Source organism: Myodes glareolus, chromosome 18 (assembly GCF_982192425.1).
Source record: "Myodes glareolus chromosome 18, mMyoGla1.1, whole genome shotgun sequence".
In the NCBI taxonomy this organism is placed as follows: domain Eukaryota; kingdom Metazoa; phylum Chordata; class Mammalia; order Rodentia; family Cricetidae; genus Myodes; species Myodes glareolus.
In genome coordinates, this window is record NC_142043.1 from 38,493,206 (window position 1) to 38,781,563 (window position 288,358).

Consider the following 288,358-nt stretch of genomic DNA (forward strand, 5'->3'; position numbering starts at 1 on the left):
CTGACAGCAAGGACAGACGGCGGAGTCAGCTGCGAGCCGAGGAAAGGGAAAACTGCCAGGAGCTGCAAGGGGCAAGGAAGGACTTCCCAGAAGGCCAGGCGCCTTGCCCTCTAGGGCAACAGCATTATTAATTTGTGCTAGTCTAAGTTTGCTCAGTTCGTGATTTTTGTAAAAGTAGCCTTATGGAAATTAATGATTACTTTATACCATATTACTTAAAAATTTACTATTAGAAGACATGCTTACAGAGAAAATTCACAGTCTGCGATTTGAAGGAGAAAAATCACTAGTAGTTTTGTTCAGCTAAAAACTCCTAAAATTTTACATCTTTCTCCCACGAGTAATTTTTAAGTCTGACATAGCTATGATCATAAGCTTAAATTTTGTAGAGTGACAGTTTCAATATCACAATGTACATTTTATGTTTTTGCAAATGGTCTGAGTGCAATCAATATGACCCAGATTAATATTAGCAATCTATTTTTGGAATTCTACTTTATTATTGCAGATAATGTCGCTTGGGTTGACCACTAAGGAATTTAAATTTCTTTTGATGCTCATTCACTCTCTAAAATGTGCTCTGTGAAAAACATGAGTGTCGTGGTTAGTCAATTTGATGGGATCTAGAGTCACCTAGGAGATGATTTTGACCGTGTCCCTGGATTACTCTTCCAGAGAAGCTTATGTGAGGTGGGAATACTTACCCTGAGTGTGGGTCATGTAACTTCTTAGGCTGGACTCCCAGTGGACCCAAAACCAGAAATCTACTGGGATACCAGCATTCATCTGTCTCCATTCCGCCTATGGTGCAACGCGGCCAGCTACCTCACTCTTCTGCCAGCGTGATCGACTGTGTCACTTCAAACTGTGAGCCAGAATAAGCCCCCCCCCTTCCCTAGGTCGCTCTTCTCAGCTATTTTGTCATGCAGAGAGCAAATGACCCATATAAAAATCCGGTCTATTCGGTTAGACAAACACATGGCATGTATACACGAACACTTGGTCCATTTCCAGTTGCTGATGTGCAGAACATCTGACTTTGGTTAGCCTGTCCAGAAAGGTTGTTTTCGCTCATAGTTCTGTAGACCAGCAGTCCAAGACCAGGCAGGGCTAGCTGCTGGGCTTCTGACGAGAACACGGCACTGTTTTGATTATTGGAGGAAAATGAATGGGAAGTGGTTTGGCAGTAAGAAAGCAGGGGTGGGTAATGGGGGGGTAGGGAGTGGGGGGTGGGGGAGGGAGGGGTGGGAAGTGGGGGGGATGATTTCTAACAGCGCAGTTCCTGACAATTTCACACATGTGTGTAATGTCCGCTGACCACTCTCACCTCCCTACCCGCCTCCGTACAAATCCTTTCCCCATATTCATGTCTAATCATTTTGTTTTATGACCCACTGAGTTTAACCAGGGCTGTCTGTGTGATCGTGGAGCCAACTATCCACTGGAACACGGTGGACTTGGCAGCAGGTGTCTAGCTAAAGACGGCATTTTCCCTTCTCCAAAACTCTATCAGTAACTGTAAACCTATCTGCAGTAAAGGGTAAGGCCTCATTAGTTACTCCCCTTTTCATGTCCAATTATTGATGGATTCTCTATCTTGTATAGGCCTGGTGCTGGTAATTCCAGTTGTGAGTTCATGATTATATAGTTATTTCAAGTCTCAATGTCATCTCACAGTTTCTCACCCTGTCTTTTACATAAATAACTCATTCTTGTTGCAACTAACCCATTCTCTCAGGACTTAATTCCTTCATGGGCTTCAGGTCAGGGGTAGAGTCCCTGAGACCCGAATAACTCCTTTTTTTTTTTTTGAGACAGGGTCTCTCTTTGTAGCACTGTCCAGTCTGGAGCTTACTATGTATACCAGGTTGGCCTTGAACTCACAGAGATCCACCTGCCTTTGCTGCTATCTCTGCCTCCTGAGTGCTGGGATCAAAGGCATCTACACCTGGCCTAGCATAATAAGTCTTAAGGCCCTATGATCTCTCTGTATTCCTGCAGTGACAATGACATTTCAACATGAGCTTTTCTGAGGACAAGCTATATCCAGACCATAGCACCCTCACCAACTGAAATAGTCACAGGTCGTTCTCTGATCTATGCATTAGGCACCCACAGTGCCAGGGTAGCTTCTGAATCTAGAGGACAGGTTCTTGACTCACACTCCTAAGTCATTTCTTTCTCTTCAAGTCCTGGAAAAGATTTAAAAACTGTTTAAAGTATTGCTTAGTGTTGAATTAAAAGATACACTTAATAAATATATGTTATGTGATTACAGTTTCTAGTATATCTTAATGTAGGATTTTCTACTTTTCTTAGCAATGAAATCTCATCAACAATATCACTTACCCTTTAATCCCAACACTTGAGAGGCAGAGGCAGGCAGATCTCCATTAGTTCAAGGCCAGCCTGGTCTACATATAGAGCTCAAAGCTAGTCAGGGTGTTCCAGTGAGACTGTCTCAAAGAAAAAAAATTACTCATATCCTCAGACTTTTGTCACATCGAAAACCAGAATTTGTAGGTGGAAAAACAGAAAGCAAGGCAGTATGCCTAATACTCTGATGCCCTAGAAACCCCCAGGAACATCTGGTGCCCTCGAAATTCTATGAAATGTCCAGTACTGCAATGCTCCTGAGATTCCACAGAATGTCCAGTACTGTGACCCTCTAGAGACCCCATGGAATGTCCAGTACTGTGGTCCTCTAGAAACACCATGGAATGTCCAGTACTGTAATCTTCTAGAAACACTATAGACTGTCTAGGACAATGGTCCTCTAGAGACCCCATAGGATGTCCAGCACTATGGTCCTCTAGAGATTCCATGGAATGTCCAGTACTGTGGTCCTCTAGAAACACCATGGAATGTCCAATACTGTGATTCTCTAGAGACCCCATGGAATGTCCAGTACTGTGGCCCTCTAGAGACCCCATGGAATGTCCAGTACTGTGGTCCTCTAGAGACCCCATGGAATATCCAGTACTGTGGTCCTCTAGAGACCCCATGGAATGTCCAGAAAATCTTGCACAATTGTCAGGGAACCAAGAAACTCCAAGAAACACAGTTTGAAAACCAACTCAGATTTCAGTTTTATCTATCCAGTATTCAATGGTGCAAGATGATTTTCTCATAGCTCTCTTGTGTCTAAAAAACTGATGGTTATAAAATTAATTTTAAGGTTCCTTTAAACAACTGGTCTGCTGAGTGCCTACCTTGTCCTTAGTTTTCGGAAATTTCAAAATGGGTGGTGACTCTTAAAAGTGACATATATTGCTGCATGGTGGTGGTGGTGGTGGTGGTGCACATCTTTAATCCTAGCACTTTGGAGTCAGGGTCAGGGGTATCTCCAATCACATTTAATCCCAGAACTCAGGAGGCAGAATCAGTCAGATCTCTGAGCTCAAGGCCAGTCTGGTCTACAGAGTGAGCTCCAGGACAACCAGGGCTACACAGAGGAACCCTGTCTTGGAAAACAAAAAGCAAATAATAAAACAAAACAAAAAAGAAATGGATATGTTGAATCCATATCCAGATCTTAAATCTTTTAGCTTCTCTTCCTATTGATTGACTTCCCCCTTCTCTGCATTTTCTTCTTTCTATAGAACAACAGAGCTAAGTTGAAAACCATGCCCTTCTTCTTCTTCTTCTTCTTCTTCTTCTTCTTCTTCTTCTTCTTCTTCTTCTTCTTCTTCTTCTTCTTCTTCTTCTCCTCCTCCTCCTCCTCCTCCTCCTCCTCCTCCTCCTCCTCCTCCTCCTCCTTTTTCTCCTTCTCCGTCTCCTTCTCCTTTTAAAACAAACCAGGCAGCTAGCAGCAGTATGTTCTAATTCAAGGTGCAATTTGGTGAGAGTAAGCAGCCTTTGCCTTTTGTGGTTCTGAGTTATGCTTCCAGAGTTGAAAAGCACTGTGCCTATTTAATCATCCTTGTGCGCTTCCCTTTAACCCTGCCCCTCAATCCCAGCAATCTCAAGGAGCTGTTCATAGCTCAGAATCAGGATCCAGTCAGTGCCTCCCGTCAGTCATGCCTGGCCTCTTGACCTGATGTTGTTGGTCTTCTTTTCTCAACGGTTTCATCACAGAACAGAAGCCTACAGGCATGGACACGATGATGGGAATGACAGTGAGTTGATGTGCGAGGACAGGAATTCTACAGCTCCCCAGTTCAGCATTCAAAACCCACAGTTCACTGTTGGTACTTCACCGCTTTATCTTTGCCACAGGACACCTTTCGAGAAGTTTTGAGATGGGAGCCTCTGTAATTAACCAAGAACTGATCAACAGCCCTGGTGAGCTTGCTTCACTGCTATTGGAGTCTTATAGTTCATTTTTAAATTTGACTGTTGTTGTGTGCGTGTGTGTGGTGTATTTGTGGGTGTGCATGACTGCTGGGGGTGTCTCTGTCTATCACTCTCCACCTTATTTTTCGGGATAAGGCTCAGTCTTACCTGAGTTCCCTCATTTGGCCAGATTGGCTGGTGAATGAGCTATGGAGAGCCACTTACCCCCACAAACACTGGTAGCTTTTTTGTGGGGGCTGGGCATCTCGACTCAAATCATCATGCTTACGCAGCAAACACCTCACCCACTCCCCATGCCTGACTCCCTTGCAAAGGGATAAACCTGAGTATGATGAAAGCTCCTCTTTAACGGGCAGACAATCCTCTTCCTGCTGTCACATAGTAGATGCTGAGCCCCAGTGACCCTTCTGGCCAGGCTCCTTTCTGGAGCTGTATGTACTGTAGATACGGAGGGCACAGACACCTGCTGAAGCATCAATAACTCCCACTCAAGGTTTCCAAATGGTTGATTTACACAGTGCAAGTTGCTCTGAACTCAAAACAGTATACTGGTTGGATGTGGTGGTGCATACCTCTAATCTCAGCAGGCTGGAGGCTAACCAAGAGGGATAGGAGTTCAAGGCCAGTCTAGGCTACAAAAGGATACTCTATTTGGAAAGCCAAGATCTGGGATGTAGCCCAGTGATAGAGTACTTGCCTAGTCTGGAGTTTGAGCCCTACCTACCCCATAGAGCCCCGTCCCCACCCCACTCCCCACTAAAACTGTAACAATACAAAACAGAATTCTGCTTTTTCTTTTATTGATTGGGATGAGTCTCAGGATGTTGGCGAGGTGGCCCTGAAATGCCAAGTCCTGCCTCAGTTTCCTAAGTAGCTACGTGCGCAGGTGTAGGCCACCTCGCCCAGATTACTGTTTCCACATTTACAGAACCCTATGAGCACAAACGCTATGGCTTGACGTCGAAACTCAGGGTGAAATGATATTGTTCTTCTGGCTTTCTCTTGGGAGGGGTGCGGTCACTTTAAGAGGGATTAATACTTTTCTGAGTTTGTTCTTTTGCAGACGGCATTAGTCATCCCAAGAGTGGCTTGGTACAGAGCTAGGCTGGGTCTGCGCCCTCCTGCACACACCTGCTTGCCCTTCCCTTTCTGGCATGCAGTGAAGCAGCAGGATGATGTCACGCTCTTGGACTTCCCAGCCTCCAGAACTGTGCGCCAACCGATCTCTGTTCTTTAAAAACCACTCAGTCTACACCGGCATTATGAAATGATCTTAGGTGGTTCTCTTTTTGTTTTCAGTCTTAGCCAGCTAGGAATGCACAGCCTAGCTGTTTGCAGCAATCCCTTGCTTGGGAACACAGTTGTTCCTAATGCCACACGCCTTCCCCTGTGTGTTTTGGGGGATGGTCCTGGAGAATAAACTGACAATACCTAAATCCATGTCTCTGGATCTGCCTTTGGGAGACCCGCGCTAATACAACTTCCTCATCACAGATCTGCCAACACCCACAGCCTTAGAAGCAAGGACAGGATGTTGGTCCCTCCTAGGGATCACTTCTTCTTTTGTCGCCCTTTGATCTACCTTCTGTAGTTCACACTGTCTACCCGGTCGGGTGTCTCTCTGGCTATTTCCTTTATTTCCAATGATCTGATCAGTAGTTTAAAGTGTTTTGGTCTTGATTTCAATAATCAAAGGCAATTTTTTTTTTTTTTTTTTTTTTTTTTTTTTTTTTTTTTTTTTTTTTTTACAAAATCTCACTCTGGGCCGGAACTCAGATTCTCTCATTTTTGCTTCTCCACAACTGGAATCAGAGGTGTGCCCACCATTTCCCGGGTGTCTCCTTCTCTTTTTCAGAGCTAAGAATGTGACTCAGAGCTTTGCACATGCTATGTAAGGGCTCTCATATCAAACCATACCGATGATCCTTCAAAAATGGCTTTTAAAGATGGGTGGGAACTTGCTGCCAAATTTACCACACTCTCCATGTGTTACTTTTACTGCACATGGTGCTGTCTCCATACATGGCTGACAGAAATTAGAAGTTTTAAGAGGATCTGCTAATCATTTTACCCAATTCTCTAATTTTATGTTAGAAAACTGAAGGTTCAAGAGGGTGTAAATCTTCTCAACACCTAGCCCACCAGAGAAAGCGCTCTGACCTGTCGGCCTACCTCTCCCCTTTCATCCTTCTCTGAAGACAGTTCAACATCTTTCTCCTTATTAGATTCAATTGCCTTATCTCATCAGTACTTTTATTACTTATTTCTAATCAAGCTACATCCTCAATGACTTTGAATGCTCAAACCATATCCATGTTATCTACTGCCCTATTCTGATCTGGAAAGTACATTTCCCCAAATACTTTTGCAACACACAAAAGCTAAGAAATAAGCAAAGCGATGTTGTAATTGTCAGACAGCCTTGCATAATGAAGCTCCCCCTAGAACTTCTGCGCTTGGGTACAGATGTGACTGTCATCCCTTATACCCCAGGATGAGCTTTCATGTCCCATCGCCTACTAAGCTCAGGAGTCACTCACGGGCTGTGGTTTGCATGTATCACTCAGTTCCTGTGTTGGGAACGGAACCCCCAGCACAACAGTGTTGAGAAGCAGGATGTTTAGAGGTGTTTGGGCTGCACAGATGCTGTCTGCACACTCCTTGACATAACTGTGATTTCAGATGCCCCTCAAAGGCCTGTGTGTTGTGTTGCTGGCTTCTTCCCAGATAAGCCAGGAAGTAGTGGGGAGAACTTTAAAACGTGAGGCCTAGTATGGATCCTGGATCACTAAGCAGTGTGTGTGTGGGAATTGGTGGGACCCCCAACTGCTCCTTCTCCTTTCTTTGCTTCTGGCTGCCTTGAGATGAGTGGCGCTGCTCTGGCCGGGCTCCCTGCCACTCTGCCCTCTTACTGTAGGTCTAGAAGCAATGCGGCCCACGTATCATGGACTGAAACTTCCCGAACAGAGGAAAACAGAGCTTGCTCTTGTCGCAGTGATGGACAAGTGACACATTCTGCCTCTGCTGAGGACCCTGACCTGAGTCTTCTGCCTAGTCTGACTGATCTGTCCACTCTTCCAAGTTTTCCTTCTTTATCTAAGACAGCTATTTTACTCCCTGACCTGAAATGTCAGGGTGGTATTGATTTTCTAATTCACCACCTTTATAGCTCAGTTTATTTTGTGTGCTCGATCAGATACCATTTTAGCAACTTTTCTATTGCTATGATACAACGCATAAACAATATAGAAGGAAGGGTTTATTTGGGCTTACAGCTCCAGAGAGGTAGAAGTCCATGACCACTGTGGCAGGGAGCATGGCAGAGGACAGGTAGGAATGACTGGGGCAGCAGCCGAAAGTTCACAACCCGATCTACAAGCAGAAGGCAGAAAAACACATTGGGAATGGCATGGGTCTTCTAAGCCTCAAACCTACCCTTTGTGACACATCTTTGGGAACAAAGCCACACCTCCAAATCCTTCCCAAATAGTTCCATCAACTGGAAACCAGGTATTCAAATGTATTAGTCTATGGGGGCATTCTCATTTAAACCACCACAGATACCTAATGACAAGAGCTTGTCTCTACCCCTGTTCATATGTTGAAGTTTTACCTCCTCTCCATGGGTTTGTACTTGGAGGTAGGTTCCTTAGGGAAGTAATTAAGTTGGGGTAAGTCAGAAGAGTGGTACCTAATGCCACCTAAAGATGGCTTAGTGGTTACCATCATTTACTGCTCTTGTAGAACTTTAAGATCTGGGCATGGCTCCCCAAATCCATGTCAGATGGTTCATAAGTGCCTGTGATTTCAGTTCAGGGGCACTGATGGCTTTTTCAGGCACTTGCACACACAGTGTACATATCAACAAGCAGACAAACATACATACATATAAATAAAAATAAAACAAGAAAACAAAAAAAAAATAACAAGGGTGAAGCCCAGAAGGTCAGGGCAGAACAGAACACATTCTCTTCTCTTTAATCAGGCACCCAGGTGGATGTCTTCCAGACGAGAAAAACCCTTGGTAAAAACTGAACACTTAAAAACATTCATCTTGGACATAGAGCCTCTAGAACCACAAGGAAATACATTTTGCTAGTTACACATCAGTACGTAGCTGCCAAGATTCTCAGTGGATGTCTGAAAATGCAGATAATATCCCAGCACACACACACACACACACACACACACACACACACACACACACACGCACATGCACATGCATACACACATATATACCTACATATATGCATACAAAAATAATAAAGTAAAACAATTATAACAACATACTATAATAAGTTGCTTAAAACTTGTGAAGTTCATTTCCAGAATTTTCCACTTAACATTTTCAGACTGAAGTTATTCTCAGGTAAAGGCTACCTCAGAAAGGAAAAAGCATGGTTCATGGAGGGCTACCACACGAAAGGTACCTGGGTCAAGGTATTTGACTCTGATTACCTGAACTAATGCATGGCTGTGCATTTTTAGCAAGGCTCCTACCCACAGAGTTAGAGGTTCAAGTCGGGCAGAAGTAAAAAGGTTCAGTTTATGTTGGTTTTGGGTACAAAAGCAAACATTTGGTCACTGTTATCCAGCAAACTCCATCCTGTCCTCTGCTCCTGGCAATATGCTGTGAGTGTCAGCATGGTTCTGAGGCACGAGGAAAGGGTCTTACCTTTCACCTCCATGCTGCTCTCTGAAATCCCTTCAGATGTCAAGTCTTTGGAGAATCTAGCATCCCATAACCTCTTAGATGTAGTCACCGGTCCTCACTACTCTGGCTCTAGCTCTTGCTTCTCAGTTTGTCTTTCTTATCTCTTGCCTTTATCTAGTATATTGAAGAGGAAATAGACTGGGGGGGGGGTTAAGCAACAGGAGCAAGGTTGCACAATTGATAAATAATAGAGCTAGAGTTCAGGCCCAGTTCAGCTTTGCCCTGATTTCTTCAGACTTCAGAGGACGGCTGGTTAGTGCTCTTTCTGTCTGGCCAGGATTACAATATTCTGAGTTCTGGGTATTTATGAAACTGTCCTATGACCACCCCTCAGCTGTAAATTCTCTGAGGATACACTGTGACACTCTTTCTGATATCCTGGGCCCTGGCTAGCCCTTTCAATAATGCATACTGCCCTGGAAGTGGAAAACGACAGCCTCAGCGGAGACATTGGCTGTTGTATCTTAGGACGGATGGGGGACTTATAGTAGGATGTGGTGGCTCTGAAGTGATGGGAGGAATTCATATAGACGAGAAGGAAGTGGTATGAGGTAGGCCTCAATGTCGTGGGTCTGATGCTAACCTGTGGAAAGAGCTGGGGGGAAACTACTATATCTGGATAGTGATCACTGTACACCTTGGACAAGGTACTTCTTCAGATTTTATTTTCCACTGTGTGGAGCAGGACAATTAAGAGCACCACTATATTATTATTAATAATAGCATGATCTGAAAGTTCAGCGATGTGCGCTGATTTAGTTCTCTGAGTAAGTTAACCGTCTCAGGGGAACAACTTAAAATGTCATTGCTGGGGGCTGGAGAGATGGCTCAGTGGTTAAGAGCATTGCCTGCTTTTCCAAAGGTCCCGAGTTCAATTCCCAGCAACCACATGGTGGCTCACAACCATCTGTAATGAGGTCTGGTGCCCTCTTCTGGCCTTCAGGCATACATGCAGAAAGAATATTGTATACACAATAAATAAATAAATAAATAAATAAATAAATATTAAAAAAAATGTCATTGCTGTTGACCAAAACAAAACCGTTTAAATGCACGAAGAGCCAGTGGAGAGGAGCCTCAGAAGAAAGCTTACCTAGCATGTGAAAAGCCCTGAACTAAATCCCCAATACAGAATAAACTGTGCACAGGTTTAATCCTACCAGGCTGGGAGAACCAGAGTTTAAGGCTATATTTAGCTAACTTAGTGGGTATGATGCCAGCCTGGCGTGGGTGATACCTTGTCTTAGAAACCAAAACAAAACCAAATTTAAAAACAAAAACACTGGCGGGTGGTGGAACATGCCTTTTCTCCCAGCACTTGGGAGGAAGAGGCAGGAGGATCTCTGTAAGTTCGAAGCTGGCCTGGTCTACAGAGTGAGTTCCAGGACATCCAGGGCTGTTAGTTACATAGAGAAACGAGGGGTGGGGGGAAGAAAAGGGTAAGGAGAGAGGGGGAGGGGAGAAAGAGAGGGAGAACACTAACAAATTCTCAAACACCTGTTACTATGAATTTTCTAATAAATGGATATCAGGAGTTTCAAATACAAGTGAACTTTACAATGGAGTCCCATGTCAAAAATCTTAGACTGTAAACTAGCAGGAAGCAGGGGAGTGCTGGACATTCTCTGGGTGCAGCTGACTTGAACTTTGGATAAATACAGGAGAGCATTCCCACTCCGTTTCCACACTAGGCTCTTAATGGGGTTGTGTAAAACACTTAAGAGTATTTTGGCTTTTCCACTCCGAGGCTATAACGTGGCTATTGCCTAACTTAGATCGGTTCATGAGTGTGTGGCAAGGAAGTAGGTGCAGGGCTGCTAGTGACAATAGATGCCCATGTCTGTGAAGCCTGGCACCCTGGAACACCAAGTTCTGCTTCATCTGCTAAGTCGTCAGGCCCATTTCAGGCTTCTTATATGTGGGAGTCATGTGCCAAATCGGCGATTTTACAATACCACCTGGCCATTCTGGGGTGACTCCCGACAACACCGGCTCTAAGGTAACAGGGAGCCACCAAAGATGTTTTTGGCTGGTCCAGAAATGTGATAAAGATGACTTGATGAAACAGTGTGTAAACCGGCTAGCTGACTTGCTTCCATTGTATTGGAAGAAGCCCGTTTGGTGAGCCGTGGTGATCTCCAGGTACTAAGCACCGTCCCGGCTTTAGAGCCCAAACAGGGGGCTCGTTGGCACCCATTGTCAGGAACACAGCTACAAGCAATCACAGGGGCTGTTTTGGAGTCGGCCTGGCGGTCAAGTGATGCTCAGTGAATCCTCTAACTGCAACCTTGTCACAAATCGAGCCTGGAAAAGAGAAAGGAAAGGAAAACCCGGTGGGGAAAGGGGAAACGAGGGGCTCCGCGACCAATAGGCGGCGGAGGGGGAAACCGGGAGAGGTGGGTGGGGACCGACGTAGGTCCCGTAGCCCGCTCGGGCACACCCTTTCCCCGGCGCGGCGTGGGTCCGTGGCCTCGCGGCCGTGGGGCTCCTCGCAGTTCTCCATTCATTGTTAGCAGAGGCAGGGGCGTTCCCTCGAGCCCCGTACCTCCTCCGGGAAGGCCCCGAAGGCTCCCCAGCCCCACCCAGGGCCCGGCCGCCGTCCCGCGGAGGTCCCCGCCGCCCCGCCATTGTTCGAGCCCCACCCCTGCTGAATATTCACGCGGCGCGGGCGCGGGCGAGGGCGAGAGCCGGGTTCCGCCCGCTTTCCCGGCCAGCGGAGGAGGAGGCGGAGGCGGGGGGAGCCGCTCGCTCCTCCTCAGAAGCGCCGGTCGCTGCCCCGCGTCCCCGCCCCCGCCCCCGCCTCCCGCGGCATCTTTGTCTCGCGGCCTCGCGCTCGCTCGCCGCACTCTCAGTCGCCGCCGCGGCCCCAGCTCCGGGCCGCTCCTCCGAGGCGGACGGACGGGCGGGCGCGCGCGCACGAGCGGGCGGGCGCCGGGGTCTGAGGCGGCGGGCGACGCCCGGGGGGTGGGGTGGGGGGCTGACGGCCGCCGCGCCATGGTGTGAGCCCCGCGGCCCGCGCCCGCTGCGCTCCGAGGAGGCGCCGCGCCGACCCCGGCGGCGGCCTTGCCCGTACGGCCCGCGCCCCGGCGCCGCGGAGCTCCTGACCGCCGCGGCTTGTCGCTCTCGGGGCGGCGACCGGGGAAGATGGCGAACGATTCGCCCGCGAAGAGTCTGGTGGACATCGATCTCTCGTCCCTGCGGGTGAGTGTGGCCGCGCCCTGGGCATCGCGGTGGCCGCGGCCGCGGACACCCGCGGGCGCGGCGGCCCCTTTGTCTGCCGGGCGGGCGGGACTCATAGCGGCGCTCCCGGCCGGCAGGGACCCGGCGGGGCCAGAGCCTTTGTCACCGCCCTGCATCCCCCCGCCCCGCTCTGGCTCTTCATTTGGGGGCCCTCTTTTAAAACGACCATCTCCCCCTCCTCTCTCTCCAGGACCCGGCTGGGATTTTCGAGCTGGTGGAAGTGGTTGGAAATGGCACCTATGGACAAGTCTATAAGGTCGGTGTGGGGCGCCTTTGTTCCCCGTGGCGTGGAGAAACTTCTTAGGGGACGAGGGAATGGGTGACGAGACGCTGCTTGCTGACTGGAGGCCATGCCGCCTGGCCAAAGTTGGGAAAGGGGTTTCGCCTAGCTTTTTTATATTTTTTTTCTTCGCCTGTGTTCAGACTGGCCTTAAAAGACCTCATTTCCTGGCTTTGAGATAAAGGAAATAAGCTACACTGTTAGGCATGCACTTTGCTTCAGCAAAATAGAAAAGGAATTTTGAGTTCAAAGATGGCCAGAGGGTCTCCCCCTTCACCCCACCCACCTTTTTTCTCCAAATCTGGCCTCCACGCGTTTGCATTGGTTGATGAATTAAAATTCAGTGTAGACAGGCCTTGCCTGTGATTACCCTCAACCACTGGCTGAGTCTTCTTCAAAACTGTCGTCATGCTTCTTCCTGAAGAGTGCTTGCCATAGGACTTGACGTGGGGAGTTTGGTGTTACCTGGAACTGCTTTTCAAAGCTCAGGACAGCCTGCCCACTTCTGGCGGACAGTATTTGGGGGGGGAGTGTGTGTTTGGGTCACCGGCGCAGGAAGAATTACAGTGTGGGGATTATAAAATCTGAATTCCAGGAATAACCTGTGTAACAGCTGTGTAATTGAGATCGCCAGGGAGGAGGAGTAGAGAGGGTGCCCGGTTTCACACCCAACACCCCAGGTCTTTCTCTTGCTTTACGTTGTGGAGACTGTTAGTCTGTGCTGGGTAGTAGCTGGCACCCAATGTGCCTAACTGTGTCGTTCATTCTGTTGAGCGCACGTTCTAGAAAAAGGCTCATGCTCCAAAAAAAAAAAAAAAAAAATGAAGAAAGAAAAGAAAGAAAGAACTTTAAATTCCCTTTCTTGATTTCTTTCTTGTTACTAAACGTTCTCTGGAAGCTGTCTTCGCCGGGAGAGTTTTCCCGTTGTTAGGACTGGGTCAAGGTTGAGCTACAAAAAAATTATCTTATGAAGGAGGGCTTTGTGGCTCACCATGAAGAATTGTGATTGTTTCACACAAAAATGGGGGTGGTGGTGGAAGCTGACTGCAGACATTTTCTGAGGCCAAATTAAGTGTGGATTCCATTGTCCCTTTTGTATTTTATGAATAGGGTTTATGTGTTCCCGATTGCTTCTCCCAGCTTCAGTGCCCCCTTCCCCACTCTGGGACCTGGATGCTGGTATTGACAGGCCGTGGTCTGAACTTGAGTCCATTTTCTTAGGTGATCTCAAGTGAATTAGCGTGTTTTGTTGGTTAACTGTTGGGGCCCGGGCCAGATTTTTGAATTTGAAAGGCAGCCCTGTTAACAGCCTGCTGGGCTCAGCTGAGTTTGGAAGGCTTTGGAAAATTTTGGAAAAGCTTGTGTTGCAACTCAGAGTGGCTGGTAACTGGCTTAGAGGCTTGCTTCCCAGCCCTGGTGTTTGCTTAAGCGCTGCTTGGTTTTTTTCTAACCCAGTTTCTCTGGCCAACTCTGAGTGGTGAGTAGACTCTTCCAAGGGAGTTAGCCAGAGATTGTTTTTGACCTGGTTACACAGTAGTTGGATTGTTCGGGTCTCCCTGGGTCAGCCTGGAGGCTGTGGTAGTGGAGTCAGCTAGAAGGCCCTGGTGCGGTTTAAAAGGCCTGCCCCGATGAAATTAGTTTTAAGAGGTGGACACTTGGTGGTGTGAATTTGGGCAGGTTTTTTTTTTTTTATTATTCTCCTCCTCTCTTCTTTCGCCCCACCCTTCCTACCCCAAGGTTCTGGTAAGCATTGCTTTTGGGGAGTGTTAGGGATACAGTCTCCGGTGTTCTTGGACTCCACCCTCTGCAGCTGAAGTATCCTCTATGCAAATCTAAGGAATTAAGACATAGAAGTTGCAGGTCAACGATAACAAAGTAGCGCTTAAGGTTTTCCTCCCAGGCAGCCACACATTTCCCCTCATCTTTGAGGAAGTTTTCAAGAGCGCACAGTTTTTATATCACAGTTTAATAGCCCACCATTGATTCTGTTTCATCTATAGTCTTCTTCCTTTCCTTTTTCTTGAACTTAAGATAACATTTTATTGATAAATACTGGAGTGTTTCCTCCCTCTTTTTAAACATTGTCACAATGTTACTCCACACTTAGATACCCATCAGATTTTTCTCTAGCGTGCCCAGCCTGCCCTAGTCCTTGCCACTTAGCAGGCACAGGAGCTTGAATTTCTTAGAAATGGCATGCTTCCTTTTCCTTTTAAATGCATAGTTTCTAGATCCGATACTGTTGTGCAGAATGGTTTAGTTACTATTTTTTTTTTCTTGTTTGCTTGGCATGGGGTAGTTTTGGGATTAGGTTATTAAGAGTCGAATTTATTACAGCTTATAAGTTTTAAGCATTTTAGGTTAAACACTTGGACGTCCTAGAATTCTATTCTATTTCAGTGTTGTATTTTCTATTTATATATACACACACACTCGTGTATATATTTATATATATTCTACATATATACACACATGTATGTATGTGTGTATGTATGTGTGTATAGTTGTGTGTGTATATATGTGTGTGTATATATGTGTGTGTATATATGTGTGTGTGTATATATATGTGTATATATACACATACATATATATGCATGTGTGTGATTGTATATGTACACACCATATATGGGTATGTATGTGGGTGGCATGTGGAGGCCTGAGGTTAATGCTAGGTGTCTTTGATTGTTTTCTACCTTACATCTTGTCGTAGGCTCTCCACTTAGACCCAGAGCTTGTCAGTTTAGCTGCTCTAGTTAGTTAGCTTGTTCTAGGGTTCCTGTTTCTCCCTCCTACATGGGGAGTTACCGTGGGTCACCATGCCCCCTGGGTGCTGGGGATCTGAACTCCTAGCCTTCTTAGACTTGTGCTGCAAGTGCTTTACCTCCTAGGCCACCCTACCCACCCCTCTGTTTGGTAGGAACAGAGTGAGGTAGGGTGCTTGTTTTGAGGGGGTTGTGTTGAATGAAGTGAGATTTCTTTGAAGATGACTTTGTGAGGATGTGGCCTGGTAGGATTGAACCATATCTATAGTCTTTTCTTTGAGAGGTAGCTCAGCAGGCAAGAATGCTTGCTGTAGTAGCACAAGGACGAGTTCGAATCCCCAGCACCCATGTGAAAAGCTGGGTTACCTGTTTCTGTGGGGTTGGAAGCTGCAAGACCACTGGGGTTTGCCCTCCAGTCTAGCTTCAGGTTCCCTGAGAGAGCCTGTCTCCCGGGAATGAGGCAGGGTGTGACAGAGGAGGATCTCCTCTGTCCTCTGGGTGGTGAGCACAGGCATGTGCTCCAGACACACATGCATATAACATGCCTACCCCAAAGGTAAAAAAAAAAATAAATAAATTGAAAGACTATATTTTCTTCAGAGAAATTATTTTCTAGCCTTAGTTATCTGGATGATTGTGTAGAAAAATACTCATAAATTAAAGCTTAGAAAAATAATCTTTGGGCTGCTTCCTATGTTCAGTGAGCAGGTGCTTGCCTACTCAGAAGTGGGCCCTCAGTTCTATCCCTAGAAACCTACTGTGTGTGCAGCTCTGGTTACAAGGTTCTATTCAGAATACCATGTAAGAACAATGTCTGTATAGTGGTCTGTTTATCTGCTTGCTAGTTATCCACATTGACTAAATGGCAAATTTCAAGTGTTTTTGTCAGTGAGGACAATAATAGTGTGGAAGATTAAGACCAGCAAATGGCTAATTTCCATGTTACTTTGGGTTTTATTTTTCTTTTGAATATTTGAGAATTTTTGTTTTTCCTTGGGTAACAACTATTATTTTGTATTTTATGAGCATACTGCCATCCTGAGAAGGAGAAGTATTTAATAATTAGGCATTGCTGGTGTGTGTGTGTGTGTGTGTGTGTGTGTGTGTGTTTGAGAGAGAGAGAGAGAGAGAGAGAGAGAGAGAGAGAGAATGTCTGAAATCTGGGTGGACTCAGAGGTACCATAGTTATGGAGGACAGAGCAGATTTAGCCCCGTTTTGCTGACCTTGGAGGAGAGGTGTCAGGCAAACCTGGGTGCCTAAACAGGACGCTCGTTTAGGCCCAAAGACCTTGATGCAACTAAGGGTAGTTAACACTGAGAGTTTGTTTTTGCTGATTCTGCCCCTTCAGTTATTTAAGAAAGATAGAGACAAGGGTGTGTGGAGGATGAAAAAGCAAGAGAAACCATTGGGAATGGCTGTATCAGGGAGTCATTGTTTTTGGATTGCAATTGAGAAACAACCTTAGTCCTGAAGCACTGAGAAGCCATTAAAAGGTTTTATTAGGCTCGGGGATCCCTAGGGACCTATATCAGATGATATTCTGGGAAGAGCAGGTAGGATGGGTGATCTAGGACCTGAGTCCAGAGAGGGGTGGCGAAGGTCTGAAGCAGGGTAGTGGTGGAGGTGCTAGAGGGGAGCAAGGTGGAGGCAAACACTCGGGAATTTCTTTCTCTGTGTATTTAACTTGGGGGATGCATGAATGCTTTGGTTCTCCCCTTTAAACAGCAGTTCTTGCCACTAGATTAGATGCAGCTTTGACAGACAGGGTAGGAGTGCCTCAGTTGATTCTGATCACTGCTCAGGGATAAAGAACCCGATGGATTGTCTGGCAAGCAGCACACCTCTTGTTCCTGGTCGGAGGTGAAGCCATGCAGTGGGCAGTGAGCACTCTGAGCGCGCTGTTCCGTCAGGAGAGTGTTGTGTCAGCTGATCTGTAGCTGAGTGGCATGTTCAGACTTGTTCTGAGACTTGGGATCCTTCACGTTGGAAGGACCTGGCTGTGGGTAAGGTGGGAGGAAGCCAGCCTGTTGAACAAGTATTACTGTGCAGCTCTTCAGACTGGCAACCCCAAACTTCTACAGGCTGTTTCCCAAAAGTGGGAACATCCAAGCTTGACCAGCGGGCCCTGCTATGGGGCAGCTTTAGCAGTTTCTGAACCATTGTAATAAATACGAACTCATGAATAGCTGCAAACTTGTATTTTGCCTTTTTTTCTTACCAAGGATTGCAGATGTTTGTATTTCTATGTATTAACACAGTCTGAAAGTATTATCCATGCCTTTTGATAGCAATGCATGTGTTCCCGGTTTGAGCCTGAAAGAACAAAGAAACATAAGACGGTGTTCTCCTTTTGGAGTAGTGTGTCCCAGAAAAGTGGTGCTGAGCAGAAGAATAGTTACCTAAGCAGCTTCCTTCCTAGGGAGTGGAAACGTTGTGGTTGAGTGCCTGAAAGGTAGAAGCTTTAACTTAGGGATTTCTGGGTGGTATCTTGTTTCTTTGCCCACTGGTGTGAGTGGCTGTGTGACGTAAGCACAGCCCATGCTTGGATCATCAGGCAGTTCTCACGTCTCTCTGCTGTGTTAAGTTCACAATGCCCCTGTTTTATCAGTGCTTTCATTGTCCCCATCATTTGTTCCAGTCATTGAAAACAATAGCAGATAGCAGTAGGACATCAGTTGCAGAAAGTCACACTTTTTGGACCCAGAAAGGCAAGCTGCTGAAACACAGCTCCGGTGAGAGGTGAACACTGCCCTGTGGCCGGTCACCCCTCAGGTTTATTCCCCGGCTTAGATGAGGGGTTTCATGGACAGTGGGGTGAAGTGTTCAGAAGGTGTTAGATGGCTTCTCTGTCCCCCATTTCAGGGTTTGAATCGGTATTAGCAGTGTCTCTCACAGGGTAGACAGATACCTAGTAGATTGTAGCAGGCTGGGTATTTGCAAATAGTTACATTGAGAATTTTAAGTAGATTTTACACTGTGTTTGGCCTCTCATCTGAATGATCAGTGTTAGAATACTGGGGCTGCTAATGATAAGGGTAAGGATCCCTAAGTGCTTGCTTCACTGAGGAAGACTGGGGTGATATTAGTCGGCTCTGCTCATAGCACAAGGATTGAGTCAGGGTAAACTGGGTATGGGAAGATGTGTGGGGAGACTGGAGGAGGGCAAGGAAATGCTACATTGTTACCAGTCGCCAGAAATGCATCTGGATTTTAGAATTTTACACCACTGTTTGCCAAATAGAAAATGATCTTTTGTATGAGACTGTCTCACTACCACAGACTGCCAGCTTTGTTTGGGCTAAGAAATTAGCATAGTAATGATTTAGGATACATGTTTTCATGAACATATTTTAAAGAACAGCGTTTTAGGACTTCATATTTTAAGACAAGAAATGTTTTTTGTTTGGGGCCATTAAGAGGAGTTTAGAACTAAATTTAGGAGTCAAAAGAAAAATGTATAGCAGTGTTTTTTTTTTTTTTTCAGGTACTTACTGTACTGTTTCCTGCGTGGGGCTTCTTGTGTGTGTCAGTGCACTGTGGGGAGGGACATTGGTTCCTTTGATGAATGCAGGAAAAACAGGGGAGTGGACACAAAGTGACAGCTACCAGCTGTATGTGCAGCAGGCCTCTCTGTGTGGCCCCCAGGACCTCAGCACCTGCTTTCAGACACGTGAAACCAGCACAGTGCACTGCTTATTGTGAGACAGATTCTCACTACACACACAATCCTTGATTTGTAGCTCTTAACTGGTTAGGAGGAACTCACTGTGTGGACCCAGCTGGCCTTGAACTTGTAGATCTGCCTGCCTCCACTTTCAGTGCTGGCATTAAAGGCAAGTGCCTCTACACTGGCCTAAAGGTTGCTTTTGAATGAGGCAGGATCTCCTTAGTTTATCTCTGTAGCTCAGCCTGGCCTTGAACCCAAGGTTCTCTGGCCTTACTTAGTCTCCTGTGTAGCTGGGACTGTAGGAATGTCTTACACCTGGCTACAGTTTAGGTGGTTCAGGAACTGTTCAGTAAAACACAGTACAAGCAGATGGCTGGAGAATGGGAAGGGAGGATGGACATATAGAGTGCTGGTGTGTAGTTTGCCACAACAGTTTGCTGTGTGTGTGCTGTTTCAGAAATGATCTTATTGCACACTGGTAGCGAACTGTGCTCTGAGAAGCTTGTAAAACCCATAGGGAGTAGGGCTCTTAGCTCACCTGGCTTGGCACATCAGCAGGCTGTTGTCAGTGTCTAGCAGTTAACTTCCCACCATTGAGAAGCTAAGCCAAGGAACCTGTGCTTCCAGCTTTGTGCTTATTGCCAAATATCTCTGGTGTCTGGCATTGTGTCTCAGATATGGCTACATATGGACAAGTTATTCTATTACATTTAAATAATTAAAAGAAAGAACCCCACTTTGGCATTATAATTTAAAAAAAATCTGTTATTTATTAGAAGGGCCTTAATATGCATTACAGTTAGAAGCAGAGTAGGGATCGCTATGTGGAGCTGTCCTGTCCTTCAGAGGCGTCAGTTTCAGTCTTGTTTGCTGCCGTGCCTCCCTGTTGTATGTTGGTACCCATTTTTGTGTTTACTGGCTTAGTTCTGCGTTGACAGTAGTTGCTGCTCTGAGCTGCTGTAGTTTAAGAGCAGCTGAATACTTGGCTCCTGCACTTGCTCCTTCCATAAATGAGTATGTCCTCATTTGGGGCTAAAACGATAGCAGTTTATATTATCAAGACTGTGTAAATATTATTATCTGCGAGCCAACTGGCGTATAATGTTTCCTTTCCTAAACAGTACCCTTCCCCTTACATTCCTTTTCTTTGTTATTGCTTAGTTTTCAGTGCTTTGCCGTTTCTCTCCCATTCATCCACCCTGAAAGATAAACTGAATACATTGCAAAGTTCAGCCTCTCTCAGCCGTTTTCCCTAATGCTGAGTACATAGAATTAATTGTTTCAGATAACCTGTTAATTTAAGCCTTTCCACCCTGGAGCTACCTCAGAGCTGGGCAGATAAGGCTGCCCCAGACCTGGTGTCCAGCTGTGTCATGGAGTGTCGCTGTTTCTTATGGCCACCTTCTTAGACTTACTATTTATGATGCTGAGAGACATCCTCCACCTGCCTTCAGGGAAAGCATGCAGACTGTGAAGCTGTAAGTCATTGCAGGCTCTCAAGCACATCTTCCCCACCTCTGCCCTTCATTGGCCTCTGCCATGTGCTGCAGCATCCCTTCTTCTAGGGACTAACCCTCTGATTCGCCATGGTATGGAGTGATGTCAGATAGTCACGCAGTTGTGCGAGGCAAAGAAAGGACTGCAAACTTAGATATATTCTCTGGAGGTTAGGCTTGTACTTACTCAGTATGAGTTGCTTTCAAGTGATGTTTTCTGGACTCTATAGGGCAAACTGCCTGACTTATGTCAGTGTCTATCTATCCTGACATTTGGGTAATATTTTCTTCATTAATGAGTCCATAGATGCTCTGTCACCTTTCGGTTTTCGGAAATTGATAGAAATGATCTCTGTCATGGTCTCTCTCGGTCTCTTTTTCATTCTTTTGTTTACCTTATAATTTCCAGTAGCTCATGGTGCACATGGATAACTCCACCATGATTAGCTAGGAGTTATGGCTGTGTTTTAAACTTAGGGGTTGGCTCGGGTGTTTCCTTTGCTCGGACAGTAACAGAAACATCATGGAAACATAAAGGAGAACAGGTCAGCCTGGCCTAGTGCAGGCTCCTGTGCTGACTTAAGAGGTGAAGGAGAGGAAGAGGGGAATGGAGGAGGTGTGTGTAGCGCAGTGCTCTGGAGTGCCCTTGCTGCTTGGAGCAGCTTTTCAAGACAGCAAGTTTGGAAATTGATTTTTCAAGGTTTTTACTATTTGCTGTAAAGTTGGCCCTGTTGAAGCTTGCATTTTGGTGATTTCTGATCCACTTATAGAGCAGCGCAGCCTTTGCCCCCAGCAGTTTTCTGCACCGTGATGGCCCAGGTAAGATACTCATCCTCATATGCATTACTCCCCATTCTAACTCAGAGCACCAGGTCAGTCCTGGTGGTTCTGTTTGTGTAAATTTACCTTTTTATTTAAATTAGCTCACTGTGTAGCATGTGATTACTTTCACTTCCTGTTTTTGAGGTTTACCTATATAGTGGTCTGGTGGTTTCTTTTTATTAGTTCATAGTATTCCAGTATGTGAATATGCCATACATCTGCCTAGGTGTTTGCTGCTTTTTGCAGTTGTGTTTAGTGTGTGGCTCGCTTGAATGGTGCATTTGGAAGATAGTTTTTGCTTGGCATTGCGTTGTTGTTCAGAAGGCAGCCTGATGGGGTTACCTGAAAGAGAGAAGAGAAAGGAGCAGGGGTTTGTCTCCTTGGGTCATTCCATTTCTGTCAGTTTAATCAAGCACCCTTTCCGGCTATACTATCCTGAATGTGCCAGATCTCTGATTCTCATGGTACAGCTTTACCTTCTCCCTTGCTGTAAGGCTAAGTCGTAGTCTTGAGCTGTAAGTACAGTTTCTTTCTCATTGCTGTACAGACAAGCTTTGCTATCACTGAGTTCATGCTCATCTGAAACGGCATTCTCCCTTCTGTGGGTTTTATAGATTTCATTTTATAAAGGTAGCCAGTACCATGATGCTGAAGACTATTGTCTTCCTTTATCCCAAATAGGAGCTGTTGATCTGCCAGGATTTAAAAGCCACAAGGTTCAGAGGATAGAGGAGCAGGCCTGAGAGGACCTGGGTTCCACTCTGGGATCACACTAGGTGCCAGGAGAAAAGTGACTCATGTGTGTTGCCTGTAGCATTTGTTCACATGCGTAAAAATCTGTGTTTGGACAGAAAAATGCATCTCAAGTTAAAGAAATGATTTTCTCTGTTATGCGTGAAGGAATGAGGTTACTCATCTGAGTTTGCTGCAAAGTTCCTTCAGAATGTTTCCTGGGGGGAGGGGTATGAGTGGAACTGACAGGATGTTGCTAAGAAATCCAGACTAGTTTTGAACTCTTGATCCTTCTGCCTTAGCTTCCTGAGTGTTTGTCTGAGTATTGGGAGTATAGGCATGTGCCAAATTGTACAACTTTACATTTTTAAAAAATGATTCTTTTTTATTAGAGACTTGAGGCATTAGCCCTACTCTTATTAAGTGTAATGATTGTGCACCTCTTGGGAACTCTTGACCAGGGAGCCTTCTTTCTTACCTGTTTAGACAGTGAAAGAATAGTGTTGCCTCTCAGACAAACTTCTTTGCCTTCCTCAGTTTTTCTGATGTCTTTGTGTAATTGCTGAGTAGCTTTTCTGACTCTAACTTTGAGATCTCGGGTTAAAGATAGTTATTTGGGTAGAGACTGTGCATCAAGGGACACACTTTCTTAGGGATTCCCAGTGAGATACTGGGTGTTGGGTGTGGTTGAAGATGAGCCTTCAAGTGCCCCACAGTTGTTGGCTATGCTCGCTTTTACATGACTCAGGTCCCAGGGCATGCCAGTGTGAATTTGAGGTGTGTAGCTCCTCAGGCCTCTGAGGCTGTGGGTACTCTTTCCTGTCATTCTTGCTTTGCTCTCCTATGATTGTCAGGAAAAGAAATTGTGGATCCTCACTTCTTACCATGGATTTAAAGTCTTAATATTTATTTATTTATTTATTTTTGGTTCACTATTCGCAAGTATTTGAGCCTAGTCAGCTAGGCGAGATCTCTTATTCATTACTGAAATGCTTAATGTGTGCATAATGTGTGCCAGGCACCAATGGAACAGTGAGCAGGCAAGTCCGTTTGTGCCGCTGCGTATTTACAAACCCAATGTTAGGCAGACAATGAACAGTTTAAGGGAGTGATGTTACAGATGGAGCCCTGCAGAGACTGTGAGAGACCTGTGACTGGAGCAGAACTGCATTTGTTAAGTCGATGGCGATGTCCACAGTAGAGAGTCTTTGCATGAGGCATAGACTAGGGAGGAGAAATAGTCCCTAGGTTCCAGAGAAGCCATTTAGCAATACGATATTGGAGGCTTGAATAAAGAGAAAGAATGGGGAGGATTCTGTATTTATCATGGTGATTGACTCTCTCCCTCTGTTTGCCTTGAGCTAGTTGTGTCTTAGGAACCGTTGCCTCCAATAGCTACTACTGTTGGGTGTTGATTGCTTTGAGTCTCCTGTATCCATGTATCAGCCTGGACATCTCCTCAGAGGTAGGTCTCATTGGCCTGGAATGTCCTTTGAGTTGTATTTGGGTTCATATTGGAGAGTGGAGACCCAAAGCAGGCCACGTGTGCCCTGCACACAGAAAGGAAACACTTTCTCAGGTGCTGGCCCTCCTGATCTTAGAGCTGGAAAGGGGGGGGGGGGCCCTCTGTAAGATGGCTACATTGATTACAGGTTTTGGGGATAAACCCATACGCAGGTTTAAAAGTTTTTATAGTTTCCATTATAGAAGTAAATGATTGAAAGATGAACTTGCCATTTCTTTTTAAAGCTGTTTTGAACAGTTAGTTGTGGGTTGTTTAATATTGGGAGTGCATTCTGAGAAATGTTGCCCTTGAGGTATTTTATTTTTCCAGTGTGTAACTTTAGTGTGTGTATAAATGAATACAACTGTCACTAGGCAGGACGCCATCATGTGTTGAGTCTGCTACTCAACACATAATTGTTTGCTTTTTGATAATGGCTAAAAATTTTATTTTTCAGAGCTTACTAAGTAAAATGGCTTTGTTGGATTTTCTATTTTAATTTTTAAAATTATAATTACTTGTATATGGGTGGGAACATGCCATGATGTCAGTGTGGAAGACAGAGGACAGCTTACTAGAGTTCGTTCTCTACTACATTGGGTCCCAGAGATCAAACTCAGGTTGTCAGACTTGGGCAAAGTGCCCATACTTGCAGAGCCATCTCGTAGACCCACAAAATCAACAGAATATTTCTAATCTTTTCCTGATCTTACTAGAAAAGAACTCTGCAGCTATTAATGTTAGCTTTCAAAGTGTGAAATTCCTTTTATTTTGATTTAATAGGGCTTTGTCAGCCATCAACCCCCAAGATTGAATTAGACAATTCATTTTTCACTAGTTTGTTACTTAATTAGCTGAAAATATTTTCTGCTGCTTACTTACTGTTACATGAAAGAAGTGGTTTAATGCTAAGTTTTATACAGGATTTCCTTGTTTGTTTGTTTTGTTTTGTTTCTCCTGACTCTGTATGTAAGGAGTTGTTTTTCCCTTTTTGTCTTGGGGAGTCTTTCCTCCTCCCATAATACCATTTTTTTTTTCTTTGCAGGTTATTAGCTGTCATTTTGTTATTTTATAGGTTGCTTTAGAGCTTGTAGTGCACTGCTTGCTTACTTGTTTGTTAATGAGATAGGGTTTCCCTTTGTAGACCAAGCTCACCTTCAACACAAAGAGATTCTCCTGCCTCTGCCTCCCAAGTGCTGGGATTAAAGGCATGGGCCATCATGCCAAAGTTTTAGTGTAAACTTTTAGCTTACAGTCTTAGTTCAGACGGCATACATTTCATATGTAAGTTAGCCTGTATTACTTGTTAAGAAGCAAAGATAAAGGAGGAAGGGTTTATCTCAGTTTGAGGTTTGAGGGCACAGTGTCCATTATGGTGGAAAGGCATGGCAGCATAGAGTGGGAGTCTGGTCACACTGTAGCCACAGTCTTTGCTCAGCTGGCTCTCTCTTGTTTTTCAGTCTAGGATCCCTGCCCATGGAATGGTGTAGCTGACACGTTGGGGGATCTTAGCATCACTGTTGACCCAGTGTGTGTAATCCCTCACAGGCATATCCAGGGGTTTGTCTCCCAGGTGATTCTAGGTCCTGTCAACTTGATGGTATTAACCAAGCTTGTCCCATGACTGTGTTGGCCAGTGTTCTGTTGCTGTGAAGAGACACTATGACCAAGGCAGCTCTTATAGAAGAAAGCATTTAATTGAGACTTGCTTTCCGTTTCAAAGATATAGTCCATTATCCTCATGTCAGGGAACATGGTGGCATGCGGGCAGACATGGTAGCTGAGAGTTCTACATCTGGATTTGCAGGCAGCTTGAAGAGGGAGACGCTGGGTTTGGCTTTTGCTCTTGAAACCTCAAAGCTCACCCCTATGACTTACTTTCTCTAGCAAGGCCACACCTCCCAATTCTTTTAAATAGTGCCACTCCTTGATGATTAAGCATTCAAATTTATGAGCCTGTGGGGACTGTTCTTACTCAACCACCAAATTCTAGTCCGTGGTCTCCATAGGCTTGTAAGCATATCAGAATGTAAAAATGCATTCAATCCAACTTCAGAAGTCCCCATCCATTGTCAGTCTCAGCATTGTTTAAAAGTCCAAAGTCTCTTCTGAGACTCATAACAGTCTCTTAACTGTAACCCCTGTAAAGTCAAAAATTAGAAAGCAGACCACATACTTCCAATATACAGCGACACAGAATATATAGTACCAGTTCAAAAGGGAGGAAAGGGAGCATAGTAAGGAAATGCTCAACCAAAACAAGCCCTAAAACCAGCAGGGTAAATCCCAAACTCTGCACCTCCATGTCTGATGTCAAAGCACTTTTCAGATCTCCAGCCCCTTTCAGCCTTGATGTCTGTAACATACTTATTATCTCTCTTGGGCTGGCTCCACACCTGGCTTGCAGCTCTTCTTGGCAGGTATCCCACAGCTCCAGAATCTCCAACATCTTGGGGTCTCTAATGAAGTTAGGCTTAACCTTCACACTTTCATGCAGTGGCCCCTCTGGGTCTCCATTCAGGGACACCCCTGGCCCATGCCTGGCTTCAGCAGCTTTCCTTAACTGAGGAGGGAGATTCTGTAACCCCTTTCTTGTATCCTTGACTCTAAAGCCAGAACCACGCAGCTGAAGCTGCCAAGTTCTGCTTCTTGCTGGGCTAGGACATGCCCACCTTGTTCAGTTACCAGTGTTCAGCTATCTGTTGTTGATGGTTTCCCTCACTGCTTAAGCTTTTCTGTAATTCCTTTTTGCAAGTTGGAAGCTTAGCTGGGTGGGATCTTGCCCTGAGGTCACCACTCCCTTTGGACCATTTAGCAGCAGGTTTTTCTTTGCTTTTTATCTCCTTGATCACAGGACTTAGCTTCCTTATACTTCCTGGTGCTCCTTTTCTCCTCAAACTGTTATGTTTTGTAATTTTTCTTATTCAACTTGCTCCTTTTCATTATAGATCTGCATATGACTGTCCACTAATAATCACATGACAGAGCCTGTACTAGGTTGTCTTGAAATCTCCTGTGTTAACACCATTAATTCAAAACTCTTCATTTTAGCCTCATGCAGATTTTTTTTTTTTTTTGGACAAAGATAAAAAGCAGTCACATTATTATTATTTTTTTTTTATTTTGCCAAAATATCACAAAAATGGTCTCCTCACAGCCCACCTCCCTCAGGACCATTATCTTATATGCTACTACCAGCATGGCCTATTAAACCCTGCTCAAAGCATTCAACTGCTTTCCTACCTGATCCAATGTTCATGTCCTGCCAAATAACATGGTCAGGCCGGTCACAGAAGTACCCATCTCCCTGGCACCAGCTTCTGTCTTGGTCAGTGTCTATTGCTGTGAAGAGACATTCTGACACTGGGCCCACCGACACTGATATACTTCCTTCAACAAAGCCACACCTCCTAATCCTAAGTACTACTACTCCCCGATGGCTAAGCATTCAGATATATGGGCCTATGGGGACATTCTTAGTCACCTACCACACATGACCTTATAGCATTGTGGCATACAAGTGATCACCATGGCCAGTGCTTGTCATTTTTTATTGAGATCTGTATTTCTTGGTATCATCTTCTTGTGTCTGAGTATTTTCCATAATTTATTGTTATTATTATTTAGTGCAAGTTGGCTGATAATAAATTCTTTCAGCTTAGCACATCTGAAAGCATTCATTTTTCATTTCTGGAAGATATTTTTGTGCATATAGCATTCTAGGCTCATATTTTTAGTATGTTAGAGTTACTCTGTCTTCATTTTCGTTTTTGCCTCTATTTGAATCTGTTAATCCTTATTTTGTTCCTTTGTTTATAAAAGTCATTCTTTCCTGGCTGCCTTTAAAACTTTTTTTTATTGTTGATTTGATTTGATTATCCTGTGTTCTGTGTGTGTGTGTGTGTCTGTGTGTCTGTATGTGTGCATTCACCCTGTTGTTTGCTCAGACTCTTTCAAGGCTTCATTTGGGATGGTCACTACTGCTCAGGTTTCACTTACCCTTTAAAAACAAACTTGTTTTTACTAATTTATGTATATGTATATGTTTGTGGGTATGTGCATGTGAGTTTCGTGCCTACAGAGGCCAGAGGCATTGGATCCCCTGGAGCTGGGGTTCTGGGGGCTTGTGAGCTGTCAGTGTGTTGGGAGCCACTTGGTCCTCTGCAAGAGCAGTGTGCACTTTGAACCTCCATGCTGCCTTTCAAGCACCTTACTTTTCTTTTTAGCCCCAGGATCTACTTTGTTAGTGGTCTCTACTATATATTTTTAAATCTCAGACATTAACATTTTTTCAAGGATTTTGGATTTTTTTTTGTATTTTTCTAGGCTTTATATTGTCTCTATTTTCTTTTGAGCAAAATAAATAGCTATACTATTTGTTTTAATAATGCCATCTAATTTTAACCTTTCAATTTTGCAATTTTCAGTTGGCTTTCAGAGACTTATTGTTCTCTTATGTGTTATGCTTCCCAGTATTTTAATCTTTCAATGGATGCCATTCACCGTGAATTTTACTGTGTTTTAGTGCTGGGTATTTGTATCTGGGACTTCAGTTACATAGGAGAAAGTAAGTTAATCTTCTAGGGGCCCATTTCTCTGATTTCTAAATTGGACGCAACAGGGCACAACAATCTCGAGCCTGGCACTAGCTGTTCCTTTCTACATGTGCAGGACATTGTGGAGTGCTTAGTTTTCTCTGAGCTCTGCGGTCGGCCATCTCTCTGAATTGGCTCTGTTCCACAGTTCCTTTCAGTATATATGTTTTTATCTCCACCACAGGTAGTTTCCTTATGTGTTTGCATGGTTTGCACTGGCTGAACTCACACAGGCCCCCTTTTAGAACTTGGGGTTCTTTATGTCTGGGCAGCCTCTGTATCCCTGCCTCTGCATTCCTATTTTAACTCTGACTTCTTAATCTACCCAGACTCTCAATTCATCCTTAGCTAAGGAAATATATTGGCTGGGTTTTGCTTTAGTTTCTTCTTGAGTAATGGCCTGAAACTTTAGAGGGAGTAGGTAGTCCCAGGAGTCAGGGATCATTCTCTGCCTTTCATTGTTTGACATCCAGTTTCCCCTTTCTTTCGCTCCCTTTTTCTTCCTTTTATTTAAAAACAATTCAGTATATATGCAGATGCACCTGTAAGGCAGTGGTTTCCAACTAGCGGGTTGCATATCTGACATCCTGTGTATCAGATATTTGTATTCTGATTCATAATGATAGCAAAATTACAGTTAAGAAGTAGCAATGAAATAATTTTATGGTTGGGGTCACCATAACATGAGGAACTATATTAAAGGGTTGCGGCATTAGGAGGGTTGAGAACCGTGGGTGTAAGAGCAGAAGAGAATATCCAGTGTCTAACTCTTTCATTCTCTGCTTATTCTTTTGAGGCATAGTCTGTCTCAGAACTTGGGACTTGGGTTTTCTCAGGAAGGTTGGAAGCCATTAACTCCAGTGCTTAGGTGGATGTTGGATGCCTGGGTTGTTAATGGACGTTGTGATCTGAACTCTGTGGATTGCCTGGCAAATACTCTTAATGACTGAACCATTTCTCCAGGCCTCCTTTTTCTTGGTTGGATCTTGCTTTGTAATTAGCTGCCTTGAGATTCTCCCTTCGCAGCCTCTTAAGTGTTGGAATGTAAGGTGTGTGTACTACCACGACTGACCTAAACATCTAGGTTTCTTGTTTTTGAGAGAGTCTCACAGTTAAAACTTGGCTGGCCTGAAACTTGCTGGGTAGACAAGATGGCCTGCTGGTGTTAAAGGTGTAACATGCCTTCCTCCTCCTATTTTTTTTTTTGTTTCGTTTTTTGATGGTAGTATTGACATATGGAACAAACGTGTTAACTTTAGAAAGAACTGCATGTCTTTGCTTTTGTTTTTGAGACAGGGTTTCTCTCTGTAGCCCTGGCTGTCTTGAACTCAAATCTCCCTGCTTCTCCCTCAGTACTAGGATTAAGGTGAGAGCCACCACTGCCCAGCTAGGAAGAAAGAATTTTCTTTTTAAAAAAAGAAAAGTGTTATTCTGATGATGTGGTTTATTTCCTGCATTGCACACCCATTTATAACATGCTCTCCATGGCTCTTAATGTATTCAGAATCGCACGTGGTTACAGTCTGACGACATCCTTCATATGTTCTAGTCCTCCTGGTGCCTGATGCCTTCTGCACCTCATCCCTCTGCTACCCCCTGTTTCTGTCTTTTGTAGGCAATAGGTACTGTAGACATTTCATAGGAATAGAGCCACACAGTGCCTGTCTACTTTTGGTGTGGTGTTTTCAAGGTTCATGGAAGTTCTTAGTAGGTGTCAGGGCTTCGTTTTTCCTTTTTGTCTAATGGTGTTCTATTGTGTGGTTTTGCCACATTGTACTGGTTCATCTGTTGTTGGACTTGGGGTTGCTTCCAGTTTGAGCTTCTAAGGGATAATGCTGCTGTGGGCATGCACGTGTAGTTTCTGTGTAGACTGTTAGGGCTGTAGGAGTCTGCTAAGTGTGAATTTTGAGGAGCTACAGAGAGTGTAGTTTCTGTGACTCCCCACCAGCAGTATAGGAATGTATTTTTTTTTTCTTTTACACTCTTGCTAATGCTTGTAATATCTGTCATTTTTATTATGGCCTTCATAATGAGTATGGAGTGTTATCTCATTTGTGGTTTGATTTGCACTTCTTTGATGACTGATGGTGTTGAGCATGGTTTTACTTGCATTTTGGCCTTTTGAATATTTTTATGGATATAGTTTTCAAGTCTTTTAGCCATTGTTTAAGTTGGTGATATGATTTCTGAATTTTCTGTCTAAAAGTTCTTTGTAAGTCTAGGATCGCCAGGCATACAGAGTACAGCATTCTTCTGAATTGTGTGATTGCATTTTTACTTTCTTGTTGTATAGTTTTTTCAAGCACATTTTTCATTTTTGATGAAATCCGGTGTGCCTCTTTTGCCGGTGATGTTGGTATCATATCCGAGAAACCTTTTCCTAATCCAGGGTTTACAAGGTTCACGCCTGTGTTTTCTGCTTTGCTTTCTTTAGCTCTTAGATTAATTTTTAATTACTCTATATGTGTTTCAAGTTGTGTGCATGGTCACCCAGTTGCACATGGATATCTGATTTCTATCCCCATTATTTGAACCCACTTGTTAAAACTCGGTTGACTTAAATGCGAGAGCTGCTGGACTCTTGCCTGAGTGGTTGCTGTGTCTGCTTATGCCAGCCTCACAGCGTCTTGATTACTGCACCTTTGCAGTGTTTGGAGGTAGAAAGTGAGCCTTCGTCCAGAGCAGCTCATCAAAGAGCCTGCTGCTTTTACTTGACATATGACAAATATTTTTAAGGAACATTGTTAGCACTTGCTATAATTTTTTTCCATTCAGTACTTATTTCTCTCAAAGTTAATATTTCACCATTTCTCCAGAATAACACATATTTATATATTCATGCATATCATGCATATAGTAGATCACCATGTGTTTGTAAGGGAGCATTTAGAAACATTGCTAAGTCTTACTTGCCCTACACATACTTCAAAGAATAATTTGATAATCAGTGATTTTAGGATCTTGACCTTATAAATTATAGGCCATATAGTATAGAAGAAGATAAAAGATTTCAAGGAATGGGAACCAAGCCAACATCTAGATATAAGATATCTTCAAAAAATTATGCTATGTACAAATTCTTTATGTTGATAACATACCTTTCGATATCACAAAAGTCTAGCGATTTAGGGTAGATCAAAGTCTGTCCATGGAACACTAAGTAATAGTTTGATTTGATTTTTTTTTCAGAGCCAATTAGTTAAAATTTTTTTGTTAAACCCAAATCTTTATTTTGCTTAAAATATTTCCCATAGTAGGAAAAATGTGCTCTGCTATTCCCGTGTTCCCGTGACAAATGGAAGTTCTTAGTCTCCCATCATCTGACCCTACCAGAAACACCACACTAAGGCGCTTCCTATTTCAGTTGCCATCCCGAATGGTCTCATGAAAAGAGTAAGTCGCCAGATATTTTTGTCTTAATACTCATACAATATAGATAAACCTCAAATCTAATCCAGAGCTCTTAAGAACAATGATGTACTTAACAACGAGCTCCCTGTATCAGGCTCACCTTAAACTCAAGAGGGTGAAGGCATATGCCATCATGTCTGGCCCTTCTCACACTTTCAAAGCATAGTTTTCATTCAGTTTGTTCAACTGCTGGTTTATAAATATTAGTAAAAGAGGAACTACCAGGAACACAGATTTCATCAAGCAACCTGTTGAGACTAAATTGCAGGGGAGGAAGTTTTTGCTAAGATGCATTTCCTTTATGGTGAAGAAACCTTTGTTGAGAAATTAACTTTCAACTCTGAGAAAATGATGGCATTTCTGTGCAGTCTATAAGGAACATAATTTTTTGACATTTCAGTTAGGATCTTTGAAGAGAATCTTTTCTTTCCACTACAGAAGTATAAGGAACTAAGGAACTTATTTTACAGCTATCCTATGTGACTACCCGCAAGACTTTTGTCCTGGTTTGAAAGAAAATGACCCCCAAAGGGAGTGGCACTAATAACAGGTGTGGAGGAAGTATGTCATTATGGGGGTGGATTTTGTGGTCCTTTGTGCTCAAGATACCACCCAGTGTCTCAGTTCACTTCCTGTTGCCTGCAAGATGTAGAACTCTCAGCTACCTCTCTAGTACCACGTCCGCCTGTGTACCACCGTGTCCTGCCATGATGATAATGGACTAAACCTCTGAAACTGTAAGCCATCTAATTAGATGTTTTCCTTTATAAGAGTTGCTATGGTCATGATGTCTCTTCACAGCAAAACAAGCCCTAAGACAGCCTCTGTCTTCCATTTTTCTAAAGCACGAGGAAACTGACCTTCGGTGAAGGTCAACTCTGATGTTAACTAACTTAAGATGAAAAGTTAAAACTCCTTTCTAAATTGTTTTGCAGACCATTCTGATTTCCATGTAAGCTCACTTAGGGTTAGTGGCAGTCTTGGCAGGATATTTTGTTTGAACTGTGATCAAAGAATGGATCCTGTAGAGACTATAGACCTTCTCCTGCATATAAAACCCATTAGTCATGGTACTAAGACCCACCTCAATTAAAAAAGTGCTTGTTCTCCAATTTCCATGAACTCTAATTGATTTATTAAGAATCTTCCCAGCCCCCACCCCTTAAAGCAGTGTTTTGTTATGTTGTCCTGGCCAGCCTCTCATGATGAAGCAGAACAATGACTGGGCTGGGTCCATGCTCAGTGTGGTGGTTCTAGCCCCTCAGGCAGCTGCTGTGTCACCAAGTTAACTGCAAATTTTGTGGTGTAACATAGGGGTTGGCAGATGTTAAAAAACACTCTCGCCACCTTGGTCACATCAGCTTTCTCTTTGTTCTTTTTAATGTAATGTTAAAAAGATATTGGCCATGCTAGGCAGTGGTGGCCACACCTTTAATTCCAGCACCTGGGAAGCAGAGACAGTGGATCTCTGTGAGTTCAAGGCCAGCCTGGTCTATAGAGTGAGTTCCAGAAGAGGCTCCAAAGTTACAGAGAAACCCTGTCTTGAAAATTCAAAACATATATATATATATATATATATATATATATATATAGAGAGAGAGAGAGAGAGAGAGAGAGAGAAAGAGAAATTGACCTTGTGGAAGAGGTGGTTCTGAGGGAGAGTTAGGAATTTCCCTCTATCACTTAGGACAACAGTAGAGTGACTAAATGGTTGTAAGCTTTGCTTTGGTGTAGGAGCTTCAGTTTATATGTGGCTATGCTAGACTTGTTTTTCTTAGCTTTACAGGAATGAGAGTAGAACTCTGCAGAAGGAAGTCCTGTGTACTCAGCTTTTAGTGTGCAGACTTCTCATTGGTGGTCTAGGAGAGCAATCATGTTGTTCTTGCTCCTCACATTGATGATGTTTGAAAAGGAACTCAGGTACAGCTACAGTAGATTCTGATTCAGTAGGTCTGCGGGGAGGCCTGGGACTCTGTGTCTAGTCTGCTTGTCTGTGGTTCCACACTTTGAGTACTGAGGACACAGGAAACTGAAGTTAGCCCAAGAGTGTTAGGGGTTAGCTGTCAACTTAGGTGTTTTATTGGAGCAGAGTGTATCAGTGTCAATTTGGATTGAGATTGTGCAGGGTGAAGTGTCATGTATAGTCACACACATTGATGATGTGATTAGATTGTGGCTTTAGTGAGGATTCTAGTTTTGGGAGGACTCAGTGTTCTTATTAGAGAACAGGATATTAGAGATTGCAGTGTTTGACCTTTGGGTACACAGATGGAAGTGGGGTCTTTGTGGCTGGGTTACAGAGATCTGGGGTCTCCCCAAGTCTTTTCTCCTATTGGGAGTACAGATAGGGGGTGCTACTTCCTTGCCACCCCAAGTGGGGATTTGGCGATATTAATAGCATTAGAAACTCATGAAACACATTCCATTTTGGTTTCTAGTGCACGTGTAGAATAAATGTAAAAGTGTCTGAGAGTGTGAATGAAGAAGAGGCCTGACTTTGGAGTGAGGTGGGTCACAGTAGGCCGGAGTAGCCTGCACTGTTTGTACTAGAAAAAACAAATGAGGCCATTGTGGTGGTGTGGAAAAAAGCTGTAGACTCACACAGTGACAGGCGTTCAGACCACAGCTGTGATCTGAGTCAGTGAATTGGGCAGGTATAAAAATGATCAGATGGGTAGCTCAGGGAAGAAGCTTATGCATGCCCCTCCCCTTCTGATTGTGTGCCCATTCTTGCATCTAGGGAAGCAGTCAGGAAAAGATGTCATAGTTAGAGTAAAAGCCTGGGACCCAGGTTGTGGGAATACAGATGTCATAAAAAGCAGTGGCTGAAAGGTAGGGTGAGCTTGATGAGGGGAAGGGCAGGTGAGGGAGAAGCAGGTTAAAAATCAGTCTTGGCAGAGATTTGCATATCATGCTTAAGCATGCCCTGTGGGCTGGCAGGTAGGAACAGTGGCTTCTGTGTTGGAGCTCTGGAACTTCAGAACGGTGGGTTCTGGAGGGAACTTTGGGAGCCGGTATTTTCTCTTTTTTCTAAAAGTTCCAAGACTCATTGAAGTAGAGGGACTTGATCAAAGATTAATGACTTTTCAGTGTAAATTTCCTCCTCCTCACCCCACCCTGCCTTCCCCCTGGGAATTTGTTTCAGTGTCATCTGAAATCAATTACTTTCCAGAGGTTCCGAACCAGTGGTTTGGAGTGAAGGAGAAGCTGCTCTGCTAGGCTGTAGACTGACAGAGTCCTACAGTCACAGTCACTCCGGTGGTTTGCGAGATCGCTTCCTGCCTTGTTTTTAGTTTGCATTCACTGTCCTGGATAGCAGTTTTGACTCCAAGCAACAGAAAATATAGCGGAATCCCAGCCAGTTTCAAAAGTGGCTATCCTGTGACATGATGACTCAGGACTTAGGGTTTGCTGGTCTTCCACTTGGCCGTCTTAAGGATGTGGCTCTGTCCTACATATCCTTCCTAGCTGCAACCTCTCTTTTAAAAAAATAAAATTTATTTTTTTATTATCTTAGGTACAGACACTGTGATAAATGTTATTTTTATCACCTTTATTTTTGACTTTAATTCCTTTTGTTTTTAAAAATACATTTATTTTATGTGTATGAGTGTCCGCGTGTATATATGTGTACCATGTGTGTGGTGGTGTCCTTGGAGGCCAGTAAAGGGCGTTGGAGCCACCTGGGGGTGCTGGGAAAAGAACCCAGATCTTCTGCAAGAACAGCAAAGTCCTCTTAGCCATTGGGCATCTTTTTAGTTCTCTAGTTTCTAGAAATGTGTTCATGCAACTTAATGAAAAAAAAATCTTGGGTTGAGCTCGTTAGACTAGGTTGTAATTCCAGGACTCTGGAGTCTGGAACAGGATGAGTTCTAGCCTAGTCTGGGCTAGTGAGACCCTGTTTCAATGCCCCTTCCCAGGAAATGAAATCTTTTGCTAATGTTTTCTTGATAGGCAAATAATTACTAGGTCTATTTACTGTAGGCCATTATGTAATTTGGAAAAACAAGTTCAAGTGTTTATTGCTGAATTTGGTCAGCCTTGATACAAATTTTGCAGTCTGTTGCATCAGGCGGGCCAGTCTTTAGAGAATAACAGTTTTAAGACTATTTCCTATGATTCATAAGAATGAAAACCAGATTTTATATTTTGACCTTTCAAAGAACTGTAGTCTGGCAGAATTGCATTTAGCTTTATTATAGCACTTCTAGCATTAATTCAAACTGTCTAGTTATCTACAAGTGTAGATTTAACATTTCAGTTTTATAAGTGTGACTTTGATAGTTAATTTACATCTGCAAGTTAGCAGGCTCAGAGTTAAAACAAGTCTGACTACCACTGGAAACTGTCAATATGACGTGCTGCTATGCAGAGGTAGTCCCTTGGGCAGCCTGATAAACAAAGTCCACCTTTAGGTGACTTTGGAAAAGAACATTTGCCTTTCCTTTTAGGCCCTTGTAAGAAACGACTCTCCGGAAGATCGCCCAGGTTTGAGGAGGAGGAAGGGCTGTGGACTTGGCAAGGAGAGAAGATGTTAGGGGACACTGCCAGGGCCATGTGTGAATAGTGTATTCAGCCAGGTGCACCTTAGCTTTGGACTGTAGCCTTTGGCCTGCTGTGTGAGAGGAAGTATGATTAATATTGAATTAGAGACTTGTCATAAAGCTTTACTTTCCCCAGCAGTATTTAGAATATAGTCCTCTCCCACCTCATTAAAAACAACCCCGAACCTAGCAACAGATCCGCCACATCATAGACCGGCTCTCAGTGAATAGCAGCTGCTCAGGTGTGTAGTAGCTGCTGTGTGTAGTCGCTGCCTCCTACTGCACCTGGTGAGTCTGTAGCCGTGCTATTTGGAGTTTGGAGACTGCTTACTGGGGTTTATACAGAGAAGGCAGTCATACGAAGTTTGAAGGGAAAATTTCGGACAGCATTGCCATGTTGCTCAGAATCATCTTGGGGGAACTGTAAAGCTTCACTCCAAAGCAGAAAGGCAGCTTTGTAGAAGGGAACTGTTTACCCAAGGTGTGGTTATAGCTAATTGAAAGCTTTCCTCACTACCTTGCTCACACAGGGTAGTCACTAGGAAGATCAGAATAAAACGGAAGCCTGTGCTGCAGCCCCAGGAGGGAAGACTTTATTATTCGGTGCTCTTTGGGCATTGGCGTTTTAAAAAGCACTTAGATTACCTTGTCGTGCACACTGCTGCTAAACCCCAGTGCTTCCGTAGCACTGCCAGCAGCCGGGGTTGGTGTGAGCCTTGAGCCGGTACTGAATTTAGAAGTCCTTTACAGTTCACACACACACACACACACACACACACACACACACACACACACACACACGGGAGGGGGAGGGGGAAGGAGAAGGAGGGAAGGAGGGAAGCAGGAATAGAACCATTTGGAGCACAGTTACGACTGTAGGTAGGGAACATTTAGAACAAGTGAACTTCGAAGGTTGCCAGGGTGCTGCTGTTCTCCACAGATCAGTGTGTGAGTAGCAGGGGAGGTGACTTTAAATTCAGCCCAAGCTCTCTGATTTTTCCAGTGTACGACAAGGCTGGACTTAGACTCATAGGCACTAAAGACAAAAGATGTATGGAGTTTGCGTGGCGCATGGGAGGAAAGGGGTTTATGTTATACATACCTGTGTGCAGGTCGTCATGGACAGTGCCCACTCTCCGTGTCTTTCTTTAGCTGTTCTGCTGGAGGAGGGATGGCACTGTTAGGAAAATAGCAACGATTTATAGACTCTTAAAGATTGGCTTTGTGGTCCTAAAAAAATCCTGTTCGAATCTTAGACATGGCAGTGTTGACTCATCTTAGTGGGTGCACTAATGCGAAGTGTCGCACCTGGCGAGCATTTTATAAATTTGATGAAGTCTGATAAGAATTCTTTATCATCTTTTCTTTTATTATTATTCTGCTAATTGGTTGAAAAAAGTTCCTAAATAAAGTGAGCTATTGTCCATTATGTGGTATCATACTGGAGTGTCTGTAATAGGAAAGATTGAGGCTTTGAAAATGCTTTAATTGAAAATCTGTGCCAAGTCAGATCTTGAAAGTATAAAAAATGACCTGGGAAAATGTTATGTTGAAGCGCCCCCATTTTCTCTAAATTGTATAGCTAACAATTATGTGCTACAAAATTCCCTTTTGTAGTAAAAAAATCTAGAAGAGAAGAACCTCACGGCTAAGTTTGAGGCACATAGTTGTCTCCATTGAGAACGTGCAGAATGGAACAATATCAGAATCGGACCATTTGCTTAAAAAGCGCCCACAACCTCATTGTATAGCAAGCCAGAGTTTTAATACTTTTACTTTTCAAGGGCCCGTCTTTGCATGTGCTCTGACACAGCAGTTCAGCCTTCTCTAGTTTTCCCAGGCTTACCTTGGAGACCTTGTGTTTCCAGATGCTCCTCTAATCTGACCTGTTTCCCACACTCCTGCCACTTACAGCTTGAGAGTTGGAGGCCGGTTTGTCTCTGCAGCCAGCCTGCCTTCTGATGTTGCCTTGCAGGGAAGGGTTGGGTAGGAGGAACTCTAGGCCCGTGCCGTGCCCTGAATGTAATGTCTAGGCAGCAGCACGCTCCTCACATTGTGCTTGGGCTGGAGGACCAATCTGGGCAGAAGAGAAAGCTTCCCAGAAAACGGCCTTACTTAGATTCCCACCAAAGAGAACACTTGAAACTAGAATCGCAAACAAGGAGCTCAGCACCCGTGACCTGGAGGCTAGGAGTTAGAAAGTAGCCTGGATGTAGTTAGTTAGCTGTTTGGATGTGTTGTGGGTAGGGTGCTGCGCAGAGATGAGGGAGAAGACACCATCAAGTCCCTCTCCTTCCCTCTCGCTGGCAGCATGTCGCGTTTCTTTGGTCACTAACAGTCCTTGATCTCCCTTGGTAGCAGGCTTACATTCGCAGGCATGGCGTAGTCCTGCATTCCAGTTGCTGTCAGACTGAGCTTCCTGTCAGTGACTGCAAGGAAGGTGTGTGGAAAAAATCAGGAGAGTTCTGATTCTAGGGCAGAAGGCAGGGCAGAGAAGCTGGGTGGGGGTGCATTTGCAAGTGTTCTTCGTAGCAAACATCTGGATTAGTCATTTATTTTTATTTTTTAGATTTGATTTTATGTGTATGAGTGTTTTGCCTGCATGTATGTCTGTGCATCACGTGGTGTGACTAGTACCCATAGAGGTCACAAGAGAGTGTTGGATCCCCTGTAACTGGAGTTACAGGTTGTGAGCCAGCTACATGTGGGTCCCAGGAATTGAACCTGATCCTCTGCGAGAAAAAGAGCCCTAACCATTGAGCCATCTCTCCAGCCCTGGACTAGTCATTTTTGCTGAGGCTATCCTCCCCCTGAGTTTCTTCCTCTTTGCTCTGTCCAAGCGGGCCTTGTGTGAGGGCAGTGGTCTTTACTTCTTAAATGATGTCTAAGTAAAAGTCTTCCTGAATAGACAAGTCAACACACTGTGCATGCCACCTTTGATGCTAAAGTTTCCTGTTAACATCGCTGCGGGAAATTTTGGATTTTCAAGCAAAATTGTTTTCAAGCAAACAGTTTTCAGAATAGTCCAGTTATTCCTCGTTTTGGGCAGGACCTGAAAGCCATGGCTAGAGGACTGTTAAATTAGTGAGTCCAGGCTTTATTCCGAAGCTTCGGGGCCTCAGGAGAGTTTGAAACTGAGGAGGGAGGGAAGGCCTACTCCTGCGTACTGGGCAGGTCGGCATGGAGCTTTGTGGCTGAAGGTACTGCTTTGGCTGCTGCTGGATTAGGAGCCGGAGAGAAAATAAACATGGAGGTGTGTGGAAGAGTCAGTGCTAGAGACGAGAAGTACGGACCAAGAGGTAGCTGACAGCAAACTGGGATTTTGACAGACTTTTTTTTTTTTTTTAAGATGGTTTCATTGTCTTTTAAAAAAAAATTATTGAGCTATACATTTTCCTCCTCTTCCTTCTCTCCCCTCTCCCATGACCCCCATGCTCCCAATTTACTCAGGAAATCTTTTTCTCCTTCCTATGTAGATCCATGTATGTCTCTCTAGGTCCTCTTTGTTGTCTAGGTTCTTTGTGGTTGTGGACTGTAGGTTGATTTTTCTTTGCTTTATGTCTAAAAGCCAGTTATGAGTGAGTATATATTATATTTGTCTTTCTGGATCTAGGTTACTTTAATACGGTTTTTTCAAGATCCACTTGGCTGCAAATTTCAAGATGTTATTATTTTTTGCAGCTTTGTAGTACTCCATTGTGTAAATGTACCACATTTTCTTTATCCCTTCTTCTGTTGAGGGGCATTTAGGTTGTTTCCAGGTTCTTGCTATTACGAATAAGGCTGCTATGAATATAGTTGAGCACATGTCCTTGTGGTATGATTGAACATCCATTGGGTATCTGCCCAAGCGTGGTATTGCTGGGTCTTGAGTGTTGTAGGAAGATTAGCCACACTTGAGATAGATTGTTTCTTAATTTTCTGAGAAATCGCCACACAGACATCCAAAGCGGTTGTACCAGCTTGCATTCCCACCAGCAATGCAGAAGTGTTTCCCTTACTCTACATCCTCTCCAGCATAAGTTGTCATCAGTGTTTTTGATCTTGGCCATTCTGACAGGCAGAAGATGGAATCTCAGAGTTGTTTTGATCTGCATTTCTCTGATGGCTAAGGATGCTGAACATTTCCTTAGTGTCTTTCAGTCATTTGAGATTCGTCTATTGCGAGTTCTCTGTATAGATCTGTACCCCATTTTTTTTTTCGAATTGGATTATTTGCTCTTTGGATGTCAAGTTTCTTGAGTTCTTTGTATATCTTGGAGACTCCTCTGATGTGGAGTTGGTGAAAATCTTTTTCCATTCCGTAGGCTGCGATTTTGTCTTATTGACCGTGTCCTGTGCTTTACAGAAGTTTCTCAGTTTCAGGAGGTCCCATTTATTAATTGTTGCTCTCAGTTTGACACACACAGACATCTGAGCAGCGCTGAAGGACTGCTGGCAGGTGCTTTCAGGACAGTTGATGGAGTGATGCTTTTTTCTCAAGAAGACATGCACCTGCTTCCAGCTCGTGTTTGCTGATGTTCGCCTGTTGGCGTGCAAAAAAGGGGCCCACTTCCGATGTGGTTCATGCCACTGAAGCATGTTGCCATTGAGTGTTTTGAAAGCCAGAATGGTAGACTTGCTGCCAGTGCTGCTGCCGTCCGTGGTCAGGGTCCTTGTGTTTGCCTATTAAGCCCACAGCGGTACCTTCACCCTGCCTGGCCTCTACCTTTGACCTTATAGTTGCAAATGTTCCCACAAGAGATTGACTATGTCACCTTCTTCACTGCTCCCAGTGCTATGACATAGCTGTTAGACACATTCTGACTGGCCCTGGTGCAGCACAAGCCCAACTGACATGCTTCCCTCCTTGTTGCCGTCTCTCTAGCCTTCTGTCAGGCCCTGGTTCTTAAATCCTTTCCACCTAGCGCTTAAAATTCTGCTGACTTCTGCCTGAATTCCTCACTGGGCCATAGTTATAGATATAGGTGTTTCGTCTATTGCCATAGCACTTGGCATTTTCTTTCTGCAGTCTTTGATTAGTGTTAGAGAGGGCTCACCACTGTACCTCCTGGCTTATCACATCGCTGAATTCAGCCTAGCCCTGTATAGTAATCCATTATGTCGCTGAATCCTAACCCCCCCTAAGAAGTTTCATTTGGTAGGTCTTTCTGGTCATCCTACTGAAGTCACCCTTTATGCTGGGCTCTTAGTGCATCTTACAGCTCTGCCCTGCTTTGCACATTTTATTGTCAGCCGTGACTTTTTGGCACCCACTGGGTGCTACGTCAAGGTTTGTTGGGCAGGATTCCCTTTTAGAAAGGTGTGTGTAAAATTAAAAGTCCTGGCAGCAAAAGTCTTTATTGGTTCTTTCTTCCCTCTATCCTCTCCCTCATTGGTCGGCTCATCTTCGTTCTCGCAGTATGTGCTTGCTTTGTTATCATCAGTTGTCCACACACAGGAAAGGAGGACTGTTGGGCAATTTGGAATTCTGGGTATGAAAGTTAGTCATTATGACTAGTCTGTGAAACACGGGTGATAAAGCTGCTAATAAACTCTAATCTCCGAGATTACTCGTCTTCCGGAAGAGCTGCTGTTCTGATGATACCTTTACAGCTGGAGGGTGTGTGAGCTATTGTTTACTACATAGCCATAGTCGGTACCTTGTTTTCCTCCTGACTTTTAGATTACATTACATTGGTCTCATGGTTCCAGAGAACTTAGCAGTGCACACCATCGCTGCCAATGACTAGTGAGGTTTTAGCAAGACGAGGTGTTTTCCTTTCTGTCCCCTCCGCCCATTGCTATTACTAATTGTTGTCTCATTTGATGGATCACAGAGTATTGTTGGGAAATACTGAGTAGTTACATTTGGAGAAAGACAGCTGGAGTAATCTGGCGGGACTGCCCAGTGTCTCATTAAACATGTTGATGAGTGCACACAGGAGCGGTCCTGTGCTTCCTCCTCCCTTGAATCACTCACGACCCTGCAGGGTCCTGGGCTCGGAACAGGTGACTCAGATGAAAGTTTGGAAAGTAAAACTGCTGTCGTTTCCGGCTGCTTGTTATCATTCACGGCCCGAATTAATGAACACCTCCCCTGCTTTCTCTTCTCTTGCTCTCTCATGTGAATTCTTGCCTACTTTATTTCTGTTTGCACAGTCTTAGTTTTCCAGGAATGAGTAAAAGTGCAGAAGAATGTCATCATTACTATCTGTTGATCCTGCTGTGTGGCAGGCTCTGACCTCTCGTCCGTACATCACTCCCAGATCCTTCTCTCTCTGGGGGTCTTGCTGTGGAGCCCAGGTTGCCGTGGAGTTTTAACCTCCTGAGTGGTAGCAAGACAGTGGACACTAGGTACTGTGACAACAGAACATTATTTTGTAATAGTTTATATGCCATGTACTAGGTTGGTTGGTTCTTTTTTTTTCTTCCATGTGTGTCTGTATCACTGCATAGGAGTAGATAGTGAATAATTATTGAAGCCCTTTTCTTCCACCATGTGGGTACCAAGGAACAGAGCCAGGTAGTCAGGTGTGGCAGCAAGTGTCCTTACTCGTTGATCCAACTTGGCAGATCTGCCAGAACAGCTCTTAGTATTTTTAATACTCTTGGAGGTTTTCAGCTATTTTCTTAGAGGACATGGTACTGTATAGACCAGGGCTGATGATGTATACTTAAATAGGATGGAAACTCTTCCTTTACGGTGGTTACATAGGATTTGTAGTGAAACTGTAAACCCCAGAAATTAATAAAGAATCTGCTTCAGTTAGAGACAGTCACTTCTTTGTCTCTCCACTTTGAGAAGTCAAACGTACATAAGGCTTTGGACCAGGCCAGTGGGTCTTGCCTGTCTGTCATCTTGTAAGTAAGGCATTCTCCCTTCCTTGCTGTGCTTGGGCAGAGTCTCTGTTTCTTACACCAGAAGAAGTAAGAGTGAGAGCAGCGTTTTTGGAGCTTCCTGGTGCTGACACGGGAGGCCCAGGATGAAGACAGTGAGTTTCCTGGGAGGATAAGAAGTTCAGTCATGGCTTCAGTGCAGCATCTGCTGTTTGGGGCTCTAAGGTGACTTATCATCTTGATATCTTCTCCCTAAACATTGTAGTTCAAGCCCGCGTTGTATTCTGTCTCTAATTTACTCTATAATCTGAAATAATCCTGAAAGGATTTGCATCTTCAGTGACATCACAATTGGAACTGTATTTCGACCTTGCTGCCTGCAGTTACTGTTGTTTTCAGGTGTACTGAGTAGGCTGCAGTGCGGACATTCAAATGGGAAAACAAACATTTGAAGATCAGCTTTAGTTTTCTCAGTTCCACTGTCAGCACAAGAAAGCCTTTTCCTTATCTGTGCTGAAAAAGACTTTGTGTTTAGAGTAAGGGAAGGAAGTAGGGCTGCTCCGAGAGTCTTGCTAGGTTTTATGAAGTGGGACATTCAACCCCCTCTCCTTGCTGCAGCTAATCACAGCAGTGAAGATTACATCAGCATGAGTTTCTGTGGCCAGGTCTTCAGCTACATACCTTGCCCCTAAAAACATCCCCTTTAGTGGTTGTTCCTTGTTTCTGCGGGTGATGAGGCTGAGCTCTATAGGGCTTGTCATCTCTCCCAAGGCAAGAGAGTTAAGCACTCTGTGCTACCTCAGGACTCTGGGAACATTAGTGTAATAAATAGATATTCTTCTCCCTTAAGGATCTCACAGATTCTGTGTTAATGATGGATTCCTAATTCATACTAAATTAGATCAAGGGCATTTTATTCTGTCTCCTTTCTCTCTGTAATTACTCGACTTTAATTTCTAATGTAAATTGTGATAGTATTCACCTTAACAAAAGTTTGATTTTTTTTCTAACTGTAAAAACCAAAACTGGAAACAAAACCACTGGCATATGTTTGGGGACATGCTGCCCTGAGTTTGTTCCCTTTTTTCAATCTTTAGCTGTGGGTCCCTATGGCATTTATTTTTCTGATTCTCAGTACCCTTATTTAAAACAAACAAACAAACAAACAAACAAACAAACAAACCAGCCAATCAGAGTAAGTAATGGGCTGTGAGGATGACGTAAACTTCCTCACCAAGTGTCTCTCCAGGCCTAATGCAGTAGCTGTTACCATTGTTGTGCTAGACACCAGAGATAGCAAGAGTATTCTAACTAAAGTCTTAAAGAGCTGACAGTCAGTCATTCTGAGGCAGATTTACTTGTCAGCACATAAATAAGTATGTATTGGTAGACAGGAAAATCACTCACTAGTGTAGGGGTATGGTGAACATCTACTATTCGAAGGTGCCGCTAACAAAGGCCTAGGTCGAAGAGTTCTGAGATCTGGTTTTGGGACCTTCCATGCTCCAGTGGGCCTCGCCATTTGTCCAGGAGGACATGTAAAGTTCCCTTCAAAATCTTATGTTCTGGAATTGGTTTCAGCCCAACTCTAGAGAAAGTGCCATCCAGCAGGGGCTGTGAACTTCAACCTCTCTCTAGTCCCCTGGGGTTTCTTTTGGAGACCTCCTAGGCATGTGCCAGCATGTTCTGATCTTGATTCATTCAGGTTGAATAACAAGGTATTGTCAAAGGCAACAGGGCTCTGCACTGAAAGCCTTTTGGTAATCTCAGGTTGTGTTTGATGTCAGTGATCTCTTTGGACTAGGTTGTTTCCCTAAGTCTTTTAAGTTAGTTGACTTCTGTTTTCCTTGGCTTCCTGTGCCACACTGCCCTCCCACATCCCTGCTCATGTCCCTCTGCTTACTCATCTGTTGCCCTCCCAGTGCCTTTGTCTTTCCATTGTATGGGGCTTACAGTGAAGAGTGTGTGCCGAAGAGTGAAGCATCTTTACTCTAGCGCTAGCTTGGGCATGCATTAAAGGAGTGGACACTTCCCACTTCCTCTGGTGCTGCCTTGCCATGGAAAAACTTTGACTGGCAGATGGAATGGAGGGTACAAAGATTTTTGCTTACTCTTTGGTGGCCCATTCACGCTTTACACGTGGCAGCCAGTCTTCACATCCGAGAAGTGACAGGAAGAAAGTTCTGTGACTGCCCTTACAGCAGCTGCTCACAGGAAGAGCGCTGATTGGTCACTGGGATCAAGTGTCTCTTCAGACTCCAGTTCTCAGCCACAGTCACCCCTTCCACAGATGTGTGGTGCTCCCCCATGTGACAGGGCCACGGTGAGCTCTTCTTGGATTTTGTTGGAAAGATGTTGTCACCCTTTATTTCTGTCCTGACTGCCCTACCTCAGGTACAACCGTTTTACCAAGGAGAAAGATACCATAACTCCCTTTCAGTGCTAAACCCAGACTGTGATTGATCTGGCTGTTCAGTGCTGACTACAGGAGCTATCCATGCAATTTACTTTCATGTGCTGAAACACAGTAATACAGAATCTTGAAGGCCTTGTTTGTAATCCTCACTGATTCTAAAACTGTGTGAGCAGCACTGGCCACCAGAATTTTGATAGGAACCATGTGTCTTTTAAATTTTCCTACAGTGCAATAAAATGTGAAAAGAAATAGGTAAATTTGATTTTAATAATAGGTTTTGTTTAACTAATTATAGCCACAGATGTTGTTTCATCATTTTAAAATGTCATTATTAATCAGGCAGTTTCCTTTTTTTAAAAAAATAGGCTCACTGCATAGTATGTATTTATAGTACATTTTCACACCTTCTCAAAGCCCTCAGATAGGCAGAGCAGACTTAGGGGATTTAGCCTTACCGCTCTTTTCAGCTTTTTGGCTAAAATTGAGGGTTGTGAGAATTTGATTTGTAATTGAACGAAAGTTTGTTCAATTCTTTTTCTCTAATCAATGAATTTTAGACGGTAGATTTACAGATTTGCCCTTTGGCTAGTGCAGAATGGTGTGTGTCGCTTGTTTTGGGAGGCCTGAACTTGTCTGAGTTCTTTGTGAGTGGTGGTATGTGCAGGGTGAGTGCCGCTAGGGAGTGCGGTGAGGGCCAGACCAGTGGCTTCACTGGCCATAGAAAAGGCCTGCCCATGTCTTATCCCAGGTGAAGAACAAATTCTTCAGAGAAACTTGATTTCTGGGCTAGTGTGTCGTTGCTGAAACTGAAGGTTTGCTGAAAGGTCTGTCTGCAACTCCATAGCTTAGCAAAGGATTCTGTGCTCCCCCCTTCTCCCAGACAGACTTTGAAGAGAACCTCCCACAGAAGAGTTGACTCAAGGATGGAGGATGAAACTGACAAACAAATCTGACAACTTGGCCTTGGGTTGTTTCTGTGCACTTCGGCCAAGAACTGTCTATATGTCCGTGTGTCTGAGGGGTGTGATGCGATGAGCCTGGACTCCCTAGCACGGAGTAGGCATCTCAGAGCTGAATAATTAGAGGCTTCTTTAAAGGAACAGGCATTCCCAACTTCTAATTAGAAAAGTCTGTACTGCATATGACTGCAAATTAAAACAGCTCAGCTGGTAAAGGAGTCTAGATGGCAGTGCCCAACAGCCGTGTTTATTTCTTCTTTTTCTGAAGTATTATTTTTCCTCCCTAAGCCCTTATAGGGATTAGAGAAGCTGTCTGGCTTACAAAGTTACCAAAAAACAACAAAAGCTCCCACATGTTATCTCAGACTAACTGTGCCTGTGTTGGGACGAGAAGGAAGCTTTGATTAACCTTTGCAGCCTTTCAGAATAATCGACTAGGCTTGGGCTAGACTGCTCTCACTGTGACTGATCAGTGTGTGAAATGATTCTTGTGAAGGAAAGCTTTGGAGCACTCGAGAAACTTTGGCTTTAGCCTCAGAGAAACAGAAATACTTTAAATGTCTTTAGCATATTGATATGTTGGGCATAATTGTAATGTATTTTCCATCTGTTCAAAGGAGCAGCCACACCCTGAGGCTGTGGGTGTGAAACAGTATCATAGTAATTTAGGAAGTATCCCAGAGAATTTCAGTGGGCTGTGTGCATAAGTCTATACCCTGCTTTTTGGCTTCTGAATAGTTGAAAGTTTAGTAAGTAAACCTGTTGAGAACATGCTAAATACCCAACAAAGGTAGCTAGGTATGGGTGTGTGCCTGTAGTGGACTCAGAAGGAACATGTTTCTGATAAACAAGCAAAACAAAACAAAAAACAACTCTATTCTCCTGCTTTGAAATTAGAATTGTTTACTCTCCGGTGATGGACTTATTGAAACTTTCATTTGTCCATATAATTTATGTTTCTCCCTCTTGATCCTGAACTTGGAATAGCAGGAAATGGCAGTTGGAAATAAAGAATGAGGAAACCTATCCAGAGCTAGCAGGATGGCCTAACAGAGGAAGAGGCTGTCAAAATTATGCATCCAGCTATTGCTGGCTATTGCTATAAGCTATCTACCATTGTATCTTTTCATTCTTCTTTTCAGAAAGGTGTGTGTGTGTGTGTGTGTGTGTGCGTGTGTGCACATTCAATGTGTATGATTGTGTGGGTGTATATGTGGAGGCCGGAAGTGAGCATCTGGTGTCTTCCTCAATGGTTTGCCACATTATTTTTGAGGCAGTTTTTTAAAATTGAACTTGGACCTTGTTGATTACATTATCTGGGCTAGCCAGCAATCCCTAGGAACCCTCTTTCTCTGCCTCCCTGGTGCTGGGACTGCATGTGTGTGCAGCCACACCAGGAATTTTATGTATATGCTGGGCATCTGAACTCAGTTTCTCCCAACTTGATGAGCCGTCTTCTTAGCCCATCATTTCACTTCCCTTCATTTTGGTATTTTAGCTGTCTCCAGGGTTGACAGCTTGGCTGTAGCACTGACAAGAGCGATAAGAAGTGAGGTAGTGCCATGACCGTGCATGGTTTGAGTCCCAGAACGTTGGCTAGGGCCATCAAGGGAATGAAGAAGCAGACACAGGTACCCAGAAAACCTGGGATCAGGTGGTCTGGTCTCTCTGGAGAACCTACAGCACTCTTGAGCCCAGTGTGTTTATCATATACATCTAAACAGGAAAGTGGGTTATTGCACACAGCTGGAGGAGGATAAACTACGAGGCAGGTTTTGTTTGTCTCTATAGGACCAGTCTCTGTCGGGGACTGTTTTAGGCTGTAAACATCTCTGGGGGAGAAGCTACGGTGGACATTTTCTATGTACACTGTCAACATTTGCACTCAGATCCAAGGAAGACTTTGCCATTCCTCTGAGCCTCACCTGGGGGAAGACTTAGCCAATTCCATGGGACTGAGTGTTTGGTCCTTGATATGACCAAGCTCATGTCAACACACATCTCCTCAAGACTTCACTTGCTCCCTACGCGAGATCCTTGCGTATTCTGCTGGTGTTATGGCACTTTCACCTCCCTGACTGTCCCGGAAAGTTTGACAGAGCTTTAATAAGTGTTTGAGTTACGAATTAGCATTTCTGTGAGGAATTCTTGTATACTCTCCGGATGCACACATTCTTACCCGCTGAAGAAACATGACATCAACTATGAAATAGACTAAGAAACAGGGAAATTGGGGGGTTATATGAAGTAGAGTACTGCTTCCCCGGAATGGTGTTCCTTCCTGGTGTGCTTATGCTGGGGAGAGGTAGAATCCAAAGATCCTTTCCGCATCCTGACCACAGCATGCATATAACTGTTGCAGCAAGTAGTGTAGCCTTAGACTTCATGGGGAATGGTTATCTCTGCTGAGGATGGACTTCCTCCCCCCCCCCCCCCGCAGGTGTTTATTGGGTACCTACTGAGTGCTAGGCACAGTGCTCTTTCCACTGACAGGGAGAAGTGGCCTCTGCCCTCCTTTGTGTTTTTGCAGACAGTATAGTGAGGTAAGCAGGGGCAGAGCAGATGGCAGTTTATTTAGACATAGGAGGGATGTTAGAGATTTGACTGCTGTCCACAGCAACAGAATTTAGAGGCTTTAACTGTGTGTGTGTGTGTGTGTGTGTGTGTGTGTGTGTGTGCGTGCGCGCTATTTTAGTTGGGCTCCCTGGGTTTGCATGCACCTCAAGTTCCTGTCTACTGATGGAAGGTTGGAGAACTGAGTGTTGAGGCGGGAAACACGTATATATGCCTGGATGGACGCACGAGAGAGTTAGGGTGAGGAAATGGAGTGGAACATACTTTTGTAGCTGACTTGGAAAGTCTTTTTAGATGTCATTTTATACTCCAAAATCTTTGCATCTTGAACACCTTAAGTGACTAAATTTAGCAGGCATTGTTGTCACAGTCAGCATGCGTCTCCTGTTCTTAACGGTCAAGTTGCTTTGTTTTCAATTATACTTTGTCTCAGTTTAGACCCAGAGGAGCCAGCATGGTGCTCCTGATTAGGATGAAGTGTGGGCCAGGATTCTCATGCTTTTTTTGGCAGTGTTTTGCATTTTAACTGTGAGTAGTCTTGCTGCTGAGTTGTGTGAGCATGATAGGGTGCTAGAGAACACTGCTTTCCAGCACTTGGGGTGCTTCGGTGCAGTTCTTTGATTTCTCTGTTATATTTTCCCTTGGAGCCATCCCTTCTTTTCAGAGTTTTAAAGTGGGTTGACACTAATTTATACTGAAGTTGAAGGTCTGCCATGCACAAGGATAAAGAAGCCCAAGTATTAGAAGCCTGGTCTGTGAGTCAGGGAGAGTAGCCTAGGATCACACTGGGCCACGTGGGTTTGGGATTCTCAGGCTGTGCCTGCAGCAGGCTGTGCCTCCAGTGCCCTGGCTTGTCCCTTTCTGAGCATTTCATTCAGTGCTTCATGCGCCTATCTGAAAGGGGGCAGTTACATCATTGGTTCAATTTTGCATTGGTTCATTCTTGGCTGAGAAGAGGGTGCCACTCCTCTTATTAACCTGCATTTTCTCATGAGCACAGCCGTATGACAGAAGCTACTTGGTGTTAGACAGTTCCAGGGCAAAGAAGGAGGGGAGAAGGAAACAGGATGATCTGGAAGGTTTGTGGAAGTAGGCCCTGTGCCAGCACTGTCATGTGCATATCTGTTTGAGCTGAAGAGAACATGGGAAGCTTAGTAAAGTTGAGTTTCCTGTCTGTGATTATACGGCTTGAAAGGTGCTGGCTTAGAATTCAAGATCTTTCCACTGAGCAGTACTAAGAATTTTCACTACATCCACTTTCTATGTCATTATCATTGCTGGTCCCTGTCTGTGTCTGTCTGTAAAACCATGGCTAACTGAAACGCCCCGTCCTGTTTTGTTTTTTTTTTTTTCTGGTGTGAGGTTCTGTCTGTAGGGAGCACTGGCATCCTTGTACTGATAGGGTCATGGCACCAAGGGCAGAACAAACCATAGGACAATGCTGGTTCTGTCTGCGCCATAAGCGACCATAACAATCAGTGGCATTTACTGTGTGTTCTGTGCATGCTAGAGTTATAGAGCATGCTTGTCCTTAAACCACCATCTCAGGTAATTCTTAAGATTATTTTGTTGTCCATTTTGTAGGTGATGAAATTTAGACTTGGACCTGTTTATGAAATTGCCTGAGTCCTTATGGAGCTAGTCTGTGCAGAGTCGTGACTTGAGATCTCTGTTTGAATATACTTTGGTGTTTTTGCACACACATTTTTATTGTGCTGCCTGGAGGAGATTGTGGAAATGCATTTCCTGGATAACCTAGCAAAATAGGGTAGACAGATTTTTTTTGTTGTTGTTGAAGCTGAGACATGAGAAATGAAGTAGTGGATACCGAGGCCTCATCTAGCTCTGCTCTCTGGAACACAGAGATAAGTGATTTCAGCAAGCGCACAAACCATTTTTGGCTTTTTGTGAAGTTTATTTCCAGCCATTTTGTCCACAAATATTCACTCACTGAGTCTCATTTAACCCAACAAGAACATTTCCAAGCTTTAATCTAACAGATACTTCCTTTCAAACAATATTCACTACAGAAATTGCCAGCTCTCAAAGGTATTTTGCTGCTTGCTTTGGATTTAGTCAGCTGTGTTTTTATAAAGTTTCCCTCACTCTGTTTTCTTAAAGAATGAAGTCATCTGTGTGATTTGCTCTTCAGCAAGACATCTTGTTGCCTGCTGGAGTTTTTTCCCTTATTTTTCAGGAGTCACTATTGCTCCGCTCATGTGCAGAAGGGTGGTCCTAGTAAAAACAAAGCCAGCTTCTAGGATGGTTAGCTAGCCCAGCGTGTTCAGAGTTTCTTTCTCTTAATCAAGAAAGACTCAAAGGATGACACCCTCACCCTTTTTGTTCATTGTTAGATATCTATGTGCATGGTCTTTCCCCCCTCATTTTGTGAATGAGCCCTGTGCAGGGTTGTCAGTACGCAGTAAATTCATTTTAATGTCTTCATGTTGCTGTTCAGATTCAGGAGCTGGTTGCTGGCCCATTTCTAGTTCTAGGTATTCTCCTGTTCTTCTGTTGGAGGTAGAATTATTGATTTAAGTTTGCATTAAACAGAGTGAATTAAAGCCCTAGGAGAATGCTCCGGGAGAATGAGGCTGGCATTTAGTTGGTGCTAAAACCAGCAGCAGTGTGTGAGTATTCAGCAGCTAGCTCAGTGGTGGAAAGGGAGAGCCCTTTTTGCTTTAAACATTTTCAAGAGTGTTGGAAAGGTATCCAGAGGAAGAATAGATAGTAACATTAACAAAGATTGACCATCGAGTTGTGTGTTGTATCACAAGAGTGAGTAGCAGGGTTAAATGTGTTTGTTTTCATTTGTTCCTTGTTATTGGGAAAAAAATAAAGATGTATATTCACTGTTTAGAGTAGCCCATTGAAGGTAGCTGGGGGTAATGAGGAATTTGCCTGTGCTGAACTTGGATTTTGTCAAATGTTTTCTAAAAATAGAATTTGTTTTAATTTTTTTTTAAAGTAGAGTGAAAAATTCTGTATTCTGGTCTAAAATTTTTGAAGGTCTTCTTGTAGGCTTCACAGTAAAGCTTTTGTCTGCTATACAAACTGAATTCATATGACTAGGGCTGGGGAATAAGTAAATATTTAAACACAGCAAGGGTACATTGTCTTGTCTTCTCAGTCTACCCTCTGTTTTTCTGAGTCTAAGAATCTACTGGAAGAAAGGTTTACACAACTAGTGCTTGACCTAGGACACTATTGGAGGGGCTGAAGAGTATCAAGACTACCTGACTTAAAGTTCCTAGTGTACGGTTTATCCTCGCAGTCAGTAGTGGAGTTTGGCCTCTCTCCCTGTTGAGTATACTTGTTATTGGACAGGACAGAATAAATATAAACAGGTATTTGTGCTTCATTAAGATGTATCTCAGGGATGACCCCAGCTAAGGCTCCTAGCAGTAGTGGAGAGGGTGCCTGAACTGGCCTTCCCTGTAATCAGATTAGTGACTACACTAATTGTCTTCAGAGAGCCTTCTTCCAGTAACTGATGGAAACAGGTGCAGAGATCCCCAGCCAAGCACTGGACCAAGCTCCCAAAGTCCAGTTGAAGAGAGGGAAGAGGTTTTGTGCCAGCCAGGGGGACAAAATCATGGTGGGGAAACCCACATAGACAGCTGGCCTGAGCTAGTGGGAGCTCATGGACTCTGAACTGACCTAGCTAGGGAGCCTGCATGGGGCCGACCTAGCCCTCTGCATGTGTGTGACAGTTCTGTAGCTTGCTCTGTTTGGGGCTCCTAGCATTGGGACCAGGACCTGTGCCTGGTGCTTGAGCTGAATTTTGGCAGCAAATTTTCCTTGCCCAACCTTGATGCTGGGGGAGGAGCTTGGACCTGCCTCAACTTGATGTGCCCTGCTTTGTTGACTCCCATGGGAGGCCTGCCCCTTTCTGAATGGAGAGATGGAGGAGGGGTTAGGAGAGAGGGGGAGGGAACGGGAAGAGAGGAGGGAGGGGAAACTGGTTGGTATGTAAAATAAATGAAGAAATTTGAGAAAAGTGTGTATCTTTTGTAGGAGTCCTGGCCATACTTTTGTGCATGAAGAAAACCTTATCCGTAGCCAAATTTTCATTCTAAGTTTGATAATAAGAGTCAGTTTCATCTCTTCTTTGTTAACCACCCTTCTGAAAGTTATTAGCAAAGCACTCTTAGCGTGGTTTTCAGACAGTTTCGTCCACTTTCCCCACTTTTCTTTTGGATAAAGTTGTTTGTACTAATAAACTCACAATTAATTTTTTTTAGGGGTTAATTTTTGAGGAATGAGAATTATATGAGAGGTCTACAACTGAATCTCCTATGTTAATAAGGGAGTAAATGTTTGCTTTCTCATTAGTCATTGACTTTTCCATAAAAACTGTAGCCCTGTAGCTGCGAGGAAACCCGGGAGCTGAGGAGATGCCGCCTAGTCCAGCCTATTCCTGTTTGTGCCTCTCCTGTAGGGGTTGAAAAGGTCCGAAAGATTGTTGATTGGTGATGCTTTCCATTGGTAGGGACAGGATTGAGCCCTAGCCATGACCTTTGTGCTCTAGCCATCTTCACCACAGCTGTGCCGCATTAGAAGAACGCCGCTGTCTGTCACTTAGGAGTGCAGCGCTGTGTTAGTTGGACTTTATCCAGTTTATTGAAGCTGTGTAGTCATGGTCCCACCATTGTTAGTGAATTTTTCATTTTATTTTGTGGAGAACACAGAGATGCAGGGCTTGCTTTCTTCCTATGGTTTCACTCAACTGAGACCACTTCATAAGAGTTTGTGTGTAACTTTGAGATAGAAGTAAGAGGAACATCATAGGCCATAAAGAACCCACCACACTTAGCTAATGTAGTTAACGACATTAGAAGCTCACTGAAGTCATTGTTTGACAAGTGCTTTTGGAATAGTGACACATTAACCTTCTATTTTTAGGTCTTTCCCTCTTGGAGACTCTAGAACACTTGTTAAAAGTTTCAGAAGTATTGTGTATAACCTTGGTTTCTGCGTCTGTCCCTCTATGAAAATGGAAATCACCATCCTAGTAAACACTGTAGTGAGCAAATGAAATCTGTGTGTGTTTCAGAATTCTTACTCAGTACAGTAGTAGTAGCAGATCGTTGAGTATTTCAGTGGGAAAGCGAAGCTTTCTAAAAATGGTCAGTAATTGTGGTTTGGGATAAAATGACCTCAGAGACTCACAGGGAGTGGCTCAGTTGGGAGGTGTGGCCTTGTTGGAGTAGGTGTGGCCTTGTTGGAGGAGGGGCGTCAACTGGGTAGGGTGCTTTGAGGTCTCTGGCGATCAGCTAGACCCAGTGGGTCACTGTTCCTTCCTGCTGTCTGAGGATCCAGAACTCTCCAGCACCATGTGTGTTTACATTCTGCCATTGTTTCTATTCCTGTGACAAAATACCATAACCAAAAAGTAATTTGGAGAGGAAAGGGTTTGTTTGCCTTAGGCTTCCCATGTCCATCATTGGAGGAAGGCAGAATAGGAGCTCAGGCAGGGCTGGAACCTAGAGACAGGAGCTGATGCAGAGGCCGTGGAGGGGAGCTGCTTCCTGACTTGCTTTCCCTGGTTTGCTCAGCCTGCTTTCTTGTGGAACCTAGGACCACCAGTCCAGTGGTGGTCCCATCCACACATGGCCTGGGCCCTCTGCCATTGATCACTAATTGAGAAAATGCCTTCCAGCTTGATTTCATGGGGGCTTTTTCTCAACTGAGGCTCCTTCCTCTCTGATGACTTTAGCTTGTGTCAAGTTGACACACAAAACCAGCCAATACAGCCATGCTTCCCATCATTACAATAATGGACTACACCTCTCAATTGTAAGCTGGCCCCTAATTAAATGTTTTCCTTTATAAGAGTTGCCATCGTCGTGGTGTCTCTTCACAGCAATAGAAACCCTAACTAAGGCAGTCATTTAACAGTGGATTTAGTCATAGAACCCGTTGTCCTGGAAGGTGATAACTCAGAGAGGTTTTGTGTGTTGTAGCTATGGTGGTAATACATCTTACCCCTCTTTTTTTGGAAATGGATGGCATAGAGGGTCTTAGGGCTACCATACCACTTTAGTCTGCTCTGCTAAGTATATAAAGCTCCCCCAGGTTTCAGCCTGGCTATACACTTTCCCCTTGGTGTCCTTAGTTCTAAGGATCCTATGACTTTGCTTTGTATGCTTTTCTGCTTGTGAGGAAGCAACTGGTCTAAAGGAAGGAAGGAAAGGTCTTGAGAAATTCAGCCAGTGTCAGGAAGACAGACATTAGAAATAGCCACACACATCGTCAACTTATTTTCTCAGGTTAAATAGAAATCCGTCTCTTTCGGGTATTCCGGCTGTAAAAAAAATAAAAATAAAAAAAGTTGCTGTTTTATTTAGGCTTCTTACTTCAGTCAGTGGATTGAAAAGGCTCGTTAAGCCATATTAAAATCTTTCTGTGTGAACAAAATTTGCTGCCTTGGACACTTTTCTCCTCGAAAGGAGCTCTTAGCTATTTCTCTTTTTGAAGACATCTTGTGTACCACCACCTCTTAATCATTTCCTTCAGTCTGTGGATTTCCTAAGGGGGCGGGGAGGAAGAGGCCATGAAACCGAGTGTTCTCACTAGCTCCACCCTTCCTCCTTTCTTTCCTTCCTCTCTTTCTGTTTCTTTGTTTCTCTCTCCCGCCCCCTCTGTTTCTTTCTTTCTCTCTTTCTCTTTTTTCCCTCCCTCCCTCCTTCTCTCTTTCCTTGTTTCTTTCTCTCTTTCTCTCTCTTCGCCTCCCTCCCTCCTTCTCTCTCTGTCCCCCCTCTCTCCCTCCCCCCTTCCTTCCTATGTTTTATTTCCATGTTCTTATATGGTGTAGGACCTTGCACTGATTCCCTGACATAATGAAACAGCGGCATTAACTGGGTAAAATAATGCAGTCAAGTGATAGGCAGGTAAACCATGATTAGAAAAATGCTGTTAAAAAAAAAATCCAGCTGAAACCTGAGTCCTTTAACTGGATGAATCAAAAGAATCTTTTGTCTTAGACGTAGGCTGGTCTCAAACTCACAGTGTAGCTGAGTATGTCCTTGCACTCATGATCTTTCTACCTCTTCTGAGTTCTGGCTAGGATTATATGCAACTTCTACTCATGCAGGACTCAAAGAACTTGATTTTATCTTTGAAATTGATATGTCTTTTAGAAGCAAAATGTTCAGGCAATAATAGATTTTTAAGTAGCATTTGTGCTTTGCAAGTACACTATAAACATTAAATATTCTACTGGAGTAGTATTGCTTTTCTTTGGTTTTGATAGCACTTCGTTTTTAAGATTATGGTAGTGAAGATTTTTGGATTTGGTTTTTCTTTTATGATTATATATGCAGTGATGTCTTGGCTTTTCCCAGTGACATATGGGAGACATTAAGTAGTCGTGCTTGTGCGTCTGGCATTATCATAGGTGCCCCATCTGCATCTGCCCGTCTGCACTGAGTTTATGCAACACGGGTCTGGATTTAGGACAGTCAGATTCAGGTCAGTTACAGCTGGAAAAGCAGGGAGCTCTAGGGTGAGAGTCTACCTTGCTGAGCTCCCTGACTGTGCCTCAGCAGGTCTGGAGATTGGGCAGCTGAGCCTCTTAGTTGATTTATTGGCTGGAAAAATTAAACCAGGAGCCCCTGGCAAGCAAAGTCATTTTCAGGATAGGAAGTGTGTGATGGGACGTGAACTTTTAACTAAACATGATGTAAATGGTGGTGCTATGACCCATCCTGTTGATGGCTTTGATGTCAGAACTTGAGTGTTCTCCATTTAGAGCGCCCTATCTTAATGGTCTAGAAGAATTCTTCATCTAGAACATATAATGGTAAGTGCCATGTCTTGATGTGATGCTTATCCTACCCTGGCTTCAAACTGGCAAGTTGTCCAGGCTGGCATAGGTACCATATTTGGTGGTGTCCCTCCCTTCCCTTTCCTCTGGGCAGTGAGGATTCCCTTGCACTGACTTGAATGCTTAGGGTTTAGAAGGCCAGAGGAGTTTTCAAAGGAGGCCCTTGTGAATAGAGTCTCTGTCTGGCCCAGGCCTTCGGTACTCCATTCAGCTCTGAGTACAGAACTGCTTTTGATACCATCTGCTGAGTTGTCAGCTCTTGTAGAGGTAAAACAGCTGAAGTGGCACAGGGGGAGATTATTAAGGGCACAGCCATCTAAATGGGAGTCCTTTAACAAAAGTCTGGCAAGAAACATAATTTCCTCATTCTAAATTGCTGTGGAGAAACCCCCAAGCATGTGGTACACAAAGCTGTACTGTTGTCTCACTGGGCTAGCAAAGGGCCGAGAGGTTCTCGGACTTAATACAAATTTCCTCCTCTTGGGCCCGTAGTGCTTGGCCCTCCTTCTGGTGTAATTGGAAAGAGGAGAGGAAAGGATTGTGGGAAGCAGTGGTTTCTTTTATGCTGGTTCCAGCAGTCGTTTTGGATGGGTAGGGCTGGGTATGTATGGCAGTGAATTTTAGTAGCTACCATGTATGGAAAGGTGACATATGACTGTCATTTGCTAGGCAGCTGTATGTGAGGAAGAGGGGCCAGAACAGCACAGAGACAGAACATTCAAATTGCTTTCTTAGACACCTGCTTTGGACTGAGACTAGATACCTGGTACCCTAAATCTACTTTCCCTCAGCATATTGCTCTAGAGAATAATCCAGCAAGAACAGGAGAAGCATAACTTCTTTTTTCATACCCTTTACCTCCTATTTCAGCCGTGGACGAGGCCCTGTCCTCACAGCTGCTGTAAGTGGGATGGGAGTTGGTTCATGGTTGAACCATTTTGAAAAGAGTAAAAGTCCAACCCATTTATTTGTTGGGGTATGCCTTTACAAATTCCAGCCAAGTCAGGTGACTTTTGATACTATGTATGAACTCTTAGATCCTTTTGTGCTTTGTGTTGGACATTGTAGTTCTTTCAAGGTTTTTGGTGGTTAAATTGATGGGGCTTGTAAAATAATTTTCACCCAGTTAGTTTGTTCTAGACAAAGAAGAGTCCGAGTTGTTTCCAGAATGTGCACAAGTTCCCTTGTGTTTCCCAACCAAAGGAATTGGGTGAAGCAAATTTTTCTGGAGTTTTTTTTTAAAAAACTGATAACATCCAGAGACTCAGAGGAATGGACTGGAAAGTGCAAGATTTCTATAGGAAACAAAGATTAGGAATTAAATAGGATTCTGGCATGAATGCATCCGTGAAAGAGTTGGAAATCCACCATAACCTGATACAGTTACAGTACATCTAACAAAGCAGCAACCCAAGTGTGCCAGCCCCAGGCTGAGGATGGAGAGAGGTGAGATTTCACAGAGACCAGGCTGCCAACGCTGGGGTACTGACAACCCCTAGCTGCTGTGTTTGTCTGAGCACACAGGAATAGATTCTGGCAGTTGTAGTGCAGCTTTTGTTTATCATGTGGAGCTGTGTGACAGCTTTATGTGTGTGGGGAGCTGTGTGGGTTTTATGTGCCTTAAAGAGGGTTTATTTCACACACTTGGAGATTCTGTTCGCTCAGATAAGAGAACATTGACATTAACAAAAACTTACATATATAGTTTCATACTATACATATAGTTTACATATATTGTTTATATATATAGTACATAAAATGGTACCTTGGTCTACTGTAACAAGACCAATTGTTAATGTTGTTGCGCCGTAGTATCACATTAAAACATTTGTGAGAAATTGTGCTCCAGTGGAACCTTGTTTCAGAATCCATATCTCAAGTTTATTAGAAAGACCTATACTGAGTGTCAGGCCATTGGAAATTTAACTTTAACTTTGACACCGTGTTACAGTCTGAGTCTTTGCTTTTGAGCTCAAATTCACATTGATACAATGAGGGTGAGAACATTTTAGTCTCCCCCCCCCCACACTATTAAGTGGCTGTTAAGAGAGATCCAGTGTGTGTGATACATGTATGGACGCGGGCGAGCACTTGTGTGTTTGAAAGTCTGTGGATTCGAAGACGGCATATCCGTTTGCATTGTATGTATTTTAAAATGTATTTTAATGCTATCCAAAGAATTAGTTTAAGGATTAGATTTCCAGTGTTAATTGCGTGATGACTGTTGTCTCCTGGCAGTAAAGCAGACTGACAGACTCCACTTTCTGTTTAAACTTGTCACTCATAACCTAAACTAATATAGCCAAGACCCGGGTTCCTATGGTTATGGCTCATTTACTTCTTATGTTATTTCCTTTTTTGTTCTTGTATCCTCTCATTTATGATGCTGGTAGGTGAAATGATCTTAGAGTAAAATACTGATATCATTGTTTGATCAAGCGCAGGATCACTCGTATACAGCCAGTCGGATAGCCTGCCATTGTATTGTAGATTTGTAATACTGCCATTGTATTGCAGCTTATGCCATTATCCATAGAGTGTTCATAACAATCAGGACCTACTGGGGGTAAACTGGCTAAGAGGAACAAATTTATCAACACAGGTGACACAAGGGAACTGTCAGATGAATTCAAAACAGGAGACTTTCTTTAAGGAAGCTGCCCTGCTGTATTAGTTACTTTTCTAGGTGCTCTGACCACCCACTTGACCCGCAAGGAAATGTTTATCTTGGCTTGCAGTTTAAGAAGGGGTGTGGCCTCCGGTGGGAGGTACTGTATGCTGGCAGGGGAGTGGGCTGGCTGTTTATACTGTATTTATAGTTAGCAAGCAGAAAGAAAGTGAAAACTGGCCATAAAACCTCTACTCTAGGCTCACCTTTAGTGACAAACCTCCTCTGGCAAGTCTCCACCTTCAAAGGTTTTATAACCTTCCCAGATAATGCCAGCAGCTGTGTAGCAAAGGTTCAAGGACATTATGAATGTCTGTGGGGGAGGGGGCAATGTCAGATTCTCAGTGACAGTCAAAAGAATGAGTGTGTAAGACCGTTTAGAAACATACTGAAGTATAGGGTGTGAGTGTATGCTAGCTAGTGGGTAATATCTGGACCATCGTTTTCTTAGCTATGATAACGGTATTTGAAAACTGCATGTAATGCTCTTTTTTTCCTTTTGGAAAGGGTTGTTTTGCTGTCTCTGTTTTGTAGTAGTTCATTGCAGGAACCTGTCTTACTAGGAGAAATCGGTAATGTTACTGTTAGCAGGTGTGTAATGTAGGTATTAAACAATTAGATAATCATCACATATAGGGCTGTTACTTTCACTTGTGTTTTAACAATAATAAATACAAAATTGTGTTTTCATTTCTGAAGCAGTACTTTACAGATTGTATTAAAATGTAGACTCATGAATTCCTTTAATGAAATTTGTCATACTTTTTTTTTTTTAACTTTTGATTTTCAAAGCCCAAACAAACCTAAAACAATAACAAAAAAGCTTGTGGCAATAAGGAGTTTGTTTTGTGGTCCAGGACGTGGGACATTGATGCTGTTCCTGTCCTGGGCCGGTCACGCAGACTGCTCCTCTGTCACCACCCTCTGTGACACGTGCTCTCACTTAGATTGTTTCTGGACAAGATTTCTTTTCTCCCTTGGTCAGAAAATTGAACTAAAGTGGCTGCCCAGTCTTCTGTGCTGCAAGAATTGTTGACAGGGAAAACCAGTTGTGACTGGTTTTTTCCTCTTCTTTCTGATAGGTGAAGCTGGACAGAGGAGAGGGTGGTGGCCGTGTAGACTGGTGTGAGGGGACACTGCTGTAGCCATTTTCAGCCAGCAAAGCAGTTTGCTTTGCCTTAGGTTAAGCATGATCAGAGGTGTCTTAAAACTGGATGTTAGAAAGGGCCCGGAGGCCTGGAGCAGGCAGTGCACAGTTCTCAGTCACTGAGGCCTTGGTCTCTTCAGTGCCTTCCCCGTAGTATAAATGTACACACAAGTGCAATTGATTAGGTCGTTTGAAAGGAAATAAACCTCAAGCCTCGTCTTTTCCAGCTGTTTTCAGATTTAGAGCCTTCTCAGAATTGAGTTTTTTTTTTTTTTCTCTTCTCCCACTTTTCAGAGTTTCCTTTAAAAGTTTGTACATTTGGTTGTGTTTTCCTAATTTGTGTCCAGCTTTGGCATCTTTGTCTTCATTTCTCTGTTTACTGTACTAGGAAATCGTGTTTTTAAACTCTGCTTGCATAGGCCAGGCAGCTTCTTTGCAGTGGAGAGATCTGTTGACAGTAGAAAGGGAAACTGTGGCACGTGGTCTGCTCTAATGAGAAATTGCTGCAGAGGCTTATTTGAGACTGTCTACAAGTTGAGTAGAAGAGGCTATAATTTAACCTGGCTTTTATTTCACCTCCTCCCCGCCACTAATTCAAGATTATGAAGTTTTCACCCATTCCCTCAGTGCTGTGTCTCAGCCTCTAGTCTGCATCTCTTCCTGAGAAGGAGCTCTCTGAGTGCAGGGGATTGCTCCTGAGCAGGATGACTTGCTGTGGTGGCTTTGGCTGTGCTGTGATCTGTTATCTCCAAAGTAACCTTACTGTTTATTCTCAGATTTTGGAAAGCACAATTTTGCTACTTTTTTGGTGTGATCCAGGGTCTTGCCTTGGTGGCACACCTGCCGCCGCTTTCTCCAGGCCACAGCTTTTGGTGCTGAGTGTTTTCTACCTGCTGGCTCAGGGCAGCCTCCCCTGACAGAGGTGCTCCCTTCTGACTGGCACTGAAATGAAGTGTTTGGCAAGGCAAGTTGTCTTAGCCTTTAATTAGGTATGAAGTTTGCTTTAATAGTTGCTGTGGCAGCCTGGTTTGCTAATAACTGGGCTAGAGTGAGCTGTAACACACACCGCTGCTTGTCCTTAGACCTGCTGTCTTTTCCTACCTGTTCTCTCCCACAGTTCACACTGCCTTTTGAGTGTGGTGGCTTAATAGAAATTGATGCAGTTGTTCAATATAAAGTTATTTCTAAACTTTTTTAAGAAATGAATTGAAACACGATTTTTAAATTTTTCATAATGGTTACTTATTTGTGTATTTTTCCCGTGACGTGTACCTCATTACTACAATTACTTAAGCTGTTTAACTACATTACTGCCTTATCTTTTGAGGCAGCATTCCCGTATATAAGAGAGGCTTGGCTTGGACTCAGGAACGCTCTATTTACCACACTCTCCCACGTGCTGGGATATAGACATGCACTGCCACACCTGGCTTGTTTTGAAGTTTTACAGAATAAAAAATATTACTGTGTAAAACTGTGTCAATGCAAACAATGTGATTAGCAACAGCTTATCTTCCTCCTGGCCTTGTTCTCCTCTCCTTTCCTTTCCTTTTCCTTTTCCTTTTCCTTTTCCTTTTCCTTTTCCTTTTCTTCCCCTCTCCTCCCCTCCCCTCCCCTGCCCTCCCCTGCCCTCCCCTGCCCTCCCCTCCCTTCCCTCCCCTGCCCTCCCTTTTCCTTCCCTCCCTTCCCTTCCCCTCCCCTCCCCTCTGTTTTTGTTATTTTTGGAAACAGGGTTTCTCTGTGTAATAATCCTGTCTGTCCTGGAACTAGCTCTTTTAGACCAGGCTGCCCTCAAACTCACAGAGATCCACCTGCCTCTGCTTCTTGAGTGCTGGGATTAAAGGTGTGTGCCCACTGCCCAGCTTGGCCTTGTTTCTTAAGAGGATAGGACTCAGTATTTTTCTTTGGTCATCTCCATTACATCGAATTTGAAAAATGAAATTTATGCCCTGGCAGTGCTGAAGCATGCATGGGCAGCCCTTATATGGCAGTTCTGTTGAATCTTGTCCATATTGGGATTCATGGTCTACGTTGATGAGGACAACTGACCAGGTCTCTTTCTCAAGAGGGCACCAGATCTCATTACAGATGCTTGTGAGCCACCATATGATTGCTGGGAATTAAACTCAGGACCTTTGGAACAGCAGGCAGTGCTCTTACCCGCTGAGCCATCTCTCCAGCCCCCTTCCCATTTCATCGAACTGAGAAGATTAATCGGGTTCTTGGGGTGTTGTCTTGGTGGCAGCCAGTTATAGGAGCTAAAGTGATTATAAGAGGCAGTTTGCTGGGCAGACAACTGTTACCAGGTGCTGTGCAATTGTGACCAGGATCCAGATGAATGTAGATTGTACATGTAGTTCACAGTGGGTTTCCCCTATTTATCCTTCATTCACAGGTTGAATTGAAGACTACCTGCCATTTGAAAGCAGGAGGGGCAATTAAAGGAAGACTGCGGTCACTGCACACTTTCTCTTCCTTAGATAGAGGCAGAAATCAGCAGTGAAGCACTTGTGATAGATGATTGAAATATCATTGCTACTGGTGAGGTCAGCAGCTTCCTCCCTGAGCTTAGCTCTCAAGCATAGTCTGACATGGCAGGGCCAGGCCTCCAGCAGACCCCACTGTCTTTACCCTGAGATTGTTTCACTGGGCTTCAGAAGTCTTGGCTCAATGTGTATTGAAAGGGCAATGACCAAATAAAGTCAGGCATGGCCCCTAATGAGGAAGACTGCAGGCCACCCAGCAACCATTCAGAATCATTCCATGTGTTTTTCTCACTGAAAGGACAAATGGTCTCTCCAGATTTACAGTCATTTTAAACTTGGTTTATGAACTTGGGGTGAAATTTAATGAATTTTGCAAAAATTCTTTTAAAGTGTCAAATTAGAAACACACCTACCACTTAAGCAGAGCAGAACTTTTAAAATAATTTGTTTTCACATAAACTTTGTTCTTTTTAAATTGTGGACAATTGTAACTTACTTTTCGAAACCTGATTGAAATTATTTTATGTTTCCTTTCAAGGAGAACAAAGGAAAGTTGCCACAGAGGTTAGTTTCCATCCTTACTTTGAGATGGAGGTGTCCAGTGAGGGGACACTGGTGATGTGAGCCTAGGCTGCTCACCACTTCATGTGATTCCTCAGCTTTGTTTTGTCTGATGGATACAATTGATTTATTTGCATTAGGTCTTCAGAAAACCGTAGTAGAAATGCATGCTGGTGTAGGGTGGTGTTTATGGCTGCTGGAGGATTCCGGGATTCCTGGTCCTTGTACTGCACTGAAGAGTCTAGCCCTGGAGGAGGAGCTCTCCCTGTCCTGGACACCCAGATCACCAGGAACTCTGAACTTTGAATTTCTTGAGTGTCAGTGTGAAACGAATAGGAAAAGGGAAGGCAAGGGGGAGAAGGAAGGAAGACAATGCCAAGAAACACAGTCTCTGAGCAGATGTGTCTGTCTGTCTTGAGGGGCCCCTCACTGAGGAAACAGGAAAAGAGAACCCAGGGTTGAGAGACACACAGGGCTTTGAATCATTGCTGCTTCAGCTCAGTGACTTAAAAAAGTTGCCAAGTAAAAGTGACTAGTTTTCTTAGTGTGTACAAGTCTCAATAGAGTTTTTAACACATGTAAGGATTGTTGAATCTATAGCTAGAACAGATCCATTACCCTAAGGCCTTCCATGTGGTCTTCCTTTGGTCTCTGAGTGAAGAGAGAGAGAGAGGGAGGGAGGGAGAATGAGAGAGCGAGCGAGCTGTTTTTTCCCTAAGAGGTCTACCTAGTGCTCTTGGAGGACCTTGGTGTCATACACAGACCGCCCCACAGGTCTTCTACAGAGGCAGCTCTGGGCCTTTCCAGCTGGGTGTCTGGGTTTTGTCTTTATCACATTTTTGTTGGTATATACATTTAATGGCAAATAGGTTTCCTGGTTTGTTTGTTTGTTTTTCTCCTCCTTGATGTATATAGTTCTTAGTTTCTTTTTTTTAAGGACTGGATTAAGATTGTAACCATTCATCTGTAGGTTTATATTTCCCTGTCAGTATAGATTCCTGAAGTTTATTGTGTATCGTGCAGTGGCTCCGCAGGCCTATAGTATACCTATGAGGACCAGGCCATGGGACACCTGGCCTAAAAGAGACAACAGGGGTGTCTGGCACTGGAGAGGCGATGTCCTGTCTACTGCAGAGGCAGATTAGTTAATTCATATCTACCTGCCTTCCTTCCTTTTTCCCTCCCCCGCCTCTTTCCTGCCTCCATTTGATTGTGTTTTCAGTGAAGAAGTTGTGTCTCAGTGAGCTCATCCTGGGTGGCCTGTTGAAGGAGAATCTGCTTATGTGGAATTGCTGGAAACCTAGAAGGAAAGGCCACCAAGGGGCTTCAGGGTCTGGCCCTGTTGCCATTGCATATATAAAGGTTTGTTTATAGACCACTGACTGGATTTCTCTTTGTTATTTGCTGATCGCCTGCTGTGAGTGGTCCTGGACTGGCATTAGGGGTGAGAGGTTAGCGTCCAATAATTCATGATTTGCCATCTTTTTTCTCCCTTCCTTCTTCTCTCCAGGGCCTTAGACAACAAAAGCAACAACAACTTGCAGCCTGGTGAAAGGAGGGTGACCATAGCTACCTCCCGCTCACCTATGTCTGGCATAGTTTTATTCTGGGTCCTGTTTCCATGGTGGGTTAGTGTGATCAGAGCAGGGAAAGGAGGACAGGGCGCTCAGAAGTCTCCTGTTGGTGCCTCATGGGGCCGGCTTCTTGTGTTCCTTCTTGTCAGTTCAACACCTGCCTCTTCTGTGCATCCTGGAGACAACCACATATCTTATTAGCTGTCTTATGATGTTCAACTTACTGCAACGTGTGATAGTGTTTGGGGGATCTTACAACTCTTTTCCTTATTGACAGTTTGGGTTTTGGTGTTACATACTGAAGTGTGCTGATGTTACTGTCCATGGGGTATGGTACAATAGATTTAGGTCAAACAAATTTGACTAAAACAAAACCAAACCCGCATAGTAAAAGGTCTCTTCCAGAGGCTGAGCTATGGGTCAAGACCTACTGCCGTCTGGAGCCTTGAAAATATTTTTCAGGACTCTGTTGGTAAAGGCCGGGAGGATGCTGAGAGCTGCTGCTAGTTTGGTCAGCACCCAGAGGCAACCGTCAGCTCAGCTTTAGATGCTGATCCCTGGGCCTCGTCTAAGACACCAATTTTAACTAGGGTTTTAAAAGTGGTGAGTGTTTGGGAAGAAGAAAATTAGTGAGGGAGGGAAAGGAAGACAGGAGATGCTAATGGGGAGGGAGCGTGCCCAAAGCTCATGATATACTTGAGCAAAAATGTTACAAAATCCATTGCTTTGTACCCTGAACATACACTAATAAAGTTTTTAAAGTATGTAATGCCCTGATTTTGTAATATTCAGCAAAAAAAGGTGAAATGCCAATATCACCCCACTACTCACCCTCCAGCAAACAAGCTGCAGGAACTATGCTGTCCTGCTTAGTCCGCGAGCTACTAGGGAGAAGATGCCCCTGGTAACCTTTAGAGAGTGGACTCTGCTTTCGGAGCCTCCGGGAAGCGCTGTAATACAGTGCTAGGGTGATGTGAAGTGGGAGATGTGTAGCCGTAGCAGACAACACAGAGGCTCTGAGTATGGGCGCTCATGAACTTCTGCGGCTGTTACTCAGCACCCGAGTCTATAGTGACCTCAGTCTATGGAGCCACATGTAAACAATAACATGTAGCAGGTGCGCCATAAGTTTTCTTATTTTTAAAATGATTTTTTTTCTCTGTTTCTCTCTTTGATTCGTTTGACTGCATAAGCAGTGTACCTATGTCTCGGCTCAGGAGCAGGGCTTTTTAGAGAAGCAACAGTTGGAAACCTTAATTGAGGGTTGGTGAGTGGTGAGTGGAAATCCATGGGCGGGTCCGCTGCCCAGAATGGAACCAGAGTCCTTTTTTCACAGGATCTTTTGTCTTTTGATAGTGTCTCAAATGCTGATGCTTGTCCCTAAGCCCATGGGAAACGTTACCCATAGTGCTTTAGTGATGTTTGAACTTAGTTTCCAGAGTCACAGTGATGTGGTGGATATAGTTTCACAAAATGAAGTTGCTATAAAGTCACAAGGAAGAAATGTATGGAAACTTCTTAAGTGAGGGGATAATGCTACATTTCTGCTTGGTTTTTTATTCTGGACAGATGGCCACCATTATAGTGAACAGGGTTTTTACTAAAAGTCACAGGTGGATGGTTGTAGATGCTAATGTGTGTGCTCATGGAGGCCAGAGGTCAATGTTAAATATCTTCCTCAATTCAATCTCTACCTTATATTTTTAGTTTTTACAACAGGGTCTTGCTGAATCAGGAGCTCACTGATTGGCTAGACTGGTTGGGCAGTGAGTCCGTGGACCATCTTATCTCTACCCTCAGTACTAGCGTTTATTATAGGTACATGCTGTCATGACCAGCTTTTTACATGGGTCCTGGGGATCTGAACTCATTACACACTGTGCTATTTCCTATCTCCCAAGTCCCTAGTATTTACCCTTTTTTGAGACCTGTGTAGAGGTGGAATTCACCACGTAAACCACGCCAGCATGGGTGCTGGAATTAAAGGCTTGCACCCCGACACCAAATTCATTCCTAATGCGTCAGGAAAGAATTTGAGGTTTAGCATGAACAGATTGACTAGTTAGTGTGAATGCATATTTCTTAGTGGGTAAGTTTGCATATAGTATGAAGAATAGAGAGTTTTTCTAGTGAATGAAGGGAGTGGTGGTTATACTGGTAAGATACACGTGGTCATAGCTGTCTGCAGCCAGAAATTTCCATTGTTCTAGCCCCTAAAACAAACATTCTCACAAAACAATCCAAACACATACTAATTTGGTATTTATATGCTGAGGAATGACAGTAGAAAAATATTCAGAATCTCTTTTCTGAACTAGAACTGTTAGGTTTCCATAAAAGCAGTAAGAAGTGTGCGGCTCACCCTAGGCAGGGAGTGGCCTGACTTTGAGCTGGGGTGTCTTGACCATCGTTCCTTGGTGTTGAATGGCATCTGGCACATGCTGTACAGAGTCCATACAGCTGTGTGCATAGCCCAGGCTGCAGGGACAGGATCCCCATGAGGCCGCAAACACCTGGAATCAAGTATTTTGAGTTTTTAATTAATTTTTCTCTACAAAGAGTTCAGAAATTTTTGCTGTTCCCTAACTTTTTTTAGACCCCATATTTAATTATGCTCCCTTTGTGGGGTCTGACCCATAAAGGTTTAAGAAATTGTGTTTTGAGACAATTTCTAAATGACAGAACAGATATGTAGAGTCCCATGACTAGGCCCTTTGTACTGCCGGGCCGAACAGTTCCCTGAAGTGCTCTAATTGCTAGGACTGAGTAGTGCTTGGTGTTCACAATGTCCCTGAGCCATTAGGAAAAGCATTTTTATGGCACTGAAGAGTTCAAGGTTTAGGAAGTTTCCAGATTGGTCCCTTAAAGAAAATGTGCTACATAATGCATTTAATTTTCTGTTCTTTGCTAACTCCGCTTTGCAAGGTGATGACTCATTGACTGGGGAGGGGCATGGCATATGGCAGTCATCCTATTGTCTGTTTTTGCTTTTCCCTCACGCTTATCTCCATTTACACAGTCTTATTTAGCATTGTTTTATTTAAGCAAGGTATGATTTGACATTGAAGTTTTTAATCTTAAACTCTTGGGAGTGTTTTTTCTTTCTTTCTTTTTTTTAATTAAAACTCAAGTTCTGACTGATCTCATAATACACATTCTAATACTTCTTCTGTCTACCTGCTCACAAGAAGCACTGGTCCTGGGAGATGGAGAAGCAACAAGCCACCAACGTTAGTTGTATTAAGTAGGAGCTCTAGGATTTGATATGCAAAGGTGTGAGCCTGCCTGTTCTTAGCCACCTCTTGGAGGGCAGTGATGAGACCTGCATCATGGGTTGTTGGTCTCCTGCTGCCTCATTCCTACTGCCCTGCAGGGAGATGTTTAGAACATTCTAGTTGTTTTCTCAAGTGCTCTCAACCGTCTCCTAAACTAGTGATAAGCTTTCTAAGACCTAAACTAGCTTTCTTAGATGGCTCACAGTGCTGTCTGGCTGCCTTGTACCTTCTCCCCCGCTGTTATTTATTTATTTTTTTAGAAGACGCTTCCTGTAAAGTCCACTCTTAAGTGATTTTGAGGTTTACAGTATGGAACCAGTTAACCTGTCTCTCTCTGCCTTTGGGATGATCAATGGAGTGGTCATCAAACTGCCTAGTACTGAACTCATGCTGTTTGTTATAACAGAGAGCCGTGGAGATTTTATATGTTTTAGAAAACAAACTCAGAAGAGGGAGGGCCTTGGAATTTTCAAGCTGACCTCATGGTGGTCTGTATAAGATGCTGCCATGATGTGTTGGTCTAGATGAGGCACTATGTGGCTCTTTGACTTTCCTTCCTCATATGAACTGCATGTAAGCGATAGGGGAATCTTAGTCTGGCCCTCTCAAACAATCATTTTTTTAAACTTTAAAAAATATTTTTGAGATTGTATTATAATTACATTTCTTCTTCTCATTTCCTCCCTCCAAACCTTTCTATATACCCCTCCTTTACCTATTTCAAACTCATGGCTTCTTTTTTATTAACTATTGGCACACACATACATGTGTATGTGTATATAAATATATATTCCTAAACATTACCTGTTCAGTTTATATAATGTTACTTGTCTGTTTTCAGGGCCGGCCATTTGGTATTGGATAACCAATTGGTATGCTCTTCCCCAGAGAATACTATTTCTCCCACTCCCAGCATTCCTCAGAAGTGCCTCAAATCCTAGGGTGCACAAGAAGCCACCAGACCCTGCTTTAGAAAGCCATGGATCTTGTCTTGCTCTCTTTAGTTCTCGTGCTGGGCTGGACGTCCACACATTATGTGTGAATAGGAACAATTTTTTGTGTGTGCTTTGTTTTTGAACATGACTTGTTTACTAGGAAAGCTTAATGCTTCTACGTTGGGTAGATTTTGTTTTCTTTTTAACAAAAGGCGTGTGTGTGTGTGTGTGTGTGTGTGTGTGTGTGTGTGTGTACATGCATGCCACCTGTGTACAGGTACCTGTGGTGGTCAGAAGAGCATGTTGAATCCTCTGGTGCTGGAGCTACAGGTGGTTGTGAGCCTTCTGACGTGGGTGCTGGAAACCAAATCTGGAAGAGCAATACACACCCTTGACTACTGAGCCACCTCTTCAGACCCCTCCATAAACTTTACTTAAAAAAAATTAATCTCTGTGTGTGTATGCATGTGAGTGCATTTGTCCGGAGGTCAGAGGATAACCTTGGGCCAGGATCTCTGGTTGATTGCTGCTGCATGAATTGGGCTAACTGGCCTGTGGACTTCTGTGGCTTCTGTCACTGCCTTCCTCTTGCCATATGAGATTCGGTCCATTCAACAGTTTTGAATGAGTCCTAGGCATTCATCCTAAGTTCTTCATGCTTGTACTCCAACCTCCAGTGAACATCTTAAATCCAACTAACTTTTCCAAATCAACAAGACATCACATCTAGGAACAGAGGTTTCGGAAACAAAGTTAGGTGGGAATGAGAAGCAGCCAGATCTGCTTCCTGTTTTACACCGTGATGAAATCTCTTCCTAAGCTTTCGAGAGAGCTGCTGTCTTGGCTGGGTGCAGTGCATGCCACTGCCTGTTGGTCTGCAGAGAGTTTGCATGGTTTTGTGGCAGGGCTTTTCATCCCAGGTGAATCATCGCGTTCTTCCTTTCGTTTCTGGCCACCCGTGTGTCTGTCCTGGGATAGAGGAAAGATTGTGCGCAGCTCCAGTTCTCGGGAGGGAACCCCCGACCTCCTCTTTGATTGACTGTTTTCAGGTTATTGTTGCTCCCTTAAAACCTACCTTTTTGCCTTTTCCAGCAAAGGAGAACTGTTGGTTTCTCACTGTCATGCAACCAATAGTGCTTTTCTTATTGGGTAAACACAGTGTTTCTACACACACACACACACACACACACACACACACACACTTCCAAATTATCATTTCTCTGAGCAGGTACCATGTCGTTAAGCAGTTTTGGATTAAATGTGGTAGATTTACTCGAGGAAGCGTAAATCTACCACGCTTGATGTCCAGTGTTTGTTGAAAGAAAATGGACAGTGAGATAACTGTGAGAATAAACGAAAGCCTAAGACACATCTCTCCTCACCAGGATTTAAAAACTTCCCTTAATGTCATTTCCTCTGTGCTTTCCATGGGACAGGGACAAACTTCATTAAAGGTACAGACAGGCTGTAGTGGTGTCCTGAATCTTTTTCTTGGAACATGTGTTGTGTATTGCATATTTGCAAGTGCAAGGTGGTGATTGTGACGGGGTCAGAAACTCAAAGGGGAGTTGAAAAATAGGCCGTTTCCTTAGCTTGTATCTCTACCAGGCCTAGCTCCCCCCCCCAAAAAAAAATTCATTTTCCTAGAGCGGGGAAAGCAAAAGTGAATCAAAAGCTATGAGGTTGTGTGCTGAGGGGTAATTCTGGTTGCTGTGAACCAGGCAGACTGTGGTGAAATGACACTGATAGAGTATTGTTACTTAATTGGGATAAAGAAAAATGACATGGTGTCAGTCTTTGGAGAGAGAGCGTTTTGATGGAGTCATGAGTTTCCTAGATTTAGAGTCCCTACTCTATATTTTATCCGGGCCAGTCCAGCATTACATACCCATATTCTCAAAGTGAAGAAAGCCCAAACAACTCCTGGCATTTTCTACCATCACCTAGCAGTGAGAAGTTTGCTGTAGTGATCTGGAAATAGCCTTTTAGCCACTGTAGAAAGGCTGAAAGATTGAGGGCTCTGTGGGAGGAGATCATCGTACTTTCTATCACCGGAGTCAGGGTAAGGTTACACTGTGTCTTAAGTGTACTCTTCCATCTTGAATTCAAGAAAAGTACAATTTGGCTATGTGATTGTGCTGTCACAGTCATGGGAGATGCTTGATGCTGTTACCGATGGAGGGGATAGACTCATCTTCTGCGGTTATATTTGACCACTGCCCAAGTGTCCCACAGTATTTTTTGCATCTCAATTATTGTATTTCACAATCCTATGAAGTATACCACTACAGTACCCTATCCTTCATGGAGCTCAATACACCAGTCTAAAGCCTGTCTCCACTACTGGTTGCTGAGTGTGCTAGCTGTTATTCAATTACAGTCTACTAGTTGTCAGATAGTACCATTTCAGGGGCTGCTTTGGCCTTGTTGTAACTTGAGTTTCTACCCAAATTCCATGAGTAAATACAGAGTTGTCCTTTGATGTTATAAATTTGTTCTTTCTGTCATGAGACCACAAGATAGACAGACCTTCGGGAAATGTGAGATTGTTATTTCTGCTTTGCGTAGTTGCAGAAGGGCCATTTATAAACCCTGCATCCTTAAGTAGCTCATGTATGAGATAGCTGGATGGTTCCTAGTTATGGCCTCGAGAAATGCTAGCAAGGCTTTGCTGCGGAGAGTAGGCTGATAACCAAACCCATCCTGAGAGAGGAGAATTATACCAGATTTTTTTAAATACAGGGTGACATGAATGAGCAACACAGTTTTAGGTCCTAGATCAAAAATTATAGTTGTGACAAAGTTATTTTGCTTGCCTCTGAATCTTTTTGTATACTTTCTTTACTCTGGATCATAGCCTCTGTACTCCCTGCATTGACTGTTAGGTCTGTAGGAAGATTTTTAAAGAGGACATTCTTTATAATTTGTGACATCAAATAGCTACTATTGGGATTCCACTAGGAAAATGCAATTATCCATTTATGGCATAAAATAAATAGCTAGAGCTTTATCCTTCCTTCCATCCATCCATCCATCCATCCATCCATCCATCCATCCATCTATCCATCGGCCATTGAAGGAAAGGTTGGTGACCCTGATATATAGACAAACACATTACTTAGATTGATTGGAGGACTGGAGAGATGGTTTTCTGGTTTGGTTGCCAGCACCCAAATAGTGGCTTGGACTCCCCCCACCCCCATTACCTCCAGTTGTAGAAGGATCTGATGCCCTCTTCTGACCTTCATGACTCCTGAATGCATGAAATTTACACAGGCACACATATACATAAATTTAACCAAAGTATTTTAAGTACCTTGGATTAAACCTACAAGAAAAAGAACTGATGTTTTATTTAAATTCATTTGAACTTCTCTTATTAGTAACAGAACAAGCATAGGGAAGAGATACTGTGTGAGAGACTTTAGCCATTCTGTTTGGGTGACTGTCCAGAATGTTGGTATTAACCAGTCTTTCTTTTCTCTTTGTTCAGGGTCGACATGTTAAAACAGGTCAGCTGGCGGCCATCAAGGTTATGGATGTCACTGAGGTAAGGCTGGATCACGTATGTTTATGAAAGGATCGTGACTTTAAAGTTACTCCTGCCCTAGTAAAAAGCCTTTCTGTGTTTGAAGATTGTGATCCCTTGAGCACATGGCTCTGCTGTGGTATTTGGTGCTCAGGGTCCAGTGGCAGGCCAGTTGACATATTTTGAGTTGTTGCAGGTGGTCCCCAGGTAGCTAAGTCAGTAGTAGCATTTGCTTATTTTTTTTTTTAAACAACCATCCTAGAACACCTCCCCATGGTGTCATCCTTGGCTACAAAATGGAGTGTAATTGGAAACATCTTAACTAATAGGAAAAGTCAGAGGCAGGATCATGGAGGTCACATGAATAGAGAGTGAAGGAAAAGCTTCCCTTAGGGTGGTTAGTAGTCTACACCTGTGCTATTTCTTTTACTTATTTTATCATGGGAGAAGAAAACATCCAGCCAAGTTCCCAGGGGTCGTAAGAGAAACATCTGTTAGAACGTTGAGTAGATTGTTGGCAAAATTTAGTGAGAAAAGATAGTTCTTTAAATGATTGAGGATTTACAGTGCAGCTTTACATGGGAAAAGAGAACTGAGCCAAACAAAATGTGAGTCCACACATGTGGACATGCAGGGGCCTGCCTGTTTGAGTGCATTGAGAATGCATACTTAGTTCATAAAATAGACATACAGTGTGAGGAGCTGGGGGTGTCTTTACATCAAATCGTCTGGAATCTACTGAGGATGCTAATGGCTACACTGAGTTCAGTGTGCCACCAGTAATTTCGTGAGGTGTTCTCTGACCTCTCTGCTGCTTTCAAGCAACATGAACCTCTCCAGTCTGCAGGGTTGTGAGTTGGAATTAGAAAACATGGTAGACCACAAGACATCTGTTGAATCTGACAAATATTTGAAGGTGTGGCAGTAGGTGACTGCCCCTCTTTTCTTTGTCAGAGAACATAAGGAGACTTTTAAGAGGAAAATGTATTTGGTTGGTATCCAAAAGATCTGCTTAACAAATTATGTTATGGACATTGTATATATGTATGTAGGATCCTACCTTGGCATATAGCTCAGTGGAAAACGAGATGCTTTTCAGCTAAAATTTTTTTGTTTTCTTTTGTTTAGTTTTCAAGACAGGGTTTCTCTGTGTAACTGTTCTGGCTGTTCTGGAACCACTCTGTAGACTGGCTTTGAACTTGGAGATCTGCCTGCTTCTGTGGCCCACCCCCTATTCGCAGCTCAGATCAACATTTGAAAGAACAATGAAAGAGTAGTACATTCTAACTTGGTGAAGTGCTCTCTGAGACTGGACCAGGCAGTGGCACCTTCTTGCTGAAGTCTCTATTCCTGCCCCTGTGACTCTTGTTGCTATCTTGGGATATGGTGTCCCAGAGTCCAGGAATTTTGAATATTTATAAACTTACTTGTTGACTGTTTTATTGTTAGATTTGTCGATACCATTTTAAATATAGACTTTGGTCCAGGCATGGGTATGCACCCTTTAATCCCTGCACTCAGGAACCAGAGGCACATAGATCTCCATGAGTTCAGGAGTCCAGCCTACATAGCAAGTTCCTGGACAGCAAGGGCCATATAAAGAAACCCTGTCTCAAAAACAAAAACAAAACAAAACTAAAAAAAAAAGTAAGCCTTAAGCTTTGGATATTTATAAATCCAGAATTTAGGACTCAGTGTCTTTAGCCTGTGCTGTGCTTCCTGAATAGCTGCTGTGGCCTCTTGGTATGTTACCTTCAACCTCAGATAGACTTCAAGTGGAGGACCTCCTTATGTAAGGCAGAGTCTGATAAATGTGCAGTACATGGTCACCAGAGAAAGAGATTGTAATATATAGGAGAATATAAAGAAAAGTTACATCCTTCCACCTTTGTGCAGTAGCCACTGTGTGCCTTGGTATATTTCTCTTCCAATCATGAGTCTGTGAGAACATCTATAAAGTACATGCAAACGTATACATGTACTGGATGCTTTTGTATTGTATTATTATTGTTGTTATTATTATTGTTATTTTCTATGCTGGGGATTAATGAGGACCTTGTGTGTCCTAAATATAGCTAAATAAGTGCTGTATCACTGACCTACCCACCAACTGTGTGTTTTCTTTCCTGAAAAGTAAGGCAACAGTGGGCAAATGCATGACACAAGTATATTCAGGGTTTCTTTTGAAATAATTAATGCAAAGCTCATGTATTCCAGTAAAGTGAAAACCAGAGTGTGACCCTTAAAAAGAACCAGCCTTCAATCAATCATTGAGTGTATTGTATTATATTGAGTAATATTTCTTACATGTGCTTTTCTTGTACTGACCTCTGTTGTAGCCTGGGGCTCAGAAAGGATCTAGAGTAAGTGTTGATTATGAATAGAAGACCATGTTCAGCTGCATGGAGAACATGCTCTTGTCTGCTCTGAACATCAGTAGCTTCTAGGCTTTGCCTGTGAACTTGTAGGCCTGGCTGGAACCTGGGTGGCACATAGGAGAGATTTCGCACCAGACCTGAGCTCCAGCGGGGAGATGTCATTGGATAGCAAGGTTCTGTCTGATTTCTACTCTGTTTCATCTCAGGGACAAAATGGCACAAAAGCTAGTTCTTGGTGGGTGGGGATCAGACTGTGACTTGTTAGGAGAAACTGAATGGTTGTTACAGGCTCAGAAGGGAAGAATGGTATGGGTGGGAAGACTAAGGCATGATTCTATCACTCAGTTAACTATTGGCAGCCTGAGTGAATCTAGCTCCAGCACCAGCTGTATGGAGTGGGGAAATGTAGGCCTGCTTCACCCAGTTTACTTGGTTATGTGAAGAACCTGGACACAACCAACCAAGAATTCATGTTTTGCTCTGGGGTGTTTTGACATGAGTCTGTTGTAGAATATTATTTAAAGATGCGTTAACATTTGTTTATGCTGTGGAACATTTATTTAATAGTGCAAAAATGTGTTGCATTCTTTTATTTACATTTGTTTGACTCTGTGAAACTGTGATACTTTGCCTCCCTAAAGCACCCATGGTCTGATAAAGAGCTGAATGGCCAATAATGAGGCAGGAGAGAGGATAGGTGGGCTGGCAGGCAGAAAGAATAAATAGAAGAAAAGAGCAAGGAGCAAAAAAGGAATGGGCAACAAGGGAGCCACCACTGAGGGAACAGACCTGAGCCAGCTACCTCCGCCAAAGCAGGCCATGGCAGCTACCTTAGTGGAAACAGTCCGAAGCAATCAACCACTCTGGAAACAGGCCCAAACGAACCTCGGTATTGCAGATCGACCCCCCCAGGAGCTCTGAGCAACCTTTTTGGGAACACCAAGTGACCACCATGGGCTGACTGGAACCTTGGCCCTGACTGCACCACGAGGATCAACCATCTGAGCCTAGGATCCACTGGCACCTGGAAGATTGATCACCAGAAGGAAATTAAACAATGCTCACCTGGACCATCAGTGGGTCAAGGGAGTAATAAAGGAAGAAATTAAAGACTTCCTATAAAATTCAATGAAAATGACCACACAACATACCCAAATTTATGGGACGCAGTGAAAGCAGTGTTAAGAGGAAAGTTCATAACACCAAAGCCTACATAAAGAAACTGAAAAAAAAAATCACACTAGTAAGTTAACAGAACATTTGAAAGCTCTGGAACAAAAAGAAGTAAACTCACTCAGGAGGACTAGATGATAGGAAATAATCAAATTGAGAGCATAAATCAACAAAATGGAAACAAAAAAAAACAATACAAAGAATCAATGAGACAAAGAGTTGGTTATTCAAGAAAATCAAGAAAATAAGCATTTTCTTTATCCAAGCTAACCAAAAGGCAGAGAGAGAATATCCAAATTAACAAAATCAGAAATGAAAAGAAGGGCTTAACAACAGGCACGGAGGAAATCCAGACGACCATTAGGTCATATTTTGAAAACTTGTATTTAGCAGAATTGGAAAAAGGAAATGGACAACTTTTTGGATAAATGTCACTTACTAAAATTAAATCAAGACCAGAGAAGCAAATTAAATAGACCTATAACTGCTAAAGAAGTAGAAACAGTCATCAAAAGTCTCCCAACCAAAATAAGCCCTGGACTAGATGGTTTCAGTGCAGAATTCTACAAGATTTTCAAAGAAGAACTAATAATACCAATACTTCTCAAATTGTTCCACACAATAGGAACAGAAGGAACATTGCCAGACTCTTTTTATGAGGTTACAATTACCCTGAAACAGACCACATAAAGACCAATCTCACTGTGATGCAAAAATACTCAGTAAAATACTGGCAAACCGAATCCAAGAACACATGAGAAAAATCATCCAACTTGATCTAGTCAGCTTCCTCCAGAGATGCAGGGATGGTTCAACATACTAAAATTTGTCAATGTAATCCACCATATAAACAAACTGAAAAACAAAACTACATGATCATTTCTTTAGAAGTTTAAAAAGCCTTCAACAAAATGCAACATCCCTTTATGATAAAGGTCTTGGAGAGAGCAGTACAAGTAACAATACAATAACAATACAAGTAACATATCTAAACATGATAAAGGCAATACACACCAAGCCAACAGCCAACACCAAACTAAATGCAGAGAAACTCAAAGTGATTCCACTGAAATCAGGTTGTCCACTCTCTCCATATCTATTCAATATAGTTCTTGAGGTCCTAGTTAGAGCAATAAGACAACAAACGGAGATCAAGGGGACACAAATCGGAAAAGAAGTCAAACTCTCACTATTTGCTGATGATAGTCTGTATAAGCAACCCCAAAAATTCTACCGAGGAACTTCTACAACTCATAAACACCTTCAGTATTGTCACAGGATACAAGATTAACTCAAAAAAATCAATAGCTCTTCTTCATACAGATGATAAATGGGCTGAGAAAGAAATCAGAGAAATATAACCCTTCACAATGATCACAAATAACATGTCTTGGAGTAACTCTACCCAAACAAGTGGAAGACTTGTATGACAAGAACTTTAAATCTTTGAAGAAAGAAACTGAAGAAAATACCAGAAAATGGAAAAATCTTCCATGCTCTTGGATAGGTAGAATTAACATAGTAAAAATGACAATTTTACCAAAAAAAATGTACAGATTCGATGAAATGACCATCAAAATTTCAGCAAAATTCTTCACAGATCTCGAAAGAACAATACTCAACTTCATATGGAAAAACAAAAAGCCCAAGATAGCCAAAACAATCTTGTACAATAAAAGAACTTCTGGAGGCATCACAATCTCTGACTTCAAACTCTACTACAGAGCTATAGTACTGAAAACAGCCTGGTATTGGCATAAGAACAGACAGGAGGACCAATAGAACCAAATCAAAGACCCAGGTATCAATTCACACACCTAGGAACACCTGATTTTTGACAAAGAAGCAAAAAAATGAATATGCTTTCGTTTTTCCATTTTATATGTTTTGGTGCTGGCATAACTGAATATCAACATGTAGAAGAACGAAAATATATCCATATCTATCACAAAACTCAAGTCCAAATGGATCAAAGACCTCAACATAAAGCCAGCCACACTGAACCTCATAGAAGAGAAACGCAGAGGAAACCACTTCCTAAAAATAACTCCAGAATCTCAGACACTGTGAGAAACAATTAATAAATGGGACCTCCAGAAACTGAAAAGTTTCTGTAAAGCAAAGGACACGGTCAACAAGACAGATGACAACGTATGTTGGAGAGAATCTGGGATAAAGGGAACACGCCTCCATTACTGGTGGGAGTGCAGACTGATACAGGGAATGGTGCTACCCTGATCAGGATAATCCCCTGCAGACTCACCTTCCAGGTTGGCAGTTGAGATTAACTGTCTATCACTCCCCAGAAAAAAAACTGGGGACAGTTTTTTTTAAGTTTTTCTTAAATGTTTTCTTGTTTTCAGGTTGAAAGTCTCCACTTTTTGGACAATTGAAACTCAGAGAAATAGTTTTTCTTCCAAAGCACTGTGGTCATTACCAGAATATGGTTCCAATCTTGTTTTAAGTATTAAGATTCCTATTTGTAGCATATTAAATACAGTGTTCATTTTAGTGTTTTATTAGCTATTTTTCCTTGTTAGTATGACAAAGTAATTGGCAATAAGCAATTAGAAGAAGGAAATTTATTCTGACTTCAAGTGCAAGGTGATCATGGCTTGCATGGCTTGGGGACAGGTGTAGGCAGTCAGGAAGGAAAGGATGAACAGGAAGTGAAGTTGTCTATCAAGCCCACTTCCAGTGACCCATTTCCTCTCTCTCAAGGTGCTACTTCTTAAAGGGTCCACAAGCGTCCTAAACACCACGGCCAGCTGGGGACCACGCTTTCACACACACCAATCTATGGTAGAAATTTCACATCCAAACCACAATGTTCTGTCCCTGTTCCCCACGGACCCATGGCCATTACATAATACACAGTGCATCCATTCCAATCACATAGTCCCCATAGTCTTAACATGTCAAGCATTTCAAAAGTTCAAAGTGTTTTCTGAGACAGTTTGCTTAACTGTGAGCTCACATAGAATCAAAGAAATTATATAATGCCACAAAATAAATATTCCACTTTCAAAAGGGAGGAATTGGGACATAGTAAGAAATTATCAGACCAAAACAAGACTGAAACCCATCAGGACAAACACCTAATCCTGCAGCTCCATGTCAGGTACCTGGGGCTCTCCCGTAGGTTAGGTCGCCCTGCTGCCCTTGCTGCTTGTGCACACACAGCCTGTCCTGGCTGGCTCCATTCTGTGCCTCTAGCTTTTTCAGCTGCTGTCCACGGTTCCACCCCCTCCAATCCTGAGGTTTCATTGCAATTTCGGCCTTACTCTCATATACTGACTTCTCAGGGCCTCCTTGAAGTCACTCCAAGCCTGCCACGGATTGCTTGACCTTCAGTGATTCTACAAAACCTTGGCAGAAAACTTCAGGGTCCCTCAGTCTTTTGTTTTTTATACTGGAGGTGGTTGATACTGCCAAGGTCTGCTGCTAGCTTAGGGCCAAGCCTGGCTCCTTGGACCACAGTTTGCAACAGCCTCTGTGTGTACTTTCCCCGGCAGCTGATTTCTAGATCAAGGACCACCTTGAGCACTCCCAGTTTTGTAGATGGGTGTAGGCGGAGCTTTCCTGGGCCGGCGGCCACACCCAAGTAACCACTCAGAAAATATTAGTTATAAGTGGTCGGCCAAAATAGCTCAGATTTGTTGCTAGCTAACTCTTAACATTTTAAGTTATCACACATTTCTAATTAACCCTCTGCCTTGTGACCCATGACTTGTTACCTCATTTTCTACACGTCCTGCTTTCTCTGCATCTGCTGGCGTCTCTTCTAACTCTGTCCTTCATCATCCCAGCTTCCTTGGTTTGGTTGTCCTGCCTATGCTTCCGGCCTGCCTACTGGCCAGTCACCTTTTTATTAAACAAATTTGAGTGATAAATCTTCGAGACTGTTCAGAAGGCGTATTCCACAGCAAATTGGGGACTTTGATGGGATCGTGCCCTTAAGGTACCCTTCCTTTTGTTCTAGTACAGACCAGGAGACTGAGCCATTTTAGTCTCTTTCCAGGAAGATCTGTGGCTGCAAAGTTAAATTTGTTTGAACCCTTTTTTTCAACAAACTGCTTATTGTTTATATCTTCTGTCATTTGGTGCTTTTTTTCCCCTGTAGACCTTAGTGAAAGTGATAAAAACTGCTACCACCTGAATGCTGTCCTGCCTTGAAACCCCCTCTGCCAAACGTATTAGTCCATTACTTTTAAATCATCCTTACTCAGTTTCTTGGGACATGAACATGGTGCAGCCAGATTCTTTGACGGTGCGCAGCCTGACGGCTTCTGCCTGCCTTCCCGAGAGTCCATGTTTTCCCTGAAGGGTAAGCCTTATGAGTTAGGACGCCATTGCCACATTTCTCTATGCATTCTTGTCTTCCATATTCTGACTGAAATGCCCTGGTAAGGACTGTTTATAAATTATAGGGGTTTTAGCCTGCACAGCGAACTTCTCTCATTCCTCCTGGGAAACCTGTTCCCAGAGTGTATGGATTCGTCACATACTCTGTCATACATGATCAGATTTGCCACAGCAATGACTTGACTTCTCAGCACTGATTTCCTCCTGGCTCCCTTGCGTGTTGTGACAGAAGGGGAAAGGTCTACTCGGGTTCAGTTTGAGGAAGGGCAGTGCCGGGTGGGAGGCTGGCAGGCCACACTGCATCTGTAGTTGGGGAGCAGGATATGAACAGGAAATGGAACGGGGTTCACCCCCTTTACCTACTCTCTCCAGCAAACCTAACGGTTTCATAATCTTCTTAAATAGTGCCCACCTACTAGGGCCAAATTTTCAGACACGTGAACTTATGAAAGACATTTCACATTAAGACTCCAATGGTAGGCACCATTAATTACTTGCATACAATATCGGTTTCTTTGGCCAAGAAAATTAATCTCATTTTCATATCCTTTTTATAATTGCAGGTATCGTAATTAAATAGGAATGCTAACAATCACCAGATATAGTGGTGCAGGCAGAGGCAGGTGTATCTCTTGAGTTTGAGGCCAGCCTGGTCTACAGAGTGAGTTCCAGGACAGTTAGGGCTACAAAGAGAAACCCTGTCTCAAACAAAACAAAACACCCCGCCACACACCCACATACACACACACACACACAACCCAGAAATGCTAGCAATCATAAATAGTAACATGATATGTTCTTTATACTTTCACACTTACATTGCATGTCCCAAGAAAAGAAATTATTAAACTGACCATATCTGTAATTCCAGCACTTTGGAGACAGGAGGATTGCCCCAAATAAAGTAGGCTGAACCTTGTTAAGAAGACAAAGACTTTGTCACTGAATGAATAGAAAATGCCTTAGCCTTTTTTACCTGTAGACATCCATTTGAAGAACATAAGTGCCTTCCAAGTTGAGTTTACAGTTGTAAGCCTCTAGTATTTTATGTTCATGTCCTTGCTTTCTCCTGGAGACAGTCAATCTTACATCATTCTTTAGAATATTACTCAGGATTAAACAAGATAACACTGCAGTTTGCTTGTATATAGAATGAAAAAATAATTCCTATCTTGTAGGCTTTTTATCAGGGCAAAAGCACCTAGTTAAGTACTTTTTACTTGATAAACATGCTTCCTTGCTTCATCATTCTCTCTCAGTACATTAAAATATCATTTTAAAAGTGACTTTATCATTGTATTTTATGTGTATGTTGATTTTACATGCACATTTGTCTGCACCACGTGCGTGTGTGCCAGTGGAGGCCAGAAGAGGGCTCTGGATCCTCTGGAACTGGAGTTAGAGACAGTTGTGAGCTGCCATATGGGTGCTGGGAATTGAACCCAGATCCTCTGGAATAGCAACTGGTGCTCTTAACCACTGAGCCACCTCTCCAGCCCTGAAAACACCATTTGCTGAAGATATTTTAAGGCCTCCTGGTGCTCTTATTGCATGTTTGCTGCTGCGGTGAACTAGAATGGTTAACTATGCTGTAGAAACATTTATTCTTTTTAAAACTTTTTGTGGCAGGATGTGCTTAGTGTTAATGAACACTTCACATTCAGATTGGATGTCTACATATTTTAGTTCAAGTTTATTTTTCTAAGTAAAATAAAGAAATAAAAATTACTCAACGTATTTTGTACAACTAAATATTTTTTTATATCTGTCTTTTGTCCTTCCATTATTCTGTTCTTTCTCCTTACCGTGTTATTTTAGAGCATGAGGCTACAAAGTAAGATGAGCATGGGCGTGGGGAGATGCATTAGAAGTTTGGAGGAGTCTAGGCACAGACCTCCGGTGCCCTGGAGGCACGTGGGCAGACACACGTCCTTCCAAAGACACCTGGGCATTTTCATCTACAGCGAAGCTTGTTAGACTCAGGCCCTGAGCTTTAGTTTGAGGCTGACAGTATAAACAGTTCTACACAGTGCCCTTTTGTCTTCCTTCTGAACCACACTTCATGTCTCCTCCATATCTTCTGGGAGACTGGGGAACTTTTCTCCTGACCCTGTGAGCTGGCGGCTTGTCTTCTCCCTTGTGGAGGTTGGGAAGGAATCAAGATAGCGGCAGAGGGAGCTAGAGCCAAACAACATCCCAAGCCAGCCTGAGATCTCACCATCCTACCCTGTTGGCTGCACTCTCTCACAGAGCCTGGAGAGACAGACAGACCCCTGTAGCCATGGCTATTGGTGCCGTGATCCCTCATAGGGAGCAACAGTGAGGGCAGTAGCAGGTCCAGGAGACAAAATGCTTCCTGGGGGCAACCGTTTCTTTTGTGAATGAGAGATGTTTATACAAAATAGGTAGGCGTTGTCTTTGTAGCTATTTCCCTTCTGACAATGCCTGCTGAACTCCACATAGACTCTTCTCTAATTCCTACTCTCCACTAAAGGTCCTGGACTCCCCTTTGCCCTAGAACTAAAGAAAGTTGTGGTCTTTCATTAAGTTGTTAGGAAGAGAAGAAAACAATGGAAAGAAGTGCTTCAGTAGATTTTAAAAATACTTTTGCTTAATTTTTTCCATGAAATATATTTTGATCATATTCTGTCCCCTCCCCAGCTCCTTCAACATCTATGTATATTTAGTGAAGTGTTAAGGACACGTACTCACCTAGAGATAGAACATGGATTTCCCCTTACCTTAGACTGTTCCTCAGTTACTTAGCTTCTGATTGTCCCCAATATTTCTTACTAGCGCAAGTCACTCAAAGGACTCTACTTGGTCATTTGCTTACTTTATGGTTACATTTAATTTCAGAACTTTGTATTTATTCCAGGAAATGTTCTAAATAATTCAGAAGGTGAGTTCCTTAACTTACCTCATCTCAAATATGTCCCTTAATGTATTTCAGATCCCCCCCCCCATTTCCCACCTCACAGTGAGCTCTGTCTTGTAGCGTGTAAATAGTGTGCATAGCCAGTCCATGTATAGTTACTTCTGTCTGTGCGCTTAGGCAGGCTGGCTTTAGGTTGTGGATTCCGAAAGACCAGGCCAGTTTTAGTGGCAGTTTTTACTTCTTTCTTGTAGTTGTTTTGTGGTTGGCGCACAGGGTCTTGGAAGGTGGATCTTCATTAGCACTCTCTATCCTGAAGATTTAATGAGTGCTCTCCTTCACAGATACTCCTAAAAGGACAAGACAATTGCCATCACCTCTGTTATTTTAACTTGTAGAGAAGGAAGCAATGTAACCCACGACTGAAGCCTACCTGTTTTTAAATGTTCTCCTGATGTGGACGCTCGAGCCCCGGTTATGTAGATTGCTAACATTTCTTCACACACCAGGGAGGGAAGATGACTGGAAGATGGCGGTCACTAAGCTGGACTGCAGCGTGGTGCCTGTGACCAGTGGCAGCATCAGTACTGAATACCTGGTTTAGAGCGTTCTCTTGCCGCTGGATGAAAAGTAATAGAATAATGCCGAGTATACTTAATTGGCATAGGAGGGAGGCACGTGATTTAAAAATCCAGTAGGATTTTGATTTTTCCATTCAGCCCTGGGATTTCAGTGAGTTGGATGTGGTGTTACTGTATTTCTATGCTCCTGTGCAGGTAGCTTGTCTGTACAGTGCACGTGTACTCTGGCTCTGCTAACTCCCTGCACTCTAAATACACAGAGGGCAGTGAAAGCTGCAGCTAAACTCACGGTAAATTTGGTTTGAATTAAATTTCTTGAATTGCTGTGTCAGAGATGTGTTTAGTAACTCTTGTACATTTTTAAAAAGGATCTTTAAAAAATTTACCCTCACTGGGTGGTGGCGGTGGCAGCACCCACCTTCAATGCCAGCACTCAGGAGACAATGTCAGGCAGATCTCTTGAGTTTGAGGCCATCTTGGTCTACCTAGTGAGTTCCAGGATAGCCAGGGATACACATAAACCTTGTCTCAAAAAAACAAAACAAAACAAAAAAGAAAGAATAATTTCCCTCAATACCACCATGGGTATTTTCTTTATGTAGATAATTAACATATTTTAAAGCTATACAGTGCACATTTATGTGCTTATATTATTTTTTCTATATTAAGCTTATGTATGCTCATAGTTAATGTGTAATAGTTAACCTCACTAATTCTTGCATTGGATGAGGTGGGTTGTTCTTATCTCAAGATGTTAAAGTCTGTTTCCCACATAATCAACGATGTAATCTTAAGTGAAGTCACTTAACTTGCTGAGCTGTGTGCTCAGCCTTAGAGTGGTCAGCTGCTTCTTTTCCTTAGCCTGTCGAATTCTAGTCAGCTAACTGCAAACAGAAGCCGCGTTTCTCTGCTGCCATATTTTAGGCCAGACTGTATTGTTCCATAGAAAGATGAGCTGTGGAATGTGCAGTGTGCAGCCTCTGCTCCTTACACTTTTGCTTTGTCTTATTGATAGGTTAGTTAGTGTAGGCTTGAGCGTGAATATAATTGTTCTGACCTGTAGGGGAGTGTGTGTGTGTCCGTCCGTCCGTCCGTCTGTCCGTCCATCCATCTGTTCCTCCGTGTCTGCTTCGTTCTAGATGCTGTGAGTCATGTTCTGGATGACTTGATGCTGTAAGATTTGCTCAAACATCATCTTCAGTCTCTTGTTTGTCTTCATCTTCCTGGGGAGCCAGCGACTGTTGTCTGTCCCTGTGCTGCAGAACCTGTTGAGGTTTGATGCAGTAGTGTCCATGTGTCCATCCCTGCCCTGTGCGTGTTCCCTTGTTCCAGTTCAGTTTCTGCTGTGAAGCTGGCCCTCAGTGTGAACATGGAAATTGAAAATGCTTTGTCAGCGAGCAGGAGAATGCGTTTAAAGGCCGACAAGGAAAGTGACATGGTCTCATCAATCTTCTTCTACTTCTCGTTTATTGCTGGTGGGAGGAGGAAGAACCAGGCAGATTTTTATTTAGGAATTTAAGTCGGTAATGGTCTTTCAGGGTCTTGACTGGAGAATAGTCATTTGGGCAAATAACTAATTGGCTTAAATTCTAGGCTCTATAAACCAGTATGTATTGTTGAGGAGGTAATGTCATTTGGTTTCCTTCCTCCCTTCTTTCCTCCTTTCCTCCCTCTCCCTGTGTGTGTGTATATGTATATATGATGGTGATAGATTTAATTTTCATTTGATGCAGAGACCCAGCTCTGCCGTCCCACTACTTTGAGTGTAGGCATGTGATAGTAGGTGGTCCTCTTTCTGACAAGTGAGTTCTGTTTCTTGTCTCCTGTGAGAGTTCCAGTTTTAAAACAATTGTTCTGACTTGGCCAATCTCAGGATACTCCAGACAAACTCTTACCATGTGGTGTGCTTTGTGGTCGTGCAGAGTGCCAAGAGAGGGTCTCTGGGGAGAGATGGCTGTGTTGTTTTTAGGGGGTGGCACCGCTCGTCTGCTGGCAGGACGGAGAGCTGTTCTGAGGCTCTGCTCCCAGACCTCTCTTCCAGAGAGTTCCACGGCCTCTGTCTGTCTGTGTACTTGCACTGTACCCATGACTTCAGAATAGAGGGAGGAAGAAGGGACTAAAGAACCTATCTCAGGTTAGTGAGCTGCTTTTAGACCAGACTGAAATGTGCATGCCGTCGGCTGCCCTGGAGTTCTGGGTTATGATTCATCGTCAAACAGTGTTTCAGTCACTTCCCTTTCTTGTTATCTAAAGTAGAGGTCTGTTTTTCTTTTACTTTCAGTAATTGCTATGCAGCTTTCTTGCAGTGCCTAATAGGGCTGTGAAGTAGTAAAGTAGTAGGCTTAACCAGCTTCTGTTTTCAGAACTTCAGAAGATACAGTTGGTTTGCCCATTTGAATTGGATCATGCAAATCCTGTAAAAGTTTACTTTTATATCCAACAAAATCTCACATCTTAAACAGTTAGTTGTCTTATAGATCTTTTAAAATCATATTTGAAAGAACAACTATTCTTTGATAAGATACACACAGTGTTCAGTATCAACACAGCTGTGCGGTGTGTTCAGATCATACCCTAGCATGCATTTAAGGGAGCGGCAGCGGTAGAGTTCATGGTAGTGGTACTCCCTGGTACAGCACTGTTGAGCAGGACTAGCATCAACAGTGGGTAAATATAATATGTTATCTTTCCTTACCAGTTTCTTTGGTATCTGTAGATTATAGTCATCTTTCCTGTTTTTCTAAGAAGGAACACTTGCAGGTTGTGTGTGTGTGTGTGTGTGTGTGAGTAGAAGTAACAGCATATATACTTAGGACTCAAATTGCTATTCATTGTTAGCAAGAGATTTAGCCTACTTGACTGTTGGAAATAAAGCTGGTTATTCTGGCATTGGCTGATTTGACCTGTGGCATCCTTACTCTGTCTTCTTGCTTCATCCTAGCATAAGTTGGTGAACTGTTTTAGATTTCCTGTCTGCCCACTGCTGCTAGCAGGAAGGCCATGCTGGGGATTTGTGCCTATGTTCACCAGGGCTTGCTTTTGTGTTACAGGCTGCTGTAGGAATGCGACGTAAAAAGGCAAAAGTAATTGTAGTTAAAATCACAGCACATATTTGCTGTGTGCTGTACACTGTAAAAATATTTTTATGCTAACCTAATTTATTGTTTATAATGCTGGAGGGGAGCTCACTTGCTTGGAATGGATCCCCTATCTTGGATGTAAAGAAACTTGAGTATAAAGAATTGGTTCATGTTATTTTTAAAGCAAAAACATCATCATTGCTATGTATAGTGGATAATATTTGGGAAAACGGGTGCTGTAAAGAATAAGACCACGAATTTCTGTTGTGTGCATGTGTGTAAAAATATTAAAGAAAAAGACCATGATTTTGAAGGGAAACAAAGTGGGGGGGGTTGAGATAAGTGGGAAGGATCTTAGGCAGGAAAGAGAAGTTGTGTAATTATATTAAAAATAATAACTAATTAAAAATCTTTGGTTGTTTACTAGTACCTTTAAAGTCAGAACTAAAAATTACTTTATTATTGCTTCCAGTATGGGCTGTCTAATAGTTTCCATGGTATCTGTACGTTTGGTTCTGTATTGTCATGATAGCAGATGATACGCAACAAAAGTCACTAAAGTGCTGTGATTTGGTACATTAATTTTAAGGAGGGTTTTCTTTCCTAAGTGTGATAATAATGTTTTTTAAATCGTGATTGGTTCCTGCTGCTTCTTGCCTCTGATTCCAGCAGAGTTAAGGCCAGCAAGATTGTGGGTTTCAGGATAGTCTGATCTGCATAGTGAGGTTGTGTCCAGATAAACGGAGGTCACAGTTATGTTCTTCCAGTGCTAGGTAAGTGGAGACAGGTGATCTGTGGGCTTTTCTTTGTCATCGTTCTGGAGGAACTGAAACATATGTAAATCAAGTTGTGTTAATGTAGCACACCGTATCAAGCCACGTGATGCTATTTCCGGAGCCTGTTCCTAACAAGCACAATAGTCAAAACCAACAGGAATAGGTTGTTTGTTGTTTATCCCTTTCTCCCCTGTGGTTATTTGTTCTAATTTCTAGATCAGCACAACGAATTCTACCTTCTTGGATTCACAATATTTTATACTTTAATATTCTTGATTTTTGCATGGGGTGGAGGTGGGGTTCAGTTAATTACCAGAAATTGGGGATTGGATCAGCATCTAGTCGATGACTAATTTCGCTCCACTGTTGAGACCATGGCTTTCAAAGTCCTGTGGGATGATGTTCTCCAGTTGGGTTTATGGCAGTAAGCACTGTTCCTTTCTCTGTGAGGGCTGGTGTCTGCCCACAGATGCCTTGTAAAGACTGGATTCTTCCCCATACCCCAATGGTTTCTTGGTGGCAGTGCTCTCCTGCAACCCAAGAAGGGTTCCATATTCCACGGCTTTCTTTCTGTGCAATTCTCTCCTCTCTGGACTTTGATTCATGTGGTTGCTGCCGATCCTCCGAACTCTGTTCTACCCCCTGAGCTCATAGGCTCCTCTTGCTCCATTTGAGTCTCCTGTTCTTGGTTAGTCTAGATTCTCTCCCTAAGGCAGGAAACTGCCCATCCTTACCTGGTGTCTTAACCTCCTCAGGATTTGTTTAATTTTAGTTGTTTAGGTAGGAGGGTAAATCATCTGGCCCTTGATACTTTATCTCCTCCAGGAGCAGATGCCCCTCCCTATATTCTTTCTAATTGCTGATACTTCTCAGAGTGTAGCCTGTATCTGAGCATGCCAGTAAGCAGGAGCTCCCGTGACCTGAGGTCACACACGGGTACTGCCCATCACTCCCTTGCGGCTTCCCTTTGTCAATCTGCACTTGAGTCTGTTTGTACGACTTAAACACTACTATTCAGCTATACAGTATTTTTTTTCTTTCTTGTAGTATGTAGTATGGGGAGCTTTGTGAATTTGTTACTGGCATGAAAGTCTAGAGTGTCTGCATGGCCTGAAGCTATCTATATCCCTATAAGGGAGCCTCTGGCAGTCAGAAGTAGAGACAGGATGATGAGCCTCTTCCTTGCTTCTTACTGGGAATGACTTACTTTTGGAAACTGCTGATCTTAGGTCACAGCAGACAAGAAAAGAACAAGCCTGAGGCCTTGTAGTGCTCTGGTCTAGTCCTAGTCAGGCTGTGAGGGTCTTCAGGTTTGGCAGAACCCTGCAACATTAGAGATAGGAGACAACACATGGAGCAGACCCTAAGAACCGACAAAGTTCTGTTGAATTCTCACAGGACTCACATTCCTGTTCCGTAAACCATTTTTTTTTCAGAATTAGTCAAATATTACATGGCCATGTAGAAGATTAAGAGATTAAAGAAGAAACTGACCTAGAGATGGTCTGTAGTAGGATCTCCTCTTCTTCCTCTCTTTTGTGTACTCATTTACCCTGTCTATAGCACATTTTCATTGTGGACAGCCGCATTTGTTGCCAAGGTCATAACTGCTTTGCTAGCTTTTGGGTGTTTTAAATTTTGGATCCCCCTCCCTTTTTGTTCTTATAATTTAACAGGTTGGGCCCTTTAAAAATGTTGAACTATGATCACTTTTAAAACATTGAAGTTTAATTACAATTTGGTTTTTGGAAATAAATTTGTATTATTTGAGGTTGTATCATTAGAAATACTTACACCTATGGTATTATGCCTTATAGTTTGGGACTGACTTTGGTGTCTGGATGTTGACATGAAACTTTGGAACAATCTGTTAGTTCAAGGACCTAGAAAAATAGTGCTGTATTGGGACTTGAAAATCACCCTGTGCTGTGCCTTTTGGGCGTGTGCTTTGGGCTTCTGTGTTTTTTCATCGTGTTCATGGGGGCATCAGTCCCCCAAGGCTGCTCACAGGTGAGTGCTGGTGTAGAAGGAAAAGGTTGTTGTTTTAGTTGCAGGCTCAGGTCTGTCTCATTCTTCCTTGCTGTTACTTGCTTTGTTTTAATCACACTGCTGGATAACCAGTGACTAGTAAGTCTCATTGAAGTACTCAGCAAGGGGCAAACTTAGAGAAAGGCTGTAGAAGACTCAGGGCAGTTCTGACTAGATGTGTCACTAGACAAAGAAGAGCTTCAAGGCCAAGGCCATTACCAGAAGAAACTCCCTGATTCAGTTACATAAAAAGAGTATGACTTAATACAGAATGTGTTCAAAAGAGTGTTTTTTCTTCTATATCTTGAGCAAGCTTCTGTGCATATGTGATTTTCACTTTGGATATATTAATTTCATGAGTTTTTACTGTAGTATTCAGTAATTTGGATGAAGATGTTAGTTTGAAGACTGTCAGTCTTGTGACCTGATTTCCATAATTTTAATTTTGTTCTAAAATTTATCCTCTTCTAGAATCTGTAAAATTTTCTTCATTACATATTGTTGAATGGTGAATGTTAAGATGTGTAACTTTATGTTTGAATCAAATTAAACTTAATTGAGTCTGTGCTCCTTTTAACTTGGCTTGAACTGAGTAATACACTCAGATCTACCAGGACTCTGTAAGTTGAAATATCTTAATTTCTTTCAGTTTGCAGCCTTAAGGAAGAGCAGAGTAGCAGTTGACTATAAACCATTCATTTCTTTTAGGAACGTGCTTACATCTTAGTGCAGAAATCCCCCAGAGAGACTGTCTCACTTCACCAATGTTTTTCTCCAGGTTTGCAAAGACCATCAGTTGCTCCTCTATTTGTTCAACTGTCAATAACTGATGTTTAAATTTGTAAAGAAGCCAGGTGGAAAGATGGTAAACTCAGAACATTCCTCAGTCCTCTTGTTTCCCAGTTAGCATCTCGGAGGTCTGCCTGTCTCTGATCAGTCCCACCATCAGTGGAATGAGACAGCACTTAGACAATAAGGGGTTAAAGCAACATTTTAAGGGAACACAAAAAGGCTGGAGATGTTAGCTCAGTGGCACAGCACTTACCTAACATACTCAAGGCACTGCAAAACAATCTTCAGAACACCACCCAAGAGGCCATTAAAAGACAAAGAGCCAAAGTAATAATTTGCACCCCTGTGTGCTCAGATGGTGAAGTGGGCAGTGCTTCTCTTTTGACTCATTTACAGCCCATGGCTGCTTGTGCAAATTAATGCTGTGCAGATGTTGGCTCCTCCCAGCCCCCAGTCCTCAGATAGCCAGGGAGCCAACTGAAAGCTCATCCACTGTCAGAGTCCAGCTCCAGACAAAGACCTTTTCTCTGAGAATTGCTCCTGTTGGTCAGAGGCCAAAATGCTAATTGGCACCAGCTGCATTAACTCACTAAGTGGGGGTCAGCAGCTGCCTCATCATTGGAGGAAACCAGAAGAGAGCCCTCTTCCCTTTTGCTCCAAGAAGCCCCCATCCCGAATCCTTCAGTTCCTCCTATTTGCGATCATCTTGGCTCCCCTAAAGCAGGGGATGAAGGACACAGTAATTTGGACTCTAAACATGGGATGTTGTTTAAACTTTCTCTGAGTAGCTTTGTCAGTTCAACTATTTTTTTTTAAATGCCAGCCCCAAGTCTGTTTACTGCCTGTTTACTGCTGTATCTTCTACTTAAATACGGTGTTTACTTTGGCAGTGGTATGTGTGTATATAATAAATGTTGAAATGAGACTACCAAACTTATTTTTTTTTTAGAAAACATTTGTTTTTTATTTTATGTGTACACAGTCTGTGTACCACATGTGTACCTGGTCACCCTGGAGGCCAGAAAAGGACATTGGATCCCCCTGAAACTGGAGTTTAAATGGTTGTGCACCTCCATGTGGGTGCTGAGTATAGAATTAGGGTCCTCTGGAAGAGTAGCCAGTGCTCTTAACTGCTGAGCCACCTCTCTAACCCTGAACCTTACTTTAAACCAATGATCAAAGGGAAGTTGAAACTCAAAACTTGCTTCATTATATCTGTAGTCTAAAGACAATGTAGAATATTGCATACACAGTAGTCCTTAGGTTCTAGTTGTAATTGGCACAAAATCCATTGGCAAATCTCTGTTTCTGATGCTTTTTTCCTCCAAGGCTAGGCCTTCATAATAAGTCAGTAAATGACAATAAGTAGTGGAGAATGTCTTTATTAGATATGCAGTAGTCATCTATTTTAAAATCATAAAAACAACAGAGATAATGTTCAGAGTATCTGTTACATTACATCATCCTAAAACAGTACTTTGGAAAAGAGACCACGATTTCCTCTCAGTATTCTTTGTAGTTGAGTTTCTTATGGCTTAGGATTTGACTCCTTAAGACCTCAAGGGCATATTTTGGCAAGTAAATGAATGTAATCACTTTCTCTCTAGATGATGTATCAGTCCTCTAGCAAGGCTACTGTTGAATTTGAGTGCACTTAAGGTCTTGTATTTCATTGACTCTAAGACGTAACCCAGTTTCTCTTTTTGAGATGAGTTCCATTATATAGCCTACAAACTTGCATAGTCTTCCTGCCTCAGCCTCCCAGATGCTGGGATTCCAGGCCTCCCGGCCCAGTTCGAAGGTGTTACAGCATGAGTCTTGTTATGGTGCAGCATAGTTACACAATAGTGTGTTTTTGTCTAAAGATGTTTAGAATTAGAAGAAACAGTGCAATGAAAACCCGCCAATCATATTTCTCAGTATACATATTCAACATTTTCAGACCACTGGACAGTACTGAATTTAAGCTTATAACAACTTGAGAATATGTACTTGTTTTTTAACCAGTGACTTATGGAACTATCAAGTACCTTTGGAAGCGTTTGATGAACAGCTCTATCCTAGAAGAATTGCCTTCCGGTACTTAAAGGAAAAGTGCACTGCAGCCAGTCAGACTGTTCTGAGTCTTAAGTACTCTTCAGGGAGCGGCTTGTGTTTATTCTCTGACAAGAAGCAGAACCAGCCCCTTGTCTAGTGGGATGCAACAGTGACCCTGGGAAAAACCAGCCGTGGTGGAGAGTGGAAGAAGGTGGGAGTGAGGGATATCTGGGTAAACATGTCCCTGAACGAGGACAGCTCTGCAGCAGTGAACTGTAGGGAATGTTTTAGCCTTTTCCTGCCTGCTGAAAGTACTCTTTTTGTTTTGTACATGTATGCTCTTTAAAGACAAGATCTCACTGTGTATCCCTGGCCTGCAACTCTGTATATAGACCGAGGCGGCCTCAAAGGGCTTGCACCACCACACCTGGCTGTGCACTCTTTTTTTTAATTTGTTTTAATCTTTTCCAAATTCCTATATGTTTATTTATTTTTGTTTAAGTAAAAATGATCTGATCTTTAGTTTCTGCTGTGATCTCCTGGCTACAGCGAATGTAAGGATTTTGGGCTCTTTGGATCACGTGTTTAGCTGTGGACCTTGTTCCAGGAGAGGCACTGAATGGCTTTGTAAGCAGACCCCAGATGTTCCTTGCCAGCAAACTCACCACCTTCTCATGTCTCATTATATTATTCTGTACATATGAGTGGGCATGTATAGGTAAAGGACACAATTAAAGCCTTTCTGTGAATTGAGGATTCTTAGTTTTGTTAGAGACATATTTCTTTCTTCCTTTGTTCATCCTACTTTTTGTTTTTAATATAAAGTTCCTTTGAAGAAAAAATTTAGATAGAATCATTTTTTTCTTATATTAGCCAAGTTAAATGCTAGTTTGTATAGAATTAAGATAATTACCATAGCCATAATTCTTGTCCCAGTTTTCATTGCTGCTTTGAACACGGCCGTGTTTGAGTCAATTGTTGAAGTGGTATGCATTTGGTATGGTTTTCCTTTGCAGGGTGGAAAATCATTGTAGAGCCTATATTTGACCAGCTTACTCTGCTGCCTTGTGGACAGTCATCTCCTATGGAAATTACAAGATCACTGTATTTGCAGAATGTCTGTAACATTCCAGTATCTCTGTCTTTGATTTATCATATCTTTTTGGTAATAATACCCAGGAGGAGATCTGCCATTCATAGATTCACTACTTTAAGATAACTGCATACGTTCTGAGGTGTTTGGCTTCTAAAGCAAAATATATAACTGAAATTATATTTAATATTTTTCCTTTTCCATTTTCTTTGGTCTTATCTTTAATATCTTATTAGTGATAGTTATCTTTATCTTAGAGTATAATAGTGATAAAGTCTAATATATTTTTGAGGCTTTAAGAGAGCTTGTGTAGATGCTAGCCTAAAGCAGCTGATACTTTCATGCCTTGTGCCTGTACTCTCACACACACACACATTTGTGGGTACTTTACTATGCTTCACTGGACATGCGTGTCCACACACCTGTGTATCACTCAAGTTACTCCATGAGAAGGGAAGAATGTCAATGTCGAGTGGGTGTGCTTGTGCAGAAATGCAAGGAAGCTGTAACAATGGAGTGCAGAGGGAATTCTAGAGATTTTTATCATTAATTTACCCATTATACTGGGATCTCACCTCAAGGCTGAGTCCTACACCCCCCCCTCACACACACAGTTTTCTCACTTAAATTCTAATTTCCCTTCATTTGGATGATACTTAAAGAACTTCCATAATCTGCTGTCTTACAGGAAGTTTGTCAGTGTGTGTAGCAGGCAACAAAATAAAATGTCCGTGTTGATTGATGCGCTTTCTTCCCTAAGTATGAAGAGAGGCGGAGACTATGACCTCTCTCCCTTTGTCATTCACAGGACAACCTACTGAAGTTTTTGTGCTCATATGTCCGTCTGTTTCCTTCTTCCTCCTCTTCCCATCTTCTCTTTTTCTCCTGCTGCTCTACTTATTGATATGACAGCAGGCGCAAGGAAGAGCTTAGTTTAAAACAACCTGTGTAAGGAGGTCAGCCTCCGAGTGGAGCCTCGTACAACACCCCGGAACACATGTGTTGTCGCCTGACGTCTATTCATAAATGTTTCCTAAAAAGGAAATAGCCTTTCTTAATGATCATTTGAAATAGTAGCAGTCAAATTACCTTTTTACACTGAGGTGGAGTTTTACTTGAGCAAACTGCCTCTCGGAGAAGTAGAGTCAGTAACCTGAGGTCACAGGAGGTGGAGGAGCAGGCTGGAACTCCACCCTGGTCCATCCTGCTGTGTAGCACACTGGTTATCTCTCTCTCTATTCTCTTGTGGTCATATTCAGGAGGGTGAGCTGAGAATGAAGGGAACCTTTGTTTCTCCTGTCAGTTTACATTTGCTTGTGTGGGAGAAAATCAAATCATTTAAAAGCCATGTTTTGTTTTTTTCCTTAAGGATGAAGAGGAAGAAATAAAACTGGAGATAAATATGCTGAAGAAATATTCTCATCATAGAAATATTGCAACATACTATGGTGCTTTCATTAAAAAGAGCCCTCCAGGACATGATGACCAACTCTGGGTAGGTAGATTTTTGCAAGTCTTGGGTGTGTTTTCTGTCTGTGGTTGTTGTACTAAGGGAATGAAGGACTTCACAGGGAATGTAGAGAGAAAAAAAAAGCAAAACCAAACCAAAGGGGGTTGCTATCGTTACCCTTCCTTATCCTGTACCTGTAGTATGGCAGGGAGATGGGGAATGAGAGGCCATTTCGCAGGAAGCCGTTTCATAGACATCTCAAGAAAGTGTGGTGCTGTCAGTCAGTCATTCGTGACACTAATGATAGTAGTTTTTGATGAACTGGAAATTCCAGGGAGATTTCCTGAACCAATACATTCAACCTTAAAAGAAATTATGTTCAAAATGATGACTGAGAGACCGTCATCTCTGTGAGCTGCAATAGCTAAACTGAAGGTATTGGATTTATAAAGCAAGAAGATTGATTGATAGCTTTTTCTAATGATTTTAAAAAGGCTAATGTAGAAAACATTAGCAGCTTGGTACCAGCATGAGAGAAGAGAAGAATGGGTGTGGAACTGAGGACCTAGAAGCAGATATGCACAGTCATAGCTACTGATGTGTGACAGAGATGTCAGAGCAGACCTTGGAGAGTAACGTCCATAACAGATGACTCTCGGGAAAGTCACTCAGAAGAGTGGAGCCAGAGTGCTATCTCTCATGATGTACAAAAATAATTGAAAATGGGTCAGAGGTCTGAGAGTAAGGCCTGGCCCTGTGAAACTGTTAGAGGACAGCATGAGAGCACTGGTGGAGGACAGACGAGGGTTTTCAGAGAGGACCCAGTTGTCCAAGACATAACACCAGCAGTTGACAAAGGGAATTGCATAAGATCGAAAAGTTCTCCACAACAGAGGAGACAATCAAGTGAAGAAGCTGGTCTAAGGAATAGAAGAAATTCTTCTGGCTGTGCAGCTGATGGAGGATTAATATCTAGAATATATTTTAAAAATCAAAAACCAAACAACCCAATCAATAGATGGGGTAATGAACAGACAGGCCTCAGATGAAGTACATATCACCAACAAATACCTGAAAAAGTGTTCAGTATTCTTAGCTGTCAGGGAGAAGCAGTCACAAATGCCTATGAGGATGTGGGAAAGGGAACTCATACACACTGCTGAAGGAACTTAAATTATTGGCTACTATGGAAGTCAGCGTGGAAGTTCCATGTGACCAGCTATATACCACTTGTAAGTAGGTACCTGACGAGCTCCAGTATGATGGGCCTCAGGAGATGCTTATACATTGTAAGTAGGTACCTGACGGGCTCCAGTATGATGGGCCTCAGGAGATGCTTACACACATGGTTGTTTGCAGCACTGTTCACAATAGCCACATCTGCAGCCAGACTGTATACCCATCAGCAGATGAATGGATAAAGGAAATACAGTATATACACACTGGAGTTCTGTTAAGCCACAAAGAAAGATAAAACTATGTCATGTGCTGGAAAATAGATGTAACTTGAGGTCATCCAATATAGAAGGACATGTGTTATATAATTTTTCACATCTGTGGAACCTAGAATTCCTTACTGATAAATAAAATCTCTCTCTCTCTCTCTCTCTCTCTCTCTCTCTCTCTCTCTCTCTCTCTCTCTCTCTCACACACACACACACACACACACACACAGTCCAAAACAACAAAATGGTGGACAGTACCTCACTCAGTTAGTCCTTTGTCCTCCACATACATGTATACATGTGCATTCTTAAATAAATAATGTAGATGAAAATGTGCTTTGATTCAATCCTTGCACATGCATACTGTGTTAGTTCAGTTTTTGTTACTGTGTTAAGACACCAACAAGAACAATTTAGAGGAGACGGGGTTTATTCTGGCCTACAGTTCCAGCGCCCATCATGATGGGGAAGTGATAGCAGCCAGGAGCATGAGGCCCGCTCCTCACATAGCATCAGCAGTCCCAAAGCAGAGAGCGGACAAGCAGTAGGGCCAGGTTATAAAACTTCAAAACCTGCCACAAGTGACATATGTCCATCAGCAGAACTCTCCTTCCTAAATGTCCCACACCTCTCAAACAGCATCACTAGACACATGAACCTGTGGGGGCCATTCATTCAGTGTAAAACCTATGGATATACAGATGAGAGAGAGGGAAGAAGAAAGGAGAAGGAAAAAGGGAAGGAAAATAGAAATGAAATAGTTACTATTGCCTAAATCCAGTCATAATTGAAATTTTAGAATGTTCAGTTCATTTTCTAGGAACTTCACAAGTGTAGTTGTTATTATGTTTAGCTATTTCATATATATATTCATATATTTTATTCATATATTTATATATATATATTTCATATATATTCAGAACTTTGTAATTTCTCAGAAGTACCATAGGAAATATTATTCAATAATTTGAAAATCATCTCAGGGAAGAACTTCTGAAATACTGATTTCTGTTAGTTTGGCAGTGATAACCAGCAAAACAACCTCTATTAGAGGGAGGGAAGAAACATGTCATTTGCCACCCAGATATGTGTGTGAGAGTCTCTTGGACTGTATGAATACACTCTCAGCGAAGAGACCACCGTGGATATACTCTCTGTAAAGCAACTGTTACTACTTGGATGCTTCCAACATGATTGTGCCTGTGCCTAGGTATTCAAGGGAGCAGGCGACTCGGCTGTGTGTTCTGTTTTGAATGTGTACTCAGTCTGGTCTGTGATTGTTTCCATCTTTCTTGTCTGCCCTGTAGCTTGTTATGGAGTTTTGTGGGGCTGGGTCCATCACAGACCTTGTGAAGAACACCAAAGGGAACACACTCAAAGAAGACTGGATTGCCTACATCTCCAGAGAAATCCTCAGGGTAAGAAAAGCAAAGTGTCTCATTCCTATCTCATGTGTCCATCTTCAACTGAATCCCAAGTGTGTTCTATACCAAGAGATAATTATCTATTTTGATAGCCAAGTATTGATTTTTTTTAAAAAGTAGTGTTTTCTACCTAAGAGCTTGCCTTGTGTGGTTGGAAAACACTTGAAACAAATTGCTGTATTCAGAATACACAGACTCCCCCTTGTCATTAATTCATAAATAATGCAGGATAATAGCTATACCATCCCAATATTATGAACATGACCTAAAGAAGAGGATATATATAGCTTATATGCAAACACTGCACCATTATAATATGAGGAACTTGAGCATGCTCATTCATATATATATATATATATATATATATATATATATATATATATATATATATATATATATGATTTCTTGAAACAAGGTTTCTTTATGTAGCCCTGGCTGTCCTGGTACTTGCTATATAGCCCAGGCTGGCCTTGAACCTGGAGGTCTTCCTGCCTCTGCCCCGTAAGTGCTAGGATTAAATGTGTGTACCATCACTGCCTGACTGCATGTTTGTATTTTATATAGAAGAGGGTTTGGTATTCTGGAATCAGTCTCCATATATACCCAAGGGTAACTGTAGTCTCTGAGTTTGTCTTTGTTGTTATTATAAGGCACCCAATAGTCCCTTTCCTTTGGCATTTAAAGGAAATAAGAGTGAAGGAGATGAGCGATGAGCCTGAACTGTTGTGTCTGTAGGCAGTGTGGGGAGAGGCTACAGATCAATACTAAAAGGACTGAGTGCTGGGTTCCAGAATCTTCAATGGACTTTGGCATTAGCTGTTAGAAACTCTTGGAATATTTATGAAGTGAGTCTTGATGCTTAATGTTATTTACAGCTGATTGCAAAGCTGCCTAATGAGCTCAGAGAAAGTTTCTAAATTGCTGTTTTTTAGCCACTAAATGGTTCCTTTCAGTGGTAAAACCATCCTGACAGCACAGAGGTTTTCAGGGCTTCATATTTAAAAGCTGCATGAGAGTTGAAAGGATGTCTTTCATTCCATGACCATAGTTTTTCTTTTCCTTCACCCCTAAATTACACACTTAAATTAACTGGCTGCATTGTTTATATTCCGTTTTTTAAAAATAAAGACTCTGAACGTAAACTGAAATTTTACTTCCTATTTCTCTGCTAAAGTCTGGTAACAAGTTAGTCATTTTTTTATTGTAACTAAATTTACTTTCTATATTTAAGATTCATAGAACACTACAAACTTAAAAACTGCCAACTAGAATTCCTAGAGAAATGTTTTAATTTCTCTTTCCTCATATATTTTAAGGAGCGTTCAATAAAACTTCCTTCACAAACCAGTGTACGGAAGGGAGTCTTATGGAAAGAGAGTCATACTTTTATAATTAATCATACTTGTCATTATTAAAATATCAGGTGCTTACTTTTTTATGGATATTACAGAAAACTGAGGCTGAAAGGGAAAAGCTGCTGTTCGGGCTCTGTGGTGACAGGCAGGGTAGAACAACAAGGACTGGACTACAGAGCTGCCTAGACACAGATTTGAGGAGCGTGATGAACTATTTATTCTATTTAAACACAGGCAAACCTTTTTTTGTGTGTCGTAGCTTTAGACTTGTGGCCTCCTGCTTTGACTTCCTGTGTGTTGTAGTTTTGGGGTAGAGCACCATGCTTAGCAGATGAGAGACTTCTCAAGTGGAGAAATCTGTGCTTTTAGCATAGTGTTATAGACATAAGATGTATACCAGGCATCAAAGATGATTTACCTGTTTTTGTATACCTGGGAGGAACAGTTTACCTCAAGTATAATGTGTTTGTTTTACCATTTTGTCACTCTTGACCCCAGAAACATTGAAGAAAAGACCAAGTTGCCGTTTCTCTAATCAGTGTGGTGCAAATGGCATCCTTTGAAGTCCTGCAGACTGTTTACTTCTCAGTGAGAGTCTTTAATAGGAACCTTCTCCACTCATGAACCATATACAATAAAAATTTTCTGAGGCAGAGTTTTAGTTCAAAACAAAGGAATGCCCCATGTTATATGTTGGTGTTTGTTTTAGGCATTGTGTTGATGTTGATAGAGAAAGCAGGGTACCAAGAAGGAGGTGAGGTCTCATGTAAAAGGCACCCCAGTGGGTCTTCTGGGTTCCCACACATTGTTGAAGGTAGCTGGTTTCTCTGTGAGAAAGCTTTTCCTCGCCCCTTAGTGGACATTCGAGAAGACTAGACCAGGCAAGGGCCCTAAGTCTGTAGACCACAGCTGTCAGAAGTCCTCTATTGGGCTAGTCTGCTGAATGGTGAGGGCCCCAAAGTTTACCACACAGCCATTCCTGCTCATTCACATTCTAAGCAACAATTTTCTCATCTTAGTAGAAAGCACTATGTCATACTGAAGACGAGAACTTAGGACTTTACGTTACCAATGTTGAGGGACAGTTTGCTCTTTGGCTACATGTAGTCAATTAAGATAGACTTAGAAGAAAACTGTTTCCTAGCTCAGAAACACTGTCCCAGTTGATTTAGAACAGGCTGTTTGCACAGTAAAATGGACCTGGAATCTTTCCAAAGGAGGGATGATTGTGGCCTTAGTTCAGGCTTGGCTACCAAAGTACTTGGTATAAGGGACATGTGTTCATGTTTGTTCTGAGTAACTATACTTCAAGATAGCAGTATTATGAGCTATTTTCTGAGTAGAAGCAGCAATGCTTGCACAGTATGGACTGGGAAACGGGCATGGTTTCCCACGCTTCCTGCTGGAAGTGTACAGGATCACACATAAGCCGTGACTCAGAAGACAGGCTGCTTATGTTTGTGGGGAGATGTGGAGGGTCAGAAGTAAGTTCATGCAGGTTACAAAGCAGAAGGGAACTGGAGCAGTAGAAGTAGGAATTCTGTAAAAGAAAGTGGCTTCATTTTGTTCTTTCAGTGCTTAATGTTATAGCATGCAGAGATGGAGGTGTGCTTCCTAATTAGACCACTGAAGGATCATATGTTGGGTGCTTTTCCCCCATCACAGCCTTAGGGCATACTACTATACCCTGTGTTATGAGAATAGATAAGTATCGCATAAGCTGTGTTCTGTTTAACTGGCAGATTAGTCAGTCAAATGAATTTAGAGCCCACCATGCTTCAAAAGGTAGTGATCTAGAGCTGCAGAATGATGGAAGTTAGGCTTGATAGCATAGCTGCGGTCCTAGCACTCAAAGCTAAGGCAGGAGGTTTTCAAGCTCAGAGTCAGGCTGGGTTGCATAGTAATGACTCTGCTTGCGGCCACCACCACAGCCCGTCTTTAATGTACATAAAGCAAGCCCCTTACAAGTAGTACTGAGGCATTTCAGAAAAAGTAGGTTGTTTGTATCTTAAGGAGGCACGTTCTGGGGTGTGGCTTCTCTAGCCAGGAAGAGGAAAGTCATGAGTGTGGCAGTGGTGCATAGCCGCCTTCACACCACAGTTGGGTACAGCATGTATTTTCCCACCGCCTCCTGAGAGATGTTGTTGGGCTCATTCTAGATACAAGGGCATCAAAAAGTGCTCCATGCCAGGAACATTTTCCCCTCCAGGGAAGAAAGACATTTTATCCCTATACAAGACTGGTCTGGTGGCAGAATTATTTTACATCTGGATGGAAGTAGGGTACATCAGCACTTAGGTTGTTCCTGTGTAGTGGGAAGACAGGCCTGCATTTTAAGCCCCTCTCTAATCTAGACCGGAACTAGCTCAGATAAATTCACAGGGTTACCCACTGAAAGATATAAGTTTGGCGTGGGAAAGGAGCTAGCCTGTACACAAATAGCACAAATTATAGCAGAGAAACTATAGATGGCAATCAACGCTTGTGTCATAGGCACAGCTAGAGAGTGGTGTGATCATCCTAGGGGGAACACCCAGCCCGCTGCTTACTGTGTGTGTGTGGCAAGGCTGACAGTGCCTTCCTGGGAATGTGCCATGGGTAAATTTTATGTTCTAAATGTGGATTTACACAACCTTGGCCCATGTGTGCCGCTTACTGTAAACGGGTGCTGCTGGCTGTCTGCTCACAGGGACTGAGAGCTGAACTCTGCTCTGCTTTCCATTCCAGGGCCTGGCACATCTCCACGTTCACCACGTTATTCACCGAGATATCAAGGGGCAGAATGTGCTGCTGACCGAGAATGCGGAGGTGAAACTTGGTACGTAGCTGATGTGTCTGAGGTCTGATGCACCCACCTGGTACAAGCCAGCAGCATGCCGTGCCCCTTCAACATTTAGCTAAAAGTTCATTCTATTAATGTTTGCCCCTCCCCCACTTTAAGACTAAGCGACCTGGCCTATTGCTTAGTCAGGAGCCAGCCTTCCTTGTCCCATGCTTCTGTAGACTCCTCTGTCTGGATAGAGCAACTAGCCAGAAGGTTTGAATTTTTTATTTTGATTAACTTTGAGGAAGGGGGACTGAGAGACTTCTCTTGTTGGGGTTTTATTGCTATGAAGAGACACCATGACTGACAACGCTTACAAAAGAAAACATTTAATTGGAGTTAGCTTACAATTCAGAGGTTTAGTCTGTTGTCACGTCACCGTAGTGGGAAGCATGGCAGCGTGCAGGCAGACATGGTGCTGGAAAGGTAGCTGAGATTATATTTGGATCCACAGGCAGTTTGAAGAAACAGTTATTAGGCCTGACTTGAGCTTCTGAAACCTCACAGCCAACCCCAGTGACACATGGCCACACCAACTCCAACAAGGCCAGACCTCCTAATAATGCCACTCCTATGGGCCTGTGGGGGCTGCTTTATGCAAACCACCACAAGGCCCAATCCCAGGAACTGATGACGGAGGTACACTTTCAGTCCTACGCTGGCATAAAAGTCAGACTTTCTTTCTTGCTTCAACAACACCCTTAGTGGTGTCTGGCATTGTATTCCTAGTACTTGAGAGGCTGAAACAGGAAGATTGTGAGTTTGAAACCAGCTTAAGGTATGAAGCTAGAAAGAGGGAAGGGGGCAGAGAGAGAGAGACACACACACACAGAGAAGCACATACCCCTAATGATTTCCTGTTTCACGTCACAAAATTTCACACTTCTTGCCCTGGCTTATGAATAGTGTGGGCCTGACCCCTGCTACTTTCCTGCCTGTTGTCTGACCCCCTTCACCTTTTCTACCCTATGTTCCGTGTTATAACATGGAAGCAATTTTATGAAGTTTTTATAGAATAAGGAAAATCATAATAAATAAAGTCATAAAAAGTAAATCAAGATGCTTTGAGATACAAAAGATCGGCGGAAGCATCAGCCACAGCCACCGCCATTTCCTTTCCTTTACTCTTAGACCGTGCCCAAACCCTTTGCATGTACTGCTCTCCCTTGGTAATACTTGTCTTCATGTTCAGACTTACCATTTTTCCCTGTTTTCAGGGGCTTTCTGTGGCCCTCTGACCTCCTTGGCCTCCTGCCTCCTTTCTGTAGCACTGTTGATAATTTATGATTCTGTTGAGAGTGTGTGGCATTTCTCAAAGAAAAGAAAGCTCTCTTCTTCACCAGAATACTCTGGAGTCCAGCGCCAGGGCTGTGTTAGTCCCTGCTGTCTTCGTCAGTGTTGTAGGTGTCTGACGGACGTCCTCATGGGTACTGTTTCCCAGAGGTGGCTTCTAACGATTTGCAGTGTTCCCTGTCTCTCTTAGCGACACCTGAACTTATTCTCATTTTATTTTTACTCTGTTAACATTTTAAAACAGAATCAGCATTAACTTTTCTTCTACTTTTCACATTATTTTTCCTTTGTCCACTCAACAATCTAGTCTCCCTTCTCCTCAAAAGTCTGAACCATGAAAGTTGCTTTTTAGAGTTCAGATCACTGCTCTCTTCCTTAGTGCCTGTGCTAACTGGCTCTCTGCAGATGCGCTGACATGTGGAAAGTCTGCCTAGGGCTAAGCTGGGACACTTGCTCTGCCCCTGCTCCGACTGACTTGGTTAGGTGTGCCCGTGCACTGACCTCATGGCACCGAGACTATGATACCCTTCAGTTGCTACCCAGTTATCGGTTGCTGTTGCTAGCCAGGGTTCTAGAACGCTTAATTAGTCTTTGTCCTGATTTTGTTGTCTTGTGTTGAGGAGCATTCAACAAGTAAGCCTGCAGTTTCCTGAACTTGTTCTGTACACAGAGGTGAAATGTGCAGCCCCTGCCAATTGTCCAGCATTTTGTAGACCTATTTGTGTGAGCTGCTCCTGTTCTCGACCCTCCTGCTGGCTCATGGCAGTGTGTGGGCTATGATGAAGAGGGCCAATACTGATGGGCAAACACCCAGCTTGTGGGCTTTCTGCCAGCCCTGCCTCCCGTCCTTTAACTTTTTTCTCGACCACCATCATTAAATTCGTGGGAAGTAAAAGTTACTCTGAAAAATCAACTGAAGGCCCAGTTGTTCTGGGGAATGTTTATTGTAAGTTTATATTCTCTCTCTCTCTCTCTTTCTCTGTGTGTGTGTGTGTGTGTGTGTGCATATACGAGTGTGCATATGATGTGTTAATGTGAAGGCAAATGCCACAACACACATGTGGAGGTCAGAATAACTGGAGCCTGTTCTTTCCATCCTTAGGCTCCAGGCGTGGACCTTAGGTTCCTAGGTTTGTACAGTGAGTTCCTTTAAGCTCCATACCTGCTGAGCCATCTCACAGGCCCCTTTGTGTCTTCATGTGTTAGCCTGGGGCCTGTATGCTGAATAAGCTCTGACAGTGGGGAAAGCAAGGATCTGGGAAACAACTCTTACAGACGGCTATTGCTAACCTGGAACCTTTCAGTGTGTTCTTTCCAAGAAAACCACAGTTGTGCATTGTGGAGCTAATCTAGGACGGGCTCTATGTCCATTCTCCTAAACTTGGGGCTTTCTTTAATTTGCACTTGTTTTGATGCACATATTTTTTAAGAAGTGCAAACATCATTATTGTCCCTGTAAGAAACAGGTCCTCTTTTGGTCTGGGGCCAGGCCTCTTAGGTTCTTCTGGAGTGGTACAGGCTCTTGGTGTCATGGCTCTGCCTGAACAGTTATGCAGTTGACAAAGCAGTGTTTTTGTGTTTGCTATGACACCTCAGCGTTTTTCTCTTCTTTGTTAATTGTGCTCCACTTTTCTTTGCTTTTTTTCCCTCAGTTGATTTTGGTGTGAGCGCTCAGCTGGACAGGACGGTTGGCCGGAGAAATACATTCATAGGCACACCCTACTGGATGGCTCCTGAGGTCATTGCCTGCGATGAGAACCCAGACGCTACTTATGACTACAGGGTAAGTGGCACCCACCTGTTCTCCTGGGCCATCCATGGGTCGCTAGCATTGCAGAGGACTGTTGATCTGTTGCTTCATTTGTGATCTCACTGAGATTACAAACAGCCAGCCAGGCACAGATCTCATGAGCCTGTCGATGCCCCTCCCCTAGCAGCCCTTTTATCTTGAAGAACACGTTAGAATCAGATACAGTTTCTTTTTAATATACCATCAAAATTTATAATAGCATCCTCTGAAATTTTATAGTATTTTTGTGTAACGAGTTTTATAACCTCTTAGTTATACAAATAAATTGAAGTGATTATACAGTGACCTCTAGGGACTTGAAACTATAATGCACCTTTTTTATCCAGACATAAAACCTGTGTTTAATAATCTCATTCAGGTTGACTATGTTGCTGTTTTATTTGTCAATAAACCAAAACATTTGCATTAGTGGTTATTGTACCTGTAAATGATGTTAAAACTGAGTTCATATTTCAGTTGTTACCCATGTAGCTCAGTATTTGTTTCAAATACCCAGTTAATGAGGATTAGTCTAAACCTTTGCTGCAGAGGAATTTTCTTTTGATTCAAGTATTTAGAAATATATTGCAGAGTTTATAATTTTCTATTATTAATATATAGCTAAAATTTGAAAACACCTTCCAACATTGTCAGAATAATATCATGCTGAAGTAAATGGCAAATATTTCCTGGCGCTGGGGAGGTAATGTTTCTTTGTTTCCCTGAAGGATGCATTTATTTCATTTGTATGCCTGTCCAGAAATATAAATAGGTATCTAGAACATTCTCTTTTTGTTTTTGCAGAGTGATCTTTGGTCTTGTGGCATCACAGCAATTGAGATGGCAGAAGGTGCCCCCCGTGAGTAACTTCTTCCTTTTGAGCTCACTTCTTCTGTATAACTTGATGACCTGTAAGAACCCAAGGGCCACTGGGCAGAACCAGTGGAGTGAGTGGATGAAGGGCACACCAACAAGAGTGGCTTTAGATGTAAAGTGAATTCTTGGTAACCAGTAATCCTCCTGGGCTCCAGATTTAATAAGGGCTATTTTTTCTTAATTGCATTTAAAAATATCATTTGGAACAGGTTCCTAATCTTTAAAATTTTGTTGTTTCTTATTTTGACTTTACAAATTGAGATACTGTCTTTTATTTATGGATTTTTTTTTTGTGAAGATTTGAGTTTTCTTTTCCTTTGGTTAAATCAGTAAATTGATTGATCATGAAATTGATATTTAATTAAGGTTGTAATAGAAATGTAGAGAAAATAAGGAAAGAAAACATGTGTAGCATTTTCTCCTGGTCTGCTTCAGCAAGGTATGCACAAACTGTATAATGCCTCGTACATAGTGGTTGAATAAATATTTGTTGAATGAATGAAAAACTATTGGCCGTAAAGAAAGAGTTACAATGCAGAAACCGTGTCCTTGTGCATCTGTATGATATTGAGACAGGGGACCTATTGCTGGCTCATTTGCCTTAGTTTTCTTTCACACTGGGACACTGGTGTCTGCTTGTCTAGTCCCCACTCCACATTTATAAGTTTCTCCTAGAAACGTGTCTCATCTGCTGTGACATGCTAGTGTGCATGTCTGCTGAGTTTGCATTACTTGGATTGTGTGAATACAGACAGTAATCACAAAGACTGCTTACACTCAGCTGTGCTCTTCCTGATGACTCTAGCTGTAGTAGCAGACATATTGCGTGGAGGCTCTGAAGGCCTTCACAAGCCGCTTATGTGAAACCAGACTTATGGAAACAGCCAATTTCATTACAATCATAAAGGTGATTTAAAGACTTCAGTATTTTCTCCTTTTAAATTTGAATTAGTATTTGTGTTTGATTTATGAAAACTTTCCAGTGTCTATTTGAAGTTGTGAATTGTTGGTTTTCTCCTTATATTTTGCTATTTTTAAATGATAAATTCAAGATATGGCCTAGGGTTTGTAAAAAACATCTCAGCTGCTTGACATTCATGGCAGTTGAATAGTGGGATAGAGTATTTGAAATTATTTGTGAATGAATCCCGAAGTCAAGAATGAGTAAATTCGTGCCTTACTGACACAGCCGTCTCCTTTCCCCAGCTCTCTGTGACATGCATCCCATGAGAGCACTGTTTCTCATCCCTAGAAACCCTCCTCCCAGACTGAAGTCAAAAAAATGGTAAGCTGTATATGAATTTCCCTTCCTCCAAAACCCTCACCCCCAATAATTTCACTTTGCTCTGGGATAAAATTCTGGCCATTCTAATTTCAGTAACAAGAGTCAGCACCCCCAAACAATCTAAAGTGCATTTATTTCTTTGTGCTGTTGTTCTTGATACGTAGTTTGGATTACACACTTATGATTAGTGACACCTGAAAGCTCCATAATATAGAGAAAAGGTTATGTTTTAATGTTTAAACATCTTTTAACTGTGGTATGTCGCAGAACATTTTCCTACTAAAATGGCAAAGATGTGTTAGAAGTGCTATGGTAATAAGACTGTAATATTGATGGAAGATATTTGGGCCATGGTGCATGCTTGCAGGCCCCATGACTACAACAGGAACGTTTGAACGTGGGGGTTTGAAGCATCTAGATAATATTGCAAGACGGTGTCTGAAAAGGGGGCAGTTACTATAATGATGGTTTATAGAATGGCAGGTAGGCACACCTCTTTGTTGCAGAAGAGCTGGTTAGCAGAATGACCCTTTGCCACCGGGCAGCCAGCTCCCGTTCTCCTTGCTGCTTTCTGAGTTTGTTGTTCAGAATTCTGGCATTCACGGAGGGTGGGCATGATGACCGGCTGAGCAAAGCGTTTAGAATTGCAGCTTGTGAAGACATGTGCTTTGGTCAACTTTAAATCTTTAAGGGAGGGGCAGTGTCTTTTTTGGGAGAGGAGCTGAGAGTTTTGCCTAACTCCCTGTGAATGTTGTCTGGTAGTTCCTGTCTGCACTCAAGCACCCCATGCTTTCTGGCCCGGCTGTCTCCCCACCCCTACCTCTGTGCCCTCTGTGCATGCGGCCTGTTTAGTTGTGCCTCACTACTGTGCTTTCCATTTTCCTCTTGTTTAAAATCTTACTAATTTTCCAATTAATTAATGTTACTCCCTCTCAGGTTTTGTCACTCTCTCTGAAATACACACAAGGCCTCACAGTCAGTCCATCCATCTGGATTTGGTCTTTCAGTTTCTTCTGGCTGCTGTATTCTTGGTTGCCTGTCTTCTGAGCCATGCAGACTTTCTTTCCCTCAGCTGTAGGTGCACACACCATCCCTCCTATCTACTTTCTCCTTGTTTACTCTCCTGGTGCTCAACACATTTCACTTTCTTTCCCTTGCAAGATTTTTTTCCATTCTTTACACACCCTTTAACCTTTAAATCGATGCTAAGTAAAAGAATTGCCTAATTCTGTTAAACCAGTGTTTAGAGAGAGAGCTGAAGGACCACACAGTTGCAAAGATTTTGGCCCCGATTAGTTCCTTGTATTAATTAGTGAGAGATGATGATTCTGGGCATCATTGATAGCCAATGCCAGGACAGCAAATGTGTGTAGTGGGTGCTTCCCAGGGTTCAAGCTAAGGGGCTGGAGGAACTATTTAGCTTGTGCTAAACTAAGTGGTTTGTTTTCCTTTTTTTTTTTCCTTGTGAGATTTGATTAATGAGATTCTGTTCTGGGAGGATTACAAATCAGTATTCTGTATGAAGAATACCTCGCACTGTCTCCATTATATGTAAACTTTGGTTAACCATTTGCATGTAGCATATGCTAACAGAGACAGATGAGGAGTGATACCTCATGGGTTCTTAAGCCAAACTCTGTCTAACTAAATTAGGTAAAATACTACATTGATTCATTTACGCCACTATTTTCATCTTATCCAAGTATTTGAAAGTACAGTCGGCTTCTTCCTTTGTGATTTGACTTACTTCCCAGATGTAATCTCGGTTACTTTTCTGGAGAAATGCCTATCAGAGATGGCCAGTGGCTTATCTGCCAGAAGAATTCACTTACTGATTTTAAGGAATATACCATATCTGGTTGATTCCTAAGTGTTGTCTGGTGGACATGGTGCATAAGCATTTTTTAATTTAGGGAATGAGTCCCAAAATTTAGAATCTTGGTGTAGTGAGTCAGCACTTATTTCTTTAGTCAATTCCATGAATGATCTTAGTGAGTACAAGGTTTGGTAATCTGAGTCAGCACTTATTTCTTTAGTCAATTCCATGAATGATCTTAGTGAGTACAAGGTTTGGTAATCTGTGTATGCTGTACTATACATGTTACATAGACTGTCATGTTCCTCTTTAACCTTAGACCCTTCTGTGAAGTGATCCTGACCTGTCTTTGCATTCTCTTCTGCCTTTCATAATAGCCTCAGAAAGTGACTCTTTAGTCTCTGATACTTTTGCCCTTTTGTTCATGTTCTTATTGCCTGAATACAGTCTTCTTGTTCCCAATTCAGAATAACAATATTGTACCTTTGGTTTATGCTCAAACACTGACATAGTTTTATTTTTCTGCCTTTATATACCTGCTGTTGTGTATACTTAAATTCCCTCTACTTTATTTTACATGTATGTTTCTTACTGAGTCTAACAGAGATAGATGTACATATAAATATTGGTTAAACTGAAAAAATAGCTTGAAAATACACGATATAGAAAGGAAATTTCATCGAAGTGACATAATTAGAACTGAAGTAAATTTAAAGATCAATAGCTCATTCATTCAACAAAAATTTATTAAAATACTCTTTTGGTATGGTTAATGTTGAACATGACTGACGAGTTGAAAAATAAGAACCCATCTCAATATGAACCAAAGAAACAAAACTATAGTGTACAAACTTGACTTGCAGATATCTCCGGAGGAAGTGTTCTTAACTTGGGGTGGGGTGCTGCCAGGAAAGGCTTACCCAGAGACCGTCACAGAACTGAGTATCAGAATGACTTAACTTGGGCCAATGAGATTGCTCAGTGAATGAAGGAAGTTGTCTCCTTGTAAGGTCTAGAAACCTGAGTTTGATCTTCAGATCCTGTGTAAAGGTAGAAGGAGCAAAATAAATGAATTCATGGAGTTGTTCCCAACCTCCACACATGCATGCCACATGCGTATGACACACAACTCTCTCTCTCTCTCTCTGTCTCTGTCTCTCTACTTCACATATATTTTTAAAAGATTTTATTTATTTTGTATGCAGTGTTCTGCCTGCATATATTCCTATATGCCAGAAGAGAGCATCATATCTCATTATATATGGTTGTGAACTACCATGTGGCTGCTGGGAATTGAACTCAGGACCCCTGGAAGAGCAGCCAGTGCTCTTAACCTCTGAACCATCTCTCGCCCACATACATACATACATACATACATACATACATACATACATACACACACTTTTAAATGTTCCAACCAAAGGCAGGGCTAGGTATGAGTGTTCATGCACTGGGCCAGAAATGGCAAAAGGGCAAAGCTCAGAAAGTGACTAGTGGCACACATGTCGGCGACAAGTCATTGTGCCCTCGCCCAAAGTGAAAATCTGCTATTTCTGCCTTTGTTCATCAAGCAGTGGGATCTGATGAGTCAAACCAGTGCAGGACTGGATGGAGCATCAGTGGGTTCAAAATGCCCTGCACTTGCCCATTGAGGCAGACCCTCTGCTCATGTCTCTGTTCTTGTTTTCTAGATACCAGACAACTATCTTCATCTGTGCTCCTGCATGTGCTGTCCACTCAGTCCCATCTTCCATGTGTCTGTGTCCTCCCCCCTCCCTAGTGAAGCCCTTCCTCTGTTTATTCTCTTACCTTTTCTACCCCCCTGATGTGGTGGAAACTGAGTGACATTAGCCTTAGACTCTTCCTTTAAATCTGGCTTCTTTTACAACGGTTTCTGGTATATTGTTAGTGGTATACTGCAAGTGTAAAGCCACGTTAATGCCCCTGCCCCCTTGCCCTCAGTCCTGGGCTCCGTGTGTTCTCCCAGCACGGCTCCTTCTCAGGCTTCTCACTGCTGTTTTGGAGCTGTACTTTGGTAGAAGTCTGATGATGTGTTTCACTTCCTCTTACAGGTCAAAGAAATTTTTCAGCTTTATAGAAGGCTGCCTGGTGAAGAATTACATGCAGCGGCCCTCTACAGAGCAGCTTTTGAAACACCCTTTCATAAGGGACCAGCCCAATGAAAGGCAGGTTCGAATCCAGCTGAAGGATCATATAGACCGGACCAGGAAGAAGAGGGGGGAGAAAGGTATTATGGCTCTTTTATTTTCACTTTTTTCCTAACATAGCATTGAATAAAATTTAGAAGATTATAAACTAGTGTTAAAGGCTTCACCCTAACCTTTTCAGATACAGGGATTTTGTTGTTGTTATTGATCCTCCACTGCCTTCCCTGTCGTCCCTTTCCCTTTCCCATCCTCACATTTCTCTTTCCACTTTCCTACCGCATGTTCTTCTACCTTCCTGTATGTATACGTACGCTGCAAGCGTGAAGCCACAGTAAACGGCCATAACCCCCCTCGGGGTCTCCATCTGGCTTTGTGTCATACTCACACACTGACACACATATGTAAACATTGTAAGAGAGGGCCTCCTGTAAGATGCTTGTCACTGCAACTCCTAAGACTACTGTGCTCTGTCGGTCGCTGTGACTCTGAAGTGTCATTTGCGATCGGATATTAAGGTGTCTTTCTGTTAGGATTTATTTGGCTACTCAGAATCTTCTGTTTCATATGGATTTTTGGGTTATTTTTTAAGCACAGGAAGGTTTTCTTATGTAATGTTGTCCTCAAGTGACTTAAAGTTTTCATAGTAAAGGCCTTTCACTTCCTTGGCCAGGGTTATTCCTGTATACTTTTATTTCTTCTTACAAAGTTTACTGTTGGTATATAGAAAAGCTACTGGGGTTTGTATGTTCAATTTTGTATCCTTAAGTTAATGAAAGGGGATCATCAGATCTGAGAGTTTCAAAGTGGGATCTGTAGAATCTTTTAAGTATGGAGTCATGGTGTCTGAGATTAGCAATACCTTCACCTTTTTCTTATTTTTATTCTTTTTATATCTTACTGCTTTAGTTTTGTGGGACTTGTAGTACTATATTAGTGTCTAATTATAGATTTTAGATGCTATGTTCATTTTCCCCCATCTAGTACCTCTGGACATGTTAACTATAGGTTTGTCATTTATAGTCTTTACTACTTTTGAAGTGTCTTCTTACGTTCTGTGTTCCTAATTTCTTCAGGGCCTCATCCATCCGTCCGTCCATCCATCCATCCATCCATTTATGGTGGGACTTCACTATAGCTCATGCTGCATATTTGTTTTGTCTTAGCCTTCCACGTGCTGGAATTATAGGTGTGATCCATAATGCCAGACTCTGGGATTTTTCTCATGTCAACACATGTAACTTTGTCCAATGCCTTTTCTGCGTTGAACTGTGTCCTGAAGTTTATTTATATCATGTATTGCATTTGTTGTTGTGCACAGCTCTGCATCCCTGAGATGAAAACACTTTGGTTCTGGTATATAGTCTTAATATATTCTTGAATACAGTTTGCAAGTATTTTATTGAGAATTTTTCACTCAATGTTCATTAGAAAAATTGGTTTTTAATGTTCTTTTCTTATTAATCTTTGTTCAGTTTTGCTGATAGGGTCATCTTGGTTTCATAGAATGGGTTTGGTTGTCTTCCCCTTCACTTTGATGGAATGGTATTGGTGTTAGTTCCTCCTTAAATGTTTGGTGACAACCTGTGATACATCTGTCCGTTCTGGAACTGTCTTTATGAGACCCTTTAGGCATTGCTCCAGTCTTGTGCTTGTTAATGACCTCTTTACATGCTTATATCTCACAGATTGAACTGTGGCAGATTGTAGGCATTTAGAAATCGATTTATTTCTTCTAGGTCTTCCTGTCCTTTAGAATATAAGTTTTTAAAGCATTCTGTAACAATCTTTTGGATTTCATTGGAATCTGGTAACAATTTACTTTTCATCTTTATTTATATTAATTTGGGTTTTCTCTGTTTTTGTTAGTTTAATTAGTGCTTTGTCAATCTTGTTAATCTTTTCATAGAACTAGGTCTTTTGATTGATTTTTGTATATTGTTCTCTCCATGTCTGTTTCATTCCTTTCTGTTCTCATCTTAATTTCTTAAGATTTGCTGGGTTTTGTTTTAGCATCTCGTTTTTCTAGAGCTTTGTTTGAGATCTCTGAATTTTGAATGTGGTCACTTACAACAAAAACCTTCTCTCTCAGGACTGCTGGGCGGTGCTCCGAGGGTCAGTAGACTGCTCTCTTGTTCATTTGCGTCTTTCAGGAGTTGGAGATCCAAGGTGTCTGTGGTTGTTGTGTTGCACTGTGGTCTGCTAAGGTAAAGGGATTCTTTTTCTGTCTACTTACTTTTTCTACTTATCTGTGTGCGGAGGCTTGTTTTGTGGCTTATAATGTGGTCAATTTTAGATGAGGTTTTTCTGTGTGAAAGTGGAATAATCTACAGTTATTGTTAAGTCCAGTTGACTTTTGGTGTAGTTTAGTTCTAAGTGTCTGTGCTGAGTTTTAGTTCGGAAGAACTGTCGCAGTTGAGCATTGACATCTCCCACTCTTGTTTTGTTGGGATGTATGTGGCCTTTCACATCTTTTACTATTAGTTTCAGAAAATTGGTAGCCACAGTATTTGATGAATGAATCTTTACAACTATTATATGACCTTGGTGAATTTTTTCCTTCTTGTAGTACTTCTTTCTCTTTATTCTTCTGACTTTAGTTTGGAAGCTACTGTATCAGATACAGCAATTGCTCTGCTTGCTTGTTCACTGGCTTGCTCAGTTTATTTCTAGCTCCTGTCTCAATCTTTGGACGTCTTTACTAGCTAAGTGTATTTCTTGGAGACAACAGACAGCTACCTTGTCCTTTTAATTCAGCCAGTTCATTTCTATCTTTTTATTGGTAAGTTGATGCTGTTCTTACTTTTAGCCGTTGTTGACGGGATCGCTAGTTCCTATGATTTTCCTAGTTGCTATTCTGGTTAGTTGGATCATTAGTTTTTCTTTGCTCCTCCCCTCTTAGGATTGGGGGTTTTCTGGTTTGCTCTGTTGCCCATGACTGATTATTTTTCCCCAGGCACCTGGCTCTGGCTTGTTCTTTAGCTTCTTTCATGAAATGTGATCTTTCCAGTATTCTTGTGAATGAAACCTTCTTTTCTGTACATATTTTTCCTTTAAGAAGTTTCTGCCATGCTGAAAAGCATTCAATTGCCATGAATTGTTTTAATTTGTGTTTGTCTTGAAATATTGTTTTCCCCCCTGTATCAATTCTTAAAGATAACTTTGCTGGGCACATCAGTCTTAGTTGTCAGTTAATTATTTCAAGGTGTGAAATATATTGTTCTATACTTCCTTGGATTCTCAGGCTACAGATGAAGGATCTGATGCTATTTTGAGATTTCTGCTTTTTTTTTTTTTGGTAAGTTGGCTTTTCCCCTTACAGCTTGTGGTATTGCTTCTTTGCTTTGCATCTTTGAAACCATGACTGTGATGTGAGGAGTGAGTCTTCTCTGGCCATGTCTATTTGGGGTTCTGAATAGCTCTTGTGTGTGGATACCCACTTGTTTTTCTGTTTGAGATATTTTCTGCTGTAATTTTGCTAGTAAGTTACTTGTGATTTTTAATTTTATTTCAGCACTTTCTAAATCCCCATGTTTGAGGCCAGACCCTCAAATAAAAATGGCAATCCTTTGCCAGCAGCTATGGACTACCTGTAGCTCCTTAGGAAGCGGGGGAGCCTGGAGAGTGCCTCCCCCATCTATGCCAGCATTTTGGCTGGGATGATCTTGTGCTTGTCTTGTCTAGCCACAGCTGCTGTGAATTCAGGAGTGCCATAGCCGCATCATTTCCGCCAACAGCATCCTATTGTGCTCCATCCTCAGACTCTTGCCATTCCCTCTGCCGCCCCTTCAGGGTGTTTCTTGAGAATGTTTCATTCTGTTGCTACTGCAAAGCCTATTCCTATGTTTCTTTTCATTTAGCAAAGCTTTCTCTCTTGCCATCTTGCTAGAAGCTAAAATGTAAAAATAATTAAATTTGGTTATGATTTTTGGTTGCTTTGGTTAAATTCAGTAGGTAATTTTTGTGCCTATCTACTTATCTACCATTTATCTCTATCATGTATATATGTATCATCTATTTATATTTAGTTTGTTATAATATATTTCTTTGTGAATATGTTGGTGCTGTTGCACTATTTTTCTTGTGAGTACTCTCTCACAGAAAAATCCCACAGATAAGAATTTATCAGTGCTGAAAACCCAGCACTTCTGTAGGGAGTGTGGCCAGCTCAGGGAATTTACTGCCATTGATATGGGAAGTCGGCATCTGTTCTGTGCAAGTTCTCCCAACCACTATGTTCACAGAGAGCATCTTGTGTTGGTCACCATGCCTCTGGAGATGCTGGCCTCCTCAGGTGCCTGTCAGGATGTGTCAACGCTCCTGCTTGTCTTTTAGATGAAACCGAGTATGAGTACAGCGGGAGTGAGGAGGAAGAGGAGGAAGTGCCTGAACAGGAAGGAGAGCCAAGGTAAGGACCCTGAGAGATGAAGCTCCATTGAAGCTGGCATTCCACAGGAACATGGAGCACTGGCTCGCTTCCTGTCCGCCATCCTCACCTCATGACAGATGTCTGTGAGCAGCTCCCCACTCCAAACTGTTACGTAGTGTTTTGTTTTTAACCCAGTTTTATGTTTGGGGCTGAGGAAATACTGCTGCTGACATTTGGTGCTCCAGGAGGCACAGTGGTACAAGTCCTCTGCCAGCCAGAACAGTCAGACCTGCACACAAAGAAACATCCTGCTCACAGGCAGCTGTTGAAACCTTTCCCGAAGCTTCATTTCTTCCTGCTGCGACTGCGGTTACCAGCATTTGGCTTCCTCTCTTAGGGAGTGTTCTACATTTTGGTTTATCTCTGACTTCCCAAAGTGTAGTGAAATTAAGCAGGAGGCTGAGTGAGGGATTTACTTTTTTATATTTTTACTTTAGTAATGATAGCATTCCAGCTGATCTTACCTATGATTGAGAATGGACAAAACGAAGACAGATAGAAGTGTTGAGAATGTGTTGGAAATAAGAGTTTGAAGAGGGGCATGAAATTTTACTAAGAAGTCCTACGATAACTTAAACAATCTGAGTCCATTTCAAACTAAAATTTGCAGAAAATTAGAATTGATTTCATGACCACTATAGTTGTTTTTGGAGAATAAAATGGCATATGTAAGATACACACTGGCAGATGTAGTTAAAGGAATTGAAGCATGTTTGTATTCTTGCTGTTCTGGGTGATATAGGATTGGGGAGACAGAACAGTACTAACTCAGCGTCCTGTGCAAGGCTCGCTTGGGACCTGCTGCTGTCCCCATCCTAAAAAGCAGTGGTAGGGAATGCAGAGCAGGCTTGATGCTGGCCAGATGAAAATGAAGGAATGCTGAGCACCAATGAATGCCATTTCTTTGTGATGATGGAAAATAAGAGGGCCAAAGAGAGACCATTGAAGTGAAAGAAAGTGAGCTCAGTCTTCCAGTGTGTTGTTGAGTTGATGGGGGAGTCCCATGTATAAGTGCCTACTAAGCATCTAGAACTGATTTTTCAGACATTGGTAATGATAAAGGATGACACAAGCCTTCTGAGCTGTAAGCATAGCTGTCCCGGACTTGTTGATTGAACACCTGGGCTAAGTTCTCATTAAGTGAGCTGAGCGTAGAAGAGGAAGGGCACCGTGCTCTTGGTGCCCTCAGAGCCAAGGTGATGCATGAAGCCCTGACAGCCCTCTTCACTCTGCAGTTCCATTGTCAATGTGCCTGGAGAGTCGACTCTGCGCCGTGATTTCCTGAGACTGCAGCAGGAGAACAAGGAGCGTTCTGAGGCTCTGCGGAGACAGCAGCTTCTCCAGGAGCAGCAGCTCCGGGAGCAGGAGGAGTATAAGAGGCAGCTGTTGGCGGAGAGGCAGAAACGGATTGAACAGCAGAAGGAACAGAGGAGGCGGCTGGAAGAGGTAGGAGACATCTGTGTTGGTCTTTTCCTTTTCTATACTCATATCTGTTGGTTACCAGACACCCCTCCAGCTTGCTGAGGTGATGTGGTACTGAGACAATAGGTGCAGGCCCTCTTGTAGCCATTCAGACCTTCTGAAGGGAAGCCTGTGCTTTGGACTGGCAGGGTTCACATTCCTTGACCTTAGAAATGTATTCCTTGTAAAACATGCTGAAGGCCTGCCTAACGCTTAGGTTACATGTGTATTGTGAGGTGTAGATCTCCATTGTCCTGAAGATGGCACTAGACCAGCTTTCTGTAGTGTTTCCATTGTATTTAAGTTGACTTGCTTAGACTTGACCTGATTTCTTTTCCATTCTTGGCTTTTGGATCTCAATTTTGTATTTTTCTGACACTTAAGACTTTTTATATATAAGAAAACGATTGTTCTCAAAATTCCTTAACTTTGGGGTGGATTTAAGAGTAAAAAATTCAGGCCAAGAAGATGGTTCCATGGATGTAGATGCATGCCACCAAGCCTGACAACTGGAGTTTGGTCCCTAGGTCCTAGGTAGTATATTAGAGAGAATGAACTCTAGCAGGTTGTCTTCTGACCTCCACACGTGTGCTGTGACATGTGCATTGCATGCACCACACACACACATACAACAAATGTATTTTTTTTTAAAGGAGTAAGAAATTCAGAAAACAGAATAATTTTGTTCTGTGGCAGGCAAGTGCAGTTTGCACCATGTTTATTTACGCCGTTAATAGTCTCAGTATTGGTAATGTAGTTATTTAAAGGTTGTTTTTATTTTTAATTCACAGAAATGTAGTTTCCCCGTAATTCTCTTGAGAATCAAGAGTGTTTTGATTTTCTTTTTTTGACTGCCTTTTATTTACCATGCCACAGCCCCTAATTTCTCACAATCATTTGTTTTCATTTGATTTGAATATATTTTTCCACCTCTGTAATTTTTTCCTAGTAGAAGAATCATCAGAAATAAGCCCTGTAATGGCATTTCCAGTGGGGTTTACTTTAAATAGCTAAACATCTGTTGCCCAGGTCGTGTAGCAGAGTATGCTGGCAGAGTGTCTTTAAATAACTAACCATGCTGTTGCCTAGGTCATGCAGCAGAGTGTGCTGGCACGGTGTCTCTTATTGTCCTATGGATTTGTTCCCTGCTTGGAAACTAGTGTGTGCCTCACAAAGGGAGATATGTAAATACTCAGAACTTTTATAGTGAAAAAATTAGTGTTTGTAGGACTTTTGAAAGCTTACTTGCAAATCTCTTTAAAGGATATTTAAGGCTTTTCTCACTGTTTTGTGAACAGACTGGAAAACTGGGATGAGTTTGGAGGCTTACTGCAGGTACTGGGATGAGCTCTGACCCTGTCTAGTTCCACTGCCCAGGCAGGTGGTAAGAGTTGCCCTGTGGGGCTATTATGAACTGGATTGTCTAGAGTTTGTAACACAGGCGGTGACAGTGGCTTTCAGGTTGTAGGAGTGAGATTGGCATCTAGCCTCTCTGTGAGTAGGCAGTGACTATTATACAGTGAAGACAGCTGAAGTTCATCGATGTGTTTGGCCATTTTGTTTCACTCAGTACATTGATGCCTAGTGGGTTAGAGATATTTTTATCAGTCTGCCAGTTCATGATCGAGTGTAAATTCATACTCAGGGTCACCGCGGATCCCACTTTTCCTAAACATAGGGGAGGGGCTGGAGAGATGCTCGGTGGCTGAGAGCACACTTGTTGCTCTTGTATGTAGAGAAACCCAGATCTGGTTCACAGTACCCATGTGTGGGTTACAACCATTCATAACTCCATGGCCACCAAGCACACACATGCTACACATAAATACATGTAGGCTAAATACTCATTTGCTAAAAGTGAAGAAAAAAATTTAAAAAAATAGAGGAAAGGTGGTGTTAGGGAAATTGGAGGGGTGAGAATGAGGGGATAGAGTTGATCAAAACAAACAATAAAAAAGAAACCTTAAAAATAGAGCTAGGCACTGGAACGGCAAGTGTTCTCACAACTGGAATCTGCTTGTTGGGATTCTGGGAGGTCTAGCTTCTTTTCCTTAATGGGAGGCAGTTCTAAGCATTGTTTGAACCTTAGGTTCCAGAAAGGTAATTTGGAAATCTTTGAGACTGAGTAATTTGTAACCCTTTCAATAAAAGGCTAGGTTAGCCCCCCTCCCTTTAAATGGAAATAAAAATTCCTTAAAAAAAAATTCCCGTTATGAACAATGTAGGTGGAGATACGCAGCCCCATTCATGAGATGAGTGAATGTTGGGCCACTAGGATGGCTCAGAGCTTCAGTCCCTAGGACCCACATGATAAAAGGAGAAAACAGACTCTTTCAGGTTGTCCTCTGACCTCCATGTGTGCCCTGTGGTAGCGTGCTGTTCACATGTGCATACTCAATAAACATAATTTAAAAGTTCCCAAAGCCTAAATAATTTCCTTTCAGTAGGCCAGCCAGAGATGCTTTAAAATAAGGAGTAAGGGACCATGGTACAAAGCCCCCCTTTTTGCCCCTGCCTTAAAACTAGTCTTGCTGCAGCTAGGTGTGTCCTCTTTCTTCCTATCAGAGGCCCATATATTTCAGAAGTACTTGTGTGCCACTCGCTTAGCTAGGAGATACCAGCTGCTCTTCTCCTGTTTGCTGGTGTGCTGTACATAAGCGTGCAGATGCAGCCTTCGCCTCGGAGGGAGTGGTCATGGCTAGGAACAGTCCGGGTTACCCCAATACCCTAATACACATTACCTTTACAGTACATACCTAATCACATATTACCATTACATTACAGCTTTATGAAGTTGTTGTGATTGAGCAAAGACAAACAAGTCAAGATGCTTCTGTCAGGAAGTCTTCCTTGCTTTGCTAAGGAGAGCCTATTACACACCCCAGGCCCTGCTCTCTGATGACCTCCTAACCTTTGTTGGAAGCAAGGAGTGTTAGTGCACTCCAAAGGATTTACCTAGTAATCATGGCTATTAGGTCAGACACAGTGGGCAGTGAATGGTTATTAAAGATGCTAAACACAGCCAAGAAACTCGCCTCCCAGTAGTTCTGGTCAGCCAGCAGCCTTTCAGAATCTCCAACACAGGAGCTTGTTCTTACATCTCAGCTCACGTAGGTATCTGGGAATTGGTTTTCTAGTTTTGTAGCTTTCTGCTTTTTCTGTCACATTCTCTTAGTCCCAGGAAGAAGGGGAGTGCATGCTGAGTCCACACAGGTCAGTCTTTCCATAAGCTCTTGGCTCCCTTCCCTGCTGCCGTCCCCTCTCTGTCTGTGAACACTGCAGCAGGGTACCTACTCTTCCCTATTCTGTCCTTTCTGTGGGTGTTTAAAAAAATGGTTTCTACTCCATTAGCGCTTAGCCCTGGAGTCTCAGCTGCGACTCTGTGACTGGGGATTGCTTTCCTCAGCAGGGTGGACATGGAGTGTGTGCTCTGTAGATCCTCTCCCCAGGAGGACACACGGATTATTCAGTTTAGAGGGGCAGGTAGAAGTGAGTACATTAAAAGTAAAGGGAAGTGAGAGAAAAGAAAATTTCTTTGTGAAGTGGGGTTAACATTAGGCAGACATAGTTTCTCAGTAAGAGTTAATAAGCCATCCTGTGTCTGTTGTGTTTTTTGGCTCTGAGATCATAGAAGGGAAAATTTGAACTCCTTTGCCTCAGAGAATTTTCAGAGGCTTTCCACACATTTCCTCACTTGCCTTCACATACAAAAGGCCATTGTTGTACAAATCATCAGCATCTGACTACAGGGTCGGCCTTGGCCTGGCGCTGCCTTTTTCACAGCTCCAGCTTTAAAGATCTGCTTTATTCCCGGCCTGGCAACCCAGGGCCCTGAAGCTAAGGCCTGGCCTAGTCTGGTCAGTCAGTCAGCAGTGGCTATCTTGTTCATAAGAACCTCTTGTAAGTTCTTGAATGTTCTTTTGACATGCAGTCTTGTGCTTTTATTTTTAGTTAAATTTGGTGAAGAATTTAATTCAGCAAACATTGGTATCTTATGGGGAGAATTTTCTTTTGAGAAATTCCAGTCATTTTTTTTTCTCTTTTAAAAGGTGATCAGAACTGTAACATAAGCAAACACACTGTATGCAGTAGCATGTTCTCAAGCCTCTTGAATGGAGGTAACTAGAACATTACTAACACTAGTAAATTCAGGTCATGTTTGAATGGGCTTTAGAGCTGTATCAGTATGGCAGACTTAGGGAAGATTTTAACAGCTCAAAAAGTATGCATTTATTCTAACACACTTAAGAATACTTCAGTAATAAGAAAATCTGTGATTTGAGAGACCTTGAGAATCATTCTTATAGCATCATGCAATCTTTCACTTTGATTTTTGTTAAATTAATACAAGAAAACCAGAGAAGGTTAAGCTAGTATATTTGTAGGTATTAACAGGAGATTCATTTCATTTAGGCTATTTTCTTTCATGAAAACAGCCTTTCATATTAATCATCTGTTAAGAGACATTTAGGGGGCTGGAGAAATGGCTTAGAGGTTAAGAGCACTGGCTGCTCTTCCAAAGGTCCTGAGTTCAATTCTTGCCAACCTCATGGGGCTCACAACCATCTATAATGAGATCTGGTACCCTCTTCTGGCCTGCAGGCAGAATACTGTATACATAATAAATAAATAAACCTTAAAAAAAAGAGTAACAAATAAACCTTTAAAAAAAAGAGCTATTTAATAAGATACATTTGAAAAGTCAGTTGTTTGGTTTCTGCTGTTACAGTCTTTCTAAATGTGAAGAGCTTTGGTTGCTCACAACTGTCCTGTTGATTCTTGGTCAGACTCTCAGATTCTGGGTCTTGGGAGGGTGGTGGGGAGGGTGTGTAGTGTAGCAGTGCCTCTGTCCTGTGGTGTCCACCTCTGCCCTGCCTTGAATGTGCATGCAGTGCACTCTCCCCTCTCGGAGTCTAAATGCTCCTCCGCTGCTGTCTGCAGCATGTGTCTGGCGCTGCTTTCCCTATGAATGCGCATTGCCCTTTCTTTTCCCAGCTACTGCCAAGACCACTCATTGCTCCACTTACCTAAGGGGTTGAACATTGGTGATTCTTTCTGGACCTGTCTTCTTTTTCTCCTCCCTAAATTAGAGCAGTTTAATACTCTTGTTTCAGTTTATACTTGTGACTATTCAAGTCTATTATGGAGGGCAAGTAAGAAAGAAATTGTCTTGTTCTTTGTCTTGGCCATTCATTCATTCCTCCCCTTGCTTAATGGGATAGTCTCAGGAATCTTTGCATGTGCCTCATTGTTTAAATTCATCTTCATATGTCCACGATACTTGCTAATACAGGTTTATCAAGTGGATAAATCAGTCATTTCTAGTCCTGTGTGTATCTCTGAAAAGTGACTGTTGATACTGTACTCATTTGAAAATGGATCCTTAGATGTGAGTCTTAGTATCTGAGTCTTGGATACTTTTTTATTATTATTTTATTAGTATTCTTTTATTGGTTTTATTGAGCTATACATTTTTCCACTCCTCTTCCTTCCTCCCCTATTCCCTTCTACCGTCTCCCTGTCCCCTACACTCCCAATTTTCTCAGGAGATCTTGCACTTTGGACCACTCAGAGACTTTATGTCATGAGAAACAGAGGCTGTGGTTTGAAAATATGATACCCTACCCACATATACCAGTTATTCCTCAAGCTTGTCTGTACTATATGCAAAGATTACCTTAGGATTTGATTGGGTTTCATCTCTGAATAGATAGTTCAGTCTTCCATCACTCTGAGTGTGAGATGCTGAGTACAATCACAACAGTTTTCTCCAGGATGCCATGTGCTTGTCACGAGTCGGATTTAAAAAAAAAATCACAACACACAGGCTGACAGGGGAGCTCAGTAGTAGCTGAGCATTGCCTGGCATGCTTGAGGCCTTGGAGTCAGTCCCCAGCATCTCTCTCTCTCTCTCTCTCTCTCTCTCTCTCTCTCTCACACACACACACACACACACACACACACAGTCACCATATATTCCTCTCAGGAAGGTAATGTGTACATGGAGGGGACTAAATATAACCATGCTTTCAAAGGACTTAAATTGCTAAAACGTTTCATTTAACACTAAGAAGAAAATGCCTTTTGAAAACTTTCAGTCAATAATTGAGGTTTTTCTCTTAAGATTTATTATTTTATTCTAAGTGTATGGGGTTTTACCTATACCTACCTGTGCACACAGTCCCACAGTGGCCAGAAGACAGCATTAGATCCTTTAGTGGTCTGGAAGTCCTGGCCCCTGACCACCACCCAGGCTAACTCAGAGAATGCTTCTCAGGAGCGAGGATTGAAAGATTTCTATAATAGCTTGCACAGTGTCTGAGGGTAATTTTCTTTTATTCTTCTTTAGATCTAATTCTCTTGTTCTAATTGTCTATAATTCTTTAGCTTCTAATTCTTTAGTTCCAATTCTGTAATTTTAAATCTTTGGTTTCAATTCTCTGTAGTTTTCTGTTCAATCTAGCGTAAAAACACTTTTTACAGGAGGCTTGAAGTTATGATAAAAAGTTTTACAGGAGTTAATCTCGTTGGTAAGAAGCACATTCCTTTGGGTGAGTGACAAGGGCAGAACCCTTGACCCTGGACACACAAAGTTCAAGGTCTCTGGAGTGACTGTGAGCAGAGGGCAGGCCCAGTGCCCAGGGAGATGAGCTGTGAGACACAGTTTCATCAGTTACTTTTGGCAAGTGAAGAATTGACAGGGTTTTTTAGACTTTGTGTTAGTAACCTTGGTTAGGCACCCACGCCTCTGACCTTGTGTACAGCTGTGAAGTTTTAAACTCATGCTCCATTCACAAAAACCTTCAGTCTGGTTTCTCATACTCCATTCACAAAAACCTTCAGTCTGGTGTGAACTTGCTCTGAGGCAGAAACGAGCTGATTGTGTGCAGTTGTCTTAGACTGAGGAGACATTTGTTATTTTCTTGTTAGTCAGAATAAAGGGAGCAAAGCGGCTTTCTAAGTGCCTCACAGTCCTCGTGGGACAATAGATCTAGTTATGAAGCATATTCTAGTATATTTCTGCATATATCAAAATCATACAGCTTAATGAGAAGTCATTTTCCTGGCCATCCAGAGATATATGTGTGTTCAGTAGATGGAATATTTTCAGGAGATAAATACACAAGCAGTGGGAAAACACCCAAAACTGTTCTTAGGGAAGAAATGAAGTGACTCATGAGAGAAATTACAGAAGAGACAAACAGTTATCTATAACCAGTGACCCCATGGCCTTACCAAGTGGGGCTCCCTATCAGAGTCACTCATCTGATAATAGGTCAGCCTATTGGACACTAGTTATCACCTACTGTATACTCCCATGGCCTCCAACAAGATCCCCAGGAATTGGAGTTACAGATAGTTGTGAGCTACCCTGTGGGTGCTGGGAACTGAACCTGAGTCCTTTGGAAGAGGAACCAGTGCTCGTAAGTTCTGAACCAGCTCTCAAGCCCCTGAGGTTGGTTTTTGTTTGTTTGCTTGCTTGCTTGCTTGTTTTTAATGTAGTAAGAATTCCTGAAGTATTTAAAAACTCTTAGAAAATAGGAAAAGAAGAAAAGACAAATTTATGGGTAATAGAACAAAAGAAAACCATTTGATTCAGGAGCCCCACATCACCTTTAACAGACATTCTAAGACATTGGTGTGATAGGAAGAACATACAGAAAATAGTTAAACATAATTTCTAGCTCTGAAAAACACATTTCTGTCTGGCATATTCTGCCATCCCAGAACTCAGAAAGAGGCAGGAGAATTGAAAATTCAAAACCATCCTGGGCTACACAGTAAACCAAAAATCAAAAACCAACAGATACAAGTTTCTGAAATGAAAAACTTATTGCATATTCAGAAGACAGTTGAAAACCAAAAGAAAGAAAAGCCCATGTGAAGGCCCATGTCATCTTTGAGTCCCTGTATTGAAGACAGAAAGGGGATCCTAAAAGCTGCAGAGCAGGGCAGTTTGTGGACCTCGGTTGGACAGACCGCACAGTCTCAGTGGGACATCACCCCGCTGTCCAGGCCCAGCACACACAGGACATGCCTTAGACGCTGCTGGAGTGTGGGGAAGATTCAGATGGGGTACTAAACTCTAACAAATCCTTGTGTTGTGTACCCACTGTAACTTTGTGATATAGTATTTTTATTTAATCTTGTTGTTAGCCATAGTATCACAGAATTTGTGAACTGTATCAGTTTTCTCTGATACAGTGATATATTCTGTAGAGGTATTGTCCAGTGGAGAAGCCACTAGTGGACTCGTTTCTTTATGTGTGCAAGCTACAATTTAGCGGTAGTGTGTAGTAGCCATGTATTAGACAGCGTTGGTTGAACGTTAGCATTTTTCATATTCATAGAAAGAACTAATAAACTTTAGACTCCACAGCATGTTAGTGCTTACTGACAGGTGCTGTGTCATTTTGCAAGAACAGTTAGGGAAGTAGCTGTGTTGTTGGACACTGTGCATGTCTGGAGCAGGCTGAGTTTCCTGAGTTGGTTTGACACTCTATCTGTCGGGGTGCTAGGTAGAGTGTACTTATAGAATGAGCCTCATAGACAGAATGGCTTTTCCAGTAGAGGCGTTTTGGCCAGTGACGTTAGACAGGCCATTTTATTTTTCTGAGCCTGTTTTCTGTGTAGTAGGACTGAGGTACAATAGGAATGAGATCCTGACTTCCTAGGGCTGTAAAGAAAATTATATTAGGTGCAGCAAGTGATTTTTAAATGGTAAGTGTTTACAGAGCCAGGAACATAGAAGCTCACAGGTATTCATTGGTAACTTTGAGATATTCCCAGCAGTAGTAGTGATACTTGTTTTGTTTGCCAATGCCCATTTCTTTTTGTTCTTTTTTCTCATGCATACTTCTAATTTTTAAGATACTTTTTTGTTTTTTCTTCTTTGTCCTTTTTTTCTACCCTCTAATCATTTATTTCTTTCTGTTCTGATTTAAGAGTCCTAGATAGTAATGCCATGAATAACAGTGAGTGGTGGGGTTCAGTAGGCAGTGAACATGACTGTAGTGGAACACAAACCCTGTCAGAGCTCAAAGGAACACTACACCCGTGAGCAGTAGTTATGGGGCACTGCATGGTACCTGGCCAGAAGAGGCTGCAGGGTCCAGGGGGTTTCTCACTGTCAGCAGATCTCCGAGAACCACAGCCAGCAGATCCCTGGTAACTTCACAGTTCTTCTTCTGCAGCAACAAAGAAGAGAGCGTGAAGCCAGGAGGCAGCAGGAGCGAGAGCAGCGAAGGCGAGAACAAGAAGAAAAGAGGCGTCTAGAGGAACTGGAGAGGAGGCGCAAAGAAGAAGAGGAGAGGAGAAGGGCTGAGGAGGAGAAGAGGAGAGTGGAGCGGGAGCAGGTTAGTTTATCAAATCGTAGTATTTGCTATCCTGTTGAGCTGGGGACTGGTAGCCAAATGTACTCTCCTGTGTGCGTGCACATATTACACTCAGAAGTTTAAGTGTCTAAACACATTGGAAACACTAACGACTTGACTCCTTACCTTCAAAAAGAAAAAAAATTGATACAGTGTAGAGACCCTTTGAGACTACCCAGAGTCTTGACAAGTGTGACACGTGACAGATTTCTGAATATATGTTCACAGTCTCGGCTTACATACTGTGAACTCCAGGTGTCTGGGTGGTGTTAACTTTTTAGACAAGGAAATTAAAAACCAACTGTAAGGGAATTTGTAATAAATGTTTGAAATATCTAGTGACTGAGTATATATATATATATGTATTAGTAGTATTAAAAATTTTTTTGATATTTAACAGAAACAGTTTTTTGTAATGCTTTTAATTTTGGTATTGCTTTCTATAGTTTATTTGTAAATTTCTTAAACCATATGTAAACAAAAAATAACTTTTCTTAGTTTCTTTGGCTTTCTCGTCTTCATTGATCATTCTTTGTTTTGTACTTTGAATAAAGAAGTCAGTGAATGGGAACCATTTGAATAGTGCTTGGATTTCAGATTTAAAGTACTTTCAGACCATGATTTTAACTTCCAAATGGGATGATCCAGCTGCTGTCCTTCGTTCTCCTCCTGGACCTTGAGTGTCTGAGCTTGGGTCTGCATATACACCACTGAGTGTTTGAACCTCCGTGGTACAGCCTACGTGTTACTGTCTTCTTCTTGAAGCTTAACAGCATTGCTTGTTTGTTTGTGGTGGCAGTCATTAGTATTTTATCATGTTTATCCCCGAGGGCTACAAATTTGTGAAGATGTCACTTGTCAAGAAGTCACGGGGTGTTGCTGTGTTGATTGTGAGAGGCCTGAGGGTGGTGCTTCTGCTTTACTGCTGTGGTGGAAGTTGCAGTTGTTCAGATTTTGTGAATAGGGGCTGGTGAGCTTGCCCAGCAGGGGAGAGCACTGGCTGCTCCTCTAGAAGACCCGGATTCAGTTCTCAGCACCCACATGATCCCTTACAACCCCGTCACTCCAGTTCCAGGGATCCAATGGCCTCTTCCTGGCCTTCCCCAGGAATGCATACACATGGTCAACAAATATTCATGTAGGCAGAACACTCATAAATACAAAATATAAGTAAATCTTAACCTTTACAATATTTGTGACTAGCAAGTACACTGCACTTTAAGGATTTCTTAAAATTGGTTCTGTTTTACTCTGCTCTTCCTTTTTGATTGCTAAATAATAGTTCTCTGTTAAACTTGCTGTAGTACACATTGCATTCCCATGCAAGTGTGTGTTTCATATTCTCTGATCATTGTATGTCAGAATCTTTGTGGTTTGGATAGCATGTGATTTTTTTTTTCTCCTCCCGTTTTCTTTCATTTTAAAGGAAGAGCATAAATGAGTATAGTAACTTGTTTACTTTCAAGTTAGGGTTTAATTCTGTTTTGCTTAAAAAAATATATGATTTGGTATTCAGATTCCGTTTTTCAGACAGCTAAGGCCACATGTCCATCACAAAGACACTTAGTTGCTAAGAATGATCTTGGGGAGCCAGGGACTAGGGACCTGGCCTTGGGGACTCAGTCTGCTTTGTAAGATATGATGCCCTGAGGTTGTTTATAGGGCATTGTTTTTATGTTGTCTGATACTCTTCTGGCCAGAACGATGGTTAGCTTAAGCATCTGTGCAGCCCATATCTTTGGCTCTTTACTTCAAGGCATGTGCCATGAAACGGGCTGGTCAGTAGGAGGCATCTAAAGAGACAGAACCCAACTCCATGGAGCAGTTTTCCCATGAACCCTTCCTTTGCTCCCCTTCTAGGGCGGGTGGGTAGTTTTCATTAATGCAGGGGTGGCAGTGTTTGTTTTCCTGACGGAAAGACTTCTTGTAAAATGCTTTTGTTCCAGAGAGATTTTCATATCTAGCTCATATTCCATTTCTCTAGTGAAAAAACATAATGGAAACTTGAACAAATGCAGCAGGTCACACAGCTTGTTTTTGATGGAACTGGGTTTAGGGTCTCCTCATCGCTTTGTTCAAATAGGATGGGTACAACTTCAAGTTTGAGTATGTTCCCACCTCTCACTCCTCCCCCCAAACTGGAGCTTGAACTACGGACTTTAGGCAGGTCAAAGTAGCATTATTACCTTTGTGTATTATGCTTCATATGTGATTGCCTTTTCCCGTTATGATACAGATTGGTCATTTTCTCCCACTGTGCACAATACACAAACACAAGCTCATCACCAAGAGCTTGGGCCAGTTTACTTGTAGAGAAGTGCCCATAACCTATGATCCCTGACCATATCCTTCAGATTATAGTCATTCAGGTACCTTTCAGATCATTAGCAAAAGCACAATTTGTCTTTGGGTTTTTTGGTTTTATTTTATTTTGGTTTTAGGTCTTAAACAGATTTGGGTTTTAGTTTTCAAAGGTTGCTGACCCATGATTGTTTAAAATGATGTCTCATAAGCAGATATTTACTCATCAGAATCCCTTGATCCTAATTCAGCTCCAGTGTCTGTGGAGTCTGTCATCTTAAGAGGAAGACCTCCTTTACAGTTCTGTGTTGGGTGTGGTAATAGCATTGTACAGCGGAGCTCCCACACTGCCACGTGTCCCTGGGGTGCCCTAGCCTCCCTGCACTGCACTGGCCAGCTTGAAGCCTTTGCAAAAGCCCCAGCAAGAGGTTGTTTTTAGGTTAGGTGTGCATTCCTTGGTGAGTTTGCTGTGAAGCTTATTGGAGTAGTTCTTGGTTGCCCACACAGGTGACTGATGCTTTCCTTCTGGATGTACTGACTGCTGGGTAATTTCTGTGTGACAGGAGTACATCAGGCGGCAGCTAGAGGAGGAGCAGCGGCACCTGGAAATCCTGCAGCAGCAGCTGCTCCAGGAGCAGGCCATGTTACTGGTAACGCCCCGCCTCTGTCCCATTCCCAAGCCACAGGGCCTGTCCCTCCCCTAAGTTGGCCAAGTGGTGACTGTCAGAGCTGTTTGGTTTTATTGTGGAAGTCAGGTTCTAGTGACGGTGTCCTCTGTGGTCGTGCTGTCAAGCACAATGTAAACTGGTCTTTGTTTATTTCCCATTAGTAAGTTAACTGCTTTGTTCAGCACGTGCCTGTCATGTTTTAAACAGAACTTGGCATTCAGTGAATGTGAAAATGCTGAAGGTGTCAGGCTCACCGTGCATGTGTAGAATTGTTGCTGAGTTTGTGTGTGTATATACCACTGAATCTGATGTTTAATTAAATTCTTTTACTCTGCAATGATGTTACAGTTAGCAAATGCTGTCAGATTTTACACAGGTAACATGCTATTTAAAATCCCAACCATTTGCTTTGCTCTTATACAAGAGGGGAAGTCCTATTTAAACAAACAAAAGTCAAGAAGGGACTCAGAGACGAGATGAGCTCGCCGTGGTCCCCAGATTCAGTGTTGCCCTCTCCCTCTCCAAGGAGTGCCGATGGCGGGAGATGGAGGAGCACCGGCAGGCAGAGAGGCTCCAGAGGCAGTTGCAACAAGAACAAGCATATCTCCTGTCTCTACAGCACGACCACAGGAGGCCGCACCCGCAGCAGCAGCCGCAGCAGCCGCAGCAGGATAGGAGCAAGCCAAGCTATCATGCTCCAGAGCCCAAGCCTCACTACGACCCTGCTGACAGAGCTCGGGAGGTATCTTCTTTCACTTTGCTTAGATGCTGGTCCTGAAAAGGCTCTGAGACGTTCCCTCGTGACTGGTGAGAGCTGTACCATGAATTTCAGAAGGGACCAGCAAATCACCCGTTTTCTATGTGATTGCCTCATTTAACAAATATTAGAGGAATTAGAAGTAAAACTACACACACACACACACACACACACAAAGAATGCTTGGCACCATCATTCTTTAGCGTGTGAACGAGAGAAGTGGTGGTCTGGTCCAAGACTAGGATGAGTATCAAGTGGACCTTTAGCCTGATTTCTTATTGGTCAGTTGGTACATTTGGTCACAGCCTCAAACTAGGATGCAGCCAAGCCTTCTTCCTCCTCTGGGCTAGACAAAAGGGTTTGGTTGCTTCCAGGAACACTGAGCAGTTCTGGCCTGTAGATGGCACTCTTATTCTACATCCTCCTTCACAGGGAGGAGAGTCAGGGAACAAATTCTCTTACAGTTAGAGTAATGAAACTGGACACTGATGCTAATCTTAGAGGCTGCTTTGCTTAATTTTCATTTTCATAGTTTTTTAAAAATCCTGTATCAAATCTTAGCCCTGCTTTTTGCCACCCCTCAGCTCCCTCTCTCTTATATCTGAAGAGAACAATTTCTCTTGATTGTCCTGCTGTTAGACTTCCTTCTTCATCTCTCCTTTCCCTACTAACATGGCGCTATGTCTTCTAATTCTCTGATGCAGGTGGAAGATAGATTTAGAAAGACTAACCACAGCTCCCCTGAGGCCCAGTCTAAGCAAACAGGCAGAGGATTGGAGCCGCCGGTGCCTTCCCGATCAGAATCTTTTTCCAATGGCAACTCCGAGTCTGTGCACCCTGCCCTGCAGAGACCAGCGGAGCCACAGGTAGCAGCAGCAGCCTGTGCTGTGCTGAAGGCACATACTGGGCTCACTGGCCACACTCAGTGCATTGTCACGTGGAAAGAGGAGCGAGCTGCTGTGGCGGTACAGCTAAAGAAGGATATGCAGTCAGCCTTCATTGTTTAAGCCATTATGAACAATACATCCATAGTCAGTAATTTAATTTTCTCCCTCCTTAACTCAGATGTGGAGTCCCTCCTTCCTCTTAAAGAAATACTTTTTCACTAGGTTTTTAGAAAGTTGGTTTTATTGTGTAAGCACGTTTGAAGAGAACCAGAGGCTCTTCTCAAACATTTTAAAGTAAATGCTTTACTCCTGTGGTCCTCAGCTCCCTGGAGGACTCTTGGAGGCTGAAGATGCCTGTGATCCATGCAGAATTCTGTTTATTTGACTGAATATGTCTGGGAAAGTCTTTGTTTTCACCAGATTCACAAACACTTTAAGATTCAAACAGGTTTTGACCATTAGAATAAATATTGATTTCCTGGAGGAGATCTCGACAAAGGTTATGACCTTTTCTTCAGTCCGTACCATATTCTGCCTTGTCTGGGTACTCAAAAGAGCAGCTGCCATGTTGTCTAGGAAGGAAAGTAGATGGCGGAGACATCCCAGGCTGACTGTTGGCCTCAAATTCTGGTTCTTGCTCTCTCCCTGATGACAGTGTTTAGGTGCAGCCTCCATGCTGCTCTGTGCTGCAGGCCGCCTCAGAGAGATCCCAAGCATCCCTGCACTTGTCACTGGAGTTTGCATGTCCCCTAGGACAAAAGTTAGTGGTTTTGAGACAGAAGTAATGATTGTGCTTTGACAAATGCATTCACCTGAGAGTTGGAATGTGCTTTACAATAACAAATCCTCCTATTGGACGGTGGGGTGCTATGCAAGGGGTCAAGAGGAGCAGATCTGAGGCACAGTATGTAGGGTGGGGGTTTATGTAGGTACAGCAGCAGAGAACTCCAGAGATTAAAAGATGGACAGAAAAAGATACAGCATAGGCTGAGAGAACAGACCCAAGTAGAAAAGTTTGTTGCCATTCGCTCCTAAACTTGGAGCTTGTTTCCTGGTGTGATGCGTGTTAAATGCACAAGAAGCCCTTGCCTTGAAAGTTAAACCCAACAGAAGGGTCAGACTTTTCTCTGAGCAGTAGAATTCAAGAGTTCCTGAGTTACGTGACCTCATTTTTATTTCATGAGTGATTAATACAGTATTTAGAAACAGTTGCCCTTTTCCTCCTTCTTTGCTGAGAGTGCTCTTGGCCTAAGCAAGCACTGTAAAGTATTCTTGGAGGGAACTTTCTCAGTAATACCTAACACTGAGCCCCACTTACTACTACTTGGTGACACATTTGTTTGTATCTTTCCCAGTGAATATTTAAAATATTTTAGTAGTATGAAATTGTAACAAAACTAGGATTATATGGATCCACTTGTGAGCTATAGAGATTGTGCACTGGGATTTGGCCACAGGTTATATCGGCATAAGTCAAGCAGGTTAGAACTTTGTGATTTCAGTTTGCACTAAACACGCTGATTAGTAAGTATGTAGCAAGAATTACGAGAATTGTAATGTTGGGCAGTTATTCTACAATAACAAGACAACATTTATTGAAAATACTTCATAGATTTTTGAGAGAATATTTTTTAAAACAACTGAATAAATTCACTGGGCAAAGTCACCTTGAGTTCTTAATTGGAAGGCACACTCCAACACTGGTCAGCCGGGGGTGACTTGTCACTGGATTTTTTGCTAAAGAAATTTTAATCCCACTTTTTTTCATAATTAATAGAAAGTCTCAAAGATTAGGAGGAAATAAGAAAAAGCTATTGTTATATTTGAAAAGTCAGTTGTTTGGTTTCTGCTGTTACAGTCTTTCTAAATGTGAAGAGCTTTGGTTGCTCACAACTGTCCTGTTGATTCTTGGTCAGATTCTCAGATTCTGGGTCTTGGGAGGGCTGTGGGGAGGGTGTGTAGTGTAGCAGTGCCTCTGTCCTGTGGTGTCCACTTCTGCCCTGCCCTGAATGTGCATGCAATGCACTCTCCCCTCTCGAGGTCTAAATGCTCCTCCACAGCTGTCTGCAGCATGTGTCTGGCACTGGTTTCCCTGTGAGTGTGCGTTTGCCCTTTCTCTCCTTCATCAGAATGTAACTGGTTTGCTGCTCCATGCCTGACCCTGTGCTGCCCTGATTCCCATTTCAGTTCTACTAGCTCCTGTTGGATTTAGTGTTGACCAGAAAAGCTAGTTGTATGCAGAACGCATTGAATGTTTTGTGTTTTGTTTTCTTGTAAGGTACAGTGGTCCCACCTGGCATCTCTCAAGAACAATGTTTCCCCTGTCTCGAGATCCCATTCCTTCAGTGACCCTTCTCCTCCCAAATTCGCACACCACCATCTTCGCTCTCAGGACCCATGTCCACCTTCCCGCAGTGAGGTGCTCAGTCAAAGCTCTGACTCTAAGTCAGAGCTACCTGACCCCACCCAAAAGGCTTGGTCTAGATCAGACAGTGACGAGGTGCCTCCAAGGGTAAGGAGCAGAAAGACAGATGTGTGCTGCTTTTTCTTTTTTATTTTAAGATTTATTATTTACTTTGATTATGGGTATGGTGACTTCACCAGATTTAAAGGGGCAATGGAATTTCAAAGTAACTTTTTATAGAGAGAAAAACATTCCATGTTTAGTCACATTTAGCCAATGGTCAGTTAACTTTTTATTGTTTAATAATTTAATAAAATAAAAAGAAACATAGTTTAATAAAAAGAAACTTAAAAGGGGACTGGAGAGATGTTTCATGTTAAGAGTAGTGGTTGCTCTTCCAGAGGTCCTGAGTTCAACTTCCAACAACTCGATGGTGGCTAACAACCATCTATAATGAGATCTGGTGCCCTCTTCTGGCATGCAGGCATACATGTAGACAGAACACTGTATACACAATAAATAAATCTTTAAAAAAATTTTTTAAAGAAAAATTATAAACAGCATGCTTCTAAAGTAAATATAATTGTAAATTTAAACAGAAGCTTTTCACTATTATGCATAACAAAGATTTCAGAAAAAGTCTTATGAGGAAAAATTAACAAAATGATTTTTTTTATTTTAAAGTTATTTTGTAATTAGTAACAAAATGAAATTCAAAGGCATATTTTAGTGTATTTTTTCCTTCACTTGGAATTTGCTTCCTCTAAATAATTTCTTGCTTCTTTGCCAGTCTTTGCTTCTTGCTAATCTATTTGTAGACCATTGTTTGATTCCTTTGAGCTTATTTCTTGATTCTTACATTACCTCAGCGAAGTGCTGTTGTGCGTTCCCTGCCACCAGCTTCAGTCCACACATCACATCAGTGTTGCAGAGTGTAGACATTGCCCAGGCCGGTTTGATCAGTGCAGGACAGGGCAGGGCTGGGAGAGGGAGGAGCCTAGTGATCGGTGTGCCAGCATAAGGAGGACTGTCTTGGAATGTGTTTTGAAGAGCTTTGCCGATGAGCTTTGTTGCTCAGCTCACGTCTTTAGTTTTAACTGCCATGTTTTCCTATCTAAAGGTTCCTGTGAGAACAACATCTCGTTCCCCTGTCTTATCCCGTCGGGATTCCCCACTGCAGAGCAGTGGGCAGCAAAATAGCCAAGCAGGACAGAGAAACTCCACCAGGTAAAAGAAGAGTGACGGGAGCCGATGTCCTGTGTGCTTGTTCTTAGAGTCCTCTGTTGTCTGTTTTCATAAGTGTGCTCTTCCAGAACTGAAGTTCTAGACAAAAGACATGAGCAGTTTTGTTTACACATACCCCTACCTCGTTAGTATAAACAACAAATTGATCTGTAGTAAAAAGATTTGGTATGTATTGTAGTTGAAATGAAAACAGCTTTTCTCTGTAAAGCAGAGAATGGAGGCTAGGGAACAGGTTCTGAGAAACTTGAAGTCTGAGAGAGTTTTCAGCCTGAAGGATTAAATTGTGAAGGTGTAAAAGTCACAGCAAAGTTAGTGTTGTAGCAGCCTGCAGCAGGCTAGTGAGCTTGTCAAATGGTATCACTGCTGGGGTTGGTACGGCTCTGCGTGATGCCGTAGTGTTGTTAGCCACACAAGGCTAAGTGGGAATTTAACTGACTTTAAATGAAATAAAATTAGCACTTCACCTCCTTGGTGGGGCATTAGCCGTGTTTCAAGTGCTGGTGTCACGTGTACTGCTGGTACAGTGATCAGATATGGAGTGTGTTGCATGTTCAGCTTACTGGAAATTTCTATTCATCAGCATTGCCCTAGAGTTTATCCTTGCTAAGTCTTTGGCAGTTTGGTCATCACTGAACCTGTCATGTTGGCAACCTTAGTATAGTTACAGGTGACTGGATGGATGATAATTCAGAATCTGCAGGTAGCCCTTTGATGCCGATGACCAGAAAGGACTGGCATTCTCCCGTGCCAGTGTCCAGAACACGAATTCTCCCCAGCAGATGTGTGCTGTGGGTCTGACCATAGCCAGAAAGCCTTCCCAGTTTTGCTTCCCCCCCACATCTCAGACAAAAGAATGAACTGTGGACGTTCAGGGTGTGAGAACTGTAATGGGTGAATGAGGGCAACCTAGATATAGAAAAGTTTCTGGGTAATTATCTCAGTGATGTTTATTTCCCATCAAGAATTGGCTCTGATTAGGACAGAAATGCTTGTAGCTCTAGTCTGTGTGCAGCTCACACATAATATGGATGTCACGTGCTTCAGTAAGAGGTGTCTTTTGGTGTGTGGTAACTTAACAAGGTCTGCACCACCATGTGTATGTAGTGCACTGTGTTAAATGCTGTTTATAGGCTTTTCTCTCCTCCCCACATTCCACATCGTGTACACATTTATGCCATAATATAGTGGAATGACACCATTCTCTCTTCTTTTCTAACAGCAGTATTGAGCCCCGGCTCCTATGGGAGAGAGTGGAGAAGCTGGTCCCCAGGCCCGGCAGTGGCAGCTCCTCAGGGTCCAGCAACTCAGGATCCCAGCCTGGCTCCCATCCTGGGTCTCAGAGCGGCTCTGGTGAACGCTTCAGAGTGAGATGTAGGCTATCTCTCCTACACACTTTCTTTGGGAACACCCATGGCTCTAATTAGTGATTGGAAGACCGCCATGTATAAGAGAGACCTAGACTTGTGTCTCATAAATGATGCTTTGACATCGATTGCTGAGGATATAAGTAATCATAATAATTTTACTCAGAGCTGTATTTTTAAAACGTCACACATAACTAGCACAATAAACACTTTGGATTTGAGTGCAGTCAAATAACGTGCCCAACGTGAATTAAAATGCCTAAGCTGGGGTTGAAACACATTTCCTCCTGTTTGAATTCTGAGGCCTATGCTATTGTCAGTATGTATTATTGACAACAGTAGTTAGAAATTCCTGTTACTGTGGTCTTCATAGTCCTTGGTAGCATCCATGAAACTGATGCAGCACTTTCAGTGAGACATCAGAAAGACTGCCAGAGTGTCCCTAGATCCCATTTTTTGCCTCAAGTTCAGACTCCATGGAGAGAAGTCAACAGGGAGAAGAAATGGGAATCTGGGTGGATGGGGGTGGGGCCGAAACAGTTTATGGTTTGCTTATATCTGTGTTTCTACTTTTATGTCTCTTGAACTGAACAGCATCGTCCAAGTCTGAAGGCTCTCCATCTCAGCGCCTTGAAAATGTAGCCAAAAAACCTGAGGAAAAGAAAGAAGTATTTCGACCTCTCAAGCCTGCTGTAAGGACTGTGTAAAATCAATTGGTTCTGTCTCAAGCTTGAGTGAAATCTCTGTAGTAAAAATATGACTGAAGGGCTAGGGTATGGGGCTGCACTTCGGAGGTTCTAGTTCAGTCTCTAGGGGAAAAAAAGGAGACAAACTGATTGAGAAGCCTGCAGTGGTTTGATTTGTGTGTGGCCCTTTCCTGGTGTGAGGAGGTCAAAGGAATGTCCCATGCCAGGATGCACTTGTGGGTTCTCTCTTAGGTATCTCACGCCTGAAGTCCCTAGTGGGGCAGATTTTTTTCTACTTCAACCTCGTACTTTCTGTCCAGTCCTCTTTACAGAGAAGTACAGAACAAAGCGTAGTTTTATTTCAAAGGCATTTTTAAAGGGAACACACACTTTATAGTAATACTAAGTAAAAGCTAAGATTTCCCCTGCGCGTGCGCGCACACACACACACACACACACACAATCACAGCTGGGCCTTAACCTTATGCTAAATGAGTTTGGCATTTACAGTACTGACTTTCAAAATGCACTGTAGTAAGTCAGCTTTTCACAGCCTCCTGTTGCTTAGTGCCGCCTTTGGCCTCTGGAATGATGACTGCGACTGACCTCGTACTCCCCTTCTCTCCTTGTAGTAATAATCAGTTATGTGACCCTGGGTGGTTGTAGATTTAAGCCTACTGAAGTTTGAGTTTCCTGCTTGTACTGATTTCTTGACTTCTTTCTCCTCCCCTTTTTTCTGCTGTCTGCTCCCCTTTTCTCTGCATCCCCCATCAACGATGACCTCCCTCGCCACCTCCATGAATTGCCGTGTCCTGAAGGGTGAAGTGGTAAGCCCTAACTCTGGCTCGTCTAACTTCAGCAGCGCTCTCTCTACTTTTTAACTTGGCTTGAATTTGAACTCTGCTCTCGACTTGCCCTATTGTTTTCTAGACGTCACAAACTGTATTTTATTGGTAATCAGATATTTTAGCATTGGAACCTGCTCCGGGTATTCACTGTTGTCAGACTTCTGTTCCTTAAGCGTCTGTTTTAGAACTGCTCCAGTGACACAGATGATTAGCAGGCTCTGGGGGCTCAGACTTGGTCCCCGTTGTTTCAGAGGCTCAAGGGCCAATTAAAAAACATACTCTTAACTGCATAAAAGGAGAAAGCTAAGTCAGAACTGCTCTTTAAATAGAAAGGACATAATAGCTATATAGTTGTTTTTTTGTTTTTTGTTAATGTCATTGCTTTTAAGCGAAATTCTCAAGTGAATTTGGACTCAGCATGTAAATGGGAGGGGTAAGCAATCTTCACTCTGGAAAAATAGATTTAGCAGATTGATAAGAATCTTAAAGTATCTCAGCACAGTAAAGAGAAATAAAACCAGGGTTTAGTAAGTTTTCCTTTGATGTTCACACTCCTTGACCATATTGCAGGGAGTGTGGCTGAGTCTAGAAGGGGGGCCTGTGGAAACATCTCACCTATTACATGGCGTATGGCAGAGAGACTTTCTCCTGTGAATGCCCCTCACTCAGCCAGGTGGTAGTTACTAATAGGGAAGTGAGGGGTGACTGTGCTAGAAGCACCCCACTATCTTGTGGACTCGGGATTCTGCATGAAATGAGGGAAGAAAACTCAGATATGTTAACACAGATCTGTGTGATTCTAGGCTGGTGTTCTGAATAATCCCTTTAAAAGAAGTGCTGTTGTGTATTCAGGACACGTCACAGCAAAACCTCGGCCCTGTCTCTAGACTAACAGACATAAAATACTCCTTTCTATTTGGAAACAGAATACTGCCAGCTTACCCTAAGCAGATCGTTGAATTGTGATTGCCAATGACATCAGCCTCTTTCTATCAAAAACCGAACAGACTCCTTCATTTGAACACACATCCCCAGAGAGCCCTCTCTGACACCAACGCTGGCTGCTTACTGGCAGTTAGCCTGGAATGTTTATTACCTGTCTCTTCTACCGGCCCCTTTGCCTCACTCTGTTTTCCGTCCTGTGTGTTAGGACTTGACTGCATTGGCCAAAGAGCTTCGAGCAGTGGAAGATGTTCGACCACCTCACAAAGTGACAGACTACTCTTCCTCCAGTGAGGAGTCTGGGACCACGGATGAGGAGGAGGAGGACGTGGAGCAGGAGGGGCCTGATGACTCCACCTCAGGACCGGAGGACACCAGAGCAGCGTCAGTGCTTGCCGTATTAGCAGATGAGAGTCTTCCCTCCACGCTTTCTTTCTGCTGCAGCCTTTTGCCCTAACACTGTTGCAGAAGTTTGATGTGGTTTTCATGAACTCAGTAGAATATAATTTACACACACACACATCAGTGCCTCCTCACAATATCTCATAATGTGGGGTGTTTTTTTTTTAATTTAAGGGTGCAGTACAAGGGAAGTTTGGATGTAATTAAAAAGAAGTATACTTTCTGAGGTTTTGCTTAAGAACAAAGTAAACAGCAAAGAACTCTGTCAAAAGGATAAAGCCAAATCCTGCTATCCTAGAGGAAGCTCATGCCTGCAGCCTCCTCTCACCTTAGGCTTTGAAAGGAGGTTTAGCTTGATATCCTTGACTTGGGGATTTTGTCGCCACAGGTCATCTCTGAATCTGAGCAATGGGGAAACAGAATCTGTGAAAACTATGATTGTTCATGATGATGTGGAAAGTGAGCCAGCCATGACCCCATCCAAGGAGGGCACCCTGATCGTCCGCCAGGTACCTGTGTCTCTTCCTTCTGTCGTCAGAGCTGAGCTTCTCCTGTAGTCATTAACCCACTTGCTCATTCACTCACCCATGCTCTTCTACATCGTCATCTGTTTCCATGTTAACACGACTCTGAGGGCAGGGTGTCCTGGGCTAGGGAGGTAGGTGTGCTGCATGCCACCAAGGTAGCCGGTAGTCTTCCACCCCACATTGCTGCTCCCCTGCATGCCTGTGGCAGCCTTCATCCAAGCACCATGCTGAGTTTCACAATCTGTGTTAGAGCGGTAGAAAAGTCACAGAGAGTCTGTGAAGGTATAGATCCGGAGCCTGTAAGAGGGCCACCAGGAGGCTCTGCTGGGGCATCTGGCCCTGAGTGTCTGCAGTATTGCAGGAGTGGGGCACAAGGATAAGCAGGTCTCCTGTGGTCCAAAGTGATTATCTCGATTTGTGATACAAGATGTGTTCTCTTTGGACCGTGATGTTTTATAACTGTTCATTCTTAGATTTCGTTACACTGATAGGCTCCTTATTGACATAGGACAGGGCACTCTCGGCTTTGGGATTTTGCCCTGAGTGTTTTATACCACAGCAGTGTATTTGGATGGAAAGTAGAAAGAACATGAGAAAATCAGGATTCAAAGAAACCACAGGGTACTTTCTAGGAGTAGTTTAGAGAGATTTACTGTGAGAACAAGGGGGTGGTCTTCCGTGCTATTGCTGCAGATGAACCAGGTGAAACACTTGCTACTTGCATTTGGTTGCATTGGGTACTTTGAATTCAATTGGCTCAAATTGGGCTTTTGGCAAGGAAGTTTGAGTGATTCCGGCTAATTTCATTGGATTTTTCTTGATAATTTTGACAGTTTGAAAAGTCACACAGCACCTTGAACAAAGCAGTTATCAGTAGGTTGTCAGCAATGTCAGCAGTGCTTGAGCGAGACCAGTGTGCCTGTTTTTTCTACAGAGTACAGTTGACCAAAAGCGTGCCAGCCATCATGAGAGCAATGGCTTTGCCGGTCGCATTCACCTCTTGCCAGATCTCTTACAGCAAAGCCATTCCTCCTCCACCTCCTCCACCTCTTCCTCCCCATCCTCCAGCCAGCCGACACCCACCATGTCCCCACAGACACCCCAGGACAAGCTCACTGCTAATGAGGTATGTCTCACACCACAGCTGGCTGCTTTCCTGGGGTTAGACCAGCACTGCCTAGGAGCTAGTTTGCAAAGAAGCCCTTCCCAGAAGCCCTCTCCCTCTTCCTCCCCTGCTTTTCTGTCACCTGCCCTCCTCCTCAGTCCCAAGTAACATGTTCAGATCTGCATACAAATCCCTAACCCTAGATGGATCGATTCCCCAAAACTTGCCAGTTCACTGTTTACTTTTTCTAGATAAGTATAGTTGCATGGCTTGCTTTATTCTGTTCATTTTTTTTAAATAAAATGATTGCTGTGTTCTCAGATCCATTACGTATTTGGCATGAAATCCTTGTAGTCATCTGTGGAATTTGCCTCTTCATCCTTTTTATCCAGTTTATAAAATACAGGAAAATGTGACTACATAAACTTGGCCTTACTTGCACAAACTTCTTGTCTTGTGTGAGACTCTCCTTCAAATAGGCATTGATTGTGTTTTGGTTACTGGTTTCATCTGTTTATTTTGGGGAGGGGTTGGTTGTTGGTTGATGACTTTGGTTTCAACCAACCCTTTTAAAGGGATCTTTTTCCTTGATATGTACTCAGGGTTTAAGAAGAAGTCAAGGACTTTGGGGGTAAAATCTAGACAATTATGATGCTAAGCAAGGCCAACGGTCTGAGCTTTCTTCTAATTTAAAATTCTGTATAGGAAGTCCTGTGTGTTTGTGGCATAGCTGTGCTGCTCAGTCTGGGTCATGGGTGGGTGAGCCTTTGTTCTTTAAATAGGTCATGCACAGGTGCAGTGACAGAGCCCACCTTGAGCACCTGCTTACTTAAACAAGTGATTTCATTTCAGTGTGCGGACTTACTGTGTCCATTTGTTTAATAGTTGAGAGAGGTCTAAACATTTAGTTTCAGCTAATCTTGTCAAGTAAACCGCTGATTGACTGCTAGGCAGCAGCAATACTTTGGTTCCCTCATTAGAAAGGATGAGAAAAAGTCTCCTGAGGACAGTGTCAGGCAGCTGCTTTCTCAGCAAATCAGCTTGGCCGCTGACTGACGGGGCAGGGAGAGAAGCCTGTGAGATGGCAACCCGGGCAGGTGGGAAGTCTTAGGGTGGCATGGGCATAGGACATGGTGACTTTCAGGTGCCCCACAGAGGAAGCAAACAGAGAAAAGGCGCTTGCTGGGCTGTATTCTGTCCCCGAGATCTGTGCTTGCACTCCTTGTTTATATCTCACGCACGCTCCATCTTACTGTAACCCTTAACTCACTAAACTGGCAAGTTTTTCTGTTTGGTTTTAATCATCATTACATTTCCACTTAACAACTTGTTTCACTTTCTTTGTGAGCTTTTTGTTTGTTTAATTTTTTGATTTTAAGTTACATTATTAATACCAGTGCTCCTAAAAGATCAGAAGGTCATGCCTATTGTCATTTGTACATTTACTAATGAGCCCCTGTTGTGTGGTATGGGCTTAATGGTCATTCACCTTTTAGCAACATTGCCATTCTGGAAGAGGCTCACTTAAAATAAACAATGAACAAAAGAAGTATTTGTCCATAGTCTGTCCCAATATTTTCTGTCACAGTAAAAAGTAGATCATACCAGTAATCTTTCACAGTACCTAGGAGATCATACCAGCAGTCATCACAGTATATAGGACATCACACCAGTAGTCTATCCCAATAGATAGAAGATCACACCAGTAGTCTGTCACAGTAGATAGGAGATCACACCAGTAGTCTGTCACAGTATATAGGAGATCACACCAGTAGTCTGTCACAGTAGATAGGAGATCACACCAGTAGTCTGTCACAGTGGATAGGAGATCACACCAGTAGTCTATCACAGTGGATAGGAGATCACACCAGTAGTCTATCACAGTGGATAGGAGATCACACCAGTAGTCTGTCACAGTATATAGGAGATCACATCAGTAGTCTGTCACAGTGGATAGGAGATCACACCAGTAGTCTATCACAGTGGATAAGAGATCACACTAGTAGTCTGTCATAGTAGATAGGAGATCACACCAGTAGTCTGTCACAGTAGATAGGAGATCACACCAGTAGTCTGTCACAGTAGATAGGAGATCACACCAGTAGTCTGTCATAGTAGATAGGAGATCACACCAGTAGTCAATCACAGTAGATAGGAGATCACACCAATAGTCTATCACAGTGGATAGGAGATCACACCAGTAGTCTATCCCAGTAGATAGGCGATCACATCAGTAGTCTGTCACAATAGATAGTAGGTTATATCTTTGGAGGGGGGGTGTTATGAGAAGTAAATCCAGAAGGTACTGAATTGATGTTAAGACACTTTGGATGCTGTTTAAGAATTTCCATTACTTTTTTTTAAAGCTGACCATGAAGTGGTGCTTTTGTTGGTAGTTTACAGCATCACTGCCCTAGGTGTGCATCTCAAGGAAGATACAGCAGTTAAAATGCCCGCTGGGTCTTTTTGGGGAATGATGCAGGAAGAGAGGGCTTGAATTGGGAAATGGTGCTGTATATATAAATTGACTGAAATGGTCTTTAATGTTCACTTTTTAAATGTCTCTTATATTAATGAAATTGAAATTTACATTGCAGACTCAATCCGCTAGTAGCACACTCCAGAAACACAAATCTTCCTCCTCCTTTACACCTTTTATAGACCCCAGGTTACTACAGATTTCTCCATCTAGTGGAACGACAGTTACTTCCGTGGGTAAGTACAGCAGCAACAAGGAAAGCAGCTGACAGACAGGACCTGGTCCCCTGTGTAGCTTCCCAAGTGGCTTAGGCATGGCATGGTTGCTCATGGCACAGACCTCTGCTAAGGAGTCCATACCACTCTCATTGCCTGTCTAGCAGTGAGCCTCACAGTCAGTTTCCTTTTCCATGTATGCTTTACAGAACGCCTTTTCTCTGAGACAGTGTCAGGTAGAGCATGCGGCTGTTTATCTGGGGCATGCTGAGGGAGCCGGGCAGTTGTGAGCGCGCAGGAGCTAAGCTTTCACATGTGCTGTGTTTCAGTGGGATTTTCCTGTGATGGAATGAGACCAGAAGCCATAAGGCAAGATCCTACTCGGAAAGGCTCGGTGGTCAATGTGAACCCCACCAACACTAGACCACAGAGCGACACCCCTGAGATTCGTAAATACAAGAAGAGGTTTAACTCGGAGATACTGTGTGCTGCCTTATGGGGTAGGTATCTCACTGCTGTCTAATTGTGTGGTTTTATTGTGTCATTCAGAGAACCACTGTTTGAACAGTGCGAGATTTTTTTTCTTTTTGAAGGACTTAGGATTTCCGTGGTTGCTGTCCCGTGCCTTAAGTCTAGCCGAGTATGTGTGGGACAGAGTGTGTGTGTGTGGCTGCAGTCACTCCAGCAGTAGATTTGGAAAGCATGCCTTGTCTCCATTTCTCCTGTGGAGGTGCACAGTGAGGATGAAGCAGGAGGTCTTCCTTAGCACAGGAAGAATGAAGTGGAGATGCTTCTGTTCACCTTTTTGCCTGTGACTTTGACCAGTTTCCAAATGACACTCTTAGAAACAGTCTGCAGAGGGACTGTCAGCCTGTCTTCTCTTACATGTGTGCACTCAGGGCAGTAGCAGGGAGCCTGCTGTACACTCAGGTCTGCCTTCTCAAACTCAAACTCGCCTTTCTGTCCTGTCCTTACCCTGACATCTAGTCTCACGCTTTGTGTTCTGCTTTAAAAGTACACAGCTTCTACCTACAAATGACATGAAGTCTCCTGGAGGGGTCCACAGCACATACTTCCTACAGTCCTAGTCCCTGAAATCACAGCCACCACATCATGCAGTCGTAAATCAGCCTTCCCCTCCCCAGCCCAGCCTTGCATGCTCCTTTCTGTTGTTGGGAGAAACAAGTGATACCAATACAAGGGCTCAGCTTTTACCCTTAGACCCTAAAAACGTTCCCAGCCCTTGTCCTCGCCCACACCGCCTGCCCTTCTCTCTCGCCTGGCTCTGAAGCTCCTGCCCAGCTGTCTCCCAAAGTCTTTTGAAGAGCTATGCATACTCATAGCAAATACAGCTGCTCTCTTGGGGTCAGGAACTCTGCCGTGTCGTGACTGTTTTAAAGCTCATGGCACACAATGAGGACCATTAGCTGGCTAGATCAATGGTTCTCAACCTGAGGGTCAGGACCCCTTTGGAGAGAGTGAATGACCCTCTCACAGGGGTCACCTAAGACCATCAGAAAACAGATATTTACATAATGATTCATAACAGTAGCAAAATTAGTTATGAAGTAGCAACGAAAATAATCTTCCTGTTGGGGTCACCACAGCTGTGTTAAAGGGTGACAGCACTAGGAAGACTGAGAACCACTGCTAGGGAAACTAAAGCTATGTGAGGGGTTGTGGGCTCCGTGCAGCAGGAGCCGGGCACACAGGTGTGACTAGCACGCTGCTGCTGCTCAGTAGACGTCAGTAGCCGTTGTTTCAGGAAGCAAACTGTCAGTTATTTATTCATACTGAAAGATTTTAATGGAGTTTATATGTTACATCATATTTGGTATAGAGATTGTGTTAAACATGTCAGTTATGTTGAAACTGGTAATAAATGCTTAGCAAATGATGTCATTTTATCCAGAAAAGTTAGGCCTGGGAGCAGTCTTATTGTTAACATTATGTTCCTCTATTGTCCCAGCAAGTTCCAGGCCCACCTCATTTCTGTACTTTTGTCTAGTGTGTTGATCATTAAAAGGACTTTGACCTTAGTTCCTTACTTGTGATCAAATGCCTGACAAGAAGCAAGATAAAGGCAAGGGTTATTTGGTTCCTAGTGTTAGTCTATTTACATAGGTGGTATTTCTGTGGACAGTCCATTGGCGGATGAATCAGAGCATTGACTTAGAGCATGTGTCCTTATAGCTTCATAAACTTCCAGCAAAGCTCTTAGTAACAAATTCTTTAGTAGTCACACAAGTCTGATAATGACTTAATACTGGGGGGAAATGCCCAAATTGTAGAGACGCCCTTAAAATATTCCCAAGCTGTTTTGTAGACTGCTACCCTTTAACAAACTGTCTTGACTTCTCCCACTGCCCCTTTCATGCGTGTAAGATGATTGACCTAGCGGGGATGCTGTAAGGGCACAAAGACTTGGGTATCTGTCTTGCTGAATTTATACCCAGCCTAGAGGATGACGTGAGTGAATGTGTTTAGTTTGCTGGAAGCATAAGTCAGTGCTACATGTTTGAAGATGCTTTCAAAGGTAAAGGTTTTAGAGCAAAGAAGTGCAAACATTTGGATAAATATGTGAATGTAGAGGGAGAGTCCACTGCCTCCAGAAATTGAATATTAACTGAAGCTTTTAGTGGAAGAAGGCTACTGGCTGGAGAAGTGTGGGGTCCTGATCGCCAGACCAGAGATTTTGACACTGCATCTTGGGAGATGTAAATTTTAAAGATACAGCATGAGTCCTGAGTTTTAAAGAAAATGAACACTTGAAAGAAAGTGAAAGTTATCTGGACAGTCTGAAGCCTGTGTCTATCAGCCTTAAAATGGTCCAAAAAGCATGGTAGTCTGTAGTGTGTGGAAGAATAAGGAAGTAAAGCGTGGCAGTAGGAGCCACTGTTTCTGACTGTTACCTGACATACATGGGCAGCAACTTCAGTGTCCGTGGAAGAAGCAGAGAAAGTAAATGGGAGCAGGTTACTTCCCAACTAGGAGAAGCAGAAGTTTGCCAGTTGTGAGGCCATGGTATCAGAGGAAGGTTTTTTTCAATGTGGCCAGATCTCTAAAACCTAAGAAACAGTGAGCTCACAGTACACTCAGGACAGAAGGACGGTGGACACAGGTAAGGTGATAGGGTTTTCTCAGTCCATTCCATACCTAAGTGAATGTCACTGTCGTTCCTCTTGTGGCAAGAATCATTTGCCTTAACCTCACTGTTCTGAGTATTTCTTTCTGAATTAAGGAAGCTATCATCCTTTCAAGTAGAGAATGGTTTCCTTTCCTTATGGTACAGCTCCATGCAAACACAGCCTAAAATGTAGGCCACTCTGTGTTCTTGAAACAGGGGTGAATTTGCTAGTTGGCACAGAGAGCGGTCTGATGCTCTTGGACAGAAGTGGCCAAGGGAAAGTGTATCCTCTGATCAACAGAAGACGGTTCCAGCAGATGGATGTTCTCGAGGGCCTGAATGTCTTGGTGACAATATCTGGTAAGTGTTTTGTAAAGCAGAATCTATAGCATCAGTCAGTATGTCTAGCCTTACATACCGAACTCAGCTCCTTCTCGAACTACTGGTTAAATAATCACAGCAGTATTGTGAGTTTGCATGATGTGGGAAGGTGTGCAGAGTCACTACATGCACCCAGTTGTCCCTGTTTCTAACATCTTTTTTTTGTAGTTCATTATTTTTTATTGTTATTATTAATTAAAATGTAATTTATATTGCTATGGAGTGCATTAACTTTTTTATTTTATTGATTTTTATTGAGCTCTACATTTTTCTCTGCTCCCCTCCCTGCCTCTCCCCTTCCCTTCAACCCTCCCCCAAGGTCTCAATGCTTTGAATTTACTCAGGAGATCTTGTCTTTTTCTACTTCCCATGTAGATTAGATCTATGTAAGTCTCTCTTAGTGTCCTCATTGTTGTCTAAGTTCTCTGGGATTGTGAACTGTAGGCCGGTTTCCTTTATGTTTAAAAACCCTCTATGAGTGAGTACATGTGATAATTGTCTTTCTGTGTCTGTGTTACCTCACTCAAAATAATGTTTTCCAGCTCCATCCATTTGCCTGCAAATTTCAAGATGTCATTTTTTTCTGCTGTGTAGTATTCCGTTGTGTAAATGTACCACATTTTCCTTATCCAGTCGAGGGACATTTAGGTTGTTTCCAGGTTCTGGCTATGACAAACAAAGCTGCTATGAACATAGTTGAGCACATGTCCTTGTGGCACGATTGAGCATCCTTTGGATATATTCCCAAAAGTGGTATTACTGAGTCTTGAGGAAGGTTGTTACCTAATTTTTTGAGAAATCGCCATACTGACATCCAAAGGGGTTGTACCAGCTTACATTCCCACCAGCAGTGCAGAAGGGTATTAACTTGGTTTTGACAACTATATTATGACACATATATTCCATTATTCTGTCGGTCTAGTTTTGGTGCCCTGAAAAGGTACTATTTATACCTTGTTCTGAGTTCCTGGTGACAGCTGATCAACTTTTTGATTACTTTACGATTCTCACATGTTGTATCATTGGATTCATATAGCGCTAACCTTGCATGACTGTTTGGATCATGTAGTATGTGGACTGACTTCTTTCCTTTGAAAATACACTTTGAAGTTAAGATTGCTTCATGTTTTTTGTGGGCTGGTGTCTGTCTCTTTTATATCTAAATGCCCCTCATACAGGTGTTTCTCTATTTGTCCAGTCACTGAATGGCATCTTGGTGCTTCTGGGTAGGAAGTTATAGGGAAAGCTGCTAGGTAAGCATTTGTGTACAGCTTTTTACTTCATTTCCTGTACTTGATAAAAAGCCACGTAACACAACTAACAGAAACACAGGACAAAAGCTTCATTAGTCTGGAGAACCGCTGGACTGTCTTGCAAAGTGGCTCCATGTTCACAGTTGACAGATAGGGAAGGGGGCTTCTGTACCTCATTGCTAATGCCCAAGATCATTAGTGTTTTGGATTTTCTGTTTTGATAGGTTAGTGGAGTGGTCTCTTGTTTAAATGGGGAATCCCCTAGTGATGTGTGTGTTTTCAAGCTTTTCTGCCTTCTCTGTCTCTCCCTTGGGGGCCTGTCTACTTAGTGTCTGTGTAGATCTTTAGCCCATATTGCAACCAGGTTACTTTTCCCCCTACTCTCGGATTATAAGGAGTCTCTGTATATTTTTTCCCTGCCTGTGGCTTCTCTGTTAATTCTCTTTACCACTATCTTGAAGAACTGGTAAACTGGAACTAAGATTTTCCTTAGTGAAATCAAATACTTTGTTTTTCCTTTTGTGTATTGCTCTTTTGGTGTTTTACCTAAAAAGTCACTTCCACATCCAAGATCCGATTTGTATATGCTTTCTTCTAGAAACTGCAAACTTGGATTTTCACATTTACGTCTGTGACTCACTTGTAATTTATGTTTGTGGAACACTGAAGGCTTGCGAACAGATTCCCTCCATTCACAGCATTCCATTTATTTTAGAAGGGGCGTCTTCCTTTTGCTATTGGTTCATTGCATTGTGTGCATCTGTTTCTGGGCCCTTCTTTTTCACTGTTTTGTTATTTCTATTGCTAATAACCACATGGTCTTGGTTACTGTAATGAGTGTATAGTCTTGAAATCAAGAATTGTCCAGAAACTCTGTTTTTGTTGTAGTATTTTGTTCACCATGTCACTGCATTGTTCCTGAATATAAATTTTAGAGTATGTTTATGGTATGGACAGATAGCCCAACTGTGGGTTGGGCTAGAATTCTGTTGAATCTGTAATTCAAGTTGGGAAGAACTGATGCTGCATTTTTCTATCCATGAACACAAAGTATTTCTATGTTTAATTCTTTGACAAGAATTTTATAATTATCCTCAAATAGATCTCTAAAAGAGCTATTTTGTGAGATTTGTGCCTTTTTCTTTTTGGAGATAGAGTTTCTCTTTAGCTTTGGAACCTGTCTTGGAACTAGCTCTTGTAGACTAGGCTGGCCTCGAACTCACAGAGATCCGCCTGCCTCTGCCTCCCAAGTGCTGGTGTTAAAGGCATGTGCCACCAGTACCTGACCTATTTTATTTCTTTAGTGTTAATATGAATATTATGTTAAATTTCAACTCTTTGTTTTTTTGCAGTTGATGTATAGGAAAGTAATTGACTTTTGTATAATAGGCTTGTTATCCAATATCGTCACTGTAATTGTTTCAAGAAGTTTTCATCCTTTCCCAGATGGACTGTCTCCCAGCACCCTCACATGTTCTGCTATCTAAAAGTTCATCTTAACTCTGTAATTCTGGTTTTTTTTTTATGAAGACCTCATTTTATAGGCTTAATCCTTGGCTAATGGTGTTAGACTCAGGAGACAAGAGGTGGAGCAGAAAGCCATGCTGTCTAACCCTTTCTACCCTGGTCTTTCTGGTTCCTAGCTTTCATCCCAAGCTGCACAATCGCCTGCTACCCACCATTCTATCATTAACAGAGTAAAATACAAAAAACCAGAAGTTTTTCTACTCTTTGGTTTATTATCTGTCATGTAAGTGAAGATTCACTATTCTTTCAAATCCTATCCTAGCCATGCCTGCTTATACCATTGGTAATTTTTTAAGGGGCTTCAAAACTCCTTGAAGTAGCCCAAATAGGAATTTCAGATAAAACTGATACTAAATAATTCCCTTGGGGAAATGTATTTACTGTTTCTTTTGGATATTTTTGTTATTAGTGATAAGATTGATTTTTGACCATGCATATGAAATACTTATATTTATCAAAATATAAATTTTTATGTTATCTTTTAGGCAAAAAGGATAAGTTACGTGTCTACTATTTATCCTGGTTAAGAAATAAAATCCTTCATAATGACCCAGAAGTTGAGAAGAAGCAAGGGTGGACCACTGTGGGCGATTTGGAAGGATGCGTACACTATAAAGTGGGTAAGTTCCCAGGGAGCCGTAGCATTTGCTCTCTTCAGCTTAGTTAGGGTCTCATCTGAACATCTTACTGTATTGTTCATCTGTAAGTACAGCACAGTGTGTTCTTCCTGCTCACTCTGTCCTCAGTCTTCCCTACACCTATCCCCTTTGAGAGTCTCCTACCCTCTTTAACAGCCCTCATGCTCCTCTGTAAGGTGTGATTCTAGATGACCTCTTCGAGAAAATGCTACCATACTGAGCCCTCAGACTTTGATCCCTTTACCTTTCGGCTCTTATTTAGAGTGTGCTGGGTGCCCCTTAGCAGTCACTAGTAGAATATTGGAGAATTTAACTGGTTTTTGTGCCTTGTTATTTTTGATTAACTCCATTGTGCAGAGCTACCATAGTCATTCTATGTAAACGACTGTGGCATGCTGGTTGTTTCTTGTCAACCGTTTTGTGATTGGCATTTTCCTCCCTTGGAACATTCAGTGAATCTCACAAAGTTAGCTATCCATATGAGAAAAATGAAAGTGTTTGTTAGAAATAAATGGGAAATAATGAACCATAACAAAGTTACAGTTTTAAGGACTGATAATGTGATTTTATAGAATTTGGCTGGCTAAGATTAGAGAATCCATTGAGTACTGATTTGTGCTTGCATATTTTACTAAGGTGCAGACTATACATAATTGTTCTGCTCACCTCCCCCAGGATATTGTAATCTGTGATGTTGTCTTCTTTATCTATAATGCCAGCTCATCGGTTAATAATTATTACAGGAGTCATCTGACTATTTGGAATGATTCTGAGTTTTCCAACAAGATCGGAGGGCTAAAATACAGTTAATTAGTATTAGCAGTCTTTAGTTCAGGTCCCGTGTGGCCCTGGTACCTCCTCAATGTCAGGAGCTATGGTATTCTCTGCAGGGATTAGCAGTACACATAGAACAATTTCCATCATTCCAGAAAAGTCAATTAACAGTGTTTCATTGGCAGGCCTCTTATAATTCTTTGTATGGCTTTTGAACATTTGACAGTCTGTGATGTTTAACAGAGTTGTATCAAATAGCAAGTCGTTGGACCCACAGCTAATGAAGTAGCTATGTGATGATAGAAAGTTTGTGTGATATGTGGAGCAGATATCACGTGTGCTTAGGGCACACTAGGGAACAGGAATAGCTCTGAAAGAACACAAGGGCTTTATCACTCAAGCAGCATTTGCTACTTTGCTCCTTCCCTATTCTTGTCTGTATCAGCCCCTTGGTTGGCCTGTCACACTATTATCACTTGGAAGTAATAGTGAGTCCTCTAGTCTTTAGGATTAACTGCCTGGCATGGCCATTGGTAATAAAATATTTGGAATCTAAGACATTAGAATCATCTGCTAAACTATTTATTGTGTTTTTATAATTGACTTAGGGAAGTGAATTACACACGGAAAAACTAGAAAAGCAAAGTGTGTGGCTTGAGCTCTCTTGATTTTGGATGAGCAATAAGAGGCATATTTATAAAGTTTACAAATGGCTGCTGAAAGAATTTGTGGCTCTGTGTTAATACTGATAGTATTTCTCTCGACTTTTATGTTTATTTCAGTAAAATATGAAAGAATCAAATTTCTGGTAATTGCTTTGAAGAGTTCTGTGGAAGTCTATGCGTGGGCACCGAAGCCATATCACAAGTTTATGGCCTTTAAGGTAAAACCACCAGTTTTAAATTGGCTTAAGAAGCCTGAACAGCTAATATGAAGTACATACTAATGTAAAATAACTGTCAAAAAAAAAGCTAAAAAAAAAAAAACCCTAAAAGCTGTTTAGAGTGTGAGCTTATGCTCACTCATGATTGGTCTTATATTTACTTGCGTGTGTCTGATAAAAGGTAGTATATGGAACACATCCATAAGCGTCCATACCACCAGATGCAGAGAACTGACAGTCATTGTCCTGTGTATATTTTTAGTAATTTATTTTAGGGAGTGCCCTAAATCCAGTGCATAAAATTCTTAATTATAACTGATACTCTTCTAGCATTAGATAGAAATAATAATTATTTCTATTTTGAAATATAGAGCCTTAAGAGTGGTGCAGGGACATTTTAGTAGAGGTTAAGAAGCAAGATATTTCATCTAAAATAATTGCATTTAAAGTAATTTTGATATAGTTTATTGAAAGAGTAAGTTTCAGTTACTTGGGAAATTTGAATTAAGGGGGTGCTTTCTGCTTGATTTCCCCAGTGAATCATTGAGTCAGTGGGGTTAGCATTTTTGGTAAATCTGGTATTACTGAGTAAAGATAGATTCAATTTAAATTGGAAATTTACCTACATTGTCTTCTGGAATCTAGTCTTAGTATTCCTACATGCCAGGCACTGTGCATGTTGCTTTGCCTTACGTCACTAAGTCCTTAAGTTTGCTGTCCCGGTCCTGTGAGCTGTGCTGATGTGAAGAACTGGAGCTCTCCCAGTCGGGTCACACAGTCTGTAGCTCCTAACAACAGCCAGGTTCTCAGTGCTGTGACTCCTACAGCTTCCCATTTCACTGCTGCGTTTGAATATTCAGATCCTGTTGTGCCAGCTCCTCATTGTTGACTTTGCACGTGTTCTAATCAAGACATAAGACAGAGCATTTTCCTGCTAGGTGGGAGGGAAGAAGTATTTTCCAGAGGCTAATTAACAATGCCATGTGATAAACCAGATGCCCACAGCCAGCTTCTTATCTGATGCTGTAAGTTTGTCTTCCTGCTTCTGTCTTGGTTATCTCTGTAGTCATTTGGAGAACTGGTACATAAACCATTACTGGTGGATCTCACTGTTGAGGAAGGCCAGAGGTTGAAAGTGATCTATGGATCTTGTGCTGGATTCCATGCTGTTGATGTGGATTCAGGCTCAGTCTATGACATTTATCTACCAACACACGTAAGAAAGAACCCACACTCTATGGTTGGTTGACTGGCTTCACTTTGTTTTCACTTTCCCTTTACTCTGCTTAGTGAACTAACACAAGCAGGGTTTCCTCATTTCCCCGGCGCGTAGGGTGAGTATTTAAATGAAGCAGCATTTTCCTGGCTCTGTTAGGGCCTGAAGACCATTTAGCACTTGCTTTAACTAACATGGGATGGAGTTGGGCAGTTGCTGTCAGGCCAGAACACCCTGGGTTGGGAATGTTTCTCAAATGAGTCTACTATCCAGTTATGTTTCCAGGACTCAAAAATTGTGAGTCAGTAGAGTCCATGACCTGTAAATGGTAGACTTGGGGTTGTATATTGCATGGGTTTCCCAAGACTCCTGCCTATTTGTGGGCGGTATGGCCAGGGGTATAGGACTACTGCATTCTCTAGACAGTCTTATTGAGCATTTTCATGGGGATGGAGATAGCTACAAACATGCTTCCTTGTTTCTGTTCTCTAGATTCAGTGTAGCATCAAACCCCATGCAATCATTATTCTCCCCAACACGGATGGAATGGAGCTTCTGGTGTGCTATGAAGATGAGGGGGTTTATGTAAACACGTATGGAAGGATCACCAAGGATGTGGTTCTGCAGTGGGGAGAGATGCCAACATCTGTAGGTAATGATGCATCCATCATGAAGAGGCATTTGTGAGAGGAGCCCACTAAGAGCACATCTGTTTATTGTGCTAACTTGGGTGTTGCTCATACCTTCTGGTTGGTTAGTGGTCATCAGCAGATGGGAGAAGGTTAAATAAGACAAAACCCACGTAATTCTTGGGTCCCTTTAACAACTATGCTACTGCTGACTCTTGTTTGACCCTTACTTTTCTATATAGAATAGGGCAGGTATTTTTTTTTTTTTGACCAATTTTTATAGACTGAAGCAAATCATAGAAACGTCCTGAGCGGCAGAACCCCAGTTAGAAACAGCCTCTTGCCCAGTCTTCTGCTTCGTGTCCAGGAGCAGAGGCTGGTGTTTGGCCATTTCATGACTGTGTTTACATCCCTGAACTGTCTGCTCGTCATTTCTTCCCCACTTTTTCTCATGCTGTGCTGATGAAACATGTGTGATAATCCACACACCATGTCTATTTCCAGAAGTTGCATTAAAGGCCTACGGAAAATTAGTTCTTTCAATTATTAATTCATATGACTACTTCCTATGACAGACGGGGTATAGAGGCACACTCCCCCTTGTTGATCAATACCCAGGCCTTGCGCACAGGACGTAGGCTTTCAGTGATTGAACAGATGCCCAGCCCCGAGGCAGAACTCCTGAAATACCAAAGTCCTCACATGCCGGACACTCAGGTAGACCTGCGTGTGCATCACAAGCACCTTGTCACGAGTCTGCTATGCTAACACTTTTCCCCTCTCTAAAGCATATATCCGATCGAACCAGACCATGGGCTGGGGAGAGAAGGCGATCGAGATACGGTCTGTGGAAACCGGCCACTTGGATGGTGTATTTATGCACAAAAGGGCTCAAAGACTAAAATTCTTATGTGAACGCAATGACAAGGTAATGTTTCCTTATGGCTCCTATGTAGTTGTGGCTGTTTTTTTATAAGTGGCTTATTCTTTATGGACATTGATAGTGAATCTCCTTGCAGTTCTGGTTGATTTTAAAATAAATTAAGGAAAATTTTTAGACATTGCTTTTTAGGCATATTTTGGGGGGTTAGGCACTGGAAGGTAGCAGATGACCTGCTAACTGCCCTCTCTGGTTGTGTTTGCAGGTGTTCTTCGCCTCTGTTCGGTCTGGTGGCAGCAGTCAGGTTTATTTCATGACCTTAGGCAGGACTTCTCTTCTGAGCTGGTAGAGGTGGTGTGAGCTGGGATCACTGACCCCCGGAGTCGTCAAGACCCTTGAGAACTTGGAATTCCTTGCAACTGGAGCTCAGAGCTGCGCCGGTGCAGCCAGGACAGCTGTATATGCAGGCCTCTTGCGTGTTGGGTCCTCTCCCCTCCTTCCTACACTTTTTGCCAGTTTATTCCCATTCTCTCCTTTTCCTTACTCGAAAATAAATCAAGGCTGCATTGCAGCTGGTGCTGTTTAGACTCTACCATCGGTGCTAGGAGTGTTTGGGGATGAGCATCAGACCAGGAAGAGCGTCTTTCCACAGCTCCAGGATTCCTTGTCTCTGAGTGACTCTGGCCTGTGGGTGTCTGAAGGTTGTGATGAGCACACCATCAGATGTTGGCAGTGGGCACAAGGAGGTGTAAGTGGTGTAAGAAGCAGCTTGCTGAAGCAGAGAACAGATTTAATATAGTAACATTAACAATGTATTTAATTGACATTTCTTTTTTTGTAATGTGACAATATGTGGACAAAGAAGAAGGTGCAGGTTTAAGAAGTTAATATTTATAAAATGTGAAAGACACAGCTACTAGGATAACTTTTTGTGGGTGGGGCTAGGGTGGGTGGGGTGGGTTAAGGGGTCCCATTTTGTTTCTTTGAAATTTTTTGGAGAGGGTTGTCCTGGCCAAGAACTGAGTCAATTTTCTGTGTACCAAGTTTTGCCTAAATTGTGCAGATGGTTCTGAAAAAGAAAAAGAAAGAGAAAAAGAAAATGTGTGTGTCTTGTTCGATGGCCAGAACTTTGTTGTGTGACAGTATTAGCACGGCCTCTGCTAAAGGTTTAATTTCTGTTTAAGCCTGGAAGAGCAACAGCAGCTCCACCGTGATCTGCAGCTGGAATGGGAAAAAAGTCAACTTTCCTGTGGGGTTTTTTTTGTTGTTGTTGTTACTGTTTTGTTTTTTGCCTACCTCATTGTTTTTAATGCATTGAGAGGTAATTTAGTTTATGGATTTGGCAGAAAACATTAATGTTTAATTTAACTTTAATACCAAAACTATCTGATTGAAGTTTGACTTTGCCACAAGTCTAATCAGGTACCAGAAAAGCTGTCTGTGAAGGCAGAGACCAGCTTCATGGCTAGTGCGGTCTGCTTTCAGAAAGCAGAGCCTCTGTTTTCACCAGGTTCACCATTAGGGGGCGGTGGGTGGGCCGCCGTCACCTATCCTTAACACACGAGATTGCATCATTCTCAGTTGGGGTTTGGTAGCAGGCAGGTTGTCACATTTGAGTAGTCACGCAAGCTGTTCATTGTTTCAGGAACCTTTTCTTGGGGGTAAGGGTGTGTCCCTTTTCTAAAAATGCAGCGCACTAAAACTATTTTAAGAATGTAGTTGATTCTACCTATTCATAAAGATGGCATCTCCCTGTGTTTTAGGTGTAATATTGAAGCCCTGGCTTTTCTTGTTTTCTCACTTGCTCTCTCGTTCTGTTGGTTTTTTTTTTAACTAATTTTCTTTATGAATATGTCTGTGACATTTGTAATAAATGTCTTGTAATAATTTGCTTCATGGCTTCATGGTCATCACTACACTCCTCTGAGGACGCTAGTGTCTCGAGAAGGGGCAGTCATGCGGAGTCATGGCCCTGCCGTCCTGCTGTAATGCTCTTGTGACAGCTGCTGTGGGCTTCATTCCCCAGACAGAAGCTGCTTGTTTCAAAGGCTTGATCTTGCTCGATGGTGAATTTCCTTTTACAGTGTGAGACATCTGACCCCCTGTCCCATGTAACAGTTATCTGTACCTAGTGCCAAGCCTGTCCCAGCTGTCCCATTCAGACACCTGTCATTCTCTTAGCTCTGGTGTAGTAGTTTTGTGAACAAAAGTCTAGTAAAGAATACATAAAACTGCAACTAAGTGGTTGGTTGTAAGTACCAGCAAAGACAGGTCAGAATAAGCGAGCAACCCTTACTCTTAGAGGGTAAAGGAGGGAAAAGTAGTTTTCCACTGATGGAAGGGCTTCGGAGCAGCCCAAGAACTATTACTATTCTTCTCCTAGCGTAGGTTAAATAGTTAATCCCACCCAAGACTGAGAAGATCCCAGGAGCAAAAAACTTAGAATCTAATGCTGACAGTCTCCTGCCCACACTCGGGTCTTTCATGAAATGATAGGTACCACCAAGGCAAGTGTGTGAATCGGGAGAACACAGAGCAGTTCAGGTGATGTCGGCCTTTCCCCTGGGTTTAGAACCCTATGAAAGGTGAGCAGATGGCTTTGAAGAAGCATCGAGTTACAGATACCGAGGAGCAGGAAGTGACAGAGGAGGCTGCCGTCCACCTGTCCCCCTGACACCGCTGTCACGACCCATCATCCTCAGGCTGCAAGCTCTGTCTTCAGTGACAGGTTACAGATAGTGCCAGCGTGTGTTGTTGGGATTGTCCATGCCTGTAGCCTGTCTTCAGTGACAGGTTACAGATAGTGCCAGCGTGTGTTGTTGGGATTGTTCATGCCTGTAGCTTTCCTGCAAGCTCTGTCTTCAGTGACAGGTTACAGATAGTGCCAGCGTGTGTTGTTGGGATTGTCCATGCCTGTAGCCTGTCTTCAGTGACAGGTTACAGATAGTGCCAGCGTGTGTTGTTGGGATTGTTCATGCCTGTAGCTTTCCTGCAAGCTCTGTCTTCAGTGACAGGTTACAGATAGTGCCAGCGTGTGTTGTTGGGATTGTCCATGCCTGTAGCCTGTCTTCAGTGACAGGTTACAGATAGTGCCAGCGTGTGTTGTTGGGATTGTTCATGCCTGTAGCTTTCCTGCAAGCTCTGTCTTCAGTGACAGGTTACAGATAGTGCCAGCGTGTGTTGTTGGGATTGTCCATGCCTGTAGCCTGTCTTCAGTGACAGGTTACAGATAGTGCCAGCGTGTGTTGTTGGGATTGTTCATGCCTGTAGCTTTCCTGCAAGCTCTGTCTTCAGTGACAGGTTACAGATAGTGCCAGCGTGTGTTGTTGGGATTGTTCATGCCTGTAGCTTTCCTGCAGGGGTGGCAGGAGAAAGGACTCAGGTCCGCAGTGCCTGTCCTGCTTGCATAACCCTGCCAGCCCAGTGCGCATATTCCCCCAGTTGACCCAGACCAGTTCCGTAGCCAGACTGACTGAAGCAAAGCAGAAGCAGCTGCTCCCCTCTGTCGTCTTGACCATTCCTTCTCCAGCTTGACACCTTGTAAACCAAGTTGAGATTGAGTTATACAGATGAATTCAGGTGTCTAGAGAGAGTTGCCCAGGAGCAAAAAAAAAAAAGCAGGCTGCTGTGACTTCATATTTCTTTAGGGAGGACAGGCTGTCCCCTACTCTTTTCTACAAGACAGTGGTTTCTTTATACAAGTGTCATTTTGGCACAACAGTATTAAGGTGACACGCCACCGGTGTGGATTATGGATGTGCTGAGGGGGTGCTTGTCGCGGTGCCTCCACGCCCTATGTGTCTAAGAGCGCCAGAGCTTCAGTGCCTTTCTGTATGTAAGTTCGAAGAGCCTCTCTGTGTGTAGTACAGTGTGTCATGCACTTTCTACACGGGGAGGAGATGTCTACAGGGATGGTTTGCAGCACTAATGTGCACCAGTTACGGTTTACTTTATGACTTTTATGAGCTGTTGGGTTTCTAGCTTCGGCGTAGCACACTTCAGGATTTGTAATCGCTAATTTTACTAGTTTGAGTAATAATACAGGTGAGAAACTGCATTAAATTTACTAGTCATGAAGCTGAGCAGGCTAGGACAAGCACACAGCCTTTGCTTTTTCGTTTCTGCAGTGCTAACTTGTCTACTGTTACCTAAGTTATTGTTCTCCCTTACCTTTCTTTCCTAAATAAAGCAAAAATAATTTCTACGTAAGTGTGTCCTGACCCTTTAGACATCTCCTTCATACGAAGATCCCTGCTTTGTGCACTCCCTCCTCCAGCCGGCCCCTCCAGGCCAGCGCGGTCTCCCGCATGCTGCTGTCTCTGCCTGTGAGAGATGCTGAGGGACAGCTGGGAAAGCAGACATATGCCCAAACTTTTCAGAAGCAAGGTGGGAAGTTCTCAGTCCTCAGGGCAAAAATGAGAGGAGAGGGAGAACGGAGGCTGGGCTTTTGCATGTCTAAATAGGATCAAGATGTAAACCAGGGGCTGGGGAGGTGGCTGAGCAGTCAGTAGCACCCGCTGTTCTAGCAGGGCCAGAGTTCAGCTCAGCACTCACGCATCCATCAGGCCGCTCAGAGCTGCGACTCCAGCTCCTCTTGTTGTCCTGCATGTGGGAGACACATGGCAGACACACAAATGAAGGGGAAAGAAAATCTTTTTAAAATGTAAAGTAGCGTGTTATTCCCAGTAGGACATGAAGTAGCCCTTTCTCGGTCGGTGCTTCAGTGCTGTGTCGGGTGCATAGCTAGATGGGTGGTGTCAGTGGGACTGAGTGCCCAGTTGTGTCCCAAGGTGTTGTAGACACTTGTCACTGCTGACAGATGGGCACCGGCTCTTAGGACCGTCACCTTGCCTATGTGGCGAGGATGCATTGTCACTATTGTCAACGAAACTAACACCTGCGTCTTGAATCATGTTATCTCCAAAGGCGAGAATAAAATGATGAATTCCTTGGCTACCAGATGATCTAAGGTTTGCTTTACTTTCTGCTGGTGGCCAATGAAGCATAAAAATCTGGTGGCATCTTGGACTATCAGTGAGTCTTCCTCTTCTAGCCCCCACCCACCCACACTCCTCTTCCCCGAACCCTGTTTGAGAGTTCACTCAAAGGAAGTAATTGGAATCAAGTTTGGCCTCTTAGCTGACTCCGGCTGTTTTGGTGTCACATTCAGAGGCGTAGGGAATTGTTGCTTCCTCCTGTGGACCACTTTAAAAGGATGATGTCTCCGCTTCCCTTAACAGGAGCAGATGGGGTGCTTTAAAAATGGCTAAGGAGTTGAAAGTTGGCAAAAGTCATTACCACATTTTCTTAGTGAGAAGATCGGTGCACTCAAGCACTAGGTTCTAGTTTCTCAAGGTTAATCTGTTTTTCATCATAAGAATGAAATAAAAATTGATGTGAATCCTGGGGAAGTGCTGCCCTCGTGCAGTATGAACCTGGTGTGATGGCTCAGCTTTGTTGTCAACTTGATACACCTGGGAGGATGGAACAGCGGTTGTGAACTGCCCCTGTCAAATGGGGCTGTGGGCATGGCTGTGGGGCATTGTTTGGGTGCTAATTGGTGGAGAGGAGCCCAGCACATTGTGGCCAGTGACCACCTAGGTAGGTGGTCGTAGGTTGTATAAGGAAGCTGGCAGAAGCAAGGAACAATTCAGTAAGCATCATTCCTCCATGGATTCTGCCTCAGTTCCTGCCTCCAGGTTCCATCTCCGATTTCCCTCAAGAGAAATTTGTGATCTGGGACACAGGCAAGGCAAACCTTTTCCTTCCCACCTTGGTCTTGGTCAGTGTTTTATCGCAGCAGCAGAAAGACAGACTAGAACTGCCAGCCTGTACATGGGAGGCCAGGGCTTTCCCCAGTGTCCCCATTGGAGTTGCCATGGCAACACTGAGGGCGCTCCCTAGTCTCCAGGGAATTTGAGTTTTGTGTCTAGCTTTCTTCTTCTGTTTGTTCATTCTGTGTTGGTTTGATTTTTTTTTTTAAGAGATCTTCATTTCTATTTTGACCTAAAATGTAGAAGGCCCGCAGGGTACGCACGTGTTCTGGGCAGGATCTAGAGCTGGAGCAAGCGTATCCTGTCCCTTCCCTGAGTTTGCAGAAGTTAGACCTGATCACAGCTACACAGACCAGTACTAACTGACCTTCATCAATAAATGGTACTGAATACTGTCTTAATCTTAACAAACGATTCATCTACTGAGACACACACAGGTTGATGGCCTGCGTGTTCAGACTTCCTGCACCCTTTTGCAGTTACCTCCTGATAATAGGCAACCTCCTGTTTCCTGGTCACATTCGGTTTGCCTCCTCCACCTTCATGGATTACAGCATCCATGCTGTGGCCTCTGCCTTTAGCGTAGTCTTCAGTACATCCAGCTGTAGCATGGGCCGGTAGTTAATACTTTATTGGCACTCTTGGTTCTTAGCCTGTGACCAAGGTGCCTGCCTTTATCTTTAGAACTGACTTCCTAAACCACAAGGCTTCTCTCAAGAAGAGCCATAGGGTTACTCTGTCACCCCTTGGGAAACAGCCACCAAAGCCACCCTAGATTTCTAGGGTGTGTTTTCAATTTCAGAAACCCTATGGTCCTTTTCTCCCTAAATAATCCTACTGAACATCAAGTTGATTGTAGATTAGATATGGGTCACAATTTAGAACGGAGGCCATCCGGAAGCTAGCATCGTGCAGACTGGCCCTGCCTATTGCAGACAGTCTGTGGATAGGTTGGGGAGGTCAGGGCCTCAGTTGCCCCCTCACACTTCCTGTTCACTCCTAAAGAGAGGCAGAACTGGGCTGCATAGGATCCATTTCTTATCGGAAGGACATTTCAAAAGGTCTTGTCTTGGATCCCCATGTGTTACTGGCATCTAAGATACTTCCTTAGTGTGCTCTCTGAAGGACTAGTTGTCCCCTCACCTTCCCTAGCAGGGTACATCATTGAGTAAGTTCTGGGAACTTGGTGGCTTTTAGGTCACGTTGAGCAATCCCTGTGTGCTGAGCAGTCATAAGGCACAATACTCCTGTGGGGAAACTGGCCTAAAGAGCGGCTTGGACTAATGATCATGGTCCTGGAGGCTACAATAGAGACTCTGGTCTCTGTGCATATGCTGAAGATTTAGTGTGTGTATATGTTTATGTATCTGCACATACGTACATACGAATATATAGAGACCAGAGGCTGGTGCCGGGGGTCCTTGTCAGTTGTCTTTGGCCTGATTTTTGGTTGTGAGCCTAGCCTTAACAGCTGAGCCATCTCCAACCCTCTCTACCTTATTTTTGAGATAGTGTCTACCTGTAGCTTCACTGGTTGCATTAGATTGTCCGGCCAGCCTGCAGACTCCAGGAGTCCTCCCGTTTCATCTCTCTCTTGAGCTGTGATTATGGGTACATGCCGTTGTGCTTACTTTTCTACATGTGTGCTGGGGGCTTAGATCCTCGTGCTTGCCTGCAAGGAGTGTACTAACTGGGCCATCTCCCCAGTCTCTGAAGACTTCTGAGTTTGGACTGCCTGCATGAAGCAAGCGGGAGAGATGACACTCGCAGGCTACACTTTGATAGCCCGCTAGGATCTGGACCCACATCATACATCAGCCTTGCCACGGGAGTGCAGGCCAGGTGCAGGGGGCCCCAGACTTGCGCCAGCAAAATTTGGTTAAGATAAGGGAAATAATTAGAAGTGATGATGTAAGCTAGAGATGCTCAGCTGACGAGACCATCCTATCCTGCCTCCTGGCTAGTAACAGTGACAGATACAGGACTGTGCTAGACCCTAAGCCAAGGCTTTTAAAAGGACCTTCTCAGCCTGGGCAAGAGGAGACTCCAGACCCCCCCCCCCCCATTTACTGTTTTAAGAGATACCAGTGTAGGAGCTGTGTGGGAACATTAGCAGAAGAGGGCACAGAAACAAGACAGGATCAGCCTCAGTATGAAAGGGACAGTTAGCATTTGGGAAATCAAACAGGCAGTGTTAATGGCTGCTCAGGCTCTATGCCAAGTGAGAGGCGGGCCTTGGGCTATAGAGAGCCTGAGGTCCCTTTGACTGCCTGCCTTAAGAAGTTCGTCCCCAGTAAGTTCAAGGAAGGTAGATAGTCCATAATCACTAGGGAACATTTTGGACCCACTTTAAAGGTAGCTTTGATGTGCTTTTAGAAGTGAATGGACGCACAATTAGGGATGAGACAGCATGCTGGAGGCTTGCTATGGGTATGCCAAAATGGAATCAGCAACAGCAGAGATGGTGGCTTTCTCCAGGGCCTGGGCCCGTGGAAGGCTCAGTATGCTTGAATCCAGTAATGTGTCCGTCCCACTTCCCAGTGACCTGCCAGCACCCAGGTTGGGGATTCAGGAGAAGAATCCTCCCTGACCTGTCACCAGATGATTGTGTAGCCCCAGAGAACTTTCCTTATTCCACCATCCCTCTCCGTTGGAAAAGGAACTGCTGTGTATTCTAAACCAAATCTTTCTGACTTTCAAGTGTATTTAAACAGTACCAACATATGAGGCAGATTTTGGAGAGCCCTGGTGTGGCTTCCCAGTTGAGTGTGTCTTGAAGGCCAGCAATGAAGAGACGCTGCTCCGCTGGTGGGATCCATGGGTCCATGTCAGTGACCAGGGCAACTTTACGTTTCTCTGTTCACTTCTCAAATGCAGAGGATTCTCATTAGCTGCTGGTGTAAGGACATACTTAGTTAGATCTGCAACTTAAAAGGCTGTGAAATCAACAAGACTGGGGTACTTCCTAATAACTCAAGGAGAAATTTAAAGATGTGCATACAAGCAAGTCACTGGTAGTGCAGGCCGTTTTTATTGACTTATAGTGTAAGATGGCATACATTTAATTGTGTACCTGAATGCTTGATAAATGTACTTAGTCAAATAACTATATCCCAGAATCCTATTTCAACATATAATATATAAAAGGAGACCATCCACACACTGTTTTCCATACAAAGGCTTTGAACTTGTTCACAAGCTCACTGTCATGGTGAGTCCTCCACAGCTGATGGCGTCTTACTACTGCTCCTCCAAGTTGAATATCCCCTGGGGATCTCTGTGGGCTGGCTTCTTCTGTATTTCAGTGTTTGTTATTGTGACATATATGTTACTAAAATCAGAGGCCTGCAGGATAACCAAGACAAAGTCCCACTAGAACAGCGGTTCTCAACCTGTGGGTTACAACCCCTTTGGAGGTCAAATGACCCTTTCACAGGGGCCACATATCAGATAATCCTGCACATCAGATATTTGACTTATGATTCATAACAATAGCAAAATTACAGTTATGAAGTAGAAACAATAATTTTATGGTTGTGGGTCACCACAACGTGAACTGTATTAAAGGGTTGCAGCATTAGGTATGGTCCTCAACCACTGCATATAATGTTAACCTATGCTGCACTTTACAAAGTCACCCCTCCCCCCACATCCACAAAGCTTTCTTTCCCTGCATCTACTCAAGGTACTGTGAAATAGTCAAAGTGGGGGGCCATACTTTGCAAACTTCAAGGCAGTACATTGGTTCTGGGTGAAAGCTAAGAAACCCTCCTTCCTAGTGGCAATCCAGCACGCTCCAGTGCAGACTGTGTGCTGCAGGGTTTCCTGCATTTTCTAAAGGCTGCAAGGAAGGCAAGGTTCCCCTATGAAATTGCAAACTGTGTGCTCATGCAGCCAAGTGACTGCTGCTCCTGACGCAGGGTGGCATTTTAGACAGAAAACTCGTGTGCAGCAGAGGTGTTCATCCGGAGCCTCTGACTCACTGAAGGCAGTGAGCAGGGACCCATCCAAGCTGGGAAATGAGGCACTCAGAGACTTCTTGTGGTTGTGGGGAAAACCCACCCTTCCAATGCATCCGGATTCCGGCTCCTACCCTTGTGTACTCTGTGGAAGAATGGAGCACAGACCTGTAGAGGAAGGAATTGAGAAGCTTGATGGCAGCTGTGTAATTTGTTGTCCTCATGGCACAGTCAGATACATCCATCCCAGGCACTGGCTAACAAGATTCCAGTGTTCCTTCATGAGTCACTCTGGACTGTTCCATGGGATGGATGTCACCTGTGTCCAGATCACAGTCTCCCTGGCTGGTTTCAAACGAAACTCCGTTGTCAGTTCCTACTGTTGGGACCTCACTCTAGCTAACTGTAAGTGCTGCTGTGAAGATTGTGCACCACCATTGCCATGAGTTGGGAGAAGCACGCGAGAGTGGTCGTCCTGGAATCTGCTGAGTCACCGCTTCCCATCATGTAGGACAGACCCCCTCATCTTAGACAATATTTTCCCAGCTTCACGTAATCAACTCAACTGTCATAATTGTCTTTTACCGACATGGTACAGCATGAAGCATTGCCATTGCACTAGAAACTGAGGGGTTTTATGTCCATGCAGTAAACGTTTATGAATTGCTGCACTTTGTATCAGTCACTGTAATTATAACTTATGGTGGCTTTGTAATACTCAGACACTGAAGTTACCATGGGTGAGGCTCTGATCCAATTCCAAAAGGAAGCAGACTATATAAAATAAAAAGGGCAATATGTACAGATTCCAAGATTGCAGCATGGGGCTCCAGAGAGGCCAGCTAAGTGCAGGCCTTAGAGGAAGGTCCAACTGCAGGATGGCATTCCCAAGAAGGGAAAGTTCGTTTTTCTCTTTACTCGTTTTATTTTTTAGAACAAGGGTTTTTTGTTTGTTTGACAACTTAATGCATGCATATATACTATGTTTTAGTCAAATGCAACCCCAATTCCCTCACCTCCAATTCCTCTTGTTTCCCCTCTCCCCAACTTTCAACCCCCAACTTCATGTACTCTTATTTTTTTTTTTATTGTACTAAGTCAGCTGTGTGCTTCTATATGTGCATGGGTGTAGGTCGGTCTGCTGGAGCATGTATAGGCATCTGGAGCTACATCCCTGAAGAAAACAGACCCACCCCCAGCAGCTGTCCATTGTTCATAGCCCCCCAGTGAGGGGCTCGATTTGTACACCCCTCCCTCACCCCATGCTGGGGTTTTGCTTGGCTCGATTTTTGGGCATGCAATCACAGCTATTGTTGGGTTTGTGTGTGCAATGACCCTGTCATATCCAACAAATGCTGTTTGACTCCAGACATCCACTGTCTCCAGTTCTGATATTTCCACCACCTTTCAAGCAGTGAGCTCTGAGCGTGGAGTGGAGAACTTGTTGAAGATGCCTGGTTGGGTCTCACCCTCCAGAGTGTTTGATTATCCAGATTTGAGATGTCATGGGAAAGCCCCAAATGACAAGAGACTACTGGAGAGAAAACAAAGAGTCTCTAGATAGAAGGTTCTGTATCTTCCTCCTAATTTCCAGATTGCTTATAATCCCCGGTGTTTCTGGTGCCGTCTTAAGAAGCTGTAGACCCCAGTTCTGTATAGACTGTGTCAGCGTTTTAACCAGAAAAGGTTTTAGGTCCAATCCCGTGAATAATGTGGGAGTGTCTTCACTTGACCATTATGGAGATGATATGTACATAGGCTAAAGTTGCTTTTTAAATCTTATAGCTGTGGAAAAATTAAAGTATTGATAAAAGTAATAGGAAGCTAGAGAGATGGCTTAGCAGTTTCAGAGCACTTACTGCTCTTGCAGTGGTCCTGAGTTCAGTTCCTAGCACCAAAGTCAATTGACTGACAGCTGCCTATAAATCCAGTTCTGAGGGAATGCACAGGCCTACACACACACACACACACACACACAAATGAAAAATCTTAAATGTTTCCGTCTTCCTGCTTCAATTACATTTTTAATATATTTTTATATGTATAGATGTTTTGTCTGCACATATGTCTGTATACCATGGAGACCGGAAGACGATGTCAGATCCCTTGGGACTGGAGTTCCAGGTGGTTGTAAGCTGCCAGGTGGGTGCTGGGAATTGAACCCTGCTCCTCTGAATGAGCAACCCGTGCTTTTAATCACTGAGCCATTTCATCACCCACCTCTTGCTTCAAGTATTATCAGCTTAGAGGTATCTGTTCTTACCTCATTTTACCTGTGGGTCATCTCAAAGCCATCCCTAGACTTTAGATTATTTTGTTCATAAATATTCAGTATCCATGTCCAAATACATCAAATAATTGCACCAAAACCTCGCAGAAGTAATTTCATCAAATATTCAATTGTCATGTGTTCTTGTGGGTATTTTTTTTGTTTCATTTTTAACTGTGAATGAGTGTCAGCATTATTTGTGCACGATTTTAAACTTTGGCCCACAGAAACTTGTTCCTGTTAGCTGTTGGATGTAAGAGACAGTTGTAGTCTCTAATACATTTCCTGTACTCACTGAATTCATCTGTTCTCTAAGACTGCCCCATATTCATGAGAAATAGCATTTTCTGATCAGTCTGGTGCTCAGATTGCTAGTAGCTACAGTGAGTTTTTCTATTTCCTTGCAATGTAAAGATTTTTTAAGCACTGCTTCACACTCATGTCAACAGCACATATACTAATATTGGAATGATACAGAGAAGACTAACATGGTGCTGGCATAATGGCATGCAAATCTGTGATCTTGCTTTTAAGAACAAGGTCTCACTGTGTAGCCCAGGCTGGCCTCAAATTCTTTATCTTTTCTCTTGAATCTTCTCAGTGCTGGAATTGCACTTGCAGGCTCTTATGTCTGACTGAAGATTTTATTAATAATATTAATGATATTTTTATTCTTTGAAAAATGTGCATTTATTAGTGTACTTTAAGCATACCCATTCACCTCACACCTTTCTGACCTTATTTTAATGACAGCAAATGCTGGGTTTATACTTGATATTCAGGTTGGCAGGCTTTTTTATTTTAACTCTTTGGTTGGTCCTATAATTCTAGATCTACTTTCTCCTCTCCTGAATACCAGAACCATTCCCTGGTCACAATACATACAACAAAGCCAGAATACTATTAAACTCATACTAAATAATGTATGACCATTGGGAAAAAGTTATGGGTTTGTTGGTCGACTTTGTTTTCATTGTTGCTTTTGCCATTAGAATGGTGTTGCCACCAGAGTGGTACGTAATTCTGTTTGCTTTAGAGTTTTCAGGACTGCTTCTTAAATTTAACTTTTATATTCATGTGAAATAATACCTGTTACTGAGCCAGTTTTACTAAACAAAATCTAGTCAGCCAGGGAATTGAAGCTTCTCTCCTTTCTCCAGTCACTAGCCTCTTTATCTTTCTAGGTAACTTTTAAAAATGAATTTGAGGGCCAGAGGTGGTGACACACACATATAATCCCAGGGGAAACTGGGACAGGTAAATCAAGTTCTAGGGTATTCTGTCCTAGCATGAGTTAAAGACCATGCTGGGAAATTTAGTAAGACCCTGCCTCAAAAATCCAACACACACACACAAGCTAGGTTTCTTTTTATCTCCATTAAAAAAAAAAATACAAGCAAACGTGTTTGTGTTGTTGTAGCCACAGCCATGGCTGTGTTGCGGATCTCACTTCCATGCTCACGAACTCATTCATCGCAGAACATCCCATGGCCGTATAAAAAGGGCCTTGCATTTTGTTTAAAAAACAGCTTCAATGAGATATCACTTAAATAGACCTCAATATATTCCTTATCTGAAAGGTCCACGTGAATGAATTCTAATCATGCGTCACTCATCACAACCTCCTTTAATACTCGTACCATCCCAGAAAGTATCTCCCTATGTCAGCCAATAGTGTGTCATTGTCAGCATAGTCTGTGGTCAACGGTTGTGACCTGTGTACCACTGAAAGGAGAATGAACAGCCTTTTCCAACACTGTTAACTCTTCAAAGCATGCTAAATAGTTTATTCATATTTTCCCTGAACTTCAGCATGTTTTTCCCCACTAGATGTTGAACAAAAGGGTAAGGAGTTATCTTCCTCTGGTCTACCCAGCTTTCCATCTGACCTCCCAGATCTTCAATCTTGCCTTAGTATTGGAAATATAGAATGCAGTACTTTTCCTATCAGGATCTTGTCGACCACCACAGCTTCCTCTCCTTCCTAGATGATGCTGTCTAGGACTGTTGGCCAGATCTCACTTGGCACTTCCCTTCTGTGATTGCTGTTCCTCTCTTTACCTGGGTTAGACGTTTTCTGGATTTCATTTCCTTCTCTCTTTTGTTTTCCTTCCTTATTTTCTTGAATAACATCCTTGAGCAACTTCCTCAACAGAGTTTTTGGGAAGAAACCTTTACAGTAGTGTTTCTGAAAATGTTCATGTTCATCCTGTGTCTCATAATTGGTAGTTTTGGGGGAATAAAATTCTGTATTGATCTGAGCCAAGTCAGACCTTCGGATTCCATTATGTTCTGTCAATTGATCATTACTCATTCGAAGACATGTATTGATAACATCTTTTTCTTTGGTACTTGAAAGTTTCTATTTCTGTTGCTGTGATAAAGTATTCTGACAAAAAGAAGCTTTTTGAAAAGAAAAGAAAAGAAAGAAGAAAGGATTTCTTTCAGCTTTCAATTTCAGATTATAGTCCATGATTATATATACAGTTCAAGACGCAGGGAAGTTGTCAAGGCATCGGGAACATGAAACAGTGCTCACAGCATCCACAGACAAGAGAGAAGAATGAATGTTTGCTTGCATGTGCCTGGCTTATTTTCTCCATTCATGCAGTTGAATTCAGGACGCCCTCGTTAGGGAATGGTGCCACCCACAGAGGTATCTTCCCATATCAGTTAACTCGGAACAATCTCCCACAGACATGCCCACCAGATGTAGACAATCCCCCAGTGAGACTCTCTTCCTCAGTGGTTCTAGGCGTGTCAAGTGGACAAAGCAAACCATCACACCCACTCTAGAAGCATCAAGGATTTTCCTTTTACTGTTTGTGTTTGGAATACTTTCATTTTGAATTCAATCGTTGAACTTAAAAACATATCCTAAGTGGCACTAACAGACTCTTCCAATCTATAATCCGATTGTGCTGATTTTCCCCACTGCTTTCACTAAGTCCATCTGTTCAGATCTACCTGATGAATTGGCTCTTATTTTGTCTTCTTGATTAAAGACTTTCTTGTCCTGTTTATTGGAATATCTTCACCCTAACTTGTTTACTGATTTTGCTTACATTTTGGCCAAAACTATTAACTTAAGCTAAGGTAAAAGTCTTAACCACTGACAGAACGCATGCTCCCAACTATTGACAACAATTATAAGTGCTTTAAAAAGATTTTTAAAAAATCTACATGAAAGCAGGGTAAGTATGCAGGCAAGCCAATGTTCTTAGTATTTCTGCTCTTAAGAAGATGCTTATTTGAAAATAGTGTGACCTAAGGTTAAAAATATAGGAGCTGATGAGCAGGGAACTAAATCTGGGCTTCCAGCAGTTTTGAAGTCACTGGGAGCCCAAACCACAGATGACAGAGAGGTCTTCAGGCTTTAGAAGCTGAGTCTTAGACAATTTATATTAAGAGTAGAAGTCAACTGAGATGAACCAAGATTTTGTTGTGTTTTCCTGATGTAACAGCTGACTTTTATAAACAGCATGAATTCAAGGCCCGAAGAAGACTAAGAAAGGATACAGAGCTTTGATAGTCTGATGAGTCCAGGAGACATAGATTCCAGTGACTTTCTTAGCAAACAGGACCCTAGAAAAACCCCAGACACCCCATGAGAACCACAGGACTGGGCTCCACTCTAAGATTGGGGCAAACCTGAAAAAGGAGCCTCCCCAAACACTAAAAACCCATTTCAAATCAGATCTATCCTGTCCCGAACAAAGTAAGCTTCCTCTGACCCCAAGTGTGTGCCAAAAAGCAAAAGATTTTCTCAGTGGAGAAAGACAACTTCAGAAAACCTCTAATTGTATCTATAATTTTTCCATACATAATATTCAGCATGTAATAAAAATTATCAGATATCCTCAGGAAGGAATATCAGATATCCTCAGTGAAGTACACTGTGTCAAAGAATGGAGTTACCTTGGGACATTTATGACCATGTTTTAGAAAATCAGACTAGAAAGTTCTGTATAAAGCTGGGACCAATAAAACAGATTCATGGAAATTTGGTAACAGAACTTATTATTGATGATATTTTACTTTAGGGGCTTTGCGGATATCACCGTTCCCTGTCATCACTTTGCTGGCAGTCATGGTAAACCCTCCCCCATGTTCTTCAGTGTCAGGGTAGACAATGTTTCAAGGCCAGCAGAGAACATCATGCTCTGAGTAATACAGAGAAAGGATTTGGAAATATGGGTTCCTCCCTTCACGGAAGTATTCTAGGATTCATGTTCCAGGGTGGTTACTTCACACATCATAACGCCATTGGTGGCAATTCCATCTACACAAATTTGAGGATGAAAATTCCATCCTAAAGCATCTGGCTCTTGGCATCTTGTCCATGGTAAATGCTGGACCAAACACCAATGGTTCATAGATTTTCATCTTCACTGCCAAGTCTGGGTGGCTGGATGGCAAGTGTGGTCCTTGGGAAGGTGAAAGAAGAAATGAGCATTACGGGAGCCATGGAGCATTTGGGGTCCAGGATGGCAAGACTAACAAGAAGATCTCCCTCGCTGACTGTGGACTACTCTTAATTCTTCTGACTTGAGAGCACCTTACCCACCAGACCATTCTGTAGCTCAGGAGAGCCACCCCCACCCCATCTAACATGTAATGCTGGACAATCTTTGCTCTCATTGAAGTCCTTAGGGTTCCCTATTTTCCTCATTCCCTTCCAAGTCTAGGTGGATTACAGATTTAAGTTTATGAATAAAAATGAAATAAAAAATTTGCACATCATGTATCTCATAAGGGATTAATGTGAACGTCTTATGTCCCAGGATAAAAGAAAACAAAACAAAAACTGATTAAAACCTAGGCAAAAAACTTAAGTAGACATGCTTCCAAAGGATATGCACCAGTGTCCAAGAATCACAGAAAACACACTCAACGACATTAGTTGGGGGTATGCGATTCAAATGCCAACAGAAAATATGTGATGAAAAGACGCGGAGCAATCAGGATTCTTGTTGGGAATGCAAAATACTTCAGCAGCTACAGCTGTCAGCCTGATAGCTCCCTGAAACGTGAGCACAGAGTCACCCACACGGCCCAGCAACCCATGTCTGCCTGTGTGTACACTAGCAGCAGTTCGCATGCCCATTGGTGGATGAATATACGAACAGAATGTAGTAGGCCCTTTGTAGAATGATGGTCCTCTCTGAGTTAAACAGCCGCCTCCAGCTTCATCAGATCAACGGCCTGCCTGCCAAAGTTCATCACAGCTGGGCTTGTTAGTTGCTAGCGTTCCTTGTAGATGAAGGCAGGAGGGTTATTAGAACCCCACTTGCGTGTCCAACTGTTCTCTGACAAGTCCACACCTCCTAATCTTTCACAAACAGTTCTGTCAACTAGGGGCCATTCTCGTTCTAACCACAGTACCAAACTGCAAAAGGACAAGAATTAACATAACTCTTTCAGAAATAATTCTGAGTAGCAATGGCCTAAATCCCATAATTAGAAGACATAGACTATCTGGTTGGATTAAACGATATTCAGCTTTGTTGCCTCCACAAAACACAAGCTTAGGGTAAAATCATGAAAAAAAAAGTATTCTAAACAAATGAGCCAAGGAAGCAAACAGTTGTCACTGTTCTAATATCTGACCAAATGGTCTTCAGACAAAAAATAGAAGAGAAGAATGCCACATGATGCTGAAATATAAGCAACTCCTAAGGAAATAGCACATCAAGAGGGTATTACAACCTAGACACATACACACTGTGATGGTTAATGTTGCAATGGACAGGATATAGAATCTCCTTGAAGACAAACTTCTGGTTATGTCTAAGGGATTACCTAGTTTGGTTTCATCGAAGTGGGAAGGCCCACCCCAACTCTTGAGCTACATCAACATGAGTCTGCTGATCACAATCAGGTCTCCTATAACACACATAAATATTTAGGTGTGATGGCGTCCCAAAGCCCCAGGATGTGGCATCATTTCCTGGGTCAAGTGAATTTGGAGCTTCTCCAGCTATCATCCAGGGGTGTCCGCATGACTCCAGACTCTTGGGGGAAAGAAAACTGGTGAGACTTTGGAATCCTCACACAAGGTGGCCAGCACATTTATGGACTTAATTTCTGCCCCTCTGCTACATGGAAGAGGAGAGCCTTGGGCCCTCCTGATTGAGAAGAAGCTCAGCCCACCAGATGTGTACCTGGAACCCAAATCTAAGCTGAGAAAGAAAGCCTATAGGAGAACATCTGTCTAAAGCAATGCTTCCCACCAGTGCTCCAAGAAGCAGGGGTGCCGCCAAGAAACCCTGTCCTCATCAAGAGGTACAGGGACCCTCCAGGATCTAGCTGCTTTCATCCGGTTAAAAGCGTCTTTCTTTCTTCAGTGTGATTTTATTGCTTCCTTGTTTGGTTTGGTTTGGTTTGTTTTTTATCAGGCAAGTGGGGTGTGGGGAGGTGGGGGTGGGGAGGAATGCACATCTCCATCTGCCATACAGTGTTGTCTGGGGTGGGGGGGGGGCTGGGGGGCGATTGGAGGCTGTCTTAATATTTATCTCACAAATGCTCCACAAGTGTCTCAGAACCTTTGGAGAAGTCTGGGTGGATAACGGGTGACATTTCCCTCTTTCTGCTGAGGATAGCCCTCAACTGCCATTCTTGTTTTCTTTTCTCAAGACAATTATGAGGCAAACTTCATAGTCACAGAAAGGTATCGGCCTTGGTGATTAGCAGCTTGCCTTCCTTCCTCTTTCCACTGTCATCAGCCTGGCTTTGATTTCACCAACCCTGGCTTCCTACATCCTTGGGTAAACCACTTCAGAAACACATTAGGGGCAGCCATCATCCAAGTGGAGCTCAGAGAACTTGGCCCACCTGCAACATGAGCTTCAGGAAAGAGAAGAGAGGAGGGGAGAGAAGAGGTAGCATGGGTGAGAATGGGAGGGGAGTGAAGGAAAGGGGGGCAAAGGAGAGAGGAGAGGAAGAGAGAAGGGTGGAGGGGAGCAGGGAAGGGGAAGGGAGAGGAGAGTCACCATAAGGAAATGATAAGATTCATAATTCCATTTCCCTGGAGTGTGTCCTTCCTCTAGAGACTAGGTTAGACACGTTTTATCCCACACTGTGAGTTCATTAGCAAAGATCCCTCTGAGTGCTTCTCCTGGCCCCCGGACATATTTCCACACACAGTACACATAGCACACGCACTACACTGTTCTCTGGAAGTATCTCCAGTTAACCTTTGAGGCTGGCAATGACAAGTAACAGTGACGGATGGGGGCAGGGAAGCAGAAAGGGAAGGAAGTTCCCGTGAGGTATTGGCCACAAAGCCCACAGTCCCTTCCTGGAGAAGTTCTGAGTTATCATTAAATCATTTTCCCTAGGATGATAAATTAGCCACGATGTGAGAAAAAGGCATCTACATGCCTAGCGACATGATACTAGTTAAGTAAGCACAGCAGAATTTTACAAACCAAACCTGAATTGTAAACATTATTTTAAAACAAAAAGTCAAACCTGCAGTTTCAATAATGTTCTAAACACTTGCAAGTTTGGAATCATAAAAATTTAATTTTTTTTGAGAAAACATTTGACATCTTTAGTCCGAGTTCTTGAAATAAAAGAATTAAAAATGGAAACGTATTTCGAATTAAAAAGTAAGTAAGCCAGATAGTGGTGGTGCATGTCTTCAATCCCAGAACCTGGGAGACAGGCAGGCAGGCACGTCTCTGCAAGTTCAAGGCCAGCCTGGTCTACAGAGCAAGTTCCAGGAAGGCCAGAACTACACAGAGAAACATGGCCTCAAAAGAAAAAAAAAAAACAAACAAGAAAAGTAAGTTAAGTACAGAAGAAGCATAAATAATTCACTTTTCAAAAGGTTTAATTTGAAGGAAGTAAGGGTGAGCACCAAGGGGAACAGGGGTCTAGAAATCTGAACAGGCGAGAAAATGGCACATCAGATGTCTGCATGGAGCGATATTCCGCCAGCATCCCTGCAACGTACCAGATCTAAGATATTCAGGCCCTGAATCTGTGGTACTTTATGATGGGAGTGCTAGGAAGCTAATACCGTCTTAAATGCTTGAACTAATGTTCCGTAAGCTTTGCTTTCTCTGTCCAGTTTAGTCCTTGTGACCCTAGATTTATAACAGTTACAAAGTAGCAGTGAAGAGAATGTTACGGTTGGGGTCACCGCAACGTGAGGGACTGTATTAAATGGTTGCAGCCGTAGGAAGGTTGAGAACCGCTGCTCTAGAGACTGTGATTGGGTTGCTAGGCTACATGAAGAGAGCTCCGAGGCATCAGAAAAGGCTGGTGGTTGGACAGGATGGAAGAAAGACTTACCAGCTTCTCCACAGAGATGCTAGGTGACCAGGGACATGGCCTCAGAATCCAGAGAGTAGAATCTAGGGGGTGAAATATATCTCCTACTCTCATGCCAGAAAAGCCAAGTCTTAACTATCCCCTTCCCAGAACCTTGCAACTGACTGACCAGCACAGTTTCCAGGGCGGTGTCTCCTCCTTCACCTCGCTGCTTCTCCGATATCCGCCGCCAGCGGGACAGCCAGCCAGCCACTCCCTAATGGGGTTCCCTGTGTATTAAAGGGTCACAGCTTCTGGTACCTGGGAGATAGTGACTGAGGCAGCAAAAACAGCAAGATAACTGTGCAAGGCTTCCCTGGTACTTAGGAAAAGTGGGTTTCAGAGGGCGTTGGTGCAAGGACAATACCACCGACTGGTCAGGACAGAGAAGCCAGACTTCCTGGGGAAGTCTGTCCTTCTATGCCTTTCCATTTCTCCTCTCACAATAAACGGGCCTTGAGTACCTGCAATGAAGAAAATTGTGATGTCATTCAGGGTTAAACTGTTTCCAGACTCTGGAAACTTTGTCCTCAGTTGTCTGAAGGAAAAGCCAGTTCTAGGGTTCTAGGGATGGGCGGGCAGGCTGCTGGCAGCAATAGAGATACCACATCCCCTTCTTTTCTGCTGCCTAACTATGTGAGGTCACTGTGACTTAAGGCCAAGCTGACTTCAGGAGAGTCACACCTTCAGTGGGCTGGGTCCTCCCGCGTCAATCATCTATGGAGAAAGCATCCGACAGGTCATCTTCAAGGGGCGTTTTCTCAACTGATGGTCTCTCTTCCCAGTTGACTCTAACCTGTGTCAAGTTGGCAGCATACAAACCTGAGGTCACACAGACGGAGTGATGGAGCTCATATCCCAAATCAGGTGGCCTGCTTTTTAACTGCTATTTGTGCCGTCTCTCTTGAGTTGGTTTGCAATTTACCTATCACATGTGTTGGCACTATTAAACCCCCATCAAAAAAAAAAAAAAAAAAAAAAAAAGAAAGAAAGAAAAAAGAAAAGAAAAGAACGCGTTGAGACCGGGGTCTGGTGCGGAGAGCCATTCGTCCCGGGAAACGGGGTGCGGCTGGAAAGGGCGCCTCCCTCTCGCCCATCACGTCGAACGCACGTTCGTGTGAAACCTGGCGCTAAACCATTTGTAGACGACCTGCTTCTGGGTCGGGGTTTCATATGTAGCAGAGCAGCTCCCTCACTGCGATGTATTGAGAGTCAGCCCTCGACACAAGGAGGAGGAGGAGGAGGAGGAGGAGGAGGAGGAGAAGGAGGAGGAGGAGGAGGAGGAGGAGGAGGAGGAGGAGGAGGAGAAGAAGAAGAAGAAGAAGAAGAAGAAGAAGAAGAAGAAGAAGAAGAAGAAGAAGAAGAAGAGTCTAGAAAGATGGCTCGGCTCAGTGGTTAGGAATGCTCGCTGCTCTTGCAGAAGACCCCAGTTGGGTTCTTGGCACCTATATAAGTGGCTCGTAACTGCTTGGTGTTCCAATGCCAGGGGATCTGACATCCTCTTCTGGCATCTGCACACATATGCATGCACACACTCATAAACATAAATTTTTTTTAGGAAAAGAAACATGGAACTTCCTTCTTCATCTATATTACAGAACATCCTACAGAAATCAAATGTAAAAACATTTAAACAAAAATCGCATAAAGAAAATGCAAGGAGCCTTGTTTTAATGCTTGTGACAGGGGAGACTTCTTAACCTAAGTCAATAAACCTGGAAGGTATTATATATTAGATTCAGATGCACTTAATTATACATATGTTTCTGAAATCAAATTATACTAGACATGAAGCTATCAGCTTTCCGTTGCCGCAATGAAATACTTGAAATAATCAACTTAAAAAGTAGGAAAGTTTACTTGGGTTCACGGCTTTGGAGGATTCAGCCTGTGGTTGGCTGTTCGTTTGTCCATGGCTTCGCAGCTTGTGGTGAGGTGGCGTGTCATCACGAGCGTATGACTAGCTGCTCACCTCATGGCCAGGAATGGAAAGGGGAAGCAGAAGGAGCTTCAGGCTGCTGACCTTCACCGCAGGAAGACGTTCCACCTGCAAACAGCTCCTCTGACTCCACAGGCTGAGGCCCTGAGCTCTCAGCCCTCCACCCACGGCCTCTGTCTGATGCATGTGCAAGTCCTCGTAGAAGTCGGGGGGGGGGCAATGATCAGATGGAGGAAGGGAATGCATATTGAAATACTGCAAACACTCACAAAACTGAAGAAAAAAAGCAATGTAGAAAAATTGGTCAACTACATAAATAAGCAATCCATATATTCACCAAAAAACCCAAAAAGCTGCAAGTTATGGATAGCTGTAAAACATCATTAATTGTCATGGAGATGCAAATTAGAATATGCAAATTATAAAAATTAAGATGAAGGGCATTGCCCCACTGATCAGATTGTAAGTTGGGCCTTTAAGGTCCCACCCAGGTCCCCCATGCTTGTCAACTTGTTCTTTCTGAGAACCTTTCTCAGGCCTTCATTGTCTCAACCAAGACTCCTGCAAAAAATAGACCAGCCAGCTCTTCTGGAGGATGCCCTGGTCTGATGTCTCCCCACAATTAGATGCTGATCATGTAATTTTGACAGGAATTTCTCACAAGGAATGTTAGTCATGTCTGTGCAGTAATATATTCCTTTTACAAATGAGCTGTATTATCCTCACAATATTTTGCGGCCCCTATCAGCACTTTTACTTCTACCAGAAAGCAACTTTATAATTTCGTACTCTTTCGTCACTGTTCCCTGAAGATCTCAAGCCTTCAGCCCTAGACGACCGCTGACTTCCTTGGTGTCCCTGTAGTTTTGCGAAATGCAGACCGTTCGTAAGACTTTAGCTCATGCACCCTGAGGTCCTCTGCAGTCTGGATTCTTTCACTTGCCGTAAAGTTTCCCAGGTTATTTGTGTCCTCCTTTAGCTTATGTCGTTGTGATACCATATCCCAACAAAAAGTCACCGAGGAGAGGACAGTTTTCTTTTCCATACAATTATAGGTTACAGTCTGTCATTTCAGGAAAGTCAAGGCAGGAACTTAAGCAGTTAGTCATATCACACCCACGGTTGAGAGCAAAGAGAGAATAAACTCATCCTTGATTGCTTCTGCTCCTGTTCAGCTGGCGTCCTAGCTTTTGTATAGGTCAGGGCCTGGCCCGTGAAATGGCCCTGTCTACCACTGCAGGGTGGGTCTTCCCCCTTCAGTCAGGAGTCAAGACAGTCTTCCACAGATGGCTCCCACAAGCTAACTTGAGCTACGTAATTTCTCATCCAGGCTCTTGTTCCAGGTGATTCCAGATTCTAACACACATTTTCAGTCTTTTGATTTATAGGTGAATGATAGTAAAATAGGTGAAATTGCTTGTAGAACCCACTGGGATTTCTGAGGGCCTCCTTTTACTGTTAGTTGCTTTCCAGGCCTACTGCAGCCACTAACATCAGCCTCAAACTACAGCATGAGTAGGCCCTCACCAGACCTGCTAGTCTTCGCTCCTGAAAGTCCTCCTCACAAGGTGGGGGATCTTTTAAGTGAAGAAGCCAGGCCAGCTATTACCTGTACCCTTCCTTCTAGGCTGTACCCCAGTACTAGCACCTTAAATCCTGAACTTCGGGGTCATGTCACCTTACCCTGCTTCCCAAGCCCATAATGTCTTCTTCTCTGGGTCTGTTCCCCGAGTGTGAGCCTTTTGGTCTAATGGGAATATCTACTTGGAGATGAAGGGAGGCCTAGCCAAAATAGCCAGAACTGTTTGCAGGTGGGCTGGGGACATTCTTGCACTTGAGTTTTCTGGTGTGTTAGACAGTCTTGGAGGAAAGGGAAGACTGTGGACAAGATAGTCAGTGTGCTCTAGAGAAAAAGACCCATTGGCATCTCTCTCTTCTCCTTCTTTTCTCTATCACATCTATCTATGTCTGTTGGAGGAGGCTTCTTCCTGGCTGCCCAGCTAGCTTAGACCCGAAATAATCACACAGAAAACTGTATTAATTAAATCACTGCTTGGCCCATTAGCTTTAGCTTCTTATTGGCTAACTCTTATATTAATTTAACCCATTTTGATTAATCTGTGTATTGCCATGTGGCAGTGGCTTACTGGCAAAGTTTGGGCATATCTGACTCTGGCGGCAGCTCCATGGTGTCTCTCTGACTCCACCCTTCTTTCTCCCAGCATACAGCCTAGCATTCCCCTTTCCCCGCCTAGTTTTGTTCTTCCCTGCCATAGGCTCAAAGCAGTTCTTTATTCATTAACCAATAAAAGCAACACATAGACAGAAGGACCTCCCACATCATATGTCCACATATCTATATCAAGAAAGATTTATGATAAGGAATTGACTCATATTCATAGAAGTTGAGCAATTCATGACATCCTGTCTGCAAGCTTGAGACTCAGGACCCCTCAACTGGTATAGTGTAATACCTCCAGATCAAAAGATTCATGGTGTAGATTCCAGCCCAGGTCTAAAGGCCTGAGAACCAGAGAGCTCCATGGGCCTCGCCCAACAACCAGGCTTTGTCACCCTTACCTTGTCTATCTGTTATACAGGTTGGTGGATGCACTCCCACACTGGGCTGCTTTATCTGGCCTCCCGAATGTGCTAGTCTTTAAGACGTTCCCTCTGGACCCTACCAGAGACAATGTTGAATCTGTTGATGGGCACATCATGGCTAATCAAGCTGCCACCAGAATAGCCATCACACAGGTGTCTCTACAGCCCTGCAGATGGAACTTCAAGACCTCTCCTCTCGCTAGGCTGTCATCCTAAAGCAGGGCTCGACAGATGGTACCTGACTTCTGATGAGTCAGCGTACGATTTTCTGCTTCATTGTGGGTTGAAATACCATGCACTGGAGAGAAACTGTGCTTGGACTTTTGATCTTTTCTCCATATTAAATAGCTTACAGAATCTATCTGACTTTTGGAGCGCACTTCGTTGGGATTCTGGTTGGTTCCTTCCCATGCCTCCTTCACAGCCTCTCAAGATGCTGGGTGGGAGCTTTGAGCTTCAGCTCCAAGTCATCGCTGTAGTCTTGAGAGAATCTGTGGTAGGTGAATTGTGAAGCTGTAGTGATCAGGATCCTAGGCGTATTAATCACATAGACTCATGACATTTTCAATTTACAACAGGTTTTATTGCAATCCTACAGTAGACCAAGGTACATCTGTGCACAGATACACAGCCTCCACTTGTTGCCTTGCCCTGGGCACTGCAATGTAAAATGGGGGGGCTTCTCTGTTATTGTGGGTGTTCTTTCTTTATAATATTCTCAAGTCAAGACTCTCATTTACTGGATTGTGTAATTTCCCTGTCACTATTGCTGGGCAAGGAAAGATCTTGAAACTAAGTGATTCAAAGTAAAGATTTTGATTATTTCTTGTGGTTTCCTGGGATACCTGGGCGGTTCGTGGCCTCCGGCCTGGCTCAGCTGAGGCTCTCCAGCTGGGCTGGCATGGAGTTGGAATCTTTCTTCTCGGGACTGATCATTTTCCAGCAGGCTAGCACAAGTCTGTTCACAGGAGGGTGGGAGAATTCCTGGAATGACAGAAGAAACTGCACTGGTGTCTATGTTTTTGGTTGTGTGCCTAGCCTTTAGGACAGCGGAGCCATCTCCCCAGCCCTACAAAAGCTTCTTAAGACTTAGCTTTGAAAGTCATTGGTCACCTCTGCCATCTGCTATGCTCAAACACAGACAGCTGGAACAGTAAAGAAAAAAAAACAACACAATAGGGATGGTAAGGACATCAAGGGCAAGAAAGCATTTTGATTATGATAGATTGCAAGGACAGGCCAGACCCAATAATGAAGAAATTAGAGCTGCGGATCTTTCATTTTATGGGGGTTTGTTTTTTTCTTCACAGTCTGTCAAAATGTATAGTTTTATTGTTTGGTTGATTCTCTAGATCTACTTTGGCAGAAAATTGGTATATCTTTCCTAGGAGAGCTGAAGGACAAATGTTTGAGTCCTAAAAGAACGCTCTACAGTAACCACATGACTTAGTGTGGTGGCACAGGAAGAACTAGCAATGTTACTTAGCATTTGAGGGTTGAGTCCTGACTGGAGGATGTGTACGTAATGGAGCTGCGGGGTAAACTCTAGCTATGGAAGCACATGTTAGTGGTTGGCAGTATCCCCTCACAGTGGCATATCAGTGCTGGTCAGCGGGTGATGTACCCTGTCTCCACATTGCATTGCCCAACGTGAAGCTGGCTTATCAGCTGTTTGTTTATAGTGATGACAGAAGTGACTAGACAATGGCCATTGTCTCCCTTGGTCTCCCAGACCACGAAGGAATAGACCCAATGGATGGGACCTCACCTGCATCTCAAATCACAGCAGCAGGTGCTTTGGGATCTTCATTATAGGAAAACTGTACTGGGCACACCTATGCCAATCTAGCCTATCTCTCAGTTATCTTAACAGTGTGACCAGTCTGGGGCCATGGGCAATAGCCGGTCTTGCAATACCCACTCTGTTGGGTGAAGCACATACATGATGATGGCCTGGACAGTAATGACTAATCCATCTAGCCTGAGTTTTAGCACAATGCCAAAGCGTTCAACCTGACCCCTTCCGGTTGCCTTTGGAATTGTAGGGGTCTCAACCAACTTTCTTATTTGCTGCGAATAAATCATAAGATATTTTGTCTGTTTTGACCAGGAGCAGTGGATGATGTGCCTATAAAACATAGAAAGTATATTGGGTATTGTATAACTCATTCTTTTTTTTTGTTTCTGTAACAAGTACTTGAAGTTGGGTACTTTATAAAGAATAGGGGCTCACTTAGCTCACGAGTATAAAGACTCAGGAGCCTGGGGTCAGCCTCTGCTCAGCTCCAGTGAGAACTTTCTGGTCATATGCCAACATGGTAGCTATATGTGTTGTAGTTTAGCAAAGGCAAGACTGAACCACAATATATAACAAACCCACGTGGGAGTAATTTGATAGAGGGGTAAAAGGGGGCTTTGTGATGGGAAAGTGAACAGGTGAAGGAGAGAGCGAGAGGCACTTGCTTAAAAAGGACCCTTTGCACATATTTACAGAGCCTTAAGCAATCCGTAATGTATGACATGGCCATGCAGTGCATGATGTAGGGCCCCCAGGCTAAGTATTTGCCTGGCAAGTCCATGTGTGGCTGTAAGACTCTGAGGCTGGCTAGGTATTTGCCTGGGTGCTGTCAAAGCATCCTGCCAGCTGACAGGGGCCGGGCCAGAATAATACCTGAATCCTAAGAGTGTGTATATGGGAAGGGAGACATCTGGTGATCAGAAAGGAAGCCAGGGAGCTCTAGGAAAAAGCCTTCCTACTATAATAACTGGCATTCATGGGAGCAATAATAGGGGTCCTGTGAGAGCCATCATCCCCTGGACTTCACCTCTTAAACATCTCCACATCTCTCGGTAATATCAGGCTATGGAGGTTGGCCAGCATATCTGGATGATAGACCCGGGAGACAATCTTGTTGAGGAAGGGACAACCACATGTCAGAGGATCCAGTCACATGCTCTACTGTTCTTCCTCTTAGACCAGCAGCCCCCACACCTACCACACTATTCACTCTTTAAAAGTCAACTTCCCTCACTAGACCAAGGAAAGGTGAAGCTTGGCAAAGCACAGAGGAGTTGGTGTTGACTTGATAACCAGGGTCCTCCTCTTGCATAGTATTGCTTTACTCTTCTACCTACCTCAGAAGGGGACTCTCAGGGTCGATATCTGGGTAAGGGTTTTGTTCTTATTAAGCAGAGTGTTCTGTCCAGAGATGGTTTCCAGGGGATTCAGCTGCTGGGGAAGGACAGGAAAAGAGTCACTAATGAGGTCTATTGAGTACCAGCCTCAATTCCTTCTCAGGGTTCAGAGAGAATGTTACGGCAAATGAAGGGCTTAGGATCTGAGGACAGAAAATTAGTGTGGTGGCACAGGAAGAACTAGCATTGTTACTTAGCATTTGAGGGTTGGGTCCTGACTGAAGGATGCGTACATAATGGAGCTGCAGGACAAACTGTAGCTATGGAAGTACAGGTTAGTGTTTGGCAGTCTCTCACTCTGTACTTTTTCATGTCAAGTTCTTTATTATTTCCTCTACCCTAATTCTCCTGTCCTTCTTCTAACTTCTTCTAATGTCTTCTTCTTCTAATCTAAAAACTCTTCTCCTTCAGGAGCCTTGAAGTGATAAAGAAATTACAAGAGCTCTTTCTCATTGGTCAAGAGCATATTCCTAGGGCAAGCGGATAGGGAGTTGAGCTGTTGCCATGGCAACACAAGGATCCAAGGTTATAGAAGTAAAACCATGACCAGAGGGGTAAGGGGTACAGTGAGATAATCTTTGAGACATAGATATTTTGTCAGTAGACTGGCAAGTGAGGAATTGACATGCTTTTCTCAGTAACCTTGGTTGGGTTGGACATTACAACCTGTTTACAAAAGGTCTTTATTCAGTTTGAACTTACTCTGAGATGAAAGTGAGCTAATTGTGAGCAGTTAGTCTGAGCAAAAGAACAAGGCAGGCTTTGAAGGATCCACAGTCCTTATGGGACAAGTAGATCCAGTTATGAAGCAAATCTCAGTATATACGAAATTATACAGTCAAATGAAAAGCCATCTTCCTGACCACCCACAGATATGTGTGCCCAGCAGATGGACTATTTTCATGAGATAAACTCTCAAAAGCTGTTCTTAAGGAAGAAATGAAGTGACTTACGAGAGAAATTACAGACAGGAGCAAGTGGTTTCCACAGTCAGGAACTCCACGGCCTTTCCAGGTAGGGCTCCATATCAGAGAGACACTTGTCTGGTAGGTCGGTCTGCTGAACATGAGGTATATCACCTGCTGTATCGCTCATGGCCCTGGACAGGTCACCAGGCTACTTAGGAATCATTTGCTGTTGAAAGACCCCCGAGGGATGTCTTCCTTTCGAGGGAAGCCCCCGGACCCACGAATCAGACGAAACCACACTTACGGATGCAAACAGCAAGAGGTTTATTCGAATACACAGGTACCTGGGGCGACAAGGTCTCTCGGAAGACTTGCGCGCCCATCAGGCTGGGGTGAGGGGTTTTTATAGGAGAGCAAAAGCGCGGGAACAGAAGCGAAAAGCGTGGTTATGGGGATTCATTCCATTGGTCAATTCAAATAAGGCTAAGAGTGCGCGCTCAGTGGCAAATTCTTGACCTTTCACCTAAATACCAAGGAGGGGGTTATCCAGGAGCTTCACCTAAATACCAAGGAGGGGGTTGTCCAGGAGCTTCACAGGACAAAAGGCCTCCTCCCCCTTATTCTAATGCCTTTCATTCCAACATTCAGGGTGGTATCTTTTCTTTTTTTCCTTTTTACTGTCAGCCTAGGCAATGTCAGAAGGAAGAACAGAGCGTGAGCAAGACAGATGGGTGAGTTGGAGGCTGGATCACAGGGCCTTCAGCAGAGAACAGCATCCTTCAGCCCTCCCAGATCACCCAGAAGGTCATCTCACCAAGCCCTCATTTGACAAAAGGAGGCACACAGAGGAAGCCTGTGACTGACATCTGATACTGCCCAGGCTTCATTGCTCCCTCTGTGGAAGCCAAAGCAGCTGGAGACCATAAAGGAGACCTGCTTTTCCTTTTGCCAAGCCAGTAGGCTAAACTAAACGGGGCTGGTCAACTTTGGGTGCCTTGAGGCACTGAGGGCTCCCATCTGCCTGGCCACTCCTGAGGTTCCCTATATCCTGCTGCCTTGAAGAGCAGGCTCTGCTGCCCAGCTATGCCCTTGGCAAATGAAGACTCCAGCTGGGGAGGCTGAGTGACTTGACAGGAAGTGGAAGAAGTGGCAGGTTCTTCCAGAGCCCTGTGGACTGCTGCCTCTTCTGGTCAGAGCCTCTCTGAGGGAGGCAGCATTTGCTCTGGGAACTCCCTGCGCTGGGCCTTCCTCTTGGTACGGTCTGTGAATTTATCTCAGAGTCAAAAGAATTCAGGGGCCTCTGAGCCAGCTGCTCCCCTGGAGCTGGGAACGAATGGTGGCCACCTGGGCTCTCTTATCTGCCTTTCATCACATGTTTCTGTTTTGCAGAGTCAACCGCACACTGTTTTTCCAGCAGGCAGAGGAGTTCTGGCAGGCGTCTTCACAGGCCTCTGCAGTGGGAAATCCCCGTGGGTGCAAACAACCCAGCTTCCAGCACAAACCTGGAGTGCAGCTGCCTTTTGTCCTGCAGACTCGGTGGCTCAAATCTTCTTTAGAGCCTGCCCGCCCTCCTGCTGTGCTCCTTTCTCACATACTGGCCAGGCGACAACACACTTTGTACCTCTGTCTCCACACTTTCAAAATAGGACCCCAAACCGCAGGAATTGGTGAGTTTACCAATGAAATGGTATCTGTGAAGTACCCTATTCCTGGCTCACTGACTCTTTCTTCAAACAGCTCCACAGAAGCCTCAGTGGGTTTCCAGTTTCCTGCTCCACGGGACCCCTTGCTTTAGCACAGAACAGTAGAATTACCCAAGGGTATCTGTAGGAGGTGTTGGGCTTGGCTGAGACCCAGGGATCTTATTACATGAACAGAATGCCCTTGCGGGGTCATAGGTATTGAACAACAGCAGGAGACTTAGTGCACGTGACTACATCCACCCCTTACTGTAAGTGGTCCTGGAAGGGAGTAGGTAGCTTGTCAGGGTAGGTAAAAGAGGTAAGTCAGGGTTACAAGATCCAGGAATCAATCCCTGTTCCTTCTCTGAGGCAGGGTCTTAGGCAGCTCAGGCTATTATCAAATGCACACTCACTAGACAGCCAAGGATCACCTTGAATTCCTAATTGCCTTGCCTTCATCATCCCCTGAGTGTTGGGGTTGCAATAATTATACTGTGAAAGCTGACCCGAGAGGACATCCCGATGGCAGGGACAGGTTCATTGCTGGTGCGATGCCTAGCAAGACCCTAAGACAAGGAGTGTAGTCAGCCACCCAGCTGATGGCAGGGGAGTCTCCTGCCTCAGGAGTGGTGAAAGAAGGGCCCACAGCTGGAGGTGAGAAGAGAGGGAGGTTTTCCAACAGGGACAAGAAGAACACAGCACACTTTCAGTGAGTGCCGGGCTCAGGCTCAGGGGCATCTGGGAGAAATACCTTTTTAAAATCTTCTCTCACCGTCCCATCTCCTGCCTGACCTCCCTAGAGTCAAGGAGGAGCCTGAAGAGTGCACAGGGCAGGGATAGCCAGCCTGGCCTAGCTAGGGTGGCATGAGCTTGTGTAGGCATGTGCGAAGGAAAATTCCAGGCTCCTCAACCAGTCACTTTATATCTTGCCCATCGTAGTGGGAGGACACTGATGCCCTGCTGGCCTCACGGGTGCCAGCAGCACAGGCTTCCCCTGCTTGCCCTTCAGGGCGTGGGGCATGGAGGACAAGGCAAGACACAGCCCCAAGGATGAACCATGAACACATCTGTCCCCTTCTAGGCTAACTTAGTTGCCAGGGTGAGATCTTGGCTCCATCATATTGTGCAATCCTGATTTATAGTCTTTCCGTGGCATGCTTTAAGTGAGCAGCTGCACTGTGTAAATTGACTCTGGGAAGACAATCGTGTTTAGCTTGTGGCTTCATGTCATGTCAGGTCACAGGCCCCTTCCGGCCCTACCTCAGCTAGTTTCCAGATGTAACAACCCGGCGGTACCAGCTGTAGTCCTGCAGTTTGCTGAGGCCTCTGGGAATCAACTTTGCCAAACTGCAGGGGAGAATGGATCCATGCCCCAAACATGCTAAAAAGAATTTTAGATAAGCCACACAGGAAAGAAAAGGTCCCAGAAGAAAAATAGCCAAGCCCCTTGGAGGCTCCGTAGTCCTGTCCTTCAGTGGGCTCCTGGTCACCTTCAAGTCCTGAGTCCCTGGGGCCGCCCCTCTTTCTCTGAGTCATCTTGGGCTAATTCGCATGTGATGTAGATGTAGAGATGAGCGTTCCTCACTTATGGGATAGCCCACGTACCGCACTGGCCAGCCTGGGAACTCGAGAACATGACCTTGTCCTCCCTAGGGTTCAGCCCTCAGGTCCAGGGCTGCTAATCAGGGTAGGAAGGCTGTTGTGGTTCTCAGGATCTTAAAGGACAGAAGGGTTTGGGGTTGTTGGTGCCGTTCATCCATCCTAGGTTGTGTTGAGCCTATGGGCAGTGCAGTGTACTGTGGTGGAGAGATCATGGTACCAGAGGTCTGATTACCTCATGGCACCCAGGAGACAGGAAGGGGAAGTTAGGGTGTTAGGATTATGCTGGCCTGCGCTGTCACCTGGCAGGATGAACCCAGGCAGTACCCTAGCCAGCCCAGGGGCCAATGGCTGCTATGTTACCATGCTAGTGCAAAGGTCTCTTTAAGAGACAAACTCTGGCTTGGTGGTGATGGTGCATGCCTTTAATCCCAGCACTAGGGAAGCAGAGGCAGGTGGATCTCTGTGAGTTCGAGGCCACCCTGGTCTATAAGAGCTAGTTCCAGGACAGGCTTCAGGCTTCTCTCTCTCTCTCTCTCTCTTTTCTTCCCTTCCCCATTCCCTTTATCTCAATAAACTCTTCATTCAAGCTCTGTCTGCACGACGTATTTCATCTCCCGCCCACCTTCCTCACCTGCCATGAAACCCACCAAGGTCTCTCTCAGGCCTATCTCACAGTGTTCTAATAATCTTTGGACGGCCCCTTCCGTAGCATTTTAACTTTCTTTCCTTAAGCCCCACCTCTTAATGGTTTAACTACCCACCAGCTTGAGTTACAGGCTGGTGACCAAGAGTTTAACACAAGAGTTTTGGGAGGACGCTTATCTTTTGCCAGGGGACCTGTGGCCCAGGAGGAACCTGTGCTTCTGAGAAAAGAGGAAGTTGATGGTGATTTGTCCTACTTAGAAAACACAGTAAAACATGAAATGTCCCAACCCGGAAAACCTTTATACAAAGGAAATCATTTTATCAATATCATTTAATAAACTTTAAACCAGGATGCGATATACATCACCACAGCAATCTGCTAAGAGATTTCAGATAGAAATCTCATCCTTTTACACAGCCAAGTGGACATGCGATAAACAACCACTAAAGGGCCATGGCAGCCCTGTTAATGGCACATGTTCCCCTTCACAGTTCACCTGATAGCTGGGTCACGCTAGTTAATTGATCGCATACAAAGGCAGGGCAAATGCCTGTCTATGTGATGAGGGCCAGTGCTATGGCAACCGTCAGGTCCCAGCTCCCACAGAAACCGAGAGCTGCTTGCGTGCTGTCCCTAAATGTCTGTATCTCAGGGGAAGGAAAGATGGGTCTGGGCCATAAAGCTGGTAGATGGCTCCTTCAAATTCTTAAACAATTTATGCTCATTTCAAAGAAAGAGCTGAAAGGACTTAGAACTCCCAGTTACAAAGGACTTTGTGTAGGGAAGTGGAGGAGGGAGAGTCCACCTTTCATTATTAATTTCTATTACTAATTGCAAAGAACTGAGCTGATGCAACTGAGATACGGGAGCACATTTTGAGGGGAGGGGTTGTCCCCTGCTGTTAGCTGGGCTGATCAGTGGTTTAGATGATGGTAAGGATAGGTAGCTAGTGGCAGTGTGGTTTCAGTCTTCTAGGGGGCTCAGGGTGAATCATGGAGTGTCTAAGACCTGGGAGACATACTAGGTTGAATCACCCGTCAGATGTCTGAAGACCCAGTGTTCGTGTTTCCGTAGTGAGGATGTCTGCCATTAGTGAGTATGTCTGCCATCACCATGACCAGATGTCTCTCAGAAACAGCTTAAATGAGGCGACGCAATCCTCAGAGGTTCAGACCACAGTTGCTCAGTCTGTATGTTGGTTAAGATATCATGATGGTGGGAGCCTGTGGTGGAGGAAATGCTTCACCTCATGCTGAACGTGAAGCAGACAAAGAAAGGAACCAGGGTGAGATATGACTTCAAGAACATTCCCCCAGAGGCCTTCCAACCTGCCTCCAACTAGGCTCCACCCCCTGTGTTTCACTGCCTTCCAATCCACCTAGGGTTTAATCAATCAAGGAGTTCAGAGCTCTCAGAATCTAACTGTCTCTTTAAATGCCATCATAAACACCCTTCCTGGTATCCTTCATTAGTTGCCTAGGTATTATACACACACACACACACACACACACACACAGACACACACATACACACACACACTTCACATATACCATATATAATATTTTATTACTACTTTGAGAATTTCACACATGCACTTAATATATTTGGTCATATTCTGATACACGATTAATAAAAGCTCAGGGTCAGAAATTGGGGTTCAAACTGAAGCGCTGAAAAGCAAAAACCAGGTACTGGCTCTTACCTCAACCTCGGTCTGAAATGGCAATCCTGCCTCTTGGAATCTCAGAAGGAGACTGCATCTGAGAGCTGTCTCAGACCCGTTTTATATTCCTCTCTAGGACTGGGATTAAAGGCATGCACCACTGGGATTAAAGGCATACACTGCCCAGTTTCTATGGCAACTAGTGTGGCTACTGGTATTAAAGGTGTGTGTCATTATGGCTACTGAGATTAAAAGTGTGTGTTACCATAACCTGTTCTGTAAGGCTGAGCAGTGGGACTGTTTTACTCTCAGATCTTCAGGCAGTCTTTATTTATTAAAATATAATTGAAATGCCACTACAATATTCAACACCTGCTTCCCCATTATTTCCTTTTAGATCAAGTTCATGCCTCCTCTCCTTCCCAACTCTCTCTCTCTCTCTCTCTCTCTCTCTCTATCTCTCTCTCTCTGTTTATATCTCAAGAGTCTAATTTACACTGCCCATATACTTGCTGATATAAGGTCATCCCCTAGAGCTTACTTAACCTTCCGTGGGCCATATCCTTAAAGAAAACTGACTCTCCCACCCTCAGAAGCCACAGCCCGTCAGTAGTCCCTCAGCAAGGGATGAGGCCTGTGATACTCCCTGATTCCTGCTGCAGTGTTGACTGGCTTGATCTCATGTTGGTCCTGAGCAGGCCACCATACTACTGGGAGTTCGTGACCGCTGAGGTCCTGTCATGTCTGGAAGATGCTGTTTTGTACCTGTCTTCCCCAAACTCTGGTTCTTGCAATCTTATGTCCCTTCTTCCACAGTGGTCTCCAAGTCCTAGTAATTTCTTATCCAGTCAAATGAGCAGTAGAATTGGTCATCACAAACAGCAAACCCAGTGAGGCTTGAGCAACCCTGGCTTTCCATTTTCAACCCCTCCCCATATAATGTTTGGGCCCTCTGCAAGCAGGATTTTAGCAAAGCTGAATCTGTGAAGGAAGGATGCCACATATGCTGGATCTAGCTTGGTACTGGTTCAGAGCCTCAGTCTCTGGCCCTTTAAAACCTTTGGGTACCAAATGGAGTGAAGGCACCCTTCCTGCTCTCTCTCCCCTGCCCAGACATCATTCTGCTTGGCTCCTAGACCACACACATGGTCTTTTTAGTCTTGCACAGTTTAGAGTGGTTTTATGACTTCTTCTTCAGAGCCAAAGTGGGACGGGGTGGTGTCTGTGAGGGGGGAGCGGGGTGGCGAAGAAACTGCCAATGATGTGGTTAAGGCTTTTATTGTTGATATGAAGGAAAGAACAGCTACAGGCTTCTGGAAGAGTCCAGAAGAGAGGGAGGGAGGGAGGGAGGAGGAAAGAGAGGGAGAGAGAGAGAGAGAGAGAGAGAGAGAGAGAGAGAGAGAGAGAGAAGGAGAAGTACACTGACCATGGCCAACAGACTAGATATGGCCAGGGCTTGGGAAGTGGTAGAATGGGAGGGAACAGTGGAGCTAGTGAGACACAAGAGAGAGACTAAACCATAGCAAGAGAGAGCATGCGTGGGGATAGAGAGAATAGAGACAGAAGGAGAGTGAGTCGCTGCCGGTGGGAGACGGAGACTGTGGGGCGGCTTTGAAGTACAGAACAAGCACTGTGACTAGTGAGATTTGCGAATAGTACTTGCGAGCCTGGAGGCTGGCAGAGGCTTTGATATGCGACCATAGGCATGCGTCACAGAAGCCACACGCCCCTTCTGCCAGAGGTTAGGGAAATGAACTCCTTTTGGCAGATAGGAACCAGTCTCACAAGTTCCTGAGGAACGCTGGCTTTTCTCTAACCCCCAAATCCTCCTCCAGTTCAGGTTCGCCTGAGACCTAACAGATGGGATTCAGTCAGTGGTATTTTTAGGATCTCAGACAGGGCTGTATACATCTTGAGATCTACAGGAGACTCACAAGGGCAGATGCCCGGCTTTTCCACATGGGAAGAGCCCGGGGTGGGCTGGGTCTAGAGATTACTTCCCTACAATGGCAGGATCTGGAGGAAGAGCGTCCTCCAGAGACAGGCAGCATGGAGAGGGGTACTGACCTTTGAGTCAGCAAAGCCAGCTTGCCAGTGATAGGTGACTGATCTCAAGCATACTCCCCAAGAGGGCAAGGCCTCACAGTTTGGGGAGGGCTGTAGAGGAGACACGTACGGAGACAATCTTAAACCCATAACAGGCTCTCACTAGTGGCAGCATAGTGCTGTCATCAAAGCACTTGGGTGTCTTCTGGGATTGTCTAGGAAATGATGAGCTTCTCTAAAGCATCCAACTCTCTTGTCCCCGGGGTGGGCCCACTGCCATGTTTGACTTTTAAGACAGCCAGAAGAGATTTCATGGAAAATGTTACCACCAACTTTTTCTGCTTCAGCGCGACCAGAGGTCATGGGTCTGTGCTCGCTCCGGCCTGTGTGCTGTTGGGTGACGTCATCTACAGAGCATAGGGCCTGAAGAATCTTGCAAGTGCCTCATTCGCATGGACGTTGTTATGGTCTTGATGATTCAGGCTACTGTCTCATGCCCATGTTCCTGTGAGGTCTCATTTTATATCCAAAGGACCAAGGTATACCCCAAGTGAAATGTGTGTTGAGATACAGGCCCTGTTCTCAGGCGTGTGTGGCTGGTCTTCCTGGGAGGGTTTTAGGTTTGTGGGGTGGTAGAGACTGGATGGAATCTCCTTTTGTTTCTCTGTAATGCTTGGTGTAGCATCAACCGTCCATGTGAAGGGGGTTTAGGGCTGTGTTTTTCTGAGATGAGTCCTGTTAGGAATATGGAGATATGGATTCTCAGTTATTATCATCTCCATACATTGTTAAACACTGAATATACTTATTACAGACACGGAAGCTATGGGGGTTACCTATGAATTCTCTGCTTCCATTCTTTAAATCACTGATAATATAGGTATCATTACCTATTACCAACAAGGACATTGTGACTCACACAGAAAACTCATGTGTCTGAAGTCCTAGAGGTGAGGCTCACCGGGCTGAGCCAGAAACAACTGGCCCCTCCCCTGTTCTCTACCTCTTGTACATGACCTCATCATTGCCGTACTCCCTGCCCCTTCCACTGTGACAGTAAGAAGAAAGATGACCTTATATGGGGAACAGTGTCAGGCACGTGCTAAACCTGACGATCGAGAGGAGAAAGGACCAAATCCAAAATTGTTCATTCAAAATAAGCTGTACATTGGGGTGCCCCAGGACTTGCCAGCTGGGGTCTCATCTGATTTGAGAAGGCAGCCCCTGCTAGCCTCTTGAAATCCCTTTCATTGGAGAGATGTGGTCTTCACAAGGATGAGAGAGTTGGCTATAATACACCGTTGAAAGGAAGGAACAAAGGCAAGGACATACACGCCATGTGATTGGGGTTGCAGGCAGCTCACCTCAGATAGATCTAAGAAACAGGAACTTATGCTTCACTATGAATAGAAACCTTAACTTGCAAGGACTTAACACAGGACAGACAGGAACTTCTTTCATTTTTGATTCTTGAATTAATTGATTTATTAATTTAGGTTTTTCAAGACAGGGTTTCTCTGTGTAATCCTGGCTGTCCTGGGACTCACTTTGTAAACCAGGCTGGCCATGAACTCATGGAGATCTGTCTGCCTCTGCCTCCTGAGTACTGGGCTTAAAGGTGTTTGCCATCGCCTGGCAGACAGGGATTTTTTAATTACAAATAGAAACCTTCATTTTCAAGGACAAATTAACAGAGAACAAACCGTACCTTACTCTTAACTGTCTTAACTGCAAACAGAGCCTTAACCCGCAAGGTAGATTGCTTCTGTTTTGGCCTCACGTGCCTGCCACTTTGATTGCATTTACTTACGTGTTTATGCAAAGTAACACAGCTTCACAGAGTTAAACAAATGTAACATAAAAGAATGCAACACATCTTTGCATCATTAAACAAATGTCCCACAGCATAAACAAGTGTAACACATCTCCAACTAATATTCCCCAACAGATGCCAGTTGATTAGCATGTGACTTGACGACTTGATCCCCTTCCCACCGCCTTGGAAAGTCAGCTCCTCTACTTGCTGTCTCTTCCCACATTGCTTTTCCCACGTGAATCCATGCTGTTTAGACTTCTGCCCTGAGCCAGCTATAGCTGCTTGCAACCCTCGTGTCATTCAGAAAACCCTTACTACATATTTTCTTAACTTTAACTTGTTAAAAATATCTTTTAAAAGAGAGTGTATGTGTGGGCTCAGGAGTCAGATATCTACAGGGGTGCCCCTGGAGGTCACCTACAAACTGGGGCTATGGGACTTGCTTGTGGAGGAGTTCATATAGGTAAGCAGGATGATGGCCTTGAGGCCTTCTTAAAGACCTCACTGAGAATGAGTTTCTCACCAACTTGAATATCTCCGATTGGGGTGTTGGGTATCTGGGAGTGCCCACGGCCAGGTTTAGTTTGATGTATCAGAATTAAGAAATGTAAGGTTTTCTGCATCCAAACACTGTGGAACAAGTACTGCACATGTAGCTGCATTTTGGAGGCTGCCCTGAGCTCACAAAGACTGCGCAGAATGAGTCTACACTGACTCACATTTCCAGTTGACTAGAAGGCATGACGTCTTGGAGCGCTTGTGCGTAACACACTGCTAGGAAGGGCAGGGATTTTAAAGATCTTATTTTGGACTTAGAGAACCTAAAGCATCATGATTACAGCACAAACCCCTCCGAAGACATAAAGGAACCAGTTTCTACAAGCCGGAAATCCTTCCATGAGAAGGAACAGCATGCCTGGATGATGTGAGGGAGAAAATGAAAAGATCCTGTCTTTGTACCTAACTTCTGGGATATATGTGGGCCTACTGGATGGGCTAAAAACTTTACAGGCTTTTTAAGTGAATTATCAGTTTAGGACGGTTTTTGTAAAGAATGACTTGCCATCCTTTCTAGGAGGACTGGAACATTAGCTACGTGGCTCATCTGAGATGCTGGAGCAATGCAGACTGGGTGGTCAAGGAATCATGTTGCTGAGGTTTCAAGGGTGCATTGTTCCGGGGGCTGGCTAGTTAATGAGTACTTCAAGGATGTCAAAACATACCCCTGGCCACTTAGAAGTCTGTTTTAGTGCTTTTTGAAATCAGGAATGATTTTTGCGGCCTAGGTTGGAGTTAGGAACTTAGGTTTACTGGGGATTAGCCTTTGGTCTTTGCATGTAAGAAATAATATAAAGAATAAGCAATGGCCAGGGCATTTATATAAAACAGATCTGGGTATGTCTGCATCAGCCAATCCAGGACATACCCATTGTTTGCAATGATAGCTCAGCTCAGGCAGAGTCAAGCTTGAATAGGGTGATAGAACAGAGAAGCCCAAAGATGCCTCAAACATCTGCCCCATCAGGGAGACTGGGTAACAATTGACAGCTGTCCCAGCTTTCAGTTTACAACCAGTGGAAGAAAGCACCATCCTGAACCAATCATCTGAATTGTCCACATCCAGTTTGCCACACACAGCCCCGCATGGCAGCAGCTTGTGTCCCTCAGATGCTTCCTTGCCCCCCCTAGGAGGAGGCTCATTGCCACCTGCCTTTTTAATCTGCCAAACCTCAAGTGACTGATCTGTCAGAGCAAGCCTTTGCTGGTTCCCTCTCATTTGGGTAGTCCTTATTTCCACAGAATTAAGATCCCGATCAAAGAAGATATGGGCCAACCTGGGGCATGCCTGGCTCTTTGCTCCATCAATTCCCTAAACAACCAAAGCAAGAGGAGAAAGAGGTGTCACAGCAAGAAACGTCAGATATATGAGCAGGCATGTCTAATCTTTTCTTAATTGTTGAATTCCAAGAAACTGGAATTCACTGAGTTCATGGTATTGGCAATCACTGTTTCTTTTACTCTCATCTAAATGATATTAACTCTCAGATCAACAAATTATACGTCTGTGTGTGTGTGTGTGTGTGTGTGTGTGTGTGTGGTGTGTTCCCAAGTGACCAAGAATGGGTTAAAGAGTTGCAGAGTTTACAGACCTTGCCAGAGAAGCAAAGAGTGGATACAGATGCAGCCATTGCATGTGCCGGATTTGGCAAGGGTTGGTAGGAGCTACTGTCACAGTGTTAGGTGTCCCTCTGTTTATGTGACTCAGGGGAGGGAGTATTATCACTTGTTGATCAGGTGTTTTTAAAAGGCCATGGGCTGGGAATTTTTTGAAAAATGTTTTGGTAGACTTGTGTGTTGTAGGTGGAGTGTTTTGTTGGGACCATAATCAACTCTGTTTCCCCCAGCCGCTTCCCAAATAACCACTCAGAGAGTTATTATTAATTATAAATTCTCGGTCGATAGCTCAGGCTTATTACTCACTAGCTCTTACAACTTAACCCATTTCTATTCATCTATGTGCTGCCTCAAGGCTTGTGGGTTTTACTTCTCCTGCATGTCCTGCTTCCTTTTTGTCCAGCTGGTGACTCCTCTGACTCTGCTCTTCTTCTTCGCAGCATTCTCTCTGTCCTGAAAATCCTGCCTGATTATTCCATAGCAGCGTGTCCACACTTTCCCGGCTTAACTTGGTAAATTAACTTGGTGGTCATGTTTTATTTGCATAACAACATTCAAGCCTGTTTTGCCATGCAGATGGTGGTATGCACTTGGTTGCACAGGCAAGATGCAGTCTTCTCCTTTTCTGGAGCATTCACACTCACAATGAAACAGGCTGCCTATAACATGGAGCCATACAAGGCAAGGCACAGCCTGATAGCTGCTCTTCTACACAACACAGTGTCTTAGGGACAAATACAGTCTGATCTCAAGGAGCAGGGTATGGAGGAGAAATGGGGTTTGGGGGTGATCTCAGTGACTCTTCCAAGGAGTTCTAGGGAGAAGACCCTAAGGCCAGATGATGAACCAAGGGATTCTGGGACTAGAGAACTTAGGCATTATTTCCTTATGACTATATGCCTTAAAAAACATGGCAAGAATAGTAGACAGAATCCATATATAATTCAGTGAGATTCTCTGAATATCAGTAGTTTATTGTATTGACACTACCTTTTTCTATCCCTTATCTCTGGGTATGAATTAGTATTTTTTGAATTAGTGAAAGATTTGACTAGGCTCATTTTCTGTTTCTAAACATATCAGAACATATTTCCTAAAGAAAAGAAATTTTTTCCTAGCCAGAGAACCACATGTGTGTGTATGTATGTGTGTGTGTATGTATGTATGTATGTATGTATTCCCATTTGTCCCAATAATTCCCTTATAGCAAAAGCATCCTTCCTTGCATCTCATGGTCATATTTCATTAGCCCCTGTAACCTGGACTGCTTCACCACTTTTCTTTACATTTCATGGTATTTGCCACTTTAAAAGATGGTAGCCTGGGAAGTCCTTGGAAGGCCCCTCCATGTTTGTCTAATGTTTACTCAGGGTTACTTTCAGGTTTATATCATTGGCAGGAACAACAGGATCAAGCTACACTCAACTTACCATTTTTCTCATTGCTATGATCAATTATCTAATGAAAAAACAAAGAAGGAGCAAGATTTTATTTTTGCTCATGGTTTCGGAGGTTTCAGTCCATTGTGTGAGAGCCTACACAGTCTCAGTCAAAGCTGAGGCAGAATGCCGTAGTGGTGGTGGAATGTGACAAAGGCTTCACATATCATAGGTTGCAAAAAGGAAAAAGGGAAGAAGAGGGAGAGGGAGAAGGATAGGGAGAGGGGGAGGAAGGGGAGGGAGAGAGAGAGGACGAGAGAGAGAGAAAGAGAGAGAGAGAGAGAGAGAGAGAGAGAGAGAGAACAGGGATAACAAGAAGGGGTCAGGGATAGAACTCCCCCAAGCACCTTCTGCCAGTCAGACTCCACCTCTTAAATTGTTCAGAACCTCCCTAGATAGTACTACTATCTGGAGATCAGCACCCTGGAACATGAACTTTGCTCAGGGAACAAAATATATGCAAACTGCACAGTGACATTAAAGTCATGTCAACATCTGTATCAGATGCCGCAGGTGGTAGGTACTGGCATTGAGTCATACTTCAGAATAACAGGAGTATCAGGGAAGAGGTCTCAAGAAAGGGGTCATCAAGCTTCTTAGTAAGAAAGTCACATCTACAGGAAGTCTCTTGCTTATATCTTAGTCACCAACTGACTGAACACCAAAGTGGGTGTTCGTTGGTGAAAGGGTGACTTACTCAGGCCATGGTCTGAGTTGGAAATGGGCTCTCACTGCTGACAGCAAAAGCCGTTGAGATGAGTGGGTTGGGCTGAACCACATTAGGGAGTGCTGTCTGCTCTTGTTTTCAGGACATAGGAACCCTGGAGGCGTGATGATCTTTATTCTCTATCCAGCCCTGGTCACTTGTCTCCAGGAAAGCAAATGGGTATTTACTTTCTGTCAAATTTGCAGGGTACTAGGAGTCTCAAAAGGAGGAGTTCACAGACGCCCCTTTCATTTCTGGAGACTTCAACAGTGGGATCTTGGGCTCTGACTTCATTGCTTCCTTATTCCGCGGTTCTCTGCTCTGCATTTCAGAGACAAAAGCCAGTGCTCCCGGTGATGTGGTTGGGACTGCAGGCTCCTGAGAATGGTTCACTAGAGGGGCTTTGGTGAAAGAAGGCAGGCAGGGTTTGTGACCACCTGGTGGTCAGGTCGTGTGAGACAAACCTGAAAGTAATTGAAAGCTGGGGTGAGGGGTACTGGTTATCTGCAGAATGTAGGCTCCAGGGAAGGTCTGGGCCTGTGGTCAGTGGTCAGCACAGCCAGGGCCAGTAGGCTGATGCTAAGAGTGGTCACCCTGAGGGTGGGCCTGTGTCCTGTGTTTTTGGAGCAACATCTGGATTTGTCTGCCGAAGGGACCACAATGGGGGTCCACTCCACTGAACCCCAATTTTTGATCAGATTCTGATCATGTTGCCTGGTAAAAAGTTGGCGCATTCAGGGGCTTCTTGTGGCCAAGAGGGTCCTGGGGAGATAAGAACCCTGTCGTCTCAGAACAGGCTATGCTGATCCCTGACTGTATAGGACAAAGGGATTCAATCTTGTTGGTGTGTGTAGTGGCTGGTGACCTGAGTCTCCTGGCTGTCACCCTCAACCAGGATGGTGAGGAACCCCAGTGCTCTGATCTCTCAGCTTTGTCCATGCATCCCTAGCAACCAGCTATTCCTTCACGGTGAATCTCCACCAACCACAGAAATGGGCAAAGTGAGGAGAAGGATTCCCCCAGATGCACCCCCAGCTTTGGAAGCTGAGGGAGGGTAAGGAATCAGGGGTCAGCTATGGGCAGCAGGAGGGGAGATAGACACTGCGTAGGTATTGTTAGGCTGAGAGGGGTTCAGATATAGGAGAGGGAGTGGGGTACAGTCCCAAGATGCCCTGGGGTGCAATTCTTTCCCTCTCCTTATGGAACAATGTGGCTTGACTTTGCTAATTCAGGCTCCTTGTCACCTTGACAAGATGAGTGTCTATGACTCACTGCCTGGAGGCCTAGAGGCTTAGAGGCCTGGGTCACGGAGACCTGGTGCAGGTAGCATAAAGCAAGTGACCAAGTGCTGCAAGCATCGGCTCCCTGTGCCTCCTTCTGTGGGAATGCAGTGCCCAGGACACATGAACACAATGGGGAAATCTTGAGCTCTGTCCACAGACCAGGTATTTGTGAGAGTGGCCTATCTCCTTAGGGACCTGGTTCCCAGGGCTACCTGGGTACACTGGATATCTCTGGAGGAGGACATGGACCCCATCCGCCCCAGTCCCTCTGCATCTCTTATCCCGTCACCCTCCACAGCTGTCACTATCTTCTCAGTACTCGACCTGTGCCCTGACATCTGCTTTTGCTTCACCGAGGTGCCAGGCCTTGGACGCCTGCGCCATTCTGTAAAGGAGAGCAGCTAGAGCAGGTCCAGGCCTGAGCTGGGAGTGGAGCAAGGCAGGAACAAGGTCATGAGCTGGCAAGGTTGACACGACCCTGAGCCAGCAACTTCAGGATCCCTAACTTGGGCCCTATTGCATGTTCACACAAGTAAGAGCCAAGACCCAAGAGCTGAGGCAGGACCTGCTTCTTGCTAGAATTCACCTGGCATCAATGAATGGTCTTGTGTTCTCAATCCTTGTAGTTCAGGCTGAGACCTCTGTGTTCATTAGTATATGTTAGCTCTGTAGAAGTTTGCTGACACGACCGGGAGTTTTCCTTTGTGCTCAACCTTTTCAGATGTCAGCTTTATTCTAAAACACTGTTAGAGAGAATATGATTGTCTCCACACTGCAGAAGAGCACACTGAGGTACAGAGGGTAAGTCACATGCCTAGTTACTATCTGTGGTAGTTTGAATATGGTTGGCCCCCATAATCTCATAGTGGCACTATTAGTGTGGGATAGGTTTTGAGGTTTCTTATGCTCAGGATACCGCCCAGTGTTGCAGTCAACTTCCTGTTGCCTGCAAGATGTAGGACTCTTAGTTACTCCTTCAGCACCACATCTGCCTGCACACTGCTGTGCTCCCAATCATGATGATAATGAACTGGACCACTTAAACTGTAAGTGAGCTCTCCTCCACGAAATGTTTTCCTTATGGGCTGTGGTGGTCATGGTGTCTCTATCTATACTGCTATCTAAGACACCGTAGAGCACTAAGACACTATCTATAGCATCATGTTCACCTTTACACCTTGACTCCAGAAGCCAAGATGTGCTTCATAATGGTTTGGGGGCTAGAGCAATGAAATGGCCCAGTAGTTAATAGCACTTATCTTCCAGACCACCCTAGTTTGCTTCCCAGTACCCATGTCAGGCAGCTTACGATTTCCTGTAACCTGAACTCCAGTGGATTCAACACTTTCTTCTCACTGCTGATGGTACCTGCACACACATGGTGTATACTCACACAGACACACATACACATATTTAAAAATATCTAGAGACTGGAGGGGTGGAGGAGCAGTTAAGAGCCCTGTTGCTCTTTCAGAGGACCTGAATTCAGTTTCCAGAACCCATGTTGGGCAATTGGCCTATAACTTTAGCTCTAGGGGAACTAACACCCTTTTCTGCCTACCATAGGCACCTACTCTCTCTCTCTCTCTCTCTCTCTCTCTCACACACACACACACACACACACACACACACACACACGCACACACACACATAAATAATAATAAATTAATATTCAAAAGATCAATGCTAGGCAAGCTGGGTTGAATTGGTGATCTGTCCCACTGGGAATGTTGGTTACTACCTTTGTTCACAGGGCCTATGCTTTTCAGGGTTACTGGCTAATGTGTGCAGTTTAGATGCTGTTCTGACATCAGCGTGAGAAATTCACTTTCATACAGCCCCCAATAATTCAGTTTGAAGTCTGTCCCACCCCGGTGGTGCCCAGTCTTTGCGGGAGCAAGTTTAGGGGTGCCCCTCATCTACCCTCTGGGCACACAGTTTGCTCTGGCCTCATTTCACCTGGCAGGAGTAGCAAACTCATGGTGCAACTGACGGGGTCAAGCCCTTGCAGAGTGAAAACTCACTTCAAAAGGTGGTAAACAAGCCCAACCCATTACTGGGGCACATGCCATTCTTCACAAAAGTGTTCTGTTACTACAAGCTAGAGTGTCGGGGGGTAGTTCCAGTGTTGTTGGAGAGGTTTGTCAACTTGCCTCTGTCTATCTTAATCTTTTGAGAATGTAGATGAGCAATGAATGAAACGTTACCTATCATCTATTCTGTATCTGTGGAGTTCTTGGCTAACCACCGCCAATACCACCACCACCACCGCCACCTCCACTACCACCACCTCCACCACCTCCACCACCACCTCCACCTCCACTACCTCCACCACCTCCACCACCTCCACCACCTCCACCACCACCTCCACCTCCACTACCTCCACTACCATCACCTCCACCTCCACCTCCACCACCACCACCTCCACCTCCACCTCCACCACCACCACCTCCACTACCTCCACCACCTCCACCACCTCCACCACCACCTCCACCTCCACTACCTCCACCACCTCCACCTCCTCCACTACCATGAGTTGTGCTCCCTGCTGCTTTATTTACAGTCATCCCAGGCTCTGCACTACCAGAAGGCGCATGTCTGGTTTAGCCTAACAAAGAACTGCCTGCTGGATAGTTTAGAACAGTCAATTTTAATCATATCTTCCATCTGAGATCTTCAATCTGAGTTCAGACTGTGGGGTCAAGTCACACTCCCTCTGGTGGCTGCAGGAGGATCCTTCCGTACCTTTTCCATATCCTGGTGTTGCTGGCCATCCTTGGCATCCCTAGGTTTGCCACACCAGCCACAGTGGTCATCTCAGTGTGCCTTAAGTCCTTTTCCCTCTCTCTGTGTTTCTCTCTGTGCTGGCTTTTCTCTTTTGTATACTGGCCCCAGTCAGTGGCCTAGAGCCTACCCTGATGATCTTGTTTTGACTTCCTTTCATATAGACCCTAGTTCCAAATAAAGACACAGCTAGAGATACTAAGTGTTAGGATTCAACATATCTGCCTTGGGAAAACTCATTTATTGTCTTGCCTTTGGAAAATTATTAGTGTCAGCAGGGATCCGTTTCTTTATCTGTAGACTGGGCCGTTAGGCCACTAGATGATGCAGTGAGCTACTTTATACATGGAGTGTTTGTAACAGAGTCAGGGTCTTCGTTCTGCTGCGTGAGAGCTGCCATCACTGCCATCTTAATGCACTTGTACCAATGCAGACTCCAGGGAAGTCATTGTGTTCCCTGAAGGGGCGTGGGAGAGTATATAATTTAAGTTATGTATTATCTCAGGTTGTTGTCGTGGTTTGAAAGAAAATGCCCCCGCAAAGGGAGATATACTATTGGGAGGTGCGGCATTGTTGGGGTAGGTGTGGCCTTATTGAAGGAAATGTGTCACTGTGGAGGTGGGCTTTGAGGTTTTTCTATGCTCAGGATACCAACCAGTGTTACAATTGACTTCTGGTTGCCTGCAAGATGTAGGAGCCTCAACTATTTCTTCAGCACCGCGTCTGCCTGCATGTTGCCTTGTTTCCCACCATGATGATAATGGACTAAACATCTGAACTGTAAGTGATCCACCCCAATTAAATTTTTTCCTTTATAAGATTTTCCATGGTCATGGTGTCTCGTCACAGCAATAGAAACCCTAAGATAATTGTAAAAGCTGATTGCATGGGAAATCCAAGGCATGGTAAGATTTGTTACATTGTTCTCTTAGAGACAGCGTATTAGTCAGGCTTCTCTGGGGAAACAGAACTGATAAAATGAATTCCTTCTCTCCTGAGTGTGTGTGTGTATACATATGTACACACACACACACACACACACACACACACAGAATTTACTAGAATGGGTTATAGACTGTGATCTGGCTTGTGCAATAATGGATGTCTCCCAACATAAAGTTCAAGAATATAATGGTTTTCAGTTCACGAGGCTGGATGTCTCAGTTGGTCTTCAGTATGTGTCAGAATTCTAATGAAGTAAGCTCTAATGCCATTGAAGGAATGAACTTTCCAGAAAGAGTGAAAACTAGCAGGTAAAGAGCAAAAACTTCCTGATTCAGGATTCCCCTCTGTATGCCGTGAATATCACTGGTTAATAAAGAAGTTGCTTTTGACCAATGGCTTAACAGAATATGGCCAGACTGGAAAAGATATATATAGAGAGAGTAGGCGGAGTCAGGAGAAGCCGTCTAGCTACCACAGGAGACAGACACCGGACAGATGGAACCTTACTGGTAGGCCACAAACACGTGGAGATACAAAGATTAATAAAAATGGGTTAATTTAAGATATAAGAGAGAACTAGCAATACACTTAAGCAATTGGCCAAGCAGTGCTTTAAATAATAGAATTTCTGTGTGATTATTTAAGGTCTGGGTGGCCAGGAAATGAATGGGCAGCCTCTGCCAACAACTTCCTTCTTCCATTTCCTTTATACAGGCTACTACTAGAAGGTATGACTTTAGAGGATCTTCATTTAATGTGAATCTTCTGACTTCAAGTGATCAAGTCAAGAAAAATCCTCACAGGTTTATCCAGCTGCTTGGGCATTAGTTAATTCCAGATGTCGTCAACCAAGACTAGCAATTGCAAACAGATTAAATTTAAATAAGCTGACTACAGAGCTAGAGAGCAGGCTAAGGACATAGCATTAAGTGATCTCAAGGCATATTATCACTTTGGCTTTACAACATGGTCCAGCAAGATTGCAGTCTTTTTGGAGTCAAGAGCTATTTTCATAACGACGTATCACTGTATTTCTTTCAATTTGAAAGAGATTGGAGTACACGGGGGAAAAACATCTACAAACATGTAACACCCTCTCCACATATCTGAGGGATCCTAAAGTAGAGACCTCAAATAAAGGTTTTAGCATGTGTGTGTGTGTGTGTGTGTGTGTGACAACTTCATTGTGAGCCGTGCCAACTCAATTCTTCAGTAATTTTTACTTCTATTTGAAGGCAAAAGGAGCCAATGAGCTATTAATTAGACTTTCCACCACGAGAAATATCCACGCTTTCTGATGCTAAAGGAATAAAACGTTTCCCTCTCCCCTCCAGAGCAGAGCTTATCGAGCCCATGGCAGTGAGTGGCCTGTCCGTGGTCAGTTTCTGGGGCATCCCTCCTGGGTAGGCCCTGTGGGCAGAGAGGCAAAGCCAAGGAGCACCTATTTGCTCTCCTTGTATAAGGGTCGCTTCTGTCAGATGCTAGAAACACAAATCAGCAGAAGGTTGAAGAGATGTGAAAGAAGGGCCTCAGGCACATAAACCTTGCCCAGAACTGTTGCAGACGCTTCTAGAATCGACACTTTGCAAAATGGCTACCACAACCTTACACACACACACACACACACACACACACACACACACACGTTCCTGCCCAACGACTTCCTGTTTAATGTAACTAAGCCACACATGGTATTGATCCCGTGGCCAGGCATTATTATTTCAAAATAACTTATGCAAGCCTCCCCCGTTTCTCTTTAAAAGCTGCCCTTTGACTCAACTTCCTTAAATCCCCATGTTATTTACTATTGTGCATCCCCCCACACACAATGAAATTCATTGTGTTTGTTAGTGTTTGATTCACATAAATAAGGCAGTGGGCTCAGATCAGGGCAGGGACCACCTGGTGTCCCTGGAGCCCCAGGCTTGAAGGAAAGACTTAGTAGAATTGATGGAAGAACACACAGGCTCTTGGGTTCTGGATTAGGCTTAGGTGCTCTTGGGATGGCCAGATGGCATGGAACTGAGGCCAGATTCTAGCAGCCCTGTTAAGTCCTGGGTCCTGTGGGAAGGTGAGCTGGTGTGACAGTGGTTAGGGGTGGACAGTGTTAAGGCTGGTCCCCCCTGGGGGTCATCCCCATTCTTCCTCAGTTTGCCTGGAAACCTGAGGTGGGAATAAGGCAAGACAGGAAATCAAAAATCCTTCCGCAGTGATCACTGGCTTTTCTTGAAATTGAACTGCCAAGTAAAGTCTCCTGGAAATCTCCAAAACTCCATACTTTGTTTCCACCTTAACCTGGGCTCTGAAAGGAATTGTGGGATTCCAGTCATTTGTTGTTAAGAGACAGAGTCTCTATGCTGGGCAGACTGGCCTTGAACTCTGGGACTTGAGCGATCTTGATGCAGTCGCTGAGCGCTGGGACTCCAGGTGCATACTGATGTGCCGGCCGGAACCACCTTCTCAGTCTTCTATTTAGAATTGTAAAGCGTAGGTCGTGAGTGCTGGAAGGAAGCTTTGTACATAAAGAGGCTGAAGAGCTGAGCCGAAGGATGTCTGCTTCTGAGACATGTCATATAGTGTGGAGAAAGGGACTTCATCAAGGATTTCCAGGTGGGGAGACAGGTCTGGTTTTGGTGCTTAAGGGAAGAGTGGTAAGCTGGCCAAAGGAGAAAGAAGGTAGTGTGTGCAGGGCTGTAGCCAATGAGCAAGAGAGCCATAGAGGCTGGGAAAAGACCGAGGCATGAACGGTGCTCTTGAGGTTCCAGCAGAGACCCAATATTAACTGCAACTCATTTTAGCCCACGGAGACCCATTCAGACCTCTGACTTCTAGAATGATGTAGTAACGGGGAACAAAGATCTCATTTACCCCTGTCTTCATCCTATCTTCTCGAAAAACAGGAGCCTGAAACCCGTGTCTTCTCCCCTTGCCCTGAATTTATGAAGTACTTATATGCAAGAATACCTTTTCTCATGTCTCTGTGAAAAAGACAGAGGTCTGCTGTTGCTCAGTTGACCACATTAGGGCTTAGAATTCCCAATTGTATGATGTCTCACCATGTATTTTATCCTTGGTGTTTGATGACCACATTTTCTTCCATCAAAACTGTAGGATTTGGGTCTGATAAAAACAAATGACTTGTGTTTTAGAGTTAAGACTGTGCCCTCAAACTGGTAAGAAATTCTTGCTGTTAACTGGCCCACTTGCTGTCTTCCTGCTCACCTCCCTCCACCCTCTGACCTGCACATCACCAAAAAGGACTTGGCCACCAGATGTGTCTGCTGGTTTCTGAGCCAGAACACATGTTGGGAAAGCTTCCTTGGGGCTAAAAGAGGAGGAGTCGCTGCTTCAGCCTTTCCAACGAACATCTTGGGCAACAGGCATCTTGAAGCTCAGGAGATCTTACGATGATGCTCTTGTTCATTTCCTATCAGCTGGTGGAGAAGCTGAACCAAACATCCTGTTGCTGGTGGGGCCATGAATGGAAGACAGAAGGATACAGGAGAAGCAGCCATTATCCCTGGGTCCTGTAGCAGGTTTGGGGATTTAGTCCCTGTGACTACTAGGTTGGAACCTTAGTTGTTTTATTATTGCCCTCTTCCCCCTTGTTCTCTTCCTCTTCCTCTTCTTCCTTTTCTTAGAGTCTTACCATTTAACTCTAGCTAGACTGGGACTCTATGTAGAACTAGGCTGGCCTTGAACTCACAGAGATCTACCTGCCTCTGGCTCCCAAATTGCTGGGATTACTAACACACATTCCCAAACCAGGCCTTGAGTTTAGTACTCGAAAGGACTATTAGACGCTGGTTGCCTTAATTAAGTTTAATTAGCTTAATTAGCTATGATACATACTATGAGCAAGCGCAACTTGGGAGGAAAGGGCTTATTTCAAATTACAATTTACAGTCCTTCGTAAAGGGAACTCAAGGCAGGGAGGGACCTGGAGGCAGGAACTGGAGCAGACACCATGGAGAGATACTTCTTACTGGCTTGGTCTTCTTGGATTTCTCTGCCTGTATTCTTATTCTATCCAGGACCTTCCCAGGAATGGCAGCCTGTTCTGCCCTGCCTACTGAGATGGACCCTCCCATATCAGTCAGTTATCAAGACAGTTTCCCCACAGACTTGCCTATAGGTCAATCTGATGGAGAGACTTTCTCAATGAAAATCTCCTTTCCCCAGATAGGTCTAGGTTTGTGTCCAGTCAACAAAAACCAACCAGCACAATGATCAAGCTATTCCATAACAGAAAATGAGGTTGGGGAAATTCCTCTTTGTGGATCACAAGGTCCCACAGTTTCTCTTGAGTGTAGTCAAAGACATCTGCCAGGATCTTGCTTCTCCTCCGAGGCTGCCTTCAGCTGTGTGCTGCCTTTGTTGTTGAGTGGATAGGATCCTACGTTAGGCAGGTCAGCTGCGGAGGTGAGAGTGAAGGAGTCTGCCATTTGCGTGGCCTTTATTCTGGGATGGTGATGGCATCTAGGAAAACCTTCCTGTTGGGGTGAATTTCTGCCTTTGAAACTTCCTTGGTGTGACTCTAAACTTAGAGCCTACTCTTCAATCTTACCATGTCAGAATTAAGAAACAAAAGCACTCATCTTCTTTCAAGTGTCCTTGGGAAAAGAATGAGCATGGATATAACTTAAGACTTACCCTTTGCCCTAAAAGCTCATTTGGGGGTAGTTATAGCTTCATAAGACTGTTGCCCAGTGTACTGTTGGCTTTGACACAAACCTTGACATATCACAGAAAAGGCAATCAACTCAGAAAATGCTTCTTTAACATTGGCCTGTAGGCAAGACTATGGGGTATTTTCTTTACAAATGATTGATGTGGGAGGGCCCAGACCATTGTGGATGGTGCTCCTTTCGGCAGGAGGTACTAGACATTCTAAGGAAGCAGTCTGAGTAAGCTGTGGCGAGCAAGCTCTTTGGCCTCTGTTTCAGTTCCTGCTTTTAGATTCCTGCCCGGTCTTCCTTTGATGATGGATTGTGACGATCTGAGAATTATGTGATGAAATAAACCCTTTCCTCTCCAAATTGCTTTTGGTTATGGATGTTTATCATAATAATAGAAACCTTAACTAAGACACCTAGTATGATGTTGTGTGTGTGATTATATTAACATAGCTAACTCAAACATGGCCCCCACAACCGGCTGAACCTCAGGTTGCTCCTTTTCAACTGGAGGATGGATTTGATTATCACCAAGTTTCCGTTTAGTTCTCATATTAGATTTCTTTCAGATACCATTTGCTCAATTTGAAATTTGAATTCCAAGAGCTACCTTCTTTGCTATCCAAAGGCTGTCAGTTTTAACTTGACCTTGAGACTTAAAAAATGTCTTTGTTTAATTGTTTTAAGTTACTTCTATGTGTATATCTGTGTAAGGTCAAGTGCTTTGGAATGGAGGGCCCTCCATGGCAAGAAGAGGGATTTGGATCCCCTGGAGTTACAGGTAGTTGTGAGCCACTTTGTCATGGTGGGAACCAAACTTGGGACTTCTGCAAGAGCTGTATGTACTTTTAACTGCTGAATCTTCCCTCCAGCCCGGCCTTGAGACTTTTGTTGAGGATATGGAAGTCTTAATGCTTTTCTTAAATGCTTTTGAACCTACTTTTTTCACCTGTGGGGGCATGCTGAGCTGGTATAAACAAGGCAGAAAGTAACACCGGGGTTAATAGCATGGGTCGGTGGTCTGTTTCTTCCATCACGGATACTGTTTGCGATTATTACTTGCAGTGGTGGGTTTTCAAGTACGTTTTGTGAAGCATTATTTTCTATCCTCCAATTGGGGGCCTCCAAATGCACCTGCTTATACTGTGTGGTACTGTCCAGCATCTCTACAGCAGGGCAAAGGGACTGTTGGGACTGCATAGAGCTGGAAGGTTACCGGGGTCAAGACCTGGCACTTGTCTTCTGGAGAGGCCAGGGCCAAGGCCTCACTCTCCTGCTTGGCTCCCTAACCAGCACCCAGTGGTATACCATGATGCCTTTGGGATCTAGCTAAGATTCAGGGGATAGATTGGAGGTGGGGCTCTGAGCCACAGTTATACTCGCCCGTCCCCTCTCACTCACTGTGTGGAGCTGACTTGTGAATGAGAAAGAGAGCAAGCAATGGTATCATTTGGACCTTTTGGGGGGAGCTAATGAGATGTTTCTTTAAGAACAGAAACTACTCTTAGAGCAATTCCACAAACTGGAAAAAAGAATTAGAAAAATCAACTCTTTTTTCAAATTGTTTTTATTGAGCTAAGTATTTTTCTCCGCTCCCCTCCCTTCCTCTCTCTTCCCCTTCTACCCTCTCCCATGATCCCCCTGCTCCCAATTTACTCAGGAGATCTTGTCTCTTTCTATTTCCCATGTAGATTAGATCCATGTATGTCTCTCTTAGGGTCCTCATTGTTGTCTAGGTTCTCTGGGATTGTGAATTGTAGGTTGGTTTTCCTTGCTTTATGTCTAAAAACTACTTATGAGTGAGTACATATTATATTTGTCTTTCTGGGTCTGGGTTACTTTACTCAATATGATGTTTTCTAGATCCATCCATTTGCTGCAAAATTCAAGATGTTATCATTTTTTTTTTTCTGCTGTGTAAGACTCCATTGTGTAAATGTACCACATTTTCCTTATCCATTCTTTGGTCGAGCAGCATTTAGGTTGTTTCCAGGTTCTGGCTATGACAAACAATGCTGCTTTGAACATAGTTGAGCACATGTCCTTGTTGTACGATTGAGCATCCTTTGGGTATATACCCAAAAGCGGTATTGCTGGGTCTTGAGGTAGGTTGTTTCCTATTCTGAGAAATCACCATACTGTTATCCAAAGTAGTTCTACCAGTTTGCACTCCCACCATCAATGCAGGAGTGTTCCCTGTACCTCACATTCTCTCCAGCATAAGTTGTCATCAGCGTTTTTGAAAATCAACTCTTTACATCACCTGTCTTTGAAAAAAAAAAAAAAGCAAGGTTAAGAAACAACTAAAAACCAAAAACCTAAATCGAATCCCCTAAAACAATCCCATAAGCTTAACCCTCTTTAGATCCCAGAGAGTTCCTCGTGGGTAGGAGTGGGGACCTTCTCTCCCACTCATTAGACCTCTCCTTGTCTCTTTAATGGGACTGTGTTTGGGTTTCAACCAGCGTCCAGCTAATGTGAAATCCCATCCATGGAACTGTTTAAATGTTGGATATACAACCAAAATCACTTTAAGATGTATTCTAGGTCGGAAGTACGTCATTTTAGCCAGTCACATACACACACACACACAATAGGGAAACTCAGAGTTTCCTTAGGCCACTTCCCCATCTGGCAGGCATTCACGCACAAAAAAAAAAAAAAAAAACGCCACGAGCCTAAGCCGGCTGCTCCCCTGTGGGGAGGGAAAAGGTGTGTCCACCGCCACCCATTTAGAGCGAGTGACACAGCCCAGTTCGGAAGTCCCAACAGACAGGAGCATATAAATCCCCGTGGTGGCTTTGGAGACATCACTGAAGGTGAAAGTCTGACCTGGCAGCCTTCCCCAGGCAAGAAGCAGCAAGCTACAAGAATGCAGAGCTCCAGGTAAGAAGGTTGGAGAGAGGCAGGGAGAGACCAGAAAGCAGAACGGCAGGCTCCGTTTTTTCCTGGGACCTCAGGCAACTCTCTATGCTCCTCCTGTCTTCATCTAGGTGACCTTTCTCCCCGTGCGTGACTATACAGTGTGCAGGTCACTTTAAGCATGTCTTTGCCTTTTCCCACTTTGATTTTTCTGTTAAAAAGTGTGTGTGTGTGTGTGTGTGTGTGCGTGTGTGTGTGAATTGGGTCAGAGGGCTTCTAAGATAGTCTGCAATTCCAGGCAGCAGACAAGCATCTAGAATCCTAGAATCCCCCTGGAGAGACTGAATTGGCTGGGCTCTCACCTTAGGAGGCTGGACATGTAGGGCAGAGTGCAGAGAGCCTTTTTGGAAGGCTGCTGGGACTTTCCTAGTGTGGAACGCTTGTTTGTTTTGAATGGACCTGAAGCATCTCAGAAGTCATAGCTCCTGGCAGAGTGAGCAGCCCTCTAGGATAGGCCTGGCATTCACAGGTGTTAGAGAAACTCTTTGCTTTTTTTTTCCCTTGCTATTTTGAGTCCCCTCTCTTGACTCCCTTTTGGAGTCTTTTCCCCTCCCCCCTTTGAGCCCCAGCTTACCAGTCTCTGACCTGAGCCTCCTTATGTAGGGTGATCTTGGCTAGAACTTCTCTCTGGGTAAATAGAGGCAGAGGATTGAACTGTCCTCCTCAGTCCTTCCCAGGATTCTGCTTGCAGTGAGATGTTGCTGTCTTCCCTCTGGGCTTCTTACCATCAGCCTCACCCTCTTGTACCTCTGCCTTTCCAGGAGGCTTGCTTTCTGGGATCAGTGTCTTGTTCCTACAGGCATAAGTGCAGAAGAATGCCTTCCCCTGAGGCTCCTCTGAACCTCATCTGTCTCAATGCATGAAAGAATGCATTCTTTCTTCATTTAGCTTCTTAGGTTTTCCCAGGAGCTGCAGGTCTGGAAGTGTAGTGGGGATGGACCCTCCCCCATGGACTGTAGGTGGGCCTGGGCTTTGCCCGACATCTTTCCTTTCATCTTGTTTTCCAAAATCCAATTGTTTGATACCTAGAGTCAAGCAATCCTGCGATCACATCCCTTCTCCCATACTCCAGGATAGCAGAGTCAGCCCCTAGTGCTAGCAGCGCTGAAATACCTTCCCCAAGTGGTGCTGATGCAGGCACCTTTCCATGGATGCTTCACCATGGCAGTGCCTATGTTTATCAGGTCCTCGTGAGGAATTTGCCTCTATCAGATCTGCCCACCACACAGATTGTTTGGCCCACACGGATTTCCAGATTCAGTGGGTGTGGATGGGTACCCGGGGACTTGCGTCACAGACTGGCACTGCTTGCATGGGAAACCCATTTTGAGGACTGTTTTCTCAGGTGATAAGACAAGGTTCATGCCCATCAGTAAGCCTGGGAGGGAGTTGTTTGGGGACAAGGACCTTGTAAGATCCCTGTTTCTCCCGGGAGTCTTGTAGACGTGCAGGTGATTTTTGTTCCCGTGAGCTGATATAGGGCCTGAGCATCTGCTTTCTTTTCAAGCGCCGCTCATGTTGTTGGGCTACACTCTGAGCAACTGAGCTTTAAGGAGTTTGAAAGAGACCTTACTTGAGAGTGAGGAAGGACTAAATGTAAAACATCGGGTGGGTCTCGAATGTTCGAGAGGCAGTACTCATCAGGACAGTTTGCATGTGTGTAATAGGCAGAACCGTAGAATGGGATCCACTGATTCATGCCCTGTATAAGCCCCTCTCGTTATACGAACAGATGGGTGCTCACAGTCATGGCTTGTGTCACTGTATATAGTACAGCTGTAGGACTTTTGTGGGTGCAGTTCAGGCTCTTAACCAGCTTAGCGAAAGGAAGAGCGGATTGGTGGCTCCCATGCCAGAGCCTCACTCTTTCTAAGTGGGTCGGGAGGTCAGCGCCAGAGAGAGCCAAAGCTACATCAGTGACCTGTTGGCCTTAAAGAGGTACACAAGACTAGAGACTGGGTGGTCACTAGGAGCCAGCCTTCAGCTACTAGAAAGCAGGGACTTCAATATTCTAATCAATAACCATCACGGAAACTTGGAAGGGGACTACAGGCTCATAAAAGGAACCTAGCCCAGCTGACCCTTGGCTCTAATCAGGAAAGACTTTGAGCAGAGAAACCATCTAAACTGAGCTCAGACATTAGACCTACAGCTGGTGGGGCTAAATGCCCAGTGTATGGTCTTTAATTTCACAGAAAGAGAAAACAAAACTGTGTCCTGGTCTTTCTCTTTGACTTCTGTATGCACTGATCCAAGTTGCAGCGCGGTGGTACCTACACCACCCCATAGTTTAACACAGCAGCGGTCAGATTTTGCTCCTGCCATCTCATCTTCCATCAACTGTGCCAGACCCTGATGACTTCCCACAGCTTCCCCAGGCCTCCCCGGCTGTTTTCAAATCAGTATTTGCAGAGAACATCTGCTGGATTATTTATTGTTTGGACATCCATTCTCTCTCCAATTCTCTGTGTATGTGTGCGTGCGTGCGTGTTTGTAATACCCCACAGGCTTGCTACAGGATATTCAGGACGTGAAACTGCTTCTATGTCCTACGGAAGTGGTTTTCAATGTGTAGTCCCTGGACTAGAGGCTTCAGCATCATCTGGGAACTTCCTAGAAATGTAAATTCTTGTGTCTCCACTCATACTTCCTGAAACAGATGAGGCAGGGACCAATGTGGGAATTCGCAACTGGACTTTGGACATCACCTGTCAGGGTGTCTGGCTGTGTTCTGCTGGCAGCATTCACCAGAGCTCATTGTTTCCCATGGCCAGAGAACAGAGGGCTGGCGTAGAGAACACCAGTTGTGAAGTGAGTAGGCCTGGAAGCCCAAGCCTTCCTATCAGAGTTGTGCCTGGACTAACTTCAAGGCTGCAGAGAAAAGAAATTATACCAGAGTAAGAAAGGGCCAGCCACTAATGAACCTGGGTATACTAATATCTACCATGTCCTGTTGCTCGGGTATGTTAGCTGGGAGTTGCTAGGGAGGGAAATCCTGGACTTGATTTCAGACTGCAAACTTCTTAGGGATGTTCTCAGCACCAGGAACAGGCTGGCGGTGTTGTCTTCCAGGAGAGAGATGCCAGAGGGTTCAGCGTGGCAAGGAAACACAGCCCTTTGGGGAGAACCGAGAGTTTTCGGGCTCATGGAAAAGGCAGTGGGTCTGGGATGATTGCCAGTCAATGATTACATTTTCTTACAGCAAGGGTTTTCCCACGTGGTATAGATAGAAAGTTCTTGGATTCTCTCTCTCTCTCTCTCTCTCTCTCTCTCTCTCTCTCTCTCTCTCTGTGTGTGTGTGTGTGTATGTGTGTGTGTCTGTGGACAGGGATGTGTGCATATGTGCTCTCTGTTGACCTTTATTTATTTTTTCTCATGGACATTCATCATGCAGGGCTCAGGATAGCTTCTTTCCTTGGTGACCCTCAGAGCAGAGGGCATCTTAGCTGTTGTCCTTGGTTACCCTTAGACTATTGGGCAATCTAGATTGGCACAGTTGCTAGAGAATAGGAAATAATCTTTCAAAGCATAAAAAAAAGTCCTGTCTGTCCTGACATCTTGACAGTTCTAGAAGAAAATGTTCCTACAATGTATAGGTATATTACAAAAAAACCATATGCTCACTGAAAATCATTGCCCCTCCGTGTACCTGTATCCAATGTTGCGAGAAGAGTCTCCTTTGGTTTCTGAATCCTCTTTCCATGGGGGAGGGAGATTCAGCCTGCTCTTGTGTATCTCCATCTCGGATGCCTCATCTCCATTCCTATTTGGCTCATCAGATTCCTTTGGGTAGATGCTCATTGGAGTTTCTCATCTGGTTCCTTCTAGCCATCTTCTAGGGTGCATTCCCCAAGAATGGTAGGAGGAAGTGTGCTTGATGTATACCTGCTGACCTAGGGTCACTCACTGGCTTCCTCAGATCTGTGTTTGTGTCTGCTGGGACCCATGACTGGGAAAACCCAGAGTCTAATGCTCAAGGTATGTGACAAAGGAGCCAATGTCCTCCATACTCCTCACTGTCCCTACCAGTCCTCTGCATTTGGCCACCCCTTTGTTTATTTTCCTCTGGTTCAGAATGTCCAGGTGATAACCAAAATAATTAGCAACTGGTAGGGGACACACCCCAAACAATCCGAGTGGATACTGCCACATCGATTGCTCAACTGTGGTGATGTCTGGGAGCATCAGGAAAGCTGGAGCATTAGAGTAGAGGCAAAGTGGCTATGCCCTGGTTCCTTCTCGGACCACTCCGCTGCTTCCCAATGACAGCTTCATCTAGATCAATCCCTTTCACCGTGGTAGCCCCAGGCCGACCCAACCCTTAGCTTACCTCCCATTCTTCACTGGACGCACAGTCTGAACACTCTCAGTTGACCTGGTAGTGAGATTAGCAGCAAGCCATCTTGTAACAACCCAGCATCCTTTCTGTGGATGTATCCCATCGCCACTGCTTTTTCTCTCTGTCGTTCCCACCCTACTAAGAGTAGCTAACCAGACCAAGGTGGGGCTCCTATACAGATCCATTTGTAGTGAACAAGAGTTCTTCTGCTTTTAGCTTCTTGGAAAAAAAATCAAAATTCTTTTCTGCTTGGCTTTCAGGTTTCAGACACATTTTCGGTCTATCCATCTCTTTCATCTGGTATCTCTCTTTTCCATTTTCCTTGGACCCCAAAGGACCATTCTCTTCTGCTTGTCTTCCTACTGAGAAGGAGTTTCCCCCATGTCTTATCTACCTCCTTCCCCCCGTTCCAAGCAGAGTGTTGTGCTTCCACTCCTGGGGCCATCTTGTAGAATAGCTTGGACACATTGCCTTCACTAAAAACATACCCTGCTCCATCTCACAGAAAAACACTTGAACCAGAGTTGAGCTGTTGTTTGTGATCCAAGGCCGTCACTGGAAACCTTAGCTGTTTTGTGCTCTCACATCCCAGGGTCCTTGTTGGGACCCAGTCACACGGAGGGAGGGCAATGCTTCTGTCTGCTCTTCCAAGCCCCATGTGGTTATTTGCTTTGTTTTTTTGCAACAGTCTTAGCTTCTTTCTCATCTCCTTTACTGCCAAGGAGCTACCTGCTGTTGTTTGCGGTATGCATTTTCTTCTGTCAACCGTCTCCTTTTCTACCACCAATCAACTCCCACCCCCATCCTCCAGGAGCTTAAATATGTTCAGAGCCCCTTGCATCTGCTTTTGGGTGAACATTCACTCCGGCCTCCATGATAAACTACACTAAAATGTACCTGCTTGATACAACCACTGCTTTGTTATAACTCGTCCGTCACGTAGGCCTCATACTTGAGAAAGGCCGGGCGATTCTTCTGGGCTGTGTATTTCACCTGAGTTCCAACCGTGGTTATCCGTTAATGAAGGGGCATGTTTGTGTGGTCTATGATTATCTCACACGAGTGGTACCTTGGAGGGGGTTCGCGAGGTGTCTGACAGCTCAATCAAGCCCCTCACGCATGCCCCGCTGGGGGCAGTCAGGCTACTTCCAAGGTGGCGCCAGGAAGCTAGGTGGCAACTGCTTCGCTCTCTCACCTAGCTGCAGAGTTTACACATAGTGAGCTCACTTCTGCTGCATTCTTTTGGGCACACATGAGTTACTAGCCTGTCCACATTCAAGGGAGGTGAGCTGGACTCCACCTCTTGATGGCAGGCCGATGGTAATGCTACAGAGACTTATGAAGGATGGAAGCCATGCTCACGGACATCGGGAAGGTCTTATCTAATCTGCAAGAGAGACACGCCACGTAGAGAGAGAAAGACTATCGGAGGGGGCTTCTAGGATGTCACTGTGAGTAGACACAGACTCTTGGGTTGAGAACCTAGGGCTCCTTCAACTGTTCCAATCTTTGGGTCCTTATTTGTTCTCTCTGTGGTATTTTAGAGGGACAGGTTGTCTGGGTAACTGGTTCTTTGAATGTTTGTGTTGTTTTCTATATTCATGTTCTAGGGGTTGGAAGCACACATTTCATCTGAGGGGTGTTGTGTGTGCTGGGAGCCACACTTCAGCTCCAATTCCAGCAGAGCAGACCTGACCACTAGTTACAGTTGCCTAGAAATGGTTCAGCGGGGGCAGAAACGGCAAATCCTGAGCATTGGTTCTGTTCTTTGCTGCCCAAACAGCCCACAGTAGATGGGCTGACTTGGTATACTTTGTCTGATGAAGCCCTTTGACTTGTGTCTTTAGAAGTGGAACTTGTAAGCCTGACCAAGACCTGTGCTCAAATCCAGATTAACTTTGAATCCTCGGTAGTGAGGCCCCGTCAGCATAGCCTTTGTATTTCAGAAATGAGGAAATGGTGACACAGATTGAGTAATTGACTTTGTGGTTGCCCAAGACTGCATAGCAACACGAAGACAGAGCCCAGTTCCCAGCTCCATTACCTGTGCTCAAGGACTCTGACACTAAGGGGTCAATCCGAAAGAAGGTACCAGAAAGTTTAGAATTCCCAACCAGCTTTATAAACCTGTAGGTATTTTTCTCTGTGTACTTATGATCATGTTTATATGTTAAATATATCCTACAATTTGGAGGGATACATTTGGTCTTACTGATTGCTTTAGGCAACACTCTATACATTTCTAGCATGGTAACTGGTATTAGCTCAGTTATTGACGAAGATGCTATAAAGTTCCTGGCTGTGGAGGGTCACCAAAGCAGGAGCCAGGCAGAATGCAGAGGGTGGACTCAGTGGCCTCTCACTCAGGTCTGCCAGCTATGTGTGCTTACCATGTCAGTAACTCCCTCAAGCACCAGCCTCCGTAACATACCGGCGAGCCTTGCCTTGCGTTGAGCACTTTCTCTTTTCCAGCGTTATGTTGAGTTCTACGTGCGATACATCTGTCATCCTGAAATGTCTACCAGACTGGATCCCTTTTACAGATGAGGGGGATGAACCACCCACATGTGATGTTTCTGGCCCTTGTCAGCTCCTTGTGTTCCCACTCTCTGTCCCCATGCATTTTCCACTGGGTTTTCTAAAGAGTCTCACTGAGGTCCAGGATTACTGACCAAGGTGAACAAGAGTTCCGTAGACAACTCTCGGTAGCAACATCTGACCAACGAATGCCATTTAGAGAAAGGCAACTTGGGCTCTGAACTGGCAGAAAAGTTTTGGATTAGGGATTTATCTGAAGATGGAAAAGGCCTGGCTCTTAAGGAGATAAGTTTGTGACCATCTATAGGTGATACTGATGGAAAGAATTTTCTAGGAAATATCAACGTCTCCTCCCTAGGCTTCTCCAGGACACGGTGGGGGTGGGGGACCCTGGTTAGGGAACACTCAGTGTTCATGCTGGCATGATTACGCAATCAGAAACAGCACCATCACGCTGCTCCCCTTTAGTCTGTGGGTAAAACCTAGCTGCTGTCCTTCCAATAGAGCAGCAACGATCCCACCAAAGGCTTTGTCTCCAGCCAGCACACTTGCCAATAAAAGTTGCTTCTGCCCTGTCATACATTCCTCCTGACTTACGCCAAGGATGCTCCGATCCTGTCAGTTCTTAAAGTTCTGAGATTTCCCGCCTAAGCTATGACGTGAATATTTATCTTCTTACCAGTCGTAGCAGGCTTCGGAGGTTGCACATAATACATGTGTGGGCTTTAGGATCTTTGTTTGCCACCCTGGATGTGACTAAGTGATGGGTGCTTGAGCCAGTAGCTAATCAATTTGATTAATAGTCAACACTGCCACCTTGTCCTGTTGTTTTGGTGACTCTTCTGTCTGACTCAGAAGTGGGACAGTTGCCCAAAGCCTCCAGGCATCAAAATGAGGATAACCAGCACACTAAAGCTTAAATTCCCAGATTAATTCAGTCCTGATGCATTCAAGTACAGTATTGGAGGGTTTTTTTTTTGGAAATATTTCAGTTGATCTTTAAAAAGAATTTTGTTTATATACTCACCTACGATTCCACTCAGATCACATTTACATCTCTCTCCCAACTCCAGGCCCTCTTTGGATGACCCACTGAGTTCAGTCAGGGTGGCCTGGATGTATATGGTGTCGATCCAACCGCTAGAGCATGAGAAATTCATCAGGGGCTGCGTCTCTAAAGAAAGCTGACCTTCCCTTTCTTAGCAGCCATTAGCTGCCAGCTGCTCATCAGTTGGCAGTGGGGCTTCCTGCATCCCTCCTCCATCCACATGGAGATGTTGGCTGGCTTGATACCTGCCGGTCTTTTGCAGACAACCCCAGAGGTTAGGGAGTTCATGGGTGCAATAGTCCTGTCAGGCCCAGAAGACACAATTAAGCAGCTGTCTTCATTGACCTCAGGATCCCACAATTTTTTCTTCTCTCAAGACGCTTCTGAGTCTTTTGAGGAGGGGGTTGTTCTAGATGTCTTGTTTAGGGATGAACACATATCCCCATAGTGCACTTTGATGAGCTGTCTCCACAGTAACTGTGAAAAGACGTTTCTGGGATTGGGGGTTGAGAGCTGCCTAATCTGTGGATAGAAATTTAAGTATTTAGAAGACAGTTTGATGATCTGTCTGTTTAGCCAAACAATGACCATAGGTCTTTTTCCCTAGGGCCAATGTCTCTAGTTCTTATTTTATTTAGTTCTTCTGTTAAATTGGTTAAAATGTATTTATTGCTATATGTATCCTGAAGTACTTAGACATTTGAAAATACCTGTAATTTTCAGATGTTGTATTTTTTCTGTATATGGAATTTTACAGGAGAGAGAGAGAGAGAGAGAGAGAGAGAGAGAGAAGAGTGAGACAGAGAGACACACACAGAGAAAGAGACAGAGAGACAGAGAGACACAGAGAGAGACAAAGAGACAGAGAGACAGAGAGATACAGATAGAGACACAGAGAGACACACACAGAGAGAGACAGAGACACAGAGAGAAGAATGAGTTCCAATCTTGGTGAAATATACTCTGAGGTACGGAGACCTTTTTCATTCCCAATCTGTGAAGAGTGATGTAATTGTTTACGTGCTTGTAAGCTGTTTGCATTGTCCATGAACAAGGGTCAGAAGCTAAACAGCCCATCAAAGGCACAGGTCCCCCAGGCCTGAGTGAGTACCAAGAGAAGATGGCACTTGTCTGCTCAGGGCCCGGTCATTTGGGCCTTTTACTTTACTATGTTATTTCTCTTTTGGCCTCATCTTCACACAAACTTATCATTTGTATGTAAAATCTAGTCGCTCTCCTACCCCACTTTTCAGCCCATCGCCATGTTCTTACATGGAATGAAAAGTGTGAAACATGATTATTTGTCCAGAAAAAAAAATAGAGATCAAATTATGACTCCCGTGTTTGGAATGAACCACCCCTGAAATGTCCTCCCAATCACAAGGCCAGCTCAGATTCCAGGAGAAAAATCAAGTTGCCTGGGCTTTGGAGATGTGTTTAAAGAAAGTAGGGCAGGGAATGTGTTTGGGTGGGAGCCTCAGTGAATATTTGTGTCCCCTCTATGGGCCTGCCAAGGACTCGCTGTTTCCCACACTGCAACAATTTTGGTTCCAGCCTTTTGTGAGGTTTTGATTATTGAAAACTGTCACTTCTACGTGCCTGTGGTTTTCTTGTCTGAAGCCACTTCCTGGGGAAGTCACGGTGAAGCAGCTCTTCTGCTGTAATCTAGAGAAAGAGAGAGAGAGAGAGAGAGAGAGAGAGAGAGATAGAGAGAGGTCAAGAGAACCTCTTGACTGGGGGGGTGGCCCAGGGGCATGGACAGGAGCAAGCAGAGCTCAAGGAAGGCAGCCCCCGAAGATTTCCTTTCCTTCTGGAAACAGATGGATAAGCTGGAGAGAACAGTCAACTTCCAATTCTGTTTGGTTCCTTGCCCAAGGAAGATATTGGAGTAAAATTCTTATATTAGTTACTTTTCTTGCTGCTGGAACAAAAGAAAAGAAAACATAAGAAACAATGTAAAGCCAATTATTTTTGGCTTACAGTTCTAGGGGGATGTAGTCTATCCTGGTAGAGAAGACGTGGCAGCAAGCAAGACAAGAGACAAGTTGGTCACATTGCATCTGCAGTCAGGAAGCAAAGAGTGAACAGGAAGTGAGGCCAGACCACAGAACCTCAAGACTACCCCTGTGACGTACTTCCTCCAGCAAGGACACACATCCTAAAGGTTCCGCAGCCTTCCAAAATGGTGCCACTAGGTGAAGACCAAATGTTCAAATACATGAGCCTGGGACATTCCCCACCTTAACCACACTTGCCTGATGCCACAGCTTCATGGTTGCATGAAGCATCAGCTAGAGACCACACCAGCAGATACTAACTGACGTCTTGGTATCAGAGTAATTGTGATTCGTGTTATAGACCTCTATATAAATCCAAGGAAAGCTGACTCAGAAACAGTGCGAGCCTCTGGGCGGGGACTGCCTTCATCCCGGCAGAGGCTGCAAGGCAACTCCCGAGTCAAAGTCATTTTTCAGAATCCTTCCACCAGATAAAGTCTGGTCTGGGACAAGTTGGTGTCAGAAGGAAGGCTTTGGGAACAGCACGCCTCACGCTGCCTTTTAGGGCTCCTTCCCCTGGGTTATTTTTTAGAAAATTATTTAATGATCTCCAGGCAGGTCACAGATGAGGTTTGGGTGCATACTGTAGAAATCTTGAGTACATAGAAGAAGGTGGTCTAGGAGCCAACCCTCTTCTCACTGATCCAACACTTCCATGAATCCTCCCAACTTGTAGTCCAAGATGATGGCTGTGGTCTAGCCACCAGTGGGTGTGAACACTGAGGGCACAAGGAACTATGATTAGTGGAGATTTTGTTGGGGATGTTGTTTCATTCTAACTGATAATGGTACATGTTTATGTGATACAGCACGGTATGGTACACACACACACACACACACATATTATATAATGAGCAATTATATGCAATTAACAAATTGATTACTTGGTATAGATCTCATCTGAAAACCTCCTAGCTACTTTGGAATACACAACAAATCTTCGTCGACTATAATTATCTGATTTCACAGTTAGAGAAGTAGCACTTATTTTTCCTGTCTACTACTAACTTTGTGTCGTTGACCAACTATTTCAAATCTTTTCTGGTCCCAACCCTATCTCTGGAAACCACTATTTTACCTACACCTTCTATGTGATCAAGATTTTTAGATTCTACATATAAGGAAGATTTTATAGTAATTGTATATGTCTGGCTTCTTTTGCCTGACATGATATCCCTTCTACTTACATTGCTGCAAATGAAAGAATTTATACTTTTAAAAATGACCAAACAGTATTCCATTATGTATATATATGCTACACATTCTTTATTCATTACATTTGGATATTGAATTGACTCCAAATCTTGCTTATTGTGAATAAGCATGAGTGTCTCTTTGACACTGATTTCATTTCCTCTGGCTATATGCTTAATCATGGGGTTGTAAGGTTCATAAATATTATTTTAACAGACCTCCCCAGGAAGATTACTCATTTCAATTACATTCCATTGGTTCAAATTTTCTTTCTTACATGGACATTTCTAACACTAGAGGGTGATGGGACGTGTGGTCTTTGTGTGGGATGGATCCAGTGGAGAGACAGAGGTAACATTATTGGGAGAAACAGGGTGAATAGGTATTGGGGGAGGAGAAAAGGAATTCCCTCCACAGAAAGTATCACTCTGAAGAGCAGGCGGCTCTGAAGTCAGCAGTCTTGGGGTAAACTCCAGTTCTTACCTAGTAGCTATTCTATCATGGCCAAGCCCCCCTAATCTCTTTGATTTGTTCTGATGTATCTTATATAAAATGGTACGATAGTCACCCCTAGGGTCAAATGAAGAAATGTATGTTCAATATTTGTCACAGTCACTGTGGCTATCACATTAGCCTGCACACTTGTATATTTGGCTTAATTTTCTTGTACAAAGGCATAGTGTAAGTTAGACAAGGTGTACTATTCCAACTGGATAATCAGTTAGTCTGGCTAGGGCCAGTGTAGCTGGGAACATGATACCCAGATGAGTGTCTGAAGAAAACAGAGCAACTTGCCTAATGTTTGTACAGTTTTCATGTCACCAAACAAGAGAACAGACAGGGTTCGGGGTGAGATTTAAGAAGTATTTATATTTCAAGAATGTGTGCATGATAGAAGCAAGAAGAAGACCTTGGGGGACACAGTGCTAGGCCAGATACACACCTAGGAGAGAAGGATCCCCTGTCCTGTTACTAGAAGTGGGCTCCAAGGGTGAAGGTTTCAGTGTTTGGAATCTGAGATCCTCTGTTTATGAGGGAGGATTTTTACTGGAATATTCTCAATGCTCTCCCTGCATTAGCATGGATTCTCATCTGAACTATTTCAAGTTGTTCCTAGGGGAAGGGAGGTGTGGTGATGGTTCAGACTACACCTCAGGTAGAATTTCAGTCATAAACAAACCCTGGTACTTTCCATGATTGGCCACTGAGGCCAAGGGACTTGTAAACACGACACAGTTTCTGACCTGCGGAAAGCTGCCACCACCCATGGAGAACCAGGCAAAGCGCAAGCACAACAGAGAACACGAATGTTCCCATAATTACCCCTGCTGGTGTGGGACTCTTGCCTTGATCCCATGACCCGCTGAGGCCGTGGAATGTGGGCAAGTAAGAAGGCACTAGTTCCAAGCATAGCAAGGCTTGCTTCTGCCTGCGTGGCTTGACCATTCCTGAGAATGGGTGTTTCCAGCTTTAAGGATACCGAAAGCATCATGGAGGCCATGCAGACTCCGCCTGTGTCTTGGAGTCATCCTCAGCCCTGCCTGGTCTTGGCTAGTCAGCCTCTATATGATACAAAGACTTGTGAGTCACGGCCCATGATCACTTTATGTTGTCAGCACTGGGGATAATCTGCTACGCTGCCTTGCTATGGCCATGGTTGGCTTGCTTAACCAGCAGTTGTGTGGTGTCGTGTGAAAGGGCCATGAGCCTTTTAGTCAAGCAATTGATGGGCCATGCCTAGGGTAGAATTGTGTATAAAGTAAGAGTCACTCTCCAGGTCTGTGTCATTGACTTAAGGATCTTCTAGATACTGAAGACTGAGGATGCTCAAGACCCCTACAGAAGATGGTGTGGTACCTGTTTATGAATTGTATAACCCTCCTGTATACTTTGAATCATGTCTATGTCACTTATGATATCAATCACAAAGGAAATGCTAGCTGTGTGTTGCTCTAATGTCTTGCTTAAGGAATAACAAGAGCGAGGTCTGCGCATGTATAGCTGAGATGGTGAGAAAGAATAGGAAGGGCCCAAGTGTCCCAACCATGTTTTATGATGTTGGCAAGTAGTCTTAGCAAATAGGTACTTCAGATATAATACCATTCTGTGAAAGGGAGGGGAGGTGGGAAGAAGAAAGACCGAAGGGCAGGCCTTTATGAAATGCTGTCAGAACTCTATAGTGAAAAATCTTCTGTCATGGGTCTGTAGGGGTAAGAATCTCCAAACCCCCTAAGTCTACAGCTCCCTAACTCAGAAAAGTAGACTCACCTCTCCATCTGGTACTTCACTCCAGTCTTATCCCCTCTTCAGACTCCCCCTCCTTCCATACAGAAGGTTGTATTTGGGAATGCAGCAGAGATGTGCAATTTTCTCAAGTCCCCTTTTCTGTTGGAATTTAAAAAAAGCAAAGCTCTCCAGATAGGAAATCCAGTTTTAAGGGTATCTCTGACAGGGCACACGGATCTAGCTGCTTGCTGACTGCAAGTTGGAGTCAACTGCAGGGAAGAAGGATTACTAATTTGGGGATCCCCTTTCAGCTGCAGTTTCTCAGGGTGTTAGGTACTTTTTGAAAGCGTCCAGGTGATCCTAGTACGTAGTAATGCTGAGAAACACGAATCCAAGTGGGGACTTCCTGAAAAGACCCAAGTGAATCAGAATCTAGGGCCCAAGAATCTCCTAACTTAACATGCGCTAAGCGAGTCAGTTATGCGTGGCAAGTCCTGCTTAGACACCGTCTGAAGACACAAAGGGGTGAAGGGAAGTCACCTCTGCAAATGGTTTCCGTGTAGTTCAGCAGGATCATCTCAGTGAAAATGCTTGGCCCCACTTCCAAAGATGATATGCGATCACACTGATGTACCAAAATAAGACTGATGAACTTACCTTTCCTCGGAGTTTTTCCATTCTAACTTTTGAATTTTGAGGTGTTTCTTCCTCTTTGGCCACCTACCTGCGTTTATTCCATCTTTGATGAGACTGAGGTCAGGAAACCAGCTGCCACTCTACCCCAGGCAAGAGACTCAATTTCCATCCTGGGAAATGATAACTTGAGACGGAGGCATGATCAGGGAACAGGTGTTCTTCTCAGCAATGAATGTGGCCCAATGCTAAGATAGGCTTGGTAACTCCTCAGAGAACCCTGAGAGATTCAGGGATGAGTTCCTAAAGTTTGACTTTTGTCTTGCCTTGGAGGCGTGTTATTACTGCACCATGGACCAGCTACTGACACATGGCCACATAGTCAATGTTCAGCGACCCAGAAGAGATGGAGTTCCTTGTGTGGGTCCCCATTGAGACCTGAAGAACTCTACCTTGAAGCTAGGGAGAGAATAGAACATCACGTGTCCTGTGTCTTTGAAGAAATGAAGGGTTTTAAGGTTGAGCCTGTTCAGTACAATCAGCTTAGGCCTTCTTGAAACTTTATCCGGATACTCCTGAAAACATGACAACGCTGTCCCACGCTCAGTGGAAAGAGGGCTTCATGGCTATCCATCTTATGACACAGGCTTCCCCAGGGTCCTACAGGAAGTTACGCGGCTTGAGGCAGACTCTGACCTTTCGTCAGCTCTGATAGAGGCCATGAAGGCTTTTCACCACAGAGTGGGTGGAAGGTCTGAGAATCTTAGGAGGTTAGAAAAACCTGTGAAGCTCTGGCTTCCCTGACTTGATTACTACCTCAGGGCCACCCTACAGAGCCCCAGAAGGTCTCTATCCAGCTCCAATAGGAACAGTGACATCAAGGTCAGAAACACTGTGCATAAAAGAAGGGATTCTGCTCTCTCTGGTCACCCTCGGGAGGACAAGCTGAGAGGCGCCCCACACTAAACCCAAGTTCAGTCTGAGGGGGAATGTCACCACCTGGACCGAAGAGGCCTGAGGGTTCTTCAGGCTCTACCACCTTCCCCACAGAGTCACTGTCACCACAGAGTCACACCAGGAGAGCCTCGACTTAAGTAACCCTTGACCCGCAAACAGGGAGACAGTTTTTATTATAGATGGAGTTTCCTGTTCTAGTCTAATCCAACTTCCTGGCCTTCATTGCAATGCCAGCTGCCCAATGATGGGTACAAGTGGGCGGCCTGAGGTCAGGAGTTTAACTTTCCTTCCAGTCAACACCTGTTTCTATTTCTGTTTAGAGAGAATGGATAGGCTTCTACAGGGTAGTGAAGTCTTCATTAGCTAACTTGCTTTGATGGTACATCCCAAACATCCCAAACAGACAGTCTCTGAAAATACAGGTTGACTCTGGAATTGCTAGGGAGACAGACTCCTTGGACCCCCACCCTTGTCCATGAAGACAAAGGGGAGCACCATCTTGGTCTCTGGGACTCAATATTTATCTAAAATTTGAATCTCTTCAGAGCCATGATCCTGTGCGCCTTCTAAGGGTGTGATCGGGACCCACAGAAAGCTCCCAAGCTTCCTTGGGCTGGGGAACAGCCGACATCTTTTTTTTGGCAGTGCTTTTTGATCGAAGTACTATGGAAACCATGCTAAGAAAGAGACCTGGGCTGCAAAGACAGACAAGTGCCATTGTAAGGATCCAGAGGACAGCCCTGTGCTTCGCAGGCATGGCGAACTATAGGTTTCTAACCTATACCCTCCGGAGAGGCATCAGGACCACACGTTATTAGAACTGCCATGGAGAGATTTCTATGCCTCTAGCCTTTGAGCAGCCAGAAACAGATAATGCCAGTCATGAGCTATTAAAATCTCCGAAGATACTAATCTTGAGGGTGGAGGGTGGGATGAGAGATGAAGAAAGCTCTGATTTCCCAACCCTGCTTTCTAGCTTTAATGAGAAACAGGCTCTGCAGGATCACGCTATTTAAGCCATTTCCCTCACGGAGGGACTTCAGTTCTGAGCAGTCCCGGGTGTCCGAGGCGAGCATCTCAGATTGTGTAGGCTTCGCTCCTCGCCCCTTCAGAGTGACCCAGGGACTCTAGTCTGTGTTCTGCTCCCTTGTGCCCACCTGAGCATAATCCCCTCCAAAGCCTCCCGCGGAGTTGCTTGCTTTATTTTCTACCTTGAACGGAGCAGAAGAAGCCAAGGCCAAGGAGGCACAGTAGCTTCCTGAGAGCTGTGGTCCCACCACTGGCAGGGCAAACAGGTAACAGAAAGGGCTGAGTGGACGGGTACTGATGAGAGGCGATCCTTTTGCTGGGTTCTCATCCATGGCCTACTCAGTCTGCCCACGTGGAACCAGGACAAGCTCCACGAGGAGTAAAACCTGAGGACTTCCGGCTTCTAGTGGTTTGTTAAACTGTCCACAAATTCAGCAAACGAACTGGGATGGAGCAGGATGGTGAATAAAGTGGAGCCCTCATCCACATAGAGCTTGTGTGTGTTTAGTGAACAATTGCTACAGAGGACCACAGAGCCGGAGCGGAGGGTGTGGAGGGGGCACTGGGGCCAGAGTGTAGCGCAAGGTTTATGCTGAGGGTGAGGAGAGACCTCACTCAGAGAGTGGTGTGTGGGTGCACACCTGGAGGAGGAAAAGGCACAAAGAGTCGCCCGGGGCTGGAGCTATTGAGATGCATTCCTGGAGAGACAAGGCACTTGGGACCTGAAATTTCCATTCCAGGCAGGTGTGTGGGAGACGCCCCAGGGGTTTAATGTTAGGCACCTTCAGAAACACAGCCACAGGGAGACAGATAAAATGGTTTGAGTTTTCTTATTTGAAAATTTCTAGACCAAATGTCCCCCATTCTCAGGTGCAGTTTCAAGACCCCATTCTATCCCCCAGGACCATCTTTCCACGGAAGCACATGTTCCTACCGACTCTTCTTTCTCCTCTTATAGGCTGCGAGAGTCCCGTGCCCTTGGGAAGTTGGTGCAGACGATGTTCATCTTGTGTGTGCTGGTGACTTGCGTTTCTGCCCTCACCACTTCGTCAGTGGCACACGCAGAACAGGTTTCTGAATCCCCCACTACGCCAGAGAAGCACACAGGTAAGAAACAGCCGGTTCAACAGGAAAAGAGTAGGACCCCACATTTCTGGGGGGGCACATTTCTCCAGACAAATATACATATTCAGAATGTGGCCAATCTGCTCTTATTTAAAGAAACATTTGTTATGGAATCTGAGACCCCTGGAAAAAGACCACAGGCTCAATCCAGATTGTAAATAGTTAAGTTTAGTGAAGCTGTTAGCAGGACAGCAATTGCTGAGCCAAGCTAGAGACTGCTGCTTAAAGGAGGGGTGAAGGAAGGGTTTTTCTTTACACGTGACAACCACAAGAACACCTTGAGTATCTGCACAAGCAAACCAAGAACTGTTCTGCTCTGCCAAGATTAGGTAGCAAAGGCTATCTCAAAATAGTCCTTGAATGTCTGTATAAGAAGGTTACAGAGGCAAAGCAAGTCATCAGTCATATCATAGAAGTGGTGGCTATGGGTGTGCATTTCTGGTTGGGAGTCACTGAGTTCCTGAGCTAAGTTATTGGGAGCTTATCTTCCAGGGACTGGTGTCAGAGAGAAACAGCTAGTGGTTAGCAGAAGATAGAATTTCTTTAGCCCTCACACCTTTGATTTGAAACATGTAGTCTGTCCCAACCAACCTGTTCTATCTGTACTTAGAGAGTTCAACGTTTAATATCAACAAATGAAAAGATATGACCATGCATTTAAATCTTTAGAAAAGATTTAAGATGCCTTTATTTCTGTGTGCATGCATGCGTGCGTGCGTGCGTGCGTGCGTGCCTGTGTGTGTACACCCACGTGTGCAGGTGCCCTGAAAGACCAGTAGAGAGTGTCAAATCTCCTGTAACTAGAGCTACAGATGGTTCTGAGCCTTCTGACGTAGATGCTGAAGAATGGAACTCCAGCCCCCATTTTTAAAAAATAGCATTGTAAATCTGATTGAACTGACTCCTCGGGACTAAAATTGAAATTGGTGGTCCCCAGGTTATCATTTGGGGAATTCCAAAGCATAGTAGCAGGGAGTACCACTCATGGGACCCTGGGTGCGGGTCAGTTTGTGGGGGACATACAGAGTCTTACTTACCCTGTGTACCCTTTTGTTGGGACCACCTTCAGTTTGGGTACCTATGGTTTTGCGATGTGAGCAGTACTAAAGCCTACTCTCTCTGACTGGCAGAGCTTGGAGGTAACTGCCAGTTTCGTGGCAGAGAGTCCAAATCTGAATTCAGGCTGGAAGGTGAGCCTGTGGTTCTGCGGTGCCCTCTGACGTGGCCTTATTCAGATGCCTCCACCAGTTCCTACCCCTTTCTGACCTGGCGTAAAATGAACTCGTCTCAGCTGATCCCGGGAGATGAGCCAAGGCTGTGGGTGAAGGATGCCTCCCTCTGGGTTCTGCCAGCAGTGCAGCCAGACTCTGGGACCTACATTTGCACATTCAGGTAAGACCTTCTGGGATGGGGTGGTGTGGCTCCAGGCAGAATGGAGTCGAAGGTTCTCAGCACACATGGATGGCTGTAGTGAGGAGCTGCGGGCAGGCCTGCTTTCATCCTGCCCGGCTCCCGCACAGCTAGCTTAGCCCCGGAAATAACAGCATACAAATTGTATTCATTTAAGCACTGCCTGGCCCATTATCTCTAGAGAGTTAGTTACTGACTAACTCTCACATCGTGATTAACCCATTTCTAATAATCTGTGTAGCACCACGAGGTGGTGGCTTACCGGAAAAGATTCAGCATGTCTGACCTGGTGGCTGGCTCCATGGCATCTGCCCCATTGCCCTCTTCCCAGCATTCTGTTCTGTTGACTCCGCCTACCTAATTTTCTGTCCTATCAAAGGGCCAAGGCAGTCTCTTTATTGACCAATAAAAATAACACATAACAGAAGGCCCACCTACATCAGATGGCAATTCACATTTTGTTCTCCGTGGGGTCCCTGCAGAGCCCCTGTGTTGGTTAGGGTTTATTTATTTATTTTTATTTCTTTGGTCAATTTGACATTAGCTAGTTTCACAGAGAAAGGGAACTCCATTGAGGAATTGTCTCCAGAAGATTGACTTATAGACAAATTTGTGGAACTTTTTGATTAATGGTTTGTGTAGAAAGGTCTAGCCCACTGTCTTAGTGTTCCTCTGCTACAAAGAGACACCAGACCATGGCCATCTTTACAAGAAAGCATTTAACTGGGGCTTTCTTCCAGCGTCAGAGGGTTAGTCCATTATGACCATGGTGGGAAGCATCACGGCACGCAGGCAGACATGGTACTAGAGAAGGAGCTGAGAGTTCTACATTTGGATCTACAGGCAACACTGGCACTGGCTTAGTCTTCTGAAACTCCAAAGTCCACCCCACCAGTGACGCACTTCTTCCAACAAGGTCATGCCTCCTCATCCCTCTCAAAATAGTGCCACTCCCAAATGATCAAGTATTCAAATACATGAGCCGCTGGGGGCCATTCTTTTTCAAACCACCACATCCACTGCAGGTGATGCCATCCCTGGTCAGAAGGTTCTGGTTATATAAGAAAGAAGGCTGAGTCACTCATGCAAGGCAAGCCAGTAAGCTGTGTTTTTCCATGGCCTCTACTTCAGTTTCTGCCTCCAGATTCCTGCCTTGACTTCCCTTCCTGATGGGCTGTGAGCTGAGAGCTGAACTAGGTCCTTTCCTCTCCAAGGTGCTTTTAGTGATGACATCTATCAGTGATGGAAAGTCAACCAAGACAACACCTCTCCTGGACATGATTATAGCTCCCTCCCTCCTGTGGTGTGTTTGATCTCTGCTCAAATGTCACTTCTCTGGAGAGAACTCCCCAGCACGTTAGCTGACACAGCATTCGGTCCTCTCTCCTTACCCTGACACCGTTTTTTCTTGATTGAGTTTTCCCTACCAGACACAACTGTTCTGTGCACATGTATATAATGTTTGTCCGCCATCAGAACATGAGCCCCAGAAAGAGGGGTATTTGCTTTGTGCCCTTTACTGGTGACTCATGGTAGAGAAACATGTAGAGAAACAAGATATAGATGGAAAATCCCAGGGAGAATTTTAGAACAGGATGGAGTCTTAGAGATAGCTGAATCCTATTGATCATCGCACAGATAAGGAAAACGAGTAAGTATTGGAAGTTCTCCTAGAAAGGAGCAGGGGATACACCATGAATCTGGACCAGTCTTCCCTATTTTGTGTCCTATTGCTTTTGGAAAATGTTCTTACACACATGTAACATGGGCCCTACCATATTAACTGTCTTTAAGTGGGATGCTCAAGCAAGTTAGGTGCTTCCATACTGTAGCACCACTGTCGCCACCGTCCACCTTCAGAGCATCCTCTTCTTCCCAAACTGAAGCTTGGTTCTCATTAAACTGCCGCCGTCCATTCGTTCTTCACCCCCTAGCCCCTGCAACCACTGCTCTACCCTCTGTCTCTGTAAATCTGCCTCTCTAGATGCTTCATGCAAGTATTGGTGCCCCTTCCTTTCCAAGACTGATGGTTGCTGTCTCATGGTGCAAACACCTTCCTGTTTGCTTGTCCGTTTGTCCTTCCGTGAACACTCGGGTTTCTTCTGCTTTGTGGCCATCTTCAGTAATGCCATTATGAACCTGAGCTTTTGTTCATGTTTCTGGATCATCTGGCGGTTTATATCTGATCTTATTTGTTTTTTTAGGAACTGCCAATCTGTTTTCCACAGCAGCTGCTTCGTCTTCCATCCCCACAAGGGTTCTGCTGCTCCATGCTTGCCAATGCTGGTTGCTTTTATTTTCCACAGGGCTGTTCTAATGGGTGTGGAATGATGGTTTGTGTCCTTGACTGCAGTTTCCTGGTATTTCAGTCCTCCATGTCTTTCTTGGCCACTTGAGTATATTTCTTGGAGAAATGGCTACTCAAGTCTTTGCCAGTTTTGAGAGCTGTGCTGTTTATTGCTTGCTATTGGGTTGGAGGAGTTTGGGATGTCTTCTCCTTATTGGCTGTATGGTTTGGGGATTCTTTATCTCACTCTCTGGCTTGCTCATTCACTCCACTAATAGTCCTTTGCAGAAACACATTTGCATTTTGGCGAATTCTCGATTATGTACTTTCCCCTATTCATGTTTTCTGCGGTCAGGGAATCATGAATGAATTCAAAGTTATGAATTTTTCCCTGCATTTTCTTCCTATAATTCTGTATGTTTAATCCCTGTGTTTCAGGTGTCTGGTACATTTTGAGCTATTTTTTGCTCCTAGTGAGAGGCGAGGGTCTGGCCCTGGTTTTGCATGGGGCTCTGCTGCTCTCTGAGCGCCGTTTGGTAAAAAGATTGTTTTTTCTGCAGTGGTTGGTGCTGATGTGTCCCGCCGCCTCTGGAAGGGTAAAGTTGTTGACTTCATGTTGATGGCCTTGATCATTTCCTGGCACAGTTCTTCCAAAAGGATTAGGGCACACCCTTGGCATGCCTGGAGAATAGCCTTCCTCTTTAGATGGCTGCTTCTGTTCCTGGGCTTCTGCTTGCTCCACCTACTTGCTGACTTTAGAGTTCCTCTAGATTTCATTAACTCATTCATGGAGAGATTGCCTAGAATGCTGACGCTTAGGAGATCTAGACAAGCTGACATTCTTAGCTCGAAGGAAGCCCAGACAATATCAGCCCCAGTCCCAGGTGTGGTGTATAAGCAACATGCTTTTGTTTGTGGAGTCAAAAATTCTTTCAGATTTGATCCAATTCTGCACGGTGGTCAGTGTGTCTGACTTCCCCTGCTCAGAGGCAGGTTTCAACCTGTCCACTTTTGCTGAGGAAGCAGGCCAGGGATCTCTTTCTCCTGTACTGGGGAAGTGGGAACATCCGACTTTGCAGCCAGCAGAAAGCTGGTATCCTTCTAGGTTTTCCATCTGACTCTCTGTGAGGAACACTAACAGAAAGACTTAGAAGTGGAGTAGGACAAAAAATGAACTTTCTCTGGAATCAGAAAGACATAAATGGAATTTTAGCTGCTCCACCGTGTATCCTGATTCTTAAGTCTTGGTTTTCTTCCCCTTCGGGAAGCTTGTTGGAAGAACTGGATACACTAACACAGCCTGGGAAGGATCTGGTGGACTGAGACTCATGGTCTATGACCAATGTGAGCATGGAGCCCCTGCAGGGCTACTGCCTAGAGATAGGAATGTTAGGGAGGGGTGGACAGAGGCATGGTGGCCTTACAGTAAGTTTTTATGCTAGACCAAGAACTATAGCTAATGCCCCTAGTTTTGTGGGGGGTGGGGGTGGGGAGGAGCTCTGATTTTGAGGTGGAGTGGTGAGAACCCCAGTGTTGAAGTGTTCCTTGCCTGGGGGGAATGCTTGCCTTCTCTTCCAAATGTGTAGTCCTGTGCTTCAACTCGAGTGGAAATCTCCAGCAGCTGCCAGGACAAACTTTGGCATTTATGATTCCAGGCCACGAGGCTGCCCTGTTCTTCTGTGTTTATGCTCTTGTTATTGGGAACTCACGTGACCTTGCTGTTGCCCAGAGTAGTCAAGATAATACTGCCAGAACAAACAGTCCCCAGTCTCAATGCTTTGCCCAAGGGGGAAATAATGGAATAAAAAGTGGAAAATATGAAAAAAAATCTGGAATAAAAACCAGATCAATAATGTGAACAAGCTTTAGACTCTTAATATGTCTGGCAAGCTTGGTTTCTTGGAGACTTCTCGTAGTTTATGGGATCTCCAAAAAAAGGCCTTTGATTTTTGTCTTTTAGTAGCTATAGAGACTTAGAAGGTTATTTAAATTTGAACTTAACTTACTTTAGCTGACACTATAATATATAATTTATAGTTTATAAACACTATAATAGTTATGATTACCACTTATATGTCTGTGTACCCATATATGTATATGTACTTATACACATGGTTAATTTAAGGTTACTTAATGTGTACTTAATTTACTTTAGTTGAAAACACTGTAATAACCACTGCTCCCATATATATATTACTTGACTGAAGACCATTTTGCTAAAACTAGCTACCTTGAGCACTCTTCAGATTTCTCATTTTCTTTTTATTAAATTGTTTTTATTGAGCTATATATTTTTCTCCACTCCACTCCTTTCTTCCCCCCTCCCATTGTACCCTCTCCCGTGGTCCCCATGCTCCCAATTTACTCAAGAGAGCTTGTCTTTTTCTACTTCCCATGTAGATTAGATCCATGTATGTCTCTCTTAGGGTCCTTATTGTTGTCTAGGTTCTTTGGGGTTGTGAATTGCAGGCAGACTTCTCATTTTCATCTCCTCAATTTGTAAAGTGATTATTTATTAGGCAACTTCATACACATATTTACTGAATTTTGGTTATTCTCATTCCCCATTGTCTTTCATTTCCCTCTTTTTTTTTTCCCATCGAAACCCCTTTTCTTCCCCTGAATCCTCTCCCAACATTAGTGATGTCTTTTTGTGTGCATGACTCACTGTGTTTAATCATGGTTGCTTGCGTAAGCGTGAGTGGGTTGTTGTTTACAAATGGATCACCGGTAACTTATCAGCGGCTACACAACTGGAAGAAACGACAGCCCCTTCTCCTGGTACCCATTAGTTGCCCATAGTTCTTCAGTGAGGAGTGGGCCTCAGGGGCTCCTCCCCCGTGCATTATGTAGTTGTAACCAGCCCAGTCTTATACAGGCAAACCCAGATGCTATGAGTTCATGGATACAGAGGCCGTGCCACGACCAGAAGATGCTCTTTTGCAGCATTGTCCCAACTTCTGGGTCTTGCTTCTTTCCACCTCCTCTTCTGCAGTGTTCTCTGAATCAGCGACTGGGTGGCATCTATGTTGTATTTAGGGCCGAGCACTCCGTACATAGTCACTTATCCTTTACACTGGTAACAGCATTGAGTCTCTGTGTTGCCATCCGCTGCAAAAAGAGGCGTCTCTGATGAAGGCTGAAAGCAGAATTCATCTACGAATATAAACATAAATATTTAGAAGGTGGTTTAATAACATGTCCATGTAATAAAACAAGACTAGAAAGTTTTCCCTAAGGGCCTATGGCCTCTCTAGTCCTGGAGAACAGATGTACAGAAGCAAGCATGAGTTTCTTCCTAGGGAGGAAGCCTCAGATTCCAGCAGAGAGCAGTTGGTAACCTCTGCAAGAGCCATGCCCTTCTTACAGTAGCGTGCATATCTTTCCAGGTAGGAAGCTTCAGCATATGGGGTCCACAGCCACTTAGACTGCTGGTGACTTTTCTCCTCCAACAGTGTGCATAGCACGCTATGACACATGTGTAAACTAGCCAGGGGGGAGGGAACTTCCAGCCATAGCTCAGTTGATTTTCTCAGTGTCCTTCAAATCCCATGGGTGATTACTCATTGTTTTTAAAAGTTAGAGTTAACATTCTGCATTTTCTTTGTGCATAAATTGCCCATCTAATTTGATTTTTCTTGGTTTTATGTTTTCAATTCAATTTTAAAACTTTCAAACAGTTAAGTAATTATTAAATTTCTCTTACATGTATTAGTCATACAGTGTGGCTTCTTTGGATGTATATTGTTTGACTTCTTTTATGGAAGTAACTTTTATACCATATTTGCAATTGATTATCATGCTCTCGATTGATGTGTTATTCATCTTAGGTGGCTATTCACATCTTAGGGTTTAGCTGATAGAATTACATTTCTTCTGCTTTATTTTGTTTCCTTTCTTTTGAGGGGGGGGATGCTGCAAATTAAATGTAGAGCCCCAGCCACACTAAGTGCATGCTCTATTACTTCTCTGCCTTCCGAGCCCTTGTTTTTCTATTTTAAACATTAAATGTTTTAATCTCTTCTATCCTCCATCCATTCCCCCTCATATTTCCAGCACTATTTTTACCCCTGAATTTTTCTCAGTTCTAAGGGCTTGATAGAATCACAATAGTAGGATTATGGGTGGGCTGATGAACAGTCAAAAACATCTTATTTAATTAATGGTCCCTCCCCCATGCAGTTGTGTTCATGCCTTTTAAAATCCAAACTTGAAGTTCTCAGCAGTTTCCTGAAACTAGAAATCAGTTGGTAAAGGATTCCTAGGGGAAAGAAAAGGAAATTTTCTTTAATAGAGACAGTGGCTCTTGGGAAACCATCTGTCTGGGTCTGGTTCTTTGGATCATATCTAGTCTAGTTTCAAGGTTCTCAAGGAACTTTCCAATTCCTTTGGAGAAGGCTTGGGTTTCTTAGTGTCCTGGGCACTGGAATGAAACTTCTTCAGGGTTCTTCATGAAAAGCACAGACACACAGCTTCTATATAGATGTTAGGATGTGATGCTTTGCTTTGCATTCCAAGAACTTAAAACAATCAGGAGTTAAGCAATAATCATCAAAACCATGAAGGCAGAATTGAATGAGGGTGGGAAGTCGCTCTTACTTGCATTTGGTTTTTGTATTTCTGTCTTGCCATTCATCATCTCTTTCTTTTTTTCTTAATAAACACTTAGAAATGGATCTCATTGTGAGGAGATGTCTATTGAGCTCAAGGTTTTCAAGGACACTGAAGCATCCCTCCCTTTTGTCTCCTACTTGCAATTCTCAACCGTCTCAACCACCGGGTTGCTAGTGTGCCCTGACCTGAAAGAATTCATTGGCAAAACTGGTGGAAATATCCAGTGGTATAAGGTATGTGTGCCAAAAATAATATGTCTTATGGCCCATAGGACACATACACAAAACCTGTGAGAAGACAATACATCCATGTAGATATACATCCACTCACATATTTAGAATTACAATATTAATTAAAACGGTGGTGATTAGTATTGTCTATTGGTCCTGCTGTGGCTTGTGGGTAACGTTCATGTGGACAGACTATGAGATGATCCCAGGATAAGTAGCTGCTAAAGAGTTACTGACTGTCACTTGCCTAAAAATAAGCAGGAAAACACCCCCTGTTCATGTCTGTAAAAATGTTATATACATGTTAAAGAAGTCTCTTTTGAAGCACAAGGCAACTTTTGGGTTACAGGAGTAAATGCAGTTACACTTGGTCTTCTTGAATAAATAGTAAGTATTGTGTGGATTCCGAGGACATCAAACATGGCTATGTCGAGTATAGGCCTCAAATTCTGACCTAGAGTCATACAGCGCAGTCCCCTGTCTTTCTGTAACTCATCAAGTGTGGAGAGTTTTCAGTTTTGAAACGCTTGAAACAATTAGAAGACTGCTTCAGAGCACGTGACCACTGACAAAGGCTCAAACGTCAGTGTTCATAAACACACCTGAATTATCCCATAATGGAGTATGACTATAGCGTCACTCAAGGTTAATTTTGATTACTGAAAGCTTTGCGCTTTAATCACATTTTCTTTTCTTCCCCTTTCTCCCTTCCTTTTTTCTTCCTTAGCCCCTCTGCCCCAGCCCTCCTCCCTTCTCCTTACAATAGGGTTGTTTCTATATAGCTCAGACTGGCTTCAAACTCCTAATTCTCCTGTCTTCACTTCCCCAGTGCTGAGATTATGGGTACAGAATACCATGGATGGGTCTATTGTGGTATAGAAAGCAATATTCTTGAGAACATGGTATAATAAGGATTTTTTTTTTAACCCTGTGCACTTCTCCTATTTTGCTGGAGGCCTTGCCCTTGAACGTTCTATTTGCAGAGAACCTACAGGACTCTGTGTCCATATGAGACTATGGACCCAGACTCCTCTATTTACTAACTCTCGTAGTATGTCCTAAAATTGAAATGAATTTTAAAGCAATTCCTGCAGCAGGCTCTCTTCCCACCCTTGCTCTTTGTATCTCCATAGCTGGTGAATAGTGGTCTTCCTTGATATTGTTCATAGTTGCTAGAAGGCTGTTGGACGTTAAGTATATTTGTACTTTAATGGCCGAAAATATGTTAATCTTTAAGACAGGTGTTAGCAGATTCCTTTTCCTAAACTGGGTATGGGCATATATTCATGTCATCCCAGAACCCAGTAGGCTAAGACAGGAGAACATTGAGTGGAAGGCCAGTGTGGGCTACATGATAAGATTCTGCCTCAAGAAAAAAGTATGCGTTTCTTAGAAATATAATTAAAAGTGTGCCCCCAAAGACAAAATTGTCAATGTAAATATGTACTAGGGAAATTCTTAGGTTGCAGCCTCTACATTGACTGACAGTGATGATATGGTCCTGAGTGCTGAAGAGCTATGTTAGTCTATGATGTAACGTTATGACCCGTTTCCCCTCAAGGGCTCTGTCCTCCTGGAGAGAGACAGTAAGAAATTCCTCAGAGTGCGAGACCCTACACGCTTACTGATCTCCAACACATCCATGGAAGATGCCGGCTTTTACAGGTGTGTTGCGACGTTTATCCACAAGGGCACGAAATACAACATCACTAGGAATATTAGGCTCCGTGTTGAAGGTGAGTACTTAACCACCAACGTACCTGTCACGCCTAGAAAGAGCACAAGGAGAATAAATTCAGAATCACATAGAAGCCCTCGAATATCTTTGACATGAAGGAAAAGAAAAACACATCTGTCGACTATTTTAAAGGTTACTAACACATGTGCGAGACACTTTAAATATTATTATACCAGGGAGTTCTGAGAGGAGAGTTAATTCTTGGGCAGGGAAAGGATTCAAGTAGGTGTTTGAAAATGGTTAAGCCTAAAATTCACCACTAGAGGAGGCCAAACCAAAGTGTCTTTCTGGAACATGGAAGGTGCAAACTGAGCCGGTCAGGACACACTTGCCATACTCTCGTATATACTTCTAAGGCACGGAGATTTTACTGCAGTGGGTCTCAACCTGTGCTTTGTGACCCCTTTGGGGGCTCACCCATCAAATAGCCTGCATATTAGATATTAAGATACATAAAAAGACACATTAAGATACATAAAAGTAGAAAAATTACAGTTATAAAAGTAGCAATGAAAAAAATTTTATGGCTGAGGGTCACCAAAACATGAGGAACTGTATTAAAGAGTTACAGCATTAGGAAGGTTTAAAACCACTATTTTATTTTTTTTATTAAATTTATTTTACTTTATGAGTATGAATGTTTTGCCTCCACACATGTATGTGGACCACATGTGTGCCTGTTGGATCCACTGGAACAAGGATTACAGGTTGTTGTGAGCCACCATGTGGGTTCTGGGGATTGAACTGTCATCCTTTTGCAAGAGTAACAAGTGTTCTTAGCCACTGAGCCATCTCTCCAGCCCTGTTTTATTGGATTTTTGAACAGAGCACTATGCACTGACGTGGCCCATTCAAAGTGTCCTGGTTGTTGTCTGCTGAGGTACTTCAGGTCTTAAAAACCTGGAGAAGGGACGCTCAGCCTAGACCAGGACAAATTATCCGCGAAAAGAAGGCAGTAGGCAGGTTCTGCTTAATGTCCACCCCATCTCTTACGTGCTGGAGGGGAAGCTGGGTGAAAGGAGAATAAAATATGTGAGCCACAGACTCTGTCCTTGAGAATACCCAGTCTTTCTTTATACTGAGAATCAGATACAACTGGAGACTTTAATTTAACTAAAGGCAGACTTCAGAGAGCCTTGGGAACACTGAGAGTTAAGTAACTTCTGTGGGGGGAAAATGGCTTCTCTCCCAGAACCCAGAGATGCATCTGTGTCATAAGGGATATCTTATCCTCCACGAACCCAAGCCTCTGGGCTATGCTTTCTTTTTTCCTGTCCTGTGAGAGCCCATTCATAACTTCTTGCTTGATTCAGGCTAGTGTTCGGGACCGTCCTCCACCGCTTGTTTGTGTAATACTGCACAGAAACACGAGGGGGCGGCAGACCTACACATTGTACTGAGTTGTGAAGCGGGGGAGGCACAGTGAGTCCCAAATGGTGGCCTTGAACCAGAAGCGGCAGTGTCACCTGAGTACTGCTCACACACAGAATCAGAGTAGTTCCCACGCAGGTGAATCTAAAGTCCTGCGCAGATCTGCTAAAATGCAGCTTGGGAGTTGAGGTGCTGAAGTCTGCCTATCCCAACCAAGGCCTTCCCCCTCAAGACCATGCAGGTGCACCCTCGAGTTGGAGAATTCCCTTGGTTGTCCCAGCCTTGTTAAAGGGAGCAATGCCACTTTCCCGGTGGAGAAGCTACCTGCTCCTTAACCTTCACTGTCAGCTCAGCAGGTCCTTATTTCACTGGTAATTGAAGTTCTTTTTAGTAGAAGAAAAGAGACCCATGAGGCCAGTTGAAGGATAGTTCCAAATCCTTTACTTGCTCCTGGCTGTCCTTTCTGTTCCATGCCAGGAGCTCAATTCCTTCAAGCTGGTTCAAATACCGTGGAGGTCCACTCAAGCCTCCCTGAAGAGTTTGTTTATTTCCTTAGTTAAAAAGACATCAGTGACCAAGTCTGGGTCACCGAATTTAATACCCAGCGTGGGAGTAGTCTCATGCACGGGTAACTCTCCAAGCCCTGGCCTGCTCTTGAAGAAGTGGATCTTTAACGTTGATGGGTAGGGCAGACGTTTAGGCATAAGCCATCCTGTGGCTATCATCAGTGTGCCTTCAGGAAGCCTGGGAGAGGACTAGCTAATTGTTCATCACAGAGCAGATAAAAAGACCATCTGCCTGAGGAATGTGCAAGCGTGGCCTCTTCCAGTAATGTTTCTGCCGGGAAAAGTATTGGCTTAAGATGCTCGGGTTTTATGGAGAGCCCATTTCCGTTGCCAGACAAAGGCTGATTCTCGAAATGCCTGGCCACATGGGGAGGGCTCACTTCATTAACTAAACAATGGAATCAGAATCTCAGCTGGAAACCTAGGCTTCCCTAATGCAAACTCTTTTCCTTCCAACCTTCTCAGAAATGACCGCGGAATCCATCCCTGTGATTGTCTCTCCCCTAGAGACAATACCAGCATCTCTGGGTAAGGATCTGTGAGAACTGGGTATCCCACATGCCCACTGCGGGGTGGGGGTGGGGACTGGAGACCTGCATCTGTTGGCCACACCATGCCCTTGGGTGTATAGTGCCTGAGTGGAACCCAAGAACCCCAATATGTGGGAACCAACATGACCAAGGCAGGGGACCTCTGTCTTTGCCAAGTGCTTTTTAGGATTGCCAGTATTTGAGAGCAGTGGTGCTTTATTTTCTCAAAGTTACACCTACAAAAGCCTAAATGTGGTAACAGTTTGGTAACAGTTATTAACCAGAGGAAAGAGTCCTCAGAACTGGCATCTTTAGCTTAATTCTTGTTCTCAATGTTTAGCAACTGCTCAGAATCCCTATAAGAATCTATTTGTCAAACAAAGCCAGCAGTGGCTGCAGACAGTTTCCTGTTATTAGAGGAGCTGGTGTAGTCTCTCAATGGTCTGAGGAAAAGGGCTTTTTGTTCTTACCCTATGCTGATGCTGGATGTCCTGACCAACACACACACTGGCTGGCTGGTCCTTAGTGGGTGGTTGGTGAAGGCACATGAAGAAACTATACTGGTCTCTTTTTGGCATTCGTGGGAGGGAAGAGCTGGCCATTTATTGAGCATCTGCTCTGTCCAGTGGGACCCATCCCATGCCAACACTAACTCTATAGGAAGGTTTTATTTCTGCCATTTAGCAAAGGAAAAGTCACCAGGGAGTCATGCACTCCAGAAACTCACACTTGGGGTCAAGTCTGGATACATATTCTGGTCTGCATGCTGACATATACATATGTTTTTATGTGTTTGGTTTTAGTAATATAAATTTTTATAGTTCTGATGTGCATTCTTTAAGCCCTGACTTCAGAGGCCTTTTTTTAAAAAAACAAAACATTATTCTTATTACCTCGGTTTAGTGTTGGATTTAAATGCTAAAGTTAAACCCTGAGGCCATTGAGGTAGAGAGCTCTTGTGCAGAGGTTAGAATTGGTTGTATCCCTCATGCCTGCCTATTGACCAGATATTTGAAAGCCAGAGTCGTGGGGACAGCAGTTGGTACTGCCTGGCTTCCAGGTTCTTAGATCTCAGGTGATGCCTGGCTAAGTGGAGCCCAGTTCTGATCTCTTGCTTTGAGGGCTCTACAGGGTGTAGTAGAGTCACATGACTACTGATTATTTATTTATTTAATCCCAGTTCTGGGCATGGGGGTGAGACTTTCTGCACATTAGGCATGACCTAGATATGGGCTATACTATAGCAGGGGGTAAGGGTGAGGAGTGTTTAAGGTCACAGGGACAAGAAGAGACAGAGGAGAGCTGCTGTTCTCTCTCCGAATATGACATGGGACCAAGAATATGAACAGGCCAACTGCAGGTGTGTCTTAGGAGTAAGAAGCGAGGGAATGGGATTTACTCTTCCTTTTCATCGTCTCCTCTTTGGTGACTCAGAAAGAAAGGTAACTTCCTATGATCGCACGACATTGGTACCATCTCCTGGCACAGCCGCATAGGAGCCACTCGACTTAGATTATGCAGTTGGTTTTCAAAGGGTTAATTCTAAACTTTGGCCCTCTTGGGATGGAGCCTTCTATTGGAAAAGAGTGGAGCTGAGACCAGCAAGGGGTCAAAAGAAAGACTCACATATGGTTGGATTTTACGTAGTTACAGTCAGTGTGGAAGAAGACAGTCCTTGAATGTTGGGTGCTCTGTAGGAACTGAGTGACCGCCACGAAGTCATTCAAGTCCATTGCCTGCATAGACCAGTGGATGGTTCTGGAGACGTTTGGTAAATAAGAACGGAGCAAAGATTTACTTGAGCAGAACCATTTGAGGAAACTCAATTTTCCTCTTAAGGAAGGGATTGACTCAGGAGGGGTGTTTGGGAAGACAAAGAAGGCCTGTGCTGAGAACTTTCTGCAGGATGGGAAGCCAGGTGGCCCCTTTCCCTGCTGGGTTCTGATGGCTGATGTGTTCTATCTTGCTATACCCAGGGTCAAGACTCATAGTCCCGTGCAAGGTGTTTCTGGGAACTGATACATCTTCCAACACCATTGTGTGGTGGATGGCTAACAGCACTTTTATCTCAGTGGCCTACCCAAGAGGCCGTGTGACCGAGGGGCTACTCCAGTAAGTGGGTGAGGGTGAGGGTCTCTGCTGTGATTTGCTTCCTTCTGGAGGAGGTGTTACATTCAGGGCCCGTTAATATGACATACATGCAAGAAAAGTACTTCTTAAAAAGATACAAACTATTGGGGATTTGAAACTTGAAGAACTGAATTTTGCAAAAAAGTTGTCTTGAGAACCAAACATTCTCTAGACTTGTAGGAGTTGCATTTTGCTAGTTGATTCTTTGAACATTTATTTCTTGAGTTTTTAAATTGATTTTTATTGAGCTCTACATTTTTCTCTGCTTCCCTCCCTGCCTCTCTATTTCTTGAGTTTTTGCATGTCTAAAATATCTCAGAGTTCATATAGTTCCATTGCCCACTCTGCCACATTCATTACTCCACTCCTTCGATAGGCTTTTGCACTATGAAGGAGACATATTCCCTTCCCTTTTGCACAGGGAAGGAGGCAAAGGGTTCAAAACTTCTTCTGCTTTGTAAGTTGCAGTCTTGATACTTCGAATTAGCCTGGATTTACGTTTGCCACTCTTTTGCATTTTGGGGAAGATTAACAAGAAGTTCTTCATGGGTGTAATTAGTGGACGAGAATGATGCATGTAGCATAATCATTTGCTTTCAGTTCCTTGTTTCCAAAGACTTAACCACAATAAATGTCCAATGTTAGTAGACTCAGACTGCTTCCTTAATCGCCCTAGTTAACACATGCTGGGATGCCTTTGTTCATATGAAGGGATGGTAGTGACATTTCTTTGACTTCTGCTAACGTTACAAATGGTGGCCACCCTGATTAAGGCCTTCCCCAGGCTGGCTGGTGCCTCTTACCTCGATTTGTTTTTTTGCCATGAAAGCCACAATAGCAATGAGGGAAGACACCTATGGGTGGGATTCTGGAAACTCCCTCTGCCTCACCATGCAATAACCGACTGGTGAGAGAGTCAAATTTCCCAAACTAGAATTTTCTGTTTCTACTCGATTATTGAAAATATTTTTGTTCACCCTCAAATGAAGTTTTCCATCCAAACCAAGGGGAGAGTATACGTTTTTAATGTTAGCAAATGTCCTGTTACAATGAACAGCATCTTCAAGGACACGTTGTCCTCGAGGAACATGCTAGAAGGTCTCTCAAATGGGAACCAAATATGATGACCAGTTCTCCAAACTCTACAGAAGTCCTGGTCAGTTTATACATGACAGTTTATATACAGACATTATTTGAGAATGTGCCTGGCAATCTTGAAAAAGGCGAGTCTACTTGCCGTATGTACGTCGTACTTAATCAAATGTCTTCTCACCCAGCCAATATTCAGAAAACGATGAGAACTATGTGGAAGTGTCGCTGATTTTCGATCCAGTCACAAGGGAGGATCTGAACACGGACTTTAAATGTGTGGCCAAGAATCCACGGAGTGTCCAGTCACTCCACACCACAGTCAAGGAAGGTAGGGATCTGGGAGACACGAAAAGAAAACCCAGCTTGTTGAATGCTTTATGGGTGCTGGACAGAGTGGCACCCTGATGTTTCCTTGTGGGTCATTGAAAGCAAACCTCAAATGTGTGTGAGCGTGTGTATTGTACATATATGTTCATGTGGGTGCAGAGATGCATGTTGGATGCCTTGTGCAATTGCTCTCCACCTTATACTTTTTTGAGACAGAGTCTCCCACTGAATGCAGAGCACATCAATTTGGCTAGGCTGACCAGCCAATTAACTCCAGGCATCTGCCCATCTCTACCCCACCACAGAGTTGAGGTTATAAATGTGTGCACCCAGCTTTTACGTGACTGTTGGGGATTCAAACTTAGGTCCTCATGTTTGCACAGTGGATGCTTTACCGACTGAGATTTCCTTAGTCCCCAACTTCCTTTTTGGGGGCCATGTTATATGTTATACGTACACATAAGTATGTGTGTTCATATGAATGCATGTGCAGGTAAGTGCCCATGCGTGTACACATTTATGTGTGTGTGTGTGTTGGGGGTATGAGCACCAGAGACTGGGTTTTCTTCAACCACTTCCCACTTTATTTCATGTAGGCAGGGTCCCTCACTGTTAACACAGAGCTCATTGATTGTAGGAGTCTAGTTACTCAGCCAGCTCCAGGGGTCCCTATTTCTGTCTCCTGGGTGCTGGAATTACAAGCAGGCTGCCACATCCATCTTGCATATACATAGGTGCTGGGGACCTGCAGTCTGGCCCGCAGGCTTGTGCAGGTAAGTAAATTTCCAGGTACCTCCACGCAGATTCTCCTGAGCTGCCCCAGACTGCAACTGCCCCGGCTCCTTCCAGATTGAAGGTGTTATAACTGGAGCCTGGGGTGGTGTCTCAGGTCATCTTGGTGCCATTCAAGCTGGGAAGGGCCTGGTGATGTAGGAGTTGCATAGATTTGGAAGTCAGAGTCCGACAGAAAGTTGCCTCCCCATCTGGGTCCCAGATTAACAAAGGAACCTGGACTGTGTGTGGTCCCTGCGCTAGAGACCTTTTACACGTTAGATCACTAAGCCCTAACTTAGTATTTCTGTCCCTATGGAGGCTGTGGCTGCTTTCCAAGGGGACATTAGGATTGAGAGGGGTATGGAACTTGTTTCTCAGAAAATGACAGCTTCATATAGTTTTCATCCACGGGGAATTGTAAGACAGTAGGAGAATTCCCCATAGAACTGGATTCAGATCCTGTTCATCCCTGGACAGAGCACGGCAAATATCAGCTCCAAATGTTTAATCTGATACCGGGGAGAAGTTCATCAGGTAAAGCAAACCTGAGTTCAGATCCCAGGCATCCATTTAAAAAGTCAGCAATGGTAACATATACCCATAATCACAAGGCTGGGGGTGGGGAGGAGACAGAAGAATCCTGGGGCTCATTGACCAGTCAGTCCAGACAATAAATGAACTCCAGGTTCAATGAGAGACCCTGATTTAAAAAAAAAGGGGAGGGGGGAGAGTGATAGAGGAAGATATCCAAGTTAGTCCCTGGTCTATGTACACACGTCCACACCCACCCACTCATACCCGCATATACCCACACTACCTACCCTATAATCCTCCCCACATACACATCTACCCCCATGCATACCCACATACATACACCCACACACGTGCCCTACCATCACCACACTTGCACACAGTCGTACGAGAGAGAGAGAGAGAGAGAGAGAGGTGTATGAATACTGCTCTAACAAATGTGGAATCCTACATACCTATAGCCCTAGTCCTTGAGCTGAAGCAAGAGGGAATCAAGAATTTGAGGTCCTATTGGGCTACTGAGATCCTATCTCAAAAAAAAAATCATTGAATTGTGACCTTATCAGCATGCTGTCCAAAAATACTCTTCTCATACACACTTTTTGTTACTGCATTCACAATCCCTTCTTGTATTTCCATTGCAGATATGTCTAGGAATCAAATACACAATACTGAACTGAAGAGATAATATTAGCATCCAAGGTCCTTAACCAAAAGTTTCTTGTCTTTGCCTCTATTTCCTACTTAATCCCCATGACCCCCATGACCACTGGAAAGGCAGAGATTGTCCCCTGCACATCACTGACAGCTAGCAGAGGCAAAAGCAAGCTCTCTTTTACATGCACCACCCATGGCTGGTACAGCCCCATGGCCTTGGCTCCTTACTTTGTGATGTCCTTTAAGTAGTTTCTGTCCACCCTGTTTGTTCTATGATGTCACAGGTATGATCCTCAAATGGCTTTGGTGTAAGAGACAAACTTTCTAGAAATTTATTGAAGGAGAAAACCTCTGATTTGTTTCTTTCCTGCCGCCCTGCGCTGCCCGGTTCTGCGGAGCTGTTTCTTCTCACGGTCTCTCTTCTCTCTACAGTCTCCTCCACGTTCTCCTGGGGCATTGCGCTGGCACCCCTGTCGCTGGTCTTCCTGGCTGTCGGGGGGATATGGATGCACAGACGGTGTAAACAGAGGGCTGGAAAGACGTATGGGCTGACCAAGCTACGGACTGACAACCAGGACTTCCCTTCCAGCCCAAGCCAAATAAAGGAAATGAAATAACACGAGGCCCACCTGTGTCTTGTTATGAAGGCCACTGTGCTGTTCAGAGGCTGGTTCGCTCTCTGTTGTTCAGTAGAGCTGTTTTGTAGCTGGAGCTGGAAGTCCACACTCCACACTTCTCTGAAAATCGTGCTGGGAGCAAATGTGCAGGGAGTAGGAGCAGCCCTGTCCCTGTTGGTCCATGTATGAGAACATGGCATGTGTAGCCACAGCAACCGTAGAGGTCTTGTGGGGAATGTGCCCACTGGGCCTTCCTCACCCGTCCAAAACAACCACTAAAACGAGGAGCCATTAGTCTCGAGTAAGAGGGAAACCCTCCAGAGTGCTTTGAAAATCCATCCACCCTTTCAATTAAATTGCACTAGTAGTCTATTTAGTCAGGCTGATGGGAGATACTGGGGGCACAAAGATGCTTAAGGCACAATGTGCCTTTAGAAAGGATGATTTTCATTTGAATTCTGGAAGGACAATTTAGAAATACTGAAATGGAAGAGTAAGGATTCGTGATTCAAAATGAACGATTATCTTTTCGCAGTGGATAGAAACCACCACAAGAATCCCCAACCGGTCAAAACTGCCAAGAACAGCCGCCTATAGAGTGTCCATCCCCCACGGTTACATCTACAACCCAACCCTAGACTCAAGGCTTGAGGAACATCTCAGAGGGGTAGAAAGGTTGTCGGAGTCAGAAGTCGAGGACATTTGCGCCGAGGCAGGGTTTTCTATACAGGACAAGGAAGTTGCACCTTTGGAATATCAACAACACGGTCTTCTAAACAAGACCCGAATAAGACAACAGTAAAGGGGGGGACATTTCACAAGCCCTAGATAAAGAGCTCCAGCTAATTAGTGGCAGCCGAGGTAGGGTGAATCAGTCGTCTCCAGGCTGAGCCCCTAGTAGATTATTCAGTCTCAAGCGGTCAGCTTTGATCACACATACAGAGGAGCAACACTAAATAAACGCAGCAAGTTATAGATGTGTATCCACACACATAAAATAATAATATTTAAAGCTTAGGCCATGGATTTGAGAGGGAGGTGGGGACACGGAAAGAGTTGACTGAGGGAGAGGGAAGGGGTAAGAGGAAAACACAGTACTCATGTGTACGAAATTCTCAAAAAAATATAAAAAGCAAGAGAACAACAAAATGTAGCTTGCTTTAAAAATTCACTATTTTTTCCCCCCACAAACGACAGAGTAGTTTAAACTTTAAATTTAAAGTCACTTAGCTGAGAGGCATCGTTCTTAGACTGTTTTGCTACTGTCTTAGAATGACTTCTCTTGCTTTGAGAAAAACCAAATGGCCAAAAGCAGCTTGGGAAGAAAAGGGTTAATTTGGCCTGCAGGTTCGAGGCCAACACCAGGGGAAGCCGATGTTGGAGTCAAGGCAGGAACCTGGAGGCTGGAAATAAGCAGGGGCCAGGGAGGATGCTGCTTACTGGTTTGCTCCTTAGGCTCACATTTAGTTCCCTTTCTCATACCTCCAAGGACCACCTGCACAGGGATAGCTCCACCCACTGTGGGCTGGGCCCTCCCATGTCAATCCTGCATCAAGGTAATTTGCCTACGGGTCATTCTGATGGAGACATTTTTTTTCAGTAGGTGTTCCTCTTCCCAACTCTAGCTTCTATCAAGCTGACAAAAAAAAAAAATAAGCAGGACAGTTACTGTAACAAATCACAATAAATGGGGCGGGGACTTGGCGCTTACAAACAGTGGGAGTTCATTTCCTACAGTTCCGGAAGTTGAGAGTTCAAGATCATGATGCTGGTACTTCCTGGTTCACAGAGAGCTGCTGTACAGAACAAGCTCCTTCCGATGGCCCCGCCTCCCAACACCATTCTATTGAGGACCAAAATTTCAACATAGGAATGTCAGGAAGACACAAGCAATCTCATAGCAGCCACACCCTTGTCAGTGTGAGAACATGGGTAGGAGACACACACACAAATGCTTGTGGCAATGATTGTCAGATGAAAACCAATGAGTTACCTACGAGCTCACACGCTCACACTCTATCCTGTGTTGATGAGTAAGAGCAAGGCTGTTTGCATGCAGGCACGCCAGTACCCCATAACTCTTTTAGCAATTTCAGAATAGGAAAAAGGTAATAAGTATGAAACCAGTGAGGTGCTAGGGTCAGCTTGAACATGTTTCTAAGATCCAAGTAGATCTTACCTTTTCTGCTCAGTGATGTTATGCTGGTAATGTAGAGCCACTGTGAGCTCATTTCATCATAAAAAGAATGGGCAGTGTCACAGACAAGCACTTCCTTCCCCTCCCCAGCTGCCACAGAGATTGGACAAGGTCAAAGTGGTGCCAGTAGTGCCATTCCTGGCAATTTATCTCAGGCAATCTTTTGAAAATAGAATTGATTAGAGATATACAATTGAGTGTCTTGATGCTAAAAAACTATGCATCAGTTTTCAATTATAATTGTTCATATTGTGAGACAAGGAGACTGTTAATGGAAAATTATACAGTGTTTTGTGTGATCCTTAGGATTCTGTTACAGAGCATGGTCGGAATCTGGACTGGCTCTTAGCCTCTTGGTCAAAGAATTGAAAGAAAGTGGTGCATAGATGTGCACAGGCATCAAGGAAACTATATTCAAAGCACACTGATAGCACAGATCAGCCCTACACTGGTAAGATCAACAGGGGTTCACATGAGTGAGTCATTTAAAGGCCTGACTATTTTCCCAGGACTGTCTTGTACGGGATTCAAAAGAAGAGGAAGTGTAGTTAGTAGGGTAGAACTAGAGCGAGTCTCTGTTGTAGTTGACCGATTACGTTACATAATCATTTCTCCTGGTGGGTCCCTTTCTGTAATGCATCTATCTGATTACAATCGTATGCGCACCCGGTTATGCATATGCATAAGATGGTAAACAGAATTCTTCTCGGCAGTTCACTTAGGGACAACGTGGTTTTGCATCATTACAAAATGAATCCGAAACCAATCCAGGCTGGATGGCCTGTCTACCTTCGTACCTCGACATAAGCTGAGGGTGGCTGTGCAGAATCAAGGTTTGATGGTCATTAAGAAAAGGGAGAACACACTCCATTGTTGGAAGTTGGCTGAGCACATAGTTTGGCTCAGATTTGGGTCCCAGGTTGCTGAAGCGTTGCTAGGTACATTGTTTGGAGTGGGGAATGTGCATAGGTTGAGCCAAGTGGAGTTCCAGTTGACTAAGCTATTCCTCATGCTTCACTACCTTAGTTACAGTGACATTAACTGCATCTAGACAAAGATGAAAGCTATAAATAAGGAATTGAAGGAGAGCTATCCCGGCTCAAGCTCCAGCAGTGGCGTGCATTTGCTGTGTGACCCTGAGCAAATCCTTTTATCTTGCGGGATTACCACTTTTCCCATTTGAAAAGTTGGGATGATAGCAAAAACTCTATTAACTATTTAGCTATATTTTGTGTATTTATACTTTTCCTTTTCAAAATTAGAAGTCAAAACCAGGAAGCATCAATGGAAATCAGAACAGCTGCTTTGCGTAGGCCGCGCACGAGCAGACCACGTCTTGCCAGCAACTCCAGTTTGCTGTTGGTTTCTGTGCATTTCTTCCCATCAGAATGTAGCCAGGCCTGCATGTTTATGGATCATCATTGCTGTCTTTGCTCTTCACAGACAGAGCAGCTCAAACAGGAAAGCCTGGCACATTTACTCTCTGGCCCTTCCCTGAGAGAGTTTAACAGGCCCCGATTTGAACCAAAGAGAACCAGAATCAATTTCGACCCTTATTTTGACATTTCCCTGCTGTCGTCTCCTCTTGCCCTGGCCCCTGTTTTCTCACCATTTGAGAAGGAGAAGAAGCAGGCAGAGGAAGCAGTGGCTTCTGAGCATCTGGGTTTTCCCTGGGAAGGTAGAGCACATGGTTTGAGATGGAAGGACCAGGCAGCTCGTCACAAGCTGCTGGGGCAGCAGAACCGTGGGCTCTAGGATCCCTTTATTAGTCCCTTCAGCTCCCTGGTCCCCACCTGCAGATTTTGGCAGCTTCAGCCATGATCCCAGAAAAGAACCTGACTTTGACTAGGAGGAACTGCTGGCTGATCTTCAGACTCACCTTGACTGTGCCTTGGATATACTGCCTTCAAACTATGTTTCTGAAGTGTTAGAAGAATATGAGAAAGGGGCTCTAAGCATCTTGTATCCATGTCAAAGAAGAAGTGTGATGAGATCAATACAATAAAAGGAAAAAAGAGCTGTTACCTTTCTAAAAGACACCGTGTATTGTTTAAGGGCAGTGTCTTAGGCAGAAGAATAAAAGAAATAAGATTGACCATGTGTTGACATTTTTTTGTCACCAGTTATGGTTTTCCTAAGGTTTTCCATGCCATCCTGTCTATTCTTGTATAAGTCTGAAAATTCCCATATTGGAGAGTAAAATATAAGACAGAACCAAATCAGGTATCTATAAGCAAGGGGTGGCAATGCAGTAAGTACTATGGTGTGCTTACACAATGGGAGACAAAAGAAGCCACTGTAATAAATAAGAGGCATGTAACAGTATCACTGGGTCTTAGAAGGATGTCAATTAGTGAAGCCCAGGAAATGTTCATTCACACTTCACACCATGGTGCCCTTCTAAGGAAAGCAGGAACAATGAAACTGGACATTTGTGTTCTCTCTCCCCTTAATCTTTCTCTATTTTTACACACACACATGCATAGACGCATGTCTGTGATTAGAGGACAGTTTTTTCATGCATATATTCCTTATTCCTAAGTATGAGAGAGAGAGAGAGAGAGAGAGAGAGAGAGAGAGAGAGAGAGAGAATATGTGAAGAGTGATTGCGTCAGGCAATAAGTCGGGGACAATGGTCGGAAAGAATCGGAAGATGTCAGTTCCATCTAGTTTCACTCTCATGTTGGGCATAATTACTTAGTCTATCGTCAAATAAGCAAATTATAAACCAGGCCACCCAGGGAACAATGAAAAATGTGCGTGAAGAATCAAGGAAACCTGACTAACACAGGTTCCCGCACTCAAGTCCAAATTAAGTATAGCAGCAGGTTGATTTCCTAAGTGGCTGATCCCATCTATCCCAGGTTGACTCTCCTCACTATTGGAAGGTGTTTATCGCTGTTATTGTTATTGTTGTTTTCTCCCCATACCCCTTCTATGAAATGTGGATGTGGGAAGGCAGATCATGTTGGGGACTTGACCCTTACATGTGTTACTGATAGAAAACAAATAAGCCCTATGTATCAATACGCTACCTCCTCAAGAAGTAATTAAGGACAACAGTGGTTGTTAACAAAACGGTTTCCAAAAGTGACTGGTACATTAAAGGTATATTTAATGCCTCATGCATTTCAAATGCCCAAGGAGATCCTGGGGGCTCTTATATAGAAAAGGTGGAGATTTATTGCAAGAGTCTGAAAGCAGAAGGGTTCTTACTCAAGGGTACATCTCCAGAACGGTCATTGTGCCTTGCCACACTGTAGATTTTTACAATGTGTCTGCAGCACGAAGAAACTGCTCCCACGCCAAACTTGCACTGGCTTTTGCCCTGACATTCTGCCAACAGCTGGGCACCAAAGCTCTCTGTGTTTCTGTGGTTGCTTTCTTGACTATGTGTTCTCCACCCCCTGGGCATCTGCCACCCTTGTCACCTCTTCAGGTCTGCTTGTTACTGTTCTTGGGCTCCAAGAGATCACTGCCACCCACAGTGGATGTGGCCTCTTGGTGTCCAGGGACAAGTTGCCCAGCTGCTATTCTTGGCTGCAACCGCAGACAGCTACAACCACCCTTGGTACCCCAGGGAAGTTCTTTTCTCGGAAGCTCACATGGTCAACCAGACTCCAAACCAGGGTGCTGATGGGGACTACAAACCCCGTTTCTTCCCACAGCTTCAGAAAAATCAAAGCCAAACAAGTCTGCTGTGGACAGACTTCAAGAGGCCATTGTTTTTTTTAACTGGTTTTTGAGAAACTGCCCAGCTATAGGGCAGGGCTTTCAGGTCAAGGAGTGACAGACCAGCTCCAAGGATGGGGGAGAGAAAGCTTTGAGTAAGGAATAAAGAAGAAAGAGAAAGTATCATGAATTTACAATATGTAAGAATCTACTAGATAAATACAGTTTCCCACACTTTAGAGATAAAGAAACTGATGCTATTTATTTGTGGTGTGTGTGAGTGTGTGTGTGTGTTGTGAGTATGAGCATGTAGGTGACAAAAGGATGTCTTCCTTAACCTCTTTTCCACTTTATATTTTTGCTCTCACTAAATCCGGAGCTCAGAGTTTGCCATTTCTTTTACACTGGCTGAGCAATCAGCCCTGGAGATATGCCGATCTCTGCCCTCCAGCCCTAAGGTTATAGGCACATGCTACCTACCACACAGAGCTTTTATGTAGGTGCTGGGCATTTGAACGCCGTTCCCCGTGCTTGAACATATGTACTTCACCACTGAGACATTCCCTTAACCCTGGCACATTCAAATTAAAAGTTACCCTTTGAGTGTGGCTCAGAGTAACAGGGACAATGGGCTTTTTAGACCAGGTCCTGGAACACATTTGCATAACAGTTGGCCCAGGTCAAGGGTCCTGCTAGAAAGGACAGAATAAATATTTTTCACTCCTGGGGGCCACTGGCCCCCAAGAAGACGAAGAGGGACAGTCAGAGAGATCTAGTTTCCCCCAAACTCACCAGCAGATGTGTGTGGGACCATAGCGGCTAACAAAGGGACCGGAGCGGCTAACAAAGGGACCATAGCGGCTAACAAAGACCCATCCCTCCCCAGAGATGGAAGCATCGGAAAGGGAACTAGAGTTCTGCACTGCCCTGCTTTTGTAGTTCTGGTTTCCTAAGCTGGGTGGAACGTCCAGTGAACAAACCCATGCTCTGTTAGGACACCCTGGCAACCGCAGGTACGGAGAAAAGCCGTCGATTAGAACAGTCCAGCGTGGCTGCCACCTTTGCAGCCTGCTTTCCCAGAGAAATGCAGGTGTGCCTTTTGGGATCTTTCTGAAGCTATTGGGAGGGAAATCTGGATTTTACCCCCCAGAAATCTTGAAAATATTTAAAACAGTGTTTGGTCAAGTGAGTATCAAAATCTCCTGCTACCCTGGAGGCTGACGATTCGCCTTGTATTTCTTATCTCAAACGACTGCTTTAAAATATGGACATGATTATCCAGGTATGGTGGGGCCAATGGATCAGGAGACAGATGTCTTCGGAGAGGCAGCAGCATCTCTCATCCCAGGATACAGGACATGCATGGTGTGAGAAGGCACGGGAGAGAGGTTAGTCAGGCGGCTGGGAAAGCAGAGAGAAGATGTGGGCATCTGCTTTGTGATGCTTCTCTGGGGCAAAGAAGCACAGCTGGAGGCCTCAGAAGAGCGGCCTCCGGTTGGGCCAGGCAGTGAATCCACAGTGAGAGATTCGAGCCCGGGCTCTAGACTTAGTGAATGTGCCTTTGCGTGACTCGTTTTCTGGATGAGTTATCACGTGTAGGAACTGAGTGAACCTGGGCGAAGCGGATCTTCCGGAGGCAGCAGAACTGCAGGGCCGAATCATCGGGAACACACGCTTAGCATGCGTTTTCTCTGAGGTGGTGCATGAGAAGCAAACCAAGAAATTAAAATGGCCAAACACAGTGTTGGTGGGGGGGTTACAGTTCTGTGGTGGAGCTTCGCCTCACATATGCAAGACTTTGGTTTCATCCCCAGGGCTGAAAAAAACAAGCCAACAAAAATAAATATGTCCGCAATACCAAATACCATTTCCCAAGCACAGTAGACCAGACAAAATAAAATCTTCCAGGCATGGGCAGCAAAGGGCGGGTGCTGCATTGAAACGTGACCTTGGGATTATAGGTTGCCCAATAGAGCCTGAGGTCCCGTTTCAGATTTCTTTTTGCTGCATCTCATCCAGGATCAGGGTAGTCTGGGTTGTCGTCTTCTGCTGGGAAGTCTGTGACTCCAGATCCTGGACTCTGGAATGGCCCCCTTTGCGGTGTTAACAGGTGTTAATACAAGATCAGCCTTGCGCTGACTCTGTCTACAGGACATTTTAACTCAAGTCATCCTGTAGCCCTGGGGCAGATTTCCAGAGACAGGGCGCTCCTAGGTCCTGCCTGGCTGAGCGTCAATAGTGTTCACAGAAGAGCCTTGGGGTTTCTGAGGGAAGAGGGGCCGGTGGATGTCAGCCTAGATGCTACTTCTCCATGTGTGGACCCTGGGCCAGCATCAACATCCCTAAAGAGCGTTTAGATATAACAGGATTGCTACTGAGAAATGAGGGTAGGCTGTAGTTCAACATCCTCCCCCACTCCCGCTAATGCTTGTACACCAAGGCTGAGCACCAGGTCTCTGTGGTCGGTCTGGAACCCACGAGCTGGGATGGAAGATCTCTTTGGCCCTTTCTTCTCAACAGCAACCAATGATAGCACTGTGTTTTTCACATGCAGCTAAAATCCCACTTAGCCTCTCCCATCAGCAAGTAGGGCTTCAGCTGCTGTCGACAGCGTACACCCAGAGCTGGACATCTGCGTCCAGGCTCAGCTTTTTCAGGTGACTTTCTTCCCCCCGGCACCATGTTTTTTGCCTATGACCCCACATGTTGGCCTTTCCTTGGTGGCAGAGCTCTCCATTTTATTGTCAGAAGTCAGGTACTCTATGCCCTTCTGCTGTGGAACTTTCTAGATCTATGCTCCTTTCTCAAGACCGTGACTCTTTCCTAGCCCTGCTCCAGCTGTGTCATCATACTTACCCAGTCATCCCCACCATCTGTGTCCCAGGGTTAGAGTGAGAATGGCCCTGTCACCAAATACTCCTCTACATGTGGCTTGCCTCGGGCATTTGAGTGGTCAGAACGCTGTACCACATTCCTCCCTCGAAATCAGGCTTCAGAAGTGGAGGCACCACTCCCCGAGTGCTTCTGTGGTGGGTGAGTGGGAGGGTCCTAGTCCTGGATCCAAAATGAGGTCACCGTGAGATGAAAGTGGGTAGTCCAGACCACCCTAGGGACTGTGCTACAGAGTCTGGACTCTGAAAACTGTCAAACCTTCAGGGCAGTTTTAAAGAATGGCCTGGGAGGAAGCCCTTGCCTGGCTCAGTTTAACCTCTTTGACATTCTAGCTCTTGTGGGTGGCTGGCCTGTCCTTTGCTCTGTATTGTAGACTCATCTGTCTATCCATCTGTCCATCCATCCTTTCTTCCTTTACCTACTCTAACAAACTTCTCTAGATTTTGGTCTCATACATGGGTTTTCATTGTCACTGATAAAAATCAGTAAGTCCAGGCTTGGCAGAAGCTCCCTGGGGAATTAGGAGCCAAAAAGAGCCCCAGAGCATCTGGCTTCTTAATTATGACCTGTCTCCTAGTGACATATGAGCAGGAGAGCAAGGCACAAACACTTAGCTCAGTTCTGAAACTCCCAATAAGGCCCCACAGTCCTCTCTTGGAGGAGAGTCCACGTAGAAGTGAGCACCAGGCACAGGGAGCAAGTTCGACTTACTCAAAAGCTAAGCATCTTGCAGTTGTCTCTAGCAATTGTGCCCTGGCTTCTCGGTTCCTGTTCTGTTCTTTGTTACTATAGCGCCTCTGGCCTGGAATGTAGAACCAGGAGAGGTTGGGATGTGGCTTTGAAGTTGGAGTGCTGCCGAGCTATCTCTTCGGAGTCCAGACTCTAGGATATGGGACAGGAGTCTTTACTTATTTATTTTTAAAGATTTATTTATTTATTATGTAAATAGTGTTCTGCCTGCATGTGTGCCTGCAGGCCAGAAGAGGGCACCAGATCTCATTACAGGTGGTTGTGAACTACCACATGGTTGCTGAGAATTAAACTCAGGACCTCTGGAAGAGCAACCAGTGCTCTTAACTTCTGAGACATCTCTCCAGTACCCCTACAGGAGTCTTTAAAGACCACTGTTCATACTCCTGTCCCCCGTGCTATGTGGCCTCATCTTCATACCATGGGGCGTTTGTGCTAGAACCCAGTAGTCTTTCTCTTATGCTTCCAGAAAAGAGATTTAATAGACAGGAGGCAGTCAACAAGTGCTTATTGGATGCCCACACGCATGAACAGTTTCTGCCCTGAGGGAAGAAAGAGCTTTTCATTGGTCATTGGCACCTCTGCAAAGGCTGGGGTCAGGCTCCCATCCAGCACTTCACCTGTATCTTCTTACAGCTTCTGTGCTTCCTATGATGCTGATTCTGTTTTCCTTCTTCAACTCTGGTTGGAGTGTGGGCAAGTTGAGCCCAGGCTCGAGGGTTGCTTATCTTTGCCTTTCAGAACCTGGCCTGTAAAGGCAAGGGAAGGGCTCATGTAAGAGCGTTGAGGAAGAGGAGAGGAGCCGCAAATGGTCCCGGTGATCACATCACTGCCGTGACACAAGAAGAAGGCTGGAAGACATAAACTCCCTCTGGCTTGACACACTCCATCTGAGGCAGCTGACAGGACCACAGGACTCTGGTGAGGGAGGCAGTCCTTGGGGGATGGGAATGGCTAGCTGAACCAATCAGATACTCGCCTGCGAGTCTGAACCCTTAAAGAGAGTGAGGGTGAGACACCAATACAACTGTCGAGTGCACCTTAGTTTCACTGTTCCAGTCTGGGTTTGTGTGTGGTAGAGCGTCACACTTTCCTGCTCTATTAGATGGCAGCATCTCCTTCCTTCCTCTTTGTCCCCCTTCCTCAGCTTTTCTCATAGGGTAGCTGGAGTGCTCTCTCTAGCCCACATCTGATAGCATCATGCCTCTGCTTCAGATCTCCGAATGTCGGCCTCATGCCCATAGTCTAAATGCCCTAGCTATACGACTGCTGTGAAATATGAGTTGAAGATGTGTTACATTCGTTTATGCTGTGGAACATTTGTCTAATGATGCGAATGTGTGTTGTAGTCTTTTATGTTGCATTTGTTTAACTCTGTGAAGCTGTGTTACTTTGCCTGTCTACACACCTGATTGGTCTAATAAAAAGCTGAATGGCCAATAGCTAGGCAGGAGAGAGAAATAGGTGGGGCTGGTAGGCACAGAGAATAAATAAGAGGAGAAATCTAGAAAAAAGTGGAGTGAGGAGAGAGAATAAAAGAAGGAGAGGAGGATGCCAGGGGCCAGTCACACAGCCACACAGCCACGCAGTCACACAGCCATGCAGCCACACAGCCACGCAGTCACACAGCCACGCAGTCACACAGCCACACAGTCACACAGTCACACAGTGACCCAGCTACACAGCCACACAGTCACGCAGCCCCGCAGTCACACAGCCACACAGCCACACAGTCACACAGCCACACAGCCACGCAGTCACACAGCCACGCAGTCACACAGCCACGCAGCCACGCAGTCACACAGCCACGCAGTCACACAGCCACGCAGTCACACAGCCACGCAGTCACACAGTGACCCAACCACACAGCCACACAGTCACACAGCCACACAGCCACACAGTGACACAGCCACACAGCCACATAGTCACACAGCCACACAGCCACATAGTCACACAGCCACACAGACGCACAGTCACGCAGCCCCGCAGCCACACAGCCACGCAGTAACACAGCCACACAGTCACACAGCCACACAGTCAGTCACACAACCACACAGTCACACAGCTACACAGTCACACAGCTACACAGCCACACAGCCATGCAGTCACATAACCACACAGTCACACAACCACACAGTCACACAGACACACAGTCACACAGACACACAGTCACACAGCCCAGGAAACTGCAGACAAAGCAAAGGTAGGCAGCCAGGGATAGTATATTCCTGAGGGACTCAGGGATTCATGTCCTCCAGCTAGGTTTACTACCTGAAATTTCTCCAAGCTCTCAATATAATGCTGCCAGCTGGGACCAAGACTTCAAAATATGAGCCGTGGAAACATTCAGTTCATAGCAAAGTTAGAATAGTTTCCCTTTTTATTGGACTGACAGCAGCAGAACCTGAATTTTTATTATACAATGCCAGAGGCCATGTTTCTTTTTATGTTTTTTTTACCTTTCTTTCTTTCTTTCTTTCTTTCTTTCTTTCTTTCTTTCTTTCTTTCTTATTTTTTTTTTTGAGTTAGGGTCTTTCTGTGTCGTAGCCCAGGCTGGTCTTGAACTTGTGATCTTCCTGAGTGCTGAGATGGTAGGCATGTATCAGCAGCCTAGTCATGTTTATCTATACATATATCTGTGTCTATCTACTTGTACATGGGTGTTCATGTATGTGTGAGTGAACATATGTGCTCAGATGCACATGTGTTTGTATGTGTATGTATGTAAGGGTCAGAGGTCAACCTTGGATGTTATTTCTTAGGAACCATCCACTGCGTTCCCATGCTAGTGTCCTGTTCCATCACTCTTCACCTAATTCCTTTGAGACAGTGTCTCTCAATGACCCTGACCTAGGCAGGCAACCAGCAAACCCCAGGGATCCTCCTGCCTCTGCCCTCCACAACTCTATGGTTACCAGTGGGTACATGCTTTTTCTGTGGGTGCTGGAGAGTCAAACTCAGGTCCTCGTGCTTCCACAGCAAATACTCTTTCCCATTGGACTATATCCTTCGTCCCTGGACTGTTTTTGTAGGCAGGTTCTTTCACTGAGACCTGGGCCTTGCAGACTGGGCTAAGCTGTCTATCTAGCTATCCCTAGGAATCCCGCTGTCTTCAGCTTCCCAACACTGAGACTAAAAATGTATACCATCATGCCAAGCTTCCTACGTGAGTCGTGGTGGTGCAGGGTGGTGGTGGGAAACTTGATCTAAAGTCCTCATCCTTGCACGGCAAACCCTTGGCTGCCTGGGCTGTTGCCCTGGTCCCAGATACTGTATTCTTTGCACCTACATGTGCTCTGAGGGCACTAACATTACTTGTGGTCTTGTTTCTGTGCTGGGCTGTGAGCTTCTCGAGGTTGGGGATTTATCTTACACACCTTTGGACTGTACTTGCTGACTGACTATGTTTAGCGAGTTCTAAGCACTCAACAGCCATGAATGAATGAACAAGCAGAGGGTGGTGTAAAGTTCTAAGGTTCTAGGTTAAAAACCCTGTCTTCTGCTTCCATGCCAATGCAGGATGCTTAGCACCGGTTGGTGTGTCTATATTGCAAGCCCCAGTGAAATGATCCATTATCCCCGTATGGATAGGAGAGTGTCACAGGTTTCATAACGTCAAAGATGTGTGCAAGCATGAATAAATGAATGAATGAGACATGTCAGCCATGGGGAGATTTATATTTAGAGAGCTACCAGAGTTTGTTCCCTGTGATAGAGATGTGAGTCCTCTTTCAGGCAACCGCCGCTCCTCAGAAGTCAGTCTCTCCCTCTTTCATAGCTAAGTTCCAGCCACTGCTGCCTGTAAGTCTTTCATTTCACTGCAAAAGGAAACTCCCGATCTTCCCTTTGCTTTTCGGACTGAACATATCTCTCAGTGGAGTTGGGGACGCCGGGGAGTCTGCTCTAAGCAGGGCGGGTAGCATTTCCCAGTCACCTCTGGCATGGTTCTAAGTGTTTTTTGTTCTCTGGACTTGGGGCTTCCTGTTGAAAGGGTCTGAGAGAGAATCACAGTCGGGCACAGAGCGCTTGCTGAGCGCTGACTAAATACAGCCTGTGATTAAGTCCTTCAGCCTCTAAAGAAAATGTTTTTAGGAGATTCCTTTGGGAGTCATGCCAAGTGCGAGTGCCCTTTTCTCGGTAAACATTTGGACTGGCCCGACTTTCTGACTCAGCTCGTTCTCAGCATGCCCATCCTGAGGAAACTCGGGATACTGATCTTCAAAGCCTAAAGTGGGAGTCGATTTCAGACATCTCCTGGAGATAACGGTACCGACAAGACAGTTCATGCTGCTGCTGCTGCTGTTGCTTTCTGTTTGTGTGTATTGGCCTCTTGATTTAATGCTTTAAATAAAAATTTCCAGCAACAGACTTGAAATGTCAGCCTCTCAAGAGAAAATCCACAAAGGAATTTTCCACCACCCTTCTGTGTGCCCAGTGTCCCTTCTGTGTGCCCAGTGTCCCCCAAATTCAGGCCATGTGGGGGTGGACTGGGGGTGACATGGGGAACATTTTGACATAGATTGTTTTAATCACATTTTCGCCCCCTCCAATAACCAAGACTAGTTCTCGAAGCAGAATGGGCACCAGCGTGAGTAGGAGGCCATGTTGGTCAAGGACTTGGAAGAAATGTGTCTGTGGGCCTTGTGATTTCCCAGCAGCCAGAAGTGGGCGGGACAGTTCCACAGAGGTAGGTGCTTTCCCCCAGGCTGCATGAAGTTTTTAGATCAAGGTCTGTAGCAGTTAGGGATTTGGTGGGGCAGCAGGTAACAGAAGATGGACCAGAGTCACTTAAAAGTCAGTCCTGTAGGTTTCTTTCCCGTCACTGGGCACTCAGCAGCTTAGCCATCTCAGGGCTGTGGCTGCTCTCAGTTTTGGCCTTTTCCTTCAAGCTATAGGGGAACTGTTGGGGTGCCATGGTATCTACATTGCAGACACATAACGGGACAGTGGAACCTCTACTTTGACTATTTCTAAAGGCCCCTGCCTCAGTTCCCAGCAGGCTTCTGCTTATGTATCACTGATGAGAACTGTCTCTCAGGACTCACTTCCCCCAAAGGAGCATAGGAATGTCATACTTGAGTCTCTCACGTTCACTTCTTCTCCCTACCAACTTTTCTGAAGGCCATTGATTTTTCAACTTACAGGCTAGTTTTCTAGTTTTCAAGTACAGATCAATAATCTATTTAGGACCGTCTACAATGCATAGCACTCCGTTTTCTTGGCCTATCATTATTCCCAATGTAATGTACTGTACTGACTATTTGCATAGCCTGTATACGTGTTGGGTGTTATGATAACCTAGAGGTGGCTGTGATGTGGAAAGCTCCCTGGGCTGTATGTGCAGACAGCAGGTGTTGCAGGGGCCATATGGCTTCCAGTATGTCCCTCTGCTCTCTCCATTCAGTTCATGATCCCCAGCCTGGCTCCCAGGCTGACATTCTTTCTCTTGAAGCAACTTTTTTTTTCCCACGAGGCTATTGTTTTGAAACTTATGGAATGTCCAGTGCTTCCTGATTTTGGGGAGTGGTGAATCTGGGCAGGGCTAGATGTCAGATCTGTGAGTGGCTCAGCAACTTTAGGGGACTCAAGGATGCAATGGCAATGGGGTGACACAGGCACCCTGGAGTTCCTGTTAAGTTAGGAGGGAAGGAGGGAAGGGAAGGGGAGGGAAGAGGAGGGGAGGGAAGGGGAGGGAAGGGGAGGGAAGGGGATGGAAGGGGAAAGAAGGGGAGGAAAAGGGAGGGAAGAGGAAAGAAAGGGAGGGAAGGGGAGGGAAGGAGAGGGGAGGGAAGAGGAGGGAAAGGGAAAGAAGGGGAGGGGAGGGGAGGACTGGGAGGGGAGGGGAGGGAAGGATAACAGAGAACAATGAAAGACACAAGGAGATCAAAGAAGAAACAGACCCAGAAAATGCATACAGAGACAGAGAATACACAAACAAGCCTAAACATGTTAACTGTGCTACACAAACACAAACACACACACACACACACACACACACACACACACACACACACACACACACATGGCAAAGAGTCACCACGATGTTAAGTGAGGCAGAACAGGGAGAAGTGACTCAGAGGAGGAGGGAGGCGAGAGAGAGGATGAGGCCAGTGCATGTATCACAGAAGAAAGAACGTCCTGTTCATTTGTCCACTCATTCATTCATCCACTCATTCACCAAATACAAACGTGTCCTCCCTTGACTCCCTTGCCCCAGGGAAGGGGCCTGTCCTGGGTTCTGCCTGTGTCTCCCTGAGGGCAAAGATAACAGAGTGACCCTAAAATGGAAACCGCGAGGAAGGAGAATGTGGTGTGTATTGAGTATAATCAAGGGATTGTACCTCCTCTGGAGGCCAGAGCATGTACGCGAGACCTCTGCGTAGCATAGGAGGGGAAGATTCCGATGAGAAGCAACAGGCTGAGCAGTGCCCAGGGCTCCTGGGGGCGGCAGACAGGGTACGGGAAAGGCAAATGCTCTGGCTATCTGAAAATGATATCCCTGAGAGGCATTTTTAAAAGAGAAACAAAGGAATGGATCTGGGGGGAAGGAAGGTAGGGGGAGTGGGGGTGTAGAGGGAGGGAAACTGTGGTTGGGATGCAATGTATAAGAGGAGAGAGAGGGAGGGAGGGAGAAAGAAAGAGAGAAAGTAGGGGTGAGCGAGAGAGAATAAATAGACACTGGGACAACTGCCTGTGGCATGAGACTCTGTGCCAGTTATGTTTCATGTTTGGACTTCTCTTATGCCTAGAGCAATGTTCGCTTAGCTCCAGTGCTCTGGATGCTGGTAGCCATGAAAGCGGCAATCCCGGGAAGCAGGAGAGAGGAAGACAGGTGAACGGGCCTGAATGGAGGGTGGTTAAGGGTGATGGATAGGGTCCTTGACTGTGGCGGTGAAGCTCTTGTCAGCAGGCATTTTCTAGACACTGCAGTTGGCCCTCAGTGACCTGCAGTCACTAGAGAGTCACAGACACATAGATTGTCATCACATACACACAGCATAGCCAAGGACAGAGACACAGGTAGGGCCATCTGTGATACATACTGAGCATGTGCTGTGTTTGGTTGTCGTTATTCCCCAAACTCTACAAACTGACAGCTGTAGCAGGCCCAGAAGCTAGGTGCTGCGGTAATCTTGAGACAAATCATGTCCAGAGGTTGTCTACACATCAGTCTTTTTATGGTAGGCCCTCAAGCAGCTGGGGAGTTTGATGTCCAGGCCATGGTAGGGTGTCTGCTGAAAAAATCTCAGATACTCCGAGAAGGTTTATAGTGAGGGCCTCCCAATTTTATTTCAAAGAAATGGACAAAGAAACGCTGGCCGGCCCTTGTAACACCTGCCATGGGTGGCATGTTCATTGTATAGCTGAGGGTCAGGAAACTTTAGCCTCTTGTCCATATTTCCTTGGCCAGTTAATGACTGACTGAACTGTGACTATGGAATTCACCTTCTTGCCATCCTACTCTGAAGACCTCATCACTATAGTAAAACAAGATTACAAAAATGTAATGAGACACACATGGACATTAACATCAACGTTGCTATAGTATTTTCCCAATAGTCATTAGTTCTTAAAGCCACGAAAGTGTTGGTAAAAGAAGGGGGTGCTGCAGTACTAAAAGAAGGGGGTGCCATGTCACTGGGGCTAATGACTAGCATTCCTCCCAAGCATAGTGAAAGGGCTATCAGAAAGACACTGTGGTAGATTAGTGGTTCTAATGACAATACTGATTGGAGGATTATAACCAGGATTATAAAGATGCCCACATATCCCTTGCTACTTCTTCAGTAAAGACGTGTATCTAGGGCCAGGAGATACGTGGCAGTGGTAGAGCTCTTGTCTCTCATGCACAGGCTCTGGGTGTTATCTCCTCAGCACCACAGATACATGGGTAGACAAACTCACAGGCATACACAGAGACACTCAGAGACATGCAGAGACACATTGAGACACATAGAGTCATACACAGACACAGACACACAGATGCACATGCAAACACATGTGAACTCATGAGTGCAGGAGCGAGTGAGCGAAACACACACACACACACATACACACAAAGTAGACTATAAACCTCCTTTCCTTAAATCTGGTCTGGATTCAATGACTTGCTTGACCAATAAAAAGAGATAGCTGTAACTCTATAGGAGTTCCCAGCTATGTCCCTAGGAATCTACAAAGTATAGGGCCCAGTATGACAGTGGTTCTTGGAGTCTCAAGTGACTGCTGAAGATAGCAGTTGGTCAGAGGCTCCATGTCGGGGAGGCCCCACTTAGTGCCACCAAGTCCCAGGTCAGCAACTCAGCCAGCCTTCCAACTGTCCTCACAGGGCCAACTGTATGAGAGGGCCTCCAGACCCCACCCTTTTGTAGCCGAGAGCCCCCAAGTAACCACTGTTGATGCCACAGAGAATGGATGAGTCAAGCGGGCTGAGACCTGCCCAATTACTGATCCAGAGAAATGAGAGGTTAATAGCGTTCTTGGTAGGCCCCTAAGCTTCCTGGTGGTTATTAATAGGAGGTAAATACAACCTGGCCCCCTTTCTCTTCTCACCACCACAACACAGTTCTTAGAAAGATATCGACCATCTTTAGATTTATGATAAATGCTGGGTTGAAACAGCTATTTGGATTAAGTTCTGATGATCAGACATTTAATAACCATTGCGGGGGCGGGGTTGGAACTTTCCCTAAACTATGTCAGGACTTATTTATTTACTATTTTGCTGTGCTGCAGACAGCATTTCAGGCAGCATGCCCTCAAGGCATGCACTCTATAGCTAGTCCCATGTCTGGATCAAGTGCCTGAACAACTCCCTCCACCCCAGAGGTAGGCAGATGCACACTCCATTCTTACCACTGAGCTTTAATTGGTGGCTGCGCTTCCTAAAGTCCACTTACAGATACAAGCAGCAGAGTGGTCTAATCTGTCCCTGTGGTGAGCAGCTTCCCATGAGCTCTTGGTGAGGAGAACAGATGGATGTGTTTTCCAAGAAGTCAAGCAGAAAACAGAACAAAATTTCAGGGGATGCTCTCAGAGAAGGAGGCAGAGCTCATGTGGAGATTGGGGGAGCAAGGTTTCTGGAGGAGGCATTGATGTCCTGAGTAGGAAAAGGTCCAAGGGACAGAGATGGGAGTGAAGAGGAGATCACGGCCCCTCGCTTTTCAGGTACCTGCGTTTGAGTTCCCTGTGACCTCAGCCATGACTCTGGGTAGTCTCATATACATACTGCAGCGGGGGAGAACTTTGCTTTCATTGGTTATTATGATTTAGCGAGGCAGTTTAGCCCTTTGGGGCACAGTTATGACATGGCTCACTTTTAGTTACCCTCTTCTCATGAGGTCTTTATCTGGGTGGCATCTCCCACAAGCCTATTTGATCTGTTTTTGTGACTTTTCACTTTTTAGTAACGCTGGGTTGTCAGAGCCGTCTAGTTCTGATTTTAAGATTGTCCCGTTTATTTTAACATCTTAGTGACTATTAGGATTAGTATTTGTAACTCAGTGAAGAATTATGCTACTTTCATAAATTGGCATTAGTAGGTTCTCCAAAATTAGATTCATGACCTCACCAACCTATGACAGTTGGCTAGCTTTTCAGTACCCAGCATGACTTCCCTCCCGTCGAGCAAGTCTTAAGTCTAACTAGACAGTTGTGACTTCTCCCAAGGTTTAAGTACCACTGTGGTACTTCTAGGAATGTCTTGCCATGCTGGTCACTGATGTGGTTTATGGATGTCACAACCGGGTAGAACTATTGCTTGTTTTCTTCCCTTGGAAACTTGCTTAGCACATTCTGGAACCACGAATGCTAGTCCTCAGGGAGGACGGACCCAGGTTCAGCTCAGATTCTCTGGGTCCTGTGTTCAACGTGAATAGTACTTCAGCAATAGAGACTTGTGTTCCATCTCTGGGAGGTAACCAAGGACAAAAGCAATAGTCTGTATTGTTTTAGGAGTCATTTGGGCAGCCTGGACAAATAACTGTAAAGGGAGTTTCTCATGACTGGTACTGAGATTTTCGTTAGATAGTATATGGCTCTTGATGGGAGCATTGTCAGTCAGTCCAAATGGCATAACCTCACGTAAATTGTGTGTGTGTGTGTGTGTGTGTGTGTGTGTGTGTGTGCGTGCGTGCGTATTTTAATATGCCATTTTGAAAAAAAAAGAACACTGGCACAGAAAAAAGCAAAATGGCTGATGTGTTGATTTGGTACAAGACAGTGGTTTTTAAAGTCTCCAGCTATGAGAAACTCCTTCCTTTTCCTCCCATAGTCTGTCACTCTGGAGAGTGACAATCTTTCACTCTTCTAGGAGAGCTGCCTTCCAAACTCCCCATCCTTCCTGGCTCAAGACACAAAGCCTTACCTAATGAGTACTCCGGGACTTGAGGCTGCCCCTTCCTCCAATCGTGGGTTCAGTCACAGAGCAGAGTATCTGCAAGTTTTCAAGTCTCTGTGCGCTGAGATGCAGCAAGCACCAGCTGTTGTCTGGAGAAGCCAGGATCCTGGAGCCTCCTACTTAGTTGTGACTCTTGATGATCTCAAGTTTTTTTACTATAGTACATGTGGGGTATGTGTTTGGTTTCACAGTCTCTCTCCCAGAGTGCACAGTCCTGGGTGGGCTGAGGCTGTAGGAAGGAGGAGGAAAGAAGCTGCATGGGTGATTGTCTCAAATTAGTCTGTTGCCCTCATCCTACTGACCACTGGGACTCCTCCATCTTGCCTTGATCAGTTCTGAGGCCAAACCATACTTTCTGCCAAGTACTGACTGTATGAAGGTTGAGGAGGGCTTGGGTTGGTTTTCTGATGTCCTCCTGGGGTGACTGGTCACAGATTCCATTGTTCCCTGTCTTTTATGATAATGTTAATATCATCAATGCCTTAACTTGTTCTGGCTGGAGTCCCTGCCTTCCTATGATGGACCACCCAGAAGAAATAGTTCAACCCATCCTCAATTCTTCTGAGTCTGTGCTCTGTAGATCAGGCACCATGAAGAGCCTTTTTAGCACGGACTGTTACCCCCTGCAGTCCTGTTGGCTCAGGAGGGAATTGAGGTGAGGAGGCAAAAGCCTGCTCTATTGGAATCTCCCTCAGGGTCAGAGTTCTTGTTGAGTCTTTCCCCTCACCTCATATCTTCTGGTGTTTATTTTCTAGGTCCACACTCCACAGTCTTTCTCCATGCTTCTGAGAATCTATTTCAGCCTCCCATTATGTCATTTTTAAAGACGTGGTCACCTAAAATTCATGCAGTTCTCTAAATATGGCCAAAGTGGGCCTGTGGAGACATGTTTCGGTGGTTGGGGGGTGTTTCTGACAATGGCTTCTGCTGCCTCTTGACTCTGATGAGACAGCAAGAGTGTGTGTGGGGCTGGAGGGACATTGCCGTGAAACCACCGCGGTTTCTCCAGGTCCATTTTCCGGGCCATAGTGAGTAACCTGGAGACCTTTATCTTATGAAAATAGTGCAGACGACTTTACTGGAAGAAATCTGAAGGGAAAACTGTAATCAGAAAACAGTCTGAGACAAGAGACTCAGGCTGGCGTTTCCTCTCAACTGTCTCTTACGTTTTCAGACCTTTCCCAAAACTTATGACTTGGCATCACCTTATCTGAGGGATGAGAGTCATCTCCAGGTCAGGGTGCCCCCGTGCACTCCCTGAGCAGACCACGGGGAAATACTCACTTCTGTCGGAGGTTGGGTTGGCTCCCAAACTTCCTAGCTAGACTTTCTAGATGCTTGCATTTCTGTTGGTTCCATTCTGAAGTCGTCAGACTGGAGTGGGAATGCCTCTGAAGTGGATCAGAATTCGAGTTTGGGGCAGGAGGTGTTTGTTTCCACACACGCGTAGTTTATCAAGATCTGGGATTTTCTTTTCAGGCCAATCAGAAATGGGGATATACCTACCGTAAATATGTAAAATTATGAGGCATTTTTTATATATTGCAAACCCACAAACTCTGTTTGATATTGGTTAAGACAATAATTCTCAATATTAAGGAAGTCTTTGAAAGCCAGTCACAATGAGGCGGTATATTGTCAGGTACCAAAGAATCGCTTAGTGGAATTAGATAACATTAAATCACAGCAACACATGATGTAGTCATTTATAGCAGAGGGCATGTATCCAAAGGAATTAAATCAGTATCTGTATTCTCATGTTCCTTACAATAGCCAAGATATGGAACTAATTTAAATAAGAATTTAAAATAGCAAAACATAGTTCTCTATATAATGAAATGTGACTAAAAAGAAGGCATTTTGTCATTGTGACAGAATGGATGGCATTATGTTATTAGAAATAAACCAGAAACAAAAAGACTAATATTACATGATCTCATTTATATAGAGAATCTATTCATTAATTTGAACTGAGCAAAGACAAGAGAATAACAGTGGCCAGAGTCCCTAAAAAGGAGCCATAAGGATCTGGAGGTTTTAAAATAAATGATGCAAAATTTCCGACAGAACACTGACTTGATTAAAATAGCAATTAAACTTCTCCTTGGTAGGACTTCCGTAACACACACGGGAGGTAACCACCTACTGGAGGTAACAAATGCTTACCGGAGGACTGGCCTTGAAAAAGTCACCTCTTATCAGGGTAGGGGTATGGGAATTGAAGAAATATAAGTAAAGGCTATGAAGATGCATAGAATAACAAGACAGAAACCATAAGACAGTTCTGGGAGAGCATTCCAGGGATTACTGAAACCCTGAAATCCTGAAATTCACCTGCAATTATTTTTCCACAGCTTTTATGCCCAACATAAACTGGGGGAGAAGGTAACAAAAGACTTTATTAACACGATACAAAAGGATAACTCACACAGTCAACTCTGAGACATCCAATCATCAGCATTCTGCCATCTAGGTAACCAAGGTGGGCCAAGTCATGTATGCACGCGGAAGACTGCCCTTCCTTAGGTGACCTCATAGTAACAATAGAAGGAGCAGAAGTGCAATTACATATCCTGACCACCCATCAGGATGGCATGGAATTATCTTAATTTCAAAAGAACCAAGCAATCATCTCTTAAGTTAGGATGTGCAACTATGCTTATCAATCTCCAAACTCTCTGACCAACAAGGTTTGGAAATGGGCCTGCATTTTTCGGCCTCCACAGTGGTTAATAGCTATGTTTATTAAAAGGCATGCTAGAGAACTCAAGGGTGTCATTTGCCCCTATTTTAAATTCATATTATCTTTCTGAAAAAAAAGAAGACGTTGCCAAAAATTTTAGTCCATCCTTCACCAGGTATCCAGTTGCCCTTCAGAATGGCAGGCATCAGACTGGAAGTAATGCAGGAATGTGTGCCCTATGAACACCAACATGGCTAGATTCAAATGCCAGCTCAGATGTTAGGATCTGACAGTGACTGGGTCCCCTAAGAACCCCCACAGGAGGCTGCCTGTCTCCTTTGGTTACTCTGGAGACTGAGTGAGGTATAGAATGAGTGTCTGTCGCAGAAGGGCTTCTTAAATCAGCTGGGCACATCCGTGACAATGCTCTGGGTCTCTTAAGGGAAAATCAGACACCAGTTAAATTTTTAAAACGTTTACTGGAACAAGGAGAAAGGTCTAGAATTTTGCAGCATTCTGGGCAAAAGTAGGTTTGGAATGCTCTTTTTGCCATGCATATAAGTTGTATATAGAGCCAGAGGAAAGGAACAAACAGGAAAACCAGCTGCTTGGTTGTAGTCACCATTTGCCTTATGCAGGAGTAGTCTGAGGTGTTGACAAACTGTCACTGACTCTAGTGTTGTCATTGACTGATTTAAATTACTTTACGGCTTGTTTACATACCAATTTAGACTGTATTTGTTTAGTGCCTAAGTAGTTTTGGGTCAAATTTCATTACCAAAATACAGCAGCAAACTCAAGGTGAGTATCACTTGAATAGTCCCCGTGAATCTTGATGTATAATAGCTCAGCCCGCTGTAGGTGGCACCATTCCCTTGGCAGGGAATCTTGGATCATATAAGAGTAAAGAATTCAAGCTGAGCATAAGGGAGTGAGCAAGCGAACATGTATGCGTTTATTTCTTTCCTTTCTGCTCAAATCTATGGACGTCATGTGACCAGTTGCTTCAAGCTATCCCTGCTATGGTGGACTGTAACCTGAAACTCTAATTCTCTTCTTTCTAAGTAGCTCTTTGTCAGGGTAATTATCAGAACACTCCAAATGAAAGGAGGATAGCAATGTTTCTGGGTTGGGTACCATAGTACGTGTCTCTGAGTTTTAATCAACTTCAAGCATTTCTTCCAGTTAGATGAATGGATTAGATTTCTCTTGTTCTGTTAGGGAGTCTATGTAATCTTAATCATTGCTTGGTTAAAAGCATCATCTCAGCTCCCTAACACTCCTTTATACAAAGAGTTTGGAATGTTTAGTTGGGGGGTTTCACCCCAGCCCCCTGGCATCCATCTCGAAATGTTGGGTGGAAAGTTCTATTTCAAAGCCCACTCCCCTGGGAGTTGCCTCAGTCCAAACTCCACTTCTGAGAAACCCCACTAAACGGTGACCCCCTCCCCAGGTAGGGTCAAGACCACTCCACAGGCTATTTAAACTGTCCTCAGAGAATGAACACGTGGTCTCCCGGTTTTCCATGGTTGTTCCAGTTTTCCTTTTCCCACTCTTTGTGTTTTCCTGGAGGGGGGGCCACTTGGGAGCAATGGCATCCATTAAACCTGGGTGCCTGCTAATTTGGTCTGATTTGGTTTGATTGGGATTATTGCGTCGGCGGAGAGGTTGGTCGGCTAAGGAAAAATACTTAACACTCATATATAACTTAACATGGCTTGTCTGAATTTTGTGTTTCTGATTTACAGAACAGCGACTTCAGCTAGAGACCTTTTAAACATCTTCTAGAGCATCTCAGGATGACTTTTTAAAGATTAAAATATGCCGAGAAGTTGCCTGTTTGTATTTATGACTGTTTTCTATTTGAGATGCTTAGTTAGCAAAGAAATCTGCCAAGTGCCTCTCACCCTGGGCAAACCTCTTTCCCCAGAGCTAATACAACTAGCATGTGAAGGGACAGTCACACATCACTCCCCGTTGATATTAGGAGAAGTGGGAAGTCAGTGCATCACTTCCAGAAACATCAGATGTGACAGACCTCCTGTGGGGATTAGTGAACAGTACGCCCTTTTAAGTCAAGCCAAAAAGTGAGGTTCAGGGAAACAGCTGATAGAAGTTAGCATCTTGTTTGATCAGGACACATGGAGCCTTATTCAATCTTCTATGGACTAGAAGCTCTCCTCTTGCGGGAAGTTGGCACCAGCCAGGACTCTGAGACACAATGTGGATCACTGGCTGGTTTGCGTTCTCTAGAAAGCACTTTAGGAAAGAAAGAGTCATACGGCCCCAAATCCAGGAAGCTCAGCTGGTTTGCCATTTCTCTTCTTCATGAGGGGTTTTTCTCAGCATCCAGCTGGGGAAAATAGATCAAATTGGGTCAGTACAGGGAGCGCTGTGCTTACGTGGCTGTGTGTACTCAGTCGAGTTCAGCCTTCCTAGGTGTTTGTTTTCCTATTGCTTCAACAAACACTGTGATCCCGAAACCTCAGGGAACAAAGAGTACTTCATCATAAATGAAAGTCAAGACAGGAACCCGGAGTAAGTAACTCATACAGAAGCCACAGAGGACCTTGGATTATTAGCTTGTTCTCTATGGCATGGATTGCTTGGTTCGCTTTCTTATGTTTCTGATCCTGAACCTATCCTTTAATGTCTGGATCATCTCTCCGGCCCACAAGCTTCTTTTTATACAACTTAGGACAACCTTTCCGGGAAGGGCACCCCTACAGTGGCCTGGCACCTGCCATGTTAATCATTAACCAAGAAAATTTCCCCATAGATTTTCCTCTAGGCCAATGTGATGGAGACATTTTCCCAATGGAAGTTTCCTCGCTTCAGATCACTGTGGTTAGTGTCAAGTAGGAAAGTTAAAAAAGAAAGAAAGAAAGAAAGAAAGAGAGAGAGAAAGAAAGAAAGGAAGGAAGAAAAAGAAAAAAGCCAACCAGGGTATCAGGGTTGTGGCTTGAAGAATCCAGGAGGAGGAGTCTGCAAACACACAGAGGGCCTACGCAGTACACCTCTCTTCTTGGGTTTCTTCACAAAGGCAGAACCGTCTGGGTCTCTGCAAGGATCCTGTTTGTCCTCTGATGTTCGTTCATCCCACTTCCAATATGGAAATGATTAAAACCATCTCTGTTAACACTCAGAGTAGCTGCTGGAAAGCAGATGGGGTGACAGGTATATGAACAGTTCATTGAAGAAATGAAGAAAAACCTATCAAGCAGACGTAAATACTCAGAAAGGATGGCCCTCTGGCGACATTCAGTGCCTTGATCAAGAGAAACAGTAGAGCCATGCAGTCCCTAGGATGCTCCCCAGGCAGCATTTGAAGTCAGTGCGAAGCATGGATACTCACCACGGTTCATGGTCCCTAGAGAGAGAAGCCCCTCTTTTGTAAAGATCTACACAGAACTGGGGACAGGGAACCATGTGACAATACAAAAGCGGCTCTTCTCTGGTTGGAAGTGGCACTGGATGAGGAGGGACAAGATGAACAGAGGTCGGGGTGGTGGCTGCAGATTCTATGGGATCAATTCAGAGCAAGCTTCCAGGGAAGCTACCCAACAAAGCGGGGGAGGGGCCGGGGTTGAGACTCCAGGTCCACCTACGTTTAATGTGTTTTTATTAATGCTATCATCTCTTGGGTTGTTATTAATTTTTGAAGCGGATCTGTTATGACATGGGCTTTACGGAGCTGCTGTGACCGACAGGGCAGTTGTGCTGTCTCTGACTGAGACGAGGTGAGTTGGTGAAGTGATAATTAGTGTGTCTGTCTGTGTGCATCTGGACATGCAGCAGTGACCAGAACATGTGAAGTCACACGCTTTTTCCCACTTTGAACTGGATGGAAATCTCAGTGCCTGTGACTTGGCTCTTCTGTCTACAAATGGAGGCGGTTCTTAAGGCTTGCTCCTGTGTCTGTCTCTGTACTCTTACTTTTCTAGAACAATTACTATTGAGAAAGAAGTTTAAAGGAAGTGTTCTAGGCATCTGAAATAAACTATGGGAGTAAGTGATACTTAATTCTTAATACAGAGGTGACAAGAGAAAGGATTAATGTTCCTATCAGTACAGTCGACGTTTGGCTTCACTGTTAACTGCATCTCCAGTGTGAAGCCTGCTATTTCATTTTTCTTCATGCTTGTGGGTGTCTTGCTTGCATACATGTCTGTGCGCCATATGCAGAGGCCAGAAAAGACTATCAGATGCCTCGGGATGGGGGTTGCAGTTGGTTGTGAGCCACTATCTGAGCGCTGGAGTTGGAACCTGGGTCCTCCATAAGAGTAGCCTGTGCTCTTGACTGCTGAGCCACCTCTCCAGCTCCATCTTTGAGGTCATAAAGAACCGCAAGCCTCCCTCCATGCCCACATTTCCAGGCCTTTCTAGTCTGCAGTGCAGAGCAGGCAGTGTGGCCTCAGGGACAGTTCATACCCAAACACTCATCTGTGGATTGTGATGCGACAAGAAGACAAGTCTTTTGGTGACGCACTCTGGTGACGGTGCAAACACCGTCCTGAGAAACACCGTCCTGAGCGGCACCCCCAGATTTGCCTTTGCCCTTTTAAATGGGAAAACGACAGATTGGATGGAGGCTCAGTAAGATTCTTCTGGAGAATTCTGAGGAACCGGCTGAGGAAGGATCCTTGGACCCTTGTGTAGATAGAGCTCAAATATAGATTAGACATTCAGGATGGTTTGTTCTGTCTTGTCCATCTGTCCCAGCAGACTATAAACAAGAGCCTACATCTCATGGAGACGGGGGTTTCACTTCTTCCTGATGCTAACTAAGCAAGGCGAGTCTCTTCTTCTTCTTTACCTCCCTTCCTATGGGTACTGTATGAGTGAATTTTCTTTTTTCTGTGGCAGTGCGTGACAAAAGCACCCTGAGGGAGGGAGGGCTTCTTTGTGGCTCACAGACAGAGTGAGAAGGTGTGACAGCTGGAACATGCAGCTGGTCACGTGGTCACACGGCACGTGCAATCAGGAAGGAGAGGACAGACAGGAAGTGGGGCTGGCTTATCAAACCCATGGCTCACCTCAACAACTCACTTTCTCCAGTACAGGTAGACCTCTCAAAGGCTCTACAACCTTCTAAAACAGGGCCGCCACCTGGGAACCAAGTGTTCAAACATGAGCCGATGGGTGACATTTAACACTCAGACCACAACAGATACAAATTGCTATTGGCCGGTTGTGTTCTCCTATCCTGACTTCTTTGATTTTTCACATGAAACCTTAATGCATTCCTGGTTTCTTTTCTTATTCAGCCCACTTCAAATTATAAGCCACAGTTACTTAAAAGTTACTTTGAAGGGAGTTTTCAAGTGTAGCTGGCCTGTGCTCATTCTCTGAGAGACAGCACCATTGTCGTTCCCTTAGAGACTTCCAGGGCAGTCTCAGCTTTCCACTGTCACAGCAAAATGGCAGGCTAGTCTGATAAAGACAAGAGGTCTATTTAGCTCACAGTGTGAGATGCTGAAAGTCCCAACAACGTGGTCCAGACCCTGGTGAGAGCTTCTGACACAGCCTTCTTACTCCACATTGGGTGGAAACGATGGGATGGCATGGGGGCAGGTGACTGCATCCCCAACTGAGAAGCCAGAGAGCTGCTCAGAGGTAGACTTGGGTTTCTATGGCAACATTATAGACTGACCAAGGAGAACCAGTTAGTCCTTAAAAGATTTCCCACCAGGCTCTGCCTTCTAAAGTTTCCATATCAAGCAACAGCACCACCCCGGGAGCCTTGTTTCCAATTTTGAGGGATACACCATATGTACTCCATCACAATCACACCAAGGGAAGACTGCCATGTCCTCAGGATGAGTCACTGAAAGGCATGTGAGCAGTGTTTAATGGGGGTTGGGGGGTCAGAACTGGCTGAAGAAAAGGACAGGATTAAGCTATTATTTCCTATGACATGATTTTTTTGCCTTTTCCGTTCAAGTCTGTGCATGTATCTGCGTGTGTTTATGTATACATACATATACAAGCCTGTATAACATATATATTCTTATTTATGTGCAAGCATAAACAAAATGGTATTTTAGAACTCAGTTGTAAAAATGATCTATACAGAATTATTTACCAAAAACTTTAATAAACGAACTTGTAAAACAATAGGAATAGTGATCCGGGGATGTGGCTCAGTGGTGGAGGACCTGCCTAGCATGAATGAAGGTCTCTAACCTCTGGTGCTGCAGAAGAAAACAATATATGCATTTTACAATTATAATGGGTGTCTTAAAATTTGGGGAAGCCAGGGTGAGGCAAAGCCCTGTCTGTCCCATTGCCATTGAGTCCTGCAGCTGCCACCTGCAGGACTCCCAACATGGGTGTCCCTACATAGTTGAGCACCAGGCTTAGAGAGAGAGTTGGAAAGATTGGAAAGCTCAGAGCCAGCACGCTCTGCAGGGCAAGGTCAGGTTCCTGTCTGAGTTCTGTCACTGGATGATGCCCGTGTGACTTTGGACACATCACCTTCATTCTCCAGGCCTCCGTTTCTGTTTTGGGAAATGAGGGCTCTCCTAAGTGGTCCTAACAAAGCCCCAAACTCATGAAATGCACTGTATGACCTCAGTGCAGGGTGAGTCTCAGGCTCGAGTCTATTCTAAGAGTGCAGAGACCACACCTGCTACATGGGCTCTCCTACACCCTCTCCAGGTGACAGTCACAGGAAACCAGACAGAACACCACGCGAGGAGCTGTTACTCCATCTCCTTCCCTCAGTGGCTTTGACTGTGAGTACGGAAGTTAAGCGCATCTCTGGGTGTTTCTCTGCAATATGGGGGCTGTCATTAATTCACAGTGTTGTTCTGTAGCCAGCACCCCACAGCCATGGCTCCTTTTGGCTGCTTCAAATTAAGTTGGGAATGGCTTGGGAATCTCGGCCAGGGCTCAGGAGCCATGACCCCCGAGTCACTTATCAGCAATACATACCAGAGAGTGAGGAGCAGCAATTAGGGCTTCCAGAGAATATTTGCCTTCAGCTTCTTGGAAGCACTTTTGAGGTTTCTCAATACCACAGCACAACGGGTCTCTTCTTGACTGAAGGTGCTGTGTGAGTTGAGCATTCTCTCCTTTGCACAAGTTTCCTTTAGATAATATTTATCCCAGAAACAAACAAACAAAACTGTTTGTAAAGCCTCTGGTTTGATTGTTTTGACAAGAATAAACTTTAAAAATTTAGATCCATCGAGTAGGCAACTTTTCTTATTAACATGTTTAGAAAACTAATATTTCTATTTTATATGGCTTTCATTTAGAACTTTTTAAATTTTTTTTTCAGAGTCAAACTATGCAGAGTAATAAAAAAGTAATTTTTACACACAACTCCAGTCTTCATAACTAAACATCTACATTAGTAACATTTTTATTTTAGTGACAACTCGGCTAGAGTGGGAGATTCATACATAAGTAGAAGAGAACTCAGGCCTGTCTAAATTCAGGGTCTTAAGAGGTCACATCTTAGTGTCTTTCTGGCAAGTTCTCTTCAAACGGTAGGGACATTGGTCATGGTTGCTCAAGTTACATTTTCATAGCAATCCACATGAGAACGGAAAACTCTCCCTATACGCCTGACTGAAAGAACCCAGCCCGTGCCCTGTGTTCCCCTCTGGACTAATCCCTAAAGCCAAGGAGATGTTCACATCAGACCAGCAAGGCTGGGATGGCATGTCCTCATTCATTCTACAGTCCCAACAGTGTGACCTTGTCTTGGTGGCACAGCTTTCTCACTGATTGTTAGTAGCCAGAAAGATGTTCTACTTTAGTCCTGATGGCTGCTATGTAGGAGCAGTCGCTAGGATTACTTTTGTCTCTCCCATTGACTTTCTGGGAGGCAATGGGGAAAGAATCCAAAGTAGAAAACCAGGTTGCAATGAGAAGCTTCAAGCTCATCCTTGAAAGATGCTGAGGCCCTTGCAGGTGGCTCTACGGGCTTCAGACTTCCGTCTGAATGGACCTGCTGCCCTTAGCATTCCTTGGCACACTTGCCACCGTGACTTCCAATGAAGGGTTGTTCACACCAACTCTGAGGAAGGTGCTTGCTTTTCCTCTTCAGTGAAAAGGGGATTGGCATCATGGGGGTGTCACTCTGTTAAAGAAAGACCCTCAACACTGAAACAAGTCACTCTCACTTTTTTTTAGGATTGAAGATTCTTTTTTTAATTAAAATTTTTAGTCATTTTACATACCAACCTCAGTTTCTCTCCCTCTCCTCCTGCTTCCTTCCTCCTCCTCCCAACTCATTCCCTCCCATCCACTCCTCAGAAAGGGTAAGGCCTCCAATGGGGAGTCAACAAAACCTGGCACATTAAGTTGAGGCAGGACCAAGTCCTGCACGCCCTAGCACCCACCCCACTCCCAACCCCCTCATTAAGGCTGAGCAAGGCATCCCACCACCGGGCGTGGGCTTTCAGAAAGCCAGCTTATGAACCAGGGATAGATCCTGATTCTTCTGCCTCAAGTAGATCAAGTCACACAACTGTCACCCACATGGAGAGGGCCTAGAAAATTCTATGAATGGTTTTAGGTGAAATTTCCTTTTCTGTGACATTTTGAAGACAAAAAAGAAAAAAAAAAGAAAGGAAAGATGATCGGGAGAAAATGAGTATCCTGGTGCCTCGAGTATCGAAAGCCTTATAATGGTTCCATCCACGCTGTCTCCCTTTGGGAGGTGGGCAGCCTCTGACTCTGATGGGGAGGCTGAGGGGGCCACTGAGCCACTAAGTGTCTCTCACTAGCTGGGGTCTAAGACTGTGACTTTTTGAAATTTTGTAACTTTGGATGCCTTTCTGTCCAGATTCAGTTTGGGATTTCTCCTTAGGTCTTTAGAATTCCAAGACTCTGGGATCCACAGAACTCCCCCCTCAATACACCCTGATGCTTAGAGTTAAATAAAGATCTGACACCCTTTCTCCCCTCAAAACAGGTTTGTATCTTTCTTCAGAACTTCCAGGTCACCCACCCCTGTCTGCTTGGGAACAAACAGTCTCTCCTGTGTTTTCAAATGTCCTTTGACCCCTTTTCAGGTGACACTGACCTCCCTTCCAATGTTCATTATCAGTTTTCCCCTTCCAAAAAGGCCTTTGAAGCTCTGTTCCCTGTGACTACCAGGCAGTCTTGTCCACTCCCTGCAGCGTTTACAGGAAGGTTGGTGGGAACTGGCCCTTGCTTTGTGTCCCTGCCAACTTATAAACAGGTGGGCTAAGGGCAGCGGCGCCGTCACAGGGTTCTGGCCTCTAGCTGTGGGTGGCTTCCCCGTTGCTTCTCGTATGAGGATCTCCTAGAAGGATACAAGGAAACATTTCCAAATTCCTAGTCTGTTGTGCTTACATGCAACTTCTTGGACCCCATCCCTGTGAGTGGGTTCCCCCTCCTTGGCATTGAGTGTCAGCTGAGTGTGACATTGGGGACATTAGGATCCCCTCGTATCTGAGAGGGGTCTTCACCAGAGCCTGTCTTGGACCTGAGGAGGTAATTAGGTCTGCGCTCCCAAGCCTCTGAGGTTTAATTTTAGGCTTTGGGTCTCTCTCTGATCAGATCCAGTCTGTGACCCCAAACTTGCTTTACCAAATCGCCAGCTTCTGGCCCGGAAGCCAGATGGTGGGTTGTTTTCACCCATGGGGTCACTTAGATCCTAGACTTGGAGCATCAAGGAAAAGAATACATCAGAACAGAGACCCCCCACCCCTTATGCCAGCCTCTTCACCAGCATCAGAGGGTGACGGAGGCTGCCCATGGTAGCAATGTTACCCAGATCCCAGACCTCGGGGGACCCTCTCATCATCCCCTGTGGAACTAAGCTTGCTGGTCCATTTTCACAACAAAGAATCAAAGTTAGAGGAAAAGGCACAACCACAAAAGGACCTCTCATTCCAAACATCCTTTGGTGGGATGGTCCTGGGCAAAGCTTAGAGCTCTTTTGCCGCAAAGGAAGGGAAAGGCAGACTAGGCAAGGGCATTGTTTGTGGGACCCAAGCTAGATCAAGCAGATTCAGGATAAAGGATGGATGCATTAGGATGGTGGATAGTTTTATGTCAACTTGACACAAGTTAAAGTCATCTGAGAGGAGGGAACCTCAATTAAGAAAATTCTTCCATAAGATCTGTGCTGTAAGCAAGCCTGTAGAACATTTTCTTAATTAGTAATTGATGGGGGAGGGCCCAGTCCATTGTGAGTGGGTCCGTCCTTGGGCTGGTGGTCCTGGATTCTATAAGAAAGCAGGTTGAGCAAATTAGGAGGAGCAAGACAGTAAGCAGCACCCCTCCATGGCCTCTGCAGCAGCTCCTGCCCCCAAGTTCCTGTCCTGTTTGAGCTCCTGTCCTGACTTCCCTCAGTAAAGGACTACAATATGAAAGTGTAAACCAAATAAATCCTTTTGTCTCCAACTTGCTTTTGGTGATGGTGCTTCATCACACAGTAGAAACTCTAATTAAGAGAGGGTGGCTTACCAAGCTAGAACCCGGAGAAGAATATGGGAAGTCTGGGTACCAAGTAGGAAGCTGTGCGAAGGGACCTGTGGATGTTTTCAGGTTTCACAAATCCAGGTCGAAGCCTAGAGGCAGGCTGCAGTGCAGACTTTGTGGCCAGGCGAAGCCAGGACACTGGATATGGGAGCTAGGCCAAATTGGGTGGCTTGCATAAAAGGCTTGAATGGGTAGGTCAGGGAGACTCAGCAGGCTAGACCCTGGAGGAGGAAGTGAGAAATCTGAGTACCAAGTTCAATGGCTGGAAACATCACAAAAGACACTCATGGGTGCACTTGTTTAACATTGGCAGTGCCCTGGTCAGGTGCTCCTCTCGCAAGGCGTACATGAGTTATGCTTGAGGATGCACAGGAGACTGCTCTCTGTCTCCCTGCTTGCTGAATCAGGGTCACATTCATGCCACTCATGCTACTTTGAGGGTTAGCATGCGGAGATCGGTGTTCGGGAAGGTAACCATTGGGGGCACCAAGGTCTTTGTGCCCACAGATCACTAAGGAAAAACCAGGAATGATAATTGAGCTGGGGTGCTTCCTCAAAGGACGACATACCTGTTTTCCATCCAGAAGGCTGGGAAGGGATGTTCATGACCTAATGACCTTTCACTATCTGTGGAGGCAGACCTCACCCCAAGCCCTGAATGATTATCCCATGCTCTCCATCCCTAGACCTTTATCTTTAGTTCCAGTTAATAGAACTCATCCGTAGGGGAGATGACTCATGCATTTTATGGCCTGCTGGCCACTGTGCTCTCTCGGTCAGAGACAACACTAGATTCTAGACTTTTTAGCTATAGAACCCATGTTCAAGGTCACATGTACTTTGTCAAGGAGCTTCTATGTAGTCAGACTTTAATCTTTGTTGTGTACCTGGAATTAGGATGATTGTTGCCTACATCCATCCTCCCACATTGTTGCCTCCCACATTCTATTTTGTCGAAATATGCTATCTACAAACCATCTGGCATTAGACTCCCCGAAGTTTGATTCAGGTTGACTAAATCAGTCTGAACTGCATTGTCTTTCTCATCTCCTTTGTAGTTCCTTTCCCTGCCTGTGGTGACACCTTCAGGGACCCCATCAGGTAACCACCATCTTCTCACTATGTTTACATGGCTCAAGGACTTAACCACAGCACTGTGAGCAAGGATGCCAAATTTTCCTTTCCCTACTGTTGTAGGGGAGGATGTTCTGAGCCAAACTGCCACCATCTTCAGGAGTTCTACTGGGCTCATGGGCTTACATTAGAAAGATCATCACAGCTGGGCTGGTTGACTGTTGACATTCCCTCTTGGAAGGAAGGGCGTGGAGAGCCACAGACTCTCACCTGGGTATCCAAACCACCTCCTTAACCAATTGTATGTACTTCTTCCCTAATTGCATGAGGCTGTGGGGTCTCTGGGAAGGACTAGAGGGTATAGGGGAGGAAGAAGGATGAGAGGGGACTCCATCTACATAGCTACGGTGGAGGCCTCATCCCCACCAAATACAGACCTTCCAGTATAGCTGTTTTATGGCCCCACATGCTCTTGTCCACTAACCCTTCATCCATTGCCTTGTTAAAAAACAAAACAAAACAACAAAAACCCGAAACACCTGTGGGTTCCCTAAAGTAAACTTTGGTGGAATTTTATCTAGGCGGAGACTGTTTGTTTGTTTCCCGACTTTCTAGACCCAAAATGTTTGGCCAATGGATCATGCATATTCCTAACTAGCTCTTATATCTTAAATTAACCCATTTCTATTCATCTGTGTATCACACGAGACTGTGGTCTACCAGTATGGTTCTGGTATCTGTCTCCTTTGGCAGCTATATGGTGTCTGTCTGGTACTCTCTATCTCTGTTCAGATTTCCTGCCTGACTTTTCTCTGCTAAGCCATTGACCAAAACAGCTTTATTCATTATCCAATAAAAGCAATACATATGCAGAGGGATCTCCCACATCAATTTTATCTTGGTTTGTTGAGACTTTAGGAGGAGAGTGTAGATGGTGTTTATGTCCCCTCAAAGTAAAGACATTTAGCAATTCCAATTCAGCATCCAACACTGGTTTCTGGCCAGAGGGATAGTCTTCTGTCTGCCAAGGCTTTTGAGGGATGCTCCCTGTACAATTGCCAGCTTCAGAATGTCAGTCTAGAGAGTGGTGACTGCAGCCTTAGGGACAGGATGGGGAGGCCTACTCAAGCAGATATGACAGGTGAACTGGGCTGGAGTGTTTTCTCTTGTGATAAAGGGTCCTATGCTATACACTCCTGGTCAACTCTCCAAATTCATAGTGTTTGTTCCAGTACCTCTCTCAGTACCCAAATCTGCACGTGTTCAAAGCTCAGAGGTGAAATGGTGCACGGACATCATAGAAGCTGTGTCTATAATTTATCTTCTCATATTATTTTCAAACGTCCCTAGAATCTTCATAGTGTGTGCGATGATATAATGCTGCATAAATAATTGTGCTGTTTGGGAAATGAAAAGAAAATGTTCTCTGTATATACAGGCCATACAGATGCAGTTTTTCCATCAGTCTTTTCCTTGGTGTGGGAATTGAACCCAGGGCCTTGTAGATGCTAAGCAAGTGCTTGACACTGAGTCACGGTCCATGCCCTCTTCCCTAATATATTTTAACATATAATATTAATGAATCTGCAGATGAAGAATTTGCATAAAGAAGGCCAACTGAACGCCATATATTTCTATGCATACAGCATATTAGAAATACATTGCAAACGTAATATACTTCCTGATTCACAATGTCTAACATATTTCCCATTGGTCTCTATAGACAAAGTCTGTCTACCCTGGTGCTATAGCATAATGATTAGTCATAAATTATCCCATAAGGAAGCAGTTAGTTTTTAATAACGATGATATTATTGTGGTTCAGAAGGCTTCTGTGATTTACCTGAGGGTGCCCAGTTAGTAAGTAATAGAGTGGGAATTTTCAGCTTGGGAAAAGACAGTCCATGACAAACTTCATTTTTGACCCTGGAAATAGGTACGGGTTTCTGGTCTTCAGTCTCTGCAGGGACATTTCCATTCCAGAGCTACCAGGCAGTGCTGGGACCTCTCCTGTCTCATGAGCTCACTGGGATTTCTGCCAAGATCTTTTAATTACTAAGGTTTTGCGTGAGAACACTTTGGTGGGGAGCGCCTGTCTTTCTCAGCCTTTCCTGTGTGGCCTCCCAGCTTCAGCCATTTGGTTGTAGCTGGCAAGCTGCCCTCTGGAAATGGAGACTTCCTCATCGATTTCACCCTGTGGGCGGACAGAGAACACCGCTGTTATCAGTGCTTCAGCTTCCAGGGGCTGCCTCCCGCCTCCCCATGACTCATCCTGGAGAGCAGTCTCAGCTCACTGAGATGCACCATTTAGAAATGTGCTGCTCCCTGCAGCTTCCAGGAATCGGGAGACTTAACACCAGGTTTTGGAAACTTGTGACAGCTTTACATATTGTGCTTAAAAAAAAAGAACCAATATTTTCATAAATTCTTTGAGAATTTCACACAACGCATTTTGAATATATTCACCCCTCCTTTTCTCCTCCTCCCATATCCACCCTTGCTCACCTCCTACCCATTCAACTTTGACTCTTCTTCCTTCCCCATCAAGTTCCATATACTTCTCAAAAACTAGGGAGTGGGACATGCTCTGACGAGTGGTTGACCTACAGGGTGGAGGGGGGGTCACATAATTAAAGAAAACAGAGGTTCTTTTACCAAGAAGCATTAAATGCCAGTGGCTTCTCAACTCGGGGAGGGATTTATTTCCTGCCTTCCTAGCTTCATGCTGGGATTTCTGTTTGCACAGACCTGGCACATACTGTCACAACTGCTGGGAACTCATCCTTGTAACTGCCCTGTTGTGTCTGGAAACACTGTTTCCTTGAAGTTATCAACCACTTCTGGCTCTTAGAATCTTCCTGGACCCTCTTTCATGAAGAGCCTTGAACCCTGGAGGGCTGTTTGGGATTTTTATATTCCATTTAAGCCTGACCCCTTGTCTCTTGTTCTCTGCAGGTTGACCAGTTGAAGGTCTCTACCATCTACTCTCTGATGAGGATTGAGAGATGCTACACTTATCTATTATTATATCAATAACGCCTTTGAAGTCCTCTTAATACTATAATCACTGAGTAGAAATATAGTATTGGTTTCTCCCCTAAGGCCTGGGGCCTATTTAGCCACAGGTTCTTGATACTTTTAATAGTGTCAGGGATGAGTTCCATCCCATGGAGTGGGCCTTAGAGGCAATCAGAAAGTGATTAGTTACTCCCAGAACATTTGTGCCATTATGGTACCATGGGGCATATGTGTTCTTAGGCAGGACTCACGATGACATTTACTCTTTCCTACAAATTGGCTTGTCATTTAGTAACATTAGTTAATTTGTGGACAGGGGCAAGAATATAGCTAGCGTGCTATTTGTACTACCCAACTTAGAAGACTGACGTAAAGTCTTGAGGTTCCAATTCTTTTTCTGTACTAGGGATAATAGAAGTGTAGCCTGTCATTCATCCTTCCAAATATGTCAGCACTGGGACCCATTCAAATGCCCATAATCCATGAGTGTGCAAGTTCCTTAGAGGAAAAAAAGCACTTGGGTAGACTCTGCATCTATCCTCTTGTCTTTTAAAGATTACCTTTATATTATTTGTGATCCCTAACGTAATATAAATAAGTACCACATTGTAATGTTTAGGAAGTAACAACAGGAACAAAAGGCCATTCATATTTAGTGCAGATTAATACTTTCCTTTGTAATTTTTTTTGAGTCCCAGTCTACGTAGTCCAGTATAGTCTTAAATTTATACTCCTCCCTGCCTCTGTCACCCATGTGCTAGAGTTACAGGAATGTGCTTCCGGGGCTTAACTTTTCCCTTATAATTTTGATCTGTGGTCGGTCAAATCTGCAGAGGCAGATACAGCTACTACTGGGAGAGGAAGATGTGACAAGCCGCTTAAAGCCCCTGCAGGAGGACAGACCTTCAGACCAGCACATGGTCTGCACATACTGTGGCTGCTGGCTGGAGATGGCTGGGCTGAGTCACGTGCCCCTGGGCTTCAGCACTGTTGCTCCGTTTAGTCCTCCGCAGGGGCATTTTGAACACTCTCTGGGGCCCCACTGATCCTGGCTGAGCCTTTATCTCGCGGGCCTCAGTGCCTCTGGTGGGCCTGGCACTTGTCCAAGCCGAGTTGTAAGAGGAATGATCTTCGGCTTCCAGTTGTGCCCAGGTGTGCACCCCAACTCTCTGTGGCTGTATCCTAGTAACGCTGTTCGGCACTCGGCTTGCCTCGATTAATTAATAGCTTCGGAAGTTGTCCCTGTCCCACCCACATCGAGTCCCAGGCACCTCTGGGTTATTTAGTGCTCACAGTGTGCATGCTACCTTCTTAAAGTTCTAACCCTTGTAATTTCTCGGAAGCTCCTGCTCTGGTTTTTCTCCAGTCATGGTGTTTTATCACAGCAATGGAAGTCTAACTATGACACTAACAACTATGCCTGCATATAGCATGCATACGTCCATGTATCAGTCAACTGGGGCTCCTCAGAAGAAGCCCAATCCTCATGGCAGACCCATTTATCACCCCCTTTGCACGCACAGAAAAGACTGGATAGCTTGACTGAGGTCCTAGTGAAGAGGGTGCTCAGACCTGGGTCCGAAGTCCTGCTTTGTAGACTACTTCCAGATGCCACCTCCTCATCAGAGATGCTGTGGACTATAGAGAAGAGAGCTGGTCCAGGAAAAACAGCTGATGCATTGGGAAAAAAATAATTACTATGAGTTGACAGGCCCTAAGTGGCTGGGGAATCTTATTTCCCTCTCTCTTCCTGACGGCGAGGGGCCAGTTAGTTTCTTTCCAACAGATAAACCTGACCTGTTAACCCAGGAAGGTTGAAGTTCCCCTTCGCCTTCTTGATTCATGCCCGGTTTCTATTACCACCACAGTAGAGTCTGACACCTCCCCCCACCCCCACCCAGATGGGATGGCAGTCTCTTCTGGCTCAAAAGTGTCTGACTGGGGTGGGGTTACTGTCAAATTGTGACCCTGCACTTCCAAGAGTATCTGGTTCCTGCTCCAGTAGGAAGCTAAGGCCTCCAGAGTGATGTGTGGGGTGTGTGGCTTGGTAAGAGGCTCTGATTGGGACAGCTTCCTCTGGGCCTGGAATCCCTGGGTGACTGCAAGTTAAGTGTTGCTCCCCAGAGTTGAAGGCTGAGTCAAGGGGACTGAGAGCTACTGCCTTCTCAGAAGCCAGAACACACTGTGACTCATGTCCAGTTTGAGACCATTTGCCAAAGGTGCTTACAGGCTTGGCACTGGGAGCTATGGATAGCTCCCAACTTCCTAGCTCCCCACTTCCCCCAAGTCATCTCCATTTGGAATTTTCTTCCTAGTGTGTAGTTCCTGTGTGGTTCTCTACCGCACACACCCTGTAGGAAGGTGCCAGATTTCCCTAGATGCCTCTGACCGAAAGCTGTGGCTTTCTGCTGGGGCCCGTATTATTGGACTCAGAGAGAACTTAATTTTGTTGCAAATGCATTGACCGGGTTGCCTATGGTTCCAAGAGGCAGAGCTGTCTCCCACTGATGGGGAAACAGCAGTGTGGCTGTTTGGACATTGATCTGAATTCCAGTAAACTTGAGCCGGGAGGGTGTGATTATGTCATCCCAGGGTGGCAGGGTTTGTTCATACACAGCCTGAAACAAGAGCCATGTGCTTCAGTGTCCTGCAGAATTGCTTGCTTTTAATCATTGGAACCTGATGCCTGCTACTGAGGACGTACCTTATGCTGCCCATCACTGAGGGTGTACCTTAGAGGCCCTTTACATTGGCTTGTTAGAGACATGCTGGGCTAGATCCAAACAGTGTAGACTGGGGGTGGGGGAGTCATTTGAGGCCAACCACACATGTGCAGGGAGAAGGTGATGGTCTCAGGTCAGAGAGAGGCCTCCTTGTCCTAGAGACAGCTCCTCACTGGGCCTCTGACTCGAGGCATAGAGAGGAGTGAGTTAAGAGGGGACATCCAAAAGAATTTCTGGGAGTCTTGAAATAATGTTTGTGGGCCACAGGGAGACACGAAGGCGGTGCTTTGGTAGAGTTGCTGAGCCTGAACCTGCTCCCCTGTGCCTACTGTCCATTTGATTTTGTCATGAGTTTGGTCTCTCAGTAAGTCAATGCTTCCTGGTTGAGTCCAGCATTCTACAGCATGTGACCTTACTGCTCCCAGGTCTTAACTTCCAACTCTGCCATTCTGTTATGTGACAAGACTCTTTCTAAGGAGACAGTACACTCACATCTAGTCACCCAGATAGCAAGCCCATGACAGAGTATGGATACCATTTAAATCCATCTCATAAAGTAATGTGTTTTATGGGGTTACTTTTAGGAATATTGGTGAGGGGTTCCTTACATGAACAGAGATGACTCAAAAACAGACGCATCATCCCAGCATGGGTGACAGACAGTTCACAAAGCTGTGAACCTGAACAACGGCACAGCCTTCAGACATCCCCAGGTTGGAGAGCGTTCTTTCCCAGTGACTGTGATGGGTTAACCCTCTTCCAGGCAGCTCAGCTGGTCTCTGCTTCTTCCAGGTTGCTGGCCTCACCTCAGAGCTTGTCTTGTCTGACAGTGACTACCAGCCATCTTTATGGCTTACTATTGGAGGGAGGGGCTTGGTAAATCTGGTCACTTTCAGGGATTTCCAGAAGCTGTTTTGTGTTGTTTACCTTCTTTCTCGTGGAGCTTCCCAGCAGGACGGAGTGTTTCAATCTTGGAGGACACTGCTGTATGACCCATTCTTTCAATCTCTTGACCTTACCTATTGATTTGTCTTCTTGCTTCCAGAGTTGCACCGCTGTGATTCTCTCCCGGATCTGGATGCAAAACTTTTTCTGAAGCGCGCATCTCTTCCAGACAGACTCCTCTGGGGAGGAGAGAGATAACAACTCATTGTTGACATCATGTCCCTGACCCTTTGTTACCCTGCAGCGCCTACACTTGGCTTACCCCAGGGATCCCCTCCATCAGGTCCTAATTAGTCATGGATTACCTGTGTCATCTGTCTAGCTGTGCTCATGGAGGATCTGGATGTCACTGCTGAGCAACATGAGGCCAGAGACAGAGCCCACTGGGAGGCTTTTCTCAGTCTCTTCCAACTCAGCCTCCTGAGTCTCGGTTTTTATGTGGTTTCCACCCTCCCCCTCTCTTTATGCTAACCCTGGACCCTAGAGTTCATTTCTTCCTTCAGTACCTGTCTCATCTGCTGGCAGCCTGTCTGGCCCACAATCTCTTTACTTCTCCATCTGTTCAGTTCCTTCTGGCTCAGCAGTCCCAGCCCCTGAGAGAAACCTTCACTGGCTTGTGGGGCTCATCCTGTGCTTCTTTGTTACAGCATTTATTATATCATAAGTTATCTTGTCTTTGTGTTTTGAAAATCAGCTTCTTTACTAATAATCTAGGTTAGAAGCAAGAAAACGTACCTATTGAAAGTATATATCTTGATGGATTCTGATATTATTTATTCCTGAACAATTAACAGGGCAAGATAGAGGTCATTTACAACGCTGCCCTGGGCCATTTTCCTTCTCTCAGCCCCGTGACCACTGCTCTGATTTTCTTCACTCAGTATGACGTTTTAAGGTTTTCGGTGTGTAATGGACATGCTGGAGGCCATCCAACCTTTTGACAACTCCACTGTGTGAACACACCATTAGTGGCTCACCCAAAGCTAGATCCTTTCTAGTTTTTGGCTACTTTGTCTAAAGATGCCATGC

At 44.2% G+C, this 288,358-nt stretch overlaps 2 protein-coding genes and 1 long non-coding RNA gene across 54 annotated transcripts; 2 read left to right on the plus strand and 1 right to left on the minus strand.

The window, feature by feature from the left end:
- Positions 1-7,535: 7,535 nt before the first annotated feature.
- Positions 7,536-9,090, minus strand: LOC148119119 (uncharacterized). The gene is made up of 2 exons (XR_015735416.1): positions 8,972-9,090; positions 7,536-7,668 (listed from the first exon to the last, which is right to left on the minus strand). It is a non-coding gene; the product is annotated as an uncharacterized LOC148119119 (long non-coding RNA).
- A 2,926-nt stretch (positions 9,091-12,016) lies between these two features.
- On the plus strand, positions 12,017-157,029 carry Map4k4 (mitogen-activated protein kinase kinase kinase kinase 4). Of its 50 annotated transcripts, none has more exons than XM_085679557.2 (32): positions 12,017-12,211; positions 12,441-12,506; positions 72,800-72,856; positions 95,383-95,508; positions 98,216-98,326; positions 102,415-102,505; positions 105,457-105,587; positions 106,398-106,452; positions 107,676-107,754; positions 111,643-111,818; positions 116,071-116,143; positions 117,400-117,610; positions 126,820-126,981; positions 129,864-129,950; positions 130,495-130,710; positions 131,430-131,591; positions 133,891-134,124; positions 135,137-135,243; positions 136,484-136,632; positions 137,220-137,317; positions 139,310-139,485; positions 139,892-140,012; positions 140,965-141,156; positions 143,733-143,850; positions 144,159-144,329; positions 147,173-147,316; positions 150,603-150,737; positions 152,312-152,412; positions 153,479-153,652; positions 154,121-154,280; positions 155,046-155,185; positions 155,403-157,029. In XM_085679557.2, the coding sequence occupies exons 1-32, from the start codon at positions 12,155-12,157 to the stop codon at positions 155,484-155,486; spliced, it is 4,164 nt and encodes a 1,387-aa protein (XP_085535683.1). In that variant the 5' UTR covers positions 12,017-12,154; the 3' UTR covers positions 155,487-157,029. The 50 variants fall into 50 exon arrangements, with proteins under 50 accessions (XP_085535683.1, XP_085535681.1, XP_085535684.1 ...); XM_085679555.2 differs by having other exon boundaries at positions 12,018-12,211; positions 136,481-136,632; XM_085679558.2 differs by having other exon boundaries at positions 12,018-12,211; positions 133,897-134,124; positions 136,481-136,632.
- A 53,219-nt stretch (positions 157,030-210,248) lies between these two features.
- On the plus strand, positions 210,249-246,511 carry Il1r2 (interleukin 1 receptor type 2). 3 transcript variants are annotated; one of them, XM_048430235.3, is made up of 9 exons: positions 210,249-210,453; positions 227,469-227,617; positions 228,766-229,027; positions 236,002-236,179; positions 237,738-237,912; positions 240,317-240,379; positions 242,358-242,493; positions 243,789-243,931; positions 246,325-246,511. In XM_048430235.3, the coding sequence occupies exons 1-9, from the start codon at positions 210,440-210,442 to the stop codon at positions 246,507-246,509; spliced, it is 1,305 nt and encodes a 434-aa protein (XP_048286192.3). In that variant the 5' UTR covers positions 210,249-210,439; the 3' UTR covers positions 246,510-246,511. The 3 variants fall into 3 exon arrangements, with proteins under 3 accessions (XP_048286192.3, XP_085535733.2, XP_085535734.2); XM_085679607.2 differs by lacking the exon at positions 210,249-210,453 and adding an exon at positions 216,122-216,279; XM_085679608.2 differs by lacking the exon at positions 210,249-210,453 and adding an exon at positions 226,530-226,776.
- The last annotated feature ends 41,847 nt before the right edge of the window (positions 246,512-288,358 follow it).

Bases quoted from the DNA above. Each gene is read 5' to 3' on its own strand.
- Map4k4 (XM_085679555.2), top strand. From the start codon at position 12,155: ATGGCGAACGATTCGCCCGCGAAGAGTCTGGTGGACATCGATCTCTCG. The intron at 129,951-130,494 runs GTAACGCCCCGC...TCCCTCTCCAAG, and splicing joins AGGAGCAGGCCATGTTACTG to GAGTGCCGATGGCGGGAGAT. The intron at 137,318-139,309 runs GTAAGGACTGTG...CCTGTGTGTTAG, and splicing joins TTCGACCTCTCAAGCCTGCT to GACTTGACTGCATTGGCCAA.
- Il1r2 (XM_048430235.3), top strand. The intron at 236,180-237,737 runs GTATGTGTGCCA...TTTCCCCTCAAG, and splicing joins GAAATATCCAGTGGTATAAG to GGCTCTGTCCTCCTGGAGAG. The intron at 242,494-243,788 runs GTAAGTGGGTGA...CTTCTCACCCAG, and splicing joins GTGACCGAGGGGCTACTCCA to CCAATATTCAGAAAACGATG.